Source organism: Euleptes europaea, chromosome 1 (genome assembly GCF_029931775.1).
Source record: "Euleptes europaea isolate rEulEur1 chromosome 1, rEulEur1.hap1, whole genome shotgun sequence".
Classification (NCBI taxonomy): Eukaryota; Metazoa; Chordata; class Lepidosauria; order Squamata; family Sphaerodactylidae; genus Euleptes; species Euleptes europaea.
The window spans coordinates 13,216,155-13,503,777 of record NC_079312.1 but is presented as its reverse complement, the minus strand read 5'-3'; the positions used below and the strand labels follow the sequence as shown (position 1 = coordinate 13,503,777).

The window sequence follows — 287,623 nt, the reverse complement described above, 5'->3', positions numbered from 1 at the left end:
CCCTCTTGCCTCCCTTGGACTTTGCAAGCCAGGGTGGGGCCCCCAACTCTGCAGGGGCTGGGCCGGGGCAGAGCCAGGCCTGCGGAAGTAAGTTGAGCTTTTCTCATCTCCCAGTTTTTCTTCCCTGGTTTGATTTGGTTTCCCACCCACCCTTTCCTCGCTTTGGATATAGCTATAATCCTTCCCCCCCCCCCCAAAATACACATGCACCATCTCTCTTTTTCCCCCAGGGCTCAGCTTGCATGGGGGGGGGGGGAAGCGAATAAAGTGAGCCAGCAGGGAATTAGGCCTGAGTCAAAGCAAGGATAGTTGCCTCTTTTTTATTATTATTATTATTATTATTATTATTATTATTTTATGATCTCTGATGAGGGTGCGTTAAAAAATTAACACGTGGAGCCCCTTCTGAAGATGAAGGATCTGGTGGGTATTGATTATCTATGGATAATAAGGGAGGTGTCCAATTTGGTGGAGGCTTGGAGAGATTGTTTTCGTCTGCCTGGAAAGGCTTCCATGCATCAAGGAGCCAAGGTATTCCCTCCCCCCTCACTACAGGCTGTTGGCAACCCTAATAATAATATTTTGAAGGTGCCGTAAGGTTAGCAGTTCTACCTGCTGGCTTTGAACTCGAGTACCTGTGCTCTTAATAGCAGCTGAATCTGCAGACTTTGTCGGGTGAGGAGATGAGTTAAATCTCTGGTGCCGAGAAGAAAAGAGGAGAAAGAAATCTTTGCTGCTGGCTTTGGCTGAGCGAGCTGTTGTTTAAAAGCCCAGGAGCAGGACACCGGGGTCAGTTGGCAACCTCAGTGAGACGGGATGCTCAGGAAAGGACTTTTTTGTCCTTGGCCCTCAAAGGGTTGCTACGGGGATGAAATTGGGCTCGTGGTGGGGGAAAACCTGAATAGCCCAGGTTGGTCTGATCTCAAAAGCTAAGCAGAGTCAGCCCTGATTAGTGCTTGGATGGGAGGCTGCTGAGGAAGTCCAGGGTCCCTACGTGGAAGCAGGCAATGGCTAACCACCATGTCACTTGCCTTGAACACCCTACGGGGTCGCCATAAGTTGGCGGTGACTTGCCAACAAAAAGGGGCTCACCAGCTTTTTTCTTGGCCCCTTGGCTAGTTTGGGGAGGGACGGTGGCTCAGTGGTAGAGCATCTGCTCGGCTTGCAGAAGGACCCAGGTTCAGTCCCCGGCATCTCCAGTTAAAGAGATCAAGCAGTAGGTGATTTGAAGATGTCAACCTGAGACTCTGGAGAGATGCTGCCGGTCTGATTAGACAGTACTGAACTTGATGGACCGATGGTCTGATTCAGTATAAGGCAGCTTTGTGTGTATTTAATGTGCAGTTGTTAGGTGATCGAAAATACCTTCCTTCATCTGCCAGTTTGTGCTGATCAAGCATCTATTTAAAGCGACCGGACGAAAGGCCACCTCTGTCTTCCCCTCCTGCTAGTTGGCACCCTAAACGATTCATGTTTGCCACCCTGGGCTGTTTAGAATAAAAATCTAAACCTCGTTTCTGTCACCCTTTCTCTCAAAACTATCCTCCTAGCACAATGCCAGCAAGGCTAAACTTTACTGGCTTTTACACCATTACATGCCAAACCATTACATTTTGTTTCAGAAGACTAAGGATATGTGCCTCCCCCGTTATCACCCTCAGTTCACTTCCTATTTGCAGAGAAGTTTTTTCCCTCTTTAAAGGTGGTTGGAAAGGGCTGTCAAGTTGCAGTTGACTTATGGCGACCCTGTGAGGGTTTTCAAGGCAGAGGGGGCTTGCCATTGCCTGCCTCTGGATAGCAACTGTGGACTTCCGTGTTGGTCTCCTGTCCAAACACTAACCAGGGCTGACCCTGCTGAACTTCTGAGATCTGACAAGGTTGGGCTCACCTGGAACATCCAGGTCAGGGCACCCCCTTTAATAGAGGGGAGAATGTGGTTTTCCTCACCCTCCATTGTACTGATGTGGTATGGTCCGTTGTCATCCAAAGTCTCTGCTGCCTCATGGCTGGCTTGTTCCCCTGCTTGTGTGAACCAGTCCTGATTGATTCATGCAGGAAAATGAGTTGATAAGAATGATAGTGTGGTAGAATGAGCTGCCCTGGTTCAGACTGGTGGGGGGGGGGGAGATTTGACTGCTCTCCTGACAATAAAAATGCCAAAGCAGCAAGCAAGAAAGACCTTTCCCCTTTGCTGAGCTAATTTTGACTTTCAGGAAATTTTTGTCATGCAAAGAGATGGGAGATTGTCAAACTGAAATCCTGCTTCCTCGGGGCTTTTTGCCACATGTTGAAGGGAGAGGCTGTGGCTCACTTTGCAGAGCATCTGCTTGGCATGCAGAAGGTCCCATGTTCAATCCCCGGCATCTCCAATTAAAGGAACCAGGCAAGTAGGTGATGTGAAAGACCTCTGCCTGAGACCCTGGAGAGCCTCTGCCAGTCTGAGTGGACAATACTGACTTGATGGACCAAGGGTCTGATTCAGGATAAGGCAGCTTTATGTATTCACATCATTCATCTGTGTGAGTGAACCAGACCGGAGTTTTTGTATTACCTTAAAACAGTGATAGTTGCTTGGTGCCTTGGGTAGCTCTTCGCTGTGTCACCCTCTGGCTCTTCCAAGCACCGTTCCTCAATGTGGCACCTGCCCCATGTTTCAGAAAAGTGGGCAAGGTCCTTGCCTGGTGGGGATTGTGGTTGGCAGGGTGTTGCCACCTTGAAACAGCCGTTGCTGGAGTAATGGAAGCTATGAGCCTCCCTGAGGTGAAGGTCTCATACCAGGGATGGAAGTGAATCTGGCTCTTTTGATTCTGATTATAAATATGGCTCTGCTAACTGTGGAGTGGATAATGTTGCCTTAAAAGTTTCTGTTTTTATTTTATTGTTATGTATTTGATGTTGTTAGCCGCCCTGAGCCTGGCTTCAGCTGGGGATGGAGCCAGTCTTCCCTGTCCCTGCTTGAAATTTAGTTGTGTATAACATCAAGTAAGTTGAAGTCTGGACCACAATTCTGCATTTCATCTTAAACCTGTACATAAGATCATAAGAAGAGCTATTATGGATCAGATCAGGGGTCCCTCTAGCCCAGAGGTGAGGGGCCCTGGCTCAGTGGTAGAGCATTTGCTTGGCATGCAGAAGGTCCCAGGTTCAATCCCAGGCATCTCCAGTTAAAGGGACTAGGCAAGTAGGTAATGTGAAAGACCCCTGCCTGAGACCCTGCTGGTCTGAGTAGACAATACTGACTTTGATGGACCAATGGTCTGATTCAGTAGAAGTCAGCTTCATGTGTTCATGCGCGCATCCTGCCTGTTTCACACAGTGGCCAACCCTCTGGAGGTCCAACAACAGGGCATAAATGTCTTCTCCTGATGTGGATCCCTGGCACTGGGATTCAGAGATTGACTACCTCTGAACATGGAGGTTCCCTTTCGTCATCAGGGCTGGTAGCCACTGATAGACCTCTCCTCCATGAATCTGCCTAATCCCCTTTTAAAGCCATCTGTACCCGAGGCCATCACTACATCCTCTTTGTGTAAAGAAGTATTTCCTTTTGACTCCCCTTAATCTATTGCACATCAACTTCATTGGATGCCCTTGAATTCTGGTATCTTTGGAGGGGGGGAAACTAATGGGATAATTCCACCATGAATTCTCCCCTCCCCCTTTGGTTTTTTTCATTGAATATCCAGCCAGAGGAAGAGGTTTGTGGTGCTCAAAAGCTCGGACCCTTTTTGCAATATTTTGGTTGGTCCTAAGTTTTTAAAAAAGTATTGCACACCTGCACTGTTAGGAATTACTTTAGGATCTGTAGCAAGGACCGTCATCTGGAAAATGAAGAGCTTAATGCAGGATTGATGTAAGACACTCTCTGTCTCCCCATCCCTAGGATGAGTATAATAATTCTAAATGGCTTGTTACTTTCAAGGCCAAGCAAGAACCTTTTCAATTAAAAAAAAAATATTGCAGAAATCTGCCCGTTTGCCTACATGACCAAGTCTGGATTTGTAATGGTATAAATTTCTACTTTTTGTATCTACTTTTTGGGGGTGAGTTAGACAGTACTGACTAATCCATCCCCTGCTGGAAAGTTGCTATCTTTTAGTGCTTTTTAAGGTGGTCTCATTCTCTTTTCTAATTGATGTTTTATGGGGATGGTACTATATCGTTCCTTAAACAAAATACATGGCTCTCCGGAGCCATGTACTAATTTAGCTGTGGTTTGTTAGTTTGAAAGCATTGCTGTCTTTCTGCATTTTATTTATTTGGAATATTTCGATGCCACCTCTTCAGAGGCCCGCTTGAGATAAAAAACCTCAAGATTAAAACGCAGGCCATTAAAAGACTGTTAAAGGGCTGATAAGATCAACACCTTAATAAAAAGTCTGAATTGCCTCCTGTCAACGAGTGTCATGGTTACCACTCAGATGGGAGAGATCAGATGTGAGGCTTGGTGACAGATTTAGCTCAAGAGGCTTCTGAATAAAAAAAAAAATTCAGCACCCATGAGGAAAACCCACCAGAAACTTTTATTTACTCACAGGGATAGGGGAATAAGGTGGTCAGAAATGAGAAAAGAATCTATATACAGGTATAGCACAAGTCTTTCTGGGCCTGTTCATTTATAAGGTTGTGTGTGTGTGTGTTAAGTGCCGTGAAGTCGCTTCCGACTCATGGCGACCCTATGAATGAAAGTCCTCCAAAATGTCCTATCTTTGACAGCCTTGCTCAGACATTGCAAATTGAAGGCTGTGGCTTCCTTTACTGAGTCAATCCATCTCTTGTCGGGTCTTCCTCTTTTCCTGCTGCCCTCCACTTTTCCTAGCATGACTGTCTTTTCCAGTGACTCTTGTCGTCTCATGACGTGGCCAAAATACGATAGCCGCAGTTTAGTCATTTTAGCTTCTAGGGTCAGTTCAGGCTTGATTTGATCTATAACCCATTGGTTTGGGGTTTTTTGGGTTACTGTTGACAATTTAGGACTATAAAGAACAGTTAGCAGTCACGTTTGTATCCTTGAGGTGAATATTGGGCTTCCCTCAGTCTCAGGATTCTCACAGTGTGAATGTGAGCTCCTCTCAGAAAGCACAAATCTTCCAGTAGTTTTCCTTAGATATTGGGGCTTTAAGATAGGTATAGTCTGTCCCTGAAGCTTAGCTTGCTTTATCACAAAAGATAGGCTCTGAGACTTCCAAAGTCTCGTGAGACAAGTTTATTATCTTAGGTGCTGTGGAGCACAGGCAGGATGCTGCTGCTGCAGTCGTCTTGTTTGGGGGCTCCCTAGAGGCTCCTGGTTGGCCACTGCGTGAACAGACTGCTGGACTTGATGGGCCTTTGGTCTGATCCAGCAGGGCTTTTCTTATGTTCTTGAGACAAGTTTATTATATTAGGTGCTGTGGAGCACCGGCTGGATACTGTCGCAGTCGTCTTGTTTATGGGCTACCTTAGGCTGGCCACTGTGTTAACAGACTGCTGGACTTGATGGGTCTTGGTCTCATCCAGCATGGCCTTTCTTAATGTTTGTTATGTTCTTATCTCCCAACCAACACTCTGGAGATGCAAACCCTATCACTAAACATTGTCGAAGGCTTTCACTAGTTCATTAGTTCTTGTAGGTTATCCGGGCTGTGTAACCGTGGTCTTGGTATTTTCTTTCCTGACGTTTCGCCAGCAGCTGTGGCAGGCATCTTCAGAGGAGTAACACTGAAGGACCAGTGTCTCTGTTACTCCTCTGAAGATGCCTGCCACAGCTGCTGGCGAAACGTCAGGAAAGAAAATACCAAGACCACGGTTACACAGCCCGGATAACCTACAAGAACCTATCTCTAAACGTTCACTGGTTTAGCCAAAAGACATGATGTACCACAAAATGAATTGGAAAAGGAGACGGCAAGGCCGTAAAATGAAGATAATGCAGACCACGAATCGTGTAGTAGATTATTACAGTCTTATTCCCTTATAAAAGAACCCTCCTGAACCAACCACTCCATGATATTGCGGCCCTGTTTCTAACTCCCCAGCCAGGCTGTTCCATAAATGGGGAGCTTCACAGATAGTTCGGGTGAATGGGGACACTTGGCAGTCTTCCCGGTTTGTGGGGGGTGGCACCTTCGAAAGGCTTTGCACAGATAAAGCGAAGACATCATGGTGGAGCAGAGCAGGAGAGGTAGCCCTGCCAGTTTGGGGATCCAAGGCCACAAAGGGCTTTGTAGGTGATAACCAGTACCTTGAATTAGACCTGGTAACTGAGCAGTAACCAATGGAGTGACTGCAGAATGGGAGAAATACTTGTGCTCTGCCTGATTCTTGATAATAGCTTAAGCTGTGACATTTTGTACCAATTGTAGTCCAAGGGCAGACCCATGTAGAAGAAGAGTTGGTTTTTATATGCCAGCTTTCTCTACCACTTAAGGAAGAATCAAACCAGCTTACAATCCCCTTCCCCTCCCCACAACAGACACCCTGTGAGGTAGGTGCGGCTGAGAGAGCTGTGACTAGCCCACCCAGCTGGCTTCATGTGTAGGAGTGGGGAAACCAACCCAGTTCATCAGATTAGCCTCCGCTGCTCATGTGGAGGAGTAGGGAATCAAACCGGTTCTCCAGATCAGAGTCCACCGCTCTCCAAACCACCGCTCTTAACCACTACACCACATCAGTAAAGCTTGGGGGCTACTCTTGAAGAGAGTCCAGAGGCTGCGGTTACAAGTACAAGTTAGTTTATTTGAATAGCAGTAGGCCATTACAAAGTATCCTAAAATATTTACTAAATTCTAAGAAGACTGATTAAAAATTAGTTACAGGATAAAAGATAAAACAATAGTTATCACGCAATCACAAATCTATTATCATGCAATAAAAGGGAAAAAATCCCTTAAAACTAAAAGTGCTCTCAGTTAGTGCAGAATGCTGTTGTTAGACTGCTGGATTGGTCCAGTTACTGTAGGGTTGCCAACCTCCAGGTGGTGGCTGGAGATCTCCCGCTATCACCACTGATCTCCAGGCGACAGAAATCAGTTCCTCCAGGGAAAATGGCCTCTTTGGCCATTGGACTCTATGGCATTGAAGTCCCTCCCCTCTCCGAGCCCCTCCCTCCTTAGGCTCCACTCCCAGAAATATCCAGGTATTTCCTGAAGCTGGCAACCCTAAGTTACCAGGATCATGTGACCCCAATCCTGTAACAAATTACACTTGCTTCAGATCCACTTCCGAGCCCAATGAAAGGTGTTGGTTTTGCCCTTGGGACTGGCTTTTCCCATATGTTCCTCCCAGGAATTAGCTGGCCCTATCGCTTTCCCCTTTTGGGAGGCAGCTGAAGACAGTTTTATTTATGATGGCATTTGATTAGTTCTTCTGCCTACTAGCAGTTTTAAATTAATGATTTTAAATAGTGGTCTTTAAGTATTTTGTTATTATTTACGTTGTAAGAGCCGACTTGAGTTCCTACAAGGTAGAAGGGCAGCTAATAGACGTTTTAAATCAGGGATCTCCAGCCTTTTTGAGCCTTGTGACACAGCGTGGTGCTACAGCCACAAAATGGCTGCCAAAGGAGGCAGCCAGCCACAAAATGGCTGCCACAGCTTACCTTCAGTCACACAGTGAAGATGCTTGTGCAGTGGAGACCACCACATTTTGAACAATCTGCATAGTCAGTCAGAAGCCCAGCTGGGCAAAAGCCCCACCTGCCCACTTCCTAAAAACTTTGGGTGGGCTCCAGGAAAGGCGTTGGCGGGCACCACAGTGCCCGTGGACACTATGTTTAAATACATAAATAATGCTTTATTGTTGTTGTTTGCTGTTTTGAAACAGGGAGAGAGTGGTAAATAAGCAGGCAACCTCAAAAGATTTTCAGAGGAGCTGATTCCTGTTGCCTCTTCTTCCTTCCCTTCAAACCCCCCTCCCCAACTCTGGGTTTGTTTGCTTTTTCACCTTCTTCTGTGCATCTTGTTTTTGCTGAAGGTGGAGCTCCGCAATACCCTTGGAAAGCAGCGCTTGGGATGTTTCTGATGACATCAGTTTGCCTGTTGCTCACCTTGTCCCGTCACTCCTGAGACCAGATAGATCAGTCGAGACAGAAGGCCTCTTTATCTTTCAAATGAGATCAGGGTTCTAAGACCCTCCATCTGCAAATTGTGCAGGGATTTAACTGCCAGCAGGTTCTTCATCTCACGGCCTTTCCAGATCTAGGATTTTGTTACTTGGGTGAACATGAAGGAGCAATCAAGGGCTCTTCCAGGTGAAGGACCGGCAGGAGCAAGAAACCCTGTCGGCATGGCTCAGTCCGAATTCACAGGGGAACAATCCAGCTGGAAGTCAACGCAAGATATCCGATGGGACCCCTCCAAGGGGATGCAGCAGCACTGGGAAGCTCAGTGGCAGGAGTTCCTGAAGACTCTCCAGTCTCCTCACGCAGCATGGGGAAGCCCGCAGCTGGCAGAGACCACCCTGTGGGATGATGCCAAGGCCTTCCTGACCTCCTTTGAGCAAGTGGCAAAGGCGTGCCAGTGGCCCAGGGAAGAGTGGGCGGTTCGGCTCTTGCCGGCACTCAGCGGAGAAGCCCAGCAGGCCTTTAGCAGCCTGGAGGCCAGAGACAGAGAGGATTATGGGAAAGTGAAGGCAGCCATCTTGCGCGGGGAAGCCAACCGCATGGAAGCCCTGCGGCAGCACTTCCGGCAGTTCCGCTCCCGGGAGGTGGAAGACCCTCGCCGGATCTACAGCCAGCTACAGGAGCTTTGCTGTCAGTGGCTGAGGCCGGAGAGGCACTCCAAGGAGCAGATCCTGGAGCTGCTGATCCTGGAGCAGTTCCTGGCCATCCTGCCCCCGGAGCTGCAGAGCTGGATCAGGGCCGGTGGCCCTGAGAACTGCACCCAAGCCGCGGCCCTGGTGGATGATTTCCTGCTGAGCCAGCACAAGGCTGAGACTTGGAAATGGCAGGTGAGGTTATATTTAATCCCCTGAGTCTCTAGCCGGGTGTAGAACAATGGGTTACGGATATCATTTGTGTGTTAGATTAGCTTTTATGTTCTGACTGAAATTTCCAGCCTTGTTGTAGAGTGGCGTACATGGTTCTTCCTTCCTCCGTTTTACCCTCATAACAACCTCTTGAGGTAAATGAAGCTGTGAGAATAGTCAGCCAAAGCTCACCCAGTGAGTATTCCTCTTTGAGTGGGGATTTGAACCCAGGTCTTCCCCAGACCTAGTGCAGCATTCTGACCACTGGTGCACGCTTCCATTTCTGCACATTAAGCTCGAGTTGAAGACTCAGAAACAGGCTGGCCTCTCTTTGTTATACAGCCTGTTACGGAAGGAAGAGGGGGAACAACGTCTTTCCTTGCTGGGATACTCCCGTAGAACCAAGATTTCCTTGGAAAGCAGCCTGGTAACCAGCTGCCACCACTCAAGGACCACCTAAGAACCTCTAGACCAGGGTTCCCCAACTTTGGTGCCTATGGGCACCATGGCACCCGCAGACACCTTTCATTGTGCCCTCCAAGTGTCTTTAGAAAGGGAGGGAGGGTTAGGTGGGGTTTTTGCCTAGCTGGGCTTCTGATTAGCCTTTGGAGATCTGGTTGGTGTGCAGATGTTTAAAAACAAGGATCTTTAGTGTGTGACTGAAGGTAAGCTATGTATGTGCAAGATTAGGAAGAATTTTTCTAATGGAGTAGCTCCTCAGTGGAACAGGCTTCCTCGGGAGGTGGTAAGCTCTCCATCCCTGGAGGCTTTTAAGCAGAGGCTAAATGGCCATCTGTCAGCAATGCTGATTCTATTATTTTAGGCAGTTCATGAGAGGGAGGGCATCTTGGCCATCTTCTGGGCATGGAGTAGGGGTCACTGGGAGTGTGGGGGGAGGTAGTTGTGAATTTCCTGCATTTTGCAGGGGGTTGGACTAGATGACCCTGGTGGTACCTTCCAACTCTATGATTCTAAGAAAATTTCTTAATACATGTATGTTCTAAAAGGCATCTTGTTAAACAGAGCCTCTGCCTGATGCATAACCTTACTCTCTGAGATGTAATGGTTGGCTCCACCTCTTGTGGCAGCTATTTTGAAGATGGCTCCGCCTCTTGTGACAGCCATTTTGTGGATGAGCCCACTTTGAAGTATCTGAGTGCCAAAGGTGCCTGCAGGCTCAGAAAGGTTGGGGACCCCAATCTAGGCTGATCTTCTGAGTGATCCTTCTAGCGCAGTACTAGAGCAATAACAAAGTGACTGGATAGAAACCCTTGAAAATACCTCATAACCAACTAGGTAACATCGTGCAACACGGCCTGCGGGTCGGAGTGGGGCTGTTCCTCCACATAGCCCTCCGTCATAAGTTCCATCACCGCCATGAGTCAAAACCTGATCCTCAAATTATCTCTACAAACAAAAAGGATTTTGAGGAGCATGAGGTGGTCTTTATTCATCACACTTCCTGACTAGGCTTTTCCTTGCTGTTTCAGGAGCCTTTGCAGGAGATGATCAGGGGAGCCCTGGAGGTGGAAGGGGCTCCCTCAGACTTTGATCAGAGACGAGTCAAAGAAACCAAGGAGAACAGTTGCAGCGGAGAGACCGGTTTGCTGGGTAAGGCCTCAATGAGTCATTAGGCCTTATTTACTCATTAGATCAAGTCCCAGTACATTCCCAAGTAAACATGCATTCTGTTTCATGTTTATGGAGTGATTTAGGCTCGGCTGGAGCAAAGGAAGAGAGTGAAATTCTAGTATTTTTTAATATGTAGAGTGAAGAACTCCACTGAGCAGTTTTTCCTCATTCCTGAGTGAGAACAATCATCTTACAAAGTTCCCTTTTCTGTACAGATATCAGAAAACACAAAAATTCCACTCTGTTGCTTCTGGTGATCCCAGGCATGATAAAATTTTCATTCCCAGTCCTCTTCTAAATTTTTGTGTCTCTCTCTTTTTTTCCCTTTTAGGCAGTCGAATGACATGTCCTAATGATTCTGAGATCTCTCTTCCTCCCAAAGAGCAGGATGCTACCAAAGCTGGGCTAAAAGAGGTAAGTGAATGTTGGGGTGTGTGGCTGGATCCAAGCTTATGCCTAACATATAAGCATACAGGCACGTGTGTTTATTTGTTTTTATTGGATTATTTTATATATACTTTTTTTGTAATGTTGAAATGTTTTGATGACTGCCGCCTTGGGGACCTGTTCAGGTGGAAAGGTGGCACAGAAAAATTTAACATAAATACAAAAATAAAAACACTCCAAAAGACCTGTGGGCTGGATCAGACCCAGTGGGCCCAGCACCCGGCCCGGCATCCTTAGTCATCTTTTCTCCGAAGAGCCAAAACACTTCAGCTTTTAGTTTTGGGGAAGGTGCTGAACCATCTTGATCACTCTGGAGGCCTTTTCTGCCCCTCGGTTATCAGAAATGTCTTAAAATGGGGTGTCTTTGTGAGTCCCCTTTCGTACAAGGGGCTTGGAATAAAGGGTGGAAATGTTCTTCTCTTTTAGGCGCCAGCAACCCTCGAGACAGGCCCGTCTTTGCATGTGGTTGAGCCAGATCTGCCGAAGCCCGGCCAAAGGACGATGTTTTGGCAAGTCATGCAGGAAGATGAGGGGAATGTGGATGCTTTGGGTAAGGAATGCTTCTGGCTCAGATCCAGTAAATGCCCCCTTTCTGAGAAGTCATAATTATTCCTGTGGTGGTCTGGTGCTGTCAATCTGATTCTGTGGGACCCCATCCATTCCAACACTCTAAGGTAAAGGTAGAACCCTGTGCAAGCACCATGTCATTAGAAGAAGAGTTTTTATATGCCAACTTTCTCTACCACTTAAGGAAGGATCAAGCCAACTTACAATCAGCTTCCCCTCGCCACAGGGGAGGGGCTGTGACTCAGTGGCAGAGCATCTGCTTGACATGCAGAAGGTCCCAGGTTCAATCCCTGGCATCTCCAGTTAAAGGGACTAGGCAAGTAGGTGATGTGATAGACCTCTGAGACCCTGGAGAGCTGCTGCCAGTCTGAGTAGACAATACTGACTTTGATGGACCAAGGGTCTGATTCAGTATAAGGCAGCTTCATGTGTTCTTGTGTTTAAAACAGACACCCTGTGAGGTAGGTGGGGCTGAGAGAGCTGTGACTAGCCCAATGTCACCCAGCTGGCTTCATGTGGAAGAGTGGGGAAACCAACTCAGTTCACCAGATTAGTGTCCACTCATGTGGAGGAGTGGGGAGTCAAACTCGGTTCTCCAGATTAGAGGCCACTGCTCCAAACCACTTCTCTTAACCACACCACGCTTTCCCAGCGTGATCTCTGACCCATGGGGTGATGTCACATCATGACGTTTAGTAGGCAGACTATTTTTATGGGGTGGTTTGCCATTGCTTTCCCCAGTTAGGATTCTGTGTTTTAGTGTCTGTCAGAAAGCTAAAACCAAAGGTAGGATCCGTAAGCTCTTTTGTTTTTTCCCAGTGCTCCAAAAATCATGCTCCATTTCTGCCTCCCTCCCTTGTAGAGGGACTTTTGGTTCCAAAATCTGACCTCACCTCCCACCTGGAAAAAGACGACGAGATGTTTGCCCAGTTCCCAAAGGAAAGCGAGAGGCTCCCAGGCCGAAATCCAGGTAAGGGGCTGGATTTGGTGATTGTTGCAACATGGGCAGAAAGAAGTCTGTTAAGCAGGTGCTTATTTTCTCATCTAGCAGAAGAGGAATGAGTTGTGCAGAATAAAACAGACCTGCTTATCTTTTCAATTTCAGAAAAATATGCAGAAGGTGGTATTAGGATTATTATTTTTTGAAAAGACATGTTTCTAGTCCTTAAGCAAAAATAAGCGTGAATGCGAATGGACGGTGCCAGAAAAGATCACAGACCAGATGAATCTTAGAAGGAAGATAACTGAGGTGGGAAGGACAGAGGTGGGGAGAGAGAGTGATAAAACTGTGCATGTTAAGAGAAAGTGGAGGCCTTCAATGAGAAGTTGATGGGAAGAAGCTTCAGGAGAGACAAACAAAAGTGGTTCTTCACACACAACGTTGATTAATTTGTGGAACTCACGGCCACAGGATGCAGTGTTGGCCATTCATCTAGATTTCTTAAAAAGGGGATTGGACAAATCTATGGAGGATAAGGTCCATCAACAACTCTTAGCTAGGATGGCTAGATGTTCAGAGGCAGCATACCATGTTCAGAGAGCCAGCATGGTTAGGAGTGGTGGACTCTAATCTGGAGAACCAGGTTTGATTCCCCACTCCTCCACATGAGCGATGGACTCTAATCTGGTGAACCGGGCTGGTTTCCCCACTCCTACACATGAAACCAGCTGGGTAACCTTGGGCTAGTCACAGTTCTCTCCAAACTTTCTTAGCCCCACACCTCACAAGATGTCTGTTGTGGGAAGGGAAGGTGATTGTAAGCCACTTTGAGAAAAAGTGGGGTTTTAAAACCACCTCTTCTTCTTCCTCTTCTTCCTCTTCCTCCTCTTTTTCCTCTTCATCTTCTTCCTCCTCTTCCATGTTGCAAGGGACAGGATGGAGGTAACAACAGGGTAAGGCCTTAGCCTTTCTGCCCCTTCTTGTGGGATGTGTGGTTAGCTAGATGAACCTACTCCAGTGGGGCTGCTCTTCACCTGAGGGAAAGGTCCTTTTTGAGCCTGTGGGCATCTTTGAGATTCTGACACAGTATGGTGGTACAGCCACAAAATGGCTGCCATAGGAGGCAGAGCCGGTCACAAAATGGTTGCCGCAGCTTACCTTCAGTCACACAGTGAAGATCCTTGTTCTCTGGTGGCAGCTGCTGCCAAAGCAATGTTTTTAAAAATCTGCACAGCCAATCAGAAGCCTTGGCCCCACCCAGTTTCTAAAAACACTGGGTGGGAGCCAGGAAAGGTGTCAGCAGGCACTGTGTCGCCCACGAGTACCCCGTTGGGGACCCCCCGCCTTAGAGGTATTGTTTCTCTTTACATTTGTTCTTCTGGTGGCCTGTTTCTGCCAGTGCTTCTGTTGTGATTACGGAGCAAACAGCATCCCAGGTCCTGCTATGTGCATCTCTGACTTGCAGCTGTTGAGTGTGGTACCTATTTTTCCAAGCTTTGTTACCTGTACAGCCTCTCTGTTGCCTCCTACTTGCTTCTCCTCCTGTGTGGCTTTTGAAAGAATCCTGGCTCACATGGCTAAGCTCATCATTTTCAAATGCACTTTGTCGTTGTCCGCTTTTGCCGTTTTGGCAGCTTAGGGTCGCGTATCATGGGGTTCTCAGATTCGGTGTCCTGCCCTCCAGAGGGGCCTTCACCAAGGCCCTCCTGTCCCACTCAGGGTTCTGCCAGCTGCTGCTCAAAAAGCCCCTGCTGGACGCATGATGAAACTCGGGCTTTTGTTCAGATTTGGGGAGAAGATGTGATGCGGAGGGTCCTCTCCTCAGACTGCAGAACCCCCTCCCATTTCTAGCACATCAGCAACAAGTTGCAGACGTGGCCTGCCGGGAAGTCATGGGAGTAGCTCCGTGAGAAGACAAAACAGCTCCAGTTTCAAAGAGTGCTTGGAAAGGAATAGGCGCTGGGAATATGGACAGCGGGCACTGTCCTTCTTCAACAAACCAAACTTGTTTCCTGTGCATCGTATGGAATCGGATGGTGCCGCAGATTGTAGGGTATGATATCCCATATAACTTTGAGAATTGCCACCGCAAAGAAAACACAAGGCATGATGAGGGAGCTGTAGCAGGGAGGATGGTAATCTAGATTTGCAAAGAAGTCATGGGAACATGGGCAAAATTCCTTTCTCTCTGTCTCTCTTCAGGTGATGGGAAGAGAAAGGTCAAAGCGAAGGGCTCTGATCAGGGAGAGAGTGGCTCAAAGGTGGCACACAGGACAGCGGCCATGTCCCAGGGGGATTTTCCTGAGACATCTGAAATTCACAAGCAGAGATGTGAATCCAAAGGGCCACAGGAGGAGAAGTCAATGAAGGGAGTGAAGGAATACAGTCGGATAGCAGAAGTTTTTCCGGCTTCCCCTAGCAAAATGGAAATCATGGATCCAGAGCAGAAAAAGTCCTTGTTCTCCAAGTATGGGAGGAGATACCGCTTCAAATCAAGACTTGTTATGATGCATACCAGAGAGATCCCTGATGAATGCTCCACAGGAGGAGAAAATGTCCCACAAAACAGTTGCCTTGGTGCACATCAGAGAATCCGCACAGGTGAGAAACGATGTGACATTTCCGAGTACTTCAAACAACATTGTCAGGTTGGATCTCAGAGTAGCCCTCTGGGAGGAAAACCGTATGAATGTCCTGACTATGGGAAACGCTTTAGTTGTATTCAGTGTGGGAGATGCTTCAGTCAGAGAGAACACATGAAGAAACACTGGTTGCTTCATTCTGGAGGGCTGCATGAATGTCCTGAGTGTGGGAAAAGCTTCACTCAGCAAGGAGCGTTAACGAGGCATCTGATAATCCATACTGGTGAGAAACCATATGGGTGTCCTCAGTGCGGGAAATGCTTCAGACGGAAAGAGCATTTTGTGATTCATCAGAGAACCCACACAGGAGAGAAACCATTCAAATGTTCCAAGTGTGACAGGAGCTTCTCTCGGAGAGATACGCTACTCAGACATCAGAGAATTCACAGGAGACAACGACCATAAACATGTCTGCTGGCAGCCAGTGGGTGAGAGCCCTCCCCTCCCAGGAATGCCCCATGGTGGGAAAAAAGCATCCAGTGAAATTCTTAACCTTGCATCCAAAGACCTTTTTGTGGGCGGAGAGAAGATATGCAGAGACAGTAGAGAACCTAAGCAGAGAGAGATCATATGAATGCTCCTGGGATGGGAAAACATTCCATCAAATAAGTGATTTGGCCCAGTGCAAGTGAAACCAGGCAGAAAATAGACTTCATGGATGTCCTGTGGGTGGGAAAGTTTTCAGTTAAGAGCTGGCATTAATGGAACACAGAGAGAATCTGGGCTGGGGAGGAGGTCACTTGAATGTCTTGAACAAGATGGGTGCTTCGCGGAGAACAATCATTTCGTGAGTCATCAGAGAATCTCTGCAGGAGAAAGACCACTCAGATGCCTCGAGAGCTGGAGAAATTTCTCAGCAAACCGTTGATCGCTGTCAGAGAACTGTTAGGACAGCAGAGACATTAGGAATGCCTTGAGTTGGGGAAAAGCTTCCATCATGGAGTTGCTCATTATAAAATCCACGCAGGGCCTCAATGCATATAGTTAGTGGGGCTCCCACTAGCCCTGCTTTAAGGGACTGTTAAAAAACCCATTTCTCCTTGCATTTCTTTCCTGATGATGGACTTCTTTAAAAAACTATTTGTTAAAAGTACAGCTCAACCATAATGAGTGCTTTGCGCCTTTGTTCAGTCTTGCTCACCTCTGGCAAAGTTTTTCCTTTACAAGTCCTCTTTCTTTTTGCTGCCTTCTTTTTCCCCCAGGTTGCAAGCTGGCAGGCAGGGACCTGTTAATTTTGTTTCTGTAGAGTGGGCCCCTGTATAAATAAATGCTGTTTATGTTCTGAAAACGCCATGCCCAACCTGGACTCTTTGGTATAATTAACTACAGCACAATAAGGTTATGAATTTTAATCTCTGTACTTTAATTTTATATTTGTGTGCAGATTGTGCCATTAAACTGATGTTGACTGATCTTTTGATCATAATAAATGTTGAGTGATGGTATAAATAAATGCTGTTTGTGCTCTGAGCAGTCTGTCCCCAACCTGGAGGGTGCTCTGCCACTGAGCTGTGTGAAAGAAACTGTGCTGAGGGTCTTGTGAGGTTGGGGAAAAGAAACCTTCTGGACAGATGGATCTTCCTTGTGTTGAGTCAGACCATTGGGTGATCTAGCTCAGTACTGTCTACTCTGGGGGTTCCCAATGATGGGGCCTGTGGATGCCATGGCAACCACCAAGTGGGTGCCATGGCAACTTGCCAAGTGTTTGTAGAAAGGGGGGAGCAGAGGGGCTATTGCCCAGCAAGCCTTCGTGTTGGCCATTGTTGATGTGTAGATTTTTCAAAACATTGCTTTGGCAGAAGCTGCTACCACTGCACAAGGATCTTCACTTGTGCCAGCATGCTGTAGTGGTTAAGAGCGGCGGACTCTAATCTGGAGAACCAGATTTGATTCCTCACTTCTCCACGTGAAGCCCGCTGGATGACCTTGGGCCAGTCACAGTTCTCTCAGAGCTCTCTCGACCCTACCTACCTCACAAGGTGTCTGCTGTGGGGAGAGGAAGGGAAGGTGATTGTAAGCCGCTTTGAAGCTCCTTTCAGTAGATAAAAGCGGGGTATAAAAATCATCTCTTCTTTTACTGTGTGACTGAAGGTAAGCTGCAGCATTTTGCGGCTGGTTCTGCCTCCTGTGGCAGCCATTTTACGGCAGCCATTTTGTGACTGGGGCCACCGTGCTGTGTCAAAATTCCAAAGGTGCCTGCAGGCTCAAAAAGATTAGGGACCCTGGCCTAATCTGACTGGCAGGGCCTCTCGAAGAGCAAGAAAGAAAGAAACTGGAAAGTTAAGACCTCTACAAAGTGCAAACAGTAACCATACAGACATACAATATGTACATATATTCACAGAAATCCAAGAGTGTGTTTCAAATATCACAACAGGATGTCCCATCCACTCCAAAAAATGTACTCTAGCTGAATAATAACAGTGCCATATGTAGTATGTCAGTATAAAAAATACCACTTAAATGCACATTTTAGATTACATAAATCTGAAGATCGCATAAGTTGTATAAGATATGCTCCTGGGTACTACTCGTTTCGACAAGCAGTCTTCAGTTTGTTTTAAACCTTCCCATTAATTGGAGACAAAAGAAGGGGTTCATGTTACACTACATATTGTGTATAACAGTCTTTAAAATTCCACCAGATGCAATTATGTGTCAAAATCCAATATTATCAACCATCAATACATAATTAAGGAACAGTATAAGCAATTACCTTAACCAAGAATTAAAACCGTTTGCCATTGTAGCAATATGAAGTGAGATAATGGTGCTGATCTGTTGTGCAGATTACAATGAGTAGGAGCTCACCACCTCCCTAGGCAGCTGATTCCACTGCCGAATTACTCTTACTGTAAACCCCCCACCCAATATCCTGCTGGTACTTTTCCGCCCATAATTTATACCGATTATAGCAAGTCCTGTCATCTGCAGCCAATAGATTGGGGAAACAGCTAAATTTTCAGTTAAGGAATTAGCCAAATGGTTATAAGAACTCTGAAGTGTACAGTTTCTCTTTAAATATAGAAATTGTCCATAAGGAAGATTTACCTTAAGATGTTTTGGATCCCATGGGCACCATGTTGGAGACCCCTGTTCTAGTATTATGGGAGAAGGTGGAGGGGAAATTCTCTCTGTTCACTTTCTACTTGGATCTACAGCCTTGGTACCAGCAGTAAATCTTTGCTAATGGACGGCATTTCTGGCAACAGAATGGGAGTTCCTCCCCTTTCCAGTCTCTTGGGGGCATAGAGGAGACCCAGGAACAGTGTGAGCGGGGAGGGAGTTGCAGGCCTGGCAAAAAATCTCCCCTCCTTCCATTATGGGAACTTGCCACCATCTCTCCCTGTGAAGGTGTTGGTTTCCCAGCCAACCAGTGGAGGAAGGAGACAAGGAGATGGGTTGTGCTTGGTCGAGGCATACTGGGAGGGTGCTGAGCCCCTATGGTGCTGCCAGACCATTGAGCTTGTCACAGAGACAGGTATAAGTTATACCTCTCCCATGCTGCCAGTACTAGAGAAGCTCCCCTTGGTTGCTTAGGTGGAGAACGTGACTGGCATGCTGTGCAAAATTGCCTCTAGCACCACTGTTTGGGGTATGCACTGGGGTTTGTTTATATGTGTGCCTAAGCCTGTTTGTCACACATCTCTTGCACCCATTCTAGCTAGCACAAATTGAATGAATTGCAAGCAATACGCAGATTATGGAGAGTTTTTATTTTCATTATTTAGCTCAAAGCATGCACAGAAGGGGGGAGGGACAGGATAGAAAGGTGAGTTTCAGCCAAGGCCACGGAAATCAGCAGTCGAGGGAGAGGATAGTCCAGAACGAAGTTGATAAAACTTGGGAAATTTCTCTCTTGTCACTTCAGGTGTTGAGAAGAGAAGTCGGATCAAGATGGAGGGATCTCGGCAGGTCGGGGCGGGGCCGGAGGAAACACAGAGGACGGCAGCAGAAATATCCCAGTGGAACTTTCCTGTGGTGGCTGAAATTCATGTGCCGAGATGTGAGTTCAGTGGGGAACAGGGGACGAAGGCCATGAAGGGGGAGAGTGAATGCCGTGAGATCGCAGGTGGTCTTATGGCTGCCAATAGCAAAAGCTTCTCAGTGCCGTCTAGGGCAAAGAATCCCTTGGTCTCCCCATGTGATAGGAGGTACGAATCGGGACTCCTTACAAAACATACTGGAAAGGACCGCTATGTATGCTCTCTGGGGGGGGACAACTTCCAGGGAACATCAGACCTCTTCAAAGGCTACATAACACCTATAGGAGACAAATCGTATCAATGCTCTGTGTGCGGGGAGAGCTTTCCTCTGAGAGCGAACCTGATCAGGCATCAGAGCAGCCACACGGGGGAGAAACCGTATGCTTGTCCCGAGTGCGGGAAAATCTTCACTTCCAACACCTTAATGAGACATCTAAGAATCCACACCGGAGAGAAACCTTACCAATGCCCCGAGTGTGGGAAACGCTTTATCCAGAGAACAGTTTTAATGAACCACCTGAGAATCCATACCGGAGAGAAACCATATGAGTGTTTCGAATGCGGCAAGAGTTTCATTCAGAGAGTGCATCTGATTAGGCACCAGAGAATCCACACGGGAGAGAAACCACATCAGTGCCCCGAGTGTGGGAGAAACTTCTCTCGTAGAGATAAATTGATCAGACATCAGAGGACACACGGAAGAGACGGCAGAGCCCTTGTGAATGCCCCGAGCATGGGAAGAGTTGCAGTCAGAAAGCTACCCTGATTCAGCATCAGAGCATCCATGCAGTGGATTGGCAGAGTTCAAATTCCCTTGATCACCAATAATGGAAGGCACCCTTCGAGAAACAAGTGTGGGATACTGAACCGACATCTAAACTCCTTACATTGTAATGTTGTCAATCTGCTGATTCTGTTTTGACAGATGCCTCCAAGACCACATCAGTTTGTTTTTTTGACGGAGCTGCCTGCTGGCAGGGCTAGGAAGCTGAATTAGCCTTCTGTTGTGGAAGGGAGCTTCAGATTGTGGAGATAAATCTCCAAATTTATCCTTATTAATAATCAGGAAGTAGACTGGCATAGATTGTGGTAGACTGTGGTAAGAATAGTTCCTGTGGAACGTAATGAGTAAATGTTTTTGAGAAAAGAAGAAGAGTTGGTTTTTATACCCCAATTTTCTCTACCTTTTGAGGAGAATCAAACTGGTTTACAATCACAATCCCTTCCTCTCCCCACAACAGACACCTTGTGAAGTAGGTGGGGCTGAGAGAGCTCTAAGAGAGCTGTGACTAGCCCACGGTCACCCAGCAGGCTTCATGGGTAGGAGTGGGGAAACCAACCCAGTTCACCAGATTAGAGTCTGCCACTCATGTGGAGGAGTGGGGAATCAAACCCGGTTCACCAGATTCGAGTCCACTGCTCTTAACCACTACACCATGCTGGCTGTACTGACAGTCTTGGCAAACAGATTTTAAATTCATGTCCCTCCCGTTGCTTTTCCGCAAAGAGTCCTGGGAATCATATTTTGTGAGGGTGATGAAAAGCCTCTTGAGAGACAAGTGTGGCGTTAAGGCGTCACTTTCAACCAGCACTAAGCTGGGATGTATTGAGATATTTGTACCCTTCTTCTCTCCCCAAATGGCTTACAACATTATTCTCTCCTCTTCCATTTTACTCTGTGAGGGGAGGATAGGCTGAGAAGGTGTGACTGGCCCAAGGTCCCCCAGTAAGCTTCCATGGCAGGGTGCAGGTTCGAATTTGGGTCTCCCAGCTGATATTGTGACACTGGCTTGTTGCCAAGCTTGGGCATATGCCAGGTTCCTCCTTCCTTCCCTTTTTGTGTGTGTTTAAAATCCTGATTAGAAACTTAGTGAATGTGGGCAGGCAGGTTAACCAGAGTTAGCCCCCCCCGCCCCCCCCGAACAAACTAGGACTGTAAACCGGGATTGAACTTTGGTTTAGAATCCTGGTTTGTGAGGAGGGAGGGAAACTAGCTTCAGTTAACCCACGTGCATTTGTGGAGAGTTAGTTTTTGACTGGAATTCTCTGTGCAAGAGTGTGGGGAGAGAGCGAGACAGATGCGCAGACCTGGGAACAAGTCAGTCTTCTGAAGATCCCCATTTACTGCCCATTAAAAGCAATGTCTGAATGCAGCCCATTGGTCTTAGATTTCTCACAAAACATAATTTTCGCTCTTAAATTGGAATGTTCTCTCTCCCACCCTGAAAATGATGTAAAGTGTGAAATGATGAATGGGTGATAGGCCCAGTTTTCTCTTCCTGCCCTAACCCATGGGGGTTAAAATGGGATTACATGAAATTATGGAAATTGGAAAACATGGGTTTGATTGTCTGTATGCATTGCACAACCTGCAGGGAAATTGGGCAATTACTTTGCTGCAGAATTTTCCACTTTAATATTTGGGGAGTGGGGGACACACACATCCCTTGTTATAAGGAAAAGGGAGATGAGGTACAGGATGGATTTAATTTATTTAAAACATTTATTAGCCACCTTTTGAACACACCTTTCTTCCTTACAGAGCTCAAAGAGGCTTACAATTATAGGTAAAATAAAATAAAAACCAAAATTTAAAATCACAGTTTAGGACTGCTAGTAACTTAATCAAATGCAGTCCCAAATAAAACCGACTTCAACTGCCTCCGAGAGATTGAAAGAGAGGGGGCCAGGGTCATTTCCCTGGGGAGGTTGTTCATAATCAAGGGGCTGACACTGAAAAGGCCCTTTCTTATGTACCCACTGGATGAGTTTCTTTGATGGGGCGGTCAGTTTAGCTATCAATGAATAGTTTAGCAGGCACTTCCCAAGGCAGCTAGAGTGGTAGGCTGGGAAGAAGGAGATGGCGACAGTCTAAGAAATAAGGTGACCTGAAGCCATGGACAAAATTCTTGTATCTCTGTCTCTTCATGTGATGAGAAGAGAAATCAGCTCCAGGTGCAGAAGTTTCAGCAGGGGGAGAGGTGGGGCAGAGGGAACATCTGGGATGTTAAGTAGAACTATCCTGATGGAATTTTCTCACGAGAGCTGAAATTTACGAAGAAAGATGCGAGTCCCATGGGGAGCAGGGGGAGGAAGGAGAGAAAGTCTTGAGTCTGTAAAAACTCATAGGTTAGGATTAGTGGAACGTGAGAGAATCCAAGCTCTAAAGAAGCCATTCAGATGTTCGCAGTGGGGCCTATCGTTCTATCAGAGAAGAAATATGAAGAGGCATCAGAGTATCCATACCGGAAACAAACCATTTGGATGTTCACAGTGTGGTAAATTCCTCCATCAGAAAAGTGATTTGGTGAGACATCAGAGAATCCGTACAGGGGGACACCATACCAATGCCACAAATGTGAGAGGAACTTCTCTTGAAGAAACATTAGTCAACCCATGCAGGAGAGAAACCATGTACATGACCAGACCATGTCTGAGTCTTCTGTCAGAGAGACAAGCTTGTCAGACATCAGGGAGTTCACAAAGGAGAGGAACCTTGTGGATGTTCTGAGTGGGGGGAGAATTTCAGGTGGAAAATTACCCTGATTTAAGCATCAGAGTAGCACTTTTGCACAGTGAGTTTCTGCTCTCTGGGTCAGCAAATTGGAGGGACATTTCAGAAGGTTGGGTGAGTGTCTGAAATTCCACCACCTTCTCAAGTTGGTCTGCCAGCACATTCCAATTTCTGTTCATCCTGTGTTCTCCACACCACATTAACGGCTAAGTTGGCAACAGAGTCGGCATTCCTTGGGGGGGGGGTGGAGCTGGGTTTGACCCAGCAGCCTGCTATTGTGGACCTTTCTGATGTTCTGAGAACTTCAAATTGTGCAGGGACGGTTTCTGATTTCTCCTCCTTAGTAACCAGTAAAGTGGCGTAGGCCACAGCCTGACACCTCCCATTGCACTTCATGGGACTGATTTTTTTAAAATTGGTTTGTAAATAGTATTTTAGACCACTATACTTCTCACTGCTTTCCCCCAAGGCGCCCTGGGAACTGTATCTGGTGGGCATGCTTTATCCTCTTAGGAGACTTGGAAGTCTGTGGTTCCTTCCAAAAGCGCAATTCCTAGGAACTGTTTGATTGATACCTTTTTGGTCTTTCAACAGAGAAGCCATGACATGTGAAATGACCCATAGAATGGGTGATCTGGTTTTCAGTGCCCTGTATAGCTTCTATTTTCACCCATAAACTATGCATGGTACAAATAATTTATGCATAAAAAGTCTATAAACACATGAAGCCTTATACTGAGTCAGAGACTCTTTGGTCTGTCAAAGGCTGCCTAGTCTACACTTGATGGATATTGATCCTCCAGGGTGTCTGGTCCAGATCTTTCACATCACCTGCAACCCAATCCTTTTTTAACTGGAGATGCCAGGGATTGAACCTGGGACCTTCTGCATGCCAAGCAGATGCTCTACCACTGAGCCACAGCCCTTTCCCCTAAGTATGCTACGAGAAGATTGCAGTAAGCTTTAAATAAAAATTTAAAAGAGTTCACCACAGCTTGGACCATATTCCTCTCTCTGTCTCTTCAGGTGGTGAGAAGAGAAGTCAGATCAAGACTGAGAACTCTCAGCAGGAAGAGACTAGACGAGAAAAAACACTCAGGACATTAGCAGAAGGAACCCAGAGGAGCGTGCCTGGGCCATCTGAAATTCACAAGGAAAAGGGTGAATCTGTTGGAGAGCAGGGGAAGAAACTGGCAGAGGGGAGGAATGAATGCAGTGAGACCACAGATGCTCTTAAACCTTCTCTTAGTGAGACCTCCACATTGTGTGTCTTAGCAAAAAATCCCTTTGTCCCCGAGTGTGGCATAAGTGACCATCACAAATCAAGTTTTCTGGTAAAGCATGCTGAAGAGGACTGTTATGAACATCTGAATCCAGAGGAAAACTTGGAGCAAAAATCAGACCTAGACAAACGTCAGACAATCCAAATAGGAGAGAGATCTTATGAATGTCCCGAATGTGGTAAAATCTTCCATATGAGAACTAAGTTCATGAGACATCGGAGCAGCCATCTAGGAGAGAAATACTACAAATGTACTGAGTGTGGGAGAGGCTTCGCTTCCAAAGGAGCTTTGACAAAACATCTGAGGTTGCACACCGGGGAGAAACTACATAGATGTCCTGAGTGCGGGAACTGTTTCATTGAGAGGGCTCACTTGATTAGACATCAGACAATCCATACAGGAGAGAAACCTCATGAGTGTTTGGAGTGTGGGAGAACTTTTCCTCTGAGAGCCAATTTGATTAGACATCAAAGTAGCCATACAGGGAAAAAACCCTTACTGTTGTCCTGAGTGTGTGTGTGGGGGGGAAGGTTTCATTCAAGGAGATCCGCCGATGGCCCCCAGAGAATCTTCACAGGACAGTAAATGTACAAAACAGCTGGTGGTAGAAACTTCTATGGGAGAGATCAGATGATCACGCATCAGAGAGATCATGGAAGGCAGATTGAAGCAGGGATTTTGCTTTGAACTGGTAGCTGATTTCCCTAGAGGGTCATTTCAGAAGCAGGGTGAGCCAGTGCCTCCAACTCTTGTTACTGCCAAAAGTGGTTCTCTGGAAGGTTCGTTCCCAAAGATGTCACAACAGAACAACCAGTTGGTATCCCTCAGCTTTGACCCAGGGGCCCAAAGTCATTGGCTGGGAATGATCAGTTGTACATACAAAGATGCGAAGTTCATCTTCTTGGAGCGGTGGACTCTAATCTGGAGAACTGGGTTTGACTCCCCACTTCGACACATGAAGCCAGCTGGGTGACCCTTGGGCTAGTCACAGTTCTCTCAGCCCCACCTACCTCACAGGGTGTCTGTTGTGGGGAGGGGAAGGGAAGGTGATTGTAAGCTGGTTTGCTTCTTAAGTGGCAGAGAAAGTCGGCATATAAAAACCAGCTTTTCTTCTTTGTAACAAGTAAGCTTTTTTAGGCTTATGGAGGTCACATATTCTGAAACCAAAAGTGCCTGCCATTTTTTTCCTGTAGGGCACCCTGGGAATTGCCTTCTATGAGTGTGCAGAAAACTCTAGTCTGTTATTGCCTCACAAAGCACAATTTCGTAAGCTGTCTCTGTCCCCCTTCCAGAAGGAAGGTCTGATATGGGGTTTGATCAGTAGAAGGGAAAACAGCAGGTTTAGTCTTCTGCCTTTACTAGAGGGTGTTCCCCATCCCACTCCCAATAAGTAGCAGCACAATAGATCTGTGCAAAGTAGAACGCCTCCTTGATTTGTATAATTTATACACTTGATCACTTTCACACACAATTAAGTTTATCTTGATACATATCTCTTCTGGTCCTGTAATTTCTTTTAAGTGACGAATTGGTTGTGGTGGAAAGTGCCATCAAGTCACAGCTGACTTATGGAGACCCCTTAGGGTTTTCAAGGCAAGCAACATTTCAGAGGTGGTTTGCCATTGCCTGCCTATGTGTCACGACCCTGGTATTCCTGGTGGTCTCCCTTCTGAACACTGACCAGGGCCAACCCTGCTTAGCTTCTGAGAGCAGACAAGATCAGGCTAGCCTGGGCCATGCAGATCAGGGCAAGTGAAGAAATAGACCCCAGATATAAGGGGAGGTATAATACGATTGTAGAGACACGAGAAGACATTTAAGTGGAGGCTGCCGAAATCGGCCAAACAAGGAGACAGGGCAGGAGGGAAGGACTGTGAGATGGAGGTTGCAGGATTCTAGCCAAGAGGTGAACGAGTATGGACAAAATTCCTCTCTCTGTCTCTTCAGGTGTTGAGAAGAGAAGTCAGATCAAAGTGGAGAACTCTCAGCAGGGGGACCCTGGCCCAGAGGAAATATATGGGACATTAGCAGAACTAGCTCAGTGGAATATTCCTGGGACATTCGAAATCCATAAGGAGAGATACGAGTCTAACTGGCAACAGGAGAGGCCAGGAGAGAATGAAGGAAGTCAGTTCACAGAAGGCCTAGCAGATTTGTTTAGCAACTCCTACCTGGTGGACCCAGCAGGGAAAAGGCCCTTGTTGTCTGGGCAAAAGCACCGCTACAAATCAGGACTTGTTATGATGCATACCAGTGAGAATAATCCCAGTGACGACTCTCCTGCATTGGGGCAAAACGTCCAGCCAAAACGTGGCCTTGATCCACAGAGGATCCACAAGGGCGACATGCGGTATGAATTAGTAGGGGAAAGGGATCCCTCATTTGGACACCAGAGCAACCACATAGGAGAGAGACCTTGCAGCTGCCCCCAGTGTGGGAAAAACTTCAGTTGTATAAAGTCATTAAAGAGACACCAAGGAGTTCATGCCGAAGGGGGAGCATATCAATGTTCTCAGTGTGGGAAAGGCTTCAGATACAAAGAAACTTTGAAAAAGCACCAGATCATTCACACTGGAGAGAAACTGCACGGATGTCCCGAGTGCGGGAAAAGCTTCACTCTGAGAGGAGCGCTAACGAGGCATCGGAGGATTCATACTGGAGAGAAACCCTTTGAATGTTCTCAGTGTGGGAAATGCTTCAGGCAGAGAGAACATTTAATGGTCCATCGGAGAACCCACACAGGAGAGAAACCATACATATGTCCTGAGTGTGGCAGAAATTTCTCTCGGAGAGATAAGCTGACTGGGCATCAGAGAACTCACAGGGGACTGAGACCTTACGGGTGTCCTGACTGTGGGAAGCGGTTTAGTCACAAAAGCACACTGACTAAGCATCAGAACATCCACGGGCCACATTAACATGGTTGTGTACTCATACTAGGCATTTTTTCCCTGGAGGCCATTTTGGGGGGTGGGGGTGGACCAGTGTTTTAATCCCTTATTACTCAAACTATCTACCTGAATTCTAAAGGTTTTGTTTCTACAAATTTCACAAACAGTGTAGTAAGCTAACTTTTAAACTGGAGGTCCCCAACCTTTTTGAGCCTGCAGGCAACTTTGGAATTCTGACCCAGGGCTGTGGGCGCAACCACAAAATGGCTGCCACAGGAGGCGGAGCCAGCCACAAAATGGCTGCCATATCTTAGGTTCAGGCACACACTGAAGATCCTTGTTCTGTGGTGGCAGCTGCATCCAAAGTAATGTTTTTAAAAATCTGCACAGCCAATCTCCACTGGCTAATAAGAAGCCTTGATGGGCAAAAGCCCCACTTGGCCCCAACCACTTTTAAAAACACTTGGGCACATGAAAGGTGTTGGCTGGCACCATTTTGAGGACACCTGATTTAAACTTTAAAACTTCGCAGTCAGTTGGCATTCTTTAGCATTGACCCATGGGCCCAGAGAAGATCACGCCTCTTGTATTATGAGGGTGCGATCAGTTGTACCCAGAAAGCTTATTTGTTCTTGTTTACAAGCAAACTGTGGCTAAAACGCTCAGGAATGTCACCTAAGCATGCTCAGCTTTGCAGTATCTTTTATTAAATTTAGTGGGGCCTAGGTAAACAAGGCTGTTATTATTAAACTGAATTTGACATAAGGCTGCAAATCCATATTTTAAACCATTGTACCTTTTGTTGCGCATTCCCACCCACCTCCTACCCTCAAGAATCCAGGTTCACAGTTTGAGCATGCTGAGACCCCTGCAAAGACTAGTTCATAGTTGCCTCATGAAGCACTGCATTGTAAATGTTTGACATGAGCACACATGCACACTCTTGAAGCTGCCTTATACTGTGAGACCCTGGCAATCACACTTTCCTGGGAGTTAGCTGCACTTAATAGACCTGAGAAGGATTTTGAGTAGAACTGCTTAGGGTTGCTTCCTTGTTCGATCACAGTCAGTCTTCTCTACTCAGACTGACAGTGGCTCTCCACAGTCTCAGGCAGAGGTCTTTCACACTACCTACTACTTCATCCTTTTTACTGGAGATGCTGGAGATTGAAACTGGGACCTTCTGGGTGCTCTACCACTGAACCATAGCCCCTTTCCTGCAATAGAGTTCTGACTTCCTGTGGTTCCCATGGCTTTTGGTCCTCCATATGATTATCAAAAAGTATACCAAGCCAGTCACGGTTGTGTATTTTCTATGGTGTACTCAGTGCCAGATTTATGGGGGATTTTTTTTTTTTTGGCACAGAGTTAAAACGATCAAGGTTGTCTTTTCTGAAAGGGAAGAATGCTGTAGGTGTAAGAGGGGTCATGTGATCATAGGAGCAGCAACAGAAAGATAAGTTCAGCGGAGGCTCCTGGATCAGTTGGACATGGAGCTGGGAGGGAAGTTTCAGGCCCCCCCAAGAGAATTTGCTGGGCTCTAAACAAGCAGTGACCAGAGCATGGACAAAATTCCTCTCTCTGTCTCTTCAGGTGACGAGAAGAGAAGTCAGATCAAGGTGGAGAACTGGCAGCAGGTAGAGCTGGGCCCAGAAGAAGCACACTGGACATTAGGAGAAATCTCTCCCTGGGACAGTCCCGCAGCAGCGGAGATTTATGGGCAAAGATGGGAGTGCCATGGGGATCAGGGAACAAAGCCGGCAGAGGAAGTGCATGGGTGCAATGAGACTGCATTGACAGCTTCCATCATTGGAAACTCTGCAGCATCCTCCCCGGCGAAAAAGCCCTTAGTCTCCAAGTATGGTAGAAGGTACCACTGCCGATCAGGATTTGTTATCAGTCATGCTGCAGAGGACTTCTTTGAACCTCCCATATCGGGGGATAACTTGCAGCCCAAACCGTATCTTGTTAAGCATCAGATGATCCAAATGGGAGAGAGGTCATACGTGTGCTCCGAGTGTGGCAAGAGCTTCCATCTGAGATCGAACCTGATGAGACATCAGAAGGTTCATACTGGCGAGAATCCTTACGAATGTCCCGTGTGTGGGAAAAGCTTCACATCCCGAGGAGCTGTCATGGTCCATCAGATAATCCACACTGGGGAGAAACCATTTGGATGCCGGCAGTGCGGGAAATGGTTCAACCAGAGAACAAATCTCTTGAGACACCAGAGGATCCACACTGGAGAAAAAGTGCACGAATGTCCCAAGTGTGGGAAAAACTTTTACCGGAGAGATAAACTAACTCAACATCAGAGAATTCATACAAGGGAAAAACGATACGAATGCCCCGAGTGTGGGAAAAGCTTTATTCATAAGGAGAAGTTCCTGCGACACCAGAGAATTCATCGAGGCTTTTAATGGTGTTTATGCTCAGAGGATAACACAACATCACCTTGCGAATCATCAATGAAAAGTTAACTAGGAGATAAATCTTTTTAGTTCTGGGTCTAGGGCTTTGCATACTCTGCATTTTATGTCTCGCTCCTGGATTAGGGAAATTCAAATACTTTGTGCAGATAACACAATTTGAAATGAGTAAAAATTCAGAGGCATGTGTGAGGGGCCTTCCTTGTATTCAATAAAATTAAATCAACCAACACTGATAAAAATCTCACATGCCCCTAAAACACGTTCCTGAATTTAGCTGACTAACGGCAGTGTGCTCAGATGTGAATCCTATTGTATTCATTGAGACAACCTGTGAGGTAACTGTCGAACTCTGGGATGAATTCACCAAGGCAGCACCTCTACTTATAATAAAAATTAAATCACTAGGGAATCATGAAATACATTCCCATTCAGGAGGCTCCCAAATAATGACACAAGTCCCAGTCAACTTCAGAACAGAAATAAATTCCAGTAGAGTGACCCCAAACAAGACTTTCTGAACACCCAATTTTTAAAATCTAATTGATTCAACCAAAAGCAGAGGCTCTGAGTGTTGAGAGAGACCGATAAATGAACTACGGTAGATATCTCAGTCCTCCAGGATCCACTAACAGCACAAAGAGAGAAGAGACTTCTTCGAGGAAAGGGACTGAAAACAGCCACCCAGGATTGGAACTTTATGCTGCAGACATCTTTTTTAAAGTGTCTGAAAATAGTTTTTCCCCTGGACATAAGCAGAACTTGCATGCATTCTATCATGGCCCCTCCAATTAATTTTTTGTGTGTGCTTAAGTTAATCTCTACTAGTGCTATGAAGAGCGATAGCACTACAAGAGTAAATGGTATTAATTTTAAAAATGCCCTGAATCATCCCCCTCCCCCAGGGAAGTGAGGCTGCTTAGCATGATGGGTAAAAAAAATGTGTTATTTAATTGCATTTATTTGGTTCTAAGGAAGGAAGGAATTTAATTTTGCTAACCCAGAGGAGGCGAGTTTTGAAATGGCGGGGCCTTAAATGTGGTTGAGAGATGCGAAAAGTGAAATTTTAGGTGCAAATTGTCAGACTGATCTATCTTGAGGCTGCTGTGATGCGGGGCATCTTCCGGGGTAAATGGTAGCCGTTTTAAAATGCTGTCAAAACTTCTGAGTCGGCGCCATCTTTTGTACTGTTACAAAGAGCCTAGGGGTTAATTTTTTTGCCGTCAAGTCACAGCTAGAGGCTAGAGGCATCCACTAAACAATAGCGATAGCGTTTATTTGTTTTTTTCAATAAAGCCTTGGAATTTTGAAAAACTGCAGAATGGTGTCTTTTTAAATCCTTCTTGAATGAGTTGGGACAGGAATGTTCCACTCCCTCTGAAATTTTAATGTAACTATTTTTTTGACCCTGAAGTCACAGCTGACTTATTGCGACCCCGTGGGTTTTCAAGGCAAGAGACATTCAGAGGTGGTTTTGCTATTTCCCGCCTCCATGTCAGAATCCTGGTATTCGCTTGTGGTCTCCCTTCCAAATACTGACCAGGGCCGACCCTGCTTAGCTTCTGAGATCTGTCGAGCTCAGGCTAGCCTGGACTGTGCAGGCCAGGGCTAAATGTAAATGCAGCAGCAGTAACAATCATCCAAGCTCGTTCTTCCAGGATGATTTTATTTATTTAGATAGTCGTACACCACTTTTCTCCCCCGTGGGGACCCAAAGCAGCTTGCAACATCGTTCTCTCCTCCCCAGCTTTATCTTCACAAAAACAATCCTGTGAGGTAGGTTAGGTTAAGAGAGCGAGAGCACATGCGCCTGTTGTATGATGGTCCTCCAGAGTAACCTTTTGGCCACTGTGTGAGACTGGATGCTAGACTAGATGGACCACCGGTCTGATCCAGTACAGCTCTAAAAGTGACAGGGCCTGAGGTCACCAACTGAGCTTCCAGAGCAGAGGGGAGATTCAATTGTGGGTCTCCCAGATCCTAGTCAGACTCTCAATATCCTCTAACGCTGGTGCTGCTGTCTCCAGGCAAAGAACTAAACACATGAAACTGCCTTATACTGAATCAGACCCTTGGTCCATCAAAGTCAGTATTGCCTACTCAGACCGGCAGCGGCTCTCCAGGGTCTCAGGTAGAGAAGGTCTTTCACATCACCTACTCACCTGGTCCCTTCAACTGGAGATGCCGGGGATTGAACCTGGGACCTTCTGCATACCAAGCAGTTGCCCTTGCACTGAGCCACAGCCAGTACAATGGCTCGTACCCAAAAGACTATTTTAGCTGCACATCAATGTCTAGTGTAACTTTTAAAGAACTGAATACAGTTCCCTTCCCCAGGGCATAGCACAATCTGCTTTTGAACACACACCCTGCACACACAAACATTTAAAGTTGTCTTACACCAAATCACACTGTCAGCCCGTCTAGCTCAGTAGTTTCTACTAATGACTAGCTAGACTCGAGTATGGGGAACTTTGATTCTCGAAAGCGCACGCCCTACCCTGAAAATCCCTGTTGGTCTCTAAGGTCCTACTGGACCTAGCTGTTCTACTGCAGATCAACACAGCTCCCCACTGAAACTATTTTAACCAGACAGCCAGTTGTGGCGTAGTGGTTAAGAGCGGCTGACTCCAGTCTGGAGAACCAGGTGTGAGTCACCGCTCCTCCATATGAAGACTGCTGAGTGATCTTGCTGAATAAAGTAACTGGCTTAAAGAAACAGTGACTGGACTCGTGATCTCAAGACCCCATGGACTCCAGGTGTGATGTTCCCCTGCCCCCAGAGGGTGCTGCACACAAACACACACACACAGAGAGAGCTTGGGCTCTATTGCTGAACCATGGCCCCTCATAAATTATAAAGCACTGTACTTTTGATTTTTTGCTGCGGCAGGCCATCTAGCTCAGTACTGTCTCCTCTGATGTGCATTGGCTCTCCAAGCCCATCAAGTCCAGCAGTCGGTTCACACAGTGCCCAACCACTGTTAGCACCAAAGTTACTTCTCAAAGTTCAAGATTTGAGGGGAAACCTCAGAACTTTGTGAGGCGCTTAGAATATTTTGTACTGGAATAAAAAATGTTGTCCCACTAGAGAGAATACTGATCTGGTGTTGACGCACTACACCCTTTCTCCTGCTGGGATCCTGGCCACCAACTTTCCTTTGCAGCAAAGCAGGTTTTGACAAAGCATTGTGAAGAATGGAAGCAGGCCATGAAGACAGTTCATGGTTGTGCTCCCAGGTGTTGTTTTGCAGTTCTCTCCAAGGCCAGTCCGTGCCCCGTGTTTAGACTTCATAGAGTCCTTCATAGATTCCTTTAGTGTGGGAATTGCCAAGTACTCCTTCCTGCCTCTGGGAGGGGGGTTGCCTGGGCTACTGGTTATCTCCTTTTGCTTTTCCATATATGCCATGTGCCTTGCCTTAGCCCCTTACTAGTGTCATTCTGAATATGGCTTCTGTAACCTGTCGAGTCTAGTCAATAAAACTGCTTTTGTGGACTTGCCGTCTGCTGGAATCTGTTTATGGGTTTGCCGCAGGGCTAGAACTTTTGAACACACACCCTGCACACACAAACATCTGGAATCTGTTTATGGGTTTGCCGCAGGGCTAGAACTGACACCCACGCCTGGCGATTTTTCCCCAGGCGCATCCGAACCGTTCACACAGGGCAGCTTTTCTTCAGACAGCCACGCTTTGGCTCGGGTTAAATAGCAGCACCTCAGTGTACACCCCTTCAGTTCTCTCTCAGGAAAAACCTGCGGTATACATTTTTTAACAAATACATAAAAAATATTAGTAGCTGCCCTCATCTGATCATCACTCCTCCTCCTAAGGAGCCAGCTAGTCCCCTCTTGGTGGGCAGAGATTCTCCACACAGAAAATTATCACATTTTGATAATGAAGCAGCATTTATGACTCTCTGTTCCTCCATTTTATCCTCACACCACCTCTGTGAGGTAAGATGGGAGAGGGTGACTGACCTTTGGTCAGCCAGTGAACTTTGTGACCAATTGGCGGTTTGAACCCTGGACGACAACAAGTACATTCAGTCCTCATCAGGCTGGTTTCTTTTTGGGGAGGGAGGGAAGGTCCTTTAAAAAAAGGAAAAAAGGTAAAGGACTATCTTACCAAACTGTTGTGAGAATTAAGGGAAGGAAGCCCTTCAAAGAATAGCTCTCTGGATCCTTGCTGGATTACATAATGAACATCAATAAAAATATTTGTTGTATTGTGTTTTTAAGCCTTCAAAAGCAGTTCGCACACCTTAATTCTCACAACAGTTTTGTTAAGATAGTCCTTTACATGCCAGAGTGGGTAGGGAAGGGAGCTCAGCAGGCTCGTGGTGCCAAAGAGTCTGCCCTCCGAAGCTGCCATTTTCTCCAGGGGAACTGATCTCTGTAGTCTGGAGATCCGCTGAAATCCCAGGAGAGCTCCAGACCCCACTGGAGGTTGGCAACCCCACCCAGAGACCAGTCATCTTGCTCCATAGGGGGAGGGGGAAATCTCCCTATTGTTCCCTCGTGGTTCCTCACCAGTCTAGGGCTGCCAACCTCCAGGTAATAGATTAAACAAATAAGAGCATCACTATGCCTGTACCTAGTAGGTTTGGAAATCAGCACAGTCAAAGTACAAAATTACAAAATTATTATTAGTGATTAGGACAAATTACAATAACTGTTATATAACAACAAATGCTATCCTACTATGATACATATATACAAACTTCTCTCAATGTCAACCACACAGGTGTATGGTATAATCCAAAAAGAATGAGCTGGGGGACGGCCGTTTCAAGCTCATTCTTTTTGGATTACACCATTCATTGGATATCCGACTTGAATTGGACTTTTCAACCTCACCATAAAGAAAAATGGCATATTTGCATCTATAGCATTGAGAATATGTGTACACCTGTGTGGTGTACTTTGACTGTGCTGATTTCCAAACCTCCAGGTAATAGCTGGAGATTCCCTCCCCAAACCCCGCCCTCCTCAGGCTCCGCCCCCAAAATCTTCAGGTATTTCCCAACCTGGAGCTGGCAACCCTATCAGCAATGGGGGGGGGGAGGACCCCACTTGTTTCAATATAGTTCACATTAAGTATTTTTTTCCTAATCGGCTGGTAGCACTCCAGCGCTTGTAGTTCATAGCTGCGTGCTAAGCACAAGTTAAGGGGATGCAGTTTTCCCCAATATGAGAATCCAGAGATGTGGGTTCAAATGCTGATTTCTTCTCTGTCACGCAGGCACTAAGGGGAGAGAATCCCAGTCAGAAAGGAGGCAAGTGTGATAACTTAGTATCTCTGTGTGTAAAGTGCCTTCATGTCGCAGCCGACTTATGGCAACCCCTTTTTTGGGGTTTTCATGGCAAGAGACTAACAGAGGCGGTTTGCCAGTGCCTTCCTCTGCACAGCAACCCTGGTATTCCTTGGTGGACTCCCATCCAAATACTAACCAGGGCCGACCCTGCTTAGCTTCTGAGATCTGACGAGATCAGGCTAGCCTGGGCCATCCAACTTAGTATCCACACCCCCAGATATGCCACCTTTTCCCTGCTGAGATGCTTGCACAATAAACAGACAGAAATTCAACAGAGAAATCCTGCTGGTGAAGCTCCCCCACCCTCCCACCAGTCACTGAGTCTTTGTCCTGGAGAAAGGTTCAAAGGGGGTGGGGGAGGGGTGAGGAATAGATTTCTACCCAGTCCTTGCCCATATTAGAGTGTTGGACAAGATCTGGGGGACCCAGGTTCAAATCCCCACTGTGCCATGGAAGTTTGCTGGGTGAGCTTGGGTGAGTAATACACCCTCAGCCCAGAGAGTATGTTACTGACCCCAGAGGACTGTTCTTGTGAGGATAAAATGGGAGGAGGGGGATAATAATGTTGTAAGCCATTTTGGATCCCCATTGTGGAGAATAACAGGGTTTCCAATAAATTTCTAAATAAATAAGTTTTAAGCAACTCCTACAGGAACAGGAGCTGCACATAACCACATAACCACATGTGCAAGAATATATTTAAGGCCTAGCAAAAACGAGCCCTTTGGGTTAACTTCCCTGTTTGGGTTCAGGATATAACGGGTTCAGGATATAATTTATGCGGGTTCAGGATATAATTTAATGCTTCAGGTTGCCAACAGGCCTGAAGCAAAATGTCCTGTCCCTTTAACAAAAACGTAATATAAGGAAATAGGTAGCCAAAGTTTTTGGTGTCATGTAAACCACCTGGTGTTGAATATCCCATTAAGCCTTTATTAGAGGGACAGGACATTTTGGAGCTTTCCGCTCAGCCCAAATCTCTTTCTCTGCTCACCACCCTCAACATTCCTTGCTTCCTGGAAGTCACTGAGCATGCTCAGTCCTTATCAGGCTTAGTTCTTCTTCCCTGTTTTTCTAATGTACAAAGCCATATTTTTCTCTGTACCTAGGGAATCCTCCAAGAATGCAAAATTTTTTATCGGTTCTTGTAGGTTATCTGGGCTGTGTGACCGTGGTCTTGGTATTTTCTTTCCTGACGTTTCGCCAGCAGCTGTGGCAGGCATCTTCAGAGGAGTAACACTGAAGGACAGTGTCTCTCAGTGTCAAGTGTGTAGGAAGAGTAATATATAGTCAGAAGGGGGTTGGGTTTGAGCTGAGTCATTGTCCTGCAAAGTATTAAAGGTAATGTGCTAATCATTGTCCTGTAAGTATCTAGATAATGTGCTAATGAGGGTGTGGTATGTTAATGTGGAACCATTGCATCCTGAAGTGATCTATTAACATGTGGAATCCAAAATTTTACCTTTGTCAATGGGCAACCCCGTTTCACTGGCCTGCTGATAGGAAAAGTTGAGAACCCTGAGCCTATCAGAGGGAAGTTGGGACAGGTGTAGGGTTGCCAGGTCCCTCTTCACCACCACTGAGAGGTTTTTGGGGCGGAGCCTGAGGAGGGCGGGGTTTGGGGGGAGGGACTTCAATGCCATACAGTCCAATTGCCAAGGTAGCCATTTTCTCCAGGTGAACTCATCTCTGTTGGCTGGAGATCAGTTGCAATAGCAGGAGATCTCCAGCTACCACCTGGAGGTTAGACTAAACTATAATTTTGTGCTCAGGGAGATTAGCAAATAAAGAACAAAAGCATGGTGGCCAATAGTACTACTATAACAAGAAACTATAATAATACACGGGTGCACAGATAACAACAAATATATGCATAGTCTGCAAAACCCAGCAATATAACATCAAGGTAAGTACCAAAAAATAACAATATCTCCGAACTACTTTGACATAAAGAAGGAGTAATCTTCAATCTCAGCACTGGAATGCAAAAAGGGAGTCCGATACATAAACGTCCCTTTCCATATAAATCTTCATCAGTCATGTCCGTGCTTGAGTGGAATTGACCAGCATCGGAGCGTGGTGATCCTATTCCGAGATCCTATAGGATTCTTCCTTAGGAGCTTAATATTTCTGTCTAAACATATCATAAAATACAACTGTAATGTGCAACACTACAAACATAAAGTCAATCTAAAGTTGTGCAGAAAGCTGCATGCAAAGAATAATTATAACAACATGAAAGTATAGATGCATACCATTTAAACAGAGGAGCATTCTAGCTGTCTTCTGTATTGCAGCCATGGCCAAATCCTAGCTGACTATCCAAGTCACAGAGAACGATATCAAGTCTGATGAACCACAGGTGCAAAATGAGTTGGCAAAGCCTCTTAAAGCGATATGGGCAATTCTAGGACAGGGTAAAAGCCGGAACGGCCTGGAACAGGCATTAAACAAATAATACCACAGCAAAAAACAGTGGCATGCCTTGCAGGGGCTCCAGAAAAATATTTTAGAAATCAAAACGGGGAGAGAGTGTGCATTTATTAACCCTTTCCAGGCCAAAATGCCTCCGGAACAGGCATTAAACAAATAATACCACAGCAAATAACAGTGGCATGCCTTGCAGGGGCTCCAGAAAAATATTTCAGAAATCAAAACGGGGAGAGAATGTGCATTTATTAACCCTTTCCAGGCCAAAATGCCTCCGGAACAAGCATTAAACAAATAATACCACAGCAAAAAACAGTGGCATGCCTTGCAGGGGCTCCAGAAAAATATTTCAGGAATCAAAAAGGGGTTTATAAATGCGCTCTCTCTGCATTTTGATTTCTAAAATATTGTTCTGGAGCCCCTGCAAGGCATGCCATTGTTTTTTGCGGAACTATTATATGTTTAATGCCCGTTCCGGCTTTTACCCTGTCCCGGCAATTCCTAAGGTTAAAACTCAGTTCCTCAACTTCAACTGATTTTGAGAGCTCGGCCTTAGAGCTTTCTCAGGCACTTAGAGCTCGGGGTTACTTTGAATCCATAATAAAAAGAGCTAAGGACATTTGTGCAGCTGGCACAGTGTTAGGGTTGCCAGGTCCCTCTTTGCCACAGGTGGGAGGTTTTTGGGGCGGAGCCTGAGGAGGGCGGGGTTTGTAGAGGGGAGGGACTTCAATGCCACAGAGTCGTATTGCCAAATGGCCATACTCTCCAGGTGAACTGATCTCTGTCGGCTGGAGATCAGTTGTAATGAGGCTGTGAACTCAGATCTCCTAGATCTTAAGCTCACTCAGTACATCTCACCAATTGCCTTTCTACAGCCATATTTTCCCAATTTAAATTTTTTTTTTTATTTTTTTTGCTTACAGATTTGTTGTATTTATAATGCAGCTTTCCACAGGTCTGCTTCAGGAACCTGGCAAAATATAAATGGCATAAGGCAGTTACTACAGGCCACAGAACCCATAACTACCCAACAGGAAGAAAAAAAATGGTTCCTTTGTGCATGGACCCTATTTTTGGGGCTTTGGCAACCAGAAATGCTCTTTGACCTGGAAGCACTTCCCCTTGATCTTCAATGCCTGCACTGCAAGAGTAGGCAATGTGGCTTACTCATCATCTGGCATTCTGTATATTCTCAGAGGTATGTTTTCCTTGTATTACTTTTTCACTCACCTCCCCCTGCCCTTTAAAAGAGGAAAATTGGGGGCAGGGTGGAAGCAAAATTTAGGCCTGGCTGAGATTAAGCCTTGCAAATCAGGATGGAATGACTGAAATGAAGGCTGTTTTTAAATAATTGATTTCAGCCACGTTTCCTATTTCGGATAAAGTTTGTTAAAAGCCACATTGGTCTGTGAAACAATCATTAAAATACCAGATGAGTGTTCAGAGCAAAAAAAGAAAGAAAAAGTTGGGGAGGGGAGAGAAAGAAGTTTCAGGCTGTGATAGGGGGAAAGTCTTAGTCTGCAGTTTGTAGATGTTTAAAAGAGGAGCGCGGGGTATATTGCAGATGTAATCCAATGAGATACATTCCTTACAACAACCCTATAAGGTGGGCCAGTATTAGTTCACCTGTTGGGGAGATAGGGTTGCCATCCTTTGGGTGGTGGCTGGAGATCTCTCGCTATTACAGCTGATCTCCAGGCAATATAAATCAGTTCCCCTGGAGAAAATGGCCGTTTTGGCAATTGGACTCTATGGCATTGAAGTCCCCCCCCTTTCCAAACCCTGCCCTCCTCAGGCTCCGCCCCCCAAAATCTCCAAGTATTTCCCTACCTGGACCCTGCAACCCTATTTGGGGGTGGGGAGTGGATGGGTAACACTATTTTGCCTGGGTATACTCAGTGAGTTCAGGCTGGAGATGAGATTTGTACCTGGGACTAGGGCTGTCAATTCGGTTCGGCCCGAACTGAAAATCAGCCGAATTTCCCTTGATTCGGCGGTTTTTAGTTCGGACGGATCCGAACTCAAAACTGGCGGGCAACCGGGGGGGCCGAATTCAGCGAGTTCGGGAGTTCGGCGAATAAATTCGGCCAATTCGGCCGTCAGTAAGCAGCATAACCGTCAGTAAGCAGCATTCTCCTCCCCCGGCCAATCGGTGGCCAAGCTGGGTCTTCTTCTGGCCAATCAGTCAGGATTGAGTGCTGGAGGAATCAGCTGATGTGCGGCTGGCCGGGGAAAGAGAGAGAGAGAGGGAAATCCTCATGTGTGTGTGAGGGGGTGCTTGTGCACATTCGCTCCTTTCCGTGGCTGCAGGGGGCGCATTTTTTGGGGTACCGACCCCAAACTTTCAGGGGATATTCAGACAGGTTTTTTTAAGAGACCACCCAAGTTTTGTAAACATTGGGTCAGGGGGTCCCGAGATATGGGCTCCCCCCCTTTTTTCTTTCCATGGCTGCAGAGGGCGCATTTTTGGGTGTGCCGACCCCAAACTTTCAGCGGAGCATCAGACTAGGCTTCTTAAGATACCCCCCAAGTTTTGTAAACATTGGGTCAGGGGCCCCCGAGATATGGGCTCCACCCCTTTTTCCTCTCCCCCCTTTTCCATTTTTGTGGCTGCAGGGGGCGCTTTTTTGGGGGTTCAGCCCCCAAACTTTTGTCATAGCTTCAGAGAATCCCTCTTAAGAGACCACCCAAGTTTTGTAAAGATGGGTTCAGTGGGGGCTGAAATATTGGCTCCCCCCCTTTCTCTTTCCATGGCTGCAGGGGGCGCATTTTTGGGTGTGCCGATCCCAGACTTTCGGCGGAGCTTCAGTCAAGGCTTTTTAAGAGACCACCCAAGTTTTGTAAACATTGGGTCAGGGCCCCCCGAGATATGGGCTTTCCCCTTTCCCCTATTGGGATGAATGGATCACCCTCGAGAGATGCATACATATGGATCTTATATTGGATACAAATGGAATCATATTGGATTACCCAGCCTCCCAGCCCCTCCTGCTGGAACAGAAGACAGCCACAGTAAGACCCCTTTGGGGGCTTTAATCTATATTTTTTCTTTTCTGTGTGTGTGTGGGGGGGAAAGCAGAGTCTGTGTGTGTGTGTGGGGAGGGAGCAGTTTCTGTGGGTGGGGGGGGGGAAGCCAAAGGGGGCTTTTGCCGGTTCTGCCTGGGGGTGTGTGTTCCCCCTCCAGTCTCTCTCTCCCTGGTTTGAGGGGGGGCTTCATTTTTATTCTTCAGGTTTTTCCTCATTCATAAGATCAGTTAGGTTATTGATGCTTGCTCAAAACTGGTTTTCAAATGGTGACTTAAAGAATGCATCTGCCTGGTCCCAAGTCCAATGCAAAAGGAGACATTCCACCCCCTCCTGCTCATTATGCATAGCCAGCTGCCTCTGTCCCTTTCCATGGTATGCAAACTCCCAGGTGTCAGGTGTTGCTATGCACTGTTGCAAAGGTTTTGCATTGCGTGCTTGTGTTGCTTTGCAGTTGTATTGTTTTGCAAAATTCTTCACACCTGCCCCGCCCTTTGCATATTTGCAAAGGGGTTGCTCTGCAGTTGTGTTGCTTTGCAAAGTTCTTAGCACCTGCCCCGCCCTTGCTCTCATCAGCTGTTTGTCGGCCGGGAGCTTTGTGCGTGGGCGGCAAGCTCTGCGGAGAGATCCACATTAAGGGTGGGGGGGACCCCTTTCAGGGCCCATATCTCAGCCCCCCCTGACCCAATCTTTACAAAACTTGGGGAGTCTTTCAATATACGTCCTTTGAAGCTCTGCTGAAAGTTTGGGACCTCTAAGCCCAAAAATGCCCCCCCCAGAGCCGCGGAAAGGCGCGGTTGTGTTTTTAATGGCTTTATTCGGCCGAATTTTTTCCCCGAACTTTGAATTCCCGCCGAATTGAATGGATCCGAAGTGGGGGAGTTCGGACTTCGGCACGTACCGAACCCACAAGGGCCAAATTCGGCCGAATCCGAACTGTACCGAATTTTTTTTTTTTTGACAGCCCTACCTGGGACTCTGCCCTTTGGATTTGTGGCTTGGTCTTGGAGCTACTATAGAAATCCCACAGAAAAGTGGGATTTTTGGTGATGCCTTGCTCTCTTTGCAGCGACCCGTCCTTCCATTTTCAAAATTTACTTCATTTGTACCCCACTTTTTTCCCCAGAGGGGGCCTAAAATAAATGGCTTGCAACATTCTCCCCTCCTCCATTTTATCCTTACAACCCTGTGAAGTTGGTTAGGCTGAGAGTGTGTGCAACTGGGCCAAGGTCACCCAGCAAGTTCCTATGGTAGACGGGATTTGAACCTGGGTCTCCCAGGTCCTAGGCTGATTCTCCAACCACTATAATATGCTGGCTCTTAATGTTTCCCATGATATTCCTGGGGGTTCCACAGTAGAAGTAACATTATGTATTATTTCTCATATGGTTTAAATGTTGGTACTTCCGTACAGTAGGGTTGCCAACCTCCAGGTACTAGCTGGAGATCTCCTGCTATTACAACTGATCTCCAGCCGATAGAGATCAGTTCACCTGGAGAAAATGGCTGCTTTGGCAATTGGACTCTATGGCATTGAAGTCCCTCCCCTCCCTAAACCCTGCCCTCCTCAGGCTCCACCCCAAAAACCTCCCACTGGTTGCAAAGGGACCTGGCAACCCTACCTTTCAGGCTCCCAGGCCTAAGTGCAGTTTCAGAGGGTAGCCATGTTGGTCTTCAGTAGAACAGCTAGATTCGATTCTGGTAGCACCTTAGAGACCAAGAAGACAAAGGTGTTTAGCGAAGGGAGTTTTGGCTCTCAAAAGCTCATACCTGAAAATCTTGTTAGTCTCTAAGATGCTACTGGATTCAAATCTAGCAAGCCTAAGTTCAGTTTCCCCCCATAACTGCATCTGCCTCAGTAACAAGAAGGAACATGCTCCTCGAGGAGCAGGACAGGACAAAAGTCAAGGGACACAACATTTTTTCCCCCTCCAGGCACTTGGCAATCCTATCAGTGGTCAATAGGTCCTGAGGTTGATCCAAAAACAATTTAGGCCCTGAGGTGACCCCACCAAGAAAGCCCTGTCTGTGATAATCTACCCACCTTGCTTCAAAAGGTGAGGGAAAGCAGAGCAGGGCCTTCGAGCTTACCAAATTGTGTGCCACATTACAAAACTGTTTCCTGAAATGAGTGGGGGTTTTTAAAGCTGGGATTTCCCCTAACAATTTGGTGTGTGTGTGTGTGTGTTAAGTGCCGTCAAGTCGCTTCCGACTCATGGCGAACCTATGAATGAAAGTCCTCCAAAATGTCCTATCTTTGACAGCCTTGCTCAGATCATGCAAATTGAAGGCTGTGGATTCCTTTATTGAGTCAATCCATCTCTTGTTGGGTCAAACCTTATTGCGAGTTTGGTTCCAATAAAGCAAATATTGCAATAAAGCGAGTCACACAATTTTTTTGGTTTCCCAGTGCATATTAAAGTTATGTTTACACTATACTGTAGTCTATAAAGAGTGCAATACCATTTTGTCTAAAAAAATGTACTGTAATAATTATGAAAAAGTTTGAAATAGGGCGAGAATTACCAAAATGTGACACTGAAGTGAGCACATGCTGTTGGAAAAATGGTGCCAACAGACTTGCTCAAAAATGCAACATCTGTGAAGCGCAATAAAGTGAAGCTTAATGAAACGAGGTGTGCCTGTGCAAAGTTCCAGAGTTTTATATTCTGTCACTTTTCTGTAATGAGTAACCTTTTCTTCCTTTCCTCTTGTGCCATTCAGGAGCGCTCCCAGGCAAAAAACAAAAATCTTTCCTTCTTGAGGGAAGGTTTATGAAGGACTTGAGAAGATTAGCCCAGCTGATCTCCAGGTAGCCACAGACTGAGGCCCAGACAGGCTTCGAGATACCAGGAGCGAGATCACCAAACCTCCTCTTCTAAGGTCAGGGAGAGACCCAGAAACGTAAAAAATGGAAGTGGGATTTCAAAATGCAGATACAGCTGCCCATATCACTCAGATAAAGCGTTTCCAAGAGTTTCCAAGACATGCAGTTCTACAAAACATTACCCATAAAACAGGGGCTCAGTTGAGCCAGCACTGCATAACCCAATGGCATGAGTTCCTATGGGGAGGAGATTCCCCACATATGGTCAGGGGGAAGGAGCCCAGACCCTGGGAGGACGCCAAGGCCTTCCTGGCCTCCTTCGAGCAAGTGGCAAAAGCCTGCCAGTGGCCCAGGGAAGAGTGGGCGGCCTGGCTCCTGCCGGCACTCAGCGGAGAAGCCCAAAAAGCCTTTAGCAGCCTGGAGGCCAGAGACAGGGAGGATTATGGGAAAGTGAAGGCAGCCATCTTGCACGGGGAAGCCAACCGCACAGAAACCCTGCGAAAACATTTCCGGCAGTTCCGTTCCCAGGCGGTGGAAGACCCGCACCGGATTTACAGCCAGCTGCAAGAACTTTGTTATCAGTGGCTGAGGCCGGAGAGGCACTCGAAGGAGCAGATCCTGGAGCTGCTGATCCTGGAGCAGTTCCTGACCATCCTGCCACCGGAAATGCAGGGCTGGATCAGGGCCGGCGGTCCCAAGAACTGCACCCAAGCCGCAACTCTAGGGCAGGATTTCCTGAGGTGCCATCAAGAGGACGAGACACAGTCATGCCGGGTGATATTTTAAAACTGAATATTTAGTGGCCTGGGTTTCTGCATCTGGGGAAGAGGTTACCAACTCCAGTGGGGGGACAGGACCTGACTTGCCTTTCAGCCATGCCTTTACTTTTCATTCTTAACCCCCAACAGAATGAATGATATTGAATGGCAGGCACTATTGCGCAGCTACCTTATAACATCCTCCTAAGGTGGGGTAGTTTTGGGTGCCATCAAACATAGGCCATTTATGCATGGGAGGTTTTGCCTTGGATTTGCCACTCTCTAAATGCACATCTTCCCCATTCAAATTCTCAAAACTCTGTAAGGGGGCTTATTTTTGAGTTTTGAGAATTCGGATGGGGAAAATGTGTAGCTAGAGAGCAGCGACAAACCCAAGGCAAAACCTCCCATGCATAAATGGTGGTAGTGACAGCTGCTAAGTAGGGTTGCCAACCACATGTGGAAAAAACACTCTGTCCCTTTAATAGAGGTTGGAAATGGGCAGCTGAAACATTCATGGCGTGGAGGTAAATCACAATCCATTAAGCCACTGTTAAGGGGACAGGATATTTTTCACTCCAGGTTATTGGCCACCCAACCACTAAGTTTGCTCCTACATGAGGATTTTTCTCCACTTGGGCAGCAGGAAGCCCCCACAAGAAAGGGGAGAATCCAGATTACATCATGGCCAACCTGGGCCTGACTCGCCTGACTTCCATTTTTACTATCGTTTGCTCTGGATAAAAGATAAGCCCCATTTCCTCCAAAGTGGCACTGGTTGCGGAAGGCATCTGAATGCACCATTGTAGCCACCTCATGGAGGGGGACAGAGTTAAATGCTCCCTTCATACCACAGGGCTAGCCACTGCACACACACCCCAAACACACTTGTCAGCCCTTTAAAGGGCTTTTTCCTCCCCTCTTCTTTACCAAACCACACTATAGCACCCAAATCCAGATCAACAGGGCTGTCCCATTTAGGTTATAAATCTATGGCGGTGGTGGTGGTGGAAAGTGCTGTCAAAGACAACTTACGGTGACCCCGTAGGGTTTTCAAGGCAAGACATGTTCAAAGACAGTTTTGCCATTGCCTGCCTCTGTGCAGCAACCCTGGACTTCCTTCGTGGTCTCCCATCCACATGCTAGCCAGGGCTGACCCTGCTTAGCTTCTGAGATCTGGTGAGATCCGGCTAGCCTGGGCCATCTAAGTCAGGGCCGATAAATCTATAAGCGACTTCAAATGAATTCAAGATGTGAGCAGTGGTTCCCGCTCTTCCTGTTTCAGGCTCCCTCGGATTTGAAAGAGGAGACCGTGTCTTTGGGAGAGGCTGAAGGGACTGCGCGGAAAGCCAGCCCAAAACCGATATACTGGGAGGTTGTGGAAGAAAGCTGTGGGAATGCAGACTCTTTTGGTAAGCATCAGCTACTGAGACCCTGCTCCAGATGGCTCTCCCTCAAGAAGGGAGGCAGGTGGCTGCTGGATACAGGTAATTTGTCCATTGATTAAATCTCCATAAATCTGCATAGGAATAAAGCATTTGTTTTGAGTTGCCCCATGGCAAAGAACAATGTTCTAAAAAAAGAATGTCATACAGAATGCCCGCAGAGCACTGAATAATTTATTCTAAAGAGATAGAGGAATGTCTAGGGATGCCAGTCTCCAGGTGGGACCTGGGGATCCCCCGGAATTACAGCTCTTCTCCAGGTGACAGAGATCAGTTCCCCTGGAGAAATGAATGCTCTAATCTGTGATTACTCTCACTTCTTTCTGGAGTGCTACAAAATCATTTTATCAATTTTCATTTGTAGTCCGCCTTTCTTACTGGGATCAGAGGCAGATTAAAAAGGTAAAGGTCCCCTGTGCAAGCACCAGGTCATTCTTGACCCATGGGGTGACGTCACATCCCGACGTTTCCAAGGCAGACTTTGTTTACGGGGTGGTTTGCCAGTGCCTTCCCCAGTCATCTTCCCTTTACTCCCAGCAAGCTGGGTACTCATTTGACCGACCTTGGAAGGATGGAAGGCTGAGTCAACCTTGAGCCGGCTACCTGAAACCGACTTCCGTCGGGATCGAACTCAGGTCGTGAGCAGAGCTTTTGACCGCAGTACTGCACCTTAACACTCTGCGCCACGGGGCTCGTCCGAGGCAGATTACAAGAACAATAAACAAACTTTTCAGTCAGTCAACAGGCAGATTACAAAATAACATAACATCAGGGAAAAATAGCCTCTCTTTTGCCTTTTCTGTCTTTGCTCTGAAGGAGGGTTGCTTGTTCCCAAGGCTGAAGTCTTCTCTGAGCTGAAACAAGAGGAAGCACAATACGCCCAGGCCTGCGAGGATGCCGTGACCATACCAGGTAGCTTCTCAGGTGGGGAGTGGTTGGGGACAGGGCTGTTGATGGTCATCCTGGGCTTAACACCGAGACTTTCTGGAATATCGAAAGCAATATGAAAGCGAAGAGTGCCTCTGAGCATACACAGAGTGCATTGTCTCACATTGAAGTAAATATAGCCAAACCTTTTGGGATGCATCATTAACCTGCGGGATTCATTGCCACTGGTTTTGGATGGCTTTACAAGGGAGTTGAGACAGATTCAGAGATTGTAAGTGCATTAGCAGCTACTGGGGGTGGGTCCTACCGTTATCCTACCACATCACTGAACAAAGTTTATTTATTCATTTCCTCCACCTTTCCTTTTGGCTCAAGTCTGAAGCCTTCCTCCAATCAAAGGAGCCTTCCTCTAAATGAAGAAGTTCTTCCATTGGAGCCATTTAAGTTGAAATAAGGCTCTTTGGAGGATGCTTGGATCCGCCCCAGTAACATTCATTCATTCCTCATGCTTATACCCCATCCATCCTCTGAAGAGTTCAGGGTGGCATTCGCAGCTGGGTTTATTTTGTTCTTCCCCCACTCCCAACCACTCCCATGAAAAAGGTTAGGATGGAAGAGAAAGATTGGCTTAGCACTAAGAGCTTCGAGTTTTGAGCAGGGATTCCCACCCAGCTCTTTGCGGCCCAGCATTCACACCACTGGGTGTTGTAAAGAGGCATCTTACATGGAACCTCCATGTTCAGAGGCACCACATTGTTCCCTGAGTGACAAAGAGAAGGGGAGGACTGTCACCTTCATGCCCTCCACGTGGGCTTCCTGGGGCGTCTGGTTGGTCACTGCGGGCAACAAAAAGAAAGACTAAATGGACCTTAGGGGACAAGTCTGGGACCCCCTACCTTTTTCAGCCAGTGAGCACTGTTGGCATTCTGGCCCAGGGTGGTGGGCACAACCACAAAATGGGTGCCACAAGAGGCGGAGCAAACCACAAAATGGGTGCCACAAGAGACCTAGCCAACCACGAAAAGGCTGTCACAGGAGGTCGAACCAACCACAAAATGGGCACCACAAGAGGGGGAGCCAACCACAAAATGGGTGCCACATGAGGCGGGCCAACCACAAAATGGGTGCCACAAGAGGCCTAGCCAACCACAAAAAGGCTGTCACAGAAGGTTGAACCAGCCACAAAATGGGCACCACAAGAGGGGGAGCCAACCACAAAATGAGTGCCACAAGAGGCGGGGCCAACCACAAAATGGGTGCCACATGAGGTGGGGCCAACCACAAAATGGGCACCACAAGAGGCGGGGCCAACCACAAAAAGGCTGCCACAGGAGGTAGTGTTACCCAAATGGCCTACACATATGTGACCCTCCAGTGTTTGAAGTGCCCCCCTTGCATGTTAAGAGCGCACACAAATGTACCCAGGTAAAATTAAATTAGAGACCACTGCCTGCCTATGCCAAGGCCCAGAATCTGGTAGTAGCTCTTCACTATGGGAATGGAGAGGTTTCCAGAAATAAAGCAGGTGAAAAATAGAATCAAAGTCTAAATCTTTATTTAGAAAAAATAGATTGAGAAAAGCAGGAGGCACTCAAGAAATCACACAGCAAACTTTAACCCTAGATGACCTAACACCCTAGACGACCTAACACCTATGTAATAAAAGTACACAATAAAGGGAGCCAGATAAAAACATACAAGCCTGTCTGAGTGACATGGTGAGGGGGTCCCTGGGGGCCCAGGGTGGAAGGAGAGTGAAGAAGGAAGAAGCAGGGCAGAGATCGAAGCCAGCTCAAGGTCTCTGAGGGTCCTGTGTTCCAGTTACACAGGGGCAATAGTGGGGAGGTTTGGGAGAATGACTGCTGCAAAGTTCTAGGGTTTTGCAGGAGAGCTATATTTATGCTGTAAAAACACTGGAAATTGGTGGCCAGTGGGGTCCAGAGCCAGAGTCCAGTAGCGCCTTAAAGACTAACAAAATTTCTGGCAGGTATGAGCTCATACTGTGCTACCGGATTCTTGCTCTTTTATACTACAAAAAAGGTGAGCAACTCAGGTGACTTAAGTCACTTGAACTGGTCACTGGCTGGTCTAGAGGGTGGACAAAGAACTAGGTGTGAACTGACAATCGGATCCTGGGGAAACAATAGGCTTAAGAGAGGGATGATTGCTGACTGGATCCTTCCTTGCCTTAAGGGTATGTTATAGCTAATCATTGATACATAGCTTGCATTTTCGAGTGGAGAAAGGGACTTAATTCCACTACATCCCTATTCAGGTGGCTGTCCTTTTGTTATGCTAGGAAGTGGAGCCCCATCTTAATTTTCCAGATGGAAGGCGGTTTCAGGTAGCCGCCTCAAGGTTGACTCAGCCTTCCATCCTTCCGAGGTCGGTAAAATGAGTACCCGGCTTGCTGGGCTTAAAGGAAAGATGACTGGGGAAGGCACTGGCAAACCACCCCATAAAACAAAGTCTGCCTAGTAAATGTTGTGATGTCACCTCATGGGTCAGTAATGACCCAGTGCTTGCACAGGGGACTACCTTTACCATCTTAATTATACTGAAATGTGGGGGTTCATTTAAGGATGCCTTTATGCTCTGGTATCAGTGGAGCCAAAATGACTCTCACAGGAGCAGAGTAAACCACAAAATGTCAGGGAGTGAGGTTGTGTATAACTCTAATAGTAGTAATAGTAGATAATAATAGTAGGAGTAGTAGATTTCAATTGTTTACCTAGATTTCAGTAAAACTTTTGAAAGTGTTGCTGATAGTCGAAGGCTTTCACGGTCAGAGTTCATTGGTTCTTGTAGGTTATCCGGGCTGTGTAACCGTGGTCTTGGTATTTTCTTTCCTGATGTTTCGCCAGCAGCTGTGGCAGGCATCTTCAGAGGAGGAACACTGAAGGACAGTGTTACTCCTCTGAAGGTGCCTGCCACAGCTGCTGGCGAAACGTCAGGAAAGAAAATACCAAGACCACGGTTACACAGCCCGGATAACCTACAAGAACCAATGTTCCTGATAGGGTTGCCAACCTCCAGGTGGTGGCTGGAGTTCTTTTGTTATTACAACTGATCTCCAGGCGACAGAAATCAGTTCACTTGGAGAAAATGGCTGTTTGGAAGGTGGATTCTATGGCATTATGCCCCACTGAAGTCCCTCGCCTCCCCAAACCCCACCCTCCTCAGCCTCCACCCCCAAATCGCCAGGTATTTCTCAACCCAGAGCTGGCAACCCTATCTATGGACTAGGGTTGCCAATCTCCAGGAGGGGCCTGGAGATCTCCCATAATTACAACTGCTCTCCACACTATGGAAATCAGTTCCCGTGGAGAAAACAGCTGCTTTGGAGGGTAGACTCAATGACATTGTGCCCTGCTAAGATCCCCCCTTCCCCAGGCTCTCCCCCAAAAATCTCCAGGAATTTCCCAACCCAGAGCTGGCAACCCTAATTTTATCTCAGGTATGCCAGATCTAAAGTACAGGTCTCTACCCACAAGAGAATGCTGCTTGTGTGGTGTAGTGGTTAGCGTTTCAGACTGGGATCTGGAAGACCCAGGTTCAAATCCCCGCTTTGCCATGGAAGCTTCTGGGTGATCTTGGCGAGTCATTCTCTCTCAGCCTAACAATCCTCACAGGGTTGTTGTTATGAGGGTAAGGTGGAGGCTGGGAGAATGATGTTGCATCCTCATTGGGGAGCAAAGGGAGGTGACAAATAAAATAAAAGTAACAGGGTGTTTTTCTCATCTTCACAGAGGGTGAAAGGATTCCAAGCGAGAATGAAAATGAGAATTTTCCACAAGGAAGCGCTGAGCTAAGAGAACTGCCTGAGCCCCTCCCAGGATATAGCCAGAGCTGGGGTTCTTTCAGGCTCGAGGCCAGGCACAGCTCGGCACAGCTCCATAGGAGCCATCAAGGCAAGGAGCAGGAGAAGACTGCCGGGACAGATGAGAGGATCGCAAAAAGAATCACAGCATCCCCAAGAGAGAGAAATCACGGGCGTCCTGATTGCGGACACAAAACCTCTTTCTCTTCCGACCTTACTAGACACACAAGAATCTTCACGGGAGACACCTCCTACCGATGCTTCAAATGTGGGAAAATCTTTAACCATAGGTTCGCCCTTAATGGTCATCAGAGAATTCACACATCCAAACCAAACCTCCGTGGCAGGAGGAAATCCCTTCGCTGTGCCTCTCCTTCTGAAAGACAGAGAACGTGTCGAGGTGAGTGTTTCCCAATCTTTTGATAGCTAAGGTGCACTTGCATTTAAAAAAAAAAAACAATGTTATTGTAAGATTTTTTAATATTGAAAGCAGAATGTATAATATTGTCATATAAAACATATGTAATGTTAAATATGCATAGGACATAGTAAAATATGCAGGATAGGGAAGAAAGAGTGTGTGAGTGTGTTAAGTGCCGTCACGTCGCTTCCGACTCATGGCGACCCTATGTTCTCCAAAACGTTCTATCCTGAACAGCTTTGCTCAGGTCTTGCAAATTGAGGGCTGTAGCTGCCTTTATTGCAGGGATGGGGAACCTCCGGCCCGGGGGCCGTATGCGGCCTCCGAGGACATTTTCTATGGCCCTTGGGAGCTCCAGGGCCCTGCTGTGGAGGCGTGGCGCAGGGTGGCCCTCCCCTAGGCTGTTCCTGGGGCTGCAGCTTGTAGGGGCGCTGCAGCGCCCTTTGGACCTCCTCTTGCCGACTGTCGGCTTCCCACAAGGCTGCCCCCTACAGCCATGACGTGCAGGAACGCTGCGACACACTAAGCCCCTCTCGCCGCCTGTTGGCTGTTGAGCGGCGAGAGGGAGGGGGTGAAAAGAGGCCCGCGGCTTCCGGCAGCAGAGCATGTGCGCTGGAGCCAATCGGCCTTCGGGGGGCCTTTTGTGGACTCGGGAGGGGGAGGGCATGGAGACTGGAGCCCAGTCGCGGGGCTGCGTGTGTGTGTGTGTGGGGGGGGGGAAGGCTTTTCTCTCTTCTTCCTTTTCTGACACTCTTTCTCCTTCCTCTTCCTCTTTTTGACCCTCTTTTTCTGTCTCTTTGTCTGTCTCCCTCCGACCTTTTCTTTCTTTCTCCCCCTCTCTCCATTTCTTTCTCCCTTTCTCTTTCCCCCTCCCTTTTCCTCTTTCTCTGTTTTCCTTCCTTCCCCCTTTACTCCCTTGCCAATCGACCGTGGGTTGCACTCCCCTGGCACCTCATTTGCTCGGGCCCACCAATGGCTGCCCTCCCACATGGGAGGGGGGAGGACCGTGGGGAGCGGCGGCGCCCTCCAGGCCTTCTCTGTGTGGCGTCCCCTGGGGTTGCCAACCTCCAGGTGGTGGCTGGAGACCTGGTAACCCTAGCTTCTCCCCCCCAGCCAGGAGATCTGGCTGTGTAACCGTGGTCTTGGTATTTTCTTTCCTGACGTTTTCCAGCAGCTGTGGCAGGCATCTTCAGAGAAGTAACACTGATTCAGCTCAACCCAACCCCTTTCTGACTATATATTACTATATATTACTCTTCCTACACACTTGACACTGAGAGACACTGTCCTTCAGTGTTACTCCTCTGAAGATGCCTGCCACAGCTGCTGGCGAAACATCAGGAAAGAAAATACCAAGACCACGGTTACACAACCCGGATAACCTACAAGAACCAATGAACTCTGACCGTGAAAGCCTTCGACAATATTTTGGAAATGATGTGTTTTGCTTGCTTGTTTTTTTTAATAAAACTATATCCCTTCCAAGTTCACAAAGAGAAGTGGCGTCTGTGTCTATGAAATAAACACATGAAATGGAAATGTGTTGTCGAGAGCCAATCTAGATGTTATCCCATTTTTGAAAAGATTTTTGCCATTTTGCCATTTGAAAATGCTCCGAGGGCCTGATCCTGATTGCTCCCATGGCATGAGGGGACCAGAAGATCATATGTGCTCCCCTACTCGCACCCCGGATTGGTATTTGAAAAGGCATGGGGAAGGGAGATATAAGATTACCTCCCCACACCCCATGCCATGGGTTTGATCAGAATTGGGCATTCCCAACATTTTGTAAATGGCAAAAATCTTCTCTAAAACGGTGCTGTCCTGTGACCGCCATAACATCCAGTTTGGCTCTGAATCATCTTGAGATGTATTTTCTTTTTAAAAGACAGAATAACCATCAGGTACTTTTCTGCAGGCTGAATGTTAAGTACAGCAAAATAAGGAGCCAGTCTCTTAGGGGCAAGACATTGGCAGGAGGAAAAGACCACTAACATCACAAGCTGGTATTTAAAAAGAAAAAAAAGAGAAAATCATGATAATGGACAAGATAGTTATGTATGGAAAATCCCAATTGTATTTTATATGTGTTAGGGAAAAATGGTTTACCTTTGTATCATATGCAGAAGTGGTGAAAAGTATGGTATAAGACTATCAAATGTTGAAAAAGAATAAAGGCAAAACAAAATAATTATATAAATATTAAAATATAATAAAAGAAAACCAAAAGGTAGTTTTGTTGTATGAATATCTGAACAATTATTGTAAAGAAATATATTCATGGGGAAGGGCCGTTGGTCAGTGGCAGATCTTCTTGGCATGCAGAAGATCCCAGGTTCAATCCCCAGCATCTCCAATTAAAAAGATCAGGTATGTGGAAGTGATACGAAAAGATTTTCAACTGAGACATTAGAGAGCCATTGCCAGACAGAGACTAGACCAGGGGTCTCATAACTGCGGGTCCAGAGCAGCAGGCGGCTCTTTGGCCTGTTGAGTGCGGCTCTCCGAACTTGGTTCAGAGCCCCTGCTCTTGCGCCCACTTGCGCCGGCAGCCGGGCTGCGGAGCCGCGCGCCTGAGAGAGAGAGAGAGCGGGCGAGTGGGCGCACTATCTCTCCCCCCCCCGCCGCCGTGGAGAATGGCCGGGTCCCCCTTTCCCTTGCCCTCAATGGTTGGGAGGCTAAAGCCTCCCCTCCCCTCTAGCCGCACGATTGCTGGGCGGGCGGCTCGGCGGTTCCTGGTCCCCCGCCTATCAGCTGTTGGGCGGGGTGGGCTTCCTTTGGTAGACCTGGCCTCCGGCTGAGTCCCATTGGGAGGCCATGCCTACCCACTGGCTTTCTTGGCAGTAGACCTGGACTCCGAGGAGGGGAAAAAGTCCTCTTCAGAGGCCAAGTCTACCCATTGGCTTCTATGGGCCTCCGGAGGCCAGATCTACTGCCAAGAAAGCCAATGGATAGACCTGGCCTCCCAATGGGACTCAGCCGGAGGCCAGGTCCACCAATAGGCTTTTATGGCGGTAGACCAGGCCTCCAGATGAGGACTCCAGACGGGGAGCGGGAAATGGCAGGGACTTACAATTTAATTTTTATCAATAAATAATTTTTATCAATAAATAAGATCACTATTAAGTATGATATCAAGTTTTATTCAGTGTACCTATAGTTTAATTAAGACTTAAAACGTTAATTAAAGTTTATTAAGTTAATAAACAGTGTACCTACCTATATAGTTTAAGTTTAAGAAATTTGGCTCTCAAAAGAAATCTCAATCGTTGTACTGTTGATATTTGGCTCTTTTGACTAATGAGTTTGCCGACCCCTGGACTAGACTAATGATGTGACTCAATATAAGGCACCTTCATGATCTCACTTAAAATTCAGTAAAAATCCAAGTAAAACACTTAAGCCAGGATTATTTATCTCTGTCTCCTTGCAGATGACAAGGAGCCCAATAAGCATGGAAAGAAGACTCCTCAGAAGGAAAGTAATGAACCAGAGGAAGTTAACAGTACACTGTCAGATGTAATCCAGATTATGATACCTGAGACAACAGTGATTCTTGAACGAGAACATGAGCTGAAGGGACATCCGGAGAAGGAGTCCACACAGAACCAAAACAACTCTATCAAGCTTGTTGAACATAATTCATCCGCAGAAGAAGACACAAGGAATGTGTGGGTAAAAAAGTTATTGTATCTCCAGGGTGGCAAAATCTGCCCCCCACAGACAACGCCATGTTATCCTGGAATCCCCCCACATGGCGGAGAAACCCTACGGACATTCCGTGAATGTCCAACTCATTCTTAGAAGACAGTACCTCAAAGGCAATCAGCAAATCTGCATGGGAGAGAAATATATCACCAACTGACTCAGCACATCAGACCTCTGTCAATCTCAGATTTCCATTTTAAATTCACAATGAAAAACTAGGGGTATCCTTTGTCCCTAAGACCATTCATGGGGACAGATGGATATCCTTGGGAGATGTGCTGTTGTTAAGGGGAGACCACTTCAAAAATAGTTTTTTGCGGCTGCCAATTTTGAAATCATCGTAGATGTACCTCAACTAGGGCTTCATTGGTCAATCTTAAAAAGCAGGAGGATTAACACAGGAGTAGATGCCCCTGAGGAGGGTCATTTGATTAAACATTTGAGAATTCACACAAAAGCAAACATCTGTGGGGTGGGGAGGACACAGTTCTCTTAGAGTTTAATTGACCACCAGAGAATCCCTACAAGAGAAATGGCACTAGTTCTATTTGGGAAGTTACAGTTTAAATTCCAGCCCTTCTTCAAACTGGTTTCATAGATTCTGGTAACTTTTAGAACATTCTAAGGCCTATTGATGTGAGACTCCACACTCAGAGCAGGTCCTGATAATTATTGGGGCTGACGCTCATTTGGATGTATTAAAAAGTTGACTGCACACCAGACAAACTTTTAATCAAATAAGGCACATCCTAGGCTCCTTTTCTGCTTTTGGGAAGGCACTTCCACCCACAAAACGGGGATGCTTCTTCAAGTGGAAAAGGAGGTCAGGGTCCAAGTCATAAAACTAATGAGAGGGAGGGGGAGAGAGGGAGAGATGGCTGGTTTGGAGGGGAAACCATTTGAATTCTTTTGTAAACAATTGCAAATGTATAGAGCACTAGGATACAATTTTTCCCCTGCAAAAATTAATAAATTGTTTTCTTGTATATAAAAATAAATTGTAAAAAAAAATCTTAGATTTGAAAGTTGGTAGAGTGGCTTTTTCCCTTTATGACCACCTTGGTTCTAACTAAGGTCTTGAAGAGATTGTGGAAGTCAGTACGGCATAGTAGTTAGAGTGTTGGACTAAGTTTGCCAGCTTTTCTGTGGGTCCCTCTGACTGCCCCTTTAATAGAAGAAAAAGAAGAGTTGGTTTTTATATGCCGACTTTCTCCACCAGTTAAGGAAGACTCAAACCGGCTTACAATCACCTTCCCTTCCCCTCCTCACAACAGACACCCTGTGAGGTAGGTGGGGCTAAGAAAGCTGAGACTAGCCCAAGGTCACTCCGCTGGCTTTGTGTGTAGGAGTGGGGAAACCAACCTGGTTAACCAGATTAGCCTCCGCCACTCGTGGAGGAGTGGGGAATCGAACCCGGTTCTCCAGATCAGACTCCACCGCTCCAAACCACAGCTCTTAACCACTACACCATGCTGGCTTGCCCTGATACACTTATATGCAGGGTGCGTTTGTGAGCTCTGTTAACACGTGGACAAGGTTACTGATTCAGGCCGTGGATCCACAAGGCCCCTGCTGTCTACTCAGACTGGCAGTAGATCTCTAGGGTCTCATGCTGAGGTCTGTCCACGTCACTTCCTACCTGATTCTTTTTTCTTTCTTTTTTACTCATCATCATCATCATTTGTTTATTATGGTCAAAGACCAGCTTGCACAAAAAGAAATATCATAAGTAATTAAAAACAAAATGTCTGAAATTTGCTCAATAAAATGTAAATTTAGTTACATCTAGGTAAAATATTAGGTTTAACATGAAAAGTCATTATAACAGCTTCTTCTGCCTTATAGCACATGCCCTGGCACAGAATCTCGCAACCTGATAGGTAATATCTTTAACAGAATCATCTAATAATAAAGTAGTGTAGCTAACTCTGTCTCTATCTGGGAAGCTTAGACAAAATTGGATCAATGAGCGTTTTACGTATGTCTTGATAAAATGGTCAGTGTAATAGAACATGTTCAACTGTTTCCACCATTTCAGATTGACATGGACAGAGGCAGAATTCGTAAGGGAGACGGGCATATCTCCCATCAAGAAGAGCAGATGGAAGGGCATTAAAACGGGCTAAAGTGAAGGCTCTCCGATATTTAGGGTGATCTAAGGCTCTTTTTTACTCAGAGATGCTAGGGATTGAACCTGGGATGCTCTACCCTCCCATAAATTCTTTACTTCGCTGAGCAGTGTTTCAAGCCCTTCCTCCAGCCTAAAGAGCCTCTCCCCCCCTGCCCCCGACATAAGCAGCTCTTTGTTTATCAGAAGACCCAGCAAAATTCATGCTCCCAGCCAACATGCACCACAGACATGCATGGACTTATCCTGATGGTGTGGGGTGGCAGGAGGGCGTTTTGGATGGGCAGCAGTGGGGGCAGTAGGCCCTGCTGGAAGCCCTGGCCCCTAGTAGCTGCCCCATCTCGGGGTAGGCTGACGCCAACCCTGAAAACTGGCATTGCCGAAATCTCTTCTACAGACAGAATAAGGAAAGTGGTTAATTCTGGGACAACTCACACTAACATTTTATTCCTTTATTTCCTGTCTTTGCAAAAGTTTTAAGTCTGAAGGCCAGAGGGAAGGAACGAACAGGGGCAAGTAAAGGAAAAGGAAGGTTGTTAATTGCCATGGGCAAGCCCCTTTTTTAAACAAAATGCCTGCCACTATTTTGGGCTTTCAGAGCTGGCCTGTTAACACATGAAGCTGCCTTATACTGAATCAGACCCTTGGCCCATCAGAGTCAGCATTGTTTACTCAGGCTGGCAGCAGCTCTCCAGAGTCTCAGGCAGAGGTCTTTCACATCACCTACTTGCCTAGTCCCTTTAACTGGAAATGCTGGGGATTGAACCTGGATCCTTTTGGATGCCAAGCAGATGCTCTACCACTGAGCCATGGCCCCTCCCCAACATTTTGTCAGTGTGATTTTAAAACATCACAATTGCTTGGGATTCAACACAATACAAATATATGTGATAAGGCCAGCTACAAAGTTAGATACAATGGAATCAAACAGTACAGACCACAAACTAGGATTGCCAACTCTGGGTTGGGAAATTCTTGGAGATTTGGGGGTGGATCTTGGGGAAGGGGCATTAGGGAAGAGAGGGACTTCAGTGAGGTATAACACCATAGAGTCCACCCTCCAAAGCTGCCATTTTCTCCAGGGAAACTGATCTGTGTCATCTGGAGATCAGTTGTAATTCTGGGAGGGAGATCTCCAGGACCCACCTGGAGGCTGGCAACCCCACGACAAACACTAGATTAAATGAGGAAACAAAACAATAAAAAAACAAGTAAAAAAAAAACTATAGACCTTTTGCCTTAGTGTTCAGAATTATAGAGTTGGAAGGGACCACCAGGGTCATCTAGTCCAACCCCCTGCACTTTCCACAACTCCAGTGACCCCCTACTCCACGCCCAGATGGCAAAATTCCCTTTAATTCCCTTTATAAAAATGCCCTCCTGGACAATTACTTTTCACACATTCTGCGCTACTCTTTGACGGTTTTAGGGTATTTTATTGTTTGTCCAAAAAACGATTAGGCTTTCCTGGAGGTTTTTAAGCGGAGGCTAGATGGCCATCTGTCAGCAATGCTGATTCTGTGACCGTGGGCAGATCATGAGAGGGAGGGCAGCTTGGCTGTCTTGTGGGCATGGAGTTGGGGTTTCATGGGGGTGTGGGGGGGGGGGAGGTAGTTGTGAATTTCCTGCATTGTGCAGGGGGTTGGACTAGATGGCCCTGGTGGTCCCTCCCAACTCTATGATTCTATGGTTCTTCTATCCTCAAATCCGTTGCTTGGATTCTCTGTATGTGCCCTGCATTTTAGGGATTTCATCATGGCCGTATCTGGGATGCCAAACTGGCCTGTGCAGAACCTAGAAGATTTTTTTAAAAATCCATGGTATACCTCTTATTGGGGTTGGCCAAAGTGACACAAAACACTGCAGTCCTTTGAGCCCACCAGAACTCTTCATCAGGCCAGGTGTTAGATCATGACAGGGAGGGCACCTTGGCCATCCTCTGGGCATGGAGTAGGGGTCACTGGGTGTGTGTGTGTGTGGGGAGGTAGTTGTGAATTTCCTGCATTGTGCAGGGGGTTGGACTAGATGACCCTTGGGGGTCCCTTCCAACTCTGTGATTAGGAAAGGCAGCAAATGATAGAGCAGAGCCTTCGCCAGCGGGCAGCGGCGTGGAAGAGATTCACGTATCTTGTGTTTCAAGCGTGTCTGCCGTTTTCACGTGCGGAAGCGACGCTTGTGCCCAACGCGGCTCCTCCTAGGGCGAGTCCTTCCTCGGGTCAAAAGGGGACCGGAAGCGGGAGGGCGGGGGCTTGACTCTCTTTCCTGCCTCTTTGGGTCCTTCCGGGCATCCTGCCCCCCCCTTCCCCTAGGCACCCTTTGCAGCCTGATCCTCCCCGCAATGCACGCTTTACGGGGAAGTAAACCCCGCTGGGGCCAATGGGGCTTCTCCTCCCAGAGGAGGCGCGTGCCTGGTTTTTGCAGCCTTGCAAGGGCTTCCTTTCCAGGGGAGGGGCAGGCGTGCAAAGGGTTAAGCTGGAAGGGCTGGGAAATTTGAGGAGGGGTGGGTGGGTGCTGCAAAGGCGAGGAGTCCCCAGCCTCCCACCCCGCCCCCGGGCTCTTTCCTGCTTTGTTGGGAGTGGGGGGGAGCCCATGCTTGCTTTTGAATGGCTGCGAGACAGAGGTGAGTTTGAAAGGGGGAGATTTTGGTTTAAGGAAGGGGAGGGGGTGGCAGGGGGAAGGGGAAAGTTGCGAAGGAGAAAGAGAAAAGGGCAAGAGTCCAGTAGCACCTTAAAGACTAACAAATATCTGTATCTATATCTATCAATCTATCTATCTATCAATCTATCAACCATCTATCATCCATCTGTCTGTCTGTCTGTCTGTCTGTCTGTCTATCTATCTATCTATCTATCTATCTATCTATCTCCTTCCTTTCTTTAAGGAGAAAAAGGCACCCTTCTTCCGGGGTGGTGTCAATCAAGCCCCCAACCCCGCCATCCCCCAAGCAGGGGCTTTGATTTTCTTCCCTGCTTAACTTAAGGGTATTAAAGTGCCGAAAATTGCTAGGTGCTGGACGGAATGTCTCCAATACCACACAACCCCCCCCCCATTTCTGATATGTCCTTCTATACAAGAGAGAATTGCACTCTGCACTTGCTCAGGGGCACTGGCAAACTCTAGGTGTTGCCAGCTGTGGGTTGGGAAATTCCTGGAGATTTTGGGGATGGGGATTGGGGAGGGGAGGATTTGGGGAGGGACCTGGTTGGGGTGTCACGCAATAGAGTTCACCCTCCAGATTGGCTGTTCCCTCCAGGGGAACTGATCTCTGTTATCTAGAGGTCAGTTGCAATTCTGGGAGAGCTCCAGGCCTCACCTGGAGTTTGGCATCCCTATGGATGGACTCAGTAAAGGAAGCCACAGCCTTCAATTTGCAAGATCTGAGCAAGGCTGTCAAAGATAGGACATTTTGGAGGACTTTCATTCATAGGGTCGCCAGGAGTCGGAAGCGACTTGACGGCACTTAACACACACACACACATATGCAATCCATGTTGTTCTTTTTAATTCTGTACTCCAAGATTGTGCCGCTAGTGCTAAAAGCAGGTGGTGGGGCCGCTCTGTTGCACACAGTTAAACCCTGAACCTCTTGGACTTTCCGTTTTGGACCAAAGAGTGTCTCATGCTGGGGGAGGGTTGGTCTGCCTCAGCCCCCAGATGGCGTATGGGGAAAAGGAAGGAAGGTTGGGTTCTGAATTAGTAAAATATTTATTTTGTTTATTGATTTTATTTTATTCATTTGTACCCTTCCTTTCTCCCCAGTGGGGAACCCAAAGCCGCTTACATCGTTCTCCTCTCCTCCATTTTTGTCCTCACAATAACCCTGTGAGGTAGGTTAGGATGAGAGGGTGTGATTGCCTTGAGGTCGCCCAGAGAGCTTCCATGGCACAAGTGGAGGTTCAAACCTGCGTCTCCCAGATACTAGTCCAACACTCTTAGCCACTACAACACACTGGCATATATTATTTTGCCCATTTAACAGCCGCCAGGAAAGCAGATGTTTTAGTGCATGAAGCTTTTCTGGGTTTGTTCTCAGCAACAGGTAGGCATGGGGGGTGGGGGAACGTGCTGTTGAATCGCACCCAACTCATGACAGTTCCCGTGGGGTGTTCAAGGCAAGAGATGTTCAGAGGTTTGTTTACCATGGCCTGCTTTTGTGTAGCAAACCAGGACTTCCTTGGTGGGCTCCCATCCAAGTACTAACCAGGGCAGACCCTGCTTAGCTTCCAAGATCTGATGGGATCGGGCTAGCCTGGGCCACCCAGGTGAGGGCACAGAGAGGCACACATTGCCTTTAAATGTGGAGGTTCTGTGTAGCAATTGCAGCTACTAGCCATTGATAGATCTGCCCTCCATGACTTTGTCCTCTTCCTGCTTTTTTAAAAACAATTTAATATCATTTCATCTTGTAGCCACGAGTTCCATAAATTAGCTACACCTGAAGAAGTGTTTTTCTTTGGTCTCCCTTGAATGTATGCCAGTTGGCTTCTGTGGAGGACACCGAGGTCTTACTATAAAAGGTAGAAAAATTTCCTTCTACACCGATGTATATTACATGTATTTCAGAATTGATCCCTCCCCAAAGTTTATACTAACAAAAATCAGGTGAGAGAGAGTGACTGACGCAAAGCCACACAGTGAACCTTATGGCAAGAATGGGAGATTTGCACCCGGATCTCCCCAGCGCTAGTCCAATATACTAACCCAGGGGCCCCCAAACCTTTTGAGGCTGTGAGCAACTTCAGAATTTTGAGAGGGGGTGGTGAGCATTACTCCAAAATGGCTGCCACAAGTGGCGGAACCTAACCCAAAATGGCCGCCTCTGGAGGCGGAGCCAAATGGAGTACTTCCTTCTGTATGCCTCCTGGGAAGTAGGAAATCCTGAATGGGGAACGGAACCACACACTGAGTTACACAGTTACTGTGAATAAGGACAGCCAATAACAGCCCTGCCTTACAATGGGCCCGGCAACTTTCTGAAAAGCTTGGCAGGTGCCAAAGGAAGTACTAGTGGGCACCATGTTGGGGAACTGTGCTCTAACCATTACATCCCACTCCATTTCTTCTTTGGCCGGGGATGGTTCTGTTTGTTTGGCATCCTGAAGTGGATATGGGAGATCATGAGGACATGTATCCACTTTAATGATCGGGAAAGGCTGAAGAATCTGTGACTTCCTACCTAACAGGGTTCTGCCTACCTAATAGGGTTATTGTATGGGTTACTAAGAAGCGCTTGGTAACACTTTTGTGTGTCTTTGCTAATGGTCCCTAATGTTCTTTAGGTAGCTTGTGCCAATCACAAGAACACCAAAACTGGACCACCTATAGACAAGTTGTTTCTATATACTTTGGGGAGGGCCTCCCACGGTATGCAGAAAAAAGAGGACTCTGTAAATTAACCTAAACCAGCCTGACGTGGACTGAGTGTGCTCCTGGAAGCGCAGAATGCTGAGAGCAGTTGAGAGTCAGTGAGTAGAAAAGTAGCACAGCAGGAGATGTGAAAAATGGCTTGTGAGAGCTTAGACAATTGTGGAGGTTTGGGGATGCACAGGGATCTCCGCATTGTTCCCCTACCTGGAGCCTGTTGTTGTATAGATAATAATTAGGAACACCACAGCCTTCACTAAGTTTATTTTTAAAGTTAGTTTATTCTGTCAGCTTTTTATTTCTGTACAAGGATGAGGCTCTTTCTTTCTCTCTCTCTGTCTCTCTCTCTCTCTCTTTCTCTTTCTCGCTTTCTCTCTCGCTTTCTTTATTTTTAAAATTTTATTTTAACAGGACATCATAAACAAACAAGGACATTAAATCAGATACATAATGCATGAAACTTTACATTCAGAATGACAACTCAATTGCCAACATCTTTGAATTACATTACTCTTTTTTCTCCACACTTTCTTCCGTATCCGTTAACACGTTTATTACTTGCTTATTAAACATCTCTAACCTAAATCTATCCATCCACTGTCTGTCCTTCCTTCCTTCCTAAATTCTTTCACACTCTTCTGTATCTTTCTCTTTCCTACAGGAAGCAATCCTGCTTGCAGTTCCGAAATACTGTCAGGCGATGCCCTCTGAGGACCCGTCAAGTCTCGCGTCCCAACGAGATGCTGTAGGAACGGCTTGTTGAACTTGCCTCTTGGTGGCTGTAGACTGAGGCCTAGCAAGGATTAAAACGGCCAGCTGCCTGGTTGGCCTGTGGGTAAACTGGAGGGGAAGGAGCCAGGCTTGAAAATGGAGGAGGAGAGAGTTGAAACCACAGGGGAAGTTCCCCACATTGTCAAGAAGACGTGTTTGAAGGAATTCCCGAGACAGGTGACCTCGCAAAAAGGTGAAAAGCAACCGGATGACGGGTTGCCACAGCAACGGGCAGCTCAGTGTCAAGAGTTCCTGAAAGCTCTGGATTCCCATTGTTTAGGATGGGGAAACCCACAGCTGATAAAACGTGGGCCCTGGGAGGACACCAAGGCCTTCCTGGCCTCCTTCGAGCAAGTGGCCGAAGCCTGCCAGTGGCCCAGGGAAGAGTGGGTGGCCCGGCTCCTGCCGGCACTCAGCGGAGAAGCCCAGCGGGCCTTCCGCAGCCTGGAGGCCAGAGACAGAGAGGATTATGGGAAAGTGCGGGCAGCCATCTTGCACAGGGAAGCCAACCGCATGGAAGCCCTGCGGCAGCACTTCCGGCAGTTCCGCTATCGGGAGGTGGAAGACCCACGGCGGATTTATGGCCAGCTCCGGGAGCTTTGCCACCGGTGGCTGAGGCCGGAGAGGCACTCGAAGGAGCAGATCTTGGAGCTGCTGATCCTGGAGCAGTTCCTGGCCATTTTGCCCCAGGAAATCCAAAGCAAGGTCAGAGCCCGGGACTTAGAGACTGGCACTCCAACAGTGGCAGAAGAGTTCCTGATGAGTCCTCAAGAGGCCAAGGCCTGGGAATGGCAGGTAAGGTTTGAAAAATATCTCTATCAGGGTGTGTGATGGTAAGCATAATGTATTTTGAGGCTCAGCCACCAGGGCCAGCCTCTGCCATAGATTCACTAATACTAATACACAACATTCCCCATCTCCTTGGCTCATGTGTGTCTCTCTCCTTCCTCCCATATCTCCTGCACAAATTCTCCCCTCTTTTGGGAAGTCATTGTGAGGCAGCCTTATGTCTGCATCTGCCTTGAGCCTAAACAAGATAGATTAACTATAAATGTGGTAAATAACATGGGAAGCGGCCAGTCTGCAAATTGTGGTTTGAGCAAACCACAGTTAGTCATCGGTTCTTGTTTGAACGAACCACGGTTAGTCATCAGTTCTCTGTGGATGTAACACTACATCACGGTGAGTTCCAGTGAGGTGCATTAGTTCATGTACAAGGAGACAGGATGGAGAAGGAAAGCATCAGCTTTGTGGAGCTTCCCCAATATTTTAATGTTATGTCTGTCAGATTTCTGTCCTGTCCTACAGGATTAAGATTGCAATCCTAAATATGCTAGACTTACTGGCTTCTCGTCCACTGTGGGCAACTTCCCACTCCTTTCCTCTGTCATAAATGGCCTGCTGTCCACGATGCTCTAGGAATTTCCCCAGTCCCTTCGGTCTTCCCCATAGACACGGTGGGGGGGGGGGAGGATTCCTAGAGCATCGTAGACATCAAAACCTTCCACCCCGCAACTGTCATTTAGAGATTTTGCTGCCTCCAAAGATGGAGGTTCTAGTTAGTCATCATTCCCTTTAGCTATTGAAAGACATCTCCTCTGTGGGATTTTATTTATTTATTTACATCCTTGACACCTTGCCTTTCTCCAAAGCGGCTTACATCATTTTCCTCTCTTCTGTTTTATCTTCACCACAGCCCTGTGGGGCGGGTTAGGCTGAGCGAGAGGTCCCCCGGGTCTTAATCCATCGATTAAGACCACTGGCTCTCGGATCCTCCTTGAAAATTTGTCCGGTCCTCCTTGAAAACCATCTGAGGTAGTGATCATCACTAGGTATCCTGGTATGCTCCCCAGATAAGGTTAAGATCATCCAATACCAACTTACTGGTGGTCCCCGGTCCGAGGAATGTCTGGCTGGCCTCGACCAGGGCCAGGGCCTTCCCTGCCTATTTTCTTTTCTCTGTCCTGGATCAATGGCCCATCAACTAAAACTGGGTGCCCTTGAATTCTGGAACTACAGGAAAGAAATAATTTTTTTAACTAACGTTTCTCCTCAGGGTCATATTTATTTGAACTAACAAAAAACTCCAAACCGTTTCCTCATAGGGGAGATTTCCTAACCTTTGATCACTTTTGCACCTTTTCCCACTCTATAGTTTTCTTTTTGAGATGGGGTGACCAGAAGGGTACATGGGAATATTTTCCAGGTCGACGTTTCCTGGGCCTAAGGGTGTGGTACGTTGTCGGCGCTGAAGAACGCTGCTCCCAGATTGTCTTTCAGCCATAGCTGGGCGTCTTCAAATGTGCCCAGAAAAACAGAACCTGAGGGGATGCAATGGGGGCCCTCATCCATAGTCCTGGCGCCAATCCCTGCCTATTTCTCTCGAGTTGCAGCATTGTTGCTCTTTCAGGTTCCATTGGAGGAGGCAGCTGTGAGGCCAGAAGCTGAGAGGGTCCTTCAGAGACCGAGCTACGTGGAGGCCAGGGAGAAAGCAGAAGGGGATCTCTGCTTGCTGGGTAATATTCATTTGAGTTAATGCAGTTTCCTGGTGTCCGCCAAGTGGCTAGAGGTCTGGTCTGATTAGCCAGTGGAGATTTTTAAAAAATGTTGTTTCAGCTTCTGCCACCACAGCACAAAGATCTTCACTGTGTGACAGGAGGTAAATTGTAGCAGCCATTGTACGGCTGGCTCCGCCTCCTGCGGCAGCCATTTTTTGGCTGTGCCTACCCAGCTCTGTCAGAATTCCAAAGGTGCCCACAGGCTCAAAAAGGTTGGGGATCACTTTTAGAAGAGTAGCTGGGGGGAGGGGGGGGGAGATTGCAGAGGGTTGTGCCATCGCAAAACAATCTGGAAATTTCCTCCCTAGACCTGAACTTCCTCCTTCAGGACTGAGCCAGCCGACTTCCCCATCTTCCTATGGTATATTGATTTAGAAATTTTATATCCCGCCCTTCCGCCCTCACAAGGGCCACCAAGGTGGCTAACAGTTTAAAACACATGTGATAAAATCACATTTTAAAACTATTCAAACCAACGCCCCTCCCAAACACACATCATTAAAACAAATTTAAAACAGAGTTAAAACGCATACAAAGACATAAAAACAGCAAATAAAGCATTGTTCAAGTAAGGATCACTGAGGGAGTGCCAAATGAAACAAAGGGGCTGTGGCTCAGTGGTAGAGCCTCTGCTTGGCATGCAGAAGGTCCCAGGTTCAATCCCCCGGCATCTCCAGTTAAAGGGACTAGGCAGGTAGATGTGAAAGACCCCTGCCCGAGACCCTGGGGAGCCGCTGCCCGTCTAAGTAGACAATACTGACTTCCATGGACCAAGAGTCTGATTCAGTATAAGGCAGCTTCATGTGTTCATGTACTGGCAGAAGATGGCAACAGAAGGAGACAGACGAATCTCCCAGAGGTTTGATGCCATGCCCGAGAAGGCCCTCTCCCGGTTTGCCACCCACCTAATCTCAGAAGGTGGATGGTCAATCTCAGCCGGTCTCAATGTTCCTCACCTCCTGGACCATGCTTGGTCCTTATCAGGGTGGCTTTTGTTGTCCTTGCAAGGATGTATTTCTACATGCTTAGGGAGCCCCCTGAGTATGGAAATCCAAGGGATGGATGCCACATTGTGCAGGTGGTTCAAGGCTCACAGAACTTCCCCTCCCACCTAGAGCCTTTTCTGACCCCGGAAAAGTTTACGGTAGGGCTTCAAGAGACTTGAGTGCACGATCAGCCTCATGGGTCAGGCAGCTGTTGGGATGGGGAAAGAGGTAGAAGGAGGCAAAATAGCTCCTTCCTTTCCCTCCCTGTGAGCAGAGCGCAAAAGACAAAGACACTTCTTCTCTTCCCTCATCCCACTACAGCCACCTAATTGACACTGCTGTTAGCACACACAAGTCCCTCGACTCCTTTCCTGGATTCAGAAAGGGGTCTGGTGGAGAAGGGAATAGAATCATAGATTTGCAAGGTACCTCCAGGGTATTCTAGTCCAACCCCCTGCACAATGTAGGAAATTCACAACTATTTCCCCCACCCACCCCCAGTGACACCTACTACATGCCCAGAAGATGCCCCCCGCAAAAAAACCTCCTCCAGAATCCCTGGCCAATCAGGTCTGGAGGAAAATTGCTTCCTGACCCCAAAGTGGTGATTGGCATTACCCTGGGCATGCAAGAGAGGACCATGAAAGTCCAGCACTGACTCAACCCTTCCTGCCCTCCCTCTCCTAATCTGCCTAAGTTCACAGAATCATGAGGAAATTAGTACAGGAGTATAGCTGTTACCAAAGCCAAATATATTGTAGCTGTATTTTTCACAGTATGTGGTAACACAACCACCCTTAACAATTCTATATACTATAACAAAAGATGTACAATTTTACATAATGAAATGTCAAAGCAAGTAACACATTAATTCCTCCAGCAGGTGAGTAATGAAGTACAGTTTGCAAGAAATGTTCTTATAGGATGCTCTATCCTTATAGCAGCAAGATGTGCATAGAAGGAGAGACACGAAGTCTTCTCTTAAGATGCTCTTTGTTCACACAACAGCAAGTTATGCATAGAAGGAGAAAATGATCGTTTCAGGGCATAAAGCCCATTTCTTCATCAGTTCTTCCTATGTAATACAATAAATAAATAAAAAATACTTTTCAATTGTCTCCAATTCTTCTAAATGTCTGGTCTCATTTATCAATAAGTTACTAAAATTCTATCACAGTTAGTCATTTAAATATGTACAAAAATACTTACAAAAATATAATGCTTGCAATTATATTTCATCATCCACAATATCTGGTTTCAAGCGAATAACCATTTCATAAATAGAATACATTACGCTTCCCCATAGGAGTAAGGTGAAAAGTATTTTTTATTTATTTATTGTATTACAATATATTTGGCTTTGGTAACAGCTATACTCCTGTACTAATTTCCTCATCTTTCTGATACGTGTGCAGAGGTGTCTTTATTTTCCTTCACTTAAGTTCACAGAATCAGCATTGCTGACAGATGGGCATCTAGTTTCTGCTTAAAAACCTCCAAAGAAGTAGAGCCCATTTACAGCAACCGGGGAGGGGGAGGAGGTAGGGTGGAGATGGTGGTTTAACTTTAGGGGGTGAAGAAATTGAAAGAATCCTTTCTTCTGAAATCTCCCCCTTTTTACTGTCCCTCGCAGCCAGCAGAATAATGTCCACAAGCCACCCTAGCTCAGTGCTGCCTCCTGAAGACCAAGACTTGGCTGAAGGTGGGCTGGGTGAGGTAAGTGGAGAGTGCCAAGGCCTAACCTGTCCATCTGCTCGATTTTTATCCTGCCCATTGGAGCTTGGGGTGTGCTGTATGTGGTTCTGCCCTCCTTCGTTTTCTCCTGAGAGCAACCCTGTGAGGTAGCTTGGGCTGACTGGCCCAAGTCCGCCCAGTGAGTTCCGTGCCTGAGTGAAGATTTGAACCTAGGTCTCACCAGTCTTTCCCTGACATTCACTACACGTCACTACCTCTCCTATCTAAGACAGGTACATAGCTCCTGCAGCCCTTTAAATACACAGTAACAAACAGGGATGCCAACCACCAGATTTTGCAATTTACTTTGAGCCTTGTGCTATTGTTTCTCACTACCATTTTCAGTATAGCATAGGTGTTATCTTCTCTCCAACCACCAGGTGGGGCCAGATCTCCAGGAACTACATCTGATCTCCAGACTACAAGAATCAGTTCCCTTGGAGAAAATGGCTGCTTCGGGGGTGCAGTATGTGGCCATTATACCCCTCTGAGCTCCACCCCCAGATCTCCAGGAATTTTCCAACCTGATTAGCAACCCTATCAATAAAGACCAGTGTGAGAGCTTGCCAGAATTTCCAGCCAAAAATTGAAATCTGCCTTTGACCATGATGTACTGAGAGGGTAGAGTGATGTCACTCTATCCATTGGTGTCTCTGTGGTGAAAATTCTGCCTACTTTGCCCTGAGAGAAACGGACAAAAACCAGTTCAAGTGAGATGTAAGGGTGGGGGGAACAGTATTTTAAAACAGGGTAGCAGTGGGAGCTGAATCGGAGATGCTTTCTTGTTTCAGGAGACTGTGAATTTGAATGAGGTGACGGTGCCTTTGGATAACGCTGACTGGGCCATGTTGAACTCCAGTCAAGGAACCATGCACTGGGAAGTCATGCAGGAGAACTCGGAGGACGTCAGCAGTTTAGGTAGGTATTCCTCCCACACGCACACACGCGCACACAAACACACTTCGTGATTAGAAACCGGAAAGATGAGAACTGGGAGGCTGCGTCTCAGCAAAAGACATTTCCTGCTCTCTATTCCTCACTGCTTGTGCCAAAGCAAGAAGAGACTTCCCTTTCCAGGTTTCCCTTCTGTCAGTAAGAACAACAGGCAGCTGAAACAAAGGGCAATTTAGTCAAAATCAGGGTCTGTACCTTTTCACAAAGCTGATGGGGACTGAACTTGTTTATTTCCGGGAGCCGTTTGGAGCTCTTGTGCCAAAAAATGGCTGCTGCAGGAGGCGGAACCAGCCACAAAATCGCTGCCGCAGCTTACCTTCAATCACACAGTGAAGATCCTTGTACTGTGCTGGTGGCTGCTGCCAAAGTAACATTTTAAAAAATCTGCACAGCCAATCAAATCTCCAATAGCCAAATCTCCAAAAGCCCCACCTGGCCCCACTCATTTTCTAAAAACATTTGGTGGGCTAGCGCCATGGTGCCAATGGGCACCACATTGGGGATCCCTGGTCTATTCTATATACTCCAAACTGACAACAAAGAAAATACAAACATTGGCTTTTCCTTCTGTCTTGGCTTTTGTTTAAAGTTCTATTCCTAACCATCTGGATCCTTACAAAAAGAATGCCCTTTCAGTGAAGTTTCACAGTCTGTATATATCTTGAGTCAGTCTGTCAGCCAGTAGATCATGTGTAAGCCAGATGATTTGATATGGCCTGGAACAACTTTTTTTATTTGATGGCCTGGAACAACTTTTCATTATGATATTGTCTGAGCCAGCAGCCAATATAAAAAGGGGTTTCTACTGATTATAAAAGCAGGACTCAGTGGTCTATTCATTTCCTAAATCAACAAATTAAAATATATATAAATGTCCTTTAAAAAAGATCTAGTTACAGATCTTTGAGGTTCCTTGTTTCTCCACGAAACGTCTCCTAGTGCTCCATAGAAAGATTTGAAAGAAAAATACTGTCATTTGGTTTAGTATATAGGTGCTAGGTGACAATTTCTCTCCAGAAAGTGTTCCATGACTCAAAAAGTTTGGGGAAATCTGATCTCAGCTGACACTTCAGACCCTCTTCAGTGGGCATTCATGTGACTTAATGTTCCTGTGTAGGAAACAGTTCCCTCTAGCTAGAAAACTAGCTTTGCTTTCTCCATGTCATGCTACTTTTCTAGATGAAGGGATTTAAAAAAAATACAGAACAACTTTCAATCATGCAGGTTATCCACTTTTGTTAGTGCTAGGTTAGTTGCCCCTACCGTGGTGTCTATGACATATTTTCTGGTGCCTGCCAAGTGCTTTTTAGAAAGTGGGTGCTGCCAGGTGGAGTTTTTGCCATGACTGCTGGAGATCTGATTGGCTGTGATTTTTTAAAAGTTGGTTTTCGCAGCAGTTGCCACCACAGCACAAGGGATCTTCACTGCATTGCTGAAGGTAAGCTGTGGGCGTGCAAGAAAATATTTTAAAACAATATGGTCATTTTAAAAGGCATCCTGTTAAACAGAGCTTCTACTCGAAATATCAAAGAGCTACTATCAGAATTATGCATATCCTCACTCCTTTACATATTGTGGTTGGTCCACCTCCCGCAGCAGCCATGTTGTCATTGGCTCCACCTCTGGTGGCAGCCATTTTGTGGCTGCGCCCACCACCCTGTGTCAGAATTCCAAAGGTGCCTGCAGTCTCAAAAATCCCTAAGAGCAAATTGCATCATTGAGGAACGGCCACCCAAAACACCCCTGTACAGCCCAGTACAATCTTAACTGGATGTGCAGAGAGGTAAACGTTGACCGATGAGCCTTTTGTATTCTGCACTGTGAAGGGACACACAATTTCGTAGGAAAACCTGCTTCAGAAGGGCCTGCAGAGTTCTGGCTTTTCATATGCCTGGTTCAAGCTCCAGTATCGCCACTGAAGTTCAGAACTGGAGATTCTGGAGGAAATTCAGGAAATCCCAACCCCTCCAAAAGAGAAACCAAATACCAGTGGCAGAAACAGGATAAAGCTCCCAAAATCTTGGACGAATTGGCCCATTTTCAACGGGGAGCAAGAGATGGAGATGAATTGAGAGTAAACAGCCCCCCCCCTCCAACTCTGGTAAACAGGAGTGCTTCTCCTCCACAATCAATCCCTAGTTTTGTTAAAATTTTGTCAGGGTGAGTCGCTCATGTTCTCATTCCTCGAGACTCGACTGCCTCTCTGAGTTTCTACACGTTAAATCCCAAAGTGGGAAGCGGATGGCTCTAATTTATTTATTTATTTATTTATCTCCTCACATTTGTATCCTGCCCTTATTCCTGGCAAGCCGGGCTCAGAGCGGGTCACAACATTTAATGTAAAACATACATTAAAGCATATTTAAAGTCGCACTTTCTAGCAATAAATAAAACAAGATGGCAACAGTAAAATTCAAGAAACAGAGCCACTGAAAAAAAACCAGGACAGTCAGTGACCCCCAACCTAAGTTGCAGGGGGAGAGGATGGGGAGGCCAGCAACAATGGTATTGGAAAAAACCTGCGCATGAACATTAAGATGCCATTCAGTGTGCAGGCTGGCAGATGACACACTGCAGCTGAGGTGTACTTTGAACTGGGATAACTTAAATGTTTCTCTTTATGAGAGTTAGATTCAAGTCCAGTAGCACCTTAGAGACCAACAAGTTTTCAGGGTATAACTTCGGGGAGTCAAAGCTCCCTGTCAGAAGCCTTTGACTCTCAAAAGCTTCTCCCCCCGAAAATCTTGTTGGTCTCTAAGGTACTACTGGACTGAAATCTAGCCCTTCTACTGCAGACCAACAGGGCCTCCCTCTGAAACTCTCTTTCACCAGGAACACGAACATCACACAGAGATGCATACAGCAAGAATGTGGCTTCGGCCTTGTGTGATTGATTTGGGGGGTGGAGGCTTGGTATGAGCCTCAGTCTGCTCTGGTTTCACCTGTGGAATTTCTGAGCTTATGACGGAGAGGCCTTCTTGTGGTTACTACCCCCCCTCCCCCCCGTATAACTACACAGGACACCATGACTATTCTCCCCACTACCACCATGTTCCTTCAGCACCATTTTGGTTAAGAGAGGTGGTTTGGAGTGTTGGACTCTGGAGAACCAGCATGGTGTAGTGGTTAAGAACGGTGGTTTGGAGCGGTGGAGTCTGATCTGGCGATCCGGGTTTGTTTCTCCACTCCTCCACATGAGTGGCGGATGCTAATCTGGTGAACTGGATTTGTTTCCCCACTCTTCCACATGAAGTCAGCTGGGTGACCTTGGGCTAGTCACACTCTCTCAGCCTTACCTACCTCACAGGGTGTTTGTTGTGGGGAGGGGAAGGGAAGGTGATTGTAAGCCAGTTTGATTCTCCCTTAAGTGGCAGAGAAAGTCGGCATATAAACACCAACTCTTCTTCTAGGCCTGTTTGATTCTTCCCTAAGTGGTAGAGAAAGTCAACATATAAAAACCGACTCTTCTGCTTTTTGATTTCCTGTTTCTCTCTCCATCCCAAAGGAGGATTTGTGATTCCCAAACCAGAGGCTGTACCCCAGATGGAACAAGGAGAAATGGTCTTTGTCCAGGACTCTGAGGAGGGGGAAGCTTTTCCAGGAAGCCTCTCTGGTGAGGGAGGGGCCTGATGGGGTAAGGGGGCTAGGGTGGGGGTAGGGACACAGCCCACACCAGATACCACGCTGTTGTGTGGAAAAAACCTGCTCTGCAGAATTTCTCCTAGGTTTCCCAATTCTGTTTCATTCTCTGTGATGGCACTCCCAGGGAGTGTATGTGTGTTTATTGGAAAATTAATAATTCCAAAAAATATCCAATGCTCTAGGTGGCACTCTGGAGCCCTAGTAAGGTTACACATGGTTTTGCGTTTGGGGCCTTAACCCTGGTTAATAGGATCTTAGCAGGTCAGGGTTTTTCTCTCCTTTTTGTGCACGGGGAATGTGAATCACTTTACATGTTCCCCTTCCATCGTGCTTCGTGTCCGTTGTGCACCGGTTTGTGTCCGTTGTGCACTGGGTTTGATTCCCTATTCCTCCACATGTGCGGTGGATGCTGATCTGGTGAACCGGGTTGGTTTCCTCACCCCTACACATGAAGCCTGCTGGGTGACCTTGGACTAGTCACAGCTCTCTTAGCGCTCTCTCAGCCTCACCTACCTCACAGGGTGTCTGTTGTGGGGAGGGGAAGGTGATTGTAAGCCAGTTTGATTCTCCCTTAAGTGGTAGAGAAAGTCCGCATATAAAAACCAACTCTTCTTCTTCCTTATGGATCCCTCTGGAATGGTTGTTTGAAGGTTTTTGTTTGTTCTTCTTTCCCCATGTCTTGTATTGGTCTGTCCCCCCCTTCTCCTGTCAAGCACAATCTGTTCTCACTTCTTCTTTGTGCTTCTCCTAAGTCTTAAAACTTCCCTCCATTCATGTGCTTTTCTGTACCACCTTAAGGGCAGGAAACAGAGGGAAGTGGTCTTCCTGCACTTAAGAGAATCCCAATCCCTGGGACAGCCAATTCCCTACTTCATATCCAATCCCAAAGAGGGTACTTGGAGGCTGAAGCAGAGATCTGTGGATGTTTCAACCACAACTTAAAACAATCACATGGGATTGCATGAATGCCCTTATCACATGGAAGTTAGCAGAACCACCAATCATGTCAAGCAGCTCTAAATGCATTAACATGAATATGAGTATAGTTTAGGTGCCATCTTGAATTTGTGAGCTGAGGATTATTTTAGTTGGGTTTTTATTGTTTTAACTTAAAGTTATTGTTAATTTTATTGCTTATCACTATCTATGTATTTTAAATGATGGTACCCTCCCTGAGCCTGGCCTCGGCCGGGGAGGGTGGGCTATAAGCCGCAAAATAAATAAATAAATAAAATTAACAGAGTCCCTCTAAAGACATAACACATGAAGCTGGACTAACCTGAATCAGACCCTTGGTCCGTCAAAGTCAGTATTGTCTACTCAGACAGGCAGTGGCTCTCCAGGGTCTCAGGCAGAGGTCTTTCACATCACCTACTTGCCTCGTACCTTTAACTGGAGATGCTGGGGATTGAATGTGGGACCTTCTGCATGCCAAGCAGATGCACTACCACTGAGCCATGGCCCCACAATAACACTATTATGGTCTCTTGCCACACACGAAAAATTTGACCGCAGTCAATTTGTTAGTCTTTGAGGTGCCACAAAACATATCTGTTTTGGGCTGCAGCGGACCTCTCTAAAATACATTCATTCCTCATCCCTTACAGATGACGAGGATCCAAGCGAGGTCAAAGAGGAGTATTCCCCACAAGAAAACAGCGAGCCAGAGGAAATATACAGCATGTCGCTGGAGATATCCCAAGGAAAGGCTTCTCTGGTAGCTGAGATCCATGAGACAGGATGTGACTCTGACAGGAAAAGGAAATGGAATGAATCCATGGAAGGCCCAACGGCAATGAAGGAAGCCTCGAGGCATGCCAGGGTGAATAGGTTTTTGCACTCCAAGACTGGGAAATGGTATCGCTGTAAATCAGGACACGTTGCCAATCAGATGATCCCCACTGGAGCGTCCCTTCATGAGTGCCTGGTCTGTGGGAAACGCTTTCAGAAAAAGAACTACCTTGCGAAACACCAGAGGATCCACATGAGACCTAAACTGTTTCAGTGCTCGGAGTGCGGGGAAAGCTTCAATTGGAGAGAAGGGTTTATACGACACAAGGGGACGCACACCGGCGAGAAGCCGCACGAATGCACCCAGTGCGGGAAATGCTTCAGCCAGAGGGAGAGCCTGATTAGGCACGAGAAGATCCATACGGGAAAGAAGCCGTACGAATGCCCCGAGTGCGGGAAGAACTTCTGCCGGAGGGATTCGCTCGTACGGCACCAGAAAATCCATACAGGGGAGAAGCCGTACGAGTGCCCCGAGTGTGGGAAAAGCTTTAATCAGCGAGAAGTACTGATCCGACACCAGAGAATCCACACGGGGGAAAAGCCATACGAGTGCCAGCAGTGTGGGGAGAGCTTCACTCAAAGAGCTATACTGAACAGACACGAAAAAATCCATCTGGAAGAGAGGGACTTTTTAATACTCTGAGAGCAAGCCCTTCTGTCTGCTTCCCTCTCCTTTTAGGGGAAGAAACCCTGCCCTTTGTCTATTATTGGTGTGTTTTACTGAAAGAGATAATATTTTTTGTTTTTTGCAAGTCCAAACTATGCCCAGATTCCCCTGCGAGGATCAATGGCAGACCTTTTGGCTCCTCAGTCAAAGGGCTTGGTGGCATCCCTTTTCCCAGGTTGGGAGGAGTCAGTGCTCGAATGATTAGGGTGGAGGGAAGGGTAAGAGGGCCTTGAATGCAATCTATAACCTCCACCTCCCTGTCTCTATCTTAAAACAACTAGTGTCTGTTAGGAAACCAGTGTGGTTGTAGTGGTTAAGAGCGGTGGTTTGGCGCGGTGGAGTCCAGTCTGGAGAACCGGGTTTGGTTCCCTGCTCCTCCACACGAGTGGCGGAGGCTAATCTGGTGAACGGGGTTGGTTTCCCCACTCCTACACACGAAGCCAGCTGGGTGACCTTGGGCTAGTCACACTCTCTCAGCCCCATCTACCTCCCAGGGTGTCTGTCGTGGGAAGGTGATTGCAAGCTGATTCGATTCTTCCTTAAGTGGTAGAGAAAGTCGGCATGTAACTTGCCCAAGGTCGTCTTCTTTTTGGGGGGGGTTCTGCCCCAAAAACCTCCCGCTGGTGGTGAAGAGAGACCTGGTAAGCCTAAGGCTTAAGGCTAATAAAGTTTTTTCTGGTGGCAGGCCTGCGCGCAGGCACAGTCCACACATGTGGGGCTGCACCGAAGACAGAAGATGAACCAACTCTTCTTCTAGTGGTGGTGGTTGAAAAGTGCTGTCAAGTCGCAGCTGACTTACGGTAACCCAGGGTTTTTGAGGCAGAGACAAAGGTGTCTTGCTGTCGCCTTGCTCTGCACAGCCACCTTGGACTTCCTCAGTAGTCTCCCAATCAAGTTCTAACCAGAGCTGACCCTGATTAGCTTCTGAGGTCTGACAAGATCGGGCTAGCCTGGGCCCCCAAGGTTAGGGGGCTGGCACCAACAGCAGGGAGCCCTCTGATCTGAGCACCACCCTTTGCCAACTGCAGCCCAGCACGCCATTACCAGTTCATAAACCCCATTTATTTTCAGCGGGACCTAAGCAACACTGCTGCGGGTGAAGGATTTTACCTGCAGGCGTTCTTCTGTTGGCTGCACCCCTGCTACTCTGACCGTGTCTTATTTTGTAATTTACTAATATTATTGCGTGAGAATGACTTAAATTCTTTGCTTTGTTTTCACTTTTAAAAAATATATATTCAGTGGGACATTTTTTACACTTTTTCTATGTCGCTTTGAATAAGTTGGGGCAGGGGAAACCATGTGGATGTTTCTATGTGCCATCAAATCGCAGCTGACTTGTGACGACCGCAGCAAGAGGTTTTCAAGTGCAGTGAGAAGTGGAGATGGTTTGCCAGTACCTTCCTCCCCAGAGCCTTCCTTGGTGGTCTCCCTTACAAGTACTGACCCTGCTTAGCTTCTGAGATCCGACAAGATTGGGCTGTACCCTGCTGCCTGCCTTCCTGATGCAGGGGTGGGGGAATGCCTGGTTTTAGAAGTAAATAAATCTCGCAAATTTTTGATGGTGACTTGCTCTGAGACAGAAAATTTCTGCAAAGATTTGAGCAAATATTCATGAACCCAATAAAGATGAAAACATTCATGCATGCATGAAGGTGCTTTGAGTTTTCGAGCAGAGTCCCCTGTTTGATACCCCTGGCACTCATGTCTCTCTTTCTCCAAATCATGTTTGGAAAAGTAGCAGAGACTGCACTATGAATCTGCTAGTCCTGTGTTCAGATCCTGCCCCTGCCATTTACTCAGAAGTGGCCTTAGGGAAGCCATTCACTTTCAGCCTTTGCTCTACACGTCTGCAGTGTGGGGAGATGAACAACACTGACCTACCTTGCAGGGTTGTTGTAAGGATTACAGCAAGAGAGTGCAGGGGGAGGGCTTTGAAGCACCCAATCAAGTACTGTAATAAATGCAAAGGTTCGTTGTTGAAGTTGCAATGGTTTTTTTGACTTGTGACCCTGTCTGATGCTTTTACTTTGGAGATACATTCTGGTGTGTGAAAAGGGGCTTAGTCCAGGACTGTGATGCCGTCACTTTGAAGCAAACCACACCTGGGTCTTGGTGACCTCCCATGTGGTGATGGTGGAAAGTGCTGTCAAGTGACAGCTGACTTATGGCCGGTAGGCATAACATGACTCTTTCTTACTCATTTATCTTCACAATAACCCTTGGAGGTGGGCTGGGGAGAGCAAGTGAGACTACCATAAGGTCACCCAGCAAGTTTTACAGCAGGTGGGGATTTGAATATGGAGCTCTCCAGTCCAGCAGCAGCGTGAAAATGACATGGGTAACAAAAAGTGACAGTATCCAGGCAGGGCAATATCCTGGGTGAACACATGAAACTGCCTTCAACTGAATCACACCCTGGGTCCATCAAAGTCAGTATTGCCTATTCAGACCAACAGCAGCTCTCCAGGGTCTCAGTCAGAGGTCTTTAACATCACCTACTCACCTGGTCCCTTTAACTGGAGATGCCGGGGATTGAACCTGGGACTTTCTGCATGCCAGGCAGATGCTCTACCACTGAGCCACAGCCCCTCCCCAAAGGGCAGGCAGGATGGAGGAGGCTTCACCCCTACCTGAGGCAGGCCAGGTCAGTAAAAGGTAATCCAGCCCACCTGGTGGCTTGATAGTAATTAGATTTTGCACTCAGAAGGACTTGCATTTGCTAGAGAAATTTGATAAATCGAGGAAGGGTACCCAGCTTTTGTGAGACGTCATGGCAATGGATAGGCTGGCAGATATCCCATCACTGAATCAGACTCCTACCCAAGGTATTGGCCACTAGATAGTACAGCTTGACTAAGAAGAGCTATGTTCTCACCATCTCCAAAGTGAGCCAGTGCGGTGTAGTGGTTAAGAGTGGTGGTTTGAAGCAGTGGAGTCTGATCTGGAGAACTGGGTTTGATTTCCCACTCCACATGAGTGGCAGAGGCTAATCTGGTGAACTGGATTTGTTTCCCCACTTCACTCGAAGCCTGCTGGGTGACTTTGGGCTATTCACACTCTCTCAGCTCCACCTACCTCCCAGGGTGTCTGTTGTGGGGAGGGGGAGGTGATTATAAGCCGGTTTAATTCTCAAGTGGTAGAGAAAGTCGGCATATAAAAGCAACTCTTCTTTATTGTTTGCTCCTACAATGGCTGCCAAGGTGTGAATTTGGCTAAATGGAGTTGGGGCAAGTCTTCATTCAGGAAGGGGGTCCTTGGTAACATAGGCATGAGAGCCAACATGGTAACCTGAGAGCCAGCATAGCTGTGAGTGACAGATTCTAATCTGGAGAACCAAATTTGATTCCCCACTCCTTCACATGAGTGGCGTATTCAGATTAGAATCCAATCTGGTGAACCGGGTTATTTTCCCCACTCCTATACATGAAATCTGCTGGGTGACCTTGGGCTAGTCACGGTTCTCTCAGAACTCTCTCAGCCTCACCTACCTCATAGGGTGACTGTTGTGGGGAGAGGAAGGGAAGCCGGGTTGAGACTCCTTAAAAGGTAGAGAAAACTGGGGTATAAAAACCAACTCCTTTTTAGTGGCTTGTTTTAATGGCTCGTTTAAAAAAAATGGTTTTGTTGTTTTAGTGCCAAGCCACCACGAGCAGGCCTCTGGAGAGGTGGTGTATGATTTTCACCCCTAAATAAATAACATTCCCTTCAAATAGAAAGGAGGCAGAGCAAGTAACATTATACCATCTTCTCTTTACATGAAAAAGCATGTAACATAGAACATTCCAAAAATGGCATTTCCCCTGTTCCACCGGCAATCTGAAATAGTAGAGCCCACTCTGCCCCCTCATTCTCCTGCGCATGAGGTCCAGGCTGCAAGCAGAATGCTGGAAGCACCATGGATGGATTTCCCGTGTTTTCTCAACAGAAATTGCAGTCACGTGGGTCCCAAATTCACAAAGCTACAGTGCCGTAGGAGTTAACCCTCCCGGATGGTGGTTAATACTGGAATCGGAATGAAACTTTGCTTTCCCCAAGCCTAGTCTACTAACGAGGAATCTGATTGGTCGAACTATGCAGGTAGGGTTGCCAACTCCAGGTTGTGAAATTCCTGGATACTTTGAGGGTGGAGCCTGAGGAGGTTGGAGTTTGGGTAGGGGAAGGACCTCAGCAAGGTATAATGCCTTAGGGTCCACCCCCTAAAGCAACCATTTTCTTCAGTGGAGATCAATTGTCATTCTGGGAGATGTCCAGGCCCCACCTGGAGGTTGGCAACCCTGGGTAGAAGACTCAATCCTCCCCTACAGCACAGCTCCAATCCAAGGCAGGACCTGCCCTTAAATTAACCACTGGGAAGATCCCTGTATTTTTTTTAGAATTGTACACCTTTAGAATTTTAAACAATGGGATTTTAAGGAGAGTTGGTTTTTATATGCTTACTTTCTCTACCACTTAAGAATCAAACCAGCTTACAATCACCTCCCCTTCCCCTCCCAACAACAGACACCCAGTGAGGTAGGTGAGGCTGAGAGACCTCTAAGAGAGCTGTGACTAGCCCATGGTCACCCAGCTGGCTTCATGTGTAGGAGTAGGGAGACAAATCCAGTTCACCAGATTAGCGTCAGCCGCTCATGTGGAGGAGTGGGGAATCAAACCCAGTTCTGCAGACTAGAGTCCACCGCTCCAAACCACACCACCATGCTGGGGACAAATGGAAGCAAGGGCTATTGAGCTCAGCCACTCCAGATCCTATACTTGCATGCTCAATAAGTGATGTCAGTAGAGTTGAAAGCGACTGACTCTCAAATGGGATAACGGCCATACACCTTTAAAGCTAATCTTCCAAAATATAAAAACATACTAGTTTTTTTAAAAAGCACGTAATTCCAAGAGGTTGTAAAACACCGATTTATTGATTTAAAACTAAACCAACCATGCCAGATTTGATTACAAGCAACGGATCTGTGTGGCTTAACATGTAAAAAAAAACCAAAAACCTTAATCCTAGCATGTACACCTTGGTCTTCTAAGGACTATATATAGCTTCTCATCCGGCCCCAATCCTGCACCTTCCGCAGCACCGCGAGACACAGGAATTACTCAGGCAAAAGCTTTTCCCACCATCCCTGAATTTTTTCTAAGAGCATCTAAAACATACTACAATCACAAACATCAAAAAAAAAAAATCAGCAGGCTCACAGTAAATGCTTTTTTTAAAAAGATAACCCAATAAAAGGAAAAAAGGGAAGTTGATCAGGAGGTCAAAAACACTGAAGATAATCGAGTTCCAAGTACATGGAAGTTTTTTTCAAGTTGGGGTTTCCAATCGGCCAGAAGGGAAATTGTTTCCTGGTCTGCTCTCGTAACCAACAGCGTCTTGCAGTAAGCCAGAAATGTTTCTCACGGTATGGGAGACAGGCATCCTAACTTAATGGGTGTTGAAGTTTGAGGCAGGGGAGGAAGCCAGTCAAAAATGCTGGCAACTAGTGTGACTACTTAACAATGCACCAGCAGAAAGGGCCGAGAAAAGGTTTTGTCTCCACAATCCCTTTAAAACGAATGCTGAATACCTCTCGCCCATGTTCGCTTGGAGCTGTGTGGCCAGGTTTCACCATCTTTCGTCAGAAGCACACACCAATGGGGTTTATAGAATATTCATAATGCAACGGTCCATTCTGCTCCCAATTCTGCCACTTCATCCGTTGGTATGCACAGATCAGACCTATATCCTAGTTTTAACTCGGTGTGCTGGGGCTTCCTCCCTGATTTGGGGCGGGGGGGGGGAAAGCATAGTGTGTCTGCAATAATAATCCATATGGCAGGCGGGAGAGCCCCATTGTGATCCATAAGCTTCTTCTCCCATACGGATCCTCTGGTGTGCTGTGGGTTGCTGTCCTTAAGCATCTTACTTGAGCAGGAATTTCTTTTTCCCCCCCAATCAGACCAAGGGGCCCCACTCTGACCATTAACAGGGATTCTCCCCCCCCCCCAAGAATTCCCCGATTAAGGAATTTTCTTCCTGACAGAAGAGCTCTGTGTTCAGAAGAAGCCAGATTTGGATAATGTCTTAGGGCATTTACTATAGGTGGGGACAAATGCTGGTATTAGAACTAAAGAATACGGACAAGGTTATCCCATGTGCACACCCACACTCCCTCCCGGTAAAGGTGTAGTGATGAAAATGAGGTAAATGTTGGCTGCCGTGTTATCTCCCTATTGATTATCAATTAAGAGCTCTGGCTTCCACAGACGAAGGGATCTCCTCCCCGTCAGCTCCCTGCCAAAGCGGTACGGAATCTACCGAAACACCCCCAATTCCTCACAAGTTGAACAAAAAACAACACCCCCAAACCCTACCAGCACACAAGACTTAGTAACAGATGGGATTTCGGGCTTTTGGTAGAAGAGTTTACCACAGAACAGAGCAGGCAGCACGGCTGAAGTGCTGGTTAACTGTTAGAATACAAGTGTGCCCTCCTAAAGTTTGGGAAACTACATGAGTCCAGAAGTGGATGGGACACAGAGGCAGTTATTACAACACATGCAAACACCTTCGTAAATTTACTCTGGCCTCTGCTCGCTCACATTACTTCTCCTCTGCATGCTGCTGCTGATGTCTAATCAAATAATCTTTCCGGCTAAAACCCCGACCGCACTCCTCACACTCGTAAGGTTGCCGCCCCGCGTGGATTCTCTGGTGTCTGAACAGCTGATCCCTCTCGCTGAACCCCCTGCCACACTGCGAGCACTGATATGCGCAGGAGGAGCCATGAGATTGTAGGTGGGCCATCAAGCTGTCTTTCCGAAAGAAGGATTTCTCACACTCGGGGCACTGATAGGGTTTCACTCCGATGTGAATTTTCTTATGGCGGAGCAACTTATTCCTCCAAGCGAAGCATTTCCCGCATTCGTCGCATTTGTGGGGTTTTGCTCCCGTGTGGATGTTTTCATGATCATGGAGGAGACATTTTGCTGAAAAAGATTTTTTGCATACTCTACACTGATGCTTTTTTGCACGGGTCTTCCGATGTGTCACAAGTCCAGATTTGTAGCGATACGCTGCCCCGCTTTTTGAATACAAGAATCTTTCTGCTTGTGGTGCTTCCTTCATCGTTAGCTTCCCTTTTGCCAATTTCATACTAGGCTGGTTCTTGGACTTCCACCTTCTGTCATTAATCACGACCGTCACAGAAGCGACCCCAGGGGTTATTTCCGCCGATGTCTCACCCATTCTCTTTAGAGTAGCTCTTACCTGCGGGGAATTCTCTACCGCCATCTTGTTTGGCTTACTGCTGCCTGAGGGGAAAAACAATCCAGACATGAGACAGCTCCAGTCAAGGAACTACCAAAAACACAGAAAGGGACAAGTCAGCTGGGCCTCTAATCCCTGAACGATCCACTGACACTCCTTCAGGAACTGTGGTTTTATCAGCAACACCTATTTATATTGAGGCATTCTCTCACGCGATGGCAGGAATGAGCAGGAAGAGGCAAGCCTACACTTTGCTTCCTGATACCAGAATTTTTTTTACACCCTGCCTTCCAATGTTTTTGCTAAATTTTGGAAACAGGATACATTTCCAAAGATCCAATTGAAGCTTGGATTGAAGTACAGAAAGTGAAATGAAGCTTACGTTATGATTAAGTTTTTTGCTACAAGAAAATTTAATTAATTAATTAATGCAGACTTCCTTAATTAGCTGAACAAAGCTGAATAATTAGAAATTAATGTTGGTGGTTGTCACTGAAAAGAGGTGCCTATCAGGAAGCTAAAGATGCCAAGACAGGCGAACTGGCAACTAGGGTATGGCAAGACAGGGCAGAAGGAATAGAGACCTCCCGGGATTCCCCAGTCTGTTTTGGAAGAGCCGTGGGCTGTATTAAACCAATGCCTGGGATATGTCCACCAGGAAGGAGGGAGCAATGGGTTGAACTTAAATTCCTTTCTTTCCTAGTCTGAGACCCCAAAGACGCCCATGGGATTGGGAAAGAACCTAGAGAACTGCTAATGGTAGGCCAAAACAAGTCATCAAATTTCTGCAGAAAGAAAAGTGAGCCAGGGAGGCAAGTGCCCCTTTCACCAACCAGCAGCACACCAACCAACCAACCTGCTTCAGTTTTCTGACTCCCCACAAATGAGGTTTCCTGGCCATCCCTGTGGATTTTCCGGTGCCTGGAGAGGTTTGAAGGCCACTTAAAGGCTTGCCCACACTCTTCACAAAGGAAAGGCTTCTCCTCTGTGCGGCTTTGCGTCGGTTTAACAAGGCCAGACAATTTATGAGTTCTTTTCCCACCCCTCCGGGCTGCGACGCTCTTCCTGCCGCTGGAACTGCTGACGGACGAGTGACTTCTCTGGTGGAAAAGAAAGGCCGAATTCTGCGTGTAGGCTTTGCCACACTGGAGACATTTGTAGGGCTTCTCCCTCTTGTGGACGTTCACGTGCCTGAGTAAATCAGACAAGTAATAGGTCCTGTGCCCGCATACGTTACACTTGTGTTTCTTTTCTTTTTGGTCGTATTTGCCATACTTGCTTTTCTTCGCAGCCGCCATTTTCAGACCCTGCCGCACCCTTCCACGCATCTTCGGACGCAACTTTGAGGTAGCCCTGACCTTATGGTACTCGATGTCCTCGGAGGCAGCATCCGGGGATTCTTCTGACTGTGTCCGAAGGAAACCTCCTGATTTGGTCCCTCCCTTCTGAAAATTCCTCTCCAGAATGTGGATCAACTCTTCTTCATCTGCAAGGATAGAAAATAATAATAATATTATATATATATTTGGCTAAAGTAACATGAAGAAAATTAATATGCTTTCTCACACAATGCTGGAGAGTCCCTGTTTCAAACGCCGACATGAGCAATGGATTACTCCTATTTTAACTAAACTACCCACCACTGTAACAGGTGATAAATAGTCCTCTTTTTGCTGGTGGAGAGAGATCCAAGTATAACACCGGCAGTGGCCAAGTGTCTCCCCACCTTATTTTCCTTAAAGGAACAGGGGGAAAAACCTCCCTGTTAACTGCTCAAAACCAGTGGGTCATGGGAGCTAGGAAGTACGAAAAAAACAATTCAGGGGTGTGGCATCTCGTCACATAGACACACACAAAGCTGCCTTATTTTGAAGCAGACCATGAAGGTCAGTATTGTGTATTCAGACAGGCAGTGGTTCTCCAGGGTCTCCAGGCCTCCTACCTAATGCTTTTAACTTGGAGATGCCAAGGACTGAACCCAGGACCTTCTGTGTGTCAAACAGATGCTCTGCCAGTGAATCACGCCCCCTCTCCTCGTCTTGCAGAAAGAGACTATTAGCTGATTTACTTAAGCTTTTTGCACAAACTGCTTTTAATTTTATTAGATCTTTATGTAGGGTCGCCAGGTCCTTCTTTGCCATCAGTGTGAGATTTTTGGGGCGGAGACTGAGGAGGGCAGGGTTTGGGGTGGAACTTCAATGCCATGGAGTCCAATTTCCAAAGCTTCCATTTTCTCCAGGGGAACTGATCTCTAACGGCTGGAGATCAGAGATCTCCAGCTAGTACCTGGAGGTTGGGAACCCTACTTTCACCCCACCCTTTCCTGACCAGGGCCAGCTCACCCAGAACAGTTGTTCGGAGTGCTTCACAATACAACACAGAAGAGCAATCAGCAATTACCTCCCCCCCAAAAAAACTTTTAGAGCCCGAGTGCCCAAACTGCAACCCAAACCCCACTTATTTACCGCCAAGTGCCAACACGGCAATTTAAACATGGCAATTTAAGCCAACACGGCCGAAAGCATCTACCGCAGGGGTGGGGAACCTTTTTCCTGCAAAGGGCCATTTGCATATTTATAGCATCATTCCGGGGCCATACCAGGTGTAGCTCTCCCAGGAACTGGGAAAGGAAAGAGAAGGAAGGAACTGGGGAAGAAAGGATGAAAGGGAGGGAGGGAGGAAGAAAGGAAAGGAGAAGGGGGAGAAAGGATGGAGGGAGATGGCAGGCCCTTCTCTGGCGGACGTGCAGCTGTTGAGGGGCCGCCTGGAAAACCGCCGGGGAGAGGCGCCTGAGGAGGACGACAATGGCGACAGCTGTGGCCTGGACCTGGTCTTTTGGGAGTCGCCTGAGGGGGACGAGGAGCTGCTGCTGCTGCTGGAGCCTGTAGGAGGAGGCCCAGCCTCCTTGCCGCTGGCCTCCCCACCGCCTGTCAGCTGTTGGGGGGCGGGAGGAGGGGAAAGAGGAAGAAGCCAGCCGCCTGCATACGAGGCACGAAGCCTTCAGCCCTGCTGATGCGTGTGCACGCAGGTGGGGGGAGAAAGGCGGTGTGTTGGGCACTCTTCCCTGCCGGCCCCCTCAAAGGCCCCCGCCAGTGGCAGCAGCACCGAGGCCAGCCCGGGGGGATGACAGCGGGGGCGGTGAGGCCAGAGGCAACGACGCCGGGGCTCTAAGCTCCAGCAGCAGCTCCTCTTCGCTGCCTTCCTCCTCCTCGTTCCCCTCAGGCGGCTCCCAAAAGTCCAGCTCCAGGCCACCGCCGTCAGAAGGAGGCTTCGGCCAGGAGAGTGCCGCCTAGTCCCTTGCCCCCACCCCAGTTCCCCTGGCCCTGCCCCCGGGAGAGGGCCCCCGCCCCTTCTACTGCGCCCAGCCCGGCCTCTGGAGGGAGGCGTCGGAGAGGATGCCTCTTCCGAAGGGAGCGCAGCACGGCCGCCACGCAGAAAGGCTCCGGCTGCTGCAAGCGGAGGAGCGCCCCGCCCGCCCCGTCCATGGCGACGGCTCCCCACGTGTGCCCAATGCATGCCATGCGTTCGCCAACACGGTCCTATGAGGAAAGGTTGAAGGAGCTGGGTATGTTCAGCCTGAAGAGAAGACTGAGAGGAGATATGATAACCACGTTCAAGTATGTGAAGGGCCGTCATATGGAGGCTGGTGCCGAGTTGTTTTCCGTTGCCTCAGAAGGTTGGACCAGAACCAACGGGTTGAAATTAAATCAAAAGCGTTTCCGTCTAGACCACTGGTTCCCAACCAGGGGTCCATGGACCCCCAGGGGTCCGCGAGAACTAAATTAAGGTCCGCGAAACAAAGTTATAAACCCATAATAAATTAATATTTTCAATTAAAAGTTCTCTATTATAAAATATATATATTCAAATATAATTCTAAGTTTAATGTTTAACTAACAGTTATGATTAAAGTTTATTTTCAAATTCCTGGAATTTTTATTTTGAACCTTGAGGTCCCTGCACCGAACAAAAAGGTCCTAGTGGTCCCTGGTCAAAAAAAGGTTGGGAACCACTGGTCTAGACATTAGGAGGAATTTTTTAACTGTTAGAGTGGTTCCTCAGTGGAACAGGCTTCCTCAGGTGGTGAGCTCTCCTTCCCTGGAGGTTTTTAAGAAGAGGTTGGATGGCCATCTGTCAGCAATGCTGATACTATGACCTTAGGCAGATGATGAGAGGGAGGGAACCTTAGCCATCTTCTGGGCATGGAGTAGGGGGTCACTGGGGGTGTGATGGGGAGGTAGTTTGGACCAGATGACCCAGGGGGTTGGACTAGATGACCCTGGTGGCCCCTTCCAACTCTATGATTCTATGTGGTGGACTACCCTCAGACACACCCACCTTCCAGAATGACGTCGCATTCTGCTAGACCGGGACCAGGAGCGGGCTCCTTAGGGTAGTTCTTGTGGTTTCTCTGGTGCTCGGAAAGGTGGGCCGCCCACCGGAAAGTTTTCCCACAATCGTAGCACTCATAATTTTTCACTCCGGTGTGGACTTTTGTGTGGTTAAGCATGTCCGAAAACCTTAGGAACTTGCGCCCACATTCCAGGCATGGGTGTTTCTTTCTTTTTGGACGGCCCACTGCTCTTCTGGAAAAGGCACCCGTGCCGGGCGGGTCGGACTCCTCCTGTTCCTCGTCTTGAAGCTCGTCTGGCTTCACCGTCAACGGGGACCTAACTTCGTAACCCTGGGGGGAAATGGCACCGGGGGCTTCTATGGGCCACGTCCCAAATTCATCTTCTGACTTGATCTCTTCCTGCTTCACTTTACACAGCTGCTCGTCGCCTGCAAGGGGATAGTAAACAAACAGATGACAACTTTGAAAATCTGATCGTGTCTGATGATTAAGGTCTTCCTGCTCCTACTTAGCACTATCAATTGACAAAGTTAGCGAGAAATGCAACTGGTGTATTACAAATGGCAAATCTCAGCTATTCAGTGAAATCAGATGTGCGGAAATTTCTGAACATGAAGGTATCTGGAGTAGTGGTTAAGAGGGGTGGTTTGGAGAGGTGGATGCTAATCTGGTGAACTCGGTTGGTTTCCCCACTCCTACACATGAAGCCAGCTGGGTGACCTTGGGCAAGTCACACTCTCTCAGCCCCACCTACCTCACAGGGTGTCTGTTGTGGGGAGGGGAAGGGAAGGTGATTGTAAGCCGGTCTGATTCTCCCTTAAGTGACAGAGAAAGTCGACATATAAAAATCAACTATCCTTCTTCTTTTTTAATGATAGTGTCACTCCTCCCCCTTCCCAGTAAACTTGCAAACATGAGAAAACTGGGAAGTCAGTGGCATTTATTTTTTTTAACCTGGAGGTTGGCAAAAATATATCAGAATATGTCGAATGGATGCCAGTTTTGGCCGAACAGAAAAAATTCAACTTTTTCAGCCTATATTGTAGAAAGGTGGAGCCCAAACTTTTTGAAAGAATGGAATTGAATGCTATGTTCTATCAAGAGTAGGCGATGGGGTTGGCCCAGAAAACTACTGGATAGCTTGCATTTTTTATTTAGCCATCTTTCTACCTAACAGGAACTCAAGGGGACTTACAATGCAAACAAAATACAATACATAAAAAAACCACTAGTTAAAATTAACAATTTAGTTAAAAACTGCTGGTAGTCGGAAGAACTAGTCAACTGATCAACATGTCAGGTCCAAAAACCCAGTTCTTAACGACCAGATACCTATTCATAGAATCACAAAGGGACTACCAGGGTCATCTAGTCCAACCTCATAAGGAAGGCCATGCTGGATCAGACCAAGGCCCATCAGGTCCAGCAGTCAGTTCACACAGTGGCCAACCAGGTGCCTCTAGGAAGCCACAAACAAGACGACTGCAGCAGCACCATCCTGCCTGTGTTCCACAGCACCCAAGGTAATAGGTATGCTCCTCTGATCCTGGATAGCAGAGTTTCTCAAACTTTTTGAGTCATGGAGCACTTTTCAAGAGAGAAATTCATCATGGAGCACTAATTTTCACCTAGCACCTATATACTAAACTGAATGACAGTAGTATTTTTCTTTCCAATCTCTTCACAGAGCACTAGATGTTTTACAGAGCACCAAGTGCCCCTTGGAGCACAGTTTGGGAACCTCTGCTGTAGAGAACATGTATGCATCTTGACTAGTAGCCATGGATAGCCCCACTCCTCCATGAGCATGTCCACTCCCCTCTTAAAGCCTTCCAAGTTACCTCACCCCCACACCCCCAGTGACCCCTACACCATGCCCAGAAGATGGCAACAATAACAAAAACCCTCCAGGATCCCTGGCCAATCTGTCAAAATGCTGAACTTCCGGAGGAAAAGAGTGTAGTAGTCACCTTCAAAGGGAAGTGAATGGCACCTGTATGTGTGTTTGTTTCAGGTGAGTGAGAGCAGAAACATGCAATCACCTAAAATCTTGGACCCAGGCTTCTTTGTTGGGTAAGCAGGTGGCAGCTGTGACCAGGAGGGTCTTTTACCAGCTTTGACTGGTTTGCCAACGGCAGCCTTTCTGGGCAGAAAGCTACCTGGCCACCGTGGTGCCCAGCCCTGGTTACATCTAGATCAGATCACTGCAATGCACCCTACGTGGAGCTGCCGTTGAGAATCGTAAGGAACATTTATCACTCCAGTCTTGGTCCACCCACATGGCTCCCGATCTGTTCCTGGGCATGATTCAAGGTGTTGGCCCTAAGCTTTTAAACCCTGTACAGTCTGGGACCAACAGAGATGCCTACTCCTTTATGAACCTGCGTGACCAAGTCCTATGAGGAAAGGTTGAAGGAGCTGGGTATGTTTAGCCTGAAGAGGAGAAGACTGAGAGGGGACATGATAACCATTTTCAAATACTTGAAGGGCTGTCATATAGAGCAGAGCTTCTCAAACTTTTTCCACTTGCGGCCCCTTTTTGCCCAAGAAATTTTTAGGGGACCCCAGGTATATAAGGTACCGTATATACTCACGTAAAAGCCGACCCGAGTATAAGCCGAAGCACCAAATTTGAGGCCAGAAAAGGGAATTTTTAATTGACCCGAGTATAAGCCGAGGGTCGAAAATGCTGCGCTCTAAAATGGCGGCGCCAGGACGATCTCGCCCCTGCCCCAGGTCGCCCTCCTGCCCAGCCCCTCCAGACCCACCCCGACCCCAGCGCCATCCAAGGGGGGGAGGGGGAAGAGCCCGTGAACCCCCTACTCACCAGGAGAGGCGGCGATGCTGCGCTCTAAAATGGCGGCCGCCATTTTAGAGCGGGAGGACAAGGCCCACGGATCAGCTGGCAAACGGGAGGACCGACCCAGGTGAGGTGGGGGGGTGGGGGGGAAGAAACCGCCGCCGTTGCCACCCAGCAGAAGGCACAGTGGGGTGGGGGGGGAAGAAACCGCCGCCGCCGCACAGAAGGCAAGATCGGGGGGGGGGGAAGGCGGGACAGCCCGCCCATCAGCTGGCCAGCGGGAGCGGGCTGGGAGAGGGCCTGGCAGGAGATTCAGCACGGCTCCAAAGAAACCGCCGCCTACCGCGAATTACCGTATTGACCCGAGTATAAGCCGAGGTGAGTTTTTTAAGCCAAAAATCATGGCTAAAAAACTCCTCTTATACGCGAGTATATACGGTATATAAAATAGGGTGGTTAAATCAGACTGAAGAGCTCCAAAAGGATTTCTGAAAACTGGAAGAATGGGCATTAAAATAACAAATGAGATTCAATGCAGTCAAGTGTAAAGTGATGCGTAATGGGGCAAAAAATCCTAGTTTCATATATACACTGATGGGATCTGTGCTGGCAGCAACAGACCAAGAAAGAGATCTTGGGGTGGTAGTGGATAGCTCAATGAAGATGTCAACCCAGTGTGTGGCTGCTGTAAAAAAGGCAAATTCCATGCTGGCCATAATTAGACGAGGAATAGAGAATAAGACTGCTGACATAAAACTGCCTATGTACAAATCTATGGTGAGACCACACTGTGTACAGTTCTGGTCACACCTCAAAAAGGATATTGCAGAGCTTGAGAAGGTGCAGAAAAGAGTGACCAAAATGATCAGGGGACTGGAGCAACTGCCTTATGAGAAGTGGTTAAAAAGCTTAGGGCTTTTTAGCTTGGAAAGAAGGCGGTTAAGGGGAGACATGATAGAAGTCTATAAAATTATGAATGGACAGGGAGAAGCTTTTCTCCCTCTCATAATTCCAGAAAGTGGCGTCAGCTGCTGAAGCTGGAGATTCAAAACTGATAAAAGGAAGTATTTCTTCACACAACTCATACAAAGTTACCGCACTTGTATTCCCAGCGATGTATTAAGAGTTTGAAAATGTTATAAAAAATACTGTTCGCACTTTCTATGTGTTCCCACTGATGTATTAAGAGTTTGAAAACGTTATAAAAAACAGTGTCCGCACTTTGTTTGGCCCCTTTAGCTGTGAAGACGTCTTCCAACCATTTATAAGCCGTGGTATCCAAAAACCCTTTTAAAGCGATTTTTTTTAATAACATTTTCAAACTCTTAATACATCGCTGGGAATTCAAAGTGTGGTAACCCCCATAGTTAAACTGTGGAACTCCCTGCTCCAGGATGTGGTGATGGTTGCCAACTTGGAAGGCTTGAAGAGGGGAGTGGACATGTTGATGGAGGAGAGGGCTATCCAAGGCTACTAGTCAAAATGAACACTAGTCTCTCCAGGATCAGAGGAGCATGCTGAACATATTAGATGCTGTGGAACACAGGCAGAATGCTGCTGCAATGCCCAGCAAGAACATGCCCCCCATGCACGCTCTCCAGGAGCAGAGGGCACCAGCACTGCCACCGCGGCTGCAGTTTCCCGGCAGGGCAGTTTCACCGCCTTTGCCCATTCCCAGGCGCTGAGTGTGACCTGACGAGCCCTCTGCGTGTGGTGCCAGGCGAGGCAGGACAGGAGGCCGCAGGATTCAGCGAAGGGGAGGCGGGCAGAGAGTCCCTTCTGGGCCAAGCGACCCCCTCCCCAAACCTGGAAACCGCTGACTGAAGCTCCAGGCTGGGGGTGGCGGGGGGGCAAGGCTGGTGGATTCGGGGACTCGAGGACAGGCTCGATGGATGAAACGGAAAATAGCGCAGACAGAAAGGTGCTGCTCGTTGATTTACCTTTTCTTGGCACATGTGGATAAGAACATAAGAAAGGCCCTGCTGGATCAGACCAAGGCCCATCAAGTCCAGGAGTCAGTTCACACAGTGGCCAACCAGGTGCCTCCAGGAAGCCACAAATAAGACCGCCACAGCAGCTCCATCCTGCCTGTGTTCCACAGCACCCAATATAATAGGCATGCTCCTCTGATACTAGAGAGAATAGGTATGCAGCATGACTAGTATCCATTCTAACTAATAGCCATGAATTGCTATTATTTTTTGCCTGGTCAGACCCCATGGCCCTCGGAGACCCCTTCCCATTTGTTGCGGGGCCTCACTGCTGTATGCTCACAGAGGGGCTCCTGGCTGCCGACTTTGCGAAGGCAGACCCCCTGCCACCCCGCCGCCCTCCTCTGGCCCGCGCACCACCCACAGGCCACAGCTCTGGGCTAAGATGCTGGCCTAAGCAGTGGGGGCTGGCCAGGCACAAAAGCCCGGCCAAGGGAGACGCAGCTGGCGGCCACCACCCCCACCCCGCAGGTAGCTGCTCCACCCGCCTCTTCTGTCCTTCCCAGGGCCGTGGGGGGGGGGAGCGTGGGGGCCACCCACAGCAGGTGGGGGCCTGCAGAAGGGCAGCGCCCATTCTTGCTCCTTGCTCGGGGCGGGCTCCCTGCTGCTGCCCTCGGAAGGCCCTCGCCCGCTCCGGAGGGGAGCTGGCCAGCGCCCCCCTGCACTGCAGCCTCCTCCCCACCAGCTGCCCCGCGAGGGGCGCGGCACAGCATTCCCACGGGCAGGGGCGGGGAAGGAAGCGAAAGGGCGGCAGGGAACTGAATGCCGCTGCGGGTTGGTCTGTCCGGCGGGAGCAGGGCAGCGGAGGGGGGGGGGAGGAGAAGAGGATGGGCGGGAGAAGGGAGGACAACTTGCTTGGCGCCCAACTCCTTCACAGCGAGACAAGCAAGTTGGTCCTCCCCTCTCCCACCCGTCCTTCTTTTCTCCACCCCCACTTCTCCTTGTTGTCGGTGCTTCCTGCTTTGCTTTTTCGCGACCCCAAAAATGCATTTACGCGGCCCCCAATGGGGTCGCGACCCAGTTTGAGAAGCTCTGATATAGAGGTTAGTGCTGAGTTGTTTTCTGTTGCCCCAGAAGGTCGGACCAGAACCAATGGGTTGAAATTAAATCAAAAGTTTCCATCTAGACATTAGGAAGAAATTTCTAACAGTAAGAGCAGTTCCTCAATGGAACAAGCTTCCTCGGGAGGTGGTAAGTGCTCCTTCCCTGGAGGATTTTAAGCAGAGACTAGATGGCCATCTGTCAGCAATGCTAATTCTATGAACTTAGGCAGTTCATGAGAGGGAGGGCATCTTGGCCATCTTCTGGGCATGGAGTAGGGGTCGCTGTGTGTGGGGGGGAGGTAGTTGTGAAATTCCCGCATTGGGCAAGGGGTTGGACTAGATGACCCTGGTGGTCCCTTCCAAGTCTATGATTCTATGACCGCTATGGTCATCTTCGTAGGCCCTACTTTTAACTTTTATGGCTTTCAAATCTGCTGCCCTGTATGTTGGGAGGTGCTTAATTGATCTTTAACAGACTTAGGTCATATACGCATGGGTACTTGGACTCGCGTTCACCCCGTCTAACTCAGTTGTTCCTTGGAGTTCTGCATGAGTTTTCCATCCATTACAGATGACCTCACGCCCAGCCCTCACAATGTTCGGGTCTTCCCAATCCTCTGTTAACCTAACTCTTCCCTCTCCCCTAAGCTCAGCCCGGCTGAAATCTCTGTGCAGAAGGCAAAGTGTGGGAAACAGAAGCTGGCTTTCTCTCACAGCCAATCACAAAGCAGCTTCAAAGAGGTAGGGATTCAAATGCTTCCTGCGGGCTCTTTCTGAGCAGAAGAAAGGCTTTTTAAAACCGAGGCTTGGATTCCCCCCCCCCTTCTTTCAGATTGCCCTGTTTTTTGTTCTGAAATGCTTTTTTATGCAGCAATTGGTTATTTTTTTTTGGGGGGGGAACTGTCTCTCACAGTGAGCACTGCAAAGTAAGCCAATTACAAAGCAGCATTTAAAGGGGTGGGACTTGATTTGAGTTTGGAGACTGCTGGTGCAGAGATTCCAAACAGGAAAGTGTGGGTCCAGCCAGCAACGAACCTCAGGTAAAACTCCCATGCATAAATGACCAGACTGAAACAATGCAGACCTCACGAGTTAGGTCAAGCGCCTACACCGTCCCATCTCACCCACCTGTGTGTGTCACCCGATGTTCCGCAAGAGCAGGTCTTTTGGCGCAACATGTCCGCCGGTGCGCAACGAAGTTCGTTGACCATCTGAAAGCCCTCTGGCATTTTGGGCACTCGTAGGGTTTTTCACCCGTATGAACCTTCATGTGCTGAATGAGGTCTGCAGGCTTCATACATCTCCTCCCGCATTCTGGGCACACGTGATTCTTCAGGTCTGAAGGTTTCGCCTCTGGGACGTCCCCTGGGGGCTTCCTTGGACGCAGTCTGGAGGCGATGGGGGTCGCCTTGCAAGCCCTGGTAGCCTCTGAAAGGGTGTCTGGGGACTGTCCTAACAACTTTGCAACCCTGTATTTTGATTCGGTCCTTCCCCGGTGAGCATGGTGTGTGATTTCTTCAACAGCTGCAGCAACAGGTAATTTCAAGATGGAAGATTAGTTAATGTGAGGTCAGATCCATCAACAGCTATTAGCCACAATGATTAGGTGGACACTCAACATTCACAAGTTCACAAGTTTAGAAGAGACCACAAGGGCCATCCAGTCCAACCCCCTGCCATGCAGGATCCCACAATCAAAGACTCCCGACAGATGGCCATCCAGCCTCTGCTTAAAGACCTCCAAAGACGGGGACTCCACCACCCTCCGAGGCAGCACAGAGGAAGTAACTCTGAATACCAGTGCTGGGGGAAAGCTATAGAGGAAGGTTTTGGCCTTTGGACTCTGCTTGAAGGCCTCTGGGTGGGGAAGCATCTGATTTGCCACTGAGATAAACTATATCAGGGTCCCCACCCCTTTAAAAAAATAGTTTATTCATAAAAATGGATAGTCAACAATAAATATATACATAAACTGAAAACAAATAGTCCCATAATAACATAAAGTCACACAATACTTTACAACCCTTTCTCGCTTAACCAAAACTGTATCTTATTGTAAGGTGGACATTTCCATCCTTTGAATTGTTCTTCTCCATAACAGGGATGGGGCTGTGGCTCAGTGCAAGGGCAACTGCTTGGCATGCAGAAGGTCCTAGGTTCAATCCCTGGCACCTCCAGTTAAAGGGACCAGGCAAGTAGGTGATGTGAAAGACCTTCTCTGCCTGAGACCCTGGAGAGCTGCTGCCGGTCTGAGTAGACAACACTGACTTTGATGGACCCAGGGTCTGATTCAGCAGAAGGCAGCTTCATGTGTTCAGATCTACACTATCAATTTCATCATTCACTAAAATATATACCTCTTTTATTTTTGAAATCCAGTCCTGTATCTTAGGGGAGGTTTTTTTGTTCCACTGCCTAGCAAAGACCATTCTAGCTGCAGTTAACATATGTAACGCTACTATCCATTGGTCTTTTGGAATATCAGGAAGATAGCTCAATTTAAGCCAGAAACCTTATTATTGAATTTGTTTCCTCAACCCAATTGACACAATTTTTACAGCCTGTTTCCAAAAAAATCGATGCCCTTATGCAAAGGGTGCCCCGGCCTTTTTGAGCCTGTGGGCACCTTCAGAATTATGACGCAGGCGCAGCCACAAAATGGCTGCCTCGGGAGACAGAGCCAACCACAAAGTGTCTGCCGCAGCTTACTTCTGTGAATAGTGAAAACCCCTGTGCTCCCGTGGCACCTGCTGCCATCAACGTCTAAAAAAACAAAAAAATCTGCCCAGCCAATCAGAAGCCTTGCTAGGCAAAAACCTCACCTGGCCTTGCCCCTCTTTCTAAGAACACTTGGCGGGTGCCAGGCAAGGGGTCTGTGGATGCCACGGTGCTCGCGGGCACCACAGAGGGAGACCCCCAAACTAGACAGACCACTGGACTGAGCTAGCACAGATGCTCTTATGAGTCACCCCTCCCAGCCTTTTTTTCCCCCAAGCGGGGGGAAAAGTATGAAGAAGCAAACCTCGAAGCGACTGGAAGTTCACACTTTCAGGTTCATCACTTGTTCTCTCTCTACGCGGCACCTGAATGTGTGAACTAATTACACTGAACAGGCATAAAACTGGGTGGAGGAAGCAGTGAAAAGACCCGCCTGACCACCGGAAGCCTCTCTGCTGTTCTGGTTTGGCTTGTCTTTTTCCTCTCTTTGTGTACAGGACAGCCCCCACCCCCCAAAAAAACAGAATACGAATATGCTAAATAAATGACTGGAGATAACTATGATTGTATTTGGTACTTTCTAAACGCCAAGCTGATGCTCTACCACTAAACCATGGCCCTGACTCTGTGCACTATTAGATTCTTTTCAGTCCATTAACACGATAACAGGAGCCCAGTGGTGCAGAGTGGTAAGCTGCAGTAATGCAGTCCAAAGCTTTGCTCACGACCTGAGTTCTATCCCGACAGAAGTTGGTTTCAGGTAGCCGGCTCAAGGTTGACTCAGCCTTCCATCCTTCCGAGGTCGGTCAAATGAGTACCCAGCTTGCTGGGGGTAAAGGGAAGATGACTGGGGAAGGCACTGGCAAATTACCCCGCAAACATAGTCTTACCTAGTAAATGTCAGGATGTGACATCATCCCATGGGTCAAGAATGACCCGGTGCTTGCACAGGGGACCTTTACTTTTAACATGATAACTGGGGGGGGGGGGTCTCCTGTTTTTTGCTCCTACTCATTCAAAACTAATATAGATGACTGCATCTTACAGCCAGTGTGATACAGTAGTTAAAGTGGTTTCCAATCCCCGCTCGGCCACGGAAGCTTGCTGGGTGATCTTGGGCCAGTCACACTCTCAGTCTTACCTACTTCACAGGGCTATTGTGAGGATAAAAAATGGAATATAAGAAAGGCCCTGCTGGATCAGACCAAGGTTTATCAAGTCCAGCAGTCTGTTCACACAGTGGCCAACCAGGTGCCTCTAGGAAGCCCACAAACAAGACGACGGCAGCAGTATTATCCTGCCTGTGTTCCATAGTACCTAATATAATAGGCATGCTTCTCTGATTCTGGAGAGAATAGGTATGCATCATGACTAGTATCCATTTTGACTAGCAGCCATGAAGATGTCCACTCCCCTCTGAAAGCCTTCCAAGTTGGCAGCCATCACCACATCCTGGGGCAGGGAGTTCCACTATTTATCTAGGAGAAGAGAACTTCCTGGGGGCAGGGAGTTCCACAATTTAACTAGGAGGACAACAATGTAAGCTGCTTCGGGTCCCCGCTCGGAAGAAAGCTAGGCTATAAATAAAGTAAATGAAGACAAATGATCAAGTAAACGAAGAAACAAAACAAAGCGCAAAAGTAACGCCAGAAGACAGAGTTTCTGCAAAACGAGCGAAATGGCTGAGGAGCCACGAGACCCTCCACCATCGCAACCCACCTCTGCGCTTGACCTGCCTTCCGCGGGTCCTGTGGCAGCTTTTCATCCTCCAGTGCCTAAAAAGGCTCGACATCCAATAGAAGCTCCGGCCGCACTCCTCGCACGAATGAGGCCCTCCTCCTGGGTGGGTGTTCAGAGGCTTGGCAAGGGCGGGCGGCGGGATCACCCGCCTCCTGCGCACAGCGCCAACACGGCTCCCTTTCCTTCGACGGCTTACGGCTTTCCTCAAGGGCCGGATCCTCCGGCCAGGCCCGTGCATCTTCTTGTGGACCTCGAAAGAGGTGAGCTTCAAGAAAGTCCTCCCGCAGTCCAGGCACCGGTGGGGCCTTTTCCCATTGTGGACACTCATATGTCTCAGCAGTTCCGACACAAAATAGGTACGATGCCCACACAATTCACACTCGTGTTTTTTCTCCTTCTGCTGTTTGGGTGTTGCCGGGGAGGCTCTTTTTTTGCGGAGCTGCATGGAGGTTCCTCGAGCTGCGGGTCTGCCCGGCTTCACGCCTGGAGGTTCCCTAGGGCGCAGTTTCCTCTTGAGACTCTCGTTGCCGGTCTTGGGGCTCATGGGATCTGCCTCCGGGGAGCCTTCTGTTAAAGCCTCGAACGAGTCTTCCGTATCTGAATGTGCATCCTCGTAACTTTCTATCTTGATCTCGCCCAGAATTCTGCTCTCTAGTGGAAGAGAGGAAAGTAAAAAGGTTTGATTCCCCACTCCTCCACATGAGGGGCAGATTCTAATCTGGTGAACCGGGTTGGATTCCCCACTCCTCTGCATGAAGCTAGCTGGGTGACCTTGGGCTAGTCACACTCAGCCGCACCTACCTCATGGTGTGTCTGTTGTGGAGAAGTGAAGGTGACTGTAAGCCGGTTTGATTCTCTCTTAAGTGGTAGAGAAAGTTGGCATATAAAAACCGCCTTCTCTTCTCAAACATACCAAGAGTCATTGCGCCAGCAAGTAAGCCAGTTTGGCTCAGAAGACAGGGAGCTAAGTTGAGACCTGGGAGGCTTCTCAAATGGACTCCGAATACCACCAGTGGTCACCATTCTTCCCATTTAACAGACGGGAAGACATCTTGAATGAACATATTCAGTGGCTGGCCCCCTTCCAATGCAAAAGCTAGAGGGCTCTCCCCCGCCGCCTTGTGGTTCTGCTGCCTTTAAAACCAGCATGTTGTAGTTGTTAAGAGCAGCAGTTTGGAGCAGTGAACTCTAATCTGGAAAACCGGGATTGATTTCCCACTCCTCCACATGAGCAGCAGAGGCTAAACCAGGCTGGTTTCCGCACTCTTACACATGTTCACATCTTGTGCTAGTCACAGTTCTCTGAGCTCCCTCAGCCTCACCTACCTCACAAAGTGTCTGTTGTGGGGAAGGGAAGGTGATTGTAAGCCGGTTTGATTCTTCTTTAAGTGGTAGAGAAAGTCGGCATATAAAAACCAACTCTTCTTCTAACCAAAGGATGCTGTAACTACGGAGGCAATGACCCCAACTTCTCCCCAATTCATAAAGTGTCTGGAGTCATGTCATTAGAGGGAGGAGGAAGTGAACAGACAATAGGCCCAGGACAGTCAAGAGGAAATACTTAAGAAGAGCCCTGCTGCATCAGACCAGGGGTCCACTTAGTCCAGCATCCTGTCTCACACAGTGACTGACCACTTCCTCTGGAGGTCCAGCAACTGGGACTAAGGGCATGGCCCTTCCCTCATGTTACCTCCTGACACTGCATACAGAGGCTAACTGCCACTGAATGTGGAGGTTTTCCCTTCAGTCACCATGGCTAGTAACCACTGAGAAACATCTTCTCCATGAAGCCGTCGAAACCCCTTTTAAAGCTGTCTATGCCTGCAGCGATCACTACATCCTCTGGCAGCGAATTCCACATTTTAATCACTCGCTGCGTCAAGAAGTATTGCCTTTTGCCCGTCCAGAATGAATCCACTGTCCACCAGCTTCACTGGCTGCTCCTGAGTTCTAGTGTTTTGGGAGTGGGAGAAAAAAAGTTATCTGCCCCACTTCCTCTGCCCCACACACAATTTATAAAGCTCTATCATGTCCCCTCTTACTGTCTCTTTAAGAACATAAGAAAGGCCCTGCTGGATCAGACCAAGGCCCATCAAGTCCAGCAGTCTGTTCACAGTGGCCAACCAGGTGCCTCTAGGAAGCCCACAAATAAGATGACTGCAGCAGCACCATCCTGCCTGTGTTCCACAGTACCTAATATATTCGGCATGCTCCTCTGATCCTGGAGAGAATAGGTATGCAGCATGACTAGTGTCCATTTTGACTAATAGCCATGAATACCCCTTTCCTCCATGAACATGTCCACTCCCCTCTTAAAGCCCTCCAAGTTGGCAGCCATCACCACATTTTGGGGCAAGGAGTTCCAGAATTTAACTATGCATTGTGTGAAAAAATACTTCCTTTTATCTGTTTTGTAAACTGAAAAGTCCCACTCATCAGTCTTTCCTCATAGGAAGGTGCCCCAGGTACTTCTTTACTCAACGAGTAATTGTAGAACTCACTGCCACGAGCATAGAAGCCTTTCAAAGGGGATTACACAGATTCATGGAGGAGAGGTCCGTCGATGTCTACTAGCCATAAAGGGAACCTCCATAAACAGTGCCAGGAGATTGCATGGGAGGGTAAGTGCCAGGAGATGGCACAGGAGGGTCTCGGCTTCTAGGTTTTGTTTGCTGACCTTCCAAGTCAGATGGTTGGCCACTATGTGAAACAGGATTAGGGCTGCCCAGCCCCTGGTGGGGATGGAGATAACCTGCCCGTAGGTGAGAGAATTTGTTTGTGTTCCCCCCCCCCCAACAGCCTCATGTACTTATTGGAAGTAACAAAGGGTAGTTCAAGGAATCATTGGAAACTCTATGGTTTTACCAGAGCTTCTGGCAATTCTGGCAATTCACCTTTGCCACTTCTAATAAGTACTTCTGGTAAGTACACATCAGCTGTACTTTAGGGAAGGTTTCTTCATTGCCCGAGAGAGAGAGAGACGCAAATGTTCTTGCTGTATGGTAGAGATGCTAGTACATATATTGTTTCATTGTGAATATTATGATGATGCCAGAAATTGTTTAATTACTCCCCTGCTATCTTGGTTTGTACACTTTTACACCACTGAGGCGTCTTTGGTGGAGTATCTACTGGAGTATAAGGGGACTTATTTTGCACTCTGCATTAAAAAAAATTTCTCTCATGTCTGTTGGAAACAGAAGGCATTAATGATGAATCAAGGTGTTATGGGTAAATCTTCAGGTTAAGCAGCACGAACGGGATGCTGTAAGCAGGATCTGTATAATCATAAGATGTATATTTTATACTGGCCTTTGGCTGTAATAAGGTGAAGGAATACGCAAGGCTACATTAAAAAAAATTATCTTGTGACGCTGCAGGGAGGGGCTGTGGCTCAGTGGTAGAGCATCTGCTTGGCATGCAGAAGGTCCCAGGTTCAATCCCCGGCATCTCCAGTTAAAGGGACTAGGCGAGTAGGTGATGTGAGAGACCCCTGCCTGAGACCCTGGAGAGCCGCTGCCGGTCTGAGTAGACAATACTGACTTCGATGGACCAAGGGTCTGATTTGGTAGAAGGCAGCTTCATGTGTTCACTCCCAACTCTCCCGCCAGCTGCCAGGCACTGCCTGGTTTTTAAATGTGTTGTAAGCCGCTCTTAGTCTGACTTGTGGGAGAGAGAGCTACCTAAAAACCAAATTATTATTTATTATTAAGTCTGGGGCTTCTCACCCTCAGCATCAAACTCTTACCTGCAGGAAGGGCTGGAACAGTTTCCCCTGTCTCAGTAATATAGAAGATGCTCCTTTCTTGGTCGGGCTGAGAGATGATTTCTGGCGTGGGAACCAAGAGTTCTTCTTGGGTATGGGAAAACAGAAGACAAACAAACAGAAAAGATCAGGAGCCTGGCCCATTCTTGCCCTTTTCTGGCGTGAAATGGACTCCTGACAAGCAGGCTGATGAGCAAAACGCCCAACCCCTTCACAAATCTGGATAACAGACTAATGCAGGGCTCCGTACAGGGGGCTATCCTTGAAGCATGGAGAAAAGCGAGAGCAGACCTCCTGCTTATGAGGAGGGGCCCTCTGAAGCCACTTCCATCTTGTTAAGGAAAGCTGAAGCAGGCAGGAGGGAAGTGGCGTGTGTTGGGGTTCTCCACTCAAATCAACAGGCACTAATAAAGAAAGCAATACTATCACATGACAAATTACATTTACAGATGCAATGATTTTCAGATGGCTTTTAAAAAGAATTAAACAAATCCATGAAAATTATGGAAGTTACCGTCTATTGGTGGCTGTTGACCTTGACAGCTATATGGAATCTCCATGTGCAGAGGCAGTATACCTCAGAATGAACTGTGCGGGGTGGGGGGGGTTGGACTAGATGGCCTCCAGATCCACTCTAGAACCCCCTGGGGGGACGCAAAGCTGGGACAGGAGGAAAGAACAGACCAGGCAGACCTCGGGGGCCAATCCAGCAAGGGAGCGCTCTCTCACCTGCCCTTATGTTCATAGACTGCCTTTCCCTCTTTTCAGCCTTATTATTGGGGCAACTTTTAACTTGAATCTTAAAGCTCCATGAACCAACCATCAACACCACCCCCACACACCCCTCCCCCAACAATACCTCTCCCCCCAAAGGAGAAAAGGCTTACCTGAACCGCTGCCATGCCCGTAGTTCCCCTGTGCAATTTCCCAGTGCAAGGGCTTCTGATCAAGATTTACCATGGTCCAGCCACCCCTCTCCAAAGCCACACTCCTATCCTTCAAATTCGCAAACCCCTGGAAAACAAAAACCAGAAAACGTGCCCCTGCTCAGACCCCTAGAAACAAGCCCAAAGCACATGTACAATTGGTCTTTCAAATGGACCTTTACAGCCATATTTGGCTTGGGGCCAGGGTATGTTAAGGACCGCCTATCCCCATATAAACCTACTGGACCGCTACAGTCATCTTAAATCAAAAGTGTTTTCGTCTAGACATTAGGAAGAACTTTCTAACAGTTAGGAGCAGTTCCTCAGTGGAACAGGCTTCCTCAGGAGGTGGTAAGCTCTCCTTCCCTGGAGGTTTTAAAGCAGAGGCTAGATGGCCATCTATCAGCAATTTTGACTGTGACCTTAGGCAGCTCATGAGAGGGAGGGCATCTTGGCCATCCTCTGGGCATGGAGTAGGGATCACTGTGTGTGTGAGAGGGGGAGGTAGTTGTGAATTTCCTGCAGTGTGCAGGGGGCTGGACTAGATGACCCTGGTGGTCCCTTCCAACTCGATGATCCTATGATCTTTGGAGGCCCTCCTTTGGTTGCCACTGCCATCTGAGGCTGGAAGGGCAGCAACCTGAGAATGTAACCCATCTGGCATAGCAGTGAAAAGGGAAAACTCCATGCCAGGGATCCTTGGAAAGGAACCGACGACACGACTGCCAATACTGTAATGCCCCCGCAAGAGATCTACAGTGTGGCCTCATTTGGCATAGTGTGTGCCGCTCTGGTCACTGTTATCTCAAAAAGGACATTGGGGAGCTAGAAAAAGTACAGAAGAGGGCAACCAAGATGATAAGGGGGGTTGGAGCATCTTCCCTATGAGGAAAGGCTGAACAGCCTGAATCGTCTCAGTTTAGAAAAGAGATGACTAAAGGGAGCATGACAGAGTTTTGTAAAATTATGCATGGGGTAGAGAGTGGGGACAGACAGAACTTTCCCTCCCTCTACCAAAATACTAGGAGGGCATCCAATGAAGTCAGGTGGTAACTTCAGGAAGGACAAAAGGAAATACTTCTTTACACTTGAGAGCCAGCGTGGTGTAGTGGTTAAGAGCGGTGGTTTGGAGTGGTGGACTCTGATCTGGAGAACCTGGTTTGATTCCCCACTCCTCCACATGAGCGGAGGAGGCTAATCTGGTGAACTGGATTTGTTTCCCCCACTCCTCCACATGAAGCCAGCGGGGTGATCTTGGGCCAGTCACATTCTCTCAGCCCAACCTACCTCCCAGGATGTCTGTTGTGGGGAGGGGAAGGGAGGGTGACTGTAAGCCGGTTTGATCCTTCCTTATGTGGTAGAGAAAGTTGGCATATAAAAACCAATTCTTCTTCTACACAGCAAGTTATTAAAACGTGAAATTGACTGCCAGAGGATATAGTACTGGCCACAGGCAGACAGCTTTAAAACAAGATTAGTCAGATTCATGGAGGAGAGGTCTATCAGTGGCGACTATTAAAGAGAACCTCCACGTTAAGAAGTAAACCTCTGAATACCAGTGCCAGGAGGCAGCCTGGGGGAAAGCCTCGGCCTCTCTGCTCTGTTGTTGGCTCTCTAGAGCAGGGGTGTCGAACTCAATTGTTACGAGGGTTGGATATGACACAAATGTCACTTGGTTGAGCCGGGCCATGCCTCGCCAGCCCAGATGGAGAGTGTGTGTGGGGGTGGCTGCCTGGCCAGCTTGAAGCCAGATAAAAGCTCTCAAAGGGCCGGATCCCCTGGATCCCCTGCTTTAGAGTAACTGTGTTAGACAGGATGCTGGACTAGATGGAACGCTGGTCTGATCCAGCAGGGCTTTGCTTGTGTTCAAAGCCGTGGACTTCCCTCAGGGAGAGTCTTCTGTCCCCTTCCATCAATGTCTTCCACCAGCAGACGAAGACTTTCCTGTTCTATCTGGGATTCCCTTACTCGTTCTTATCGACCCTGCTTCCCATTCAGAAGAGTTGGCTTTTATATGCTGACTTTTGCTACCACGTAAGGATCAAACCGGCTTACAATCACCTTCCCTTCCCCACAACAGACACCCTGGGAGGTAGGTGGGGCTGAAAGAGCTCTAAGAGAGCTGTGACTAGCCCAAGGCCACCCAGCTGGCTTCATGTGGAAGAGTGGGGAAACCAACCCGGTTCACCAGATTAGTGTGTGCTTTTCATGTGGAGGAGTGGGGAATCAAACCTGGCTCTCCAGACCAGACTCCACCGCTCCAAACCATTGCTCTTAACCACACCACCACGCTGGCTCACATATTCTTAACTTGTTTGAACACTTTTATTGTTTGCCGCCTTTGGGACCGTAAGTTGGGCAGAAATGAGGCTTCAACATGTTTTAAATGAACATTTATCATGTTTTTATCCTGACCTTCAAGGAGTACAAAGCAGCATCCATCATTCCCAGGGTACCACTGAACCCAGTGAGGCAAGCTCTAGTCTAGTCAAAAGACAGGAACAGACTCAACTGTCACTCAGAGAGCTTCACAGCGGAGAGGTGGGGCGGCTACAGCCCATTCATACACTGTGTGCTAATACGCTATTTGACATATATTGCATCTCCTGGATGGTCACAAGTACCCCATCTTCCTCCCCCCAGGCTATTGGCACAGCTCCAACCATTCTCCAAGGAGCCCTCCTTAAAGAAGACAACCACTTAATTTGGAGCAAAGCTTCAAACTTTGCAGTGAGCGGTAGAAGTACGATCCACCCCATCGTCAGTGTTAATCAACACAAGACTGAGAATTTTATGTAATTTTGTTCAATCTTGTACTTCCAGCATTTAGTAGCTGTTTGACCCTGACAATTTCTTTTTCCTGTTTAACCTCATGTCTACGTATTCGACTTCTGCATGCACCTGTGGAGTCTAGTCCACAGCAGGTTGTGTCAGAACAAAAACTTTAAGGCTACAAAAGACTTTAAGGCTACGTTCTGGCCTAGACACCCTTGGGGTTATCGCACTTTGTATTCCCAGTGATGTTTTTTACAACATTTTAAAACTCTTAATACATCGCTTTAAAAGGGTTTTTGGATACCACGGCTTATAAATGGTTGCAAGACGTCTTCCCAGCTAAAGGGGCCAAACAAAGCGCGAACAGTATTTTTTATAACGTTTTCAAACTCTTAATACATTGCTGGGAATACAAGCGCGGTAACAGCGCCTGTTTTCCACCAAATGCCAGGGCACTGTGCAAACCAAAACATGTGCACACTAAAACAATCCACACATGTTCAGAAGTTCTTCTTAATCCAAGGCAGAATTTTCCGCTGAGAACAACCTACAGAGAATTGAGTTTTGCCTCCAAGCAGAACCCCAAAGCTTTGCTTTCAGCACTTCCAGAAGCTTTGCATACCTCAGTCAGACCTGCTCCGGCCATTCCATGTCTCTCATGAGAAAGCATGAAACCAGCATTCCTTGCGGACATCCTTTCACTGGCTGTAAAGCATAGGAAGAAGAAGAGTTGGTTTTTATACTCTGCTTTACCTTTAAGAAGTCTCAGAGTGGCTTACAATCGCCTTCCCTTCCCCTCCCCACAACAGGTGGGGCTGAGAGAGTTCGGAGAGAACCACAACTAGCCCAAGGTCACCCAGCTGGCTTCATATGGAGGAAGAGGAGATCAATGTTTCGTCTATTCCCTTCACTGCCTCTTTCAGGCAGGAATAAATACATTTTAAAGTAATAAGTTATCGCTGTAAGATAGGGTTGCCAACCTCCAGGTAGGGCCTGGAGTTCTTCTAGAATTAGAGTCAGCAACCCTACTGCAAAATCAGCCACTACCGCCCATTTGTGTACAACAACCCAATATTTATTCAAAACGGTCACACAATGTGACAAACCATTCATTCAGTCACATGAACCCATCACTCAGACAATTTTTGCCTCACGGCATGATTATCATCTACAACTTTGTATCTCCAATTACACTGCTAAAGATTAAGAGCACCTGAAGTTTTTAAACAGATTTCACCTTCATGGTTTTGACGGACTCCCGCGTTGTGCTGTCTAGCAGTGGCGTCTGCCCGGGGCCCTTCTGCCTCCAGCGAATTTATGGTAATCTGCTGCAAAGGCACCTGAGAAAAGCAACAAAAGTCCAGGTGAGAGCTGCAGATTAATGGCCTCATCGTGTTCTTAACTCGAATTTTCTTCCGGTTGCAACTGAAAGTGCTAGTCCCTTATTTTTAGCCTGTTCAACCCTACAGAGTTACATTCTTCTAAGTCTATTGAAGTCAATGATCTTAGAAGGGCACAACTTTATATTCAGGACCACACCGGACGTCAACAAGTAGAATAAATGTATTTATTTATTTAAAAGTTAATATCTTGCCTGTCCTCCGGGTTCAAGGCGGCTTACAGGAATAGTAAAAACAGCCCCAGCTAAAACCAAAGATAAAATAGTCAACACCAAATCACTCCCCCCACCCGGCCAAATTCTCACCGGCCATTTCCACATCTTGGCTGCCCGGCGGCCCATCATAAAGTCCTCTGCCAGAGCCACCACCTCGATGCAGTCCTCCGGCGCGCACTCCCGCACCCAGCTCTGGACTTCGGGCGGCAACATGGCCAAAAGCTGCTCCTGGATGATCAGCTCCAAGATCTGCTCCTTGGTGCGGCGCTCCGGCTTCAGCCACTGTCGGCAGAGGTCCTGGAGATGGCCGTAAATCCGACGCGGCCCCTCACACTCCTGGTAACAGCACTGCCGGAAGTGCTGCCGCTTGGACTCCGTCTGCACGGCGTCCCCGCGCAAGAGGGCGGCCTTCACCTTCCCGTAGTCTCCTCTATCTCTGGGATCCAGCCGGCAATAGACTTGCTCCATCCCTCCCCTGAGCGCCGGCAGGAGCCGGCCTACCCATTCTTCTCTAGGCCACCGGCAAGCCTCGGCCACTTGCTCAAAGGCAGCCAGGAAGGCTTTGGTGTCCTCCCACGGTGCCGCTTCGGTCAGCTGCGGGTTGCCCCACCCGGTGTGAGAGTGCTGCAGAGTCTTGAGAAACTGCTGCCACTGGGCTTCCCTCACCTGGGGCAAACTCTGCTCCGGCTGCTGGCTCGCAGATGGTCTCGGGACTTCTTTGAAGTACATCACCTGGACAATGCGTGGGACCTTCTCTGAGGCTTCCAAACTCTTCTCCATGTCAGTCTTCATTTTAGGACCACCTGCGTGGTGCTGGAACCAGACGCTCCAGCTAAGCGCCTGCTGGTGCCTTGAAGTCCAGGCACTGGCCTTTGGTGGTCAGAAATTTATTTCAACTGGCTGGTCCTACAGTTATGTTTCTCAGAATGTTGGAAATTTTAAATCTGCCCTTTTTCCAAAGGCATCCCTCCCCCACAAGGGGATGGATTTCCTAAAAGCAACGATCTTGCCTGCATAAAACAGAAAGGCAAATTAGAATGGAAATGGATGTAAGCATGATTTTAAAAAAACCTTCCCACCCAAGTGTGAATATGGTTAAACTACCTTACTTTAAGTGACAGCTTTATTTACTTCACTTATACGCTGCCTTTCTTGAAGACACTTTTATACCTTTAGAAACCATCCAATGTGCAGAATTTTTAGCATGTTTAATGAAAACCTCACAACTTCTCTCAATATGCTGGAGAGATTTCACTTGCTGCTTTCCTGCATCTTTACCCTCTTCCCTCCGTTCTGCCAACCCTGGTGCCTGTGAGAAGCATTCACAGTTGCCATATTGCTTTTTATAAAAAAGAAAACACCCCATTCCTATGCTTTCCCTTTAATTTAAGAACATAAGAAAAGCCATGCTGGATCTGACCAAGGCCCATCAAGTCCAGCAGTCTGTTCACACAGCGGCCAACCAGGGGCCTCTAGGAAGCTCACAAGCAAGACAACTGCAGCAGCACCATCCTGCCTGTGTTCCACAGCACCTAATACAATAGGTGTGCTCCTCTGATATGGGAGAGAATAGGTATGCATCATGACTAGTATTCATTTTGACTAGTAGCCATGAATAGCCCTCTCCTCCACTCCCTTCTTAAAGACTCCCAAATTGGCAGCCATCACCACATCCTGGGGCAGGGAATTCCACAATTTAACTATGCAATTTATTTATTTGCTGTGGGGGCGGGGGGGATGGCTTCATCTCTATACATCCCACACTTAAAGCGCACAAAAGCATGGCCAGTTTTAAAAAGTGACGACCAATGTCAGTTATGTAGGGCGGAAAATCTTCCACTGCTATATTTTTTTCTGGAAAATTTTCCACCCACATATGTTAACATAGTCTTATCTGTATCTTTTTATGCTGTTGTTCTGCGCTAAAACTATTTAAGTAATTAAGTTATTTCAATGTGAATAGGAAAAAAAATCCAATTCAAATTTCCCCCGGAAAATTCATATCACTGATCAGCACCCCTCCCCCTTGCGCATGCAATAGGGAAAGCCAATCAGAGACAGAGCTGAAGGAAGACAGCCAATCAAAAACCTGGCCACTCTGAGCCTCTCAGCCACTTCCGAATTTTCACCTTCCGCTGCATTATGTGAGCATTAGCTTTCCTAAGCTTGCAATTCAAAATTTCTTCTTTCCACATAACAAAGGCAGGTTACAAATTAAAGTTGTGAGCAAGACATTAGCGTGACAGCAGCCATTTTGAATCCACTCAGCCTTTTTTTTTTTTGGGCAGCCCTGGCTCCTGCAGTTTTAAAAAGCAGCCTGACCCACAGAAATGCAGCAGGCAAAAAAAAAAAAAAAAAAAAACCTTTCCCGCCATACAAGATATGCAGAGAAAAATTATCCACTGTTTCTCCAAGGTCAGCTGCTTTTAAAAGACATAGAAGCTGAGCCAGTTTAAACAAAAAGATGGCAATCTGCAGTTCCTCCTACAGGCAACAAGGAGAGCCAATGAGAAAGGGAGCAGAGGGAAGACGGCCAATCAAGGAGGCGGCTCCTCTAAGGCCCGGCCTCCGTGCTCTGAGGAGAGGATTTTGAGGGCAGCTACTTGATGCTACTTTAAACTCCCCATCTTTAGCCATGTTTCTGATTTAAGCCCTACCAGGCCTATTATCAACTTACTCTGCATTTATATGTGGGCCTTCTACCAGAAGTACTCAAACATTTTATTTATTCTTTAAACTTGTATCCTGCCCTCCCCCCTGTCTAGCAGAGCTCAGGGCGGCTAACATACACATAACAAAACAATAGACTTCAAAGCGATTAAAACCACAACAAGTGGATCCAGTTCATTGCATCTAAAACCATATAAAAATGGTGCTTTATTAAAAAAAAAAAAACCCAACAGAGTCCAAGTGAAAATATCAAGTGTTGACCCTACGGAAAACTGGGGGGAGGGGTGCAGCAACTAGAAGTGCCCCAAATATCAGGAGAGTTGGTAAGGTAGAGAGAGAAGGGGTGGCAAAATGGCGGGGGTCCCACAATCCAGGCCAGCATACATGGTTACCCATTGCTGCCCTCAACTACGGGCCCGGTTGAACATCTCCGCCTTGCAGGCCGACTGGAAATGGGCCAGATCTTTAATGGCCCCAAGTCTCCTTCGACAGAGAGTTCCACCAGGCCGGGGCCACAGCCGAGAAGGCTCTGGCCCTAGTCGAGGACCGCCAGATGGCCTTCAGGCCAGGGACCATCAGTTAAGTCGCCAGTGGACAAACGAAGCGCTCTTTGGGGAGCACACTGGAGCCCATTTTAAAATATTCAAGGATTTTGGATTTTAAAAATATTTTTATTTTAATACATAATAGATATTAAAATATACAGAACATATATATAATTTAGAACATAAGATGTGCTGCATATTTCGGTCACTCCATGTATAAAGGGTTGCCAGCCTCCAGGTACTAGCCGCGATCTCCTGCTATTACAACTGATCTCCAGCCGATAGAGATCAGTTTGCCTGGAGAAAATGGCAGCGTTGGCAATTGGACTCTATGGCATTGAAGTCTCTCCCCAAACCCTGCCCTTCTCAGGCTCCACCCCCAAAACCTCCCGCCGGAGGCCAAGAGGGACCTGGCAACCCTACATCTATACCTCCCTTTTCTCCCCAATGTGGCCTACAACATTCTCCCCTTCTCCATTTTATCCTCACAACAACCCTACGAAGTTAGACTGAAAATATGACTGGCGGATTGGGTTCAATCTTGATAATCCTCCTGTGAGGCAGTCCACTTATGTGGCGTGTCTAGCTATGTGGCATGTCTCGTTAGCATTCACACCCTCTCTGTCTAAACCCTTTCCAAATCCATTTATTCAGAGGCATTCCTATCACCCATTCCCAAAAGGGACCCAATGCTGCTTATATACACATCCATTTTAAAACACGCAGTGACACATTTAAGTTTGCCCTTCTCCAGACAGGTAACAATAAGAATTAACAAGACTCCAGACGGGTAACAACAATAAGAATTAGCACAGCATCACTTCATTTTAAGAATGAAATTAAAACCACTAGCAAATGGAGAAATAAAGCCCAACAGAGACAACCACAAAAAGCCATCATCTTGAAGTGGCCAAAATAATCTCTTCCTAAAGGTTCTGTTTTACAAGTCCTTCAAAATTTTCTTATTTCCTCCAGCTGGCTATTGCACAACATGGGAGCAGCCACAGAAAAAGCCTGCAAGCAGGACGCAGAAGAATGTAACCCTGCAGCGGGCAAAACGATCACAAACGCATAGCTGCCCTGACCAAAGCTGCCACATGGGATCACCTTGTTATAAATCAGGAACCGTAACCACTCACCAAATACCAGTATCACAAAAACAATGGGAGCTTACCATCCTACTCAATTAAAAAGCTCCCTGGAACAAAGCCATTTTACCTCTACTTCTGAATAATCAACACAGAAGGTGCCTTCTTCATCTCCCTCTGGACGACCGTTCAGAGGTCAGAGCCATGACTGGGTAAAACCCATGCCAGGACTGAAGCCATGCATACAGTCCTGTAGGATGGTGAGGTAAATAAGAACCACTGATAGCACATGTCATCTGTAAAGCTAAACTCTCTAGCAGATCACAAATTGAGCACCGGGTGAGAATTTCGTGTGATAAGAGCCATTCTAAATCCATCTATCCTGTGTCTGGATGCCTGGACAGCCATTAGCTAAAGCTTAATGGGGGAGCAGGAATTCCAGAGTGCAGAAACTTTTTTTCCTTCTTCCCTTTCTGAAAACAAAAGGGTAGTCACCACCTTTCTTATCAAGGTGAAAACAAAAGAAGTCACCACCCTTTCTTATCAAGCAAGCAGCCTTCAGTATTATCTAGGTATCAGCAAAAGCCTGATCAGGGGATTATTGTGTAAACATTTTAAAACTTGTTCATCTAAATCAGGAGTCCCTCTTCCTTCCCACCCTAAAGTCCTCAAATGAACCCCCAAAATGAGGCAAAGTTCAGCTATCAGCACTACATATCCTAGAGTGCAAAGAATTTTGGACAATATTAAAATGGTTACCAAAACATTTCCACATTAGTGTGCAACGATTCCGATTTTTTACAACACACAATCACATATAACAAGCCCACATGACTTAGGGCCCTTTTCCTATCAAGTTGGGCACAAGATGGGGTTGAGACACACAAGAGGCACAATGAGATAGAATGGCACACACACACCTCCTCTGTCTCTTGCACACACCAGAGAAGGAAATACTCTGCAGCTTGATGCACTTGAAATACTCTGCAGCTTGATGCACTTGAGGCCTAATAAGAAAGAGACTGCACTGGGTTTGGCCAAGCCAATAACCTAGGCCTGTTCCAGTTAGAAGGGCAAGCAGCACTGAGAACCTGGAGCAAAACAGATGAGCTATTCATGTGCAACAGAAGATGAGCACCGTCTCCAGACTTTTGCCTAAGTCCCACCCCAAATCAGAGAACACAAACCTCTCCACAACCCCCACGATCTCTCCCCCACAGCCAGCTGGTTTCTACCAGTAGAGCTCTAAAGTAGAAACCAAAAAGAAAAATATAGCAACCTGATACATTTGGAACACAAAGGGCCACAGGTCTGGGCCTTATCCAAGAAGGGAACTAGTAAAAAAAAAGAACAAGTCATTGGCCAAGGAAGTATTGTGTGGGAGAAGGGACGCTTCTGAGCCACTGGAAGTATTAAAAAAGCAGAACCACGTATTTGCATCCAGAAACTATTACCAGCCACACGTAACCCAGCCACTGGTCTACTGGTAACCCAGTCACTGGTCTACTGGTCACACATGAAGCTGTCTTATGCTGAATCAGACCATCAGTCCATCCAGGTCAGTACTGTCTACTCAGACTGGTAGCGACTCTCCAAGGTGTCAGGGGTAGGTATTTTGCATCACCTACTACCTAATCCTTTTAACTGGAAATGCCTGCCCTGAACCTTTAATACCTGGGAACTTCTACTTGCAAAGCAGAAGATCTTCCACTTTCTGCCCAGACTAGGAAACTCCTTTTTAAGCACAACGCTTTTCACCCTTTATCATTCACTCAGTTTTACCACTCCCATCTCCTCCCATGCCTCCCTCATCCAGGAAAGTCTCCTAGTTCTGAAAATGGCCAACAGAAATTCCCCCGAAACATTTAACAATTATAAATTTATTCAAAACATTTTAAAGTGCCCTTTCCACCTAAATTAGGGTGCCCAAGGCAGCAAACAATAAAAACATTAAAACAAGCTTTAAAACACACATAAAAACCATTAAAACAAAACACAAACACGTGAATTAAAGGCCACCATAAGAATGGTGTCCAAAAATGGCAGATGGCAGCCCAAACATTAAAAAATCTGAAGGGGGGGGGGACTATATTTATCCAAGAAGTGGCGTTATTTGTATTTTTACAGATGTTAATTTTTCAAGTCGCTTCTCTAGAAACACAAACAATTTCTGCTTCTACATAACACTGAGGCCATCTGTTATTTCTAAAGTCGAGTGGACAAAAAAAAATCTTGGAGGAAATTTCAACTACTGTTGTAGCTTTAATTTTAATAAAAATCCAAAAAGATGTACTTTTTTAAACTTCTTAAGAACGTATATCTTTAACAAACAGCTAGTCCAACCTTTTGAACTCAAGTCCCACTACATTAAGTGCCCCTGAATCCACAACAGACCTGATGTGTATCAGGGCTTTATGTCTGCTGTAAGAGACTGCAGCCAAGAAATCAGAAGGAGATTGAGACTGGGAAGGGCATGAAGGAGCTAGAAAAGATTCTTAAGTGTAAGGATGTGTTGCTGGCAACCAAGGTTAAGTTAATTCATGCCATAGTATTTCCCATTACTAAGAAGGGACGTGAAAGTTGGACAATGAAGAAAGCAGACAGGAAGAAAGATTCCTTTGAAATGTGGTGTTGGAGGTGAGTATTACAGATACCATGGACCGCTAAAAAGACAAATAAATGGGTTCCAGATTAAATCAAGCCTGAACTGTCCATAAATGACTAAAGTGAGGCTATTGTACTTTGGTCACATTCTGAGAAGACAAGACTCACTGGAAAAGACAATAATGCTGGGAAGTTGAAGCGGCAGGAAAAGAGGAAAACCCAGCATGAGGTGGATTGACACCATCAAGGAAGCCACAGCCCTATGCAAGACCTGAGCAAGGCTGTTAAGGAGAAGACATTTTGGACGACATTGTTTCATAGGATCACCATAAGACAAAAATGACTTGATGGCACTTAACATTACTACCCATGGGAACATTGTTAAATGACAGCAAGCCATTAATAGCATCTGGCAAAACAGGCCAATCACATTATGCTGATCTATTTGAATTTCTGACACAGTAATCTTTTGAACTAAAAATTTCTGCATTAGCCAGACTGAAACTCAGCTCAGAGAATTTTGTTAACCAACATAAGGAACAGTAAAACCCAACCAACAACTGAATTATGGGACTTGATTATTTAGGAAACTAAAGATCTGTTTAGACAAAAATAGGATACCTCATGTACCTTAGGCCATGTGTTTTCCCAATAACAAGTGCAGTGTTACCTAATAAAGCACAGGGCTAAAAACTATGGATGGCAGATGTTCTTTCATGGCCTCCATGGTCCATTTTCTAAAATGTTCCAATTACATAAAACCCCGCAACACAACAGCAGGGTAATACCTGGGTGCCTACCTGCTGTTTTCTGGATTTCCCCCGTAGTGAATTAACTAGCTATCTTCAAACATGATGTATTATGTAAATAACAGTGCCTGGCATCCTGTGGGCCACAATCAGGCAAAGATGGTTGGTAGCCATGTTGGTCCACAGTGGGCCACAGAAGAACCTCAAACACAACACTGGTGTTCTGCCTTTTTATTAAGACCAACCAAAATCTCTCAAAAGATGTGCAAGCATTTCAGTTCTCCACAACTCTTCATCAGCCTGGATGTTCAACACACACAAAAAGGGGGAGGTGGCAGAAGAGTTGAAAATTATTTTTAAAGCATAATGGAGAAGACCTTTGCCTACAGTTTGGGGTGCCTTAAGAGTGGAATACAGAATATGTGTCCTGTATAAATCCATAGGATGTGCAGTGTCTTAAAATCTGGGAGGAGAAAATCCTTTTCTTGTAAGGAACAATGAAAAAGGTTCTGGATAACACAAAAGTTTGCAAAATGTTTTGCAATATTTCGGTTAATCCTAATGAAAGATATTTGCTAGGAAATGTTGAAGGCAGTAGGAAAAGAGGAAGACCCAACATGAGATGGATTTACTCCATCAAAGAAGCCAGGGCCCTCAACTTGCAAGACCTGAGCAAGGCTGTTAAGGATAGGATGCTACAGAGGTTGTTAATTCATAAAGGTCGCCATAAATTGGAAGGCCCTTGATGGCAGGTAACATACAATAAGAGGTATTAAATGACTGTTTTTAGAAATGATACTTGAGGTTAACTTGAAATTTCTAACTGCCCAACATGTTTAGATTTACACTCAAATGCATGTGACACATTTTTGTTGCTTGTTTTAATTTATAACTTTCTGATAATTTCTTTTGTAAGAATATTTTTTTTTAATTCCTTATTCTGGTCTGAGCCTCATTTTGGACTTCACTACACAGTTGGCTATAGGTAAACAGGGAACATACCATGAAGAGACAAACTAGGGAATACGATTTAGGGGTTTTCACATCCTTACAACAGGATTACCACCCAGGCAAGTTCATACAGACAGAAATCCCATTCTGTTCAGTGGGATTCACATCGGGTAAACATGCAGAGGACTGAAACGTTAGTTGTCATTAACACAAGAACAATTTAACCCCAGGCCTGTTTACTCTGAAAGATCCCACTATACTCAATGGGGCTTGCTTCTACAGCAAGTGTGCCTAATGGCTACAGTTGTCTTGTTCTTAAATAAGTAAATATATTTTAAAACAACGCTACATATAGCTCTCATTTCCTCCCCACCCCCCCAACCATGGGGTTAAAGCAATGGAAGGCAGGATGTGGGGAGGTTGCCCCCTTTCTAGGGCATGCAAAGAACATTTTCTGTCCTTAAAACGGCAAATCAAGTTAACATGCCGCAGAAGCAAGTTAACATGCCGCAGAAGCAAGGAACTGCGTATCTTCTTTCCAAAATGTCAGTTCGCACATTCCAAAGCAAAGCAACCAAGCGGGCGCAATCCGATCCCAACTCAATGCGAGAAATTAAACCTTGCTGATTTTAAGAGAAGGGGACGGAGCGGTGACCTTAAAAACGGTTTGATTTTGGCTGGTTTGCGTGCAAACTTTCTCTCTCCCCCCCCTTTCCAAAACCGCGCCACGTTTTACGCCTCTGCGCTCAGGACAGGGTGCAAAGGTTTTCCCGAAACACGAATAAAAGAAGACCGTGTCTATTTTATTTTTGGCAAAAGAAAAACAGATTAAAAGAAACGGCGCTTGTCAAAACCCAGCCGTTAACCCTCCCCCACCAGCCCGCCCAAAAGATAAAAAGAAGAAATCTTACAATGGCCTCCGGAAGACGTTTCCAGGCCGGATAGTTTTGCAATTAAAACAAAAACTTCCCGAAGCAATGGCTCGCAGACAGGGCTCCTCGGGAAAGGGCTCTCGCCGCCGCCGAGGAAGAATTAAGAACACGGCCTTGGCCTTTTCTGCAACGTTTAAATGTTTTCTGGAAAAGACACAGCCTTGCTTATCAGCGCACGCCCGCCTTTTCTTTCTCCTCGGCTCTTCCTCCTTAGCATGCTGGGAAAAGTAGTTCCACGGAGTCCAACTACAGGCGCTCTGGAGGAACAAACTTCGTCAACTCAATCAAAAATCTCCCTTCCTTCCCCTCCCCCTTCTTTAACGAGGTGGGCGACGCCCGCTTTATACATGACCCCCATCTGGTTTGGATGCAGATATTCCAACAGTATAGGTGCAGCTTGCTCACCAGGCTTTCGATAAACCTTCCCTCCTTTAGTAGAAAAGGGCAAGAGCCCAGTAGCACCTTCAAGACGAACAAAAATATTTTTGGAAATCTTTCCCATTCATTCATAGATCAATTCACACCCGCTAAATTAATTCGCAGCGGGTAGCCGTGTTAGCCTGTCTGCAGTGGTAGAAAAGAGCAAGAGTCCAGTAGCACCTTAAAGACTAACAAAAATATTTTCTGGTAGGGTATGAGCTTTCGTGAGCCTGTGGCTCACGAAAGCTCATACCCTACCAGAAAATATTTTTGTTAGTCTTTAAGGTGCTACTGGACTCTTGCCCTTTTCTACTACTGCAGACAGACTAACACGGCGACCCACTGTGAATTATCTTCCCTCCTTTGAGTTTGCAATTTTGGCAATGAGCATGCATTGATCGAATCACAGAGTTGGAAGGGACCACCAGGGTCATCTAGTCCAATCCCCTGCACAATGCAGGAAATTCACAACTACCTCCCCCACCCACCCCCAGTAGCCCCTACTCCATGCCCAGAAGGAGGCCAAGATGCCCTCCCTCAAATGCATCGCATCAAGCCTTTGGTTCCTCCAGCTTTGCGCTGCCCGCTTCAATGGGTCGAGGAGAGCTGGTTTCCCACCTTTTCTCTACCACGGGGGCGCGGCGAGGAGCTAGCCGGCCCGCAGTTCCGGCCTCCCCACGAGGGTCATTCGAACCCAGAACCCCTCCCATTCTCACGTACACAGATTTCACGCGCCCTCCTTCCGGCCGGTCAAAACTTTCGCCTCCGCTTCCCTTCTCCCTGACACAAGGAACTCCGCAGGACTTTATTTATTTATTTTTAAAATACCTGTGAGTTGCCTTTCTACGGCTCACTGTGCAGAACAGGCAGTGATAAAAACAACATAAAAGGGCCCAGTTTAAAAATATATATATATCCAGCGAGGTTATTACTCCGGTTCTGCCATTCCAGCAATCCCCTAAAGAGGAACAAATGTCCATGCACACACCCCGCCTGCACATTTTGCCCCTCTGCGTGCCATAGGTTGAGTAACCCCCATTACCTTCTTCCTTGGCTACTCCAGAGCTAAGCCTTCTGCCGCCTTCTCACGTGGGAGACGAGGATAGCAACCCACCCTTTGCTCCCTCCCTCAATTAAGGCCAATGACGTGCTTAAGCCGATCACCAACGCTGCAGGCAACACACGCCCCCTCCCCTTTCCCACGTGCGCTCCGCCCCGCCCCCTTAGTCCTCCGCCCGTATTCAGCAAACCCCTCCCCCCCCCAGCGCCCGCCCACGCAGCTCCTTTGAAATCTCACTTTGCCTCCCCCACTGGCCAATCCGTCTCCTCCCCAAGGCAACAGCAAATGGAGATTTCCCACCCCCTGCCTCCAATGTCCCAGTTCCTTTAGGGAAATCAGAGTTTAACCTCAGAGGCGCCACTCAGTGGCTTGTAGGTCATGGAAAGGCAAAACCTAAATATTAAGGATAAGTACTGAATGACAGCAAGGATTATGCACGGCATGGAGAGAGTAGACAGGGAGAAGCTTTTCTCCCTCTCTCATAATACCAGAAAAAGGGGGGGTCATCTGCTGAAGCTGGAGGGTGAGAGATTCAAAACAAATAAGAGGAAGTATTTCTTCACACAACCCATAGTTAAATTGTGGAACTCCCTGCCCCAGGATGGGGTGGTGGCTGCCAGCTTGGAAAGCTTTAAGAGTGGACATGTTCATGGAGGAGAAGGGTATTCATGGCTACTAGTCAAAATGGATACTAGTCATGATGCATACCTATTCTCTCCAGGATCACAGGAGAATGCCTAATATATTAGGTAATTCACTGTGGGTAGCCGTGTTAGTCTGTTTGCAGTAGTCAAAAAGGGCAAGAGTCCAGTAGCACCTTAAAGACTAACAAAAATATTTTCTGGTAGGGTATGAGTGTATCTGAAGAAGTGAGCTGTGGCTCACGAAAGCTCATACCCTACCAGAAAATATTTTTGTTAGTCTTTAAGGTGCTACTGGACTCTTGCCCTTTTTGACTAATATATTAGGTGCCAGGGAACACAGGCAGCTGTTTTCTTTAGGGGAACTGATTTCAGTTGTCTGGAGGTCATTCATTCCTGGAGATCTCTAGGTCTCACCTAAAGGTTGTCAACTTTCCATATACCCCTTGGGCCTTCAGAATCCCCTGGTGATCTCATTCCGCCTTTCCTTCTTGGAGACAAATGGGAGTCAGGGAGATTCATCGACATCTTTGTGAAAACTAGTGGCCTGCTTACAACAGTCTGTGAAGCATGGTACAACATCTCTTTCTTTGGAACTTCTTGACATCAAGGCCACAGGCTATCTGAGCATCTGCTGAAGTCTGTGGTCATTTTGTGCATGGGTACTTGGACTCACGCCCTGACCTGGATGGCCCAGGCTAGCCTGATCTCGTCAGATCTCAGAAGCTAAGCAGGGTCAGCCCTGGTTAGTATTTGGATGGGAGACCACCAAGGAAGGCCAGGGTTGCTGTGCAGAGGAAGGCACTGGCAAACCACCTCTGTTCGTCTTTTGCCATGAAAACCCCAAAAGGGGTCACCATAAGTCAGCTGCGACTTGACGGCACTTTACACACACACGCACACTATGACTCACGCTTGCCCCATCTGACTCGGTTGTTCTTTGGAGGTCTGCATGAGTTTTCCGTCCATTAGAGATGACTTCGTGCCCAGACCTCACAATGTCCGGGTCTTCCCATTCCTTTGTTAATCCGACTCTTCCCTCCTGCCTGAGCACAGCCCGGATGAAATCTCTGTGCAGAAGGCAAAGCACAGGACACAGAGGCTTGCTTTCTCTCACAGCCAGTCACAAAGCAGTGTGTAAAGAGGTGGGGATTCAAATGCTTCCTGTTTCCTCAGAAAGGCTTTTTAAAACTGAGGCTTGGATTTAGCATGTGGGCTAGATAATATTGTGGACTCTTGTGCCTGTTGAAATAAATAACCTCTCAGGGTCAAAGCATCCATAAAGATCTCGTTCTCCCTTGAATTGTATTGGAAGGGACAAGGAAGAAGTTTTATAATTAATTTAGGGAACAAATGTATCTCAGAGAGGCTGCTTGTTGAAAGCAATGTGAAAGATTAATAGGAGAAGGAGGTAAGAGGCATTTTAAAGGAATGCAGAGTCTGGCCTTGACGAGGCTGCCTGATGAAAAAAAATTTCCAAGCTGGTGCTTGCTCTTATCAGAAGAGGCTTTCCTTCAAATTACCTTTCGATCCTCTCATTTAAAGAAAAACGGGGTGTTGTCTTTGAGCTGTGCCATTCAGCTCATGGGATTTTAGAACATTTGTAAGAAGGCAGACCTAGAAGATGGGGGAGAAACCCCGGCTAACACCCCTAGGAACTCAGGTGCTACTCATGAGTAATTTATTCCAGGGTCTGCATTACAGAAAGAACCAAGTCAGAGAGGACTGTGGGTTTCTGTTTTCTCCTTGTCCTCTCCAAGAAGGCCCAATGACCCCCCAGGAGGAAACAGCTCTTGGAGAGTATTGAATGATTATTGTGGGAAAGGTGATATATTATTATATGAATTTTGCCAAGATGGTTATTGTTTTTTTAAGCTGTGTTTCATAAGACTGATGAGTTTGTAAATGTTGTTTGTGGCTTGTGTGTGTGTGGGGTGGGGGGGTTGCCTCTGCATCCCCAGTGGAAATGTTGAAGAAATGCTCTGCCTGGCAGTTTCTACCTGGTGAGGATCCTCCGTGGATTGTCCACGACAGTTTTCCCTGTTAAGGGTAGCCAGCTCCAGGTTGGGAAATACTTGTAGATTTTTGGGGTGGAGACTGAGGAAGGCGGGGTTTGGAGAGAGATGGACTTCAATGCCATAGAGTCCAATTGTCAAAGCGGCCATTTTCTCCAAGGGAACTGATCTATATCGGCTGGAGATCAGTTGTAATAGCAGGAGATCCCCAGCTGGTACCTGGAGGTTGGCAACTCCTACTCCTTGTGCTTTGTCTCAGATAATATGGCTGGTATTCCCTCCCCCCCACCGCACTACTGGGAGGTTTTTTTCCTTCTTGAGCCACATAAAGGGCTAAATCAGGGGGAGCCAACCTTTTTCTGCCTGCTGGCACACTTGGAATTCTGACAGAGCAGGGTGGGCGCATCCACAAGATGGCTGCCACAAAAAGGCTGCTGTAGGAGGCATAGCTAGCCACCAATTCATTGCCACTGCTTTAGTTCAGTAATGCAGTGTAGATCCTTGTGCTGTGGAGACAGCTGCTGCAAAAGCAACATTAAAAAAAAATCTGCAAAGCCAATCAGAAGCCTTGCTGGGCAAAAGCCCTTCCTGACTACTAAAAACACTTGGTGGGCACCAGAAAAGGGTACCCAGCTTGCTGGGGGTAAAGTGTAAGACATGTTTTGCAATGTATTTGAACCTTTGGTGTTAGAAGAAGAGTTGGTTTTTATATGCTGACTTTCTCAACCACTTAAGGGAGAATCAAACAGGCTTACAGTCACCTTCCCTCCCCCTCCCTACAACAGGCACCCTGTGAGGTAGGTGAGGCTGAGAGAGTGTGACTAGCCCAAGGTCACCCAGCTGGCTTCGTGTGGAGGAGTGGGGAAACAAATCCAGTTCACCAGATTAGCCTCTGCCACTCATGTGGAGGAGTGGGGTTCTCCAGATCAGACTCTACCGCTCCAAACCACCACTCTTAACCACTACACCACGCTGGCTACTACTATTTTGTAAAATTTTGGAGTAGCTACAAGTTATTAGATAAATGCCTTGTAACCCAAGGCATAGAGTGAGACACAAGCTGGTCTTTGACCGTAATAAACAGATGATGATGATGAGTGAGACACTGATTATGGAAGGCAAACAAGCCATAATGCATATCCGACCTACTGAAAAGGCAGAGGTAAAACACATAGAATATTTCATATTCAATTTAATCTCCTTACACATTAGAGAATCTCCACATGGTAGACTTTTAAGAATATGTGAGTAGGTGAGAGCAGTCTTTTCTACCATGAAGGTAGAAGAGTAAAGGGTGGTGAAGGTGGTGGAACCAAACTTCTTACACTGCCCAAGCTAGAACATAACTTTCGAGCTCACATGCTTTCAGAGGGAGTCACTGGACACGTGTCCCTCCCTTTTTCCCACACAACACTGCCCACACAACGCAACACTTGGGCAGAATTGGTTGGAAAGACAAACTACCGTTCAGTTGATGAGACCAGTTCCTTCTCAGACTTACATGTGCGTTTCATCCCTCCTTCCTTTACACCAGGGGTGGGGAACGTCAGGCCCGGGGGCCGTATAAGGCCCGCGAAACCATTTGGTCTGGCCCTTTGTGGGTCCTAGCAGATCTCTAGCTCAGAAGGATCTAAGACTGGCTATCCGCCCCCTCCCGCAGACAGGAACAGCCTCTATTCAAGGCGGATGTGAGTTTGTTTTGCTGAGAAAAGGAACTTTATTTCCCCCTTGTAGAAAAGTCATTAGCTATGGAGCTGCCAGGACTGCCCAAGAAACTGCGTTAACCCTTTCCCACCCGGGATGTGGAGAAACGTATTCCCTCTACTATAAGAGGGTTGGGGGTGGAAGTGGTGACAATGGAGGGGTTAAAGGGGGCAGGGCCAGAATGTGCGGGGGGGGGGGCGAGTTCTTGGCCAGTGTGTCCTCATTTCATCCCTGCAGTTGGAGGTAGCAGGAGCTGGCTGTAGAATCCAGCTCCGACCATGCAGAGCAGGAGCAACTTCAACGTGCAGCTGGACGGCTACGCCCGGCTGGTGCAACAGACCATCCTGTACCACCAGGCGGACGAGTGCACCACCTGTTGGATGCCTGCCTGCTTGCCCACGTGTGGGGGGGTCATCTGGGCAGCTGCCTGCTTGGGGCTTGGTTGGTACCCCCTCTCCCTTCTGGTTCTTTCCCCCTTTAAGTCCTGCAAAAGATGCGTAGGGCAGGAAAGTGCCGGATCAGGGCGTTACTGGACCGGGCTCCTTCGCCTACAAGCTCTGAGCGGCTTGTCACTCACTCTGTCTTGTGTTTGCTGCCCTGCCTGAATCTCTCTGGCCCAGCTGGGGACGGGCCCAGCTCAAACACGAGCCGCTGTATGTGGCAGACACTCGGAGCCGTCTCGTCTTGCCTCTTGGCTAAATGTTTGACCAAATATAGGCTAATTTTTAAGTTGATAATTTTGTATGGTCCGCGAATGATGTTATAAATATCTAAATGGCCCTTGGCAGAAAAAAGGTTCCCCACCTCTGCTTTACACATCGAGCCGAAATTCCTAGTTAAGGAAGTCTTTGATCTACACAATGCCTCGGCAGGATGTCTGATTAGATTCCTTCAACATACCGGCGGTTTCTTTTTCACCCGCAAACGAGGGCTGCAAGTGCCAGTTTAAAATCCTGGATCTGTGGGCTGTAAAACCAAGTATTTCGAAGCTCCCAAATCTCCAATTGTGGGCCCATGCACGAGAAGAGGGTTGAGGCGAAGTAAATACGGGAGCCAGCAAATAAAACAGGGCTGTTCTCTTTGTAAAGGAACTGGAGTTAGTTTGTGAATGTGACTCCAAGGATGGAGAATGGGAACGTATCGGTGGAAGGTAAGCTTTCAAATGATTGTGATAGACTTGTGGAAGAGCATGTTGGAGGAAAAAACATGCAATGAAATGGTCTGTGGATGTGCACACGCATTCGCTCAGAAGTGTTCCCTTCCTGCTTTGTGACTGCCCTCTGCCACTAGTAATTGAGGATTTCCACTTGTTCCCAGTCCATCCCTCCTGTATGGACCTTCTGATGTGCGAGCCACTTGTTCCTCCACCGAAAACCTTTCCCGCACTCCATGCACTTGTACGGCTTCTCCCCTGTGTGGGATCTCTGATGGGAGAGTAAACCGTCGCTACGACAGAAGGTCTTCCCGCAGTCGAGGCACTCGTAAGGTCTCTCTCCGGTGTGAATGCGCTGATGTCTGACCAGTTTAGCCTTGAGGCGAAAACTTTTCCCGCATTCGGCACACTCATATACTTTGGGGTCTGTGTTTTTGAGCGTTTTCTGTCGGGGTTTTTGCAGAGGCTGCCTCCCACGCGCTGAGCCACCAGGAAGGTTCTCTTCCGAGCGGTGTCTCGGATTTTGAAACCACGTAGATTTGCCGTTGTGAATCTTCCTGCCCATTTCCACACACGGGTCCATCATGGCTTCTCCCGCGTTCCTGGGGTATTGCGCCCACCCCGTGGGTTTGTTTTGGGCCTCTTCCGGCTCCTGTCCTCGCTGCCCCTCAGAATCATATATCTGCTGACAAACAGCAGCCCAATAAATCCCCCCTTGTTGTGTTCTCGGAAGCTGACTGTTGATTTTCACAGTCTCAGTCTTTTCCTGCTCAGGATTCATACTGATTTTATTTGGCTCCACAACACCTGCAACAGAGAAGAAATAATCAATTTCAGGTCAACTTAAATACCGGTTGTTTGCACTGGGCCAGATGCTTCACCACCATTTTGTGCTTCACCACCATTTTGTGGTGCTTCTCTGCACCTTCCAGGTTTTCCTCAGGTTTGGGGGGGGGCTGTGGCTCAGTGGTAGAGCATCTGCTTGGCATGCAGAAGGCCCCAGGTTCAATCCCTGGCATCTCCAGTTAAAGGGACTAGGCAGGTAGGTGATGTGAAAGACCTCTACCTAGTCCCTTTATCTAGAGATGCCGGGGATTGAACCTGGGGCCTTCTGCATGCCAAGCAGATGCTCTACCACTGAGCCACAGCCCCTCCCCGGATACCAAACCACCTATTAGGTTCTCAGAGTTCCCAGCTTTCATTTTTTTTAAAGTCTCTATCTCCCTTTGTTGCAGTGATATGCTTTTAGACTTCTAGAGAATGTATTTGGTTTGAAGATCCATCAGAAGTAAATACAGCATCTGCTATGAATCTTTGCAGGAGGAAAAAACAATAAGAACAAACCAGTCTCGGCAGAATTAGTCCTGGCCACATACAGGAGAAGAAGAGTTAGTTTTTATAGGCCGACTTTCTCTACCACTTAAGGAAGAATCAAACTGGCTTACAGCCACCTTCCCTTCCCCTCCCCAAAACAGACACCCTGTGAGGTAGGTGGGCCTGAGAGAGCTGTGACTGGCCCAAGGTCACCCTGCAGGTTTCGAGTAGGATTGGGGAAACAAATCCAGTTCACCAGATTAGCCTCTGCCGCTCATGTGGAGGAGTGGGGAATAGAACCTGGTTCTCCAGGTTAGAGTCCACCATTCCAAACCACCACTCTTAACCCCTACACCACGCTGGCTCTCAGAACAGGAAACCTAGTGGAAGAGGAACCCCAAGAAAGTGGGTACATTAAGATGTGATCACCCCAGAAGTCAAGCGCTGCATTCTCATCGTGACTCCCACAAAACCACATCCCCTCCATCTTACCCCCACCCCCGTGCAAGCTTACCTGGAAAAGCCACACCGTCATCATAGCGCAAGCCACAGTTCACCTTCTCTCGTTCTGGCACGGAGATGCGCTGAGGTTTGGGTACCAAGAGACCTCCTTTGGGTGACCGATCACATCGATTAATCAAAGAAAATTTGGTTTATTGAGATGCGGGGGAAGGGAATTTTGTTTATTTATAATATTTCTGCTAGCCATGGCGAAGGTAAACATCAGGGGAAGGCCTTGGCCTATACACCCTATCATTGGCCTCCCAGAGGAACTGGTTGGCCCCTGCGTGTGACAGGATTCTGGAACAAATTGACCACAGACCTGACCCAGCAGGGCTCTTCTGATGTTCTTATTCTGTCTTTCGGCCAGTTCAGGGACTCAAATACTGAACTGAAATAGCCAAGAAAGAGATTTTGTAATAAGGAGGAAGATCTTCTCACAGCACTTTGTTTAAGGGGGTTGGGGAGGGGTGGTCTGCTCTTTGGTCATGAGGCAATCCTAAATATTTTGGCTTTATCGGCTCTTAAAGGCATGCATCACCTCCTGACAGGAATTCCTAGCTGTTAATATAAAGAACAGCCTCATTTGTCTTCTACTCACTGCCTAGGGTTACCAGCCTCCAGGTTGGGCCTAGTGTTCTCCCAGAATTTCAACTGATCTCCATACTATAGAAATCAGTTCCCCTAAAGAAAATGGCTGCTTTGCATAGTGGACTCAATAGCATTATACCCTGCTGAGGTCCCTCCTCTTTTGGTTGATAATGAAGTGCACACTCGAAATGTTATGCCAGCCCGGTCCAGAAAGAATTATTTTAACTACGCTCCTTGGAGGCGTGCTTATAAATTTCTAAAGATAGTTTGGAAACACTCACTTGGAATTACATATCTGGGCTGACACTAAATGATTATATTTGTATTTGAAATTTTAATGTGTGCTAAATACCACTGAGGAGCCCCATGGCGCAGAGTGTTAAGCTGCAGTACTGCAGTCAAAAAGCTCTGCTCACAACCTGAGTTTGATCCCGACGGAAGTCGGTTTCAGGTAGCCGGCTCAAGGTTGACTCAGCCTTCCGAGGTCGGTGAAATGAGTACCCAGCTTGCTGGGAGTAAAGGGAAGATGACTGGGGAAGGCACTGGCAAACCACCCCGCAAACAAAGTCTGCCTTGGAAACGTCGGGATGTGACGTCACCCCATGGGTCAGGAATGACCCGGTGCTTGCACAGGGGACCTTTACCTTTTAATACCACTGAGGAAGGCCTGAGGGCCGAAACGAGTTTGGCATGTGGTTTTAATTATCAACCCTGTATCTGTTGCCACATGGGCTTGCTTATAATAAATGCATAATCGCTTTATAATAAATATATTTCATTGTTTTATTTATGCCATTGTCTTCCCCTGCCATGTACACTTTACCCCCAGCAAGCTGGGTACTCATTTTACCAACCTCAGAAGGATGGAAGGCTGAGTCAACCTTGAGCTGGCTCCCTGAAACCAACTTCCGTCGGGATCAAAATCAGGTCCTGAGCAGAGATTGGACTGCAGCACTGCAGTTTACCACTCTGTGCCATGGGGCTCCTCCGGCGGGGGGGTGAGGCCTCCCCATAAGTCAAGCACTGCCCACACCCAATTCAAAACAGCAGACTCTTAATCTGTCATCCGGATTCCATCAGAGAAGAAGCCAAAAAACTTATCTTCTGAAAGAGTCCCACAATCTAGCTGTCACCAGCAACAACATTTATTATTTACTTATTTCACGTATACCTTGCCTTTCTCCACAGTAAGGACCCAAAGGACATAATTCTCCTCCTTCCATGTTATCCTTGCAGCAATCCTGTGAGATAGTTTAGGCTGAGTGTTTGTGACTGACCTAAGTCACCCACCGAGCTTCCACAGCAGAGTGGGGATTCGAACATGGATCTCTCAGATCCTAGCCCAACACTCTGCTATACCATGCTGGCTGTAAGAAGCCCTTATATCATACAAGCAGCCACCTTCTATCAGATTGTGGGTGGATACAGAGCAGCTCCCTCCCAAAAAATGATTTACTTAAGGACGTATTGTTGTATGGGGTACAAAACAGATTTGTACAGCACCATAGCTTTGTGGTAGAAGAAGAAGAGTTGGTTTTTATATGCCGACTTTCTCAACCACTTAAGGAAGAATCAAACTGGCTTACAATCACCTTCCCTCCCCCTCCCCACAACAGACACCCTGTGAGGTAGGTGGGACTGAGAGAGTTCTAAGAGAGCTGTGACTAGCCCAAGGTCACCATGCTGGCTTCATGTGTAGGAGTGGGGAAACAAATCTAGTTCACCAGATTTGCCTCCACCGCCCATGTGGAGGAGCAGGGAATCAAACCCGGTTCTCCAGATCACCGTTCCAAACCACCGCTCTTAACCACTACGCCACGCTTCCTACACACACTGCAGATCTGCTTCAGTAAGGAATGCCAACCTTACAAAAGATAGTTACCTGAAGAGGTGACTTCCCCAAAATTATCTTGGGTGACTTCCCAGCGTAGAGGCTTCTCGGAGAGATTTGGTACAATCTCCTGAACCTCATCCAGCAAGACAGGCTTTGAACGCATGGCTCCCTAAAACGGCAAAGCATCCCCCACTCAGAAGTTGGGCCGATGGTACATTTTTTCCGTGCCTTTCCTCTGGGTAGCTCAGAACAGTCTATGTCATTCTGCCTTTGCCACAATTTACAACAACCCTGTGAAGTAGGTGAAACTAGAAAAGTTAGTAACTCTCCCAAGGCGGGGTTTTGAACTCAGGTCTCTCAGATCCTATTCCAATTCCCAAACCACTACCTTTCATGGCACAGATTCCATATCTGCACATGAAGAACAGCCTCAGGTTCAGTGTTGTGGCCTTATTCTCATTGAGGCAGTGGTAGACTGCTTCTCCATACATATGAATTCCCTTCATGTAGAAAACTAGAACGTCAGGGGAAAGCCTCCCATTCTAGTGAAGATATCTGTTGGGTTGGGAAGAACATTCGACCATGTTAGCCTTCGGTCAGCATGAGGCAGCCGTACAATAGCCACTGATGTTTACTTTTTACATATTTAGAACGGGGATCCCCAATCCTTTTCAGCCTGTGGGCACCTTTGGAAGTCTGACACAGCCCAGTGGGGGCAGCCACAAAATGGCTGCTGCAGGCTGCAGAGCCAGCCACAAAATGGCTGCCACGGCTTACCTTCAGTCACACAGTGAAGATCCATGTGCTGTGGCAGCTTCTGCCAAAGCAACATTTTAAAAAAATCTGGATAGCCCATCAAATCTCCAGCGGCCTTTCTGGGCAAAAGCCCCACATGGCTACCCACACAGGACCCCTCCCCACCCTGAAACCTTTGATCTGGGCTGTGTCGCTTGTCTAAAGTGGTACAACCTAGACAAGCAACACAGCCCAGATCAAAGTTAATCACCTCAGAGAGAACTAGGCCACAGAGCAGGCCTATAAAATGTGTAACTCACTAAACTAAAAGTGTCCTGTTTGCAGCCTACCAGGTGCTCGATACACCTCCTTTCTCGTTGCAAAGGGGCAGGGGCAAGTGGAAGATGTCTGGTAGGCCATGATATATGACTGGGGGGCTGTGTTTGATTAGTTCAGTCTGACCAGAAGCCACATAACACCTTGATTAGGACCGACACAATGACACGTAACTGTGCAAGCTTTCGAGCTCAGCAGAACTCTTCACCAGGCTGGATGTTACAACGTTTAAAAACATTAGAAAAGCGAAAAGCAGATTTTCCAGACAATGTTGTAATCTTAAACCACAGCCTGGGAAACCTACTTTCCACCATTCTCAAACTTTTAAACATTGTAACCTCCAGCCTGCTGAAGAGTTCTGCTGAGGCAAAAGCTTGCACAGCATTTTGTGTCAATTTGGTTGATTCGAATAAAAGGCATTACAATGGTTTTGGTCTTGTACATGGTCCATGCAAAATCCCAAAAAAACTTCTTCTGGCTTATCCCGGCCTTCCCTTTGCCAATGACTCCCCCCCCCCGAACTTCCTGTACCTCATTTGGCTCAGTACCAGCTGTTTCTTGCCTTTCTGAAGGAAGCATCGGGTCACAGATCTTTGGGGCCGCCATTCCCATATCTATGTAAAAGAGAGACACACACCAAAAAAGATTACTTCATCCTCCCATGCTACACAAGACAAAAAACTAACATCTCTGACATCAATGAAAACGGTTCTCCTTGTCCGAACACCAAGCTTATCAAACGTATCTAATTATTTAAGGGTAAGAGCTGTTGGATATTTTAGGCTACCTGCTATTCTGCTTATTGGATGCTGTAAAATCACAGCTGCTTTTCAAGGATAATTTATGCTTACTGCTCCATCCTACATATTAATAGCCTGAAGAGGAGAAGACTGAGAGGGGATATGATAACCATGTTCAAGCACTTGAAGGGCTGTCATATAGAGGAGGGTGCCAAGTTGTTTTCTGTTGCTCAAGAAGGTCGGACCAGAACCAACGGGTTGAAATGAAATCAAAAGAGTTTCCGTCTAGACATTAGGAAGAATTTTCTAACAGAGCGGTTCCTCAGTGGAACTGGCTTCCTCGGGAGGTGGTAAGCTCTCCTTCCCAGGAGGTTTTTAAGAAGTGGTTAGATGGCCATCTGTCAGCAATGCTGATTCTGTGACCTTGGGCAGATGATGAGAGGGAGGGCATCTTGGTCATCTTCTGGTCACTAGGGGTGTGGAGGGGGGAGGTAGTTGTGAATTTCCTGCATTGTGCAGGGGGCTGGACTAGATGGCCCTGGTGGTCCCTTCCAACTCTTAAGATTCTATGATACTATATCATTTTATTTTTTATTTAGTGCTGCAAGTTTTAGTGATAGAGCAAGGGTGCCCAACAGGGCGTCTGTGGGCACCGTGTTGCCTGCCGATACCTTTCCTGGCACCCACCAACTGTTTTTAGAAAGTGGGGGGAGGTGGAGGTGCGAATTCTGCTCAGCAGACTGGCCACTGGAGACTTGACAAGCTATGCAGATTAAAATAACATTGTTGTGATGGTAGCAGTTAGCACAGTGTGGGTTTTTCTCTCTCACACCCTCCTCTTCCACGGCGTATTTTTGAAAATTACTCTTCTTCTCCCCTGTACGTGGGCTTCCTCTGTGTGTGTCTCTGCCTCCTGCAGTGGCCATTTTGTGACTGGCTCCCCCTCCTGTGGCCCAAAAATGTTGAGGACCCCTATGATAGCGTGTCTGTGGCCTTGCTGGGCGTTTTGCAGTGCACACCTAAACACGGTTGCCCCCTTTTAAGTCCACCGAAATCAATGGGTTTTGAAGGATGTAACTTAGGGTTGCCAGGTCCCTCTTTGCCAGCTGCAGGAGGTTTTGGGGGCGGAGCCTGGGGAGGGGAGGGGCTTCAATGCCATAGAGTCCAATTGCCACAGCGGCCATTTTCTCCAGGGGAACTGACCTATGTCGCCTGGAGATCAGTTGTAACAGCACCTGGAAGTTGGCAACCCTAGTGTAACTCCACTTGGGACAGCACTGTTAGAACCATGTCCCTTCTTTGTCCATTATATTACCTGGTTATGAACTGCCTGAAGACCCATATTAGCCAAAAGGACAGGATACAAATATGCTATGGCTCCTATGTCCAATTTTGTAAAAAGTCCAAAACTCTGCACACTATGTCACACTGCCTTGTGGCTGCATGCATTCCACTTTTTTTTTTCTTTCCTCCATTTTACAACCTCAGCCCAACTATATTATTTTGCCTTACAAAGGATCTTTGCCATCAGATTTAAACGTTATTGTTAGGGTTGCCTTCTGACAGGTAGTAGCAGGAGATCTGCTAATTCAACTGATTTCCAGCCGATAGAGATCAGATCACCTGGAGAAAAATGGCCGCTTTGGCAATTGGACTCTACGGCGCTGAAGTCCCTCCCCTCCCCAAACCCCACCCTCCTCAGGCCCCACCCCCAAAATCTCCCACCGGTGGCGAAGAGGGACCTGCCAACCCTAGTGGATCGTATCTTGTAATTCCCTTCAAGGTTTGCTGCCTCTGAATATGGAGGTTTCCTAAATAACATATCGTATACAATATTCAGTATTAGAGTGATCCCGAAATTTTGGCCTGCGGCCAGAACCAAACTGCAGCCATTCCCCCCCGCCCTTTGCACATGCTCCTTCCTGCAGTATCAGTAAAAGGACGCTGATTCCGGGGAAACTGGATACCGGTGGAATGTGTGCGTGTGGGAGCCGTATCCACAGCCCGAGGTCACGGCTGCCTGCAAAGAATAATTGCTCAGACTGTGGGCAGAATGCAAAGCCCCCCTGCCCCAGATAAACCAGAGACATATGGAAGAGAAGGAAAACAAGGTGCCAAAAGTAACACCAAAGCCAGCTGAGACCCAGCCTCAAGGGCAGGAGCATGCCAAGGAGATGCTCTCCCTCTGAGCCACTGCCCCTCCCCTGATGGTCTCCTGTATCAGGTAATAGAAGAGCCCCCCACACACTGTGCAGGTCACACTTGATCTGGGGTTTTGCTCTGGGCAGGAAGAAGGCGTTCTGAAGGTGGGGGGGGGATTGGAGACGGTCCTAGGGTTGCCAACCTCCAGGTAGTCCTGGATAGAACCGAAGGCTCAGTGCTGTAAGGGTAATGGAAAAGATCCAAAACAGCACTCACAACAATTTGAAAACCAATCAAAGGATATTATCACGTTTCGCATATGGCTTCATCAGCTATTTTGATACAAATAGCTGATGAAACCATGTGCGAAACGTGATCTTGATCTAGACGACAAGTCCTGATATCTCCTCGTTCTGGCTTTGCCTCATTGTATATTTTCCAGCTGCTTGGACTTTTGACTCCCAACCATATAAAAAGAACCTTTTATGGACTATAATTCTTGGACAATAATATTGAACTTACCTGCCACTTATGGTGATAATATCCTTTGATTGGTTCTCGAGTTATGCTGGTATTTTGCTCGTTAATTTGTATCTGTATATGATTGTATTATTGTTGTATATATTTCCCATTTCCCCTGCACTTTCCTCACCTTCATAAAACTCACTTTATTTTCAAATTGTTGTGAGTGCTGTTTTGGATCTTTTCCAACCTCCAAGTAGTAGCTGGAGATCTCCTGCTGTTACAACTGATCTCCAGCCGATAGAGATCAGTTCCCCTGGAGAAAATACAGCAACAAGAAAAAGGGGGGGACCTTAACCCTATAAAACGAGAACAAGGTACCCAAAAGGTAAGGAATCAACCATTCTAGCTTTATCTGAAGAAGTGAGCTCACAAAAGCTCATACCATGCCAGAAATTTTGTTAGTTTTTAAGGTGCTACTGGACTCTTACTTTCTTCTACTGATTTTAAATGCTGTTATCGTGTTTTAAATGTTTTAATGTTTGGCTGTTTGCCACCTTGGGGACCCTATTTGGGCAGAAAGGCAGCATAGAAATGTTTTAAATAAATAAGACATCTGTCTTCCTTTTCCTATAAGAGCCTGCTCTCCCACCCCCAGAGCAGGATGGGGCCCGATCTACCCCATCCCAGATTTGGGAGCGGGGGGGGGGGGCAGGTGTCTAAGGCTAGCTGAGCCCCTTCCATTAGCTATTTAACAGCAGTCCTCACAAATCAGTTTTTCCTTACCCACTGAACCAATCTTAGCATCATCCACCTCATCCTGGATCTCATTCCTCCTCCGGGAGGAAACCAGTGGAGCATCTTGTGTCTCCAGGGAATTCACGGCCCTCTCTTGCAGCGGCACCTGAAACAGCAATGAAGATCGATGGCTATAAACCCCGATGGCTAAATGGAACCGCCCAGTTCAGAGGAAGTGTACCTCTGAATACAAATTGCTGAGGAGCAACCCATCGGTGGATTTCATTATTTATTTACTTCATTTATACTCCACGTTTCTCCCCAATGGGGACTCATGGTGGCTTACATAATTCTCTTCTCCATTTTATCCTCACAACAACCCTGTGAGGTAGGTGAGGCTGAGCGTGTGTGACTGGCCAAAGGTCACATGAACACATGAAGCTGCCTTATACTGAATCAGACCTTTGGTCCATCAAAGGCAGTACTGTCTACTCAGACCGGCAGCGGCTCTCCAGGGTCTCAGGCAGAGGACTTTCACATCACCTACTTGCCTAGTCCCTTTAAATGGAGGTGCCAGGGATTGAACCTGGAACCTTCTGCATGCCAAGCAGATGCTCTACTACTGAGCCACAGCCCCTGGCTGGAGATCTCCTGCTGTTACAACTGATCTCCAGCCGATAGAAATCAGTTCACCTGGAGAAGATGACTGCTTTGGCAATTGGACTCTATGGCATTGAAGTCCCTCCCCAAACCCCGCCTTCCTCAGGCTCCGCCCCAAAACCTCCTGCTGGTGGCAAAGAGGGACCTGGCAACCCTAGAAATATTCTATACTGACCTGCCATACCCTCATCTCGCCCCCTTGCTGGCTCAACAGGAAATCTTCCGCCAGGGCCGCGGCTTGGGTGCAGTTCTCAGGGCCACCAGCCCTGATCCAGCTCTGCAGCTCCGGCGGCAGGATGGCCAGGAACTGCTCCAGGATCAGCAGCTCCAGGATCTGCTCCTTCGAGTGACTCTCCGGCCTCAGCCACTGACGGCAAAGCTCCTGCAGCTGGCTGTAGATCCGGCGCGGGTCTTCCACTTCCCGGGAGCGAAACTGCCGGAAGTGCTGGCGCAGGGTTTCCATGCGGTTGGCTTCTCCGCGCAAGATGGCCGCCTTCACTTTCCCATAATCCTCTCTGTCTCTGGCTTCCAGGCTGCCAAAGGCCTGCTGGGCTTCTCCGCTGAGGGCTGGCAGGAGCCGGGCCGCCCACTCTTCCCTGGGCCACTGGCAGGCTTTTGCAACTTGCTCAAAAGAGGCCAGGAAGGCTTTAGTGTCGTCCCATGGTTCGGGCTCCAGTGGCAGTGAGTTCCTCAGTCCCAAGCAAGGGGTCTGGAGTGTCTTCATAAAGTCCTGCCACTGACCCTCCCGGCTCTGTTGAAGCCTCCTGAACGGTTCCCATTCAAGCACTTCTGACGTCGTCCATCCTGAACAGACGTTGTCTGTCTTCCATCCAGCCAGATCTGCATGGGGGACATCTCCTGGTCTCTTGAGCCCCTTTTCTAATCCCTCCACACGATTTCTACCTTCCATTTTCACCCTTGCCTGAAACCAGTTCCTCTCTAACACAGATCTTCCTGAGATAAATTTGACCCTCTCTGAAATCCCCGCTGGGGCCAGCGCAGAGCGTGCCACAGATACTGCTTCTGCCTCCCTGGATGACTCCAGATCAATCCAAAAAGCGGGCCTCACCCGCCGTCAACAGGGTTTCTCGTCCCAGAGACCTCCAAGAAGAGTTTCCACCAAGTCCATCCTCTGGGGCAATCCTTGCTTTGCCACGTGGTGGGTGGGACTTCCTGAAATGTTCAGAAAATAAAGGCCTAAAAGCATACTTAAAGAAATCAGTCCCTTAAGAGAAGACTTGGGTCTCCTCCTCCTAAATAACAAGATCTCCAGAACAATAGACAGGTGATTCACAGTGGGTAGCCATGTTAGTCTGTCTGCAGTAGTAGAAAAGGGCAAGAGTCCAGTAGCACCTTAAAGACTAACAAAAATATTTTCTGGTAGGGCATGAGCTTTCGTGAGCCACAGCTCACTTCTTCAGATACAGCTAGAATGTGAATCCATCTGTCTTTAAGTAGAGGAAAGTGAATTCAGACAAGCATTAGTATGTAAATGTTAACAGTATGTAAATGTGAATAGCAGGCGTGATGGGATTAGGTGTGGTATGCAGAAGAGTCTGTGATGTTCAGGGGAGAGATGGGTGTGGAGAAATCTCTCCTCTGGACATCACAGACTGTTCTGCATACCACACCTAATCCCATCACGCCTGCTGTTCACATTTACATACTGTTCACATTTACATACTAAGGCTTGTCTGAATTCACTTTCCTCTACTTAAAGACAGATGGATTCACATTCTAAGCTGTATCTGAAGAAGTGAGCTGTGGCTCACGAAAGCTCATACCCTACCAGAAAATATTTTTGTTAGTCTTTAAGGTGCTACTGGACTCTTGCCCTTTTCTACTAATAGACAGGTGATGATGGTAAAGGAGGGGCAGACCGGCTTTACATATCCTCCACAGGAGAAAACAGGGAGAATGTTGTAAAACTCCTGTTTTCACATTAAAAGATCACCCAGGCGCCAGGGGAGTTTCAAAGGGAAGCCCCATCCATAAGCTACTAAGGCTGGAATTCATATGCAGATTTGATCCTATCAGCCTTGAACTCCACAGGATCTGGGAGCGGTTAGCTCATTTCAGAATTTAAACAGGAGTCCTGGAGTGACTTAAAGGCTAACAAAAATTAAACAGTTTAGGACAAAACTAAGGAGCCTTTTAGGCAAAGAGGGTAGCTGTGTTGGTCTGAAGTAGAACAGCTAGACTGGAGTGCAGCAGCACCTTAGAGATCAGTAAGATTTTCAGGTTGTAAGCTTTCGAGAACCAAAGCTCCCTTCGTCAGATACGAGTAGGAATTGAGCTTTTTAGAGGTTCTTGGACTCCTGCTTAATTTTTGCTACTACTGAGTCAGAACTCTTTATGGGTTTTACCAAAGGGTTGCCTGGGAACCCCTTTCAATAAAATGCCAAGGAAATATGTTTCTAAAGTTATGGCCAGGGAAACTTTTGGTTGCCTTAATAAATATATCTGTTTATTCAATTATTTTTACATAAAGAATTTTTAAAATTAAGTTTTGTAAAACGTGTATTTTTTAGTTTACTGAAAATGAGTGTATGAAGGAACATTCAGTGGACATGGTCTAACATGAAATGAACAGCTGACCTGATAAATATTTTAATTCTGTGTATCTTGTGTACAACAGTTTGCCTGTTCTACGCATATTTCATAGGAATCAGTTGTATCGCCTCCTCCCTTAGGGTTGCCTCTTTGCCACTGGCAGGAGGTTTTGGGGCCAGAGCCTGAGGAAGGCGGGGTTTGGGGAGGGGAGGGAGTTCAATGCCATAGAGTCCAATTGCCATATCAGCCATTTTCTCCAGGTGAACTGATCTCTATCGGCTGGAGATCAGTTGTAATAGCAGGAGATCTCCAGCTAGTACCTGGAGGCTGGCAACCCTATCCTCCCCCCCAAAAAAAAATTCGTACGGTTAATCACTGATGAAGACAGCTTTTATCAAAAATGTTTGCTCTTTAGTTTTCTGATTGACAAAATTTTTTAATGTTATGACTATTCTGTTATACTTATTTATCAAAGGACATTTGTATATTTAGTTTCTAATGGACTGGATTTATACTTTACCGCTTACATGCATATATACCTCAGCTTTTCTTGTTTTCTGTCTTTTGGGTTGGTTGCAACTCCCTCCTGTTTGTTCTTGTGCCCTATGCCTAAGTTAGCTTTGACCTGGATGGTCCAGGATAGCCTGATCTAATCAGATCTTACAAGCTAAGCAAGGTCAGTACTTGGTTAGTACTTGGATGGGAGACCACCAAAGAACACCAGGGTTGCACATGTGTGTGTGTGTGTGCGCGCACACACACACACACGAGTATCCCCTGCACTGCAAATGGAGGCTCCTCAGGGTCTTTGGAGTCAGGAAAACGTAGGGTAGGGTTGCCAACCTCCAGGTGTGGCCTACAATTCTCCCAGAATCACCACGGATCTCCAGACCACAAGGATCAGTTTCCTTGGAGAAAAGGGCAGCTTTTGAGGTAGGGTTGCCAGGTCTCCCCTGGCTACTGGAGCGGGGGTAGAGTTGCTAGCTCCAGGTTAGGAAACTCCTGGAGATTTGGGGTTGGAACCTGGGGAGGACAGGGACCTCAGTGGGGTACGATGTAGGGTTGCCAACCACCAGGTACTAGCTCGAGATCTCCTGCTAGTACACCTAATCTCCAGGTGACAGAGAACAGTTCACCTGGAGAAAATGGCCGCTTTGGCAATTAGACTCTATGGCATTTAAATCCCTCCACTCCCCAAACCCCGCCCCAAAAACCTCCCGCCGGTGGCAAAGAGGGACCTGGCAACCCTACACAACACCAATGAAGCTATAGGCGAACTAGAAACTGCCAGCTTCCTATACGGCTCTCAGTACAGCCCAAGTCATGAGATCTCAGGCAACCTGATGATTCATGGCTCCCCCTTCTGGCTTTTAAAATTTTGTCAAACTTTTGGGAAATCAGGTGTTTGATTTGCGCTGTGCTGCTTGCTGTACATGCAATGCTAAAACTGCTTTTCTTGGGTGCAAAGGCCCACTGATCAGATGGCAACGCATGACAGCGACAGAGCAGACTGCAGCCCTTCAAGGTTTTAGGCTAGGAATTCTAGCTTTGAATGCTCCCTTACTATATATAAAAAAAATCTCCCTGCAAACAGAAAGCTAACTTATCAGGGGAGGAAAGTTCCCCGGAGACACCCCCGTCCTCTTTGCTTCCAAGGCTGGTTTTCTTTCTGCAGGGGCTTTCTTCAATACAGTGGAAGCACATAAAAACATGATCTTCCACCAGGAGCCTGCCTGTTCCACCACCTTATTGCCCCTCGTGTGTAAGCTACCATTGAGTCCCTATCACCCACTAATGTTCACAGAGCAAATGGGGAGAAGGAGAGGGACCCAGGCTCAATGACATAAGGTTGCCAACTGCAGCCTGAGAAATTCCTGGAGATTTGGGGGCTGTGCCCGTGGAGGGGTCAATCTGGGGAGGGATTTCACCTAGAACCAGTGATATACCCTATGAAGCTGCTATTTTCTCCCCGGGGCGGGGAACAGATCTCTGCAGTCTGGAGATCCCTTGCAAAGCCTGGATGCTGGCAACCCAAACGACAGAGCATCCGCTTGGCATGCAGAAAGCCCCAGGTTCAATCCCCAGCATCTCCAATGAAAAGAAGGGGGGAAAAAGCATTAGGGAATAGATGATTTCAAAGACCTCCTGGACCTGAAACTGACCAGAGCTGCTGCCAGTCCCAGTGGACAATACTAACCTGGAGAGACCTCTGATTCAGGATAAGGCAGCCTCAAGTCTCCATCAGACCCTTGGGAAGAAGCGGCGGCGGCCAGTCCTGAGCTTAATGTAAAAAAAAAAACTGTGTTTGAACAAGCAAACAACCATCTGGACACAGAAGAGTTAAGGGGACGAAGTGCCCGCTCCTAGAGAGACAAAGGGACTTGAGGAAGGGGGATTGGAAATGGTGCAGCCCCTGCCTCTTCCTGTCCGGTTCCTCCCCTCCTCTTTTTTTTTGCATGCCTGCTGGGAGAGACTTGGAGAGGTAAGTTGGGCAAATGAGCATTTGCACAAAGGGAAAATTGATCCCCAAAAGGAAGCAAAGAGCACAGCAGGGGGAAGCTGGCTGGAGGGGAGTTAGAGAGATGGGAACTTGAACAGGGAGAGCCAAAGATTCTTTGATATGAATTAGATACCTCGAGCAGCAGGTGAGTCTAAGCTGAGCCAGCTGTTGAACCCTCCGTTGACACTGTGCATTTATTTATTTAGTATCATAGAATAGTAGAGTTGGAAGGGACCACCAGGGCCATCAAGTCCAACCCCCTGCACAATGCAGGAAATTCACAACTACCTCCCCCCACCATACACACCCCTAGTGACCAGAAGATGGCCAAGATGCCCTCCCTCTCATCATCTGCCTGAGGTCACAGAATCAGCATTGCTGACAGGTGGCCATCTAACCTCTCCTTAAAAACCTCCAGGGAAGGAGAGCCTGTTCCACTGAGGAACCGCTCTAACGGTTAGCAAATTCTTCCCTAACGTCTAGACGGAAAGTCTTTTGATTTAATTTCAACCCGCTGGTTCCGGTCTGACCTTCTTGGGCAACAGAAAACAACTCGGCACCCTCCTCTATAGTACGTTTTATCCTGCTCTTCTGCCAAGGAACTCAGGATAATATAATGAATTCACAGCCACTGTGGCCAAACCACAAGTATAATTAGTAAATAATAATAATAATAATATTGCAATGCAGCATGTGTGTTAGACTCGTATATTTGAATTACTTCAATATCCCCAAATACAACCAATAAGAAGAAGAAGAGTTGGTTTTTATATGCCGACTTTCTCTACCACTTAAGGGAGAATCAAACTGGCTTACAATCACCTTTCCCTTCCTCTCCCCACAACAGACACCCTGTGAGGTGGGTGGGGCTGAGAGAGTGTGACTTGCCCAAGGACACCCAGCTGGCTTTGTGTGTAGGAGTGGGGAAACAAATTCAGTTTACCAGATTAGCCTCCGCTGCTCATGTGGAGGAGTGGGGAATTGAACCTGGTTCTCCAGATCAGACTCTACCTAACTAAGTTAGATCAGAGTAACACCTAACTAAGTGCACCTAACTTAGTGCACTTAGTTAGTTAGGTGTAAACTAATCAACATTGCAATGCAGCATGTGCGTTAGACTCGTATATTTGAATTATTTCAATGTCCCCAAATTCAACCAATGAGAAACACCTAACTAACTAAGGGCACTAGGTTAGGTGCACCTAGTTAGGTGTTTCTCATTGGTTGTATTTGGGGATATTGAAGTAATTCAAATATACGAGTCTAACACACATGCTGCATTACAACATTGATTAATTTATGATTAAATTATTATTATTATGTATTTACTAATTATACTTGTGGTTTGGCCATAGCAGCTGTGAATTCATTATATTATCCATTAGAACAGCACTAGTTTCTTCTTTGTATCAAGGAACTCAGGTTTGGCACACCTTGCACTGTGCACCTCCATTTTATCCTGACAACAACAGCAACCTTGTGAGGTAGACGAGTTCGAGAGGCAGAGTGACTGGCCCCAGTGTGGGGGTTTGAACATGTATCTCCCAGATGCCTAGTATGATACCCTAACTGCTACACCACAACTCAAGGCAGTCCAACATATTATTAACGACCTACAACCACTTCCCTTGCTAAGGCACTGGGGAGCCGACCGTTTCTCGTTTACAGACAGCCTGCTAACCTAAAACAACTTCTCACCTGCAATGATAAACAACAGGAGCATGGACTCTGGTACCAAGGCCTGCAACAAACCAAGGTGCCAACTTTGCTCTCATGTAGATCCTAGCAACACCATTGCAGGGCCTTCAATGTCAGCCATGCTATCTCAGGTTCATACTCCTCTCATCTTCTAATGTGATTTATGTCATCACATTCCAGCAGTGCCCATCCACCCTCTGCATTGGACAAACAGGCCAGTCCCTGCAACACAGATTAAATGGACATAAACCTGACATCAGAAACCACAACATTCAGAAACCAGTGAGGGAACATTTTAACCTTCCAGGACATTCAATTGCTGATTTAAGAGCAGCAGTTCTCTTACAAAGGGATTTCAAAGGGAGATTAGAAAGAAAGACTGCTGAATTACAACTAATAATGAAGGTCAAGATAATGCATTCTCCTAGACTGAATAGAGATCTGGGATTCCAGTCTCATTACCAATGCTGATTTATCCATGCCTACTACCCCTCTGCACATCACACCTAATCTAATCACACCTGCTAATGTCATTTACTTGCTTTTGACATTCACATTTCCATTGTGTGTCTAATTCACTCTTCTCTACTTAAGGATAGATGGACTCACATTGTAGCTGCATCTGAAGAAGTGAGCTGTGGCTCATGAAAGCTCATACCCTGCCAGAAATTTTGTTAGTCTTTAAGGTGCTACTGGACTCTTGCTCTTTTCTACTACTACACCACATTGTTGTCTTGAACTTCAGCTTGGTGGCAGGATAGGGTTAAAAATTGAAAAAAGTGAAGCCCTGAGTTAAATATATAGTTTAGCACAGCATGCATGAAAGAATGAACATGTACTCATTCCTGTAGATCAGGTGGGCAGAGAGCTGCAAGGGGCTGGTTTAGCATTAATAGGTCAGGTGCTGTTTCCAGTGCCCGAAAATAAGGTTTTCAGGCATGCAAGATGGCCAAGGAATATGAGGGTGACTGCGTGGTCCTGAATGAGTCACGGAGGATGCCCTTTGTGGGCGGAAGGTTCTGGATTCTACCCTGGTTAAAGGCTGCCAGGTGGCAGATGTTAGAAAAGGGCTTTCCCTGCCCGAGACCTTGGAATGCCAATACCAGTAAATAGTGCTGAGTTAGATGAATCTGACTCTGGTCACTTCCACACTGGTTGTTTCCCCTGGCTTGGATGCTAAAGGAAAGTGTGTGGTGGTTCTGGTTCCCTCCCGGGTTTTCCCCATCTTTCCTGCAGTCTTTCCAAAACCTGCTTTGCTGTGATATTGTGGGGGAAATCGGAGTAAAACTGGGCTGGCACTCACACATGAACACATGAAGCTGTCTTATACTGAATCAGTCCATCAGAGTCAGTATTGTCTACTCAGACCGGCTGCAGCTCTTCAGGGTCTCAGGCAGAGGTCTTTCACATCACCTACTTGCCTAGTCCCTTTAAGTGGAGATGCCAGGGATTGAACCCGGGACCTTCTGCATGCCAAGCAGATGCTGTACCACTGAGCTACGACCCTTCCCCCACTTATGTGGATGGGAAAGTTTGGATCTTTCCAGTACCATCCATGTTGGTGCTGTTCTCCCAACCCCAGACCCTTGTGGTGGCCTTTTCTTCTCTTCATAGAGAGTTTCTCTTTTATTAATTGGCACCTGTATATTAGCTCCGCTGTATTCCCAGCTTTCGTTAAAAACAAAAAGTTCTTTTACTTGTGTAGATACACCTTTCCCCTTATATCTCCACAATGAAAGGGGCTAGAGACGTACTTTACAAAAGTGAAAGCTGGGAATTCAGAGGACGTAGTAGGTAGATCCTTATAATGCTATAATGATATCACAAAATCACAAATTGCTGGTTTAAAAAATCAATTGCTGGTTTATAAAATCCCTGTGTGCTGGGAGGTGGCTACCTCGGGGATTGGGACAGGGAAAAATATGGGGAAACAAGTCATGTGGAAGCCCCCAATTCTTCTGTGCTGTATTGGCAGCCATGGTGGCATCAGCAAAACTGTACAAGCCTATCTCCAAGTGGAAAGCATCTTTTTATAAGGCAGTTTCATGTGTTCAGAGCTGTAGTGGTGAACCAAGCCTGAAACTGGTTCAGATGTGCAGTGCAGGCATGGCCCCCCCACTGAGAAACAGACAGCACAAATTTTTGCAGAAAAGAAAATTGAACAGAAACAGTATCATGCAGTCACAAGAGGGCCCAGCTGGATATTGAAGGTAAACTTTTATAACACCGAAAACCCTGAAGTCCTCATTATTGTATTATCATACATATTTTAGCATATTAATTTTGGACAAACCTATTTGCATTTGAGTAATTAATACACAGCCCTGACCTGGATGGCCTAGGCTAGCCTGATCTCGTCAGGTCTCAGAAGCTAAGCAGGGTCAGCCCTGGTTAGTATTTGGATGGGAGACCACCCAGGAAGGCCAGGGTTGCTGTGCAGAGGAAGGCACTGGCAAACCACCTCTCTTAGTCTCTTGCCATGAAAACCACAAAAAGGGGTCGCCATAAGTCGGCTGCGACTTGACGGCACTTTACACACACACAATTAATACACACTTGACTTATGTTGTGTATCTCTTTCTTTAAAAGCTTCATAATACAAAATTCTCAGTAAAACCTTGTCTTGAAGAGCATTTCACTCATTCCAAAAGTGGGAAGTGTGTGTGTGTTGCCGTGAGGATAAAATGGAGGACAGAAGAATAAGAAATGTGAAGGGGAAGGGGAATAGGGGAAATAACAGTTTTTGTTTTGTTCTCAGGTGCTTTTTTCAATTTTTTTAATTGGGAAAAAAGTAAGTTCGGGGCGGGGGTTAAGCTCCCCTGAACGTCTAGTTTTTCAATTCAAAAACCTGAAAAAAGCACCTGAGAACAGAGAAAAGTGGGGTATAAAAACCAAGACTTCTTTTTCTTCTTTACTGGGATGGGATCTAACTTTGGAACTCCCTTCCCAGGGAGGTTTGTCTGTCTTCCCCATCATTGTCTTCTGCCAGCGGGTGAAGACTATGTTTTGTTTGGCACCCCTTGGCTAACTGTTATTAGCCCTTCTCGCTGTGTGTGTGTGTTTGCATTTGTATTTTTTTGTGTTTATTTTATGTTTTATTTGTTTTAAATATTTTGAACGTACTTGTATTTTAAATGCTTTTTAAGGCCTGAAATGTTTCAGTGGTTGGAACGTTTTAATATTCGCTGCCTCGGGGACCCTGAATTGGGAGGAAAGGCAGCATAGAAATGTTTGAAATAAAATACATAACTTATATCCATTACCATTTACAGGGTGTAAGATTTTTATCCCCTTCCAGAGTGGTGTAGTGGTTTGGAGCGGTGGACTCTAATCTGGAGAACCGGGTTTGATACCCTACTCTTCCACATGAGCAGTGGAGGCTAATCTGGAGAACTGGATTTGTTTCCCCACTCCTACACATGAAGCCAGCTGGATGACCTTGGTCTAGTCACACTCTCTCAGCCCCACCTACCTCACAGGGTGTCTGTTGTGGGGAGGGGGAGGGAATGTTTGTAAGCCGGTTTGATTCTGCCTTAAGTGGTAGAGAAAGTCAGCATATAAAAACCAACTCTTCTTCTTCTTCTTCCATTGTTCAGAGACTGGACACTGTTGGAAGAAGTTGCTGCACAGGGAAGACATGCAGGAGAATTCGAAGGACGTGGCATCTCTGGGTAAGGATTGATTTTCCTCTCTCTTGTGAATGAATAAAGTTACAAGCTTCATTAATGGTACTCATATTTGCATTTAGGTAGCACTTGTTGATATAACAGTTAGTCGATTCTTTGTTTAGATCAGCTAGATTCAAGTCCAATTGCACCTTGGAGATGAACACGATTTTTGGGGTATAATTTTTCGAGATTCAAAACTCCCTTTGTCAGATACCTGATGAAGGGAGATTCAACTCTCGAAAGCTTACACCCTGAAAATCTTGCGGGTCTCTAAGGTGCTACTGCACTCGAATCTAGCTGTTCTACTGCAGACCAATACAGCTACCCTCTGAAACCATCTTGTTTAGATTAACTGATTAAAACATTGTGGAACTCCCTGCCCGAGGATGTGGTGATGGCTGCCAACTTAGAAGGCTTTTATGAGGCGATTGGACGTGTTCATGGAGAAGAGGGGTATTCATGGCTACTAGTAAAAATGGATACTAGTCCTGATGCATATCTATTCTCTCCATTACCAGAGGAGCATGCCTAATATATTAGGTGCTGTGGAACACAGACAGGACAGTGCTGCTGCAGTTGTATTGTTGTCTTATTTGTGGGCTTCCTAGAGGCACCCGTTTGACCACTGTGTGAACAGACTGCTAGACTTGATGGACCTTGGTCTGATCCAGCATGGCCTTTCTTACGTTCTTAATGTTTTGATCAACTGAAAGGATGCCCCAATTAATTGGGTTGCAGACTCATAAAAATTTCTAGTGTTATTTATTTATTTGAAACATTTATATGCCACCTTTCCACCCAATCAGGGTCCTCAGTTATAAAACTGGCAGATGTCAAACCTTGTTTTAGAAGAAGCATTCCCTCCTGTATGTGAGAGAAGGGATAATGCTTCTTCTGAAGACATCTTTTAATGACAGGTGGCAGATGCCATCATAGTAGAGGGATTCCTTCCAGTGAGAAAGGAGTGCCTCTGCTAAGCATTTAGAAAACTGCACTTGGCAGGGGTCCTCTTAGAAGAGGCAGTTCCTCTGCTGAACGAGTGATGGGGGATTTGCCTCTGCTAAGCACTTAGAAAAGGTGCAGAAGGCAAGCACCATCTCAGAAGAGGCATTGCCTCCGGTGAGAGCGGAGTGCCTCTACTAGGCATTTAGAAAACTGCAGTTGGCAGGGGTCCTCTTAGAAGTTCCTCTGCTGAACAAGTGAGTGGGGGAATGCCTCTGCCAAGAAAAGCTGGCTTCCTGTAAACTATGTGAAATAGAATTATTCAGAAGGGCATTTTACACAGGTAAGTAGGAAAGTACTGTAATGAAATGATCAGAAAGTTGCATTGGTAAAAGGGTAGGGACTGTGACCTATACCACTGTGACTTATACAACTGTAATACTACTGAACACTGTAAATATGCTCACTGGATACTCATGAAGCTGCCTTATACTGATTCAGACCCTTGGTCCATCAAAGTCAGTATTGTCTACTCAGACTGGCAGCGGCTCTCCAGGGTCTCAGGCGGAGGTCTTTCACATCACCCACTTGCTTGGTTCCTTTAACTGGAGATGCCAGGGATTGAACCTGGGACCTCCTGCATGCCAAGCAAGTGCTCTACGAACTGAGCCACAGCCCCTCCCCATCCTGTTGATTGTACTTGATTTACATTGTGTAATCTTCCTTTCCTCTCAGTGAGAAAGGTGGTCTATAAATAACTAAAATAATAAATAAATAAGATGGGCAAGCACCATCGTAAAAGAGGCATTCTCCCATCCTATCTGTGAGAGAAGGGGGAATGCTTCTTCCAAGAAGCTGCTGCTGTGAAACATCTTCATCGTCTGAAAACAGAGGGTGGGTGTGTTTGTTGGTTGGCAGTGTAGTGTAGTGGTTAAGAATCTTGGACTAGTATCTGGGAGACCTAGGTCCGGATCTCCACTCGCGCCATAGAACCTCACTGGGTGAAGTTGGGCCAGTCACACACTCTCAATGTAACCTACCTCATAGGGTTGTTGTGAAAATAAAATGGATGCATACCACTTTTGGTCCCCATTGGGAGAAAGGTGGGGCACAAAAGGGAGCCATTGTGGTGTAGTGGTTAAGAGTGGTGGACTTTAATCTGGAGAACCTGGTTTGATTCCCCACTCCTCCACATGAGCAGTGGACTGTAATCCGGTGAACCGGGTTTCCCCACTCCTACACATGAAGCTAGCTGGGTGACCTTGGGCTAGTCACAGTTCTCTCTGAACTCTGGGGGTGAGGTTTTTTTGAAAGTCAAAGCTCCCTTTATCCCTTTGAAGGTAGCTTTAACTCTCAAAAGCTCATATCCCCCAAATCTTGTTGGTCTCTAAGGTGCTACTGGACTCAAATCTAGCTCTTCTACTGCAGACCAACACAGCTCCCCTCAGAAATTATCTTCATGGCTGTGAAAAGCCAGCATGGTGTAGTGGTTAAGAGCGGTGGTTTGGAGTGGTGGACTCTGATCTGGAGAACTGGATTTGATTCCTCACTCCTCCACATGAGTGGTGGATGCTAATCTGGTGAACTGGATTTGTTTCCTCACTCCTGCACATGAAGCCAGCTGGGTGACCTTGGGCTAGTCACACTCTCTCAGCCCCACCTACCACACAGGGTGTCTGTTTTGGGGAGTGGAAGGGAAGGTGATTGTAAGCCAGTTTGATTCTTCCTTAAGTGGTAGAGAAAGTCAGCATATAAAAACCAACTCTTATTCTACAATTAATGATGACACGACCAGTGTGTGTAGTGGTTAAGAGTGGAGGTTTGGAGCAGTGGAGTCTGATCTGGAGAACCAGGCTTGATTCCCCACTCCTCCATATGAGGGGCGGAGGCTAATCTGGTGAACTGGATTTGTTCCCCCACTCCTACACATGAAGGCAGCTGGATGACCTTGGGCTAGTCACAGCTCTCTTGGAGCTCTCTCAGCCCCACCTACCTCACAGGGTTTGTTGTGGGGAGGGGAAGGAAAGGTGATTGTAAGCCGGTTTGGTTCCTCCTTAAGTGGTAGAGAAAGGCAGCATATAAAAACCAACTCTTCTTCTTCTACAATCGGCCACAAAAATGTAATTGTACTCTTTGTGTTACACTATGTTCTCTTCATCCTGGTAGATGACAACATAGCAAATAAGATCAGAGAGATCTCTGAAGTGGTGAGCCCTGCATCTGATGAAGAACACGTGACTTCTTTGGAGAAAACCAAGGATGAAGTTTCCTCAAAGCCTGAGGCATATAAAACTAGGCCAAGACCTGAGATGAGTCAAGAGGGACAGCCACAGAAGACCCCTTTGAAGAATGCAGAGGACTTCTTTGGCCACACTGCAGTTAAATGTGAGAAGGGACCTGGGTGCTCCGAAGACCAAGGTGAGAGAAGTTCCATGCATGCCTAGCTGAAGGGAAACATTGCTGAGTTAGGCTGCCTAGATAGATCATCACATTCACACTCTTAAGTGCATCAACAAATAACCCATAGCAACAGCATAATGAGTCCATCAAAATAAAACAAGATTTTTCATTAAAAAAATTGAAATATATTGTAATCATTAAAAATATCTCATGATAAAACCACAATAAGACACCTTCCATATTAATCCGATGGCTAATGATCTAGAGTAGAGCTATTAATCTGTAACCGTGCTTACATCAACGTGTCTCATCTTTATCTTTAGCTAGATAGGTCGGCACATGCCTTCATACTGGGAGAGGCGGTCCTTTACATGTGTGTTTCCCAGATTGTGTGTGGCTTTAAAATAATAAGCAGCACTCATAGAATCATAGACTAGGAAGGGGCCATACAGGCCCACAAAGATAAAGAGGCTACCAATGAATCATTTCACGAACAGATGTTAACTGTTCAGATTGATGTGCATCATTCTAGCATTCTGCATTAATTGAAGCTTCCAAGAGCAGCCCCACATAAAGTTCACTGCAGTAGCCTAGCCTAGAGGTTGTACTAACATGGATCACTGGAAGTAGGTCAGATGAGTCCAGGCCAGGAGGAACATAGGCAGGACAATGCTGCTGCAGTCATCTTGTTTGTGGGCTTCCTAGAAGCACCCAGTTGGCCACTGTGAGAACAAACTGCTGGACTTGGTGGTCGGTGGTCTGATCCAGCATGGCTTTTCTTATGTTCTCATGACGCTTATGTAATTGAGGGAAGGTGCTCTAGTAACAGAGTCCAACCAATTTGTCCGGTAGCAGGGCTGGGTCCAAACGCACCCCTAAGCTCTTTTCAGACTTACCCCATCTGGCCCAAGCAGATCAGTTCCCTCCAGAACATCAGCCTTCCTAAACAGGATCATCTCCATTTTGTCTGGATTCTGTTCGTAGTTTTTAACTTTCAGCACCTCAGCCACAACTTCAAGGCAATCTGTCTGTGACTTTATTGTATATAATGAACAGATCAAATCTTAGAGTTTCTGACCCGTCTCCCCAAATAAAGCTAGTGTATGAACTTATGATGTTACCTCCTGCCATGTTTTCCTTCATTTAGGGATCCTTTTAAGACTTTGACTTAATTTTATGGAAAGGCAAATAGTACGTAGAAGGTCCCACGTGTAATTCCTGGTACTTATCAGTAAATGGATCTTGGACATTAGATAGAAGAAGAAGAGTTGGTTTTTATACCACACTATTCTCTGCCTTTAAGGAGTCTCAAAGTGGCTTACAATCACATCCCCTTCCCCTCCCCACAGCAGACACCTTGTAAGGTAGGTGGGGCTGAGAGAATTTGGAGAGAGCTTTGACTAGCCCAGCAGGCTTCATGTGGAGGAATGGGAAATCAAACCCAGTTCTTCAGATTAGAGTTCGCTGCCCTTAACCACTACACCACTACACCACACTGGCTCTCATACTGAGACAGAACTCTACCTGAAACCCTGGTGATCTGCCGTCTGTGCAAATGGCTTGTATTGGGCTAGGTAGACCAGTGTTGTGTCTCTGGGTCTTGAGTTAAGCCCCCTAAAATACCTTCAGGTGGCAGGGGTCAGGAAAGATCTTTATCTGCTGAGACCTTGGAAAGCCACTGCCAGTCCAAGTGGGCACTGCTCGGCTCGTTGGGACAAATTGCTTTACTCCTAATAACTTGTTCTGGAATTTTCTTATCCCTGTTAGGTGAGGGATGTGTGAATGACAACAGAAATGAAGATTGCCGTTGGGAAACCTTCGCGCAAGGGAATCTACATATGTCCGATGGAACAGCCAGAGGGAATGCTTCTAAAAGTCCTGCAGCTGCTAGAAGTCCACGTGGGCCGTGGGGGAAAGAAGAAAATGACTTGAAGAAGAGAGAGGGCGACTCTACTGCTTGCTGGGAAACTGGAATTGCAGGCCAGGAAGGAATCTGTGAAAGCAGGAGACAGGAAATGTTAATGCAGTGGGGGGGCAGATCAGACCTCGCTGCGTCTGGTGGAACCCAAATGGAGGAGAAAATATACCAATGTGTATATTGCGGGAAGTCCTTCAATGCTCACTTTAAACTCATTAGACATCATCGAATCCACACGGGGGAGAAACCGTACAAGTGTTTGGATTGCGGTAAAAGCTTTGACCAGAAGGGAAACCTTATTGCACATTCAAGAATCCACACGGGAGAGAAACCATATGCGTGCTCAGATTGTGGGAAAAGCTTCAGCCATAAAGGAAGCCTTGTTTTGCATGTGAGAATCCACACAGGAGAGAAACCCTACAACTGCCCCGACTGTGGGAAAAGCTTCAGCCGGTCAGGGTCCCTTAAAGAACATGAGAAAACCCACACAGGAGAGAGACCGTATACATGTTTAGACTGTGGAAGGAGCTTCCGAAAAATCTCTGAGCTCACAACACATCACAGATTCCACACAGGAGAGAAACCATATAAATGTTCAGGCTGTGAAAAATCCTTTAGTACGAGCTCTAATCTCATTGCTCATCAGAGAACCCACACAGGAGAGAAACCATATAAGTGCTCTGAATGCGGGAAGAGGTTCAGTCAGGCTGGGAACCTGAAGGAACACGAGAGAACTCACACTGGCGAGAAACCCTATAGATGCCCAGAATGTGGGAAAAGCTTCAGACAAATCTCTTACTTTATTAAACATCACCAAATACATCTTGCCGAGGAGGGAATGCGCATGGAAGAAAAACCACACAAATGCTCTGACTGCGGTAAAGGGTTTGGTGAGAAAGCCAGCCTCATTAGGCACCAGAGAATCCACACGGGAGAGAAACCCTTCCAGTGCTCAGACTGTGGAAAAAGTTTCTGTTTGAAGTCCAACCTTGTTGTACATGTGAGAATACATACAGGGGAGAAACCCTACAAATGCTCAGAGTGCGGAAAAAGCTTCAACCAGACATCAAGCCTTCATAACCATGAGAGAACCCACAAAGGGGAGGAACCCTATAAATGCTTAGTGTGTGGGAAAAGCTTCAACCGGCCGTCGCAGCTTAAAGCCCATGAGAGAACCCACACTGGAGAGAAGCCATACAAGTGCTTGGAATGTGGGAAGGGCTTTATTTACAACCATCACCTTGTCAGACATCAGAGAAATCACACTGGAGAGAAGCCATATCAGTGCTCTGAGTGTGGGAAAGGATTTGGTCTGAAATCGACTCTTATTAAGCACCAAGACATTCACATGAGAGAGAAACCATAGCAAAGCTTCAGCTGGATTTAATAAAGACGTGAGAATCTGTGCCAGTGTCAGAACTCGAACTCACAGTAAATCCTGACCATCAAGAGGGGGACTCAAGCTGTGTTGCCACCATTCCACTCTGGCCGGAGACGAAAATGTGGGAAGACCAGTCAGACCAGTGCAAACATTTCTTAACCTCAATAGGCTGAAGAGCAGACGTGGAAAGCAAACTCTGAGGGATACCACTTTTGGGGGGGGGGGCGGAGGCTTGCAGGAGACACCCAGTTGGCTGCTGTTGGAAACCCCAAGCTACATTAGCAGACCTATGGTCTGATCTTGCCGGCGTCTTCTTATGGTCTGATGGTCTACAGTTCTTCTTATAGTTAGATAGGCTAACTATATTATTTTTGGTCTGATCCAGTAGGGCCTTTCTTATGTTCTTATGAGTGTGAATGATACATTGACAATTTTTAAATTGGCCTTCAATTATGCTTTTATTTATGGCTCTTTTGAGCAGTTTTTTCCTCTTGTGGTATATTTGGTGGATGTTACCTATTTCGTAAACTAAAGCAAGATTTGAGTCCAGTATGAGAGCCAACGTGGTGTAGTGGAAGCGGTGTAGTTTGGAGCGGTGGAAGCTGATCGGGAGAACCGGGTTCGATTCCCCACTCCTCCACATGAGCTGCAGACTCTAATCTGGTAAACCAGGTTGGTTTCCCCACTCCTACACACGAAGCCAGCTGGGCGACCTTGGGCCAGTCACAGTTCTATTAACACCTACCCCACAGGGTGTTTGTTGTGGGCGGGGAAGGGAAGGAAATTGTAAGCCGGTTTGATTCTGCCTTAAGTGGTAGAGAAAGTCAGCATATTAAAACCCACTCTTCTTCTACACCAGCCAGTGTGGTGTAGTGGTTAAGAGCAGTGGTTTGGAGTGGTGGACTGTGATCAGGAGAACTGGGTTTGATTCCCCACTCCTCCACATAAGCGGCGGAGGCTAATCTGGTGAACTGGATTGGTTTCCCCACTTCTACACATAAAGCCAGCTGGGTGACCTTGGGCTAGTCACAGCTCCCTTACAGCTCTCAGTCCCACCCGCCTCACAGGGTGTTTGTTGTGGGGAGGGGAAGGGAAGGTGATTGTAAGCCAGTTTGATTCTCCCTTAAATGGTAGAGAAAGTCAGCATATAAAAACCAACTCCTCTTCTCCTCCTCCTCCTCCTCCTTAAAGACCAACAAGATTTCCAGAGTGTATGCTTTTGAGAGTTAAAGTTCCCTTCATCGCTCCCAGATGAAGGGGAGCTTTGTCTCTCAAAAGCTCATATCCCAAAAATCTTGTTGGTCTCTACGGTGCTACTGAGTTCAAACCTTGCTCTTCTACTGCAGACCAACATGGCTGCCCTCCTGAAACCATTTCATAAACTATACTTTTGTTATCCAAACTATGTTGTTATTTGAGGATTACAGAAGCCTGTGAGAGTAAAGAGCAATGAACTGGATTAATGGGACAGGTGAAGCTGTTATAACCAAGAGTCAGACCATCTGTTTTCATAACTTTTCCCTCTACTTATCAGCTGCTCTCCATCATCTCTGGCAGAGAAAGGCCCTTCCCAACATCCAAGATTTTTTTTAACAGGAGCTAACCTGACCTGGGCCCTGACCTGGATGGCCCAGGCTAGCCTGATCTCGTCAGATCTCAGAAGCTAAGCAGGGTCAGCCCTGGTTAATATTTGGATGGGAGACCACCAAGGAAGTCCAGGGTTGCTGTGCAGAGGAAGGCACTGTCAAACCACCTCTGTGAGTCTCTTGCCATGAAAACCCCAAAAGGGGTCGCCATAAGTCGGCTGCGACTTGACGGCACTACACACACGCACATAACCTGACCTGGACAGCCCAGCTCTAACCTGGATGGCCATCTATCCTTAAGTACAGAAGAGTGAATTAGACACGCAATGGCAATGTAAATGTCAAAAGCAAGTAAATGATCTTAGCAGGCGTGATTGGATTAGGTGTGATTTGCAAAGGGGTAGAAGATGTGGAGAAATCAGCATTGGTAATGAGACAGGAATCCCAAGTCCTGGAGAATGCATACTCTTGAGCGTCATTGGTTGTAATTCAGCTGTCTCTTTCTAACCTCCCTTTGAAATCCTTTTGTAAGAGAACAAGAGTCTTTAAGGTGCTACTGGACTCCTACTGTTTTCTACTGCTATTGACAGACTAACACAGCTACCCTTCCTGATCTATCTGAAATTAATTTTCTGGGAGAATGGGCCGTATCAAACAGTTTCCCCTCACAAAGGTGAAACCTAAATTCATCTTTGATTGCCTGGCCATTTTACTAACTTAAATGTGACTGTTACGCCTGTCATTATCAAATTAATTAGTATATTGATGTCATCAAACAATGTTTATCTGTTTAGAAAATTGATGTGCCATATCTCCAAAGACCTACTTGAGGTAGCTCAGAAAGCAAAACATGAGAAGATGATACACACAAGTAAATGTAAGTCTTGTCTTCAGGATGTTTTGAAGGTCATTAAATCATAGGGTCGCCATAAATTGGAAGTGACTTGTCACGCTTAACACACACAGACCTACCTCGGATTGCAGTCTGGGCTGAATCCAGAATGGAAACGGCATGCCTCTTCTCCCTCCCCAGGCTCTGCTAGCCTTCCCACAACAAACAACAGCTGGCTTGTGTGAATGAGCCTGAAGCCCTGATGTAGAGAGAGTGGGGGAGACATGGGGGTGTGGCGGAGAATAGGGTTGCTAACCTTCAGACGGTATGAAAAAATCCCAGCAGCACTGGCCACCAAAACCTAAGCATAAATAAAGAATGAATACACGTTGGCTGATAGTGCTGGAATTAACCTGTGTATTACCACATCAAGCCACAAGATGGCAATCAATTATAACATTCCATATCATAATCAACAAGACTGAAATAAATACCTGCAGACAGAGTATAATTAGTCCTAAAGCAATTACATACAAATAGTGGGGAAAAGGTGTGCCCAATGAGGCTCACTCAAACAACAATGTCCATATACAAGCTAGAGGCCGAAAGAAGCCACCTAAGTTATTATTATTATATTCACAGCTGATTATTATTGTATACACATATAATGTGTTTATATGTCTTAAGATTAATTTTTAAAAATTGAAAAATCTGCCAACGGCAAACATTTCTTGCATTTGCTGTAGCGGGGCATCAATTTTGCAAAAACCCTTTCGTGTCACAATAAATCTGTGTACTAAACTTGTCAGGGGGAAGGTTAATCCTTGACATTCGGAAGACGTACACTGCAGATAAGATTCAGAGTTGGTCTGCAGTAGGAGAGCCAGAATCAAATCCTGCGGCTCCTTAGAGACCAATAAGAGTTTCAAGGTATAAGCTTTTCAGAGTCAGAACTCCCTTTGACAGACACAAGCTTGAAAGGAAACCTCTGAGCATGGGAGGTTTTGCCTTGGATTTGCCGCTCTCTAGATGCACATGGGGGCTTATTGTTGAGTTTGGGGAATTTGGATGGGGGAAATGTGCATCTGGAGAGAGGCAAACCCAAGCCAGAACATCCCATGCATAAGTGGCCTTAGTCATTTTATCCTAGTCAGCAGATGGGGGTGGGTGGGGAGTTTGTCAAGAATGCTTGTAAAGGATACACTGGAGAGTTACTCCATTTCCAGCTCATGGATTTCAACGACCTTTGACAGGAATCACTCTGCATAGGATTGCACTGAAAACTCTCCAAAATGCTGCGACACATTTTGGGTGGTGCTGTTTCTGTGGGATTTCTTTCTCTTTTGTGCACGCCCCTACATGCTCTTTGAAGTCGTGATCCTATGCATACTCACCGGAGGAGTGGAGGGGATGGGGGGGGGGCTCCCCCGAACCCTATAGGATCTAGTGGGCCGTGGAGGGGTTAAGCCGACCGAGCTCCAACTCCTAGAGAGGATAGAAGGGGGGGCGGATCGAGCTTGTCAATTTCCCCACTGCAACTGCAAACACGGATGCACCAGTTCCGTTTGCAGACGGAGAGGTAAATATGCAGGATCTGGGTGGGGTGGAGATTCCTCTCCCAGCATGGTGGGCAGTTGCAGAGATCCTGCCCCTCGCCCTTGAGCAAGAGCCTCCGTTTGCATTCTTCCTCCTTTGGAGAAAGGTTGTTTGTTTGTTTTTCCACACGTGCACTCTCTCCGCTTGCAAAGCACGTGGGGCGCCGCTCGCAGTAACTTTGGGGACTGGATATTGTCGAAGGCTTTCACGGTCAGAGTTCATTGGTTCTCGTAGGCTATCCGGGCTGTGTGACCGTGGTCTTGGTATTTTCTTTCCTGACGCTTCGCCAGCAGCTGTGGCAGGCATCTTCAGAGGAGTCACACCGAAGGACAGTGTCTCTCAGTGTCAAGTGTGTAGGAAGAGTAATATATATATAGTCAGAAGGGGGTTGGGTTTGAGCTGAGTCATTGTCCTGCAAAAAGTAACAAAGGTAATGTGCTAACCATTGTCCTGTAAGTATCCAGATAATGTGCTAATGAGGGTGTGGTATGGTAATATGGAACCATTGTATCCTGAAGTGATCTGTTAATGTGTGAAATCCAAAACTAATCCGCATGGCTATTGTGGACTGTAGTCTTTGTTAGTCTGGTGGTTTTCAAGACAGGAAGCTGAGCCTTATTCATTCTTAAACTCTCTTCTTTTCTCTTAAAGTTGTGCTGATGTTTATGAATTTCAATGGCTTCTCTGTGCAATCTGACAAAATAGTTGGTAGAATTGTCCAGTCTTTCAGTGTCTTGGAATAAGACCCTGTGTCCTGTTTGGGTCAGTCCATGTTCAGCCACTGCTGATTTCTCAGGTTGGCCAAGTCTGCAGTATCTTTCATGTTCTTTTATCCTTGTTTGTATGCTGCGTTTTGTGGTCCCGATGTAAACTTGTCCACAGCTGCAAGGTATACGATATACTTTCTGACTATATATTACTCTTCCTACACACTTGACACTGAGAGACACTGTCCTTCAGTGTTCCTCCTCTGAAGATGCCTGCCGCAGCTGCTGGCGAAACGTCAGGAAAGAAAATACCAAGACCACGGTTACACAGCCCGGATAACCTACAAGAACCATTTGGGGACTGGATTTAGTAATTTTGCTGTTTTGGGTAATTTTAATTATTTCTGGTCTATCCGCACTGAGACAGCAGGGTAGACTTCCCCTGACTATGGAAGATCCACTGATTTAGCAATTTGCAATAATCTCTTTTCCTTTCTTTAAAATGTGTTGAAATGTATTAGGACAGCCAGGGAATAGCTTGTTGCTGGGCAGGGTATCTCTGTGTGTCTGTGTGCTAAGGAATTGGGGCAAGAGTCATGGAGGGTTACAATGAACCATAACAAGAACTGGGTGAAACTGTTACTCTACTGCCGCCTCCATGTCTGTAGTGCTATCAGCTTTACCCTGAATGTTGATGGGTTGTCATATCTTGAATTTGGATAAATATCCCTTCCTCAGTATGATCGGGGCTCAGAGATTTTTACTCGGTAGAGTGCTCTGGGTAGCAGCTGCTCCGAATAAATAACTGTTTTCTTGCAAACAACGGTCTCGGGTCCCCTTCTCCCCCACGAACCTCTGGTTTACTCCATCAGCATAAAAGGCAATGCTTGGTTTTTAGGATAGGCGGGGGCTTTGCGATCTAAGGTGGGGGAAGAGCTGACCCCAGTGCCAACTCCAGGATGGGAAATTCCTGGAGTGTTTGTGGGTGGAGCCTGCAGAGGGCAGGGTTGGGGAGGAAGCTCGGCCTGGTATAATGCCATAAACTCCACCCTCCAAAGCAGCCATTTTCTCCATGGGAATTGATCTGTGTTATCTGGAAATCAATTGTAATTCCGGGAGATCTCCAGGACCCACCTGGAAATTGGCAAGCCTAGGGATCCCCCTTCACTTTAGAGTCTGCATTGGGCTGTCCTGTTTTAGGTGCCTCTTGTAGCTACAGTGTTCTGTTCTGAAAGGATTCCCCTCTCAATCGTCGTTAATTTGTCTTATACATCTTATAATTTGTCTTAATTCATTGTTATACATCTCCCCGTGTACTGTTTTTCCTGTTAATGAGATTTCTTTGGGTGCAGAAATTGAACCCAGCAAGCTGCCTTGCACTGAATCAGACAAGCCAAAAGGGGAAGAGAGGTGTCCCACATGAACACATGAAGCTGCCTTATACTGAATCAGACCCTTGGCCCATCAAAGTCAGTATTGTCTACTCAGACTGACATCTCTTTTCAACAAAGTACTTTCTCAAAAACATGTACAGACTCCTTTCCTTCAAATCCAAGAATCTTCTATGATCCAGCTTCTAAAGTAAACTTTTCAGAAACATAGTTTTGTCTTTTCAGTAGCATACGAAACAAAAGAAAAAGAGTTTTGAATGTATCTAAGCATACTAAGCCATGACCTGGATGGCCCAGCCTAGCCCTATCTCATCAGAAAAGATCTGATCAGATCTCAAAAGCAAAGCAGGGTTGGCCCTGGTTAGTATTTGGATGGGAGACCACCAAGCCAGGGTTGCTAAGCAGGGGCAGGCAATGGCAAACCACCTATTAATCTCTCTTCCCTATAGCGTTAACGTAAATCAGCTGTATTTTGATGGCTCTTTCCACAACCAAGCATACTAAACTTCAAAAAGAGTACAAATAACAGCTCTTTGTAAGGCACAGAAAACTAAGGCAGGACATTTTCCATTTGTTTCATAAAATTATTAACAATCCCGGGAAGCCATTGCCAGTACGAGATAATGGGGAGCGTATCAAAGTTGTCTTCCAGGTCATTATTGCTAGGAATTTTGTGAAAGAATGCATGCATGTTTTACTGATTCATAACTATTGTGTTGATGCTTTCTGTCTGTTCCCCCTCCCAGCAGAAGTGCAGCGCACCTATCGACGTCACCGTTGTCTCGTCTAGAATTTTCCACGCCCCAGCATTATTTCTGTGAGGTAGACCGAGGATGAAAATGGAAGAACACGTCCTCACAGGCCATACACGACGGGAAACGCTGGAGGGAGAAGGAAAAGCTCCTCAGGCCCTCAAAGATGCTCTAGGCCTCAAGCCGTGGATGGATTTGGTGGGAGGAAGTAAACCCTCTCAAGCAGTGCAGCTGGAAAGTACTAGAAGGCCCCTTGGATGGGTGAAGGAGGAACCAGAAGACTGTTTAGTCCAGCACTGGGATGCCCAGCGGCAGGTGTACCTAAAGACAGTTACTTCCCCTCATTTAGAGGTACAAATTTCACAGCTGCCTGAGGAACCTACAACATGGGGGGACGCTAAAGCCTTTCTGTCCTCCTTCGAGCAAGTGGCTGAAGCTTGCCGCTGGCCCAAAGGAAAGTGGGTAGCCCAGCTTTTGCCGGCACTCAGTGGAGAAGCGGAGCGGGCTTTTAACAGGCTCGAGGCCAGAGACCGAGAGGATTACGGGAAAGTGAAGGCGGCCATCTTGAGAGGGGGATCCGTCACTAGGGAGAAGCAGCGCCGGCACTTCAGAGGTTTCTGCTATCAGGAGGCCGAGGGCCCGAGAGGGGCTTATAGCCGGCTCCAGGAACTTTGCTGTCGGTGGCTGAAAGTTGAGAGAAGCACAAAAGAGCAGATCTTGGAGCTGCTGATCTTGGAGCAGTTCCTGACCATCCTGCCGCCGGAGATCCAGAGCTGGGTCCGGGAGCTTGGCCCAGAGACCTGCTCCCAGGCGGTGGCCCTGGCTGAGGCTTTTCTCCTGAGGCAACCAGAATCTGAGAGACAGGAAAATGAGGTGAGGCTGTATTGTGTGCCTTTAATATAAATGAGGTGAGGCTGTATTGTGTGCCTTTAATATAAACTTGTTTAATTTCTAAGACAGGGGTCCCCAACATGGTGCCCACCACCTTTTCTGGTGCCCTCCAAGTGTTTTTAGGAAGTGAGCGGGGCCAGGTGGGGCTTTTACCCAGCAAGGCATCTGATTGGTCTGTGGAGATTTGATTGGCTTTGCAGATTTTTAAAATCTACTTTGGCAGCATCTGCCACCACAGTGCAAGGATCCTCAGTCAGTAACTGGAAGTAAGCTGGGGAGCCCATTTTGTGGTTGGCTCCACTTCCTGTGTATGAGCCCCATGGCGCAGAGTGGTAAGCTGCAGTACTGCAGTCCAAGCTCTGCTCACCACCTGAGTTCGATACCAACGGGAGTCGGTTTCAGGTCGCCGGCTCAAGGTTGACTCCGCCTTCCATCCTTCCGAGGTCGGTCAAATGAGGATCCAGCTTGCTGGGGGTAAAGGGAAGATGACTGGGGAAGGCACTGGCAAACCATCCCATAAACAAAGTCTGGCTACTAAACATTGGGATGTGACGTCACCCTATAGGTCAGGAATGACCCAGTACTTGTGGGTGCACCCACCATCCTGTACCATAATTGTCAAGGTGCCTGCAGGCTCAAAAAGGTTGGGGACCCTTGGACTAAATAAAGGCTGAAGGAAGCTCTTAAAATTGTTAAATTTGTAAAAGGAAAGTCAGTCCTGATTTGTTGCCCCCTTCCAGCTGCTAAAATCTTTTTTTGTTTTTTGCTGGCCCGTGGGGTTTTCAAGGCAAGAGACATTCAGAGGTGGTTTGCCATTGCCTGCCTCTGTGTCATGACCCTGGACTTCTCTGGTGGTCTCCCGTCCAAATACTGACCAGGACTGACCCTGCTCATCTTCTACAATCTGAGGAAATCAGGCTAGCCTGGGTCATCCAGGTCAGGACCTAAAATCATAACCTTTGTTAAAAGAAACTTAATCTTGTTTGGTTGCCCTCTTCCAGCCCCACCTCCTAATACATTGCTGTTGGATCTGGAAGTCATATCTTTTTTAAGGATATTCGTATTGGATTTTTTCTCCCCTGCAAGGCATGTGATCTCATGACTTGGCTGTGCTGAGAGCCATATGGGGAGCTGGCAGTTTCTAGTTCGCCTATAGCTTCACTGGTGTTGTGTAGGGTTGCCAGGTCCCTCTTTGCCACCGGCGGGAGGTTTTGGGGGCGGGGCCTGAGGAGGGCAGGGTTTGGGGAGGGAAGGGACTTCAATGCCATAGAGTCCAATTGCCAAAGCAGCAATTTTCTCCAGGGGAACTGATCTCTATCGGCTAGAGATCAATTGTAATAGTGGGAGATCTCCAGCTACTACCTGGAGGCTGGCAACCCTAGTGTTGGGGCTAAGAGTGTCAGAATAGGAAGGGAGGAACCTGCTGTCTAATCCATTCTCTCCCATGAATCTTCCTGGGTGATAGTGTGTTTGATCGCAAAGTGGCGTCAGAATGATCATTCTTGTTCCTCCTCTCTTCTTTCCCCCATATGCTGCCCTTGTACACACACATATGTCATGTCTATGGAGCTAATGGAAACAAGGCTAAATGGTTAGGTTTACCAGGTCCCCCTGTCCTCCGGTGGGAGGTTTTTGGGGCAAGACTAGGGCAACGATCCCGTGTGTGCGGCTCCGTGGAGCGCAGTTACGTCACTTCCGGATTTACCACAGAAGTGCGGCATTGTGACGGGACTCTTTAGCACTCAAACCCCCCAAATGAGAGTTTGAGTGTTAAACCATTGCAGAGCAGTAAACCCGGAAGTGACATAATCATGTGCGATCCCCACTCCAAGCTGGCCAATGGGTTGTTGGGCAATTGCCTGCAAATCCAAGCAACCTGGCAACCCTATAAATGGGAGGGGCAGGAAATGAGGCTAAGTGTGTGTGTGTGTGGGGGGGTCAGGGTTCTTCCTTCTAGATTCATGGTTCTGCCCTGAAAGTTTTCACTGCTGCTGTTCCAGGAGGAATTGGCAGTGGCGGGTGTGCATTTCTGGGAGGCAGATCCAGTTCAGCCTGATGCCAAGCAGAGGCGGATGTGCTGGGGACCCATGCAGGAAGATGGTGAGGGTGCCAGCCTGGTGGGTAAGTAGGGATTCTTTATGCTTGGGCCTTTCGGTGCTCTGAGATTCCTCAGGAACGGCGCCTTCGTTCTGCAGGTTGTCCTGTCCTTATTTCATAGAATCATAGAATCATAGAGTTGGAAGGGACCACCAGGGTCATCTAGTCCAACCCCCTGCACAATGCAGGAAACTAACAACTACCTCCCCCCCACATCCCCAGTGACCCCAACCCTCCCCCCGCCATGCAGGATCCCACAATCAAAGCAGTCCCGACAGATGGCCGTCCAGCCTCTGCTTAAAGACCTCCAAAGACGGGGACTCCACCACCCTCCGAGGCAGCGCATTCCACCGTCAAACAGCCCTGACCGTCAGAAAGTTCTTCCTAATGTTTAGGTGGAATCGCTTTTCTCTTAGTTTCAATCCATTACTCCGTGTCCTAGTCTCTGGAGCAACAGAGAACAAGCTAGTTCCCTCATCAACATGACATCCCTTCAGATATTTAAACATGGCTATCACGTCTCCCCTCAACCTTCTCTTGTCCAAACTAAACAAACCCAACTCCTTAAGTCTCTCCTCACAGGGCCTGGATTCCAGACCTCTGACCATTCTGGTCGCCCTCCTCTGGACACTTACTTCATTTACACAATCCCTTCCTCCTTATGGGGACCCAAAGAGGCTTACATAGTTCTCTTCTCCTCCCTCTTATCCTGGCCATAACCCTGTGAGGTAGGTTAGGCTCAGAATGTCTGAGTGGCCCAAGGTTGGCCAGCAAGCTTCCATGGCAGCGTGGGTATTCAGACCAGGGTCTCCCAGATTCTAGTCTGACATTCTAACCCAGGGGCCCCCAAATTTTTTGAGCCTCCAGGCTCCAAAATGGCTGCTGCAGGAGGCGGAGCCAGCCACAAAAGGGCTTCCGTACCTTACCTTCAATCACACAGTGAAGATGGCAGGCCACTACCAAAGTAACCTTTTCAAAAATCGCCCCAGTCTGATTGGAGTCCAGCTCAGGGCAGCTAACAACAGGTAAAGTATACAATTGAAAGGAACACTGTGTATAAATATATAGGTTAGGTTTTAAAACCCTACCCAATATAAGTGGCATTAACTGAGACATCGTGGTGTAGTGGTTAAGAGCAGGGGGCTCTAATCTGGAGAACCACGTTTGATTCCCCATTGTTCCACATGAAGCCAGCTGGGTGGCTTTGGGCCAGTCACAGTTCTCTCAGAACTCCCTCAACCCCACCTACCTCACAAGGTGCTTGTTGTGGGGAGGGGAAGGCGATGGCAATTGTAAGCTGCTTTGGGACTCCTTAAGAGTAGAAAAAAAGCTGGTTATAAAAACCAACTACTACTCCTCCTCTCTTTTTTTTAAATATTTTTTTATTTTCTTCATTTAACATATCAACAGAAACGATATCCAATATTAAAAATAATAATAATAATAAAAAGAAAAACAAGTAGTATCACTAATTTAACAATAAGATGACTTCCCCCTCTCCCTCTTCCATCTAAAAATGAATTGTATAAACTTTTGCTAACGGAGCTAATCCCAATATTATTTTAATTAACCTGTTCTTATCCTATCCAACATTATTAAATCAAAACCTAATATAAAATTAATACAAAGTATAAATAAGGGATTAGATCAAAGAGTATCCTTTAAATGGTCCCATTGAAAATTGATTTTCACAATAGGTTCTCCAAGCCTCCCATTCCCCCCAAAATTGTACATTATCATTCTGGTTTATCAAAGCTGTAAGCTTCGCCATCTCGGTCAATTCTAGCATCTTTTTTATCCAGTCTTTTTTGTCTGGTATCTCGACTGTCTTCCATTTAGCTGCAAATAGCAATCGTGCAGCAGTGGTGGCATAAATCAAAAAGGTTCTGTGAGTAAAAATGGTATCCGGTATCATACTTAATAGCATCATTTCAGGTGTTTTAGGGATATTTTGTTGTAAAATCAGCCTTATTTCATTATATATCATCTCCCAAAATTTCTTAGCTTTTTCACAAGTCCACCACATTTGATGAAAAGATCCTATTTCTTTATTGCATTTCCAACAGCTCCTCCTCCTCTTCTCCTCCTCTTCTGAACGTTGCTTGCAGCCTGGCTCCAATATTCTAAAGAAACAGGGTGGGGATTGAAATTCTCCCCAGGTTCTAATGTGCAGGCCTGGCTTCCTTGATGGAGTCAATCCATCTTCCTCTTTTCCAGCTGCCTTCAGCTGTTCCTCTACGACTGGCCACAGGAAGATGCCCTGAGTCAGTGATCTATTTATGATGGGCGCCGAGGACTAGTTAATGTGGTCCTTGTATGATTTTAGTAACCAGAATGGACAAGGATCCACAGCAGAAGTGGTAGCCTTCACAGCTCCTAAGATCTTGTCAACATTTGTCATGGTGAGGGGCTCAAAATGGTTCCTAAACAGACCAGGTAAAGGTCCCCTGTGCAAGCACCGGGTCGTTCCTGACCCATGGGGTGACGTCACATCCCGACGTTTACTAGGCAGACTATGTTTTCGGGATGGTTTGCCAGTGCCTTCCCCTGTCATCTTCCCTTTACTCCCAGCAAGCTGGGTACTCATTTGACCGACCTCAGAAGGATGGAAGGCTGAGTCAACCTTGAGCCGGCTACCTGAAACTGACTTCCATCGGGATCGAACTCAGGTTGTGAGCAGAGCTTGGACTGCAGTACTGCAGCTTTACCACTCTGTGCCACGGGGCTCCTAAACAGACTAGACAACATGTTAACTCATCTCTCCTGTATGAGCTATGCTACAGCCAGAACATAGAGAAGAGATTTTATCACCCAAATACTTTACAAATGTACCATAATCGATTACCGTATTTTTCGCTCCATAAGACGCACTTCTTTCCTCCTCAAAAGTGAGGGGAAATGTCTGTGCGTCATATGGAGTGAATGCCGGCTGGGCGCGTGCACGTCGGGACGGCGCAAGTTGGCATTCCTCGCCCCGACGGCCAGCTGGGAGGCGGGCGGGGCCACACAGAGCCGGCATTCCCCGCCTCGACGGCCAGCTGGGAGGCGGGTGGGGTGCACAGAGCCGGCTGGGCGCGTGCGCATCAGGACGGCTCGCACCGTCCCAACGCGCATGCGCCCAGCCGGCATTCACTCCATAAGACAAGTTTTTAGAGGAGGAAAACAAGATTTTTTCTTGTTTTCCTCCTCTAAAAATTAGGTGCGTCTTATGGTCAGGTGTGTCCTGTGGAGCGAAAAATACGGTAACTGCTTCCTGTGGCCATAAAGGTTCAGGTTTAGGAGTTAACAGATGCTCCATAGATCTTCTGCTGAAAGTAACAAGAGTAATTTATTCATGTATTTATTTTTCATATTTATAGCCTGCCCTTATTCCCAGTTGAACCAGGCTCAGGGCGGGTAACAGCCTCTAAAATCACATAAAATTATAAAACATCAAATTAAAACCCACAATTATAACAACTATGGAACAATTGCATTCAGATAACAATGGTGGCCCCTATGGGACCGGGCAAGCAGATTAAACCCCTACAAATAACAATAGTGGGGAGATAGGGAGGCCAGCAACGACGGACAACTCATGGTTGCCCTCAGTTTTAGGCCTGGTGGAATAGTTCCATTTTGCAGGCCCTGCGGAACTCCTGACGGTCCCGCAGGGCCCTGATGTCACTAGGGAGCCTATTCCACCAAGCTGAGAACAGCTGCACACTCATTGGGCCAGGGACCACCAGTAGGTTGTTATTCATAGAGCATAAGATATTTGACCTTCCTGTTCTGTTTTCTTTAATTTAAGATTTGTACTTTGGGCATCCCTCTGATGTCTGGCTTCTTAGAATCATAGAACTAGAAGAGGCCTTACAGGCTATCTAGTCCAACCCCCTGCTCAATGCAGGATCAGCCTAGAGCATCCCTGTCAAGTGTTTATCCAGTTGCTGCTTAAAGACTGCTAGTGAGGGGGAGCTCACCGCCTCCCTAGGCAGCTGAGTCCACGGCTAAACTACTCTTACTGTAAAAAATATTTTCCTAATGTCCAATGTCCAGGCCATACCTTTCCACCTGTAATTTATACCCATTATTGTGAGCCCTGTCCTCTGCTGCGAACAGGAAGAGCTCCTTGCCCTCCTCTAAGTGGCAGCCTTTCAAATACTTCAAGAGAGCAATCATGTCCCCCCTCAACCTCCTTGTCTCCAGATTATCCCAAGTCCCTCAGCCTTTCCTCATAGGGCTTGATCTCCAGTAAATGGGATCTTTGAAGGGAACATCATCATCTTTTAATCATATTTTATTTTCCTGTTTTTCACATTCCATTTCATCTAGCCTGGGGAAGTAATTGTTTAGGACTCTCTCATTTCTCCAGCAGGCCAAGAAGGGATGACCAGAGATGAGGGGGAGAAATGTGCGCCAGAAGATTTGGAACAAGCAAGACCATGTCAGAAGTTTTTGTGGAAAGGCAAAGAGACCCCCTTCTGGCCTTGTGAGCAGGAAAATACCTCAGTGAGTTGGGAGAGTCCAGAGTTCCACCAGGAAATCCACCCAGTTGAGGAAGCGGATGAATCTGTGTCACGTGGGGAAAGTTACAAGGCCTACATTGAAACCACAGTCCAAACGGGAAATAACCCTGGTATAAAACAGCCCTCCAGCAAAGCTTACAGGAAAAGCTTGAGTCAGAACTCCAGTGTCTTGAAGAAGGCTAGCACAGGAGGAAAAACACACAAATGCTTGGTCTGTGGTAAATACTTGCTCTCCATCTCCAAACTCATAATTCACCAGCGAACCCACACAGGTGAGAAGCCCTACGAGTGCCCAGATTGTGGGAAAACATTCCAGTGCAGTTCGGTCCTTTACCGTCATCAGAGAATCCACACTGGAGAGAAGCCGCACAAATGCCCCATCTGCGGGAGGCGATTCAGTAGCAATTCAAATCTAAATCGACACCAGAGAATCCACACTGGGGAGAAACCCTATGAGTGTTCCGACTGTGGGAAGAGCTTCATCCAGAGAGTTAGCCTTGATAAGCACCATAAGATCCACACAATGGATGGAAAAACCAGAGAACATTTCAGTATGAGCCAGAGCTGAAAGTTAACTTAAATTTTTTACAGACTGTGTTTCTCTCAAGGGGCTCGAACAAGAAGATGGAAGGTATCACAGCCAATTTCACTGGGTTACTTTCACCCAAGCTATGGGCTGAAATTTGATTGTGTGTGAATATAATGTGGGGGATAATTCATTTTAAATGAATGACTTAGATAATCTCAGAGTTGGATTACTGTAACCTCACGGTTTGATTGCTGCAACACACTTCTGTGTGGGAGTGCCCTTGAAGATGATCCAGAAATAAGTGGTTTGGAATGTGGCAGTTTGATTGCTGTCAGGGACTAGCCACTGAGAACATATGTTGTCCATTTTGAAACAACTACATTGGCTGCCAGTCTGTTTCCAAATTCAATTCAAGATGCTAATTATGACCTTTAATCATAGAATAGAATCATAGAGTTGGAAGGGACCACCAAGGTCATCAAGTCCAACCCTCTGCACAATGCAGGAAATTCACAGCTACCTCCCACACACACACCCAGTGACCCCTACTCCATGCCCAGAAGATGGCCAAGATGCCCTCCCTCTCATGATCTGCCTAAGGTTATAGAATCAGCATTGCTGACAGATGGCCATCTAGCCTGTTTAAAATCTTCAGGGAAGGAGAGCTTACCACCTCCTGAGGAACCGCTGTAACTGTTAGAAAATTCTTTCTAATGTCTAGACGGAAACTCTTTTGATTTAATTTCAACCTGTTGGTTCTGGTCCAACCTTCTGGGGCAACAGAAAACAACTCGGCACCCTCCTCTATATGACAGCCCTTCTGAATGCAATACTCCTCTATATGACAGCCCTTCAAGTACTTGAAGATGGTTATCATATCCCCTCTGTCTTCTCTTCAGGCTAAACATACCCAGCTCCTTCAACCTTTCCTCATAGGACTTGGGTCTCCAGACCCCTCACCATTTTTGTTGCCCTCCTCTGGAAACGTTCCAGCTTGTCTACATCCTTCTTAAATTGTGGTGCCCAAAACTGAACACAATACTCTAGGTGAGGTCTAACCAGAGCAGAGTAAAGCGATACCATCACTTTGCGTTATCTGGACACTATACTTCTGTTGTTACAGCCCAAGATTACATTTGCCTTTATAGCTACCGCATCACACTGCTTACTCATGTTCAGTGTTTGGTCTACCTTCATGATCTGGGACACACATATTTGAAGGACCATCTCCTTCTATATGTTCCTGTGCACCAACTATGGTCATTGAGCAACCATCTGTTGGCTATTTCACCTCTTAGGGTGTCCCATCTGGCATCAACCAGAACCCAGGCCTTTTCTATCGAGGCTCTGGCTCTGTGGAATGGGCTTCCTGAAGAAGTGGGGGTGGGCTCCTTGGAGATCTCCAGGAGGCGCTACAAGGTCTGCCTGATTTATATGGCTTTTGAAGGGGTTTGAAGTGGTAGGTGTCTTAAGCGGGCAGAGATTTGGGGTTGGCTATTTTATTTTTGGTTTTCTGAAAATGTTTTTAACTATTACAGTTGCAAGGAAAGGCAGGATACAAACGTTTTAATAATATAAATAAATGCAAAAAATAAATTCAGAGCATTGTTTTTTTTTTAAAGGAAAAGGGTTCAAAGTGGCACCAGCAATGTTATCTATCCCAGAAGGCTCCCTACGACTACTGTCTGTATTGACAGGTTTGAAGTGCAGAATGGTGCATTTCTCTGTCTCTCTGTATCCCTTTTCTCTCATGTGGATGCTTAGACTTTGGGAACAGCCTGCTTGAGAGAGAACAGATATCACAGCGTCTGTTTCTTGCTGCATATTGTTGCAGTGACGCACTACCTACGCATGGTAGGAAAAATATTATGCCCCTTTCAGATTACAGGTCCAAACCAGATGTCATCCATTGTTGGCCCATTTCCGAGTAAAGTGATATAAAGAGGGGCATTTCATACAGCTCATTTCAGATGAATTGGATTGCGATGGTGCTCTATTGCTATTGCACAAATCTCGGATCGTTAAAGAAAAAGCTGGAAAAGAGCGAGCTGCGGAAACAGGCCAGAAAAAAAGCAGTCCTTTCGGAAGTGTTCCAGACTTTTTCAACAGCACGCTGCAGCAATTCAGAGGGAAAACTGAAAATGGGAGAAAGTAGTTTTCATTAAAAAAAAAGAACAGCTGAGCCCCAGGATGGCAACGGGACAGAAGTGGCTTTGTCTGAAAGGGTTTTAAAAAACCATTAGCAGCCAGGAGCACGAAACGGTTGTGTCTGCAAAGACACGAAACATCCGTTAGCAACCAGCTGCTAAAATGGATTATAAGGGCAGTTTGAAAGGAGCCTTAGTCTCTCATTTTATTTGTAAATTTTCTATACTACCTTTTTCCGTAATAACATCACTTCATTTTAATTGCTTTAAACAGAGTCTATGGAGACGCTCTTGTCTCTCAGCTAAAATATGACCCGGAGCCGACTGCGGTACAGATCATGAATTGTTAATATCAAAAATCAAGATAAAGCTGATGAAAAACATGCATCCTAGATAACCCTGAGAAACTCAGGTCAGGCAGGCAACAGCTCCCAGGGATGGTATATACTCTTTGCTCCATGAATTTTGTCTAATCATCTAAATCAGGGGTCCTCAGCTTTTTTGAGCCTGTAGGCATCTTTGGAATTCTGACACAGAGTAGTGGGCGTGGCCACAAAATGGCTGCCATAAAACTATGCCATAGGAGGCGGAGCCAGCCATAAAATGGCTTCTGCAGTCACACAGTGGAGATCTGTGTGCTGTGGCGGCGGCAGCAGCTGCTGCTAAAGCAACTTTTACAAAATCTGCACAGCCGATCAGATCTTAAATGCCTATCAGAAGGAACTTTGCTGGGCAAAAGCCCCACTTGGCTCCACCCGTTGTCTAAAAACATTTGATGAGCCCCGGGAATGAAAGTGCCCTGGCGCCACATTGGGGACCCCTGATCTAAACCACTGGCTGTTTCCACTTCTTCTGATGGAGAAGTCCTTGGTTCCAGGATCACCTGGAGCCAGGTTTGCTGGGGCCAGGCGAGAGGGTGGCGATTCTGGGCCGGGCAGGGGGCTTGTAGGGCTGCTGCCTGGTGGCCAATCAACTCTCTCTCCCCCCGGGCAAAGGGGATGGCGGTTACGACCGTTGGAAAAGGTGGGGGGGAATAGAACGGACTGGGGAGGGAAGTCCCCTCCCCGGTCCGTCTATGCAAAATAGAAAGAGAAGCCCGACAGAGCAGGCTTCAGTTCGTTGCCGGTTTTTTACATTTGGGAGAGAATGACCTGACATCACGAAAAGGGAAAGACTTAATGGAAACGGCCTGCACAACGGTCCGGAACATTGCAGCTCGGTGGCCCAGAACCCTATTATGCTGGTCTGATATGTTGGAGCGGTGATGTTGGAAGGATGCCGCCAACCCAGGGAAAGTGGATATTGTCAGACTCAAAGTCACTAACACCATTGGGCGGGTGATTGGGACACTCGGGGGTATGGTGTTCAGGCACTGGGCCATCTCATTCCGGCAACCCGCCATATTTTGGGGGGATGGGGTTAATCTGACGGAATGGGGGGTGGATTTATGGTTGTCTAGTATCCGTTATGGGCTAGGTGAATGGTTACAGCTGTAGGGATTTGGAAGCAGAGCGGATCCATGGGCTCCGCACTGCTATTTGGTGGAGTGCGCATCAGGCAGGATCTATTTTAGGAGGAAAGCGGTCTGCGAACCCCTTTCCTCTGTTGTGGGAATCCCCATAAGGGATTTAGGGGAGAGACATGGTGGTAAGGCAGGCCAGTTCTGGGGCGGCCAGGGTGGTCTCTCCCTAGGGTGGTGGAGGATTTTATCAAATGGCTCACGCCCAGGTATATGCAGTTACTGCCATCCCCAGCTATTCCAGCGGGTGGTGGAGGATTTTATCAAATGGCTCACGCCCAGGTATATGCAGTTACTGCCATCCCCAGCTATTCCAGTGGGACCACTGGAATAGGAACAACATCAGTCCGCATTGGGGTCAGCAGATGTTCCAGATCCTGCCTCAGATGCTGTGCCAAACCTTACAGCTGTTTATAGAGTTAAGAAATTAAGTTGTGGCCAGTTAACACCACAATTCGCTTCTTCTTTTGTTAAATAAAAATTTATGTTGTTTTATTGGACTTTGGTTATGGTTATTTTAAGGTTAGCCAATCCTCTCAGATAGCCTTGCACCAGTAATTCCATTGTACACCGTGTGAAGCTTTTAGGGCGATCTGTGGATATATATGGCATCTGTCTAATCCTCTTCTATACAAATGCAGTAACAAGAGTTCTGCTTGGTCAGACCAAAGGGCCGTGTAGGGCAGCATCCATCACCAGTACTAACTAATGCTGCTGCCTTTTGCATGGCATTTCTTGCAATGTATAGGGTTTCCAGCTCTGGGATGGGAAATACCTGGAACTTTTGGGGGTGGAACCTGAAGAAGGCAGGGTTTGGGGAGAGGAGGTGCTTGAATAGGGTAGAATGCCATAGAGTCCACCTTCCAAAGTGGCCATTTCCTCCAGGTGAACTGATCTCTGACACCTGGAGAACAGATGTAATTAGGGTTGCCAGGTCCCTCTTCGCCACCGGCAGGAAGTTTTAAATGGAGGAACTTCATTGCCATAGAGTCCAATTGCCAAAACGGCCATTTTGTCCAGGTGAACTGATCTCTATCGGCTGGAGATCAGTTGTAATAGCAGGAGATCTCCAGCTACTACCTGGAAGTTGGCAACCCTAGATGTAATCCCAGGCGATCTCCAGCCACCACCTGGAAGTTGGCAACCCTAGCAACGGAGGAACTGGGCGTTGGTGTGGTTGATGATTTCTGCCACCCTCAACAGGCTTCTTGCTGCCGTCGCTACAGGGTTTTAGTGGTGGCCTTGGCCATTTCCTTCCTGTCAAAGTTGCACTTAAGGCTGAGCTCGGGCCGGCACAATAGAGCTAACTTGGGCATCTTGGTCTCTCTTTTCACACTTGTCTTGCTTTAGGTGTGATGAGGCAGCATGACGGGCAAGGGTCAGAAATGTGGGTCTCTCAGAGACAAAATAGACAGTTGGTGTGCTCATCATTAGGGGCCATCTTTGTGCCACATTTGGCATATTAAAAATAAAATAAAGCCACGACGAGACCTCTCAAAGAATTTTTCCTCAGAAAAAGCGCTCTGATCAGAAGACACATCCTCCCTCAAAGGCGGCGAAGAGCGATCCGAGGGAGGAGAGCTCGCCCCGCCTCTGTCACGAGGCCGTTTGGGTGGGAAATCGCCTCACTTTGGGCCCAAGATGGAGGGTGGACAGGCACGCCAGCAGTGGGATTGCACTTGAAGACACAACGATGAACCTTTAATCCCTCCTGATTCAGATGGGGGGGGGGCGGGAAGCAGAGGTGAAGAAATAGAGAAAGATTGGGGATAATTCAGTTTTGGGCTGAACAAGACCTTGAGTCAACTCACTCAGTAGAGTAAGGCTCACAACATCCTGTCCGCTTGCCAGACAGGGCTGAACTGGGAAACAGAGAAGGTCCTACTGGAGTCTGTGGAAAGAGCTCATGATCCTGCCCACGCCAAGAGGAGGTTTCCCCTGATAGTGTAGCCTGCATCACCGCTAGGAACCACCAGAGAAAGATTTCCTTTTGTCAGTCCTAAATGTGTCACCCATCAATTTCATTGGGATCTGGCACTCTGAGAGAAGTTTCTCTGTAAGGGAAGTTTCTCTGTAAGTTTCTCTGCGTCGAGGCGACCCGCCAGCGGCCGGCGGGGAGCGGCGCCATTCCCCTGCGCCGCCTCCGTCCAAGCCGCGTCGGCGTCTGGCTTGCGGGGTCGGCCCTCGGGACCACCGTGACCTCCCCCCCCCGAGCCCAAGGTGAGCGATAGGCCCGCGGAAGGGCCTGCGACGCCCGGGACGCGGTCCGTCACAGGACAATATCATTGTTAGAAGTTCAGCAATTTCCCATTTGAGTTCTCGAAGAACTCGAGGGTGAATACAATCTGGTCCCAGTTAGTTGTTAGTTTGCAGTTTGTCTAGAATTCTAGGACATGTTACCACTGTTTGCCCTAGTTCCTCATACTCACCTCCCCCAAATCTCTGCTCAGAAAAAGGTTTTAAGAGGACAGTAGACATGTTAATGGAGGATAGGGCTATCCACGGCTACTAGTCATGATGCATACGCAGTTGAACACAGGCAGGATGGTGCTGCTGCAGTCATCTTGTTTATGGGCTCCCTAGAGGCACCTGGTTGGCCACTGTGTGAATAGACTGCTGGACTTGATGGCCCTTGGTCTGATCCAGCAGGGCTTTTCTTATGTTCTTATGATACATTCTCAAAGAACTGAATCAACCCCCTATACTTTGAATCCACTGACTGTAAGGAAGCTTCTCTAACATAGTGGGGCAAAAGTGTCTCAGAGTTATGTTCTCTGGCTGCTGAAAGTATTTAAAACACTTTTGGCCCAATAAACCCAAACCCACAATTTACCCTTTTTTTTTTTTTTTGCACGACCCTATTCACCACATGTGCAAAACAATGAACATATAGTGCTCTTGGCTCCTCATGCTTTACAAGAGCCTGTACACATGAACACACGAAGCTGCCTTGTACTGAATCAGACCGTGGGTCCATCGAAGTCAGTATTGTCTACTCAGACCAGCAGTGGCTCTCCAGGGTCTCAGGCAGAGGTCTTTCACATCACCTACTTGCCTGGTCCCTTTAACTGGAGATGCCGGGGATTGAACCTGGGCCCTTCTGAATGCCAAGCAGATGCTCTACCACTGAACCATGGCCCCTCCCCACTGTACAGTACAATGCCGATAGGCAAGGTACCTTACTGATGCTAAAATTGTCAGGAGTGCCTTTTACAGAATACACACAAATACATACTAGCAAACAGGAACAAAGCCGCAAAGAATCATGGAAATTGTAATATGATACAACTGAAAGGTAGGACAGGTCTGTGCTTCAGCTGCCATTGTAACTGAGCCCTTCGTGTGGGCACTGGTTGCCGGGGGGAGGGACTCAAGCCCCTCAGCCCCGCCCGTAGTTTACACCTATGGTATTGCCTCATAAGGTGACGAGGGGAGAAGGAGAGGGAAAAAGAGAAAAAAACTGTCCAAATGTCCCAGGAGGGGTGAAAGGAAGACCCAGAGCTAAGTCAGAAAGGAAGGTCTTGATGAGTTCAAAGTTCAGATGACCAAAGATGGACTGACTGACTCAAGGGTGGAAGTTGTCCTTGCGGTGAAAAGAAGGATTCGTGCTTTGTCTCCCAACTAACGACTGGAAAAAAGAAAATGGATTCTGGAGACCCATTCGCCTCTTTTAGGATTCAGTGCTCCTGGATCTGCCGTTCCTGGATTTTGTTTAAAGAAGCGTCCTCTTTGTTCCATGTTGGAAACTTCATTTCCAGGCATGTGAGGGCCTGATTTGGATCAGGACCATAGAAGACAAGAAACCTTAAGTCTCCCGCCACACGGTTTGCCAGATCCAGTGAGGTGTAGTGGTTAAGAGCGTTGGACTAGTTTGTGAAGGCCCCAGGTTCGAATCCCCACTCAGGCCATGGAATGCTCGCTGGGTTACCTTGGGTTAGTAACACTCTCAGCCTAACCTACCTTGCAGGGCAGTTACGAGGATAAAATGGAGGAGAGAAGAATGATATAAGCTTCTTTGGGTTCCCACTGGGGAGAAAGGAAAGGTAGAAATGAATTAAGGAAATAAATATCTGAAATGGCCTGAAGTGACTCTTTTGCAAATCCTGATTGGGCCATAACAAGTATGGAAAACAAGTTCTAAGCACATAACTCCCAGAACAAAACTAGCGCAGGACCTGGGACAGTTCTGGAAACTAGGCATTGTGTAGTGAGGGCCTTGCATGGTTTCCGGCACCAGGATGGACAGGGATCCAGGGGACAAGGGGTGGCCTTCATGGATTCCCAGATTTTGTCAATGTTAACAGTGGCAGCTGGATTCAGGTGATCTCTAAAGAGACCAGGCATCCTCATCGAGCTTTCTAGTGTCCTGGCTCTATTTCCACCAGCCTCCCAATCAGATGGGGTTGCCAGGTCCCAGTTTGTCACCAGCAGGAGGTTTTTGGGGTGGAGCCTGAGGAGGGCAGGGTTTGGTGAGGGAGGGACTCCAAGGCCATAGAGTCCAACTGCCAAAGTGGCCATTTTCTCCAGGTGAACTGATCCCTATTGGCTGGCAGAGGCGGATCTACTGTGAAGCTAATGAAGCTTAAGCTTCAGGGCCCCTAATCCCAGAGGGGCTCCCTGAAGCAACTTTTTTCAATGTGAATTTCTCAACAAAATCGATGGAGTTTTTTAGCGATTGAATCATAAGCTGAAGTTGAAGTACTTAATACTGACTTTAGAATATGCTCTAATACCCATTTCCTATGGCCTGAAAATGTCCCTGTAACTGGTCAAATTTCAAAATTTTGTCAGGGGCTTGCAGTACTTGAACCCCCAGCTGTAAGGGCTCACTGAGCTCACCAGAATCTATTCATAGCGTACATTTTGGCAGCTGGATCCTCGAATCCTTTGTTGATGCACGGCTTAATAGTTCTATGGTTTTATTCCATCACTGTATGGCCCATTTTCAAGGACTCCATCCCACCACTCTGTTCTCCACCATTTGGGCCTCAAGGTCCTTGCAAGGGCAGCAAGGCCCTTTGAAACTTGCTGGATGTTGCCCTGTTGTTGCTGGTTACAATGGGGGCCCCATAACAGTTCAAGCTTCAGGGCCCCAAAAATGTAGGTCCGCCACTGTTGGCTGGAGATCAGTTGTAATAGCGGGAAATCTCCAGCTAGTACCTGGAGGTTGGCTTTTACACTTGGAAGTATCCTATGGGAACCAGCTAACTGAATGCAGGATATATAACATTGTAAGATTGAATGAATTGGGGCTGAAGAAATTTTCTTGAAACGGCCGTCCCCCAGCCATTGCCTTTCTCTGAAGATTTGAATATTAAGAAGTACCTTGTGGACCTTTTAAAGAATTTTCCTACAACTACTGCTACAACGGAAATATTTGTTTGCACAAAGACTGCATTAGAAAAAACATTGTATATTTGTGTACATAGTTGTGTGTATGTGTGTTAAGTGCCGTCAAGTCGCTTCCGACTCATGGCGACCCTATGAATGAAAGTCCTCCAAAATGTCCTGTCTTTGACAGCCTTGCTCAGATCTTGCAAATTGAAGGCTGTGGCTTCCTTTATTGAGTCCATCCATCTCTTGTTGGGTCTTCCTCTTTTCCTGCTGCCCTCTATTTTGGTCATCACATAGTTGTATGTGTTTCTTATATGTATCACTGCACTTTGGTTGAATATATGTTTGTGTGTTCGCTCTGTACAGTTATCTCTGTGCTGAGTACCTGGAGGTTGGCAACCCTACAGTCAGACCATCTCTGGCTGGGTCTTCTAGGAGAAAATAAAAGTCCTGAAGGGAACAGGCAGGCCGGATCCTGCTTGGGGGAGGCTTCTAGGGAGGAGGGAAGAGAGCAGGGCAGCAGCTCCTTTTGCCAGAGGTAATTCAAGGCGGGTGGGGGGAGTCTGCCCCTTCCCTAAATGCCTCTGGTTTCCTCCAGCAATTCCTTCTCTGCCTCTCCAGGTTCTCCCCTCCCCCAAGCAAATGCAAAGCCCCTTTTGCAGAGAGAAAGGGGGCTGTGCACATGCGCGCGTTGAATCCCCAATGGGAGGGGGGCGACGCTTGGGCAGAGAGCTTACAATCCTAGAGAGGCCGCTTCCGGTCTTTCGTGGAGTCCACGCGTGGGAAAGCGGCCTTCCTTGTTCCGGCGCCTGGAACAGCAGGAGCTGCTCCTTCGCAGTGAGCTATGGGGGGGATCTCGAGGCAGGGAAATGTGGGGGTGGAAGGGGAGCGAGGCCAGGGGAGGGAGGGAGAGGGAGTGACCCCTCTCCCCAAACACACACGCTGAAAAGCCGGGGGGGGGGCTTTTCCGTCTGGTTATCCGTTTCCCCCCCACCTCTCTGCATAAGGCTTGGGGGTGGGGGGAAGAAGAGATGCAGCCCCTTCCTTCCCTCCCTGCATTGCAGAGGCCTTTTTTGCAAGTGATCCAGATGTGGACGGTGGGTGGGAGGCAGGAGGGGAGAGTTCTGGATGGGTCCTGGGGAGGGGGGGTGACTCAAGGAAAGGGGGGCTGGATGGGGGGGGGGAGTTGTTTCCTGCAAGGCAGAGGTGAGAGTGTTTGAATCTTTGACCGAATGGGAATAAAAACCAGTTTATTTCCTGGCTTAGATGGGGGGGGGGGAAGGTACGGTTGCCAGGTCCCTCTTCGTCCCCGGCAGGAGGTTTTTGGGGCGGGGCCTGAGGAGGGCGGGGTTGGGGAGGGGAGGGACTTCAGTGCCATAGAGTCCAATTCCAACAGGCTTTTTAATGATGTGTTGACTTGATGTAATTAGACGTCTTACTTTGCCGTCCATGTATACAAGGAAGGCACACTCCTTCGTATATTGAATGGTATGTAATTTTGCATTTTGAATGTTTACTTTTTATTGGCATTTCATATCGAATGGTGTGTTATTTAGCCATGCATTTTTCCACAGAACTTAGCACGGAAGGACTAAGAGCTTGAAAAAGTTTCATATGAAATGGAATTATACCGGATTTCCATTGCACCACATCTTGTCTCCGTTGCTTGAATTTTGCAATCTACATGCATGGACTTGAAATTATGATATGCATTGAGCACTTTTGCCTATATTTATCTTTGTGTAAAGCTTGTATGCTGTTATATTGAATTCACTTTGAACCTTTTGTAAATTTCCTGTTTGCTCAACCAAGGTTGTGCCTGTTAGTAATTACCTTTAATATACATTTTAAGAGCAATTTTGTATTGTAGTTACCTTATTTTAGGTTTACTTTTGCTGGTGCTTGCACCTTGAATTCTAAACTCCTGAGTACCACTTGCAGCCGAATTTTGACTGGTACCTGGAGGTTGGCATCCGTAGAGGGAGGACAGAATAGTCAAAGGGAGAGAGTCCATAGTCCTGGAGAGGGACATGAGTGGGGGAGGCGCATTTGCTGCTCCCTCCCTACAGAGGGAAGGTTTGAGTCTTCCGGGCTGCCGCAGGAATAGCTGGGGGGGGGGTGTCTGGTGAGCTGAAAGGGGCTTTTGGGAGGAGTAGCAATGTATGGCCAGGGTCTGCTATCCAAGACCCAAAGCATAAAGAAAGGAAGAGGGGGGGAGCAGTGAACTGGGAGAAGAGTCACCCTCCTCAAATTTTTTTTTATAAAAAAGGTTCCATGGGGGACCCAGGAAATTACAGGCCGGTTAGCTTAACATCTGGGTAAATTGATGGAAAGCATTATTAAAGTTAGAATTGTCAAGCATATAGAAGGGCATGGTCTGCTGAGCAAAACCCAACATGGCTTCTGTAAAGGTAGGTCCTGTTTCACTAACCTATTAGAGTTTTTTGAAAGCGTCAATAAGCATGTGGACAGGAATGAGCGTGTGGACATTGTGTATTTGGATTTCCAAAAAACCTTTTGACAAAGTCCCCCACCAAAGACTGCTAAGCGAACTTCATAGTCATGGGATTAGAGGACAAGTCCTCTTATGTATTGAAAGCTGGCTGAAAAATAGGAAGCAGAGAGTAGGAATCAACGGTCAGTTCTCCCAATGGCGGGATGTGAGCAGTGGGGTGCCTCAGGGATCTGTGTTGGAACTGGTGCTTTTCAACCTGTTCATCAATGACCTGCAGTTGGGGTTGAACAGTGAAGTAGCCAAGTTTGCAGATGACACCAAATTATTTAGGGTGGTTAAAACAAAATTGGACTGTGAAGAGCTTCAGAAGAAACTCTACAAACTGGAAGAATGGGCATTAAAATGGCAAATGAGATTCAATGTGAGCAAGTGTAAAGTGATGCATATTGGGGCAAAAAATCCCAACTTCCCATATACACTGATGGGATCTGTGCTGGCAGTGACAGATCAAGAAATAGATCTTGGGTTGGTAGTGGATAGCTCAATGAAGATGTCAACCCAGTGTGCGGCTGCTGTAAAAGCAATTTCCATGCTGGCCATAATTAGACAAGGAATAGAGAATAAAACTGCTGATATCATACTTCCCTTGTACAAATCTATGGCGAGACCACACTTGGAATACTGTGTACAGTTCTGGTCACCGCAGCTAAAAAAGGATATTACAGAGCTTGAGAAGGTACAGAAAAGAGCAACCAAAATGATTAGGGGACTGGAGCAACTGTCCTATGGGGAGCTGTTAAGACGCTTAGGGCTGTTTAGCTTGGAAAGAAGGCAGCTAAGGGGTGACATGATAGAGGTCTATAAAATTATGCATGGTTTGGAGAGAGTGGACAGGGAGAAGCTTTTCTTCCTCTCCCATAATACTAGAATGTGAGGTCATCTGTTGAAGCTGGAGGGTGAGAGATTCAAAATGTATAAAAGGAAGTATTTTTTCACACAACGCATGGTTAAAATGCGGAACTCCCTGCCCTGGGATGTGGTGATGGCTGCCAACTTGGAAGGCTTTAAGAGGGGAGTGGACATATTCACAGAGGAAAGGGGTATTCATGGCTATTAGTTAAAATGGATACTAGTCATGCTGCATATCTGTTATCTCTAGTATCAGAGGAGCATGCCTATTATATTAGGTGCTGTGGAACACAGGCAGGATGGTGCTGCTGTAGTCATCTGGTTTGTGGCTTCCTAGAGGCACCTGGTTGGCCACTGTGTGAATAGACTGCTGGACTTGATGGGCCTTGGTCTGATCTAGTATGGCCTTTCTTATGTTCTTATGTTCACTCACTCCATTTCCTGGGCCAGAAAGAGCTGCTTTGTGCAAAACAAAGAAGTCCCCAAAGAAAGAAGAGCCAGGGAATGAAGTCTCCCCCTCCCCCACAGGAGAGGTGACTAGGGAAGAGACCTTCTAGTCCCTTTAGACTGGGGAGAGGGTGCTGATGGGTCAAGGCTGAGGAGGGGCAGGAGATTTGGGGGTGCCCCCCTCCTCTTCTGCCCCTTGCCAGCCTGGCCCCATCAGTTTCATAAGATATGCAGCCATCTCCTTGGAAATAGGTGAGGGAGGTGCCCCCTCTCTACTCCACTTTGTCCTTCTCCCTCTAGTAATCCTGGTCCTCTGGGTTGTGGGCTGCTTTTCTCCCACCCTCCAGGCTTCCCACGATTGTGAACCAGAGTTGCAGGCTCTCTTCAGGGTTAGCAGCGCCATGTGCTGGATGGAAGAAGAGGCATGCAGCCCGCATTCAGCACGCCTAGGAGACATCAATCTCTGACCTGATTCACGCAAGCAGAGACAGTGGGCACAGCCTTTCTCGTTGCAGTTCTAGTCTTCTATGTGCTGGGAGTTTTACACAATGCAAAGGAACATTTGTAGTTGCCAAGTTCAGGGTTGGAATCTCCCACCTGCCCCCTTGAGCAAGACAGTCTAGTTTTAGCTCCTAATTTGTGGCTATGGACACTATATGTAATTTGATAGTAAATCTGGAGTGATCCAATGAAAAAATAGTGAGGATCCATGTAAAAATCACATGATTTCATGAGGATCCGTTTAAATTAATCTAGATCTGACTTTTACCCAGTTCCCTTTTGCACCCAATTTCATCTGAAGTGTGGGGTAGTTTGGGGCGGGGGACGATCCTTTTCTTTCAGTCCCCAAACTCTGCTGCACACCTAGGAAGCCACACCCTGTTTGGGTGCCCTACATATAGAGTTGCCAGATCCCTCTTTGCCACCTGCAGGAGGTTTTTGGGGCGGAGCCTTAGGGTAAGGTTTTGGAAGGGGAGTGATACAGCTTGGTGTAGTGGTTAAGAGCAGTGGAGTCTGATCTGGAAAACCAGGTTTGATTCCCCACACTTCCACATGTGCAGCGGAGGCTAATTTGTTTCCCCGCTCCTCCACACGAAGCCATCTGGGTGACGTTGGGCCAGTCCCAGCTCTCTTAGAGCTCTCTCAGCCCCACCTACCTCACAGGGCGTCTGTTGTGGGGAGGGGAAGGGAAGGTCTGATTCTGCATTAAGTGGTAGAGAAAGTCAGCATATAAAAACCAACTCTTCTTCAATTGCCAAAGTGGCCATTTTCTCCAGGTGAGCTGATCTCTTATCGGCTGGAGATCAGTGGTAATATCAGGAGTTCTCCAGCTAGTACCTGGAGGTTGTGAGAAAGAATAGTACTGGGCTCATCAAAGTATTGCAAACAACATATATTGAACATATATTGAATATAATAATTATTACTGGTCTCATAAGACTCTTATAATGTTCATATCAACTCGTGTAGGATTTGTGTTCCCACAGACGCGGGAAAAGATGACATACGCAGGGAGGAGATGGAACGCCGTCCAGATGTGCCTCGCGTTTTCACTGCCACGCGTATTATTTCAGCACTCAATATTATTGCCGACCATCTAGATAGACGTTCCATCCTGTCCCCACCTACACATTTTCTGCTGGACATAGCAGATATAGTTCTAGAAAACGTGTTTCGGTATGGTTCAGATTATTTTGTTCAAACGAAAGGGGTGGCAATAGGCGCCACTTGCGCCCCGGCTGTGGCCAACCTTTACATTATTTCTTTTGAAAAACGGTTTATTTTTGATAACCCTTTTAAGGAAGAAATGCTGTTGTTCCAATGTTACGTTGATGATCTTTTGTTTTTCTTTTCCTTTCTGAAGTTTTCTGAATGGCTAAACATCTGTGACCAACATCTTAAATTTACAGGCTCTCATGATGTTAAAAGCATACAATTTTTAGATCTTGAGCTTTTCATCAGGGCAGACAGAACTTTTGCGTTCAAACCCTTTAAAAAACCGATGGCTAGGAACTCAGGCTTACGGTATGACTCGTAGCATCCCTATCACCTTAAAAACAACTTGCCGATTAGCCAGTTCATCCGCCTTAAAAGAAATTCCACCTTAAAACAAGATTATGAACTGTCAGCCAGGAACCCACAATTAGATCTCACGGATAGAGGCTATCCCAATGAGATAGTAAGTAATGCTAAAAGAAAAGCAGACCTTAGGTTTCACAATTCCATGTTGCACTCCAGTAGGAAAACCGCCAACAATAGGATCTTCTGTTCTCTTACCTTTAGCCTTTAGCCGTCACGCCAACTCTATTCAGAGTATTATTAAAAAGCATTGGCACGTTCTGTCAAACATAGACAGATGTTCTGAACCCCCGATCTTTGGCTTAAGGAGAAATGTCTCTTTGAGAGAAAGTCATTCATTCTGACATCTCTCCCAGACGTCCCTCCCCGCCAGTACTAGGGCATTTCCCCTGCGGTTCTTGTTCTTTTTGCCCACTTAGCTTACCTCTGAAAGAATTTAGTTCGACCACTTCAGACTTAAAATTCAGACGGAATCATTTCTCGAACTGTGCCACTAGCAAGGTCGTCTATGGCATCACGTGCAAATGCGCAAAATTGTACGTGGGCAGCACTGTTTGCCCTGTAAAGCTGCGTATAGGTGAACATAAGTCGAGAATAAGGGCACGAGTGCTTGATGCTCCCTTAACGTCACACTTCATCAGCAACAAGCATAATGAAAATGACCTCCGGTTCTTTGTCATTTGGACTTATAAAGGGAATTCTTTTGATCTGGACAATGTTCAAAAAATTCTCCTAAGACAGGAAATGCATTTCATCTATCTTTTAAAATCTTTTTTTCCTTTTGGCCTTAATAATGAAATAGATCTTTCTTGCTTTCTGTAAAATGACAGCATTAAATGATGACATAATCATAGCTGTTCCACATGCCCTTGGCAGAGGCTTGACTTTCCACTAGTAAAGAATAAATTAACAACACCTGGGGCTTTGGCTAGAAGCAGTTTAGAGCGGAACAGCCTTGCAGGCGTAAGAAAATAATCATCTTTCTCAGTGAAAAAAACTTTCTTCCTAAAGGTATGTGCGGTTTGTTTATTGTATTTAGCGTTTTATTATATTAGTAAGAATCAAAATGAGACCTTAGTATAGAGAAAATATAGTATTTTATTGTTATTTGTAGGAGCTTTGACTCTAGATAAACGGAGAGCTGACGAAGCTGCCTGTGTGGCAGTGAAAACACGAGGCACATCCGGACGGCGTTCCATCTCCTCCCTGCATCTGTCATCTTTTCCCGCGTTTGTGGGGACACAAATCCTACATGAGTTGATATGAACATTATAAGAGTCTTATGAGACCAGTAATAATTATTCTACCCTTTTGTAATATATCTCTGTAGATACCTTAGCTACATTGTTTGGTCTTGTTTTGTATTGTGAGTTTTGTATTGTGAAAGTTGATGTTTGCACCTTTCACTTTGTTACTATATTCAATATATGTTGTTTGCAATACTTTGATGAGCCCAGTACTATTCTTTCTCACAGCTTGACTATTTTAGTACCTGTGCATATTTTGTTTCAGTACCTGGAGGTTGGCAACCCTACCTACAAGGAGAAATTGGACCCGGAAGATTACAGAAATGCCGCACCTCTGTTGAAGTTGGGTGCAGTGGGCTGATACGAGAGGGCGTGGCATTACCAACATGCTCTGTCCCTCTCTGCCGATCAGAGAGACGTCACCTCGTGCAGTGACTGGGGGGGTTGGGGTTGGTGGTGTTTCCATGGACATCGGTGGCGTTGATAAGCTGTCTGGATCTTGGCAACAGGCTTAAAAAAATTTCTTCTCCTCTGCTGGGCAGGCCTTGGACACCAGCTTGCAGCCCTGGACCCGCAAGCATTGTGGTCTTAGGATGGTGCTGCAGTTGATTCCAATGCAGGCAGGTTCCCTTCCCTCATGCCCAATTTTACACATCAAACCCCAAAAGGTCTCTCTTGGTTTTTCAAAATGACCAGCAATAGAATGCCAGTTTCATCCATTTAACTTTTATTGTGCTGAAAGATGCTGCCAATAGCCCCCGCAAATCCCAGGTCTTCCTGTTGCTGTTATCCTGTTTTTCAGTCTCTTCTGAGATCAGCCTGGGTCAAATTGTTGTCCTCTCCATGCATAAGCCAAAGCGCGGGACAGGGGAGCTGTGGGGGCGGTGACGTTTTTTTGCAATAAGCAAAATAACCCCAAACTTCCACTTAGATAGTGGAGCCAAACTGGTGCCTAACTGGGATGTCAACCTCCAGGTGGAGCCTGAAGTTCTCCCAAAAGTACAGCCAGGTGAAAGAGATCACTTCCCCCTGGAGAAAATGGCTACACGGGAGGGTGGACTTGATAGCATTATATCCCAGTGAGCTGCCGCCCCCCTGGCCTTGAAACCAGCCTATCTCAGCATTCACCCCTATATGTCCAGGAATTTGCCCTGTGGGAATGGGCAACCCTATGAACACCACCCTGGCTATGATCCCAGCCCACCTCCTTTCCAAGGTCTAAAAGCTTATCCCCCAGCGACTTACTTCGAAGTTAACCTCCCAGGACCCAGCCGAAAGGCTTCCCCTTGTGCTGTGGTCCTTCCTGTTTTCTTTGGCAATGCAGAAGCAAACCCTTCCACCACCCCCCACAGGAAAAGAGCCTTTTATCTCCCCCACTACTTATTTGACCCATCTAGCAAACAGCTCCTTTCAGTTTAACCCTTTCAGTGCTTCCTGTCCTAGGGTTGCCTGGTCCCTGTCATGTAGGAAATGTTTGTGCTCAGGATCATATGTTCAGATCTTAGTGATCTAGTCTGACAGCTGTCAAATGCTGAAAAGTGCTGAGTAAGGGAAGTTGCCAGTTATCCAATTAAGGCCAAACTGTACCGTACTAGGCTAATGTAAGCACTAATTGAGTCTGTATTGTGATTGGCTGTATACATGTATTTAAGAAGTGTACATATGTAAGATTGTGTTCTGGAGAGGTGGTGTTCACAAGGCTAGTTACTCTGTCGGTTTGTTTATTGTTTCTGTACTATAAATAAATACTCACTGGTTTGCACCTTATTTTGTGTGAGCTTCTGTTATATCACGAGTATAGACACGCCTGGAGAAAAAAATTTCCTGCTCTCAGTCCCTCTTCACCACTAGCAGGAGATTTTTGAGGCAGAGCCTGAGGAGGGTAGGATTTGGGGAGGGACTTCAATGCCACAGAGTCCTATTACCAAAGTGGCCATTTTCTCCAAGGGAACTGATCTCTATCGGCTGGAGATCAGTTGTAATAGCAGGAGATCTCTGGCTACTACCTGGAGGTTGGAAACCCTATGTCCCTCCCATCAGGAGCAGTGCACAGACCCCGGAGAGACTGGACTGGACTGGACTTCAGCCGGGCCACCATCAGAAATGCCCGAGGAGTTCAGCGGGGCTACTGTGGAGTAACTCTGCACAGGGTTGCGCTCCCATGCTGTTCAGCCATCTCAAAAAATGGGAGAGTGGAGTGGGGATTGTGCCTTTTTTCTCCTTATGTGGAGTATTCCTACTCTTTAGCCCCCCTCACAGTGACTCAGGGTTACACACACACACATCTTAAAAAAGCCTGGTATGTAATATAGTGACATGATATCGCAAACCAAAAGTGGCACTTTGGTTCTGATCCATCATGTTTCTCCGTTCTCTTTTGTTTTTCTTTTTGCACATTGCTGTCTGTCCCTTCCCCCTCCCCTGTAGGGAGAAGCTTCTCTTCATAGCCAAGTGAGTAAAGGGATCTCTACTCACCCAATAGAGGTGACCCAATAGAAAGGGAAGGAGATGGAAGAGCAGGACCCAGAAGGACCTGGACCTGGCAAGAGAGCAAGAAAAGGCTCCCAGCCCATCCAAGCTGGGAGAGGTGTCAAATTCTGGGAGGAAGCTGTGCCAGAGATCTGGGATCAGGAGCCCCTGAACTCAGAAGTACGTTGTCAGCGCTTCCGGCAGTTCCGCTACTGTGAAGTCGATGGGCCCCGAAAGGTTTGCAGCCAGCTCCATGGACTTTGCAACCACTGGCTGAAGCCGGAGGCGCACAGCAAGAAGCAGATCCTGGACCTGGTGATCCTGGAGCAGTTCCTGACCATCCTGCCCCAGGAAATGCAGCACTGGGTCAGAGGATGCAGGCCGGAGACCAGCTCCCAGGCGGTGGCCCTGGCCGAAGGCTTCCTCCTGAGTCAGGCAGAGGAGAAGTGGCAGGCAGAACAGGTGAGGGCTTTTTTCCCCAGGTATTCCAATTCATGCAACGACACTGGCCTCCTAAAGCTTCCCTTCCTGGTATTTGACCAAGTGTTAATCATCCAAACGGGAGGTTTGACAACCTGCTTCAGCAGCCACTTCTTCTACGAAATTTCTTATCCCTCCAGATTATTCCCCAGGGTTGAAAGAAATCCCTGCCAGATCTGCTGATAAAAAGGTTCGGAGTATTGGAATGGGGCAGGATCCGTTCCTTGTTGTCTTTCCAGTCCGTCTCTTACCTGTTTCCCTCATTGCTGTTTCAGAGGTGGGGTCCATCCGGGAAGATGGAAGCTAAACTCTGTGAGGCGGAAAGAGCTCCATTGGAGGAAAGGCAGCGAGCCCAGGCCTTGGAGCGTGCCCGAGATGCCCTCTCACGCAGTAAGGAATCATTATGCCTGGATGGGATTGGGGCACCAAGTGAATTTGATGGGTAGAGAGTTCTGGTCAAGGGGAAAAAAATAAATGCTTCTCCACCCAACTTGAGGCACGCAATGTTCACTAATTTTCAGGCCAGCCTGATATTGTCAGATCTCAGAAGCTAAGCAGGGTCAGCCCTGGTTAGTATTTGGATGGGAGATCACCAAGGAATACCAGGGTTGCTATGCAGAGGAAGGCACTGGCAAACCACCTCTGTTAGTCTCTTGCCATGAAAACCCCAAAAAGGGGTCGCCATAAGTCGGCTGCGACTTGACGGCACTTTACACACACACAAAAGAGGGTTAGACAATTCATGGATGCAATTCCTCACATTGTTTAGTGTAATCAAGGTGGTTCAGAAAAAAAGGCGGACAAATCTCAGCCAAGCTCTTCAGTCTTGCAAATAAATGGAGTTTGCACATGAAGGGCAGCATAGCTCTGAAAACCAGTTGCTAGAGGCCAGGAATAGTGGGAGGATGTGTTTTGTGCTCATCCTTAGCAGAGCATCTGACAGGCTATAGAAATACGATGCTGGACTAGGGGTGCCAGGCTGTGGTCTGGCGTGTCCAACACCTTTGGGGAGGGGCTTGGGGCGGATGTGATGTCACATTGATGTTGCCTCTGGCCAAAAACCTGGATGTGAAATTAGTTGGTCAGTAGATGCTTGGCATATTGCCTTGAGTTTCCAGATGTGCTCAGTTCACATCTGGTTTTTTGGCCAAATGTGACAGCGAGGTGCCATGTAATGTCATTTTCACCTCCCTCTTCTTCTTCCACCAGTCTGAACCCAAGAGCGTGTGCGAGGGCACAGCTGGTGGGAGAATTGTCTGCTTAGGCCTTTGGTCTGATCCATAAGAACATTAGAACATAAGAAAAGACCTGCTGGATCAGAGCACTGTCACGTCTCCTCTTTCCAAGCTAAACAGCCCTAAGTGTTTTAACCACTTCTCATAGAGCAGTTGATTTGGTCCCCTGTTCATTTTGGTTGCTCTTTTCTGCACTTTCTGAAGCTCTGTAATATCCTTTTTTAGGTGTGGTGACCAGAATGTACACAGTATTCCAGGTGTGGACTCACCATAGATTTGTACAAGGGTAGTGTGATAGCAGCAGTTTTATTCTCTATTCCTCGTCTAATTATGGCCAGCATGGAATTTGCCTTTTTTATAGCAGCCACACACTGGGTTGACATCTTTATTGAGCTATCCACTACCACCCCAAGATCCCTTTCTTGGTCTGTCGCTGCCAGCACAGATCTCATCAGTGTATATATATTTTTTGCCCCAATACGAATCACTTTATGTTTGCTCACATTGAATCTTATTTGCCATTTTAATGCCTATTCCTCCAGTTTGAAGAGTTCCTTTTGGAGCTCTTCACAGTCCAATTTTGTTTTAACCACCCTAAATAATTTGGTGTCATCTACAGTTTGGGTCTGCAGTCAAAACCTCTGCTCACGACCTGAGTTCGATCCCAATGGAAGTTGGTTTCAGGTAGCCGGCTCAAGGTTCACTCAGCCTTCCATCCTTCCGAGGTCGGTGAAATGAGTACTCAGCTTGCTGGGGGTAAAGGGAAGGCACTGGCAAACCACCCCGCAAACAAAGTCTGCCTAGAAAACGTCGGGATGTGACGTCACCCCATGGGTCAGGAATGACGGGACCCACCCCATGGGTCAGGAATGACATCACCCCATGGGTTAGGAATGACCCGGTGCTTGCACAGGGGACCTTTACCTTACCTTACAGTTTGGGTGTTGTAGGACCTCCTGCCTTGTTAGCACTATTTGCCCCAGTTCCTCATTCTCCCCTCCCCAAAACCTCTGTTCAGGAGAAGGTATCTGCCCTATATCTTCGTGAAGACAGATGAGAAGAATTAGTTTCTCAACAACTGCTTAAGGCTTCCTTAGTGTACCTTTACTCCCATTGTCATTCAATGGTTCAAACGCTTCCCTAGCTGGTTTCCTATTCCTAATATACTTAAAGAATTTCTTATTGTTGGTCTTGATGTGTTTAGTGATATGCCCCTCAAAATCATTTTTTGCATCTCTAATTGTCTGCTTGCACTTCCTTTGTGCAAGTTTGTGTTTGCTTTTGTTTGCCTGGTTTGGGCAATCCTTCCCGTTTCTGAAGGAAGCCTTTTTTTCTCTAATAGCTTCCCTCACCTTAGCTGTTCTCCATGGTGGCGACCTCTTGGACTTATTACCACCTTTCCTGACCTGCGGTATACAATCTAGCTAAGCCTCTAGTATTGTGGACTTGAGTAACTCCAAAGCCTTTTCCAGAGATTTAACCCTCCTAACTGTTCTTTTCAACTTCCTTTTTACCAGGTTTCTCATTTTAGAGATATTCCCTCTTTTCAAGTCAAAGGTAATTGTGTGAGATTTCCCAGGCACTTTCCCACATACATATAAATTAAATTTGATGCCATTGTGGTCACTATTGCCAACTGGCTCAACTACAACCCACACTAAGTTGCTGGTTGCATCACAGAGTATTAAGTCCAGGATCACCTCCCCTCTGGTTAGGGCCATGACCAACTGTTCAAGGACACAGTCATTGAGGATGTCTAGACATTTGATCTCTACTCTTAATGGCTTGCTACAATTTCCATCCTCTCACTTTTTCATATTTAACTCCCACCAAGTGAGAAGTGTGATCGACTATGGTATTTGCCATCCCTGTTTTTTATCTCTTGTTAAATCTTTTATTGTTGATTTTCGTCCGGAAAGTGATCACTCTCCACTTTTGCTTTCCTTGGGCCATTTAAATAAAAATGCTTATCTTCAAGAACCATTAGTTGATTCAAAGTCATATCTGATTCTTAAAAGAATCAAGTGGTCTGAATCCTTGGAGGAATCTCTTTCCTCTCTTCTCTATTCTGAGACACTTATTACGCAGAGAACTATGATTTTGAATTCTGATTCTCACTCTGAGATACTTTTGGCATTTACCCAGACTGAGCTGTTTTGCTCTTCACTGGCGGAGCCTGTGCGGACCGGCTCTACCAAGCCATCTCCATGGTTTGATAAAGAGTGCTTAGAACTTAAAAGACACCTCAGAATTTTGTTTAAGGATCTCTGTTTTGATGCACCATATGACAGACTAGGTATTTTTTTCACCTCTAAAAAGCAATTCCAAGATTTAGTTACGAGGAAGAAGAAAACCTACTTCCATCACTTATGGTCTCAGATGCTCCCTGCTCTTAAATCTCAGGATAGTAAGACCTTTTGGAGGATGATAGTAAACTCATCCAAAAATAATTTCCTGTCTTAAGCTGATATAGCCCCTCAAATTTGGGTGGACCATTTTTCCAATCTTTTAAATTCATTTAGCAATGATGCACTTTCTCCTGAAACAATTATACCCCCTCACATCCCCAGATGACCTCCCATTAGTGAGGAGGAAATTATTGACTTAATAAGTAGTTTGAAATCTTGTAAAGCCCCTGGCCCTGATGGTCTCTCTGCAGAGGTTTTTAAGGAGTTTATTGACTGGTGGGCACCAGTTCTTGCCAAACTTTTTCCATCTATTAATTTATATGGCATTTTGCCAGACTCATGGCTAACTTCAATAATAATTCCACTCTACAAGAAAGGCGATCCTAAAATATCTGACAACTATCGCCCTATTTGTCTCTTATCCGTAACTGGCAAATTATATGCGAAACATCTAGAACTGCGCTTGCGCAGCTGGGTAAAGGACAACAATATCATTGGACCTGAGCAGATTGGATTATCTAAAAATAAATCAACCCTGGACCATTGTTTAACTTTACTAACCTTGGCTGAGAAGTATATGAAAATTGGCACGAAGAAACTTTACGTTGCCTTTATTCATTTAAAAAGTGCATTTGACTCTGTAATGAGAGACAAACTCTGGGTCAAGCTGAGTAATCTAGGAATAGATCAGCGCCTTTTATTCCTTTTGAGGAAACTTCACATTGGTACATCATGCCAGGTTAAATTTTCTCGAAATGGTTTTCTCACTGACAAAATCCCATCCAACAAGGGTGTTAAACAAGGATGTGTTCTTGCCCCTCTGCTTTTTAATTTATTTATTTCTGATTTGTCTGGAGCATTGGAATCTGTGGACGGCCATCTTCCAAGATTAGGTGACAGAGCAGTGCCTATCCTTTTATTTGCAGATGATAAGGCAATTTTATCTTTTACCAAAGTAGGCCTTCAACGATATTTGATGGCCTTTGAGAATTACTGCAATCTTAATGAACTCAAAATTAACTATTCCAAGTCCAATGTTATGGTTTTTAATAAAAAGTGGGTCCCCTATAGGTGGCATGTTGGTAAGAATAAGATCCAACAAGTTAAGTGTTATAAATATTTGGGCGTTACGTTTAATTTTAACCTCCAATGGGCTACTCATAGGAGAAAGTCTATTAATTTGGGGAAATTGTCCTCCAAAGGAAATCAATTTGTCCCTGCCGCTGTTAAAGTTTTTAATTCTAAAATTTTACCACAGGTTCTTTATGGGGTTCCTATATGGTTTAACGCTTTTAATTGTGAAGTGGAGGCGATTCAAGCATCCTTTTTTAGACAAATTATGGGTTTCCCAAACTGTGTTTCTTACTATGCATTGTGTTCTGAATTAGGATTAAATTTAATTGAAACTAAGGCATGGACGTTAATTATTCGCTTCTGGCTTAAACTGTATTTTAATACTGATGATGGCTCGCGTCTGTCTTTTTTATTAAAGGAAATTTATAATACCTCTTGGGATCATAAAATCCGAACTAAAATAAGATCCATTGGTATCTCCCTGGAGGAACTAACTTTCTCCTCAGAAGTTTATATTTTTAAGACAATTAAACAGAGGCTTTTAGATATTGAACTTCAAAAAATGAAACCTTTTCAACCTCCTGTCTGTTCATCAGCTATGCTAAATCTCAAGAATGTTGTGGGATGTATTCCCCATTATTTATACAATCTTGATAGTCCTAGCCATCACAGAGCCTTTTCTCTTGCGCGAGTAAATGCCTTTCCATCAAAGTTGTTAGATGGAAGGTTTCAAAATATTCCTAAACATGAATGGAAATGTGAATGTGGCTCTAATTCTTAGGACTCAATCGAGCACATATTGCTAGATTGCTTATTGTACACGTCCACTAGGAAGAAATGGTTAAATACTGGATATATTCTAAATATTTTCTTCCTAATAATATAAAAAGTCAAATCTTATTGAATGATACAACCGTAGAGATCACTGTGGCGGTGGCCAATTTTTTAGTTGATGTGTTAAGAATGAAAAATTTGGGAAACTCTGTGTTATGATTTTATGTCTATTTTAGTTTTTAGCTGATAGTTGTATTTATACTGCTTTTCCCCCCTCTTTGTAACATTGAATATGCCATTAAAGGTTTATTGACATTTGATCTCTTTGGCTTGACTGGAGCATGTATTTATCCAGTCAATATGAGGGTAGTTAAAGTCTCCCATTATTACTACTTCATCATCTTTGGATGCTTCCCTGATTTTATTCTCCATCTTTAGATCACCCTGAGCCTTTGGTCAGGGGGCCGCTAGGATGTCCCTAGTACTAAATTACCTTTGGGCCTGGAATTGTCACCCTCAAGTATTCTGTGGATGAGTCTGCCCTTTTTATGGTTTCTAGTGTATTAGACACTATGCCTTCCTTGATAGACATAGCAACACCCCCTCCAATACACCCTTCCCTGTCATTTCTATAGAGTTTGTATCCAGGGATGACCGTATCCCACTGGTTCCAGAAGAGATGCTGTCACGTTTTTGAGCTCCAGAGTTCACAGGACAGGTTTCAAGTACCACAGAAGTCTGAAATGGGTCAACAGCATTTAAAGCTCCCCCCCCCCCCAAGGCTGATGGGTACCTTTTGCTTCTCTTCTGCCTCTCCCAGAACCTACTACAAAGTGTTACAGATTTTTTAAGGATACATAGGGCAAGCTTTCACAGCCCTGGGAACGGGTGCATGAAGCACATTCACATAACCAAAGAGGAAGTCAAGGCTAATACCCTTCCACTTTTCTCTCCTTCGCAGGGAGTGAAGAGACAGTGTTGATCCGTTCTCTTTGCGGAGATGTGGAAACAGCTGCTGTATCTCTAGTCCAGGTAAGGGGTCTCAGTCCCCTCTCCTTTCTCGGGGGCTTTTCTCCTGGAGTTGTTGTTAAGGGGCCCTGGTAAGAGGCTCTGAACACCACTCCTTTTTCATATGCTGAACTCTCCATCCTGCACCCTCCCAGTGCCCCCTTCCAGATTGTCGCCTCTGCCTTGCATGATCTCTGACAAAGGAATCTGCTTTTTCTTTCAGTCTCCGGTTTCCTTTGAGGAGGTGGCTGTGTATTTCACTGAGGCAGAGTGGGCCCTACTGGATCCAAACCAAAGAGCTCTCTACAGGGAAGTCATGCTGGAGAACTACGGGAGCGTGGCCTCTCTGGGTAAGGAACTTTCATAGGTGCAAATTGCTGACAGTAGGATTGTGCCACTTGTCTGATTTGTGAATCAACATCTTGAATAGCAATATGCTGCTTTGACACTTGCCCAGTTATTTGCTCCCTTTTGGGATCCTTGAGGTGGTGGGGTGGCAGCAAAAGCAATTTTCCGAATGGCTGGGTAGAGTGACCCATGCAGCCTGGCTGGCCCAGGGGAAACTGAGGCCAGTGTTATGGCCGTCACCCAAGCCAGAGAAGGTGTCCTGGCCTGAGGCCAATGCAGGACTGAGAGGCCTTCAAGAAGACTCTGGAAAGGGCCCCATTCTAATTTCTCAGTTGCCAACCATTAACACACACTTGTCCCCCAGATGGGATTACCATCATCCCCTCTGACGGCAACCAGGAAAGGATCCGTCCCCCTTACTCTGGTTGGGATTGTGGGATTTAATCTTGACCAGGTTTCCATTCTTCCAGAAAAAAGTTTCCTCTTTCGTGGCTTTCTTTTCATTTCTCATATAAGAACCTTCTCTCCCTCCCTCTCTGTCGTGGAGAGCCAGCATGGTATAGTGGTTAAGAGTGGTTATGCATGAGCTTTCCGCCCATTAGCGATTACCTCGCTGTTAGCCCTCACAAATCCCAGGACTTCCCATTCCTCTGTTAACCCGATTCTTCCATCTCCCCTGAGTTCAGTCTGGGTGAAATCCCCATGCATAAGGCAAGCTCAGGACATGCAAGATTGCTTTCTCTCACAGCCAATTACAAAGCAGCGTGTAAAGAGGCAGGGATTCAAATGCTTCCATCTTCCTGGGAGTTCTTTCTGAGCAGAAGAAAGGCTTCTAAAAATGAGGGTTGGATTTCTCCCGTCCCTTTTCTTTCACGTAGCTCCATTTGTTATTTTTTGTTCTTAAAATACTTTTTTAAGTGGCAGCTGGGTTTGGGGGAGGGAATTTTCTCTCACAGTAAGCACTACAAAGTAAGCCATTTACACAGCAGCATTTAAAGGGCGGGATTAGATATTAGTTTGGAGACTGCTTGTACATAGATTCCCTACAGGGAAGTGTGGGTCCAGCCAGCAACGAACCCCAGGTAAAACTCCCATTCATAAATGACCCTTGTCTTCTTTGTCTCTTCTATTTAATTATCAATAGCAGAGACTCAAAAGCATTGCCTGACAAGTCAAATGTGAACAGTGGGGGAATGATTCTTTGCCACTTTAAGGGGGGAAAGTACACATAAGGAGTATTGGGAGGGGAGAGATAGGCAGAATACAAAAGCTATTAACCTGGGTGGCCTGGCAGGGGATAAGGTATGACCAGTGGCTTAGCCATGGGGGAGAAAGAAGGGTTGATTAATGAACAATGCCTGATGGGTGCCTGATGGCTTCTTGCGCAGGTGCTGACTGGATCTCTTTCTTTATTCCAGCAGCACATGTAGAGGAGACGGTTGGGGGATTCCAGGGGTTTTCTTTGGAAAAAGCCAAGAATAAAGACTCCAAAGGAAATATTGGGGATGGAGATGGACCACAGCAGCAGGAGGGAAGCCATGCAGACAGGAGGAAGGATAAGGCCATTCCTTCCCAAGGAGGGGGCTTGCATGAAATCTCAGTCCAAGAAGAAAGGTCAACCAAAACAAGGAGGAACAAAGGCCTCTGTGCTAACAAAAGAAACTGCTCCAGGGGAAATGAAAATGCAAGTGTGGTCTTTAGAAAGACCTTCAGTAAGAACCTGAATATTATTTCTAAGAGACAAATTCCCTCAGGAGAGAAACTATATGATTGCGAGGAATGCGGAAAGACCTTCAGTCGGAAGTCAGCCCTGACTTCACATGAAAGAATTCACTCAGGTGAGGGGTTGTATAAATTGTTATATTTCAAACGAAGCCTTTCTGATGCAGCAGAGTAGTTTTGAGGTATACCCTTTTATTTAAACTCAGCTGTCAGTTTTTGAAGGCTGCTCGTGTGCCAGACAGGCTCACAGGGCAGCGTGGAGCCCTGTGTGTGTTCATGATAAGCAGGGGCCTGTCATCCCTTGTTTGTTTGTGGGCCGCAGTTCATATCGTGGCTTGCGGGGGTTTTAAGAGCATATGTTTTGAGAACTCTGTTGTAAGGCAGCATTTAAAAAAAAAAAAGTTAACAAGGCAAAGGTGTCACGGCTACGTAGGTGTAGGTGAAGCAGGGTTTTGGGGGCAAGTGTGTGCCGGCCTGTCTATACAGGGGAGGAAGGAGGGAGGCCAGTTTCCAGCCCCTGGGCTTTTAGAGTGGTTCTGAGCCCTGTTTTTAAGGCATGCCACCTCCAGCCCTGGAGTTTCCAGCCAAGTGGTTTATTATTAGTCAGCCAGCAGGGTTTTTAAGACACAGTGTGGTACGGGTTTGGAGGGCGTATGCTTATGCAAACATGTTTTATGCGGCTGGAACCACCCCTTGCTCTTTTGAGAGCCAGAGAGTGTGTTTGTGCACATTCATAGTTCCTGCAAGGAACGGTTGAGAATCCCAAAACACCATTCTTTTTCTACACACAAAGCCCCTTTTGCTAGGGGGCTGAAACCCTCTCCCCACCCCACATCGGAAAAAAGAGCTGTTTTAAGCCAGGAGGGTAAAAAGCTTTCAGAGCTCCTGAGAGAGAACTCCAGAGAGAGAGAGAGTTTTTTAAAAAAAGGGTTGGAGACCGTGTGTAGATTTATAGCACAGGGCAAAGTTAAGTCTTTTTTCAGTTATCCAGCAAAGTTTTTTTTAGAGATCTACCTCAGAGCTACCAAGGCATGCAAAAAGACACAGAGAAATAGGTCTCCCCCTCCACCCGCACTTTCGTGGTTCCAGACCTTCTTAGCAAGAATGCAAACAACCTGCTCCTCAATACACACACACACACACACACACACACACCTCAGACTTCCATCCCGGCCACAGCAGTGAAGTTAAATTAGCAAGAGAGAGAGAGAGAGAGAGAGGAACGGGGGAGCCGAGGGGGGGGGAAGTCTCTAACAGGGCTGCCCCTCCTTGCAAAAAAGCTGGAGAGATAGCAGACAGAGTTACTGTATAAAAACACGGGTGGGGTAGCTACACGCGTTATTTTTTTTTTAACAGATCAGAGCTGATTCCTCCTCCATCAAAAACCCAGGCAAAGAGGCAGTGTGCCACGCCTCCTTGCTGGCTGTAACAACAGACGGGAGGTTTTTTTAGATAACCACGTGATGCCCATGCATTCACTCTAGCGGAGCCGGACGGTGCGTATGGAAGCCCCAGCAGTTCTTTTCATAATTGCTGACTCACACCTCTACAGAGCAACGGGTGATTGACAGGCCCCAGCAGCCTGCCTTTTCTCATAGCAAGTCCGAGCAGAAAGTCTTGCATTCTTCGCAGCACTTCTGCTTGTTTATGCAAAGATTTATGGGGGAAAGAGGCACAGTGCTCGGACCTTCTAGGGAAGGGAGGAGGGACAGGAAAGCAGACAGCTTTTCAAGGTCGTGATTGTGCCCAAACTCAGACTATGGTTTGCACAACTCCCTGACTGTATAAATTCTGCACACTTGTATTTAAGCAGTCATGGTGACACAACCTCTAAAAGATGTACAGTTTAATCTGTATCTGTGTAAGTGGTGGAAGTGAATAGAACGTTCCTATAATTCTTGATTTTAAAGAAAGCTTCAGTACACAAGGAGAAGGACCCTATGTTCCTCTGCTTTAGAGTCTAGATCGGTCTATAGCCGTGTTGGCGAACCTATGGCACGCGTGCCACTTCCGGCACGCGTAGCCCTCTTTGCCGGCACGCACGGGTGAGCTCCAGAAGGCCTCCCGGGTCGTCTGTGCCCCTCCCTCTCTCAGCTGAGCTCCCCCCCACCGTTCGTGCGTCGGCGCGTCAGCTTCCTGCCTCGCACGCACGCGGCTGGCTTCTTCCTCTTCCCCCCCTCTTGCCCCGCAACAGCTGATAGGCGGCGGGGAGGCCAGAAGCAACGAGGTGGGGCCTCCTCCTCTAGGCTCCAGAAGCAGCTCCTCCTCACCGCCTTCCTCCTCCTTGTCCCCCTCAGGCGGCTCCCAGCAGTCCAGGCTGCCGCCGCCATCGTCCTCCTCCTCAGGCGCCTCTCCCCCAGCCGTTTTCGCCCGCCTCCTCCTCCGGGCGCTCGTGGAGGGCCAGGCGGCCCCTCAACAGCCGTGCGTCCGCCGGAGAAAGGCCTGCCATCTCCCGCCGTCCTCCCCCTCTCCCCCCGTTCGCGCTCGTCCCCGACTCCTGCGTTAAGCTTGTGGGGTAGCCGGAGCCATCCTCGAGTCCTCCGGCTTGGGCGTGGCTGCGTGGCCTCTGCCTTCTCTCTCCCCGCCCCCTAAGGTCGCCCGCAGGCTGGCGGGGTCGCAAGTGTTGGCGCGCTCGCCCTCGCCGCCCCCTCCTCCCCTGCCCACGACAGCAGGTGCCCAATGCCGCCGCGCCGGGGCCCAACGTCTCCACTGTCCGGCGCCGGCGCCTCGCCGCCTCTCCAGAGCTGCCGGTAAGGGGGGGGGGAGAACTTCGGGTGTGCATCCTGGAGCAAGTCCTGGGTGGGGCTTGAGGCCCGACCCAGGACACTCGACCCAGGACACAGTTTGGGCACTTGGTCTCTAAAAGGTTCGCCATCACTGGTCTATAGTATGTGTGGAAAAGGATAAAGGGTTAAAAATAAAATAATAATGAAAAGGTAAACATCTGTGGCGCTCTGTGTTGTTTGAAGTCTTGTTTTTTTGTGAAATCTTTGAGGGGGGAGAAGTTAACTGCATTCTTCTCTCTCACACACATTCCCCTTCCTGTGTGGAACAATGCAACACTTCCACGGTTGACCATATGCTGCCACAGTTCTTAAACCCTTTAAGGTAAATGAGAATTACCCAGAAAGACGCAAGGCTTTCTTTATGGAGAAATGCAAAGACTACCTGGGATCTGCGTTCCATTGTTTAGAGATTTTGAACTACTCCATGTGTAATAGAATCTCATTCGGACTGTGGTCCCCACTATTCTACCTACATTGCCCTTTTAAGGAAATGGCCGTAAACGAGGACTGCAGGAGAAACTAATGGAGGGCTTCGTTGCCCATAGCTAAGCTTATGTTTGCTACTTCAAACCGAGTTACAAGGAAACCTTTTTCCTTTGTGTCCTTTCATAAGCGAATTATGAGACCACGTTCATTTTCCATTGTATATATTGTATATAATTGTTGGATTTGTTTTGTGCTGTTGTTCAACATCTGCTGTAATTTGCATTTTGTCTTTGTATTGTTGCATGTTTTAGATAGTGAGGTAATTTTTCTACTCTTGTTATTTGTTAGTAATACATTGCATTTGATTAATTATTTGGGTGCTGTAGTTTTGATTTAGCATTGCTATGAGAAAAGGCAGGCTGCTAGGGCCTGTCAATCACCCGTTGCTCTGTAGAGGTGTGAGTCAGCAATTATGAAAAGAACTGCTGGGGCTTCTGTACGTACCCTACGGCTCCGCTAGAGTGAATGCATGGGCATCAAGTGGTTATCTAAAAAAAACCTCCCATCCGTTGTTACAGCCAGCAAGGAGGTGTGGCACACTGCCTCTTTGCCTGGGTCTTTGAAGGAGGAGGAATCAGCTCCAGTCTGTTAAAATAAAATAACGTGTGTAGCTACCCCACCCCGCATTTTTATAACTCTGTCTGCCTATCCAGCTTTTTTGCAAGGAGGGGCAGCCTGTTAGAGACTTCCCCCCCCCTCGGCTCCCCCGTTCCCCCCCTCTCTCTTTCTCTGTCTCTGTCAACCTCTCTCTGTCTCTGTCTCTGTCTCTCTGTCTGTCTCTTGCTAATTTAACTTCACTGCTGTGGCCGGGATGGAAGTCTGAGGTGTGTGTGTATTGAGGAGATAAGGAGGAGCAGGTTGTTTGCATTCTTGCCAAGAAGTTCTGGAACCACGAAAGTGCGGGTGGAGGGGGAGACCTATTTCTCTGTGTCTTTTTGCATGCCTTGGTAGCTCTGAGGTAGATCTCTAAAAAAAACTTTGCTGGATAACTGAAAAAAGACTTAACTTTGCCCTGTGCTATAAATCTACACACGGTCTCCAACCCTTTTTTAAAAAAAACTCTCTCTCTCTGGAGTTCTCTCTCAGGAGCTCTGAAAGCTTTTTACCCTCCTGGCTTAAAACAGCTCTTTTTTCCGATGTGGGGTGGGGAGAGGGTTTCAGCCCCCTAGCAAAAGGGGCTTTGTGTGTAGAAAAAGAATGGTGTTTGGGGATTGTCAACTGTTCCTTGCAGGAACTATGAATGTGCACAAACACACTCTCTGGCTCTCAAAAGAGCGAGAGGTGGTTCCAGCCGCATAAAACATGCTTGCATAAGCATACGCCCTCCAAACCCGTACCACACTGTGTCTTAAAAACCCTGCTGGCTGACTAATAATAAACCACTTGGCTGGAAACTCCAGGGCTGGAGGTGGCATGCCCTAAAAACAGGGCTCAGAACCACTCTAAAAGCCCAGGGGCTGGAAACTGGCCTCCCTCCTTCCTCCCCTGTACAGACAGGCCGGCACACACTTGCCCCCAAAACCCTGCTTCACCTACACCTACGTAGCCGTGACACCTCTGCTTCGTTGGCATTTTTTTTAAAAAAGTAAGTTGTCTTACAACAGAGCTCTCAAAACATATGCTCTTAAAACCCCCGCAGGCCACGATATGAACTGTGGCCCACAAACAAACAAGGGATGATAGGCCCCTGCTTATCATGAACACACACAGGGCTCCATGCTGCCCTATGAGCCTGTCTGGCACACGAGCAGCCTTCAAAAACTGACAGCTGAGTTTTAAAAAAAGGGTGTACCTCATAACTACTAGCAGGCCTTCATGTCCCTTTAAAGTGTCTATTAATGTACCTTTCAATGTAGAGCAGGAAAAAGCTGCTGAAATGCTTTGCGTATGGATGATCAGACCTCTTTGTGTGGGTGCTAACGGGATCTCTCTTTTGATTTTAGCAGGGGATGATCAGTGGAATAAGGGTGATGATGACATTCATCACCTATTGCCAAATAAAGTGAAGAATGAAAATTTGAAAGGAAACTTCAAGAATCATGGTGGTCCTAAGAGGCAGAAAAGAAATTACATAGTCAAGAAGAGGGTTAAACCCGTTCATGGCCAAGGGCAGGATTACTGTGAACTAAGCCACATGGTAGAAGAAACATATAAGTCCTTGGAGTGTGGAATGAATTTCTCAGATCAGGGCCAATATGGTATCCATTTGCAAATGCCCAGTGGAAAGAAGACCCATCAATGCTTGGAGTGTCACAAGAGCTTTCTTTGTAGAGCAGAACTTCTTAGGCATCAAAGAACACATAAAGAAGAGAAACCTTACAGCCACTCTGACTGTGGGAACAGCTTCTCACAGAAATCAGACCATTTTCAATGCCAAAGAATTCATTCAGGAGAAAAGTCATTTGTCTGCACAGAGAGTGGAAGCATGTTCTGTCCTGGAAGAAAAGGTAATGCACTTTTCCCGAAGCATAGTATAATGGGGGCACAGAAATGTTTTCGGTGTGGAAAGTACTTCAGATACAGATCACAGCTCCATGTGCACCGGAAAGTACACACAGGGGAGAAACATTTTCAGCGCCCAAAGTGTGGAAAGACATTCAGTCAGAGTGGCAATCTTCAACAGCATCAAAGAACCCACACAGGGGAGAAACATGAATGCTTGGAGTGTGGCAAGAGATTCAGTCGCAGTGGCAGTCTTCAAACTCATCAAAGAATCCACACAGGAGAGAAACCTTCTGAATGTTTGGAGTGCGGAAAGAGATTCAGTCAGACATGCGGTCTTCAACGACATCAAACAACCCACACAGGAGAGAAACCTTTTGAATGCTCAGAGTGTGGAAAGATATTCAGTCAGAGCAGCCATCTTCAACGGCATCAAATAATCCACACAAGAGAGAAACCTTTTGAATGCTCAGAGTGTGGGAAGAGATTCAGTCAGACACGCTATCTTCAACAACATCAAACAACCCACACAGGAGAGAAACGTTTTGAATGCTCAGAGTGTGGAAAGAGATTCAGTCACAGTAGCCATCTTCAACGGCATCAAAGAATCCACACGGGGGAAAAACCTTTTGAATGCTCAGAGTGTGGAAAGAGATTCAGTCGAAGTGGCAATCTTCAACAGCATCAAAGAATCCACACAGGAGAGAAACCTTTTGAATGCTCGGACTGTGGAAAGAGATTCAGTCTGAGACGCTGTCTTCAACGGCATCAAATAACCCACACAGGGGAGAAACCTTTTGAATGCCCAGAGTGTGGAAAGAGATTCAGTCACAGTGGCAATCTTCAATCCCATCAAAGAATCCACACAGGGGAGAAACCTTTTAAATGCTTAGAGTGTGGAGAGAGATTCCGTCACAGTGGCAGTCTTCACCTGCATCACCAAAAACATACAGGGGAGAAACCTTTTGAATGCTCAGAGTGTGGAAAGAGATTCAGTTACAGTGGCAATCTTCAACAGCATCAAAGAATCCATACAGGAGAGAAACCTTTTGAATGCTCGGACTGTGGAAAGAGATTCAGTCTGAGACGCAATCTTCAACGGCATCAAATAACCCACACAGGGGAAAAACCTTTTGAATGCTCAGAGTGTGGCAAGAGATTCAGTCACAGTAGCAGTCTTCAAACCCATCAAAGAATCCACACAGGAGAGAAACCTTATGAATGCTTGGAGTGCGGAAAGAGATTCAGTCAGACACGCACTCTTCAACAACATCAAACAACCCACACAGGAGAGAAACCTTTTGAATGCTCAGAGTGTGGAAAGAGATTCGGTCAGAGTGGCCATCTTCAACAGCATCAAAGAACCCACACAGGAGAGAAAACTTGAATGCTCAGTGTTGAAAGAGAATTCAGTTGGAGCGCAATTTTCAATTGTATCAAAGACCAGAAGAAAAACCTTTTGAATATTCAGAGTGTTGAAAGAGATTCAGTCACAACGGCATCAAAGAATCCACACCGGGGAGAAACCTTTGAATGCTTAGTGTAAGGCCCTGTCCCCTCTTCAGTGGAGACACCCCATGTTGATCACCCATCTTCTCTCACTTTTTTAAACTGCACCCTCTTGGAAGCCTAAAGTACAATGGGCAGATCTTTGGGACAGGTGTGAGTGAGCATATCTGCCTGCCATGTCCAGAGCAAATTTCCATCATGGAGGCAGGATGTCACTAGGGCTTTTATATAGCCCTCTGCCCCAGCTCCATGGCCTGTGTGCACCCATATCTCTACTTCAAAAGTATTTCATCAAAGACCATTTACAATTAATTGAGCAGCCTTAACTACCAATAGGCTCGGGCACACCCAGTGCTGTGAAAACCTTCCCATCTTCAAATATTAGGTGTCATTTCCGATTCTTCCTGCTGAATTTGAGGGCATTTTCTTTTTCCTTTAATTTTTTTATTTTTCATGATAAAAAGGGTACAGAAAAAAGAGAATAGGGGGAACAGGGAAGGGAATTTAACATGTCATTTTATCATTTGATATCTCCAGGCACAGACATGGTCATAATTTAGCTCTTGCTCCATATTTAATCTTAATTTAATGTTCTATTGTGTAATTTTAATCTTCACTTTATATTAATCATAGTAGAAAAGGGCAAGAGTCCAGTAGCACCTTAAAGACTAACAAAAATATTTTTGTTAGTCTTTAAGGTGCTACTGGACTCTTGCCCTTTTCTACTACTGCAGACAGACTAACACGGCTACCCACTGTGATTTATATTAATCATAAACAGACATATGCTCTCTTTACATATCTGTGTTATTCAGTCCTCTATCATTTCACCTTCTAATAATAAGACTAAATACTTTTACATATACATATTCTTTGTTACTGATATATCCTCAACCCCTATTTACTGCTCCATTATTTACATAGATCCATTCATTAATATCTGTCAAACATCGTCTGCCACTTCTGTTTGTAATTCACAGTGGGTAGCCGTGTTAGTCTGTCTGCAGTAGTAGAAAAGGGCAAGAGTCCAGTAGCACCTTAAAGACTAACAAAAATATTTTCTGGTAGGGTTCTGGTTTGTGAACCACAGCTCACTTCTGTTTGTAATCTTCCATAAATTGGTTTTTTAAAAGGTGAGTTAGTCTCGCCATTGTTGCATATTCTTGAATTTTATGATCCAGTCCATTCTTTATGGTATGATTTTTGCTTTCCAATGTTTTGCAAACAATTCTGGCCGCAGCAGTTGCATATTGATATAGTTCTTTATGGATGGATTTAATTTGTGCTGGTATCATCCCAAGCAACATATTTTTAGCATTTAGTTCGAATTTGACATGCAGCATACCTTGAATTTTTTGATGTATTCCTTTCCAATATTGTTGAGCTTTCTTACATGTCCACCACTGATGAAAAAAGGTTCCTTCCTTGTCCGAACATTTCCAGCAGTTTTGCTTGATTAGATTTGTACATCTTTTGCAGATCTTTTGGTGCGAGGTACCACTTATAAAATATCGTATATCCGTTTTCTTTTATTTCCTTTGATGATGTAAACTTAATGTCCTTTGACCACATTTGTTCCCAGTTTTGCATTGGGATCATTTCACCAAAATTCTGCATCCACTTAATCATACATGTCTTCACTTGTTCATCTGCCGTTTCCTGAAGCAAAAGCAGTTAATATATCTTTGACAACAGATGGCCTTTTGATTTAGTAATCAGTTGTTCGAAGTCGGTTAACTTTCTCTGACTGTTTTCAAATAGTCTGTTTTTAATCCATGGATTAGTTGGTGGTAGGCAAACGAGGAAATCTTAAAGTTTTCTTGATGTAGTTCCTGCAATGTTTTTATTTGTCTGTCTCTTCTAAGTCATTATAAACTATGAAGTCGTTCTTTGTCCTTCCCGCAAAATCCAAATAGGCTTCTGTCAGTGTCATTGGGGCCCGGGGGGAAGGGCTTAGTAGTCCTTTCATAGGATTCCACATTTTAATAAGCTGGATCATAATGTTCTCTTCAAATCGTGTTTTGAAGTCCTTCTTGGAATCTTTTTCCCATAGTAAATGATGGAAGCCATGTTAAGTTCAGTAACGCCAAACCTCTCCTTTTTTTGATTTTTTTCTTTCCAGACAAACTTGTTAATCGTTTGTTGCTATTGCTTATGAGTTATTGTTTTAATACTGATTGGTAAGGTCATAAACAAAAAGTTCAGTTTGGGGAGAACATTTATCTTAATGGTTGCAATTCTGCCCAGCCAAGAAATCTGGAGTCTATTCCACCTTTCCAAATCTTTTTCAAACTTTATCCATGTAGCTTTGTAATTTAAATCAAAGAATGAATCATTCCCTGTTGGTATTTTTAATCCCAGGTATTTAACACACGTTTTAGCTATGGTGCACTGTAATATCTTTTGAATTGTAAGTTTCTCTTCTTGAGGTACATTATACAGGATCATATTTGTTTTCTTATTGTTCAGTTTATATCCTGAATAGTAGCTGAATTGATCTATCTGCTTTTTAATCTCTTGTAGAGATGTGTTTGTATTCTGACAGATTAAGACCACATCATCTGCATAGCTTCTAACCTTATATTGTTGATCTTCATATTTCAGTCCTTCGATATTAGAATTTTGTCTTATCTTGTTAGCCAATACTTCCATGGCTATGTTAAACAGTAGCAGAGAAAGGGGACAGCCTTGTCTCATTCCTTTTTCAGTTTTAAAACTGTCCATTAATAGACCATTGTTCAACAATCTCGCACTTTGTTCTGAGTAAATAGCTCTCAATAGAAATTGCATGCCACATTGTATTTGCTGCAGAGTCTTGTGTAGAAAATTCCAGGAAACATTATCAAATGCCTTTTTGGCATCCAGAAAGAGCAGTGCTTTTTTGGTTTTGGTAGTCCTAATACGGTTAATTGCAGCAAGTACCACTCTAATGTTATCTTTCATCTGTCTTTTGGGCATAAAACCAGATTGATCTGTGTGTATAATTTTAGAAAGACATCTCTTCAATCTTTCTGTCAGAATAGTTGCAAAAATTTTATAGTCAACATTCAGCAACAGTATTGGTCTATACGCTTGAGGGAGATGGGTTTCTTTTTCATCCTTGGGTATTAGCGAGATGTGTGCGTCTTCCCATGATCCAGGAATTTCACCCTTCTGAAGTATGTCATTGAAAACTGATTGAAGATGTGAGGCCAATATATGTTCCAGCATTTTGTAGTAGCTTGCTGTAAGTCCATCAGGTCCCAGAGCTGTAACCGTTTTTAGCTTCTTGAATGCTTCCGTGATCTCATGCATGGTGATCTTTTGATTGAGAATTAACCTGTCTTCTTCTGAGAATTTAAGATTAGCCACTTCAATATAAGAGTCTATATTTATTTGTGCTGTGTCTCTGTTTTGATAAGGTGCGGAATAAAAGGATTGAAATGTCTCTTGAATGTCTGCTTCTTTATTGGAAATTTGGTTATCTTTAAGGACTGCAAGTATCCTTCTTTTCTCTGTTTCACTTTTCAGTATATTTGCCAATACTTTTCCAGGCTTGTTAGCTTGTTCAAAGTGTTTGTTTGACAAATCTTTGTTTCTCTTGCATTTCCTCTGTTTCAGTCTCATCAATTTGGCGTTTTAAAGTAGAGATCTTTAGTAGATCTCGTTTGTCTCTGGATTTTTGGTGGTCTTCTAATTTTTGCAACTGATCATAAAAAATATCAAGTCAATGATTCTTATCTTTTTTGGCTTTGGGCATTGGAGCTATTAATCTTCCTTTCATGAAAGTCTTATTTGCATCCCAAATTGTCTTAGCCGCAAAACCGGGCATTGTATTGAGTTCAAAAAAATCTTTGATTTCCTGTTGACATTGCTTTGTTGTATCTTTCTGAAGAAATAAATTATTCATACGCCATCTTCTTAATCCTTTCCTTTCTCCTAGTAGTTTTATCAATAGAGGATTATGGCCAGTGAAGGTTGCTGGGAGAATAGAAACTTCATCAATGTTACTTAGCAGAGAATTAGAAATCCAAGCTAGGTCGATCCTAGAATAAGAATTGTGTCTGCTCGAAAAGAAGGTAAAGTTTTTAACCTTGGGATGTTTAAATCTCCATACATCTGTTAGTCTCCAATCCTGTAAAAATTCAAATACAACTTTTGGTAGTTTACCACACTTCAGTTTGACCAATTTGTCAAGTTTTGTATCCATTACTCCATTCATATCCCCAACAACAACCATCTCCCCTTGATGGAAGTCAAGTAGATCTTTAAAAAAGTCTATATATTTTTTTCTTTTGCTTGATTTGGGGCATAAACATTGGCAATAGTAAATTTCCTGCCATCAGCTCCTTGCGCTATTAAAATTATATACCTTACACTTCTCCCTATTGAAATCCATTTTATTACTTATGGCCCAGCTCTCCAGTTTATCAAGGTCATTCTGAACTCTGACCCTATCCTCGGGTATTAACTACCCCTCCTAATTTGGTGTCATCTGCAAATTTGATTTGCATGCTCTCTATTCCGTCATCAAATCATTTATAAAAATATTAAATAGTACAACAAAAGTAATGGCTTTTGGTAATTGCCTTAATTATAGGAGGTGGAGCACAAATGGCCATGGGTTGGAACAGGTAACCCAATTCAAATATCTTGGAATGACAATCCAGGCATCTGGCTTCAAGCTGGCCCATAATACCTATGTTGCCAATTTAGGGGAAAGATCAGCCCGTTCAATAATAATTTTTTTCCGGACAAAAGGGGCACACTATATTCCAGCCACCCTTAAACTTTTTCTGGCGAAAACTCTAGCACAAATGTTATATGGAACACAACTTGGCTCTCTACCCTCATGTCTTATTCCCATGGAACGAGTGGAATCCAAGTTTCTTAGAGCTGCCCTGCAATTGCCAAGATGTGTTTCAGATGCTACGATCCGTTTAGAAACTGGCATGATGAAGGTGGAGGCAAGGGTTGTCTTGTCCTCGCTTTATCTCTGGCTGAAAATTAATTTCAACCTCAAGGGTCTTCTTCCACTGATTCTTTGTGATACCTTTAGTACAAAGTGGATAATAGCCATTGAAGACAAACTAAATAACCTGGGTTTTACCCCCCTAGCACTACTTCAGTTAGGGTGGGATCAAGCTAAGTCAACAATAAACGAAAGGGTTACAGATATTGAGCGACAAGTAGATCTAGCAAGAGTGCCCCTATTTATGGCTCCCCCCCACTCCAAATTTATCCTTGCACCGGCTGCCTATCTCCGTTACTTAGACATAAACAAATATAGGAGGGCTTTTACCTTGGTTAGGTGTGCAGCCTTACCCTCTGCTATGTTAGAGGAGAAATTCAAGAAGATTCCCAGGGCAGAGAGACTATGCCCCTGCAAATCCGGGGATTTAGAAACCACTGAACATAACTTTTACACTATACCCCGTTCTAAGTTTATTGAGCCCTTCATACTGAGAATGGGACCCGACAGGGAAAGAGAAAAGATAGAAAAGCACCTACAAGGAGATAATCCCTTAATCACCTCTCACGTAGCAAAATTTTGTACGGCTGCAATAAAAATTCGTTGCCACGGAGTAGTCTCTTAGTCCAAATGGCAGATGTAACTTGGATGTTATTTATTTTATTTTTTTAAGTGACTTAAGACTTGGACTGTAAACCTTTGTCGGTAAGACCATTTTAGTCCATGTATCTTGTTTTATCTGGCCATGGGCCACAAATAAACTATCTAACTATTAAATAGTACCGGTCCCAGGACAGACCCCTGTGGTACCCCAGTGGTCACTCCTCTCCAGGATAAAGTTGTGCCATTAATGAGCACCCTCTGGGTTCAGTTGGTCAACCAATTACCAATCCACCTAACAGTAGCAGTGTCCAGCCCACATTTTACTAGCTTTGTTCCAAGATCATGGGGGACTTTATCAAAGGCTTTACTGAAATCAAGGTACACTACATCCACAGCATTCCCTTCATTTACCATACTTGTCACTCTTTCAAAAAAAGATATGAGATTAGTTTGGCATGACCGGTTTTTGAGAAACCCATGTTGACTGTCAGTGATCACGGCATTTCTTTCTAAGTGCTTACAGACCGTCTGTTTAATTATCTGCTCTAGTATTTTACCTGGTATTGATGTCAGGCTGACTGGGCGATAATTGTTTGGGATTTCTTTCCCCCCCCTTTTAAAGATGGAGACCACATTAGCCCTCCTCCAGTCTGCTGGAACTTCTCCTGTTCTCCATGAATTCTCAAAGATTATTGCCAGTGGTTCTGAAATCACTTCAGCCAGTTCTTTTAACACTCTTGGATGCAGTTCATCCGGCTCCGGAGACTTGAATTCATTAAGAGAAGCCAGGTATTTCCATACTATCTCAGTGCCTATACTATGCTGTAATTCCCCTGCTCTGCTCCATTATTCCCACGTTGAGCACTATTCCCCTTTTGGGAGCAGACTGATACAAAAAAGGAGTTAAGTAATTCTGCCTTTTCTGCTTCCCCTGTTAATAACTCACCATCCTCTCCACGCAATGACCCGATCATTATCCTGATCTTCCTTTTGTTATGGACATAACCAAAAAACCCTTTTTTGTTGTTTTTAACCTTCCTGGCTAGCCAGAGCTCATTCTGTGCTTTAGCCTTCCTGACTTTCTCCCTACATGTGTGGCTACTTGTTTGAATTCCTCTTGGTTGATTTCTCCCTTTTTCCATTTCTTGTACATGCCCTTCTTAAATCCTATCTCAACCAAAAGTTCTTTAGACATCCACCCTGGTGTCTTCAAACCTCTACCTTTTTTTCTCCTCGTGGGAATTGATTGAAATTGCACCTTCAATATCTCCCTTTTGAGAATTTCCCATCCTTCATGTACTCCCTTCTCATTCAATATCGTCACCCATGGAATCACACCCAGTAGTTCCCTAAATTTATTGAAATCAGCTTTCTTAAAGTCTAGAATACATGCTTAACTATTTCTTGCTTCTTCATTGTTGTCAGGTGTGGATCCTTCTAATGCTGGAATGTCAATTAATGCTCTTTCTTGTTGACTGGTAACAAGTGATGTTCTGGTTGTGCCGGAGTGTTCTGCTCTTCACTATTTCTTTCTCATTGTGGAGAATAATTATACAACAGTTCTCTATGAGCTGACCAGCTTGTTCTTTATTCCTTACAATTTTCCTGCCCTTAGGTAGCGATATGTAAAGAGCATATGGGGCAATCCAACAGAATCTTACATTGTTCTTGTGGAGGATGGCACGTAACTCATCAAATTGTTTCCTTCTTGTATCACACTGGGGGGCAGGTCAGAGAAGACCAACACTTCTTTATTGTTATAAGTTAGTCTCTATTCTCTCTGTGCATGTAAAATTTCGTCTCTTGTTTTCTGATGTGCAAATTTAAACAGAATGTCTCTTGGAGTTTGATATTTCCTTGAGTATGCAGTTATCTCTGAAAAAAATTCAGTTTGGAGAAATTCTTTAAAGCATTTTTCCAGTTCTTTCAAGCAAAAACTTTCAGGCAAATTCCTAAATTTGAGGTTATGTTCTCTATTAATGATCTCCTGAAGATCAAAATGCTCTTTTGTTTCCTGATGCATTTCCTCTTGTGAATTCAGAATTTTTGTTTGCTGTTCTAATTTTTCTTCAGATTTCTGTTGTCTTTGCTGAAATGCTTTTATTTCTTTGGCATTGTCATCAGTTTTTTTTTCCAATCCTTGTTAAAGTCTCTTGTAGCTTTTTGTTGCTGTCTTGAAGGCACTTGTGTTTCCTCCTGTTTTTTTTTTACACTCTGTTCATTGAGTTGTAGCATAAGGTTTTAAAGATCTTCCATCAACAGACCCTCTTCTTCTGATGGGTTTTGTTTATTCTTCTTGGATTTTGGCATTTCTTCTTGTGGTGGTGAAAGTATAATGGTTACTGTCGGATTTCTAGTTTCTTTTGGTGTGGTAGCTGATTGTAGTACTTGAACTTCCCGGGGTGTCTGTGACCAGAATCACAAATCACAAAATCACACAAGGCTGGAAGAGACCACAAGGGCCATCCAGTCCAACCCTCGGCCATGCAGGATCCCACAATCAAAGCACTCCCGATAGATGGCCATTCAACCTCTGCTTAAAGACCTCCAAAGACAGGGACTTCCCCCACCCCGAGGCAGCACATTCCACCATTGAACTGCCCTCACTGTCAGAAAACTCTTTCTAATGTTTAGGTGGAATCGCTTTTCTCTTAGTTTAAATCCATTACTGCATGTCCTAGTCTCTGAAACAACAGAGAACAAGCTAGTTCCCTCATTAACATGGCAAACATGGCTATCATGTCACTGTCATGTAGAGAATGTTTCTGCTCAGGATATGTTCAGATCTTAGTGATCTAGTCTGACAGTTAATTGAGTTTGTATTGTGATTGGATGAATATATGTATATAAGTAGTGTGTATAAGTTTAACTCTGTAGAATCGATGTTCACAAGGCTAGTTACTCTGTTGGATTTTTGTACTATAAATAAATACTCACTGGTTTGCACCTAATTGTGTGTGAGCTTCTGCTATCTCATGAGTATAGACAAACCTGGGAAAAATCTGCTGATGTCAGGGTTATGGGCCCAGGTCTACTCGTGAGTAACAGAGCTCAGTGAGAGAAGTGAGTGTGCTGTTGTGTGCCAGAAGGAGCTGTGGAGCTGAAGGTTTCGAGTTTCAGCAAAGCTTGGAAACAACAGCAGACGCTGCCTAGAGATGGCTCAGCCAGGAGTAATGATACTGATAGAGAAGCTAAACTCCTCCAGTTGTGCGGTTTGGTCGGTCCCCATGGAACATTATCTTAAAAGAGAGGAGCTGTGGACAGTGATTGAAAGCCGACCAAAGACTCCTAAGGAGAAGGCTGACATCATGGTGTTAGCTGCTATGGTTTTAACAGTTGATAACTCACATCTTGGGTATGTAGCTGGAAAAGTTTCTGCTAGGGACGCTTGGAGAGTTCTACAAGCTGTGTACCTGAGAGACTTGGCTGGGTCAATGCTGTCTTTAACCAAAAGACTTTACAGAACTGTTCAGCTGCCAGGTCAGCCTGTGGCAGAACGGAGCCTTGGCTTACCTGTGAGGGCTCCTTCTTTCTCTGAGGGAAGAGGACATCTGATCAGCGGCTGTTTCCTTTTCCTATGCTCAGGGAGAGGCAGGATATTAAACCTTTTGCTGCCTGCCCTCTGCTGGAAAACGCCCTGAACTGTCAATTCGAGGATTTCCATAGCAGTGAAAAGAGACAGGAAGCACATAACACGTAATACAATAACATAACACGTAATGCAGAAAAACATGCAAGAATAATTGGCTGTAAATACGTAACAACAGGTAACGTAACGTGAAAAAACAGTGATTGTTAGAACATTGGGTAATAACACTCAGGACAGAGTGGATGGTTACTGTACTTTTGAAGTTAGCGCATCGTGATCCTTTTATTAATATTCTTCACCCTGGGTGGGCAAGATGTCCTCTTCCCTCAGAGAAAGAAGGAGCCCTCACAGGTAAGCCAAGGCTCCGTTCTCTTCTCTGAGGATCAGAGGACATCTGATCAGCGGGATTTTCAAAAGCTGTGTTATCTGGGTGGGATTAAGGATCCTTCGCTACTTGCTGCAGGACTTTTCTCCCAAAGGCCGCATCCACAGAGGCATAGGTGTTGATTTTGTAGTGCCTGACGAATGTGGAGGGGCTTGACCAAGTGGCCGCTCTGCAGATTTCTTCCACTGATGCTTGCGCATCAAAGGCCGCTGAAGTCGCTGCGCTACGCACCGAGTGCGCTGTAATCCCCTGCGGAGAGGACATGCCAGAATGTTTGTAGCAGAGTTGAATGCATTGTTTGAGGCACTTGCTAATGCTTGGATTAGACATCTTGGATCCCTTGTTGGGTGGAGAAATTGACACAAAAAGGGCCTCCGAGCGTCTGAAGGGCTTAGTCCACTTAAGATAAATTCGGAGTGCTCTCCTCAGATCCAAGGTGTGCCAGTTCTTTTCTCTTGGATGAGTCGGATTGGGGCAAAAAGATGGTAAGATTAGCTCTTGTTGCCTGTGAAAACTGGAGTTCACCTTTGGTATAAAAGTTGGGTCCGGCCTAAGGACCACTTTGTCTGCGTGGAATACGCAAAGGCTGTCCCTGGAAGGAAGAGCACCCAACTCTGAAACTCGTCTCGCTGAGGTGACTGCGACGAGAAAAAGAACCTTCATACGTAGGAAGGCCAAGGCGACCTCTCTCAAAGGTTCGAACGGTGGTTTAGTCAGGGTGTTTAGAACTAAGTTCAGACGCCAGGTAGGGAACCTGTGTACAGTAGGCGGAGATATGTAGGAAACCCCTTTTAGGAAGGTGGTGACGTGAGGGTGTCGAGTCGTGGGGTAGCCATCTAGGTGGGTGAGTACAGTGGCTATGGCCGCGACCTGTCTGCGAAGAGTGGACGCCTTTAGTTTAAGGTCCAAACCATCTTGTAGAAAGCGTAGAAGGTCAGCTGTTGTAATGGTTAGGGGATCCAGTCGCTTTCTAGCACACCAACGCTCAAACATCTTCCAGGTAAAGTTGTATATGCGTTTTGTTGACAATTTTCTGGCTTCTAACATGGTGGACACTACCTGTTCTGAGTATCCCCAGCTCAGCATCCGCTGCCTTTCAAGTCCCAAGCGGTCAGTTTTAACCATGACGGGTCCGGGTGCAAAATGGGGCCTTGTTGAAGAAGATCTGGGTACTGGGAGCTCCCACGGTTCTTGAATGGATAGTTCTCTCAGCGCTGGGAACCAAGGACGGCAACGCCAGTGAGGCGCAATCAGGATGACGTGGGCCTGCTGTGTTCGAATCTTCCGGATAACCTTGGGGAGTATCGGGAGGGGCGGGAAGGCATATAGTGTCTCCCTTGGCCAAGGAGTCTCTAAGGCATCGACGCCCTCTGCCTCTGGGTGATTGTACCTGGAGAAGAATCTCTGTAGTTGTCGGTTCTTCGATGAGGCGAACAGATCCACTGACGGACGACCGAATCTCGCATGGATGAGGTGAAAGATTTCCCTTTTTATAGTCCATTCTCCTTCGTCCACCGTCTGTCTGCTCAGCCAGTACTTGCAAGTTTAGGACACCTTTTATGTGTTCCGCCCTTATTGAGGCGATATGTTTTTCCGCCCAGTTGAGGATGATTAGGGCCTCTGCGTGGAGGGAGGAGGAACGAGACCCTCCTTGCCTGTTTATATACGCTTTCGCTGACACGTTGTCCGTTCTGATGAGGATGTGTCTGTTCTCTATCATTGGCTGGAACTGAAGAAGAGCTTTGTGGATGGCCCTCAACTCTAGTTTGTTGATATGGAGACGAGTCTCCGACATTGTCCACTGACCCTGCACTATGTGATGCTGTATAGTTGCTCCCCAGCCTTCTAAGCTCGCGTCCGTAAAAATCTGAATCGCGGAGTCTTGTATGTACGAGAGTCCTTTGGCCAGGTTTTCTCGGCGTACCCACCACTTGAGGCTGCTCCTGACTTGTTGGGACAGAGCCATGCGAGGGTTTCTCTTTTGGGAGATCTGTACCTGGTAAGGTTTCAGGAACCATTGAAGAGACCTCATGTGTAGACGAGTCCATGGTACCAGACCTATGCAGGACACCATAAGGCCTTGGAGACTTACTAGAGAAGAGAGACCCGTCGTTCTCGCCAACATGGTGGTTTTGGCTAGGGTGATCAGTTTGGAGATCTTGTCCTGAGGAAGGAACATCTTGTTTTGCGAAGTGTCATGATGGCTCCCAGATGGTGTATTGATTGAACAGGCGTAGTTAGACTCTTTGACATGTTCACCAAGAAGCCGTGGTGGATCAAGGTCTGAACAACAACAAGGTGTAGTTGACCGTAGGTGAAGCGGAGGTATCTGCGATGGGATGGGTGTATCAAGATGTGAAGATACGCCTCCGTCAGGTCGATAGATGTAAGGTATGCCCGAGGTCGTAGAGCCTCCACAATGGAGCGGAGTGTCTCCATCCAGAAGTGTTTTTTGCAGACAAAGCGGTTGACATACTTCAGATCCAGTATTGCCCTCCAATCTCCATTTCTTTTGGGCACTGTAAAGAAAAAGGAGTACACCCCTTCTCGCCGCTCTGAGCTTGGGACGTGTTCTATTGCCTGGATCTCTAAGAGGTGTTGGATGGCTGCCTGGGTCCGAAGGGCTTTGTCTGGTCTTCGAGAGATCGGAGATATAACGTAACGATTTGGAGGGGGTCTTAGAAATTCTATGCTGTAGCCTTGGCGAATTAGTTGTTGCACCCAGGCATCTGTGTGAGGAGAGTCCCAGATGTTTGCAAAATAAATAAGTCTGCCCCCTACTGGAATTGCTGAAGAGTCATTGCTTGTTTTGTTTGTCACCAAATCGTGGTGACTTCTCTGGACCTTGGTTCTGGAAGGCAGATCCCTTTCCGAATCTTGAACCTCTCCTGAAGGATCCTCGGCCTGAACTCCAGCCGCCTCTTCGTCCATCGGATCTGGAGCGAGCCATGAAGTGGAAGGTCCGAAAGGTCCGAAAGGAATGTGAAAATGATGGTTTTCCATCTTTCTTGAGGTACTTAGGTAATGCTTTCTTCTTGTCTTTGGTCTCTATGAGGATGTCATCTAGCTTGGGACCGAAGAGACGACCTCCCTCAAAGGGGTATCCCAGAAGTATGGATTTTGACCCTGCGTCAGCCGACCAGGATCTAATCCAGGCTGCCCTTCTAGCCGCCGAGAACGCTGCCAAAGATTTTGCTGTGAAGGACATAGAGTCCAGGGTAGCATCGGCCATGAAGTTGGAGGCTTTTAGGAGCCTGTTTAGGCCATCCAGCACTCTCTTGTTTTCCTGTGGAAGCAAGTCAATAATCTTCCTAATCTACATTATACTAGCTCTTGCCACCAGGGCTGCTGTGGCTGATGCCTGGGTAGACAGAGCTGCAGTCTCATGCGTCTTTTTTGTGGCATAATCATTTTTTCTATCTAGGGGATCTTTTATGCTACCTGCCCCGTCCTCTGATATTAAGCCCGAGGATTGTAGATCTGTCACGGGCTTCTACCAGGGGTACTTGCAATAAGGTCATGGCTCTGGGTTCCAGGGTATACAACTTTTTTATTGAAGCTGGCAGCTGCTTAGTTGACATGGGTTTTTGCCACTCTGCCTTAATTAAGTCTACAAAATACTCAGGGAAAGGCACTGAAAGTGGTTTAGACTGTAATCTGGCAAAAAACTCCTTAGAACCCCTGAATTTAGTTTTGCTTTTAATAATTTCAGTGTCCTCATCTTCATAGAGGTCAAGGGCTGCCATGACTTTACATAAGAAGGACTGGTAGTCTTCTGCCTTGAATAAACGTGGGTGGAGATCTTGGCCCTGGGCCCCCCCTTCTTGCTCCTCTTCTGAGAACTGTCCTTCTTCTCTCTCCTCATCTTCGGAAGAGAGATGCTGGTGAACTGTCTTGGAATTGGGGGGTGGGGGTGCCTTTCTGGCTGCCTTTGTTGGCCAGGCAGAGCTGGAACCTTGGGCTGTAGGCTCTGAACGCACAGAGCCTCTAGATGGGGAGGATGCCCTTGAACTCAATGGCCCCCTGGAAGACGATTCCCCAAGGAGGGCAAATTCCTCTCGTAAAGCCCTTCTCATAAGCTCAAGCATCCCCTGCTCACTAGCCCCCCCGCCGTTAAAAGGGGAAGGGAGGTTTGTACATTACCGCCTGCACTGCACGTAGCCGATTCTCCCTTGGAGCTGGCAATACGGGCGGGCTCTGCGCTCTCACCCTCGTCACCCATCAGGGACGAACGGGGAGGCTCCGCGGTTGTTTTCTCGGTGCGCGTCTTTTTCGCGCCTTTTTCTCCGTCGTCCTCAGCCGGCTTCCTCTTTGATTTGGCCGCCGCGGCGGGAGTCTCCTGGCGCCGCTTGCCCTTCCCTCCGCAGTTTTCTGCTGGCTTGTGCCGGCGGGAGGGAAGGAGCTCCGTTGCCACTGCCTCATCTCCTGAGAGGAGTTCCTCCCCAGACTGCTCTGGCGACGCCGCCATTTTCCTCAGAGAGGGAAAATATGGAGGCACAGGAGGAGGGGAGGGAAACGGAGCACAAAAGGACAAAGGCGGCCACGGGAGGAAGGGAACACAACGAACGGAGGGGAACAGTTGTTAGGAGACAGAAATATAGGATGGTAAGGTTGAAAGTAGACGATTAAAGGAGTAAGTTGTAAGGCCTAGCTACGGAGCTCGCTCCAACGCTGCTTCTCCCTCTGAGGCAGGAGGAGAATTGGCAGTTCAGGGCGTTTTCCAGCAGAGGGCAGGCAGCAAAAGGTTTAATATCCTGCCTCTCCCTGAGCATAGGAAAAGGAAACACCCGCTGATCAGATGTTCTCTGATCCTCAGAGAAGAGAACACATAAATTGTCTGGCTGGCATTTACCGTGACTTGGAATTACGTGGGAAGCATTTTGAGGAGGCTGATAAGGTTTTCCTATTGCTGAGTTCCCTGGAACCAAGTTTTGATGTGCTCGTCACCTCCCTGGAGACGTGTGATTTTGGCAAGTTAACCTGGGAGTATACAACAGGTCTTTTGATGGATCATACTTTTTGTCAGAAGAAGACTGCTGTTTCTCATCAGACCATACAGCAGGGACCCTGTGGAAGCAAGCCAGCAACAGCTGTGGAGGAGTCGCCCAGCAACAGCAAAGGCTGCAGTTCCAGCAAGCAGCAACTCCCCCAACCATTGCAGGAAAAAGCCTTGGGAGTACGCAGGTGTTATGGCTGTGGATCGTCTACTCATCTTCATCGCGACTGCCCTGAGAGGAGAGAGAAGAGAGTGCAGTAAATTTTGAGCTTAGGCTAGATGCAGACGATGGTAAACTAAAAGCTTACGCAGATGCCAGTTGGGGGGATAGAGAGTTTGCAAGGTCCACCACTGGATATGTAATTTACTTTGGAAATGCACCAATACATTGGAAAGCTGTAAAACTTTCATGTCATTGTCAACATGTGAAGCTGAATATGCTACTATCAGCAATGTCTCTACTCAGACTGAATGGTTCTGTTTTTTACTAGGAGAACTGTATATGCCTGTAACTGAAATGTGACAATGCAGCTGCTACACATTGTAGTAATGAAAACTGTTTTTCAAGTAAAAGTAAACACATAGCAGTCAGGTACAATAATGTGATGGATGCAATTCAAAGAAAACTAATAACAATTGTAAAGTGTACCTCAACTGAAAATGTAGCATATTTGTTTACAAAATGTTTTGACAAGACAAGATTTGAGCAGTTAACTAAAATGATCCTTCACCAACATTAGGAGTGTCATATAGAGAATGTTTCTACTCAGGATATGTTCAGATCTTAGTGATCTAGTCTGACAGCTGACAAGTGCTGTAGAATGCTGATTGAGGGCAGCTGCCAATTATTCAGTTAAGAGCAGCTGTACTGAGCTGATGCAAGCATTGAGTTTGTATTGTGATTGGATGTATATAAGTAGTGTGTATATGATAAGTTTAACTCTGTAGAGTCGATGTTCACAAGGCTAGTTACTCTGTTGGATTTTTGTACTATAAATAAATACTCACTGGTTTGCATGTATATTGGATGTATATATGTATATAAGTAGTGTGTATATGATAAGTTTAACTCTGTAGAGTCGATGTTCACAAGGCTAGTTACTCTGTTGGATTTTTGTACTATAAATATACTCACTGGTTTGCACCTAATTGTGTGTGAGCTTCTGCTATCTCATGAGTATAGACACGCCTGGGAAAAATCTGCTGATGTCACTCACCCCTTAACCTTCTCTTTAACTAAACAAACCCAGCTCCTTCAGTCTCTTCTCAGTAATTATAAAGCTTAAAACTGATTGTTTATAGTTTAGCAAAATAGCCTCCAGGAAGAGGATGTCCATATTTGGTAATGCAATGGGAGGCTACTGAGCATGAGCAGTAAGAATAAGAATTGCACATTTCTCAAAGTCAACCTCATTGTAGGTGACTGAAACAGAAAGGCTAGTACTTCAGACCTCTCTCAGAAGAAGGCATTGGTATGTATGGCTTTACAAATAGATTATTCTAGAGTGTGAATTAGATACTTTGAACTAAATCAGACTTCTTTAACTGTTATATTTTATATGTATGTATACATACATATGTATGTAGAACTTGCTTGCTTTACTGAATACATTCTTACTGAATGTAAAGACTTTGTAATACATGCATATACACACATATATACATATTTACTTGGAGTACATCAATAAAGACTTGCTTTTTTAAGTGAGTAAAGTAGTTGAGTCCTGCTTAGTAGGTGACTGGCTGAATAAGATAACATACCACTTCTCAGGAAGGGGTCAATTCTAAGAGCCTAGTCACTTGAAAAGCACGGACCCGCTTCAACATGAAGCTGCCTTATACTGAACCAGACCCTTGGTCCATCAAAGTCAGTATTGTCTACTTGGACCGGCTGCTGCTCTCCAAGGTCTCAGGTAGGGGTCTTTTGCATCACCTATCTGCCTGGTCCCTTTAACTGGAGATGCCGGGGATTGAACCTGGGACTTTCTGCATGCCAAGCAGATGCTCTACCACTGAGCCACAGCCCCTCAGCTTGAATTTTTCACCACTGCAATATAAAGGGTTGACATTTTCATTGAGCTATCCACAACAGCCAGATCTCTTTCCCTCTCAGCCTCACCTGGTCAAGATACAATCAGTATTTTGTTGTGGTGGTGGTGTGCATTACCTTACACTTACCAGCATGGAACTTGGTTCTTTCCCATTCACCCACAGTAAGAGAGATCCTCCTGTAGATCATCACAACCTGCATTGGTTCTTACCACTCTGAATTGTTTGGCATATCTTGGCCACTACGTTATCACTGCCTGTGGAACGCCCCACTTAAAGATTTGTGGCTTGTTTGTGCTTTCGCTAGCATGCTTAAAGGAAGGACCTGTTATGTAGAGACCAAGCCAGGTAGTGGCATGGATCCTAGTTTGTTAGGTAGGCTTGATGATGGTGTCTATAGTATTGACTTTTCATGCCTGAAGTAAAGGAGAAGTAAATGCAGCAGTGAGGTAAATCTCACACAAACATGGAGTTTTGTGTGATGTTGTGCTGAACTACACACATACACACAGTACTCGTACACGTAGCCCCATTTGTATGTTATAGCTCTGTAACTTCAATGGGACTGAAAGCAGTGGATTTAGAAAGATGTAACTTTGCTCAGGATTGCACAGTTAACGAGGAGTACTTAGATAAAAGGTGGTTCGTGACTGCAGCCCTATTCCCTCCATAGTAATCACTAAAGCATATGCCATAAGAGAACTTGTGTGCCCTGAAAAATATATAAATGAAACAAAGCCTTCTGTAATCCCAAAACATGTCTGGACACAAGAGTGTGCCTGTGTGTCTCTGCGTGAGTCTCTGCACTGGCCTTGCCTCCTTCCAATAAGCTTTGTCTGGTGTTAGGTAATTCTACTATATCTTCACTTTAGGACTGATTGAATCATGGTTGATGCAGAGATGTAGGTGAATTAAAATGCCAATCTAAGCAGCTCCAAGCAACAGACTTTTAATACTATAACTCCACTTAAGATGGTTTTATTCATTGCTCTGAGAGCTGTTGCCAGCTGCATCTCTGTATGTGCCCCTGCTCTGTGCCCACCCCCTTCAGGCCAGCAGGTATGCTCAGAAGAGTAATAGATTCTGTCCACTATAAAATAAAATCTGTATGGAGAAGTGCAGTTGAAGTGCATTAATTTGGTCTCCTTAAGAAGGTCTCTATTTTTATGGGTTCTTATCACCCCAGTGGGTATACAACTCAGTCAGAAGACGCAGAATCCAAAGTCTTATTGATATGAATGAAGCAGTTTATTGGTAGGCATTACTACACAATACATTACAGAAGCAAATTGCAAACTGAATCAGATGCATGATATGGGAATCAATATGCAAAAGGCAGGGATACAAAACCCATCAGAAAAATGCATATGATTTCAGCAAATAATATTGGATACATAATGCTTATGTATTCCATATTATTTTCTGTAATAAGGGGGTGCACTTGGGGCGAAAGGGGGAATTCCTGGGGCAAAAGGGCCCCGGAAGCTAACTAAAGTCAGCCCTGCCCCCATGAACTAGGGCTGTGCATGTTGATAAACCCGAACTAAAAAAAAACCCAGAAAAAAGCTATTTTGGTACATTTTGGGTTGGGCTTTACCAAGTCCCTAAAACGGGAGTATGGCAAAGCCGAATTTGCTAACCCCCCAAAAAACTGGATAAATATCAGGCTTTTTCGGGACTGGCTTTCCATGGCTCCTGTGTGGACATTTTTGCAGGTAGGGCCCCCAAATTTTCAGCATGGCTCCAAGGGACTCTCCTTGCAAGAACCCCAAGTATAGAGGAGCCAGGCGAACTTTCCCATGGTTTAAAGCCTGGCTCCTCCATAGAGGTACATAGCAAAGTTCCCACTAAAGAATCTGAATACAGCCACTTCGCTATTTCTTTTCTATGGAGGAGGAAGAGGCGACCCCTTCCAGACCCCATAATTCCGGACCCCCTGATCCAATCTTCACCAAACCTGGGGGTTCTAGCAAGGAGACCTAGAGCCAGGGTGAAAATTTGGGGGCTCTACCTACAAAAATGCTCACCCAGGAGCCCATATGCTTTATTTTTTTGGGAAACCCGGGGGGGAAAGCCAAATTCCCATATTTACTGGTATGGGAATTTGGCTTATTTCAGGTTTCTTGAAAGTATTCGGGTCCAATAAACCTGAATCCAAAATTTCCCGAATTTTATTATTATTTTTTGCACAGCCCTACCGCGAACGCTTCCTCTGGCACCAGCACAAGCCCCCGCTCTGGAGAAACTCTGTTGGTGAGGCTCCACCGGCACTGCAGCGCCAGCGTAAGTGGCCCTGCACTGGTGATAGTGCTGCTGCAGGGGTTACCCCAGCTCCTAATGCGATTTGGCCCCCCTTCATGATTGCACTGTAAAAGTTATATTATGACAGAAGTTACAATTAAATTGATTACACCAGAAAAAATAAAAAGCAAGAATATAACAACAGTGATACAATGACAATAGGCAATTATGATACAAAGTGATACAAAGACAACAGCAATTATGAGCCATATATAGCATGAATTATTTTATTATTATGGCAATAGCCAGATAAGCTGCAAACCTTGTCAGTAAAACCGATTACATAATAAAAATCTCTATATACAAAATCAGATAAAATTAAATGAATTAAAAATCACCTTGTTCACACAGGCACATATCAATTAAAAATCACTAATACCCTTCTCCGAGCGGATTTTAATAGCTGCAGAGCAATACTTGGCTACTTGCAAAGATCGCTGAAAGTCTCCCTCCCATAAGAGGAATTTAATTTTCTCTTCCTCTGAACTGGCTTCCATTGTGCTAATAAGAGGTAATATATAGCAGAATAATATTGTGCTTGTAATTATCCTATTCTTAGCATAAGTCATAGAATGCTTTAATACTTGAAAAACACGGTATTGTATTGGACAATATTATAAAATGAATTATGAAATAAAATAGATTAAAATACTTGCAGTGGTAATTATTATTTTGAATTTCTAAAAATACTTCCCGAACATTAAACATTGAATTTCCCCTTGTGCTGTGGTGACAGCTGCTGCCAAAGCAATAATTTAAAAAAAATCTGCACAGCCAATCAAATCTCCACTGGGTAATTAGGAGCCTTACAGGTGCGGGTCAAAAGCCCCTGCCACTTTCAAAACCACTTGGTGGGCATCAGGAAAGGTATTGTGGGTGTCACAGTGCCCACAGGCACTATGTTTGGGACCTCTGGGCAAAGGCAGTACAACAATGGCACCTCACTACTCAGGGGAAGAGTCAGAGGCATGACTTAATTTCCTCCTCATTAAATGCTCAGAACAGTGTGACTCATCCAGAAACTGGATGTTGGGCTGGCAACTTCTATGTGAGAATTCTTATTCTTTCACAATCTAAGCAAATTGGATTGTACAGTTGATTGATCCTTCTAACTTGAATTCCATTTTTTCCCTCTTGTATACAAAGGCTCTACAATAAATACGACACAGTCTTTGAATCATAGAATCATAGAGTTGGAAGGGACCACCAGGGTCATCTAGTCCAGCCCCCTGCATAATGCAGGAAATTTCGAACTACCTCCCCCACACACACCCAGTGACCCATATTTCATGCCCAGAAGATGGCCAAGGTGCCCTCCCTCTCATGATCTGCCTAAGGTTACAGAATCAGCATTGCTGACAGATGGCCATCTAGCCTCTGCTTAAAAACATCCAGGGAAGGAGAGCTCACCGCCTCCTGAGGAAGCCTGTTCCACTGAGGAACCGCTCTGTTAGAAAATTCTTTCTAATGTCTAGATGGAAACTCTTTTGATTTAATTTTAACCCGTTGGTTCGACCTTTTGGAAGCAACAGAAAACAACTCGGCACCATCCTCTATATGTCAGCCCTTCACAAGTACTTGAAGATGGTTATCATATCCCCCGTCTTCTCTTCAGGCTAAGCATACCCAGCTCCTGCAACCTTTCCTCATAGTATTTGGCCTCCAGACCCCTCGCCATCTTGGTTGCCCTCCTCTGGACACGTTCCAGCTTGTCTACATCTTTCTTAAATTGCGGTACCCCAAACTGAACACAATACTCTAGGTGAGGTCTAACCAGAGCAGAGTAAAGTGATACCATCACTTCGCATGATCTGGACACTATACTTGTGTTGATACAGCCCAAGATCACATTTTCCTTTTTGTCAGGATCAGGCATCTGTCCCTAGCATCCCATAAGCAAACTCATCCAGACAGGTAGATCTGAAGCAGTAACACTTTATTGAGAGCAAAAGGCAGATTTAAGAGCTGACTGCCCCCTGTCAGGTGAGGCTGGTAATGGCGATTATAGGCAGGTTGCATGTTTAAAAGCACTACAGGCTGCGAAGGTAAACATGGCTAAGCAACCCCGAGATAAGCGATTCCCAGGAAGGAAGACTAAACATTAGCGCAGCTGTGGAAAACACGATGAGTGAAACTGTGCACAGATGTTTACAGGCATGAGAACCAAGGACTTGACATGTAGCCAGAAACTGGCCTAACTCATGTCAAGAGCCTTTACTCCTGCTAACGGCAAAGGCCTGACACTTTTTAGCTACCGCATCACAATGCTGGCTCATGTTCAGTGTTTGGTCTACTAAGACCCCAAGATCCTTTTCACACACACTACTGCTAAGACAAGTCTCCCCCATCCTATAATTATGCATTTGATTTTTTCCACCTAAATGCAGAACTTTACATTTATCTTTGTTGAAGTGCATTTTATTAGTTTTAGCCCAATTCTCCAGCCTGTCAAGATCATCCTGTATCCTGGCTCTGTCTTGTATTTGCTACCCCTCCCAATTTAGTATCATCTGCAAATGACACTGCAAATGAGCCCCGTGGCGCAGAGTGGTAAAGCTGCAGTACTGCAGTCGAAGCTCTGCTCACGACCTGAGTTCGATCCCAACGGAAGTTGGTTTCAGGTAGCCGGCTCAAGGTTGACTCAGCCTTCCATCCTTCCGAGGTCAGTAAAATGAGTACCCAGCTTGCTGGGGGTAAAGGGAAGATGACTGGGGAAGGCACTGGCAAACCACCCCACAAACAAAGTCTGTTTAGAAAACGTCGGGATGTGACGTCGCCCCATGGGTCAGGAATGACCTGGTGCTTGCACAGGGGACCTTTACCTTTTACTATTCCTTCATCCAAATCACTTATAAACATATAACAACACAGGGCCCAGGGCTGAACCCTGAGGCACTCCACTAGTCACTTTTCTCCAAGTGGATGAGGAACCATTAATAAGCACTCTTTGGGTGCAATCTGTCAACCAGTTACAGATCCGCCTAACAGTAATGGGATCTAAACCACATTTTCCCAATTTGTCAATGAGAATACTATGTGGAACCTTATCAAAAGCCTTACTGAAATCAAGATAAACCATGTCTACAGAATTCCCCTGATCCAGCAAGGTAGTAACTTTCTCAAAAAAGGAGATAAGATTAGTCTGACAAGACTTGTTCTTGAGAAACCCATGCTGGCTCTTAGTGATCAGATCCATCCTTTTAAAATTCACAAGGACTGATTGATGATTTCTTCAAAAACTTTTCTCGGTATAGAAGTCAAGCTGATGGGTCGGTAGTTACCCGGAAACATCCAAATGTTGTTTTCTCCCCATCATTTCTGTATCCTGTCATTTTATCTGTAACTGGGAGATTTTTTTAAAAATCCTTTAAAAAAAACAGAAAAAGGGGAAGCTGAAAATCCAGCAACTAAATGGTTTTTAAAAAGAAGAAAAAAGATACATACTGGAGACTAAAATATAACTGGTGACAGATACACACATAAGTTTCTATATAACATTTCTAAATATCCAAAAACATGTCCATAAGCAATTGCTGTCTATATGCTATGCATTTAAATCGTGATATTATTGATATTGATATAAATTGAGAAGCACCCAAAGACCGAGAAAAAGAGAGTGGATAGACAGAAAGGAGGGAATCGGGCAGAGAGATGGACCTCATCAAAGGCACCTACTAAAAAACATATGACGGTCACAAATAGACAAGGTCAGACACTTTCAGTGTTTTCCACATGCTATCTGATTGGGTAACTATTCCCATTTGGAGGAATACATTGTTGTCTGGGTTATACAAAACATTCACCTTCAGTTTTAAAAAAGTTTCTCTCTCTCTTAGCAGAGAACAGAAAGGAGGGAAGCCAAATGCTGTTCAGCCTCACCAAGCCAGGCTTTAGATATTGCTAATGACCTCCCTGGCTGGAGACAATTCCACTGTGATGTGGAGCAAGGCTGGCTGCCTGAAAAAACTGCCCAAGCTAATGGGAAGCTACTAGAACACTGTTAAGTCCTGTGTTAAAGAGCTTGCCTTAGAATAGTTGCAGGTGCTGTTGGATTTGAATCTGCCTCAATTTTGTGCAAGTACAATTAGTTGTCCATGTAGTCATCAGGTAAGGGTAGTGGGAGATGCAGGCCCAAGACAGGTCTTGAACAGCAATGCAAGGAAAAAAAGCTGAGAGCACTGGTCCTTCCAGCAGGTTACTTCCTACAAAGACCAGTTGATGGCAGCAGTATCAAAAGAGGAGAGAAAACCTCTCTGAGGGTCAGGAAATTGGCACGTTACCAAGAAGGCGGGGCTTCGACTACCACTGGTGCCTAGATGCCAAATTGGGCAGGATAGAGCAGTGCCTAGATGTCAGTAAGAGCCCCATGGCGCAGAGTGGTATGCTGCAGTACTGCAGTCCAAGCTCTGCTCACCACCTGCGTTCTATCCCAACTGAAGTTGGTTTCAGGTAGCCAGCTCAAGGTTGACTCAGCCTTCCATCCTTCCAAGGTTGGTAAAATGAGTACCCAACTTGCTGGGGGTAAAGGGAAGATGACTGGGGAAGGCACTGGCAAACCACCCCGTAAACAAAGTCAGCCTAGTAAATGTTGGGATCTGATGTCACCCCATGGGACAGGAATGTCCCAGTGCTTGACGGGATCTTTACCTTTTAGAAGTCTTTGGTGCTATTCCTCCATGCTGTGTGGAATTTTTTTGGTGTAAGATAAGGCTTTTGCTGTGACTGAAGGTCTTTCCACATTCAGTATTTATATGGCTTCTCCCGTGTGTGAACCCTTTGATGTACTCTTAGATGACTACTCACAGAGAAGCTCTTTCCACACTCCAAGCATTTGTATGGTTTCTCCCCTGTGTGAATCCTTCTATGTACTGCTAGGTGGCAACTCCGAGAGAAGCTCTTCCCACACTCCAAGCATTGATATGGCTTCTCCCCTGTGTGAATCTTTTGATGTGCTGCTAGTTGGCTACCCTGACAGAAGCTCTTCCCACACTCCAAGCATTTATATGGCTTCTCTCCTGTGTGAATCCTGTGATGTGAAACTAGTGCGTTATGAAAAGAAAAGCTCTTTCCACACTCCAAGCATTTATATGGCTTCTCTCCTGTGTGAATCCTGTGATGTGAAACTAATGCGCTACGAACAGAAAAGCTCTTTCCACACTCCAAACATTTATATGGCTTCACCCCTGTGTGAACCCTTTGATGTATTGTTACTTGGCCACTCTGAGAGAACCTTTTCCCACACTCCAAGCATTCATATGGCTTCTCCCCTGTGTGAACTCTTTGATGTTTAGTTAGGTCGCTACTCTCAGAGAAGCTCTTGCCACACTCCAAGCATTTGTATGGCTTCTCTCCCGTGTGCATCCTGTGATGTGCAGTTAGACAGCTATTAGTATAGAAGCTCTTTCCACACTCCAAGCATTTATGGGGCTTTTCCCCTATGTGAATTCTTCGATGGGCATTAAGTTTGTCCTTCACACGGAAGAGCTTTCCACACTCCAAGCATTTATATGGCTTCTCCCCTGTGTGAATCCTGCGATGTATAGCTAGGGTACCACTTTTAGAGAAGCTCTTTCCACACTCCAAGCATTTATATGGCTTTTCCCCTGTGTGAACCCTTCGATGCACAGCTAGTGAGCTATTAAAAGAAAAGCTCTTTCCACACTCCAAGCATTTATAGGGCTTCTCCCCTGTGTGAATTCGCTGATGTGCTGTAAGTCCCTTCTTCCTACTGAAGCTCTTTCCACACTCCAAACATTTATATGGCCTCTCCCCTGTGTGAATCCTTTGATGAATACGTAGGTCATTGCTCTGAGAGAAGCTCTTTCCACACTCCAAGCATTTATACAGCTTCTCCCCTGTGTGAATCCTTTGATGAATACTTAGGTCACAACCCCGAGAGAAACTCTTTCCACACTCCAAGCATTTATATGGCTTCTCCCCTGTGTGAAACCTTTGATGTCCTCTTAGTTGGCCACTCTGAGAAAAGCTCTTTCCACACTCCAAGCATTTATATGGCCTCTCCCCTGTGTGAATCCTTTGATGAATACTTAGGCCACTACGCTGAGAGAAGCTCTTTCCACACTGCAAGCATTTATATGGCTTCTCCCCTGTGTGAACCCTCTGATGAATAATTAGAGTTCTATTTTGAGAAAAGTTCTTTCCACACTGCAAACATTTATATGGCTTGTTCCCTGCATGACTCCTCTTATGTTTACTAAGGCTTGTTTTGAGAGTAAAACTCTTGTTGCAATCTGAGCATTTATAAGGCTTGCCTCCTGAGTGAATCCTTTGATGTACAGTTAGTTGGCCATTCTCAGGGAAGCTCTTCCCACACTCCAAACATTTATATGGCCTCTCCCCTGTGTGAATTTTTTGATGTGCATTAAGTTTGTCCTTCACACTGAAGAGCTTTCCACACTCCAAGCATTTATATGGCTTCTCCCCTGTGTGAATCCTGAGATGTATAGCTAGGGCACCATTTTTAGAGAAGCTCTTTCCACACTCCAAGCATTTATATGGCTTTTCCCCTGTGTGAATTTTTTTATGTGCATTAAGTTTGTTCTTCACACGGAAGCTCTTTCCACACTCCAAGCATTTATATGGCTTTTCCCCTGTGTGAACCCTTCGATGCACAGCTAGTGAGCTATTAAGAGAAAAGCTCTTTCCACACTCCAAGCATTTATAGGGCTTCTCCCCTGTGTGAATTCGCTGATGTGCTGTAAGTCCCTTCTTCCTACTGAAGCTCTTTCCACACTCCAAACATTTATATGGCCTCTCCCCTGTGTGAATCCTTTGATGAATACGTAGGTCATTGCTCTGAGAGAAGCTCTTCCCACACTCCAAGCATTTATACGGCTTCTCTCCTGTGTGAATCCTTTGATGTACTGTTAGTACGGCCTTGTGAGCGAATCTCTTCCCACACTCCAAGCACTGATATGGCTTCTCCCCTGAGTGAATCTTTTGATGTGCTGCTAATTGGCTACCCTGACAGAAGCTCTTCCCACACTCCAAGCATTTATATGGCTTCTCTCCAGTGTGAATCCTTTGATGTGCAGTTAGATGGCCCTTGTCATTGAAGCTCTTCCCACATTCCCAGCATTCATATGGCCTCTCCCCAGTGTGAATCCTTTGATGAACTGTTAGTTGGCCACGCTGACGGAAGTTCTTTCCACACTCCAAGCATTCATATGGCTTCTCCCCTATGTGAATCCTCTGATGTAAAATAAGGCTGCCTCTCACACTGAAGCTCTTCCCACATTCCAAGCATTCATATGGCCTCTCCCCAGTGTGAATCCTTTGATGTACTGTTAGTTGGTCACTCCGAATGAAGCTCTTTCCACACTCCAAACATGTATATGGTTTCCAGACTGCTGTCATATTCCGATGTTTTCTAACACTGGATTTGCAGACCAACCCTTCTGCAGTCACAGGATCCTTATGCTTTCTCTTTCCCTTATGTATTTTTTCTTGGCCAGGGAGTTCATACATATTACTGCTCTGACAAGCAATCATAGCCTTCTTCTGCTTCTGTTTCACTTCACTTTTCCTTTTCTGCTGTCTCTTTGTTGCAACTTGATCCCCAGATTCTGCTTCCGCCTCTGGATCTTCATCTCTTTCCACAGTCACCTTTCCGGGTTCCCTCTCACTTGCCAGATCCCACAAATGTGTTGCTGGAAAAGAGAGACAAAAGTCTCCTAAGAATCAAAGCTTTCAAATACCATTTATTAGGTACCGTCAGTCATTACAGTATACAATAAGAGCCAGAGTCTTGGAAAAGTCCCTGCAGCCTCTAACCAGAAGCCAAGATGTCTTGGATTCATCATTAAATTTTCAAGAACTAAGGGAGGGCATTACTTTCCAGCTGCCCTTAAGCTTTACCAAGCGAAAACACTGGCACAGCTGACACATGGCACTTTACTTGGGCCACCTTCATCTACCTTTGTCCCACTGCAGTGGGTTCAATCTAAATTCTTGAGAGCAGCCCTCCATTTACCTCGTTGTGTATCAAATGCTACTGCTAGACTGGAGGCAGGACTGGTGAGGGTGGAGGCAAGGGTTTGTACTGCTTCCATTATTCTTTTACTTAAGTTAAATCTTAACCCTAGAATCACAGAGTTGGAAGGGACCACCAGGGTCATCTAGTCCAACCCCCTGCACAATGCAGGAAATTCACAACTACCTCCCCCCTCACACACCCAGTGACCGCTACTCCATGCCCAGAAGATGGCCAAGATGCCCTCCCTCTCATGAACTGCCTAAGGTCATAGAAAAGTTTCCATCTAGACATTAGGAAGAAATTTCTAACAGTCAGAACGGTTCCACAGGGGAACAGGCTTCCTCAAGAGGTGGTAAGTGCTCCTTCCCTGGAGGTTTTTAAGCAGAGACTAGATGGCCATCTGTCAGCAATGCTGGTTCTATGACTTTAGGAAGTTCATGAGAGGCAGTTCATGAGAGGGAGGGCATCTTGGGCATCTTCTGGGCATGGAGTAGGGGTCACTGGGTGTGTGTGGGGGAGGTAGTTGTGAAATTTCTGCATTGTGCAGGGGGTTGGACTAGATGACCCTGGTGGTCCTTCCAACTCTACGATTCTATGAATCATCGTTGCTGACAGATGGCCATCCAGTCTCTGCTTAAAAACCTCCAGGGAAGGAGAGCTTACCACCTCCCGAGGAAGCCTGTTCCACTGAGGAACCACTCTGTTAGAAAATTCCTCCTAATGTCTAGATGGAAACTCTTTTGATTTAATTTCAACCTGTTGGTTCTGGTCTGACCTTCTGGGACAACAGAAAACAACTCGACAGCCCTTCAAGTACTTGATGGTTATCATGTTCCCTCTCAGTCTTCTCCTCTTCAGGCTAAACAGCTCCTTCAACCTTTCCTCATAGGACTTGGTCCCCAGACCCCTCACCATCTTTGTCGCTCTCCTCTGGACACGTTCCAGCTTGTCTACATCTTTCTGAAATTGTGGGGCCTAAAACTGAACACAATACTCTAGATGAGGTGTAACCAGAGCACAGTAAAGTGACTACTATCCCTGTTTCTACAGGATAAGTTCCAATCAACATGGCTAAAGACGGTCCTTAATAAAATGGCCTGCCTGGGCCTTTCTCCACCTATCCTGTTAGCCATGGGTGTAGACAAAGCATTATGTTTCTTGAAGCAAAGGGTGGAAGACATTGAACGCCAAACACACCTTGGAAAATCACAATTTTTCCTAGTACCTGATAAGTCTAAATACTTATTAGTATACTAAATACTAAATAGGTCTCACCTGCGGCTTAATTTCTCATCTTGAGCTTATTAATTATAGGAAAGCCTTTACCCTTGCCAGGTGCCCAGCCCTACCATCGGCTGTTTTAGGGGAAATATACTGTATATACTCGCGTACAAGCCCAGTTTTACAGCCCAAAAAAAGGGCTGAAAAAGCCGGCCTCGGCTTATACGAGGGTCAATACAGTAGAGGAGGGGGGAGGGGGGAGGGAGAGGGGAACTTGCCATCGCCGCCGGGCTCGCACGGCTCCCCCCTCCCAGGACCGGCCTGGGAGGGCCTCCTGCGGCCGCTGGAGGCCTGCGCCGCCATTGCCGCCAGGCACGCCCGGCTCCTCCCGGCCGGCACCAGCCTGGGAGGGCCTCCTGCGGCCGCTGGAGGCCTGCGCCGCCATTGCCGCCAGGCACGCCCGGCTCCTCCCGGCTGGCACCAGCCTGGGAGGGCCTCCTGTGGCCACTGGAAGGCCGCACCGCCGCCCCTGCCAGGCGCGCACGGCTCCCCCCCCGGCCAGGAGCGCCCTGGGGGGGCCTCCTGGGCCGCAGGGGGGGGTTGCCGCCACTGCCTTCGCCGGGCCTGGAGCGGCCTAGGAGCGGCCTGCGGGGCCTCCTGGGCCACGGGGGGTGTGTGTGCCCGCCACCGCCGCCTGCCTGGATCCAAGGTAAGCCTGCTGGGGGGGGAGGGGTTATAAGCCGACCCTCAGCTTATACACAGGTGCCTAATTTTTCCCCATTTTTGGTGAGAAATTAGGAACCTCGGCTTATACGCGGGTCGGCTTATACACGGGTATATACGGTAAGAAGATCCCTAGATCAAAGAGGTTTTGTCCATGTGGGACAGGGGACATTGAAACCATCAAACTTGCACTGGTATTGGTTCTTGTAGGTTGTCCGGGCTGTGTAACCAAGGTCTTGGTATTTTCTTTCCTGATGTTTCGCCCGCAGCTGTGGCAGGCATCTTCAGAGGAGTAACACTGAAGGACAGTGTCTCTCAGTGCCAAGTGTGTAGGAAGAGTAATAGTCAGAAGGGGGTTGGGTTTGAGCTTAGTCATTGTCTTGCAAAGTATTAAAGGTAATGTGCAAATCATTGTCCTGTAAGTATCAAGATAATGTGCTAATGAGGGTATGGTATGATAATGTGGAACCATTGTATCCTGAAGTGATCTTTTAACATGTGGAATCTAAGGCTAATCTATATGGCTATTGTGGACTGTAGTCCACAATAGTCCAGACAGGATAATGATTTGCACATTACCTTTAATACTTTGCAAGACAATGACTCAGCTCAAACCCAACCCCCTTCTGACTATTACTCTTCCTACACACTTGACACTGAGAGACACTGTCCTTCAGTGTTACTCCTCTGAAGATGCCTGCCACAGCTGCGGGCAAAACGTAAGGAAAGAATATACCAAGACCACGGTTACACAGCCCAGACAACCTACAAGAACCAATGAACTCTGACCGTAAAAGCCTTCGACAATATTTTGCACTGATATGTTGCCCATTCTACCACGAAGTTAGATCAAAGCTTATTCCCCCGTGCTTGGTAAATTCCCTGAAGAGTCAGTTGAGCTTTTGGCAAAGAAGCTCCTGTTAGGAGATCCTCACCTTACGCTCCAAACTTCCAAGTTCTGCGCTATTGTTATTAAAATAGGCAGAACTTTATTAGAGAATGACAATTACAATATTTTACATTTTTATCAGTTTTAAGGTGATAATTTTTAACCAGGGATTGTTTTTATTGATCTTACACATTTAGTTCCCCTTCTGGATGCACACCTTAATGTGGTGAGGGGGTTTGTATGTGTCAGGGAAGCTGAGAGCAATACCGTAAGGGGTCTAGACTCTTATCAAGAGACTAAACTTATAGCAGAGTCACTCAAGACAGAATGGTCACAGCTGAGACACCAGACGAAGATGCATCCACCCCCTTAAGGGATCAGTGGCCACATCCGCAGAAGAGAACAGGCAGTTCCAATGAGGATGGGGGCAAAGGAATCCCTGAAGGTTAGCTACTGGGAAGCAGCAGTAGTGGAAGGTGACACTGGTGGAGGATCTTTAGTAGACAATGGTAGTGCCACTACAGCTAACCCTGGTTAGTACTGCGCAGAAGAAGGCGCTGGTAAACCACCTCTGACCAACCTTTACCTTGAAAACCCTATGATGAGACAATCCAAAATGAAAAAAGATATAGTGCTGGAAGATGGGACCCCCAGGTCGGATGGCACTCAATCTGCTACTGGGGTAAAGCAGAGCACTGTTCTTAATGATGCGATTGGACTAAAGCCGAAAGGACGTTCTGTGGTTGACATGAATAGATGCAAAAGGAAAGTCCGAAGCTGTTCAACGCATATAATAGGAACATGGAATGTGAGAAGCATGAATCAGGGTAAGCTTGAAATTGTTAAACAAGAAATGGAACGTATGGACATTTCAGTCCTGGGAGTAAGTAAGTGAATTAAAGTGGACTGGATTAGGACATTTTCAATCAGAAAATTACAAAGTGTTTTATTCAGGGAATGACAAAAAGAGAAGAAACGGAGTTGCTTTAATAGTGAGGCAAGATGTAGCAAAGGCAGTCAGGAGCTATAATGCAAAGTCTGACCGAATAATACCAATCAGACTTCAGGGAAAGCCTATCAACATAAGCATCATTCAAGTTTATGCCCCAACTACATATGCTGATGAGGAAGAAATTGAAAGTTTTTATGCCAGTGTTCAGGAAGAAATTGATCACACACCTAAACAAGATATGCTGATAATCATAGGTGATTGGAACGCAAAAGTAGGAAACAAAGCAGAAGGAAATGTTGTTGGCACATTTGGGCTAGGAGCACGGAATGAAGCAGGAGAACGCCTCGTAGAATTCTGTGAAGACAACAATCTGTTCATTGCAAACACATGTTTCAGGCAACCAAATAGACGATTGTATACATGGACATCACCAGATGGCCAGTATAGAAATCAAATAGATTATATAATTGGAAGCAGAAAATGGAGCAGCTCTATTCTCTCGGCCAAAACAAGACCAGGAGCCGACTGCGGTACAGATCATGAATTATTAATATCGAAAATCAAGATAAAGCTTAAGAAAAACACCAAAACATTCATAGCACCGAAATACAATCTAAGCAATATTCCGGAAGAGTTTAAAGACCATGTAAGGAACAGATTTGCATTACTGAGTTCAAGTGAATGTAAACCTGAAGAACTATGGATGGAAACTAGAGATATTCTCAAGGAAGAATGTACAAAGACTATTCCTGTAGCCAAAAGAAAACATAAACCTCGATGGATGTCTGAAGAAACACTTAAAATTGCCAGAGACAGACGAGAAGCAAAAGTAGAAGGTGAAAGAAATAGAATCAAAAGTCTCAGTGCAACGTTCCAGCAACTCGCACGTAGAGACAAAGAGACCTATTATAATAACCAGTGTAAAGAAATAGAAGAGAACAGCAAAAAAGGAAGAACAAGAGATCTTCCACAAGATTCAAGAAATCAAAGGGAAATTTAAAGCACGGTTAGGCATGCTGAAAGATCAGCATGGAAATACATTAACTGAACAAGACCAAATAAAGAAAAAGTGGGAACAATACACTGAAGAACTATACAGAAGAGATGAAAGGATAAAAGATTCTTTCCAAGAAGAATCTTTTGAAGAAGAACCTACAGTTTTAGAAAGTGAAGTGAAAGCTGCATTGAGAGCAATCGGGAGAAACAAATCACCAGGAGATGGGATATCAATAGAGCTATTCCAAGCCACAGAAACGGAGTCCATCAAAATCTTGACAAGAATATGCCAACAGATGGGCTTCCGGTGGTGCGCTGGGACGAGTAAGACGTTCCCTCAGGTTGTCCTGGGGGAAACCCAAGTTTGCGCTAATTTAGGGGTGATATATGCACCCCAATCCGACCCTTGCAAGTGGGTCGGACAGCAGGAACTCCCTGCAGCCCGCAAACGCAGTGTGACCTCCCAAAGACTCTGAGGGGGCTTTTATAAGTCCCCCAGAGCTCTGGACGCCGGTCCTGCGAGGGCAAATAGGGAAAGGAATCGCCAAAACGCAACTTTGGCATAAGGCTCTACCCTCCACCACCTTAACACCAACATAAAGGACTATTTTAAGAGAAGAACCTCACCTCTCGATGCCTAAGTGAGTACAAAGAACCCTTCGTCTTTTACTGGCATTTTCGAATAACCGGGGGGTAGATGAAGATATTCCCAGTACCTCTGCTCCTCCCTTATTTTAATCGGGAAAGTTTGATTTGTAAATTCCATCAGGATTAGCGGCAGGAGCCTTATCAAATAGATCAGCTTAAATCAAAACAAAGAGTTGGAAGGACGCTTAGATGACGGACCAAAATCTCTACCAATGAGAAGCAACTCTGAGGGAAGGGGAGGGCGAATTTCTTCCTGATTCTCTGGTGAAAAAGAATTTCCTGCCACGTTAGCAGCAAGGGATTCATCAGACCGGAAGCCCCTCTATACCACCCTCTCTATCATCTGAGTTACAACAACAGGATACAAGTCGTAGGACCAGATACGCGTCGCACTTGAGTAACACAGAAATAATTCCTGAAGGAAACAACCATCGAGATGAGGCGGTAGAAGGTCCACGGCAAATACAACTTCCGGAATACTTCCTGGTAGATCCGACCTAGAGCGTCCAGTAAAACTCGTTGGTATTTCAAAACTTTATTAAGCTGTTTTAAAGCCAAATTTGGCTCTTTTCAACCCGAAAAAATTATTAAGCTGATCATTGAATTACCCTCTATTAACCACCATCTGGAGGGCCCTGTCTGAGGACATGACTTTTACCAGCTTTATTCCAATGTAAATGTCTGGAACCCGACCCCGTTCTGGCTCACTGCATAGCCCTGCCTATACTAAACTGAAGGAGTCAGCACAAGTTTCAGCTATGGATAAGAAATTACAGGATATGTTAGCCAAACAAACAGAGGCAACAAATAAACAGCTTGAACAGATGTCTACACAGATGTCTACACAGATGGCACAGCTAACTTCTATGATGACAAATCTAGGCCAAGCATCTCAAGCTATTGACCACAAATTGGATGTGGTAACAGGAGATCTTAAAGAAGTAAAAACTCAAATGAGTACTATGCAGTCAGATATGCAAGCAATGGATTCATCAATAAAGAAAGTGATGGAAGAGCATAAGGATACAAAGAAAAAATTAGCAAGCCAAGAAAAACAGATTGAAACAATACAATTAAATCAGACATCTGTAAAAGATCAAATAGCCATGATGGAGATGAGAGTGAGAGAGACCAACCTTCGTCTGCGCAATCTTCCAGATATGATGGGAGATAACAAAGAAACTGTAGTCCCAAATCTGGCTTACCTGTTTCAGATGGACGAACAAGAATTGAACCAAGCTATTAACAGAGTATACAGAATACCATTACCTGCTAGAATGAAAAAATCTAAGCCAAGAGACCTGATGATAGTGTTCTATGACACTAGGATTAAGGATAAGATCATGAAGATGCATTATGACAACCGGGTGTCAGCAGGAGACATTCCTCTAATTTTATTAAAGGACATACCAAGACATTTACTCTCACAGAGGAATAATTACAAAGAATTTGTGTCTGTTTTGAAAGCTAATGGTATCAAATATCGCTGGATTATGCCACAAGGCTTGGCTTTTACCTACAAAGAAATGAAAATGACAATTACATCTACAGCAGATGTGGGAAAATTTCTGAGAAAATATAAATCAGATCTTAAAGGATTAACTGGGGATCAAAAGGAAGAGGAAGAAGAACAAGAAGAAGAACCACAGGGAGCAGCAGGAGAAACTAAATTATAGACTGCATATTTTGCTTCAATAATCATTGTACCATGGCAAAAGTAATTTCTTGGAATGTGAATGGTTTGAATGAAAAAACTAAAAGGGCTAGAATTTTTAAATATCTACAGAAGTATAAATACTCCCTAATTTGTTTACAAGAGACTCATATAGCAAAAAAACACAAAAAATATTTGGATAGGCAAATGCTTGGACAAGCATTTGTGGCATCGGCCAAAACAAAAACTAAGGGAGTAGTAATATATGCTCATTCTAGCCTTAGTCCTGAACTACTATATAAAGACAACGAAGGGAGAATTGTAATTATAAAAACCAAAATATTGGGGCAAAAGACGATTGTGGTAGGAATATATGCTCCCAATGAAGGAAAAACAAAATTTTATGGACAATTGCATGAACTGATCTCTCAGTATGCCAATGACCAGATTTTATTGATGGGTGACTTAAATGGCGTTATTCTCCCAATCTTGGATAAAAAATCAAAAGCAAAAGACGAAAATGAAGGATGTTTACCTAAAACTTTCTTCACCATGGCTACAGAATTGGAATTACAAGACATCTGGAGAACAATGAATACTACAGCCAAAGAATATACCTTTTATTCAGCGAGACATGACTCACACTCCAGAATAGACATGATTTGGTCTAGTAAATCAATTTTTACGCAACTACGTAAAATACATATTTTACCAAGAACTTTTTCTGATCACAATCCGGTTACATTTGAGTGGAACAATAAACAAGCATTTAGATGGCGATTGAATGATAAACTTTTAAAGGAAAATAAGATTCAAAAAGAATTATATGATCTGATTAAAGATTTTTTTGAAGTCAATCTTAATGGAGAAACTACGTTGAATATAGTGTGGGATGCGTTTAAAGCAGTTCTAAGAGGATTTATGATACAGAAACATGTAGCGTGGAGGAAAACTCAACTACAATTTACCAATAATATACTTTGGGATTTACAAAATTTGGAACAAAAACTTGTTATGGCGTTACAAGAAGAAGAGAAAAATGAAATACAAATGAAGATTTCTGTATCTAAACATCAATTAAATTTGGTCACAATGGAGGAAATGAACAAAAACTTAAAATTTGCCAAACAAAAATATTTTGAACATGCTAATAAACCTGGGAAATTTTTAGCAACACAACTGAAAGACTCATTTCAGAAGAAGATTATAACAAAAATTCAAACTGCTAAAGGACCAGTTCATTCAACTACAGATATACAAAAAGAATTTGTTTCATTTTACACTAAGCTGTATCAGAAAGAAAATATTTCAAAACAGAAAATAGATAAGTTTTTAAGTTCAATACAGATGAATATTCTTTCAATAGACCAACGAGAATGGCTAGATGCTCCAATCACAAGGGAAGAAATACAAGAAGCAATAATGAAACAAAAACCGGATAAGACACCTGGACCAGATGGAATTACTGCTCTATTTTATAGAACATTTAGTGACAACTTAGCACTTTTTTGTATTACTTTGCAATACAATTTTGGATAAGGGAGTAGCCCCAGAAACTTGGTCGCATGCATACATATCGTTGATACCCAAGGAAGGAAGAGACCCAGAAAAAACATCAAACTATAGACCTATTTCGTTGTTAAATGTGGACTATAAGATTTATGCCTCGGTCTTATCGAATAGGATAAGAAAATTTATTAAAGACCATATACACGAAGATCAGGAGGGCTTTTTTCCAGGAAGGCAAATTAAAGACAATATAAGAATCTTATTGGACTCATTAGAATATTATGATCAGAATATACAACGATCAGCCGCCTTTGTATTTTTGGATGCGGAAAAAGCCTTTGATATGGTCTCATGGGGCTTTATGGAAAAAACATTGGTAAAATTAAATTTTGGAGACCGTTTTTTGAAAGGTATATCGGCTATTTACACATCCCAACATGCGAAAATTTTGGTGAATGAATCAATGTCGGAAAATTGTCAAATTAAGAAAGGAACTAGACAAGGCTGTCCTTTGTCTCCGTTATTATTTTTGTTGGTGTTGGAAACATTATGTTGTAAACTAAGGAGTATGGAGGACATTCGCGGTCTAAAAATTAAAAAACATGAATTTAAATTGAGAGCATTCGTGGATGACCTCCTGTTAATTCTGGAAAACCCAACACAATCAATGAAGTTACTACAAGAGACTCTGGACGACTTTGGGGAAATATCGGGATTTAAAGTTAATCAAGAAAAAACAAAGACAATATTCAAGAATTTATCAGAAATAGAACAACAGGAATTCATCTCGTTTACAGGTTGGGAGAAGGCCAATAAAGTTAAATATCTGGGAATCTGGATCTCAGCGAAGAACAAAGAATTGTTAACTAACAACTACTTTAAATTATGGGGTAAAATAAAAACTGATATGATTATTTGGTCAAATAAAAAGTTGTCACTATTGGGACGTATTTCAACAATTCAAATGAATGTGTTACCAAGGATGCTCTTCTTATTCCAAAATTTGCCTATAATATCACATGTTAAATACTTTGATACTTGGAGGAAGGACATTTTAAATTTCATCTGGCAAGGGAAAAAACCGAGGATTGCTTATAAATACTTGGTGGACCTTAAAGTTAGAGGAGGTTTAGCACTACCAAACTTTCAACTTTACGCTGAAGCGGTAGCCTTAACATGGCTAAAAGACTGGATAACCTTATCAAATACACGTTTACTGGAGCTTGAAGGCTTTAATAATATTAGTGGATGGCATGGCTATTTATGGTATGACAAAATTAAGATACAAGCATCATTTAGGAATCATATAATCAGGTCCTCTCTACTGCGCATCTGGATGAAATATAAACATATTTTGGAACCAACAACTCCGATGTAGATTTCACCGCAAGAAATGTTAACATTACGTCCACTTAGACCGGACAAATTTATAATTTACCAGGAATTAATTAATTGGGAGGGAAAAAAATGTTCATTAAAGGAATTTCAATTTCTCAAAGAGGATTTACAATGGTTGCAATATTGTCAGATTAAATCAGTTTTTGTACAAGATTGAAAAATGGATTTTCTAAAGAAAAGTCCCCTTTCCACAAGATGTTACTAGAGAACAATTTGAAACTGATCTCTAAAATGTACAATCTACTTTTAACATTATATTGTGAGCAGGAGACAATTAAATCAACTATGATTGACTGGGCTCAAAATATCGGACATGATATTGCTTTAAATAAATGGGAAAGACTTTGGTCAAAAGATCTGAAAGGAATAAATGCGCAATCAATTCGAGAAAACATTTATAAAATGATGTATAGATGGCATTTAACACCCAAGAAGATGGCAAAGATATATAAAGTGACATCCCCTAAATGTTGGAAATGTAATAAGGAAATTGGTTCCTTTTACCATATGTGGTGGACTTGTGATAAAGCTAAAGATTTTTGGGATATGATATACAATGAACTGAGACTAATAGTACAAAAAAATATACCCAAAACACCAGAAATGATGCTATTAAGTATGATACCTGACAACTTGCTAATACAAAGAACTTTTTTGATCTATGCTACAACAGCTGCGAGACTGCTTTATGCAGCAAAATGGAAGGGGGCAGAAATTCCCGAGAAAAAAGACTGGATTGGGAAAATGTTTGAATTGGTGGAAATGGCAAAACTTACAGCCATTTTAAATGAAAAAGACAATGTTCGATTTTTAGGGGAATGGGAGGATTGGATGAAATATTGTGAATATGAATTAAAACTGGGGAAAATGGAAGAATACTTATTAATCTGATCTAGAGGACACAATTAATATTAAGAGTTATAATCATTTATATTAATAGAAGATGTTTTATGAAAGTTAAATGAATTTATGATAGTTAAGATCAGACCAATTACGATGGGATGAATATTTTATTAAGAGGCGGAGAGAGGTGATGGGGAAGTCATAAATTTTCCTAATTTGTTTTTTTTTGTTATGAATTTAAGAAACTATAACAACATAGAGTTAGAATTTTGAATTTCATATTGCTTTTATTGTTGTTTATTATCATGGAAAATTTGTATTATAAAAACCAATAAAATTATTATAAAAAAAAAAAAAGAATATGCCAACAGATATGGAAAACAAAACAATGGCCCACAGACTGGAAACGATCCACTTACACTCCAATTCCCAAGAAAGGAGACATCAAAGATTGCAGCAACTATCGAACCATCGCATTAATTTCTCATGCAAGTAAAGTGATGCTCAAAATCTTACAGCAAAGGCTGTTACCATATATGGAACGAGAAATGCCTGATGTTCAAACTGGTTTCAGAAAAGGAAGAGGCACTAGAGATCATATTGCAAATATACACTGGTTACTAGAGCATATGAGAGAATTTCAGAAGAAAATCAGCTTGTGTTTCATAGATTACAGCAAAGCTTTTGACTGTGTGGATCATGAAAAGGTATGGCTGGTTTTAAAAGAAATGGGTGTGCCACTATATCTGATAGTTTTGATGCGCAACCTGTATTCTGGACAAGAGACCACAGTTAGAACAGAATATGGAGAAACGGAATAGTTTCCAATTGGCAAAGGTGTCAGACAAGGATGTATTTTATCTCCCTATCTCTTCAATCTATATGCAGAATATATAATTAGGAAAGCTGGATTAGATTTAGATGAAGGTGGAGTGAAAATTGGAGGGAGGAACATTAATAAACTGAGATATGCTGATGACACTATATTATTGACAGAAAATAGTGAAGATTTGAAACGACTACTACTGAAAGTTAAAAGAGAAAGTGCCAAAGTAGGATTACAGCTGAACATCAAGAAAACAAAAGTAATGACTACAGGAGAATTACACAGCTTTAAGGTTGACAATGAGTTAATTGAAATTGTTCAAGACTTTCTATTCCTTGGCTCCACCATTAACCAAAAGGGAGAGTGCAGCCAAGAAATCTGAAGGAGATTGAGACTGGGAAGGGCAGCCATGAAGGAGCTAGAAAATATTTTGAAGTGTAAGAATGTGTCATTGGCCACCAAGACTAGATTAATTCATGCCATCGTATTCCCTATTACTATTTATGGGTGTGAAAGCTGGACAGTGAAGAAAGCTGATAGGAAGAAAATATTCCTTTGAAATGTGGTGTTGGAGGAGAGTATTACGGATTCCGTGGACTGCCAAAAAAACAAATCAGTGGGTTATAGATCAAATCAAGCCTGAACTGACCCTAGAAGCTAAAATGACTAAACTGAGGCTATCGTCTTTTGGTCACGTCATGAGATGACAAGAGTCACTGGAAAAGACAGTCATGCTAGGAAAAGTTGAGGGCAGCAGGAAAAGAGGAAGACCCAACAAGAGATGGACTGACTCAATAAAGGAAGCCACAGCCTTCAATTTGCAAGATCTGAGCAAGGCTGTCAAAGATAGGACATTTTGGAGGACTTTCATTCATAGGGTCGCCATGAGTCGGAGAGACTTGATGGCACTTAACACACACACACACCTTTATTTGTATGGGCAGTCTGTGTTACTGCAGTGCAAAACTATTGAGTCTGGAAATTTGATGTGTTGGCAGGTGATTGGTCAGTTGACCGTATTAATAAATTTGATTTCTTGGATTGGAAGAAGGTGATTACCACAGCAGGGACAAACAGGATTTGTGTCTCTGTTATTCACAGTTGCTCGAGACCAGAGAAAGAACAGCCAGTGGGTAAACATTGTTAATGCGTTTTTTAGCGTTTATTCAGTAGGGTTAGGGACAGCGAAGCTTCCTTTTTGTTAAAGCTTGAATTTTATTGGAAAAAATATTGTCAAAGGCTTTCACGGTCAGAGTTCATTGGTTCTTGTAGGTTATCCGGGCCGTGTAACCGTGGTCTTGGAATTTTCTTTCCTGACGTTTCGCCAGCAACTGTGGCAGGCATCCTCAGAAGAGTAACACTGAAGGACAGTGTCTCTCAGTGTCAAGTGTGTAGGAAGAGTAATAATTATTATTACTATTATTACTCTTATTACTCTTCCTACACACTTGACACTGAGACACACTGTCATTCAGTGTTACTCCTGAAGATGCCTGCCACAGTTGCTGGCGAAACGTCAGGAAAGAAAATTCCAAGACCACGGTTTATTGGAAAAGTTTTTGTTTTGCAGAAAATAAAAGAAAAAAAAACCAGGCAAACACATAAGCACCAATATAAGGTAGCATGGAAAGCCATCATAATGTTACAAAAAAGGAACCACCTTCATTTGGAAACCAGCAACAGATAGGAGTCTCTATGCACCTCCGTAGACTCTTAATCACAGGATCAGAGCAAATACAGTTAAATATAATAGACCAAGAGAGCTTGATCTCGTCAGATGTCAGAAGGGTCTAAAACGTACGGTCACTTACTCCGGTTTCTGCCCAGTTTCCTCCTTGATTATTCCCTGTTTCACCCAGGATCGAATCCTTCCAAACAAACGGCACCTAATTTGCTGCTGGCTGAGCGATGTGTCTACCCAAAACGAACCCGGTTTTGCATTGAGGAGCCAAACCATTATCCCTGGCTCGTCTCAGATAAACACGAGCCGAGTCTTCCCCCGTCACAACGGCCCGCCCACCTCCAAACCCCTCCCCTCGCAAGGCTGTCGTTGGTCAGTATGAATCGACCAATCACCAGGGGGAGGGGGCGTTGCTGAACGACCAGGAAGTGCGTGTCTCCCGCATTTTCTGTTTTCACGGACGGATCAGCACACAGTTTCGCCACGGATCAACAAAGGTAATGCATACAGATTCTCCCCCAGCCTGGGTTCATTTAATCCTGGCTGGAACGGGGAGGAAACAGGGCAGAAACCAGAGTAATTGACCATGCGTTTTAGACCAAGGTCAGCAGGGTTGACTCTGGCAAGTATTTGGATGGGAGCCTTCCAAGGCATACCAGGAATGTGAGGTGAAGGCAGGCAATGGCAAACTGCCTCTGAACATCTTGTGCCTTGAAAACCCTACTGGGGTCGCCACAAGTCATAGATGTGACTTGACAGAAAAAATCCAAACAGCGTTAAACATTAATTTTTGTTTAATAAATCTGTTCTTGTATCAAATAGACATCATGATATAAGTCTGCCTTTTGCATGGAATATTACTTTCCTAACTTTAATGTCTAATCCAATCAGCCCCCACCCCCTGGAAGAGTATAACTGAGGTCCCGAAAGTCCAGATGATCCCTTGGGCCTTCCCCTCCATACTGCCTGGCACTCTGCCAGAGTGGGTGTTCATGCTTGAACACACAGAGGGTTCCCCCTGTCCCCTTTTTATCCCCTATAGCCTACTGGAACCCAGGACGAACAACTCTGGACTACTGGAAAGGTATTGTATATCCCATGGAAATATTCTTGCCACCTGGCAAAAGTCTCCTCCTACTACTTTTTTATTCCTAGATTCTCTGCATGTTTGTGTAGCACCATTTGAATGCTTGAATACATAAACACTATTTAATTTGGAATCCTTTTGTCTCTATCTTCATTCCAAGGTCACAGAATATGGACTCTGGTATAGCTGGTTGATCTCGCCATATAAATATTAAAGTTACCGATCTGCTCAGCTAATTCCCCAATTAAAGAGCATTTCGGGTAACAACATCCTGGGGCAGGGAGTTCCACAATTTAACTATGCGCTGTGTGAAAAAATACTTCCTTTTATCTGTTTTGAATCTCTCACCCTCCAGCTTTAGCAGATGACCCCGTGTTCTAGTATTATGGGAGAGGGAGAAAAACGTCTCCCTGTCCACTCTCTCCAAACCATGCATAATTTTATAGACCTCTATCATGTCTCCCCTCAGCCGCCTTCTTTCCAAGCTAAACAGCCCTAAGCGTCTTAACCGCTCTCCATAGGACATTTTTGCCACTTAGCAACATCTTCTGGAGTCAAGTATGTTGTTTTCTCAGAAGAACCTCAAAGGATACTCACCCTCAGCCAACTCATTTGGCAAGGAAATATTATCTTGAGATCCTCCTGATAACCTCTCCTGTGCTTCTTCGAACTCAAGGCCTTCCTCTTCTCTCAAAGTCCGGTTTTCTGAGTTAGGGGAAAGAAGAGACAGACAATCTTTGCCCCATCAAGGAAGGAAATCCAAGAGAGGAACAAATATTTCTGGGATGACTTAGATAAGACTGAGCCAGCATGTAGGGAACCTGGGCCTCTTGAGGGTTCATGTCCAGGCAGGAATGGATGGCACCAAACCACAGGAGGAAAACCCAGAGTGGGGTTTTATTCATTTAAATATGGAAGATTTATTCATTTAAATAATTTCTATCCTACAATAGATACCAGTCAGCTAACAGTGTAACAAGGAGGTTGGACAAACTTTAACTACAACTGTAAAATAAAAATTAAAAATTAAAAGACTAAAATACACATTAAGAAGTTGAAAGCTGTCAAAACTCAAACTCATCCCTCATAAGGTTAAAAACAGGAGAAAAATGAGCACAGCCACATCTTCTGCAACCATCGACTCTCCACCAACTGCTCCCTGGGATAAGATGGTCTTACATGCTATCACGACCCGTGCGAACCAAGCGAGAGAGAGGCCGCTTGCCAAAATGTTCGATTGGAGTTTTAATTTTTCTCCTTAGTCCCTTCAAGTTAACAACCAAGTAACAGAGATTTATTGAACACTGTACAAGGGATAGACTTGGAGGGAAAACAGTAGGTAGGGAAAGCATAGAACCAGAGCTATTTTGTAAGTTTTACTACAGATAAGGCATTGATCTTAGATGGCTTAGTTAGTACAAAATTACAATTCTTAAATTAAGTTCCCAAATTCAGTTCCATTCCCAGAACTTCGTTCTTATTCAGACTATGCTGCCTAGTTAACAGGACAGTATGGAGATTATACAGTCTCTCTTCCCCAGTGAACAAAGAAGTAGGGAAATTGCTCTTCAAATCTCTTCCAGTACTCGCTATAGATCTATCCCACTTTTGTGGCAGTAATTTCTTTAACAAATCCCTGCATCTGGAATATCTCCTTCCCAGAACGTATTCCCTTTCGGTGACCTGATCTCGGGTCCCTTTCTCCCAATCTCTGCCTGTCACTCCACAGGAGCTGTTTCACAACCACTTAGGCCAGGGGTCAGCAAACTGGCTCGAGAGCCACATGCGGCTCTTTGGCCCCTTGAGTGCGGCTCTCCAAACTTGGTTCAGAGCCCCTGCTCTTGCGCCTGCTCGCGCCGGCAGCCGGGCTGCAGAGCCGGCGAGCCTGAAAGGGAGAGAGCGAGTGAGCACGAGAGCAGGCGAGCGGGCACGCTGTCTCCCCCACCCCCGCCGTGGAGAATGGCCGGGTCCCCCTTTCCCTTGCCCTCAATGGTTGGGAGGCTAAAGCCTCCCCTCCCCTCTAGCCGCGTGATTGCTGGGCGGGCGGCTGGGCAGTTCCTGGCCCGGGCTCGCCTATCAGCTGTTGGGCAGGGCGGGCTTCCTTTGGTGGCGCATCCCCAGCAGCGGTGTTGGGCTGCGGTGCTCTGTCTTCTGCGGCGCCAACTCAATTCCCCCGTCGTCTTCTGGGCCTGCGGGTCCCTATAAGCCAGGAAGAGGCACACTTTGGAGCCATCGCAGGGGCTTGTTTGGTAAGTGGAGGGTGGCGGGAAAGCCCCGGGGAGCAGGGTGGGGCCCCCGACTGGGACACTCGTAATGCTACAACTCGGGGTCGTCTGCTGAAGCTGGAGGGTGGGAGATTCAAAAGTGATAAAAGGAAGTATTTCTTCACACAACGCGTGGTTAAATGGTGGGACTCCCTGCCCCAGGAGGTGGTGATGGCTGCCAACTTGGAGGGCTTTAAGAGGGGCGTGGACCTGTTCATGGAGGAAAGGGCTATCCATGGCTACTAATCAAAATGGATACTAGTCATGATGCATGCCTATTCTCTCCAGGATCAGAGGAGCAGGCCTATTATACCAGGTGCTATGGAAAGCAGGCAGGACAATGATGCTGCACTGGTCTTGCTGGTGGGCTTCCTGGAGGCACCTGGTTGGCCACTGTGGGAACAGACTGCTGGACTTGAAGGGCCTTGGTCTGATCCATCACGGCCTTTCTTATGTTCTCATGTGTTTACTGCGTCTGTGAATCTAGAAGTTTGTTCACATTGTTTGTCAGTCATTGTCATGATTTAATTTTATGGATACCTTACTTACTTTTTTCCCTCCTCAGAGGCCATGTCTACCCACTGGCTTTCTTAGCGGTAGACCTGGACTCCGAGGAGGGGAAAAGGTCCCCCTTCAGAGGCCAGGTCCACCAATTGGCTTCTATGGGCCTTCGGAGGCCAGGTCTACTGCCAAGAAAGCCAATGGGTAGACCTGGCCTCCCAATGGGACTCAGCCGAAGGCCAGGTCTACCATAGGTAGACTTAGAAAGGGTGCAGCTCAGCTTATGGTGGCATCGTTAATTAATGGAGCGATCCAAACCTGTGAACCTGCCTTATGATGAGTCAGCCCACTGGTAGGTAAAGATCTACTCTGACCACTAGTGGTTCTCCCAGGTGTCAGGCAGAGAAAGGTCTTTCCCAACATCTCCTATCTGAGATCCATTCACTGGAGATACCGGTTGGATCCGGGACTTCCTGCATGTGAAGCAGGGGCTCTAACCACTGAGCTTCAACTCCTCCTCACAGCAGAAGGTTGTGATGTGCTGAGGTCATAAACCTGATCTGTGGCAGCTGTATTTGAAACAGCAGTACATTTGCTGTCCCATCTAGTTTGGCCCAGGCTCATGAGGAGGAGGCGAATTGGTTTTTATATGCTGACTTTCTCTACCACGTAAGGCAGAATCAAACCGGCTTGCAATCACCTTCCCCTCCCCACAACAGACAGCCTGGAGGTAGGTGGGGCTGAGAGAGTGTGACTAGCCCAAACTAGCTCCATGGGGAGGAGTGGGGAAACAAATCCAGGCCACCAGATTAGCCTCTGCCGCTCATGTGGAGGAGTGGGGAATCAAACCCGGTTCTCCAGATTAGAGTCCCCCGCTCCAAACCACTGCTCTTAACCACTACACCACGCTGGCCCCTAGAACAGTCAGACACCTTTTATACAGATTAGGTCTGTGATAAGACTAAAGAGCTCTCTGGAGCACCTCCCCCCCCAAAAAAACCCCTTAAGAATAATCTCAAGACGGTCCCTTTATGGTCTTGCTTCCCGCAACCCTTACCTGACATGATGACATCTTCACATCCTCCGGATTCCTCAGAGCTGTGGAGGAACCACATTTCCCACAGATGCATCTGAGAGCCCACGAACGACCCGGGAACCCAAAGTCCTTCGGGTGGGGGGAAGAGAAAACAACTTGAAGGGTTTTCATTACTCCAATAACGTTTGTGTGCCAAGGACATTTGGGGGAGTGGGATTATTTCTAACATTTACTTTACTTAAAAGATCTTTCTTCCAAGGTGGAGAAAGCACTAAATTGGAAACAGACACAACGCAAGGATGAGGGTGGGGTAGGCGGACAGCAGGTTGTGGCCATAGATGTTTCAGAGATTTGTTGAGGAAGGTGTTTTTTTCCCCCTAGAGGAATGAGTTTATGAAGTATCCTGGGGTGTGTGGGGGAGGAGGCCCTAGAAATTCAAAGTGGAGGAGCCCAAAGTGCCCCTCGTCATTCTTTCAAACGACTAGACGGATATTTCCTGAACTGCAGAACCGTGAGGGGGCCCCGATCCTCACCTTCCATGGGCCCACTGAATACTCCGAGAGTAACTGACGCTCTAGGAGAAAGGGGATGCCGGCCGGCTCGGTGCCTGACAGAGACCCAGTGGGACCACGTCTGAGCTGGGCAAGGAAGAGCTGGCTGGCACAAAAGGAAGCGTTTCTGCCACAAAAACCCTCTCCCATTCCCTAAGGACCTTGCTGCAGTGCTGCTTGCCTTACCACCGTAGCACATTCTTTGTCCTCGACCCTCCCTTAGGGTTGCCAGGTCCCTCTTTATTACCGGCAGGAGGTTTTGGGGGCGGAATTTTTGGGGAGGGACATCCATGCCATAGAGTCCAATGGCCAAAGCAGCCCTTTTCTCCAGGTGAACGGATCTCTATCAGCTGGAGATCAGTTGTAATAGCAGGCGATCTCCAGCTACTATCTGGGGGTTGGCAACCCTTCCCTCCCTGTCATGCAAAATAAGGCTCACAAATGACTCCTGTCTTTTCTTTGTCCAAGATTTTTGCCTAGAAATGTCCATCGAGCCCCATTCCAGTCCAGGGGTCCCCAACTTGGTGCCTGTGGGCACCATGGTATGCACCAAGTGCTTTTAGAAAGTGGGTGGGGCTTTTGCCCAGCCAGGCTTCTGATTGGCTGAGCAGGCTTTTAAAAGCAATGCTTTAGCAGCCGCCGCCTCCACAGCACAAGGATCTTCGCTGTGTGACTGAAGGTCAGCTGCGGCAGCCGTTTTGTGGTTTGTTCCGCCTCCTGCAGCAGCCCTTTTGTGGCTGCGCCCACCGCATTGGGCCCATCTCTTCCCATCAGAGCCCTCTTTGTCAACCGATTTCTCTTTACGGTTTGGATTTATTTCATGTTTTCCTTTTCAGGCACCGTGATGCCATTTTCAGGTCTTCTGTTCCCTCCTTTGTAATAAACGAAAGCAAGTTCTGCAACCAAAGAGGGGCCAAGGGGGACGCTAACCCCTTCCCATCTCTTCCACATTCATGATTGATGCAAGAATTCTAAGTTCGTTGTGCATGGACTTCTCTCTGCCTGCCTCTTACCAAAGCAAAGCCAGAGGGAAAAACAGACTCAGATAACATACCAAGACATATAACAGTAAATCAGACCGTTTTTATTAAACAGAGGGCAAAAACGCATGGTCGCTTCATCCTCCTGTAATCCCTGTTTCAGCCAGGATTCAGCCAGGATCGAACACATGTGTTTCACCTAATGTGCATACGATCCTGGCTAAAACAAGGATTAAAGGAGGATAAAGCGACCATGCGTTTTGGCCCTTACAAATCAGACAGATTTTATTGAACTATAAAGCAAGGAAAGAATCAGTACTTAGCTTCAATATACAAGGTAGAAGTAGACAAACTCACAGATAAATTGACACACAGACAAACGGGGGGGTGTGTCAGAGATCTCTGGATCATTCCAAGAAAGAGAGGATGGCAATGAGGCCACGGTCTCTCCCTTAGAAGGACCCAGGACTGGACTTTTTGAAAGCCTTTTATAGGTTTCACTGTGTGAGTGAGATCTCAAATGGCCCCCTCCTTCCAAATTAGTCAGGAGGTGAGGTTTCACAAATCATGGCTATAAGTTGTTTGGGAATATTTTGTTTCATAATAGGTTTGCCATGTCCAGGTCTTTGACAGCCATCCGTTCATCCGTTACTCCTTGTTCATAAACAATTTTCTCACTCTGTAAACAGGCACTCTGCTGTCCGTTTTAAATGACCTTGTACCCCTGAACATAATTTCTAGGTACCTAATGTGTTCTGGGTGACTAACTGTTAGTAATGCAAATCTCCTGTTACTTTCTAAGGTCAGGATCCTAATGGAAAAGTTGGGGTCAGCTAGAGGGCTGCTTTCTGAAAGCCTTAGTCAGGTTTTGTGTGACTATAGGTTATAATATTGAGGGAAGTGTAAAATTTCAATTTATTTGATTTATTCTATAATGGCACAAGTTTAAAATAATATTTGTAAGCTGTAGTTATCCATATAAGCCAGTAGGGAGCAGTGTATCCTGGCAAAGGCTTTTCCTAGAACTTTTGTACAGGTATCTATGACATCACTGGCTGATACAGAGAGGTACAGAAAAACAACGGAGCTCATAGGGGGTGGGCAATATACTGCCCCCTGAAATCTGAGCTAACAAAAGACTCTAGAAGTGTATAAGTATCTCTCCATTTTGTATAATAATTCAGAGGTGTGGCTTTAGGTCGGGAAACCCACATTCTCTCTTATGCTGGCATAAATAAACCTTTTGCTTCTAAAAGAAAATAACCTGAGTCGTCCCTGTTCTGGGTGGGTCTGTGCCACTGAACAGGGTCTGGCTTTTGCATCCAACAATATTAAGGTATGAATGTGATTATTCTTAACCCAAATCATAAATATTCTCGCCACAATGATAAAAGAGCAAAGATCCTTACCCAGAGAGGCCACAGTCTCAAAATTTTCCCGCATGACTTTCCAGTACAGAGCTCTCTGGCATGGGTCCAAGAGAGCCCATTCCTCCTCCGTGAAGGACACGGCCACCTCCTCGAAGGACATGGATGGTCTCTGAAAGGGGAGAACATTTCCCAGTTGAGCATCTCTTCCTGTCACTTGAGCATTCATGGAAGGAAACAGAATTCCATCAGCTCGGTCACTTGATTTAAAAAATGCAAGACAGCAAACTAACGGCAAGGGGGGAAAATGAACCGGGGTTGTTGTTTTTTCAGCTTCTGTAAGGTATTCCAAAACATCCACACCCCACTGAAATATATATGCAGAAAACTGCACAGAACTGGGAACCAGTTTGTCAGATCCACTGAAAGCATGAGGACCATTAAAGGTAACCCCCTCCCTCTCACTGGCCATACCTGTATCTACTATACTGGACATCTCCACGTGTTAGTTGCCCTGGGCTTGAGGCTATTAGGTTTTCCTTCCCTCCTGGCTAAGGTTGCCAACCTCCAAGTGCGGCCTGTGGATCTCCTTGAATCAAAGCAGATCTCTCAACCACAGAGATCGATTCCCCCTTATGGCTGCCAGCTTCAGGTTTTGGATTTCCTGGAGATTTATGGGTGGAGCGAGGTTTGGGGAGGGAAGCGACCTCAGTAGGGTATAATCCCATAGAGCCCACCCTCTAAAGCAGCTCTTTTATCCAGGGGAAGTGATCTCTGTCATCTGGAGAGCACAGAAATATAGTAACATAGATATTGTCAAAGGCTTTCACTATGAAGAAACATAGTAACATAGAGCTGGAAGGGACCTCAGCGGTCATCTAGTCCAACCCCCCTGCACAATCCAGAAAATTCACAACTGCCTCCCCTCACTCCCCCCGTGTCCCCTGCTCTATACCCAGAGGAAGGCAGAAGACCTCCAGGATTAAACTCAAGATGGGGGCAGCAGGAAAGAACAAAACCCCTGCAGACCTCTTAGGGGACCAACCAGATCAGCAAGAAACAGCTTCAAGGGCGTATTTTGTTTCGTTTTTAAAGCATTCGTTGTGCGAACCTCTTGTCCGGGAAGGGAAGCCGCCCTCTCTCTCGTTCCCCCAGGAGCGCCCTCCAGCCAGCGTGGGGGACTAGTTAAGAGCGGCAGCAGACTCGAATCTGGAGTCCCGGGTTCGAGTCCCCGCTCCGCCGCATGAAACCTCGTGGGACTCATCGCCGCCTACCTTAAAAGGTGCTTGTTTGTGGGGGGGGGGAGATGGAGGAAAGGCGACTGTAAGGCGCTCTGAGACTCCTTAAGGGCCGTTTATGGATTGGATTTTGCATTTGGGTTGGCCTTGCGTTGATGCAATTGGGTTGGCCTTGCATTGATGCCTTTGGGTTGGCCTTGCATTGATGCCTTTGGGTTGGCCATGCATTGATGCCTTTGGGTTGGCCTTCCATTGATGCATTTGGGTTGGCCTTCCATTGATGCATTTGGGTTGGCCATGCATTGATGCATTTGGGTTGGCCATGCATTGATGCATTTGGGTTGGCCATGCATTGATGCATTTGGGGTTGGCCTTGGGTTTGCCGCTCCCTAGATGCCCATTTCCCCCCACCCGAATGCTCAAAACTCAACAATAAGCCCCCCACCCCATGCAAAGTTTCGAGAATTTTACTGGAAACCTCGTGGGACTCTCAGCCCCGCCTACCCCACAAGGTGCCTGTTTCGGGGGGGGGGGAGCAGGGGAAGGGGACTGTAAGCCGCTTTGAGAAAGGTAGAGGAAAGCGGGGTGCAAAACCCAAACTCTTCCTCTTCGTCCCCCCCCCCGGCTTCCATCCCGCCCCCCGCGTGCTTTCTCTCCTCTCCCCTCGCCCAAGATCTCTTTAGGAAACCCTACAAACTCACCTTTCCGCCAGACATCTGCAACAGCCGAGATCCCCCTCCACCCGGGGGGGGGGGAAAGGGGGGGAGAAAAAGAAGAGACCCCGCTTAGTTTGCGGTTGCTCAAACTTTTCCCCCTCTCTTTCTCCGGCTGGGTCTGATCTGTTTGCCCCCGCCCAGGAAAAGGCCGGGTGGGCGCGCTTGCAAAAGCCCTCCTGGGAACTGTAGTTCTCAGCAACGACAAGAAAACACGATTCACACACACACACACCAAAAAAGAAAAAAATCCGGAAGTATTTTTGGCAGAGAAAAGTTCTTCTCCCCCCGGCTCTCTGCAGAGCGCATCCCGGTTTGCACAGGCCTCCCTCCCGTGATTTGTTTCCAAGAAATCCCTATGAGTTTAATTCCCCGTGGGTCGCCGTGTTGGTCTGTCTGCAGTGGTAGAAAAGGGCCAGAGTCCAGGAGCACCTTCAAGACCAGCACAAATATTTTCTGGCAGGGTGTGAGCTTTCGTGAGCCACAGCTCACTTCTTCAGATACAGCTAGAATGTGAATCCATTCTATGGATCACATTCTGTGTGATCTATGGATCACATTCTATGTGGATCACATTCTATGTGATCTATGGATCACATTCTATGTGGATCACATTCTATGTGGATCACATTCTATGTGATCTATGGATCACATTCTATGTGGATCACATTCTATGTGATCTATGGATCACATTCTATGTGGATCACATTCTATGTGATCTATGGATCACATTCTATGTGGATCACATTCTATGTGATCTATGGATCACATTCTATGTGAATCGCATTCTAGCTGTATCTGAAGAAGGGAGCTGTGGCTCACGAAAGCTCACACCCTGCCAGAAAATATTTTTGTTAGTCTTTCAGGTGCTGCTGGACTCTTGCTCTTTTCTACTACTGAAGCAGCAGGCTTTTAGAAAACCAACAGGCCTCTAACAATAGAAATAAATAAATAAGAAATATTATTAAAACTCCAAACTCAGAGGGCCTCTGGAGAAATATGTGTAGAAGTTAAAGACAGACAAGAGAATTCAAGAAGAAGATAACTATACAATACTGCTTGTTCTTCCAAGGTTGAAAAACAGAGTAAAGCAGACAAGATGTCTGGGAACTATTAGGGAGGAAAAGATTAATTGTTACCAGATAAAGTAACAGGTGCATTAACAATGGACTCTTTGCACAAGTTTGTTTGACCAATCAGGTAATTTCTGTCTTATAATTCACCAATAAGATGTCTGTATAATTAAAACCAATGAAAGTTATTCTAAATTGTATGGATCATCCCCTAAACCTCTGAGCCCAATGAAAAGCTATGATGTAATATGTGTAGTTAAAATATTGTAATGAGCTAATTAAGAGGTTATATAAGTCTGAACACAGTTGTATCTACAGCTCCATCTTGAAAAGCCTCTGAAAGGCAGAGTCTGGAGACTGAAATAGCTATTTGAAATAATAAATCTGATTTTTCCAAAGTTGGTTTTGAGTCTTTGTGTTTGAAAATCTAACTCCTAAAGTCTGCTATAACATTTTGGGGGCTCTTTGCCGGGATTGTTGAACCCGGGACCTGGAGATGGATTGATCAAACACAAACGAGATTTGCGTCTCTCAGGAGTCGTCCGCTTCGGCTTGAGCCTGGGTGGTTTTGGATTGCTCCCCAGGGCGCCTCTCGGTGATTTTAATGGAGGGGGAGTCATCTTTAAGTGCCTGGACTCTTGCCGGGGACTGCGCCTTCCTGAACTCTGAATAAAGCCATTGGAAGTCAGTTCTTTTCTACTGGCAACAGACACAGAAGCCAGGTGAAGTATAACGGGAAGAAGGGGGGGCCCCCAGACAGTACCAGTACCAGGAGGGCCCGATCACCCCTTGAATTTCGTCCGAGTAAGATGCAGGAGGGCATCTGAAACCACGACAATTCTCTGGTCTGGAAAGTATGGTTGTGTGTATGTGGAATTTCAAAAGGATCAATTGCCTTGAGGGCAGTTGGTCAGCATGCCTTTGTATAAAGAAAAATGGCGATTTGTGTTCTTGGTCAGGAGGACTGAAACGCTTTAAAGTCAGCTGGGTTTAAAATAAGGTAACGTGTAAGAATGCTGACTGTTTTCTTAAAATCTCTAAGTGAAAAAAAACACACACACTCAAGGTCTCTTTCTCTCCCTCCACCCTCTTTAGGGGGGGCTAAAGAATTGTCTGCTTCTCGCGGAGGGAAAGGGAAAATAGTTTTGCGTTTGTTTTGTCTTGTCCAGCGTGACCTGTTTTACGTCCCCGCTTTCTGTAAAGTACTTTATAAAGAGTTACGTGACTGTTTGGCACGTGCTGAGGTGTTTGTATTCTGTGAAGCTAGCCTGAAACAACGGGCAGTAGTGGCTAAAAGAGTTCCCCCTCCGTCATTCCCTTTTCTTTCTCTTTTGAGGGTCGAGGTGTGAAAAGAGGCTGCTACAGCTGCCAGTCTGGCTTTGTGGTGCTCTTACTGTTATTAATCTGGCTGTTTTCTCTCTTTCCAATTTTATCTTTCTGAAAAAATGACTGGACATTCTCGGCTAGGGAAAAAGCTTCCCCCCGCACACCCCTCCTTTCTCCTGAAGCGTCTCTTTAAATCACTGGTTCCCAACCAGGGGTCCGTGGACCCCCAGGGGTCCGCGAGAACTAAATTAAGGTCCGCAAAACAAAGTTATAAACCCATAATAAATTAATATTTTCAATTAAAAGTTCTCTATTATAAATATATATATATTCAAATATTATTCTAAGTTTAATGTTTAACTAACAATTATGATTAAAGTTTATTTGCAAATTCTCGGAATTTTTATTTTGAACCTTGGGGTCCCTGCACCGAACAAAAAAGTCCTAGTGGTCCCTGGTCAAAAAAAGGTTGGGAACCACTGCTTTAAATAATCTAGTTGGTTTCTCTTTCAAAGTCTGTTCCTTATCAGGATGGTCGTAAATCAAGCCAGTAAAACTGTTCTGTTAAAAAGGGAAAAGTTCATAAGCTTCCTAATACTTTTGCCTGTTTGCATTGCCTGTAAAACAGTTGCTATCTCTTAGCTGTATATAAATTAATGTTGCCAGCTAAAAACAAAAGATCTTTTCTTTCTCTGAAGTTTAAAAAAGAAAAAGTAAAAAAAGAAATAAAAAATATATATGATGAACTGGGGTGCTTACAAGGTGAAAAAGAAATGTGTGTATTATGGTTTTGTAAAAAGCAAGTGAATTTTGAAAGGAAATGAATCACAAGGAAGCTATGGCATGTTTTAAGTTTGTTTCTGGTTGCAGAAAGCAGCCAAGGTGGTTAAGAAATTAAAAAAAAAAATGCGGCTGAGGAAAAACATGATGCTGTATTGTGTATGGTTAAGGAAACTTTAAAAAGGGAATAAGCAAGTTTATAAAAAGGGGAAAATATTTATGGTTGTTAAATAGGATGGGAATTGGTTATGCTGCGTGCCTGTTTTCTCTGGGAATGGAAAGGCATGCCTATTATATTGAAAGTGCAGGTGTCCTAAAATATGGTCAAAATGAAGCTGCTGAAATTGGTGGGCTTTGGTTTGGTCCAACAGAGCTTTTCTTATGTTCTTGTGTTGTTATAATATTCCTTGTAGCTAGCATAATTCAAAGTGTGGAGTGTTTAAAAAAAAAAAAAAAAAGAAATGCTCAGATGCCCCTAAAAAAAAAGCATCTAAAGGGTACTCTAATAAAAATAGGAAGTGCAACATTTTGTAAAACATGAAGTTATTTAGACCGTTATATGTTTTAAAAGTTTCAAGCCATTCTGGGCAGCTGCTCTACATCAATTTAAAAACCTATACTTAAATTGATCTTACAGCCTCCATATTCATGGATGCCCTTTTCTTAAAAAGGGGGGAGAAAGCTATCCTAGAAAGAGCTCCACATTAATAAGCTTTGGAAAAGGACTTTATAAAGCTTGCCCTATACTGTAACTGGGGACACTTTTTGAATAGTTTTCTCTCTCTCTCTCCAAAAATTACTTTAGTAGATCAAGGGTCTGATTCAGTGTGGGGTAGTTTTGTGTGTTCATGTGCATATAAAATCTTAAGGTGTCAAGAGGCTTTAGTTTAAAAGTTGGAGAAAGAAGTCTGTCTGTGACAGGCTGTGGTTTATAAAAATTCTTAAGAGCAGGTTTCAGAAAGTGTGACTGTATATTTATGATTAGGTAAAGGGTTCGAGGATGTCAGGGAAGATGGGCCTGGTTGGACATGTGGAAAAAAGGTGTAATTTGGTGCAGTCTAATAGAGAAATTTTGCAAAGGTAAAGCTGCTGGTTGTGGTGAACTGGTGTAAAGGATGGATTTTGGAAAGTAAAAAAACTGGAGGAGTGGAGAGACAGGTGGAATAGGAAGGAGTTGGTTGTTGAAAAAAGAAGGGAAGGTATTGTGCAAAAAAAAGAGTGTGGTGGAAATAGAAAAGGTTGGGCTGACATGATCTGAAGTTGAAAGTTAATGTTGTGCTTAAAATATAGTAATAATGAAGCTACAAGGGCTGAACGTTGTTCTCCTATATTCTGGTTAAAATGTGTACACTGGTTTTGGCTTTGGCTGAGAGAGGCTCAGTCCTATAGGATTGTTAAAAATGTATTATTTGTGTTTTCAGTATCTTTTAAATATTTCAAATGGCATTGGAAGTTCAGTATTCTGTGAGACTGATATTTAGTTATTTCTGAAAAGCTTATTCAAACTTTTATGAAAGTTTTCCAGAAAATTTTAACAATTTTGGCACTACCCTGTATGTCTTTTAAGTTATGTTGAAAGCCTGTCATACAGTTTTTATACTCAAAATTACAAAGTAAAATTAAATGCAATTTTACATTTAAAAAAAAAATGTTGAAATTGCACTCTATTTATAAAATTTATTGAAAAAGGGGGAAAAATAGCCCCTCCTCTGGTTAAGCTGTTTCCAAATGCACAAGCTTGTCAAGCATAGCAGTCACCCAGTATTTAAAGGCAAGTTTTCCCATTTTAGTTACAGCTTACCAGTTTGCAAAAAGGTCTGTTATTAGTTATGCTTTTTCTTCTTCCTAGTAAAAACTCAATTCCATGATAGCCCTCTTTTGGCTAAGGTGTCCTGAGTAAGTTGCAGACTACCATAAAACGGCATCCCTGACTCTGTCCTGGAAGCCTGCAACTTGCTCCCTTATTAGGCCACTAACTAAGAAATGGTGATCCTCTAATTTTCAAAAATGTCCCAGGAGTATGGGCTGAGGGAAACCCGCTACACACAATGTACCCCCAGTCATAATTGAGTCGAAGCTAGGGGCTAGACCCATTTACCTCTGCAAGTACCCCCTACCCTTTAAGGCTCGCCAAGAAATTTGGAGTGCCCCTCTCTTACCACCCCACAGCAGCCACCAGAGAGCACTGTCCCAGTATAAGTTTTCAGGTCAGTCAGTATCAGTGCTCTCTGGGGTGAAGCGAAAAAAGCCATGTGTGCCATCCCCTGGCTTTCCAGTCACAGTAAAGTCTAACAATCCCTGGAAATAGCAAGCTCTAAAAGCTCTCATAGGTCAAAATATGCAATGATGACACAAAATATGCAATGATGACACAAGCTCAAGTAATTTTTGCCAGGGCCCTGTTGCTGGCTGCAGATCTCACAATAATGCTGAATTCAAATATGTTTTCCTAATCCTATGCCTGTGGTGTAATTACTAATTGTCCTGTTCTGGTGGTTATATTACTTTTAATATAAAAATGTTAATATACATGGCGCCTTTTGTTTCTTGGGCAGGTACCCAAAAAAAATGCAAAATGAAAATGTTTTAATGTTTGAAATATAATGGTATGTCTGTTTTTATATAAACTACTGCAAAAAAAAAAAAAGGCAAAATCTATCTCATAGGCAAAATCTACCTACCTCATATGTAAATTCTATCTACCTCATATATAAACTCTGAGTCTGGAAACATCTGTTAATGTATAAATAATAACTGAATTGTTTTAGAATTCTATTTTTAGGGAGAGAAAAAAAAAACCTGGATCTTAAACAAGAAACATCAAAAAGCCATCGTATGTTTGGTAAAAGGACTAGACAAAATTAAAATTTCATTCAATTTCCAGTGCCAAAAGTATACAGTTCAGGTACTGTACATGTTACAATGATCTTTCTGCAAAAATGTTTGTCCTGAAGAATGTGGTTTTCAGTACCTAATCAAGTGTATTATTTCTCACTGTTGTAAACAATGACTGTTCTAACTGTGCTTCTTTATTGCAGAAAGTTTAAATGTTCCTAAGGGCCTGTGCCAGCTGTACTATTATTCCAGGTTAAAGGATGTTGTTCTCAAAACTCTAAAATAGTGCCTGCAGAACACTTCTCAGTCTAGAAAACAGATCCACAGTGGATTTATACCCAGTGGTCCCAAACTCATATATGTTTCTGAAATTCATGTCTGCCTTAGCAGCCTTCTGTCTGTTTGGTCAGTAAAAAAAAAATATTTTCCTTGTAAACTTATATGTAATCAATCATTCTTATTTACTCAGTGCCTAAAAGAAAACTTTTATTAAGTAAAAGAAAATCTTGTTTTGTAAAAACAACTAATAGCTTTGGAGAATTGTCTTATCTCTTCACTACAGGTAGACCCAAAGGGGGGCTCCCGGAAGTGCTGAATTCTGACTTATACATTATGAAACCAGGCAATTGGGCGTGGCTCCTTATGGCTTTCTCTGAATTCCGGGTTGCCAAGCTAAAGCTTTGGATCCACCACTCTTGTATGAAGCTTGCTCCTCTTAAGGTTACCAAACTTGCTGAGACTTAATAAACTAATTTACTGAACCCTAATAATTCCCGGAAAACGGGCAACGGGACTACAGGCCTGTTCTAACCACATCCGGAAGCTGGTTAGTCGCACGCCAGAAGACTGAGGATCAACTGGAGATTTCAGGACTTATTTTTGAATGCGCTGGTTTTATGAACTAGTGAAATTTTTAATTGAATGTAGTTTTGTTTTTATTTCTGTTGTTTGCAAAGACAGTGCCTGTGTGGTGTCTGTTCTGTTACTGATACATGTCCTAAAAGTTTTAGCCCTCCCTATGAAAGTTTTAAGTGTCTTAAAAAGTCTGCCACCTCCCTTCTTGATAATCCTTTAAATATGGTTAAAGACCACCCCAAAGTCCTTGGCCCAGCGTAATGGAACTCACTTATACCCCAAAAGGTTCGGCCACAAGTGTGGGAGTTATCTCATTCAGTAGTGGCCCATCTCTGTATTCCCCGGAAACCAACCAACAGATTCACAGAATCTGTAGGAAGTTCTGCCTGTTTTCAAATATTGTCAGTAACGTCTTCCGGTATGACTTGAATCCCCAAACCCCTGAAAGCGATATGGTCACCAATCCCCCTCACTAGGAATTGCACTACCTCAGGAATAACTGCTCCGGGAATAACCCATTCAGGCGTTTACCCGGCTCAGAAGGCAGTGAGCAAATTCCAAGGATAGTGGCATAATCTGAATTCTTCTGGCTTTGTGGCAGGAGTGCTTACTCCCAGCCACCACACAACTGGTGGGGAACATGTGCATTTGGGACCATTGTCCCGGGGTTCTTCCTCCTCCTGAGACAACAAGGAAAAATTCGGGGTACTCCTGTGTTCAATGACCTAACCCGAACTAGAAGGAGTATTAACATTGGAAGTTCACAATGGAAAGGCAATCATAGACCTGGCCACGAATATCCGCAAGGTAGCTCATGTCCCTGATACAAACATGGAAAAGACTATTACTTGAATAAGTCAAAACTTGGTTCAAAACTCTAGGTGGTCTAAAAGCTGTGGTAACTATGGTGATAAACAAGGCCCAAAGGAGCCTTGTTATCAAAGGGGGGAATGGAGCAGCAGGCTTTTAGAAAACCAACAGGCCTCTAACAATAAAAATAAATAAATAAGAAAGCATTACTAAACTCCAAAATCAGAGGGCCTCTGGAGAAATATGTGTAGAAGTTAAAGACAGACAAGAGAATTCAAGAAGAAGATAACTATACAATACTACTTGTTCTTCCAAGGTTGACAAACAGAGTAAAGCAGACAAGATGTCTGGGAACTATTAGGGAGGAAAAGATTAATTGTTACCAGATAAAGTAACAGGTGCATTAACAATGGACTCTTTGCACAAGTTTGTTTGACCAATCAGGTAATTTCTGTCTTATAATTCACCAATAAGATGTCTGTATAATTAAAACCAATGAAAGTTATTCTAAATTGTATGAATCATCCCCTAAACCTCTGAGCCCAATGAAAAGCTATGATGTAATATGTGTAGTTAAAATATTGTAATGAGCTAATTAAGAGGTTATATAAGTCTGAACACAGTTGTATCTAGGCCTCCAGCTCCATCTTAAAAAGCCTTTGAAGGGCAGAGTCTGGAGACTCAAATAGCTATTTGAAATAATAAATCTGATTCTTCCAAAGTTGGCTTTGAGTCTTTGTGTTTGAAAATCTAACTCCTAAAGTTTGCTATAACAGCAGCAATTACTTATTGTGTTGTGAGGATTCACATCCCAGGTCTTGTTAATCCCCCCCCCCGTCACCGCCCCCCCAAAAAACTCACAAGCCGGGTTGTCTTGTGACTTTTTTGAAACCCAGAGGTGACCCACTTTGTTTGAATGCTGCGCCCAAACTCTGGTGGCAACCTGGGCAAGATCAGAGGACATAAGAGCATGAGAAAAGCCCTGCTTGATCAGACCAGGTCCCGTCAAGTCCAGCAGTCTGTTCACACAGTGGCCAACCAGGTGCCTCTAGGAAGCCCACAAACAAGACAACTGCAGCAGCATTCTCCTGCCCTTGTTACACAGCACCTAATATAATAGGCATGCTCCGTTGATACTGGAGATAATACGGTATGCATCATGACTAGTATCCATTTTGACTAGTAACCATGGATAGCCCTATCCTCTGTGAACATGTCCACTCCCCTCTTTAAGCCTTCCAAGTTGGCATCCATCACCACATCCTGGGTCAGGGACATCTCCTCACAATCTGTTTCTGGAGCCAGTTCAGTGGGAAGATCGACACAGATTCCATCAGTGGTGCAAAACAGGGTTGCTTCCAGTTTACGCAGAAGATCCCTTCCTAACAGACAAGTTAGGAGGCAACATTATACAGAAGTATGCGTGTGTGTAAAGTGCCGTCAAGTCACAGCTGACTTACTGCGACCCCTTTTTGGGGTTTTCATGGCAAGAGACTAACAGAGGTGGTTTGCCAGTGCCTTCCTCTGCACAGCAACCCTGGCCTTCCTTGGTGGTCTCCCATCCAAATACTAACCAGGGCTGACCCTGCTTAGCGTCTGAGATCTGACGAGATCAGGCTAGCCTGGGCCATCCAGGTCAGGGCATACAGAAGTATACAGGCAAGTTATACAAGCATCACATGAACACATGAAGCTGCCTCATACTGAATCAGACATCCTTGGTCCATCAAAGTCAGTCTTGTCTACTCACCTCCAAAAGATGTTCAAAGCAAATCAAGCTAACTGCTGGAAATGCTCCGAAACGGAAGGAACTTTTTATCACCAATGGTGGACTTGCAAAAAAAAAAAAAAAGTCAACAATTTTGGAGGAGAATACATAAAGAAATGCAAGCTATGTTACCTGTCAATTTTGAGTTAAATCCCAAATATATGCTGTTGAGTATAATATCCCCACAAGTGAATTCAACCCATAAAGAGCTTTTTCAATATGCAACTACTGCTGCTAAGAATTTTAGATGCAACCCACTGGAAATCCAGTATGATTCCAGATATTGATGAGTGGATTAACAAACTATTTGACTTTGCTTTGATGTCCACATTAACATATTTGGTGAAAATGAAGACAATAGATGATTTAGAATAAAATGGTTGCCATTATATGAAGGTTGTTAAATTAGTAATCAGTCTTAGAAACTTGCAGTCTTAGCTTAATTGATGAAGAAATGTGTATGCATTATAATGAAGCTCGGACACAGTTATCTTTTTGATTTCCCCCTTTCCACCCTTTTTCCTTTTTGTATCCCATCATAACAAAACAAAACAAAGTATTGTCTACTCAGACTGGCAGCAGCTCTCCACGGTCTCAGGCAGAGATCTTTCACATCACCTACTTGCCTGGTCCCTTTAACTGGAGATGCTGGGGATTGAACCTGGGACTTCCTGCATACCAAGCATGCCAAGCAGATGCTCTGTCACACCCCTCCCCTCATTTAAGGGACCCCAAACATACAGAAGCTGGTTGAGAAAGTACATGGGATGTGGGGTTTCTCTCCACACTCACAGCTAAAGACAGTATTCCTTGAAGGAGAAAGGGAACCATCAAAAGTTAATAGGACATAGTTAACATGGTTGAGCTGGGTGCTGGAAAGCGTTTGGCGGACTGAGAAGCCCTGATGTGTGTGTGTGGGGGGGATGGAGGCTTCTCAGATTTTCTGGGCAAATAGTTCTGTCTACCCTGTGTCTACCCCAGCACTAAAATTTTCCATTGCTCAACTTTCTTGTAATAGTGGCACAGTCCTTCCCTTGTTGGTGGGGCCCAAGGAGGCTGAAGTTGGTTCCTTATTCCCAGTTCGTTCCCTATTCCCAGTTCCTTATTCACATTTCCTAGTTCCTGAATGATTTTGAGGACATTTCAAAAGCTATGCACCCCAAGATATGGATTGGACCACCACATATCATACACCCCCACATTCAGGGGACTGTGCCCTTCCAGATGGCATATGCTGGGTCCTGGTCCAAAGTCCGGTTCTTGTGCCAGCGGCTCCCAAGTGAGGTGCCCCCAGGACCAAGGCACATGCAGACCCTGCACCCCAAAATAATCTTTGGACCACCCCAAATGACACATCCCCACACTCCAGAGACTGTCCCCTCCAAGAAGACATACAGCGGTGCCCGGTCCAAACACCGGTTCTGGTGCCATTGGCTTCTTTTTGGGTCCCCCCCTCAGAAACCTGTATTGCAAAGAGGTTTTGAATAAGGAACTGGAGCTCTGCACCCCAAAATATGGATTGGACCACCACATATCATACACCCTCACATTCAGGGGACCGTGCCCTTCGAGATGGTGCATGCTGGGTCCTGGTCCAAAGTTCGGTTCTTGTGCCAGCGGCTCCCAAGTGGGGTGACCCAGGACAGATGCCCATACAGACCCTGCACCCAAAAATAACCTTTGGACCACCCCAAATGATACATCACCACACTCCAGAGACTGTCCCCTCCAAGAAGACATACAGCGGTGCCCGGTCCAAACACCGGTTCTGGTGCCATTGGCTTCTTTTTGGGTCCCCCCCAGAAACCTGTATTGCAAAGAGGTTTTGAATAAGGAACTGGAGCTCTGCACCCCAAAATATGGATTGGACCACCACATATCATACACCCCCACATTCAGGGGACTGTGCCCTTCGAGATGGCACATGCTGGGTCCTGGTCCAAACTTCGGTTCTTGTGCCAGCGGCTCCCAAGTGGGGTGCCCCCAGGACAGTTGCCCATACAGACCCTGCACCCCAAAATAATCTTTGGACCACCCCAAATGACACATCCCCACACTCCAGAGACTGTCCCCTCCAAGAAGACATACAGCGGTGCCCGGTCCAAACAGCGGTTCTGGTGCCATTGGCTTCTTTTTGGGTCCCCCCCAGAAACCTGTATTGCAAAGAGGTTTTGAATAAGGAACTGGAGCTCTGCACCCCAAAATATGGATTGGACCACCACATATCATACACCCCCACATTCAGGGGACTGTGCCCTTCGAGATGACATATTCTGGGTCTTGGTCCAAAGTCCAGTTCTTGTGCCAGCGGCTCCCAAGTGGGGTGACCCAGGACAGATGCCCATACAGACCCTGCAACCCAAAATAATCTTTGGATCACCCCAAATGACACATCCCCACAATCCAGAGACTGTCCCCTCTAAGAAGACAAACAGCGGTGCCCGGTCCAAACAGCGGTTCTGGTGCCTTTGGCTTCTTTTTGGGTCCCCCCCAGACACCTGTATTGCAAAGAGGTTTTGAATAAGGAACTGGAGCTCTGCACCCCAAAATATGGATTGGACCACCACATATCATACACCCCCACATTCAGGGGACTGTGCCCGCTGGCACAAGAACCAGACTTGGGACCAGGACCCAGCATGTGCCATCCCGAAGGGCACAGTCCCCTGAATGTGGGGGTGTATGATATGTGGTGGTCCAATTCAAATTTTGGGGTGCAGAGCTCCAGTTCCTTATTCAAAACCTCTTTGCAATACAGGTTTCTGGGGGGGACCCAAAAAGAAGCCAATGGCACCAGAACCGGTGTTTGGACCGGGCACCGCTGTATGTCTTCTTGGAGGGGACAGTCTCTGGAGTGTGGTGATGTATCATTTGGGGTGGTCCAAAGATTATTTTTGGGTGCAGGGTCTGTATGGGCATCTGTCCTGGGTCACCCACTTGGGAGCCGCTGGCACAAGAACCGAAGTTTGGACCTGGACCCAGCATGCGCCATCTCGAAGGGCACAGTCCCCTGAATGTGGGGGTGTATGATATGTGGTGGTCCAATCCATATTTTGGGGTGCAGAGCTCCAGTTCCTTATTCAAAACCTCTTTGCAATACAGGTTTCTGGGGGGGGGGACCCAAAAAGAAGCCAATGGCACCAGAACCGGTGTTTGGACCGGGCACCGCTGTATGTCTTCTTGGAGGGGACAGTCTCTGGAGTGTGGGGATGTGTCATTTGGGGTGGTCCAAAGATTATTTTGGGGTGCAGGGTCTGCATGTGCCTTGGTCCTGGGGGCACCTCACTTGGGAGCCGCTGGTACAAGAACCGGACTTTGGACCAGGACCCAGCATATGCCATCTGGAAGGGCACAGTCCCCTGAATGTGGGGGTGTATGATATGTGGTGGTCCAATCCATATCTTGGGGTGCATAGCTTTTGAAATGTCCTCAAAATCATTCAGGAACTAGGAAATGTGAATAAGGAACTGGGAATAGGGAACGAACTGGGAATAAGGAACCAACTTCAGCCTCCTTGGGGCCCAGATGGTGCACTTGATGCAATTTCAGGAAACTGTGGGGTGAACAGAAGCATTTGGTTTTCTCCCCGGGCCGGCCCTTGCTTTTATTCCTCCAATCTGCAAGGCTAACGGTTTTAGTCTGCAACTTCCTGTCTTCTCTTTTGAATTTTGGGAAATTTTGTCAAAGTGATTCGCAGCTCTTAAAAATGTCCAGAGGAGTTTTTTTTTCTGGCCCAACCTGCAGCATTATTTTTTAATTTAACTTGCAATTTGAGGCTTGTGAGCATTTAATAAACTGTCAACCCCCACAGAAGCAAATTGGTCAGGATCAAGGGTAGAATCCCGGCGGAAACACTGCAGAAACAATTCATAATATTGAAAAGAACCGTTGTGGGTGGGGGTGGTTGTCAGTTGCTCCGTGGCGGGCTTGAGTCATTAAACATTGAAGTCAGACGATGAAAGCACGCTACACAGTAGTCCCCCAAAAGAAAATCTGCATAAATCCTGGGGAATATCTCTAGAAGCAATTCACAATAACTCCAAGAAAAGATTTTCTGCAGGGCGTGGTGGTGCTGAGAACAAGAAGAGTTGGTTTTTCTGTGCCGACTTTCTCTACCACTTAAGGAAGAATCAAACCGGCTTACAATCACCTTCCCTCACCCTCCCCACAACAGACACCCTGTGCGGTAGGTGGGGCTGAAAGAGCTCTAAGAGAGCTGTGAATAGCCCAAGGTCGTCCAGCTGGCTTCATGTATAGGAGTGGGGAAACCAACCCAGTTCACCAGATTAGTGTCCGCTGCTCATGCGGAAAAGTGGGGAATCAAACCCGGCTCTCCAGTTTAGAGTCCACTGCTCCAAACCACTGCTTTTAACCACTACACCACGCTGGGGGGCGGGGAGGAGATAGTATCTGTTGCCAGAGAGAAGCTAGTGGTATCGGTTGCCAGGGGAGCTGGGTGCTCTAATGGGGCTATACATGCCAGAGAGAACTGGGAATAGGGTACCTACTTCAGCCTCCTCCAAAGAGAGCGGAAAAAACAGAGGGGAAACCAACCAGTTCACCAGGTTTCCTCTGTTTTTTCCGCTCTCTCTGGCATGTATAGCCCCATTAGAGCGCCCAAAATAAACCACGGGGCCAAGCTCTGCTGAGCTGATTAATGACTTGTGGGTTAGCAGAATTTGCTGCAGCGACTGTTTTAAAATCCTAAGCCTTCAATTTGCAAGATCTGAGCAAGGCTGTCAAAGACAGGACATTTTGGAGGACTTTCATTCATAGGGTCGCCATGAGTCGGAAGCGACTTGACGGCACTTAACACACACACACAAGGAAATTAATTCTGAATCTCTTCTATTTCCCCCCTGTGAGGGAGCCCGTAAATCTATACAGCCTGCTGCTGTAACGGAGCCTTCCTGTGTTTTAAAAACTAAAAATCACAGTTGTTCTTGTAGGTTATCCGGGCTGTGTAACCGTCCTTCAGTGTTACTCCTCTGAAGATGCCTGCCACAGCTGCTGGCAAAACGTCAGGAAAGAAAATACCAAGACCGCGGTTACACAGCCCGGATAACCTACAAGAACCAATGAACTCTGACCGTGAAAGCCTTTGACAATATTTTAAAAATCACAGTGTTTATCTTTTCTCCTGCAACCTCATTCCACAGAAGGAAGTGCCGTGGATAATAGTCCTCTATAAAGGTAAAGGTCCCCTGTGCAAGCACCGGGTCATTCCTGACCCATGGGGTGACATCACATCCCGACGTTTACTAGGCAGACTTTGTTTGCGGGGGGGGGGGGGTTGCCAGTGCCTTCCCAGTCATCTTCCCTTTACGCCCAGCAAGCTGGGTCCTCATTTGACCGACCTCGGAAGGATGGAAGGCCGAGTCAACCTTGAGCCGGCGACCCGAAACCGACTCCCGTCGGGATCGAACTCAGGTCGTGAGCAGAGCTTTTGACTGCAGTACTGCCGCTTAACACTCTGTGCCACGGGGCTCTTGTAGTCCTCTATACCGCTTCTTTAAACGTTTCAGTTTCTCGCGATCAAATGACCCTACCACTGGCCAGTTTAAAATAACTTTTAATATACACTTTTTGCCGTGTACTCCTTTGTGGTAAGCTGTAAGGCCACGTATGCTCACCATCCAGATGACATTAGTGAACTGTTATCTCCTTCCTGTCAATTTCACCTCCCCTCCTGCTTTGGAGGGTGTGAAAGCTGGACAATGAAGAAAGCTGAAAGGAAGAATAAGGAACTGGGAATAGGGAACGAACTGGGATTAAGGAACCAACTTCAGCCTCCTACTCCTTTGGGGGCAGTGGCAGACCTACATTTTGGGGGCCCTGAGGCTTGAACTGTTCTGGGGGCCCCTTTGCAACCAGCAACAATAGGGCAACCTCCAACAAGGTCCAAAGGGCCTTGCTGCCCTTGCAAGGACCCCGAGGCCCGGTGGGGTGGAGTCCTGGAAAATAAAACTACAGAACTATTAAGCCGTGCACCAACAAAGGATTTAAGGGCCCAGCTGCCGAAATGTAGGCGATGAATAGATTCTGGCGAGCTCAGAGAGCCCTTACAGCGGGGGGGGGGGGTTTCGAGCACTGCAAGCCCCCGAGAAAATTTTGAAATTTGACCAATTGTAGGGACATTGTGAGGTCATGTGAAATGGGTATTAGAGCATGTTCTAAGATCAGTATTAAGTACTTCAACCCATTGGCTTATGATTCTATCACTAAAAAAACCCATCGATTTTGTTGAGAAATTAACTCATTAAAAAAAAGTTGCTTCAGGGGGTCCCCCTCTGGGATTAGGGGCCCTGAAGCTTAAGCTTCATCAGTTTCACAGTAGATCTGCCTCTGCTCTTAACCACCATACACCGCACTGGCTCTTTTTAAAAAAACCACTTGAGGTGAGGGGTAACCAGTAGATTTTTCAGGTTATGGTTAAGAGCTGGGTTTGCCAGCCATTGATGTACAACTGGTGTTAGGTTGCAGCTAAGGTTGCCAACCCCCAGATACTAGCTGGAGATCTCCCACTATTACGACTGATCTCCAGCCAATAGAGATCAGTTCACCCGGAGGAAATGGCCGCTTTGGCAATTGGACTCTATGGCATTGAAGTCCCTCCTCTCCCCAAACCCCGTCCTCCTCAGGCTTCGCCCCAAAAATCCCCAGGTATTTCCCAACCCGGAGCTGGCCACCCCATTGGATGCTGTGGTTGATTTCATGCACAGCTTCTGTCCTTTGATATATCTCAGCCTCTCTCCGTTCTTTCCCAAGATTTCCTTTTCTGACTTTAATCCCTTCTTTCGGTCAACAAAGCCCCTTTTGGAGGCGCTGTCTCTAGGGTCAACATCCTCCAGGTGAGGCCGGGAGAACTCCCAGAATGACAACTGAGCTCCAGATCAGTTCTCCAAATCAATGCCGAAACAGCAGCATCTGTCCATCAGTGGTGATGTTAAAGGGTTAACAGACCCATAGGACATCCTGGGAAAAGGGGCAGGGGTTATGCAGATCTCCCACCAATGGCTCTCATATCCATGGCGAACAAAATAAGGAAATTTACAAGGTGGAAAGAATCCACAAAATAGAGAACCTAGCTGCTGGGCAGGAGGCCAATTACCTGGCGGGTAGAAAGCATAGGATTTGGGGGATAGATTTGGAAGGAATGTGAAGCAGGCAGTTCTGGCTGTGGCGTTGGGCGCCTCCAAGGGCAGCACAGCTGACAGAAACCTGAAGGAGCATCAAGCTGATTCGAAAATCAGTTTCGAGACCACTTTGTTTTATCGCTTCTCGGCCTATCGGCTAAGATCAAGTGTAGTGTCTGTTCTTATCAGTTTAATATCTGATATGTCCTCTATTTGAGGATTATCTATTAAATGGATTTTTGGAACTGGGAAATGGAATAGGGGCTTGCTCTAACCATTCCATGCATTGACCTGGTATTGCAGTATCTCCAGGAACAGTGCACCTCCCTTGGGGAGAAATATTTCCAGTTAAAAAAACAGATCAGTGTTCTTTTTACCTTTTTCATCATGGGGTATGCTGAACAGGATGGCCCAGGTTGGCCTAATCTCAGCAGATCTCAAAAGCTAAGCAAAGTAGCCTCTGGTGAGTACTTGGATGGGAGACCACCAAGGAAGTCTCAAGTTGCTACACAGAGGCAGGAAATGGCAAACCACCTCTTGTTCGTCTCTTACCTTGAAATAGGGTTGCCAATCTCCAGATGGCGCCTGGAGATCCCCTGCTACTACAGTTGATCTCTAGACAATCAAGGTCAGTTTCCCTGGAGTAAGTGGCTGTTTTGCCGGGTGGACTCTATGGCATTATACCCTATGGCATTATATCCTGTTGAGGTCCCTCCCCTCCCCAACCCCACCATCCCCAGGCTCCACCCCCAAAATCTCCAGGTATTTCCCAACCCTGAGCTGGCAACCCTGCCTTGAAAACCCCAAGGGGGTCGCTATAAGTCAGCAGTGATTTGGCACTTTCCATTGCCACCAATATCACTGTACTCTCTATAACCTATTTAAGGAAATATGTACTTGGTTTATTTTGGAGGTTTTTAAGCAGAGGCTAGATGGCCATCTGTCAGCAATGCTGATTCTATGACCTTAGGCAGATCATGAGAGGGAGGGCACCTTGGCTGTCTTGTGGGCATGGAGTAGGGGTCACTGGGGGTGTGGGGGGGAGGTAGTTCAGAATTTCCTGCATTGTGCAGGGGGCTGGACTAAATGACCCTGGTGGTCCCTTCCAACTCTATGATTCTATGGTTCTTCTATCCTCAAATCCGTTGCTTGGATTCTCTGTATATGCCCTGCATTTTAGGGATTTCATCACGGCCGTATCTTAGTATACCTCTTATTGGGGTTGGCCAAAGTGACACAAAACACTGCAGTCCTTTGAGCCCACCAGAACTCTTCGTCAGGCCAGGTGTTACCAAAAAAACAAAAACAAAACTTGTGTGTGTGCACCGTCAGTCACAGCTGATTTATGGCTACCTGAAGGGTTTTCAAGGCAACAGATGTTCAGAGGTGGTTTGCCATTGCCTGCTTCTGCGTGGGCTGAGGGAGTTCTGAGAGAACCGTGACTGGCCCAAGGTCACCCAGCAGGCCTCATGGGGAGGAGTGGGGAATCAAACCCGGTTCTCCAGATTAGATTCTGCCGCTCTTGGAGCAGAGTGTTACGGATACTGTGGACTGCCAAATCAGTGGGTTACAGATCAAATCAAGCCTGAACTGACCCTAGAACAGTGATGGCGAACCTTTTAGAGACCGAGTGCCCAAACTGCAACCAAAAACCCACTTATTTATCGCCGAGTGCCAATGCGGCAATTTAACCTGAATACCACCCCCACAGGGGGCCCAGAGGGAGAGGCTAGGGTTGCCAAGTTCCTCTTCGCCATGAGTGGGAGGTTTTTGGGGTGGCGTCTGAGGAGGGCGGGGTTTGCGGAAGGACTTCAGTGCCATAGAGTCCAATTGCCAAAGTGGCAATTTTTTCCAGGGGAACTGATCTCTATTGGTTGGAGATGACCTGTAATAGCAGATCTCCAGCTAGTACCTGGAGACTGGCAACTAGTTCTTTAGTGTTTTCTCTCTACATATCAAGACAAATGGAAAGGTGTTTGGAGGATAGCTTGTGGGCACTTCAAAGGTGGAATGGGACTGCATGCCCTCTGCCCACACAGACCCAGAGGGCGCCGGAGAAGCCGCTGGAGGGAAAGAAGGAAGGAAGGAAGGAAAGAAGGGAAGGAAGGGAGGGAGAGAAAGAAAGAAAAAGAGAGAGAAAGGGAGAAAGAAATGGAGCAAGGGAGAGAAAGAAAAGGACAGAGGGAGACAGAAAAAGAAAGAGGCCATTTATGCATGGGAGGTTTTGCCTTGGATTTGCCACTCGGTGGGGCACAGCGGCGGCAGGCTTGTGAGAGGCGAGCAGGGTGGGGCAGAGGGCGCCTCCTTCGCACCCACTGGCCAGCCACGCCCCTCCACCCGCACAGGCCCAGAGGGCGTCGGAGAAGCCGCCGGCCATGCCGAGTGTGGGTGCTTGGCTTCTGTTCCCCGCTCTCCCACCCGCCTGGCTGGCCGCGCACGCTCCAGCGGCGGCAATGTGGGAGAGTCTGGGGGCTACCGCCAATGATGTCGGAGGTTCCCCACCCCTGGGCTACAGCCTCCCCCATCCGGGGCAGAGCCGGAAAGGCCAGCGGCTTGGAGGAACTGCGCGTGCCGGCAGAGAGGGCTACGCGTGCCGGAAGTGGCACGCGTGCCATAGGTTCGCCATCACGGCCCTAGAAGCTAAAATGACTAAACTAAGGCTGTCGTATTTCGGCCACATTATGAGAAGGCAAAAGTCACTAGAAAAGACAGTCATGCTAGGAAAAATTGAGGGCAGCAGGAAAAGAGGAAGACCCAACAAGAGATGGATTGACTCTATAAAGCCACAGCCCTCAATTTGCAAGACCTGAGCAAGGCTGTCAACGATAGGACATTTTGGAGGACATTGATTCATAGGGTCGCCATGAGTTGGAAGCGACTTGATGGCACTTAACACACACCTGCTTTGGACAACTGCTTGAAAGCTTGAAAATTTAAGGGTCCTCTTTAGACCTCAAATTGGTTGCCACCAAACTTCACCTCTCTCCCCTAGAGAAGGAGTTTCTGCTTAGAGGCAGGGTTGTTAGACCACTGGAAAACCCTCCTTGAAGAGGGGGCACCTTTTGGCAGCCGGAGGAGGAGGAGGAAAAGAAGGAGGAGGAGAATTTGTTTTTATATGCCGACATTCGCTACCACTTAACAAAGAACCAGCTTACAATCACCTTCCCTTCCCCTCCCCACAACAATCACCTTGTGAGGTAGGTGGGGCTGAAAGAGCTCTAAGAGACCTGTGACTAGCCCAAGGTCACCCAGCTGGCTTTATGTGGAGGAGTGGGGAATCAAACCCGGTCCTCCAGATTAGAGCCCACTGCTCCAAACCACCACTCTAAACCACCACACCACGCTGGCTCTCAGGTGAGCCAGGGAGGTGCAGCATAAGTTGCAATACACTGAGCGCCCTGGACATTCAGAGTGTCTCCTGGCAAGCGCCCACCTCGAGAACCACAGCATTTATGTGGCGGTTGCGAGGGACCTCAAGGTGGGTAGCTATGCAGGCACCCCCAGAGCATGGCCTCTCCAGATTTAAACAGATCAAGGCTTCCTTCATGGATGCCCTTAGAAGCATGGCAGGGTGTCGCAAGGGGGACGATTCGGCCCCCCCACATTTCAACATGTTTTTGTGCTTGTGGGACGCAGCTGGGAGACCACGATGGGAGGACCGCAGGCATGAAGGGGCTTTCATATCAAGCAGAAAAACAACTGCTTTGCCATCATTGCTGTTATTTCCCAGCCACCAACGCCCAAGCCCCCAAAGGTTAAAACTGGCGCATGGGCTGACTAGTGATGGACTTAACATTCCCCTCCTAAAGTACCAAAGCCTATATACTCTGGCGCTAGACAAAAACATGGGCCAAGGTCCATCCCCCCCCCAAAAAAAGGGGTTTTGACATTTCCTGTGGTGGGGTATAATGTGGCATACTGGCATGTTAATATCCGTTGCACTTGAGTGCACGTCGGGTTCAGCCCTCCCTGTTGTTAACTACAATTTTTTTGTGGTGTGTGTGGTTCACCTGCTTTCTTGCACATTACAGAAGCCTAGTGCTTCCCGCAGTGATGTTTTCTGTGCTGAGATGTGTCCTTATATGCACAAAGCAAAGATGCGAGACTGTGTTAGGCGGACAGGCGTGGGCGGTAATTGCTCGTCGCTGCTGAAAGTGGACTGTCAACTTGATGTTGAGTGACTCTTGATGAAAGTTGTTGCATGCCACTGTAATCATTTAATCGTATCACTTCAGTCCCCACACAGCCACCATATGCAGGGTGGAACAAGCATGAACGCAGGAGCCAGCCATACAGGAGGGGGTAGAGGCCGCGAAGGAGGAAGCAGCATCAGAGGGTATAGTGGAAGCAGAGAATCGATTAATTTTAGGTCCAGGCTTTTTATAGTAACACACATTAGCTTCTCCCCTATAATAATAATAACTATTATTATTATTACAAGCAGTTTTGTCTAATATATTTTATAATTCATTTTATAACATTGCTTAACTTCAATATTGTGTTTGATAACAACCATATAGAATATCTTATGATTTACATTCAGATTAGGAGAGCCAGCATGGTGTAGTGGTTAAGAGCGGTGGTTTGGAGAGGTGGACTCTGATCTGGAGAACTGGGTTTGATTCCCAGTTCCTGCACATGAACGGCAGAGGCTAATCTGGTGAACCGGATTGGTTTCCCCACTACTCCACATGAAGCCAGCTGGGTGACCTTGGACTAGTCACACTCTCTCAGCCCCACCTACCTCACAGGGTGTCTGTTGTGGGGAGGGGAAGGGAAAGTGATTGTAAGCTGGTTTGATTCTTCTTTAAGCGGAAGAGAAAGTCGGCATATAAAAACCAACTCTTCTTCTAGTAGGATGATCACCGTTTAATTATTATCAGTATTCTATTATACACTATGTATAACTGCTATAGTGTTTTGTTTTTTTAATTGTGCATAGCGTGATCAGGACATTACAAATACTGGTCAGAATTTAAAATTTTTCGCTCTCATATTTGTTAACCATCTTGTTGAACTGGGCCATATCTCGTTCCAAAGAATGCTTAGTTTTCTCAAGAATAATTCCGTTCTCCTTTATACGTGCTATGATTTCAGAAACACGCTTCTTATAGAGATCTGCACCAGCTCTTGGTGTGCCAACTTTTCTTGTTTTCATATTAGGCCCTCCGTGGGTATTGGGCACAGCTGACCATCACTGAGGGTATCCGGCACCTTCCCTTTTCAGCACATCTATGAAAAAAGCATAGAAAGGAATACATTCCCTCGTCTCGCTCTCATATTTTATTTATTATTACACGTCTATGTATAGGGTTGCCAACCTCCAGGTGGTGGCTGGAGATCTCCTGCTATTACAACCAATCTCCAGGCGATAGAGATCAGTTCCCCTGGAGAAAATGGCCGCTTTGGCCATTGGACTCTTTGGTGTTGAAGACCCTCCCCTTCCCAAACCCCGCCCACCTCAGGCTCCACCTCCAAAGTCTCCTGATATTTCCCAACCTGGAGATGGCAACCCTACGCATATAGCTGGTTCTTCCACTACCAGAAGCCCACTGATCGTTTACAGTATCGCTGGGAATACATTAGCCCAACAGGCAATAAAATGCAAAACTTCAAAAACCTACACAAGAAACACATAAAACCAATAGATAAAATGCAACTATAAAACCAATACAGTCGTATACCACTGTATAAAACATATCTAAAAATACAGCTGAACACAAGACTCAAGCTAATCTTTGATTATGAATCTTTTACACACACACTCCCTCCCTCCCTCTCCCAGCAGCAGTTCAATCCCAAACTGATAAAAAAATCCAGACTATTACTGCCTGATATTTCAGCAGGTGCATCTATAATGTTCCATGCCCTGATTCAGGAAAATGTCAGTGGTATCCCCAATATCTCTGGTCTTTGTGATCAAAAGGGTCAGATTATTACTTAGAGTCATAGAATCATAGTTGGAAGGGACCACCAGGGTCATCTAGTCCAACCCCTGCACAATGCAGGGGACTCACAACTACCTTCCCCCCACACCCCCAGTGACCCCTACTCCATGCCCAGAAGATGGCAAAAAAAAAAAAAAAAACCTTCCAGGATCCCTGGCCAATCTGGCCTGGAGGAATATTGCTTCCTGACCCCGAAGTGGCGATCAGCACTACACTGGGCATGCAAGAAAGGACCTTTTTGCAGTTTAGTTTTTTTTTAAACTCACTGGTCTCAAGATACACAGGTGACCCTCTGACAGGTGTAGCTCGCTCATGCTGGGCAGCTGTTACAGGTTCCCCTCAGAGATAATCTCTGTCAAAGCATGAGAGAGAACAGAAATTAATCACAAAAACCCCAACACCTTTTTAGCACAATCAGCCCATCAAAGGTAACTGATAGACTCACTGTGCCTATTTCATTACAGATTTCATCACAGATGAAATGCTCTGGCATGCCATCGATTTCGGTGGGCACCTGCGTGGCATGGTTCAGCGCTGGCATCTGCTGGCCCTGAACGGGGGGGTGGGGGAAACAGACATAGCAGCCCTGTTCATTTTTTCAATTAAAATTTCTAAAACAAAAACAGAGAACATAGAGGAGTTTGAGAGAGAAACAACCCTTGCTCTCAATGCTATTAATATAAAAACATTTTTAAAGCATTCCCCAAGGCATACCTTTCACGTCCTGAAGCTGTTGTGAATCCACTGTTGGTTTCCCTGTGAAAGAAAAGACAAATGCGTGAAGACTACCTGCTTTTTTAAAGACAGAGTAGCCCCATAGCTCCGGCCGGCATGACCCATATCTTCAAAGGACAGTGTTTCTCTCCTTATCTATCTCGAGCATACTGCCCATAGATCCTCGACTGCAGGGGACTGACTAGAGACCCTAATTGTATTGAGAACACCAATATTTTAGAATAAAACCCCATTTTTTTAAAGTGAAGCATTACATATTTTGAATTGATCTCAGGGCCAACATCTGAAAACTCTAAGATGTTGTCATCATTGTGGATGATAAAAACAGTTGTGTGATTACTTTTTAATTAGGGAACCCCTGAAATATAATGTAAACATTGATACTCTTGTATCGAGTGGGCTTCTCTTATCTTTTTCCTTTTTGTACAGAAGAGTGGGTCTTGCTACCATGTTATCTGTAACAACATGGGCAGAAGCCCCTTATTCTCTGCGCTGCAGACCCCCAGTCATGTACTGCAATGGGGGGGGGTCATACGAACCCCCCCCCAAAGACTTTGTGGCAGTGTTCCCACCAGTTAGAGCTGATGCACCCCACAAGCACAAAACCGCTCCTGATGGTCCCGAGTGCGGAGTCATCTGCTGAAGCTGGAGGGTGAGAGCTTCAAAACAGATAAAAGGAAGTATTTCTTCATACAATGCATAGTTAAACTGTGGAACTTCCTGCCCCAGGATGGTGGTGATGGATGCCAACTTGGAAGGCTTTAAGAGGGGAGTGGACATGTTCATGGAGGAGAGGGCTACTGGTCAAAATGGATACTAGTCACGATGCATACCTATTCTCTCCCGCATCAGAGGAGCATGCCGAATATATTAGGTGCTGTGGAACTCAGGCAGGACAATGCTGCCGCAGTGGTCTTGTTTGTGGGCTTCCTAGAGGCACCTGGTTGGCCGCTGTGTGAACAGACTGCTGGACTTAATGGACCTTGGTCTGATCCAGCATGACCTTTCTTATTATGTTCTTATGTTCTTATGACCTCCCCCGCAGAAGATGGGGTGCTCTGCAGCGCTCCCATTGTATACATGTCTTCCCATGCCCGGCATTGCAGGGATGTCGTTGAGTTAGATGTCTCAAACCTCAGCTGTGCTTGTGTGTGTGTTTTTTTTAATTAGCTCCTTTGATTGCTTTAATCCAATACAGTTTATGTGAAGGAACAAGGGTGGGGGATAGGGCTACCAGGTCCCTCTTTGCTTCCGGCGGGAGGTTTTTGGGGCAGAGCCTGAGTAGCTGGGTTTGGAGAGGGGAGGGACTTCAGTGCCATAGAGTCCAATTGCCAAAGTGGCTATTTTTTCCAGGGGAACTGATCTCTGTCGGCTGGAGATCAGTTGTAATAGCAGGAGGTCTCCAGCTAGTACCTGGAGGTTGGCGAGCTTAGTGGGGGAGGGAAGCTTTTACGGGAGGGGTTGGGGGGAGGTGAGTGTTTGCAAGCACATGTCTTCTGTCCATAGTGCTCTCTCTTGCTGGCACCCTATGACAGTGTGGAGGAGTCCTGGGAACCCCTCCCCCACTCCCCAGCGCTTCAAAGGCTAAGCGGAGAGACCTTTGATCCCCTCCCCCATCTGAAAGACTCCCATGCAGGCGGAAAGAGATAAGAGGTGCAGGAACATGTTACAGCGCTTCTTGTGCTTTTCTCTGGTTTTTTTACATTGTTTTTTTTAAAGGAATGACTGAGAGGAGGCTGAAGCTGGTTTCCAGTTGGTTCCCAGTTCCTTATTTGCATTTCCTAGTTCCTGAACGTATCACAATATATAAACACAATTATAAAAGCCCAGGTATGTATGTAGGGTGTATGAACAAATTTCAAATTTGAAAGCCTGCTAGATGAAATACATTTGTATATTATTTGTGTGTGCATTACATAGGTTTTTATCGGACCGCTGATGAAGGGCTGTTGGCCGAAACACTTACGGTGTGTGGTTTATCAACCTTATCAGTTGCAATTGTGCTTTCTTTTATCATTTTTAATGTTTGTAACCCTGATATAAGTAAGTGCCTTAAAACAAATATATTTCTCTATAACATCATTTTACCTTTCTCCACCCAACCTTGAGTACCTTTTGATTTTTCAGGTTGGGTCCCCCCCTTTCCCCCCCCTTGTTTATTGTCATGATTAGAGTGCCAAAGTAGGATCTGGGAGACCCAAATCCCCACTCTGCCATGGTAGCTTGGGCCAGTCACACCCTCTCAGCCTAACCTCCCTCCCAGGGTTGTTGTGGAGATAAAATAGAGGAGAGGAGAACAGTGTAAGCCAGGCTGGGTCCCCATTGAGGAGAAAGGTGGGGTGTAAAGGAACCAAATAAATACATAAAACCAAGTGGAAAGTGGAGCTGGACCCTAGATATAAAGATTGGCCAGTGGAATTTTGTACTCATTCGCCATCTTTGAAGGCCCAGGAAGGGTCTCATTGTTCAGTGGGAGAGACTTCTGAAAGGCTTGCTAGCTACATTGCCTTTTTTGTGTGTGAAGCATTTTAATAAACACACTTTATTAGTCCAGCAGTACCAAATTGGCGTTTGTGTGGCTCTTCTTCACCTTACCAGAGTCAAGAGCTTGTAATCAATATTTCATAGGGCAATTGCTCCATACGATTACACCCTTTGGCAGGGGGTCTTAATATGGTTTAAAGCAGGGGTGGGGAACCTTTTTTCTGCCAAGGGACATTTGGATATTTATAACATCATTCGGGGGCCATACAAAATTATCAACTTAAAAATTAGCCTGCTATATTTGGTCAAACATTTAGCCAAGAGGCACGACCGGAGACGGCTCCGAGTGTCTGCCACATAGAGCGACTCGCTTTTGAGCTCTGCTGTCCCCAGCTGGGCCCAAGAGATTCAGGCAGGGCAGCATCCTTCTGAGCTAGAGATCTATCAGGACTCATGACGGGCCAGACCAAATGCTTTTGAGGGCCTTATACGGCCCCCGGGCCTGACGTTCCCCACCCCTGGTTTAAAGGTTAATGTTCATTTTGCTTTCTTGCGTGGGTTATAGAATCACTATTTTTTAAATGTGTCACAACTAGCAATTAGTAAACAGTCAAGTTTATTCGCTTACAACCAAATGATTACCACAAAACGAGATTCCATTCAAAACCCAAGAGGAGTACCATGCTTTTATAGACCATATAAAACATTCATTTCACCAGTTACAAAACCAAAATGTATTGTGTAGCCAAATAGGATGAAAGCCTATTCAGCAATTTTGCTCAGAGCCAAAGTAATCTGTGATCGAATCTCTGGACAGCTAGTTTAACCTTAAAAAGCAGAGACAGGAGGAGAAATGCACAATTTGGATTGGGATCTCAGTAATCATCCTGATAGGTACCCCTCCCCCCAAGCAAGTAGCCCCAGGACAAAAAGACCCACAGGGATTAATGGCTTCCATACAACACAACCTCTGGTGCAGAATTGTCAAAGGAACAGAACATATTCTTTCATCTGATATTGCCCCAAATACGGTCCCCACTTAATATTATTGACATGCAGATTCAGTGAGCTCTGGTTCATGACAGCGCATGCTGGGATAAATGTTAGTCTTTCAGGTGCCACCAGACTTTTATTTTGTTACAATAGACTAACATGGCTACCCCTCCAGAAGTTTCTGAAGCATGCCTTTGACTCCTAATTCTTCAAAAATAACTGATCACATGAAGTCGATTTATACGAGTCAAACTCTTGGACCATCGAGGTCAGTCTTGTCTACTCAGAGTGGCAGTGGTTCTCCAAAATCTCAGATGGAGGCCTTTCTCATTACCTACTATCTGACCTTTTAACGGGAGGTGCTGGGGATTGAACCGGGAACCTTCTGCATGCCAAGCAGATGCTCCACTACTGAGCTGTAGCCTCATGCAAATGTTTTTTTTAAAAAATATTTTGAGCTATTTCATATGAAGTAAAGATGTCCTCTCTTCTGTCTTTCAGAAAGACAGTTATTGACGGTTACCACAACTGGGCAGCTACAGGGGCCTGAAAAAGACCCACCACAAGCATGAGGCCAAGGGCCGATCACATTCTTGTCTGTGGTGGGCCTCTTGAGCCCCTGTAGCTCCCCAACTGTGATAAGGCCCAACTGTGATAAGGCCCAAAGATAGTTCTGCTATCTTCCAGAGACGGAGCTGAAGCCAACTGCAGTCTTGTTTAGCAAGCCTCAAATGGAAGAGCTGCTTGTTCTGCAAACTGACTACTTGACAAAGCTGCGAAGCTGCTGTATCCTGAGTCAGACCATTAGCCTGTTGAGGTAAGCATTGCCTACTCTGACTGGCAGCAACTTTCCAGGGTTCTCAGGTCTTTCACAGCACTCACTATCTGATCCTTTTAATGGGAGAGGCTGAGGGATTCAGCCTGGGGCTTTCTGTGTGCAAAAACAGATGCTCTACGGGCCCTCCCCATGCCCTTATAGAAAGCCCGTTGTCATTAGAACATAAGAAAGGCCATGCTGGATCAGACCAAGGTCCATCAAGTCCAGCAGTCTGTTCACACAGTGGCCAACCAGGGGCCTCCAGGAAGCCTACAGACAAGACGACTGCAGCAGCATTATCCTGCCTGTCTTCCACAGCACCTAATATAATAGGCAGGCTCCTCTGAGACTGTAGAGAATAGGTACGCATCATGACTAGTATTCATTTTGACTATTAGCCATGGAAAGCCCTCCATGAACATGTCCACTCTCTTCTTAAAGCTTTCCAAGTTGGCAGCCTTCACCACATCATGGGGCAAGGAGTTCCACAATTTAACTATGCATTGTGTGAAGCAATATTTCCTTTTATCTGTTTTGAATCTCTCACCCTCCAGCTTCAGCAGATGACCCCACGTTCTGGTATTATGAGCAGGAGAAAAGCTTCTCCCTGTCCACTCTCTCCATACCATGCATAATTTTAAACAGCCCTAAGTATTTTAAGCATTCTCTGAGGTCTTTCACATCACTCACTATCTGTTCCTTTTAACAGTAGAGGCTGAGGATTCAGCCTGGGACTTTCTGTGTGCAAAACAGAAGCTCTTCGGGCCCTCCTCAACAGAAAGTCTGTTGTCCATGGTCCAGTGCATACACACATCCTAATATTAATCTACATAATTCCAGATCACCCTTACAAAGAAAGAAAGAAAAAGATAACTTCCTTCTTGGTCTTTACATATGTCAACTATAGTCACAGAAACTTTTTTATAAAGTCCTATCAAAATGCCTTTAGTTTGGATAAAAGGCTGCAGCATGATATCTCTAATTAGCCATTTTAAAATGCTTCTTTCTCATTTGTGTTTCTGGAAGAAATAACCTGTCTACTTTCTTGAGCCCTCTTAATTCACCTCCTCTTTAGGGGATCGTTTAGTCCTGTGACACTTAAAGATAATAATTTCATTTTAAAATGTCTTTTAAAAATGCAAAGGAAAATGAAAATGAATCTGAGCCAACAAAGAAATAAAGGGATATTCTACCTTTTGATTCTAAGAGTAACTAGCACCTATGCTATTCAACAGATTCTGCAGACATTTTATAGTTAAACATTTAGGATCTAATCCTATCCAATACTTCCTCATGAACAAACTCCTAGTTCCATTTTCCTGGTTCTAATAACCTCATTTATGTAATTCAAATATCAGCATCTATCTCTTCTGAATCTAGTAAACTGCTACATTCCCTTCCTTCTTCTACTATTCTGATAATGATTGTCCACTCTTTTTGATTAATCAACAGCTTAAATGGAAAACATCACTAAAACAAAACCTTTTCTTTATTCAACCTTCTTGTTAGAAAATGTCAAGTTCTGTCTTGTAACTGCAGAAAGATGGGGGGGGGGACACCACTTTTTGAATCATCCATATTTAAGCCATGTTTCATTAGAGTCTGGCACTACGAACAATTATGAACCTTGCCATGCATTCCTGAGGGGAATGCCTGCGCCGGGCTTAGGAGCAATGCAGTGGCGCTGCCTCATAAGGAGGATTCGGCCCTGCCGAAACCTCCGCCCGGCACCAAAAATCTGTGCAACCCTCAAAGGGGGTGTTCCTGAGCCATAACGGCTTAGGAGGCCGCCTAATGGCGCCCCCGCCCCCAGGGTGGCGCCATGATGCCCCAGGAACGCCTTCTGGGACACCACCACAGCCTTTGCCGGTGTCCAGATGCTGGCGGAAGGCTCCGCTGGCATCCCAGACTAGCACTGACGTGGCAGCGGCCGGTGACCGATGTCCAGGCCTTCACGCTGGCGTTGGGGCCACAAATGCCAGTGTACACTGCCTGGACGCCAGCGCTGTGGGCCCTTGTGCTGGCGCAGCCCTTTGCCGGCCTCCAGAAGACATTCGTCCTATCCGCTGGTGCAGCTCAGGAATGCGCGGTTAATGTAATTGTTCTAAGTAGCCTTATATTGGGTTGAATAATAGCTATTAGTCCACAAAGCAAATCTGTATCAGTTCTGTATCAGTTATAGATGAGCAACAAAAGCAACTCAATAACTCTTTGTCTTAAATCCCCCTGCCGCCCACTTCTTCCTTAATTCTTCAGATGTCTTCATTTTTTTTCCTAGACAGATTGCCTTCGCCCTCCAGATACTCATTTAATTCATCAGCTATTTATTGTATTTCAGAATCTTATCCTAATAATTTAAAACATTGTGTCCAATTTCTCTCTCTTTCTTATTTGGTTTTCACCTAGATCCTGACCCCCAATTTATTTCCTTCATTTACTTTCACAATCTTTTCTGCTAGATTTGTTAGTTTAAATTCGAATTCTTCACTGCCCATTCTTCACTGAATGTTTTTAGTTCATAATCACATTTTTAAAACTTCCTTTATTAAGACATTCTGGATTTCTTTACAGATGGAAATTAAGTTTATGTGTTTATCCCATGCTTCCTGTACTTTTGTGGTGTTTCATTTTTGGTTTGCTTTGGCCTTTGTTTGGTCATGCAACACTGACACAGCATGGGCTTTCTGATGTGTAACAAGAATAAATTTGTTATCAAAACTTCCCTTTTTTCAGTAGAATTTTCTGTAGCATTTAGCCTTGTCAAAAACATTAACATGGTTTATGCCCTAAATGAATTATCTGATGTCTAATGAATGCCTTTTTCTGAATGAAGGTTTTCCCACACTCAAGACATTCATACGGTTTCTCCTCTGCATGGGTTCTTTGATGTTTGATCAATGTGTCTCTTCGAGAGAAGTTTTTCCCACACTTGGGGCATTCATGTGGTTTTTCCCCAGTATGGGTTTTCTGATGCTCGATTAAGTTACATGGGTGATTGAAAGTTTTTCCACACTCGGCACATTCATAAGGCTTCTCCCCTGTGTGGGTTCTCTGATGTTTGATCAATGTATCTCTCCGCAAGAAGTTTTTACCACACACAGAGCATGCATGCGGTCTCTCTCCTGTATGGGTTTTCTTGTGTTCGATCAAGTTACATGGATGATTGAAGTTCTTCCCACACTCGGGACATTCATAGGGCTTCTCTCCTGTATGTGTTCGCTGATGATTGATCAACGTATCTCTCCGAGAGAAGCTTTTCCCACATTCAGAACATTTGTGAGGTTTCTCTCCTGTATGGATTTTCTGATGTCTCTTCAGGTGTAGTTTCCACCGGAACCCTTTCCCACATTGGGGACACTGATATGGTCTCTCCCCGGTATGGATTCTCAGATGACTCATTAAGTTCGTCCTCTGGCTGAAGCTTTTACCGCAGTGAGAACATTCATGTGGTTTCTCTTCAGTGTGGATTCTCTGGTGCCTCATTAGTGTTGCTCTACAGCTGAATCCTTTCCCACACTCGGGGCATTCGCAAGACTTCTCTTCCATATCACCGCTCGGATGTCGAACCCAGATTTCTCTCCGAGAGCACTCAGACCATTCGTATGGTTTCTCTCCTGTGTGTATTCTCTGGTGTTCGTCAAGGTAGTATTTTTCCTGGAATCTTTCCCCACACACAGAACAAGCATAAAGGTTCTCCTCTGCATGCATCTTAACAAGTTCCAATTTGTAGCAGCATTTTTGCCCATTCTTAGAGGACAAAGGCTGTTCCAACCCAAGGTGTATCAAACTTTCGTTTATTGGGGCCGCAAGGCAATCCCTGAGGACACTGTCAGTTTCTCCTTGCTGTTCTTTGGACTTGCCTCTCGGCTCTGGAATGTCAGCTGTCATGGAAACGTTCCCATGGGTACTTGCTAGTAACACTGTCTGTTTTTCCTCTGGACCACCCCCTCCTGGATGAGAATTCTCCACCTTGATCTTTCTCCCTTCACCTGCAAAGAAAATAATTGCAATAATTAAGTGGGCCGCGTGGCCTCAGCCTCACCTACCTCACAGGGTCGTTGTCAGGATAAATGGAGGCAAATAGAACGATGAATGCCATTTGGGTCTCCACTAGGGAGAAGGGCAAGGTATAGATGAAGCAAATAAACCTTTTCCCTCTCAGTCTGTGGCATTATGTTACTTCCAGTACAAAAATCAGTAGTGACAGTAGTAGGGTTGCCAACCTCCAGGTGGTGGCTAGAGATCTCCCACTATTACAACTGATCTCCAGGTGACAGATATCAGTTCATCTGGAGAAAATGGCTGATTTGGAAGGTGGACTCTATGGCGTTATACTCCACTGAAGTCCCTCCCCTCCGCAAACTCCGGCCTTCCCAGGCTCCATCCCAAAAATCTCCAGGTATTTCCCAACCTGGAGATGGCAACTCAAGTCAGTAGAATGCTTGAGGAGAGGACTTGAGTGATATTGTTCCTCTCAGCCCCCCAAAGTTTCCTTTGCTGCTTTCAGAAAGGGAAAGGATTAGGGTTGCCATGTGCCCCCTGGCACTCCAGTGGCTGGCAGGGAAGTGATTTTTTAAAAATCACTGTTGGCAACAGTGTGACATCATTTCTGGGGGGACCCAGGGCTACCCTGATCTTCATCAGATCTCAGAAGCTAAGCAGGGTCGACCCTGGCAAGTATTTGGATGGGCGACCTCCAAGGAATACCAGGGTCGTGGCAATGGCAAAACACCTCTGCACGTCTCTGACCTTGAAAACCCTACCGGGTTGCTATAGGTCATCTGTGACTTGTCAGAAAAAGAAGAAAAAAGAAGCATGGTGTTACTTCTGGTTGCCGGAAGGGCCTGACAACCCTAAAAAAAGATTCAGTATTAACCACTGTTGTTATTAGTGGTATTGATTTGAATTATAAACTGTTCTGGGAGCCAATTTAACTGAAAAATGGGATATTGAGATAACATTAACTGCCCTCAACATTCTATAGTTCCTGGCAGGCAATGAGCACGCTCAGTCTTCAGTGGTCCCTTTCAGCATGTATATTATTATTATTATTATTATTATTAGTATTATTATTATTATTATTACTTATAAACCAACTATTTTTCTACCTACCTGGGGAATTCCTGCCAAAGGACACAGGAACTCCAAACTTATCTGTGGCAAAATCATAGCGCTTCCAGCAATTCCTAGAGCTACCCTATGTCACGTCTGTCTTTTTGGTGTGTGTGTGTTTTTTGCTGGAAGTGATGTCATACTGCATCTAGTCTGACATCCGGGGGGCGGGGGGGGGGCGGGGGGGGGGCGGCTTGGCAGTCCAAATGAGCTCAGAAGGGGGTAACTCTGCTTAGGACTGCCCTGGACCCTTGGGATGACAGGGCAAGTAGAACCTGAGTGCTTTTAATACATTAATTATCAAAGAACAGGACTGGCTCCTGCCTTTAAAGTCCTGATTGGGGGCTTCTTGGAGGCCTTCATCTGTCCAGTGTGGGAAACTTGATGCAGAACTGGATAAATCCTTTGCCTGTCCAGCTCTGCTCTTCAGGTGCACCCTCTTCATACTTCTTCTCTCTGGGGCATTATTGTGTGAATATGTGTGTGTGTGTTAAGTGCCGTCAAGTCACTTTAGATTCATGGCATTATCATAACAAGCTCTAATCGCTTCACCGTACACGGACCTCAAATCCCCAATCGCTTCCTCATCTGTAAGCCATATGGGCCTTGTAACTGCAACCTCCCTTATCCAGATCCCACAAAGCCCCAGTGGAGCAACCGTACCTTTAATTGCTCGTGGATTACCATCTCCTGTCCTTTTTTTGCTCTGGCAAACACCAATTACAAATGAACCCCCAGCTGAACACTCTTCCTACCCTGAGAATTAATTTTACTCCAAACTGCAAGCTGCAATTGGCTAATTTAAGGAGCGTCCCCCATCCTCTTCTAACTCATTTAACCGGTGAACTTTTAATGATGGTGTTTCTGTTTAACCAATTCACACTAACAATTATTTCTTCAGGCCTGGGGAATTGTGATTACCCCCCCCCCTTACTCCTGGGATCTATTCCTAACAGAACAGCAAAGCAAACTTTCTTATCAACCTACACACATGAGAATAGCTTTCAACAGCCCTCTGAATCAAACCTTTCCTTGCACTTATTAATACGCGAAAACGTATTTCAAGGCAGATGCTATTGTGAGCATAGTTTCAACAAATTCAGTAGTTTCAACAAATACAGTCTTCTTTGAAACAAGAAGAGCAAGCTTTTTTCCTGGCTGAGAGAAGTCCAAGATGCCTGAAGTACTCATTCTGCCCCTAGGAATTAAAACCAATTTTCTTTCCAAAGATATTATTTAATTTGTTTATTTAAAACTTTTGTTAGCCATTTTTCTACCTTACAGAACTCAAGACAGCTTATAATGCGAATAAAATAATTATAAAAACATGCACACACAAAAAAGACCATAATTTAAAATCTCCAATTAGGACCACCAATAAATAAATAAATTAATTAGTCAAACAGTGAGGGGGGCAGGTACCCCTCCCTGAGGAGGTAGCTCCGTAATCATGGGGCTGTCACTGAAAAGGCCCTCTCTTGTGTGTGACCATCACATGAGAAGATGAAGAACAGTTGGTTTTTATATGCCGACTTTCTCTACCACTTAAGGAAGAATCAAACCAGCTACAATTCCTTCCCTTCCCCACAACAGACATCCTTTGAGGTAGGTGGGGCTGAGAGAGCTCTAAGAGAGCTGTGACTGGCCCAAGGTCACCCAGCTAGCTTCATGTGTAGGAGCGGGGAAACAAATCCAGTTCACCATATTAGCATCCGCCACTCATGTGGAGGAGTGGGGAATCAAACCTGGTTCTCCAGATCAGATTCTGTTACTCCAAACCACCACTCTTAACTGCTTCACCACACAGGCCTCAGGTGGGCCGGGCGCCTCTGGTTGCCATCTTCCCTGAGCTCATGGGCCTCGGTTGAGCTGGGTGCCAGGAACTGAGATAGTGGTTAAGACCAGTGTAATGCTTAAGAGCACCAGACTCTAATCTGGAGAACCAGGTTTGATTCCCCACTCCTCCACATAAGGCCTGCTGGGTGATCTTGGGCTAGTCACAGTTCTCTCTGAACTCTATCAGCCACACCTACCTCACAAGGTGCCTGTTGCAGGGAGGGGATTGTAAGCCTCTTTGAGACTCCTAAACGTAGAGAAAAGCGGCGTATAAAAACCAACTCTTCTTCTTCTTCCCTCACTAGCACTGGCCGAGCCTAGATGGCAGGGGGCCATTAGGCCACAGGAGACATCCCAGTGACCACAATAGCTAAACCACTCCTGCTGGTGGGGGCAATTTTGGCAGGCAGGGATTATCCCGCTCATTCTCAGTCCCCCAGTTTTTCCCAGGCTCCCAGCGTGTCTGTGTTTAACCCCAAATAGCAATATCAGGATGAACATCAAATTTTGCATACTTTTCCTCTTTTCTTTCAGGTGATCACAAATGCAATTCTATATTAGCTTTCCCCCCCCCCCATTTTGTAGATGGGTCATGTTAAGCTGAGGAAAGAGTAATGAAAGATTCAGACTATTTTAAATAGAACAGGTAGATTCGAGTCCATAGCACCTTAGAGACCAACAAGATTGTCAGGGTATAAGTTCTTCAGAGTCAAAGCTCCCTTCATAAGCTTATACCTGGAAAATCTTGTTGGAGAGCCAGCGTGGTGTAGTGGTTAAGAGCGGTGGACTCTGAACTCGAGAACCAGGTTTGATTCCCCACTCCTCCACATGAGCAGCGGAGGCTAATCTGGTGAAAAGGATTGGTTTCCCCACTCCTCCACATGAAGCCAGCTGGGTGACCTTGGGCTAGTCACAGCTCTCTCAGCCCCACCTACCTCATAGGGTGTCTGTTATGAGGAGGGGAAGGGAAGGTGATTGTAAGTGGGTTTGATTCTTCCTTAAGTGGTAGAGAAAGCTGGTGTATAAAAACCAACTCTTCTCCTTCTCCTCCCCCTCTAAGGTGCTACAGGACTCAAATCTAACTGTTACACTGCACACCAACAGAGCTAGCCTCTGAAACTATCTTAAATAGAACAGTGTTCACTGCTAAGGCTGCCGAGGGACTTCTTACCCCCTTACCTGAACCTGGGTCCTGTAAGAACATCTCCCCTTTCCCTGGCTGGAAAACTGGGTCAGGCTTTGGAATCAAAAGTCCCTCTTGGATGAGGAGAGAGAAACAGAATTATTGTTTAGAAGGAACACAAAATGGCTACTTTCGTACATCACATTAAACGAGGATGTGCCCAAACCCGGTTTGCTGATATGCTCAACCGTTCCTCCCTCCTTCTACAGAGAAAGACGAAGAAATCCTGGCTCAAAGCAAACACCAGTTACCTGGGCTCTACAAAGGCAGGAGCATTGGGTTAACTTTGTGGCCTTAGAAGGTGGACTCTGTGGCATTATACCCTGCTGAGATCCCTCCCCTTCCCAAACTGCACCTTTCCCAGCCTCCACCCCCAAACCTCCAGGAATTTCCCAGCCTCGAGTTGGCAACCCTCAGCAGGACCAACTTCTAAACGTCCTGATAGATTCAAGTCCAGTAGCACCTTAGAGACCAATGAGTTAAAGAACATTTCCTCAGAATCTACCTGACAGACATAGGTACCCTCTGAAAACGTGCTTTTCTGGACAGACTTGCAAAGCAATTCCATGCTACTTTCCTCATCCTCCACATAAAATGCAGAAACTTCCCATGCAGAACAAATTTATATATTTCTTTTGTATGTTTAGTATTTACAAATAGATAGAGTTACTGAGCAACAGGCTATATTTCATTGTGTGCGTGTGCGTTAAGTGCCGTCAAGTCTCTTCCGACTCATGGCGACCCTATGAATCAATGTCCTCCAAAGTGTCCTATCCTTAACAGCCTTGCTTAGATCTTGCAAATTGAGGGCCGGGGCTTCATTTATAGAGTCAATCCATCTCTTGTTGGGTCTTCCTCTTTTCCTAGCATGATTTTCTTTTCCAATGACTCTTGTCTTCTCATAATGTGTCCAAAGTATATTTCCTTACCACAAAAAAAAATGCTTCTTCAGTCAGAAGATGTGGATGAAGAAGAAGGGTTGGTTTTTATATGCCAATTTTATCTACCTTTTAAGGAGACTCAAACTGTCTTACAATCTCCTTCCCTTCCCCTCCCCACAATGGACACCTTGAGAGGTAGGTGAGGCTGAGACAGCTCTATGAGAGCTGTGACTAGCCCAAGGTCACCCAGCTGGCTTCATGTGTAGCACTAGGGAAACCAACCTAGTTCTCCAGATTAGCGTCCACTGCTCCAAACCACCGCTCTTAACCACCACACCACGCTGGCTCTCTTTTTTTAGAGATAAAAAATATGTGTGTCGCGATGTCAGAAGATGGGCACAATCCAGCCAAAGTTATTCATTAACACATGAAGCTGCCTTATATTGCCTGGTAGAGGTCCCTCACATCACTTAGCACCAAATCCTTTAACTGGAGAAGCGGGAGATTGAGCCTGGGGCACCTTCTGCATGCTAAGCAAGTGCTCTGCCACGGCCCTGCCCCTTTCTGTCGAAGCCCAGTTGGTTTCACTGGGAGAAAACGTAAGCATCTGCTTGACGTAGACAGTAATCCTAAGAATACTTTTCTGGGAGAAAGCCTCACAGAATAAAATGGTCGAGAAAATCGGCATATAAAAACCAACTCTTCCTTCTTCTTCTTAAAACACGAATATCGTATTCTGTGCCACAAAATGATAATGCTCACAGCAGCAAAAAGCATCTTTTCATTTGTTGGCTTTATTGGCCTGGGCAGAAGAGATTTTTACCCAAAGATGCTGCGTTCCCACAGATCTCCTCCTTGACTTGCCAGAACATGGTTCTCTGGCCCGAATGCACCAGAGTCTGCTCATCCTTGTCAAAAGACAAGTCCATCTCCTTGAAGCTCGCAGGTCCCTGAAAGAGACAAACATCCTTGGTTCAGAGTTCTCCCGTTGCCCAAGAAACAACTTTCAGGCATGGTTGGTGCTTGGATAAGAGAGACACCTTTTTCTCCCTCGCCTATAACACTAGACCTTTGGGTCACCCATATGAGACTGGTTGGCAGGGGTTTGCAGACAAACAGGACATACCCCTTTACACAACACATAGATGACATAAGGAACTCCCTGCCACAAGATGGCCCATGGCTTAGAAGTGGGTTAGATAGGTTTACAGAGGATAGGGTCTCTCACTGGCTGTCAGCCACAATGGTTGAATTGGGCCTCAGGGGTCAGAGGCCAAACGTCACAGCCTATCAGATGCCGAGAAGCAGTCGGCATCTGAGGGCTGTTGCCAGCAGGCCTTCCTCGCAAGATTTACTCAGCATCTGACCTGCCACTGTTGGAAAAAGAGAACTCAGGACCTGATGGGCCATTGGTCTGCTCTAACATGGCTTAATATGAGGAAGCCTCGTGGGCAGCAAAACGGCCGACTCCACTTCAGACTGCATGTTGGGGGGAGGGTTCCAGATTCGAATGTCATTTTGCATTTTCCTTTAAAAAACCCCGCATGTGGAAAACTATTGTGCAGGGGAAATGGTTCTAGCCCACCCCCCCACACACATCCCTTGTTAGCTATGCTGGGAATTCTACTGCAGGGAATTCTTCACATAGAGCGAATGTTCCAAAACGCGATCCAGATACACAGAAACAAGATTGCATGCTCTTTTCTCAGGATTGCCTCATAGGGAGCCAACCAGTTATGATTCCCAGTCTTGCCAATAGAGCCTGTGCTGAAATTTGGGAAGTGGGACGCTCAAGGTAGTCACTCAGCAGAGTAGCAAATGCCCTCCACACATGCACAGAGGTAGACAAATTCACGGAGAACAGGCCTCTCAATAGCTGCTAGCTAGCAAGGCTAAATGGAGCCTCTATGTCCAGAGACAGTGTACCTCTGAATAGATTTTGCTGGGGGGAAGAAACGAAGGGTGACCTTGGCCCTCATATCCTGACTTGGATGTGGTAGAAGAGTTCACAGAAACAGCTGGAAGAATGGACCTTGTCTCTTCCCCAAGTGCCCTGCTTGGGGCCGTGGCTCAGTGGTAGAGCATCTGCTTGGCATGCAGAAGGTCCCAGGTTCAATCCCCGGCATCTCCAGTTAAAGGGACTGGGCAAGTAGGTGATGTGAAAGACCCCTGCCTGAGACCCTGGAGAGCCGCTGCTTGTCTGAGT

At 46.1% G+C, this 287,623-nt stretch overlaps 6 protein-coding genes, 1 non-coding gene and 1 pseudogene across 10 annotated transcripts; 6 read left to right on the top strand and 2 right to left on the bottom strand.

Moving 5' to 3' along the window:
• The first annotated feature begins 8,199 nt into the window (after positions 1–8,199).
• On the top strand, positions 8,200–28,570 carry LOC130490561 (zinc finger protein 436-like). 3 transcript variants are annotated; one of them, XM_056864385.1, is made up of 7 exons: positions 8,200–8,925; positions 10,434–10,554; positions 10,907–10,989; positions 11,449–11,572; positions 12,452–12,559; positions 19,043–19,177; positions 25,902–26,878. In XM_056864385.1, the coding sequence occupies exons 1-7, from the start codon at positions 8,200–8,202 to the stop codon at positions 26,870–26,872; spliced, it is 2,268 nt and encodes a 755-aa protein (XP_056720363.1). In that variant the 3' UTR covers positions 26,873–26,878. The 3 variants fall into 3 exon arrangements, 1 of the variants encoding a protein (XP_056720363.1); XR_008933839.1 differs by lacking the exons at positions 8,200–8,925; positions 10,434–10,554; positions 10,907–10,989; ... (1 more) ...; positions 12,452–12,559; positions 25,902–26,878 and adding an exon at positions 28,439–28,570 and having other exon boundaries at positions 19,091–19,177; XR_008933840.1 differs by lacking the exons at positions 8,200–8,925; positions 10,434–10,554; positions 10,907–10,989; ... (1 more) ...; positions 12,452–12,559; positions 25,902–26,878 and adding an exon at positions 23,698–23,838 and having other exon boundaries at positions 19,115–19,177.
• Positions 28,571–28,685: 115 nt separating this feature from the next.
• LOC130490613 (zinc finger protein 383-like) lies at positions 28,686–29,323 on the top strand. The gene has a single exon (XM_056864432.1). The coding sequence runs from the start codon at positions 28,825–28,827 to the stop codon at positions 29,263–29,265; it is 441 nt and encodes a 146-aa protein (XP_056720410.1). The 5' UTR covers positions 28,686–28,824; the 3' UTR covers positions 29,266–29,323.
• Positions 29,324–62,270: 32,947 nt separating this feature from the next.
• LOC130493454 (zinc finger protein 397-like) lies at positions 62,271–74,508 on the top strand. Its single transcript, XM_056867210.1, has 6 exons — positions 62,271–62,969; positions 64,585–64,690; positions 67,352–67,434; positions 68,244–68,370; positions 71,912–72,019; positions 73,656–74,508. The coding sequence occupies exons 1-6, from the start codon at positions 62,271–62,273 to the stop codon at positions 74,480–74,482; spliced, it is 1,950 nt and encodes a 649-aa protein (XP_056723188.1). The 3' UTR covers positions 74,483–74,508.
• A 6,584-nt stretch (positions 74,509–81,092) lies between these two features.
• LOC130490536 (zinc finger protein 184-like) lies at positions 81,093–106,279 on the bottom strand. Of its 2 annotated transcripts, XM_056864363.1 has the most exons (8): positions 105,577–106,279; positions 101,058–101,184; positions 100,153–100,257; positions 96,384–97,055; positions 93,075–93,470; positions 86,097–86,540; positions 82,611–83,244; positions 81,093–81,798 (listed from the first exon to the last, which is right to left on the bottom strand). In XM_056864363.1, exons 1-8 carry the CDS (start codon positions 106,276–106,278, stop codon positions 81,093–81,095), a joined length of 3,786 nt encoding a protein of 1,261 aa, XP_056720341.1. In that variant the 5' UTR covers position 106,279. The 2 variants fall into 2 exon arrangements, 1 of the variants encoding a protein (XP_056720341.1); XR_008933838.1 differs by lacking the exons at positions 81,093–81,798; positions 82,611–83,244; positions 86,097–86,540; ... (2 more) ...; positions 100,153–100,257; positions 101,058–101,184 and adding an exon at positions 105,137–105,211 and having other exon boundaries at positions 105,577–105,687.
• A 15,843-nt stretch (positions 106,280–122,122) lies between these two features.
• Positions 122,123–279,971, bottom strand: LOC130490550 (zinc finger protein 208-like). The gene is made up of 5 exons (XM_056864375.1): positions 279,393–279,971; positions 234,220–234,231; positions 224,318–225,076; positions 222,521–223,981; positions 122,123–122,429 (listed from the first exon to the last, which is right to left on the bottom strand). Exons 1-5 carry the CDS (start codon positions 279,949–279,951, stop codon positions 122,152–122,154), a joined length of 3,069 nt encoding a protein of 1,022 aa, XP_056720353.1. The 5' UTR covers positions 279,952–279,971; the 3' UTR covers positions 122,123–122,151.
• On the top strand, positions 147,902–149,117 carry LOC130490590 (zinc finger and SCAN domain-containing protein 2-like). Its single transcript, XM_056864413.1, has one exon. It carries the CDS (start codon positions 147,902–147,904, stop codon positions 149,114–149,116), a length of 1,215 nt encoding a protein of 404 aa, XP_056720391.1. The 3' UTR covers position 149,117.
• LOC130491440 (zinc finger protein 135-like) lies at positions 156,077–198,935 on the top strand (annotated as a pseudogene).
• On the top strand, positions 265,566–265,756 carry LOC130493614 (U2 spliceosomal RNA). The gene has a single exon (XR_008933991.1). It is a non-coding gene; the product is annotated as a U2 spliceosomal RNA (small nuclear RNA).
• Positions 279,972–287,623: the final 7,652 nt, after the last annotated feature.

Coding starts and splice junctions, on each gene's coding strand:
- LOC130490561 (XM_056864385.1), top strand. CDS start 8,200: ATGAAGGAGCAATCAAGGGCTCTTCCAGGTGAAGGACCGGCAGGAGCA. Junction 8,926..10,433: donor CTGAGACTTGGAAATGGCAG/GTGAGGTTATAT, acceptor TTGCTGTTTCAG/GAGCCTTTGCAGGAGATGAT. Junction 10,555..10,906: donor CGGAGAGACCGGTTTGCTGG/GTAAGGCCTCAA, acceptor TTTCCCTTTTAG/GCAGTCGAATGACATGTCCT.
- LOC130490613 (XM_056864432.1), top strand. CDS start 28,825: ATGATCCAAATGGGAGAGAGGTCATACGTGTGCTCCGAGTGTGGCAAG.
- LOC130493454 (XM_056867210.1), top strand. CDS start 62,271: ATGGAGGAGGAGAGAGTTGAAACCACAGGGGAAGTTCCCCACATTGTC. Junction 68,371..71,911: donor GGAGGACGTCAGCAGTTTAG/GTAGGTATTCCT, acceptor TCCATCCCAAAG/GAGGATTTGTGATTCCCAAA. Junction 72,020..73,655: donor TTTTCCAGGAAGCCTCTCTG/GTGAGGGAGGGG, acceptor CATCCCTTACAG/ATGACGAGGATCCAAGCGAG.
- LOC130490536 (XM_056864363.1), bottom strand. CDS start 106,278: ATGAAGACTGACATGGAGAAGAGTTTGGAAGCCTCAGAGAAGGTCCCA. Junction 100,258..101,057: donor CGGGCATGGCAGCGGTTCAG/GTAAGCCTTTTC, acceptor CCCATACCCAAG/AAGAACTCTTGGTTCCCACG. Junction 86,541..93,074: donor ACATCGGGTGACACACACAG/GTGGGTGAGATG, acceptor ATCCCCTTGCAG/GCGACGAGCAGCTGTGTAAA.
- LOC130490590 (XM_056864413.1), top strand. CDS start 147,902: ATGGAGGAGAAAATATACCAATGTGTATATTGCGGGAAGTCCTTCAAT.
- LOC130490550 (XM_056864375.1), bottom strand. CDS start 279,951: ATGGAAGAGAAGTCTTGCGAATGCCCCGAGTGTGGGAAAGGATTCAGC. Junction 223,982..224,317: donor GAAGAACAAACTTAATGCAC/ATAAAAAAATTC, acceptor GCCTTAGTAAAC/ATAAGAGGAGTCATGCAGGG. Junction 122,430..222,520: donor CACACGGGAGAAGCCATATA/AATACTGAATGT, acceptor CCAAAGTATATG/AGTGTGCCGAATGCGGGAAA.